The sequence below is a fragment of the Mesoplodon bidens genome (assembly GCF_964165515.1).
Source record: "Mesoplodon bidens genome assembly, chromosome: 15".
NCBI lineage: Eukaryota > Metazoa > Chordata > Mammalia > Artiodactyla > Ziphiidae > Mesoplodon > Mesoplodon bidens.
In genome coordinates this window covers 10,272,325-10,516,117 of record NC_138171.1, presented here as the reverse complement: position 1 = coordinate 10,516,117, position 243,793 = coordinate 10,272,325, and the positions used below count along the sequence as shown (strand labels likewise).

The 243,793-nt window shown below is 45.3% G+C and overlaps 2 protein-coding genes and 1 pseudogene across 6 annotated transcripts; all 3 read right to left on the bottom strand.

The window, feature by feature from the left end:
- Nucleotides 1–3,754: 3,754 nt before the first annotated feature.
- ATP9A (ATPase phospholipid transporting 9A (putative)) lies at nucleotides 3,755–138,734 on the bottom strand. 2 transcript variants are annotated; one of them, XM_081255888.1, is made up of 28 exons: nucleotides 138,593–138,734; nucleotides 111,291–111,435; nucleotides 107,964–108,077; nucleotides 100,283–100,391; nucleotides 88,579–88,637; nucleotides 86,792–86,843; nucleotides 84,638–84,732; nucleotides 81,771–81,851; nucleotides 80,917–80,992; nucleotides 73,420–73,496; nucleotides 71,738–71,898; nucleotides 69,245–69,387; nucleotides 68,142–68,254; nucleotides 57,090–57,302; nucleotides 43,969–44,130; nucleotides 35,684–35,776; nucleotides 34,398–34,481; nucleotides 32,861–33,031; nucleotides 31,234–31,332; nucleotides 21,831–21,920; nucleotides 21,592–21,736; nucleotides 20,692–20,756; nucleotides 17,528–17,683; nucleotides 14,292–14,356; nucleotides 12,506–12,614; nucleotides 11,785–11,842; nucleotides 9,476–9,679; nucleotides 3,755–8,181 (listed from the first exon to the last, which is right to left on the bottom strand). In XM_081255888.1, exons 1-28 carry the CDS (start codon nucleotides 138,658–138,660, stop codon nucleotides 8,045–8,047), a joined length of 3,144 nt encoding a protein of 1,047 aa, XP_081112014.1. In that variant the 5' UTR covers nucleotides 138,661–138,734; the 3' UTR covers nucleotides 3,755–8,044. The 2 variants fall into 2 exon arrangements, with proteins under 2 accessions (XP_081112014.1, XP_081112015.1); XM_081255889.1 differs by lacking the exons at nucleotides 3,755–8,181; nucleotides 9,476–9,679; nucleotides 11,785–11,842; nucleotides 12,506–12,614 and adding an exon at nucleotides 12,633–14,048 and having other exon boundaries at nucleotides 14,273–14,356; nucleotides 138,593–138,722.
- A 10,199-nt stretch (nucleotides 138,735–148,933) lies between these two features.
- On the bottom strand, nucleotides 148,934–165,493 carry SALL4 (spalt like transcription factor 4; the record flags this gene model as incomplete). Of its 3 annotated transcripts, none has more annotated exons than XM_081255997.1 (4): nucleotides 148,934–149,353; nucleotides 151,657–151,937; nucleotides 152,779–155,115; nucleotides 165,364–165,493. In XM_081255997.1, 4 exons carry the CDS (start codon nucleotides 165,491–165,493, stop codon nucleotides 148,934–148,936), a joined length of 3,168 nt encoding a protein of 1,055 aa, XP_081112123.1. The 3 variants fall into 3 exon arrangements, with proteins under 3 accessions (XP_081112123.1, XP_081112124.1, XP_081112125.1); XM_081255998.1 differs by having other exon boundaries at nucleotides 154,096–155,115; XM_081255999.1 differs by lacking the exon at nucleotides 152,779–155,115.
- Nucleotides 165,494–237,646: 72,153 nt separating this feature from the next.
- Nucleotides 237,647–237,799, bottom strand: LOC308628756 (large ribosomal subunit protein eL39-like; annotated as a pseudogene). The gene has a single exon. The product of its transcript is annotated as a large ribosomal subunit protein eL39-like (transcript).
- Between the last annotated feature and the right edge of the window lie 5,994 nt (nucleotides 237,800–243,793).

Genomic DNA, 243,793 nt, shown 5'->3' with positions numbered 1-243,793 from the left:
ATTTTTTCTGGCCTGATTTTCTCTAATTCTGGTGGTGATGAGCTGCCTAATAAAATTATGCTAAGTTTTGTGCATAGCGAGTAGCATCTTACACGCTAATTACTGGCCACATCTTTGAAGAATTCCTGTACAATTTCCAGGGTAATCAACTCACCTCTTTCCTTGGGTCTGATTAGTAGTTTGGGCAAACTGGAGCCCCCGGCCCTGGCCCCACTCGAATCAGCAGGGCTCTGGATGTCGTTAGCTACTCCAATTGCCTTCTAAAAAATCTGTTTCACATAAAAGGACAAATGAGAATGAGTATTTGCCCATCTTTAAGACACTAACTACATTCTTTTCCACAGCCTGTTCTCGTTATTATTTCTCTCTTCAGGAGGAATTTGAACACAGCCTGGGTTCCCGCACGCAGTTCATGACTGCAAAGCGCTTCCTCTTCGAAATCCGACCCAAGGGGGCATATTCTGGAAATGTGGCAGCTTCGAAGAATGTGACCCAGTTCATTCTTCTCTACTGGTTCTCCCTCCAGACTCACCTTCTAAGTCGGAGGTGGCCGGCTCTCCAGGGCTCGCCCAAGAACAATCACCTCTGCCCACTGCACCCCAGGCAGGGCTGAACAGAGACCCTTTGTAGTATTTGCTGGAAAAGCAAGAAGAAACTTCATCCAAGGACCGCCTTCTTCTCCTCTTTATATAATAGTTAGTGTCGTTTATGCCAATAAAGTCACGCAGAAATACTGGGCATGGCAGTGAGTTGATTCCAATGGGAGGGGTCTCGCCTCAACCCCCTTGGAACACAGAGGTGGAAACAAAGACAGGAAGGGATGGGTGAGTGAGTAGCAGGGAGAGAGTAAACTGGGGCCCCTTGGACAGAGTTCAGGTTCTGACACAGTTCGCGGGCCAACTTTAATAATGCTCGCTTGGTTCTCATACAGCACTCAGTCTGAATGCCATGGACCCTGGGCCCTACCTGCCTCCCCGCCCCGCCCTCATCTCCTCCAACCTCCCTCTTGGTCTCAGCACTCCGGTGATGTGCCCGCCTTTCTGCTCCTCCGACATGCCCCAGCCTTTCCAACCCCAGGGCCTTTGCATACCCTGCTGCCCAAACACCATTTCCCCCAGAGCTTCCCACAGTTCCCTTCCTCTCATCCTTCAGGCTTCTGCTCCAGTGGTCCATCCCAAAGGGCCCTTCTGACCTCCATCACTTCCTCTGTCCATACTTTAACCATATAATCACTCTCTTCTCCCTCTCCCTGCTTTCGTCAGAGGACATTGGCGTCTGTATCTGTATGCCCACTGTCTCTCCCACACACAAGAAGATAATCACTATGAGGGCAGGAACTGTCCCTCTTGCTCTCCATTGTTGCTTCTTACCCAAAGAACAGTACCCAACACATAGTAGGTGCTCAGTAAATATTTAGTGAATGAATGAATGAATACATCAGCATATTCCACACAACTCCCATCCCTCTTTCTGGATTCTGTAATCTTCCATGAAGAAAAAAAAAATATTCCTGGGCTTATCTGGACCCAATAAAAGAAAAAATGTTCTTCTCTTAAATCTCTTGAAAATGAACAGCAGAGGCTTAGGAACACGAAGTTCTCAGTGTAAGCAAACAGAACCTGCAGGCTGAGTTCTAAGAAATGAGACCTGGCTGGTCACCGAGCATAGGGTGTGGGGCTGGTGACTTCACATATGATTCAGTTACCCCCAAATTTTAAGGGGAATCCATTTCAAAATCAAAACCTCAATATGGAAAGTGGAGGGTGGCTTTGCTTTGGCATTCTTACGAGAAGGCAGGCCTTCTGAAAAGATGCTACGTTGTAGATAACTCATCCACAAAAGGGGGAGCAGGGGGGAAGGGGAGAAACCCCAGGATCGGGCATACTTCTCTGCTAAGGCTTCAGATGAAAACCGATCCGGGAGTGCGTGATCCTCCAAAAATCTGCCAGCCCCCAAAGTACTTAAGTTATCCCTCCAACCACAGCCACATGGAGAACGAAATTAAATCCCACGGAAAGATTTGACTTTTTTTTTTTTTTTAACATTATGCAATGTTTGGATGAAAAAGGGGGGGGGATATCAGAAGAAGAAGAAAAAAAAAAACTCATCATTTTCCCAGAGTTTAGCACAGCTATTTCTAGCTTTTAACGATACATTTCACCATCACTTCATGGGTAGTTTTGAGAGGCGCAAAGGAGGGACTGCTCTGTTATGTAACCCATTTAAAGTAGGAAATTAGCAAGTCCTGAATGAATTCTGTTACTGTGCTCCAACTTGTGGAAAGTTTGGAGCGACTACAGTTCTATTTTGAGGTGAGCAAATCCATCATTTACAGATCAGCTCACAAATACTGCAGGGTTTCATGTCACCCTAAAAAGTTTCGTAACAAAAACAGTTAAAGTACTTGAGGTGTTGGGACATTTCATCTCTAAACCTTATGAGCCTGAAGAGTGAGGAGGGCAAGGATTCCCAGTTGCCAATTATTCAAAAATGCAAATATCTGAGATCAAATAAATATTCATCTCACCCCCGCCCCCATCTTTTTTTTTTCCCAATCTAAGTCCAGCAAAATAGTCTGGTCAACAACATAAAAAGAAATGTCTGTTTTTAACGGAGCCGTTGGCCATGAAATAAATTCTGAAGCTATGAAAGCAGCATCTTGAAACATAACAGTTAGGTATGCTGGGCCCGCCGGGCTGGAGAAAACAGGAAACAGAAATGTCTTTTGATCCTCAAGTTCCCCCTAGTGGCTCGGATGGAGGAGTGTCCGCACATTCATGGAATTTCACAGCAGGTAAAAGCGGTCTGAAGACTTTACATCGATGGCACGCGGCTAAGGAAAAGTACTGCCCTCTGCTCTTAAGCGCATGCGTCCTCCACGTGCCCGGGGAGCCGCTCTTGACTGAGGCACAGCTAATGTACAATCTCCTCTCGACTCCATAAACTGAGAACGGCCCTTTCAGCGGAGAGCCAGGGAGAGGAAGCCAGTAGCCCGCGCTGCAAAGAGCTGCAAATTAAAACATTTGGCCAGTTGGATGTATCATCAGCTTCTTGAGACAGGAGTTTACAGCTGCTGGGCTCCTTTGGAAATGAAGACAGACTCTTACAAATGGCAAAACTGACGGTTGCAGATTGTACGTGGGTTTCTCAACCTCAACACTTTTGACGTCGGTTTGAATGGTCCCCTGCTGCGGGGCTGCCCTGTGCAGTCTTCACTCGGTGCCAGCAGAGCACCACCCCTCCAAGTTGTGAGAACCAGAAGTGACTTCAGACATTGCCCCAGGTCCCCTGCAGGCCACAGTCACCTCTGGCTGAGAATCACCGGATTAGATGAATAAAATACCATGTCCTCTGTATCCTATACAATAGATTAAAAACCTCTTTTCCCTAAAACTTAAGTGACGGGGTTCCTAAATCTTCTATCACTTGATTATATAAAAAAAAATCTATACAAAGCAATCAAAGACTGGGGGTATAAATACAATATGAATCATAAAATATGTTCGTTTTTATATAGAGCACTTTTTGAAATTCTAACATACCTGGAATAGACAACAGTACAGAATAATAAATTATGCATGGGTTTGGGTTTTTTTTTTTTTTTGCTGAAAGTAAAATATTCTTTACCTGGAGAAAAAGCTATTTACCTTTTATGTACCATGAGATACATACAACATAGCATTATAATAACAAGCTCTCATTTTGACACCAGAGTTTCATGTCCCTGCACAAATTAAAATGATCCCCAAAGGCATAAAGTACACAAGCTTTATTGGGCAACAGCAATGGGCCACGCTGGCAGACAGTGAAAATAGAACCGCTCAGTCTCGCAGGATCACGCGTGTGTCATCACAGGATCAAGAATTTAAATCGTCTGGGAGCTCCTGCTAAAGTAAAGCTCTGTACTGTCACTCCCCTCTAATCAAAAAACGCTGTCCTGGTGAGTATTTGCCATGAGGATTACAGATAATCTACTATCGAGGAAGTCAAGGAGTCCCAGAGGAATTCCCAGTCAGCCCCACTGCAACAAAATAATGAGCCACAGTTTTTGTTTTTTGCAAATACACGCCCCCCTCCCCACCTGCCCCCCAGCAAACACACTATTCACTGACATCGCCCAGCGACACCAACAGACCGTGTCTCCAACCATACTGTGATGGAGAAGACAGATTCCCGGGAACGCCGCGCTGGTGTGAGAAGATGCTGAGCATCTCCAAGTACTGCAGTGCTGCTCACATGCTTATCGGTTCCATCCAAGAGCATAATATATATATTTTTCCAAGACACAATGGACTTAATTAATGGAAATATTTCCTAAGACATATGTATAAATGACCAAATAAAAAGCTTTACGTTAAAAGAAGGGGGGAGAAATAAAGTCTGTTGTCTTTGCAAAGCTCCTGGTATATTTCTAAATGAAAAACAAAACCGTGACGTGATAGGATTTTAACGCAGTGAAAACCAAGTATGTCTTCAAAACACTTGAGGTGACATCATATACTCACACATACACACATTGCAAACACACCAAAAGGATCCAAATAAAAATGGCTGATAGGTGTTGGCCTTAAGTACGATGGAGCAGGAGAAGATGCAGGTCCCATCTGCAATTTTGGCGCAGGTTTAAAATGCTGCCCCACGAAGGCGCAAGGGCATTCCCACCCCCACCCCGGGAAAAACAAAACAAAGAGTAAAAGCAAAAGTCTAGAGAAAGAAAAATAGGCATGATCGTGTCCATTTCCAATGAGCACAAAAGCCCAAAATACATTCAAAAGTACTGTCAGCATAACCTAAATTTTCAGTGGAAAACATACGGAGGAAAGGGTAAGCAGATGTTGGTATTTAAGATCACTGCTACGAAAAAGGGTTTCACTTAAGGGAAGCGAGTCTGGGATCTGGCTATAATAAAGCTAAAAGTGGGAGGAATCCCAGCTCTGGGCCTCCCAGCTCCAGGTGGCTGTAAACAGATGGTTTGCTCCGATCTCAAGATGCTCCTTGGGATGACCTTCAGCGCTTTAGGGTGAAGTCCTCCGCCCCAAGCAACCCAAATAAGTGCAGCCAGTCTCATGGAGCACCATAAGCAACACACACATGCACGTGCACACTCTCAAATTAGCATTGAAACGGGCAGATACAAGAAATCACTCAAGATGGAGACACTTGTCTCGTCATTTTCCTAGAGAAAGGGAGGGAAAAAGAGACACCAAACACATTCCTCGCTTTCCCACACACACACCATCACCAACAAATATAATAAAAAGAATCATCAAATAATAAAATTAAGTTACTCTGACAGAAACACCTAATGTTGTCAAAGGGCAGGGGGAGGTGTAATTTTTACTTTGAGGAAAGTATCTAAACAGTGCTGATTGTGGGCCAGGGGCCTCTGGCTGTCGGAGTCTTGGGGCCACTGAATTCCAAGGCGAGGGGACCTCCAAAGTGTCAATGGTGTTTCCTAAGTTCCTTCCAGACTGGTGAACGGAATCCTTATGCTTTTTGTGAATTCAGCAGTTTCCTTAAAATGGCTTGGATTTCTTGTCTGTGTCTTTGTCTTCTCCCCACAGCTAAGCTAACACGGGAAGTGCCTGTGTACGCAGATCCTCTGTCGGGATTATGGGCTGATGTGTGCACGTCAGGATCGTGTACACTCAGCTGACTTGTGGCTCCCGCCACGTGGGTCTCTAGAGTTTGAGAAGCACACGTGTGTTTTCCTAGACACTCCGGACCCCGGAAGGCGGTGGGAGCAGGCTGCCCCCTGGCAGGGTGGCTCTACAACACGGTCACGGTCCCCATTTGCATTTTAGTCCCTCTCACCCTTGGCCGCCTCCACCAGGGTACGGTCGAAAGGCAGAACGAGGGGGTCTGTTGATGGCACAAACGCACCTGCAACCTCCAGGCGCAGCTTCTTCTGCTCCTCTGGGACGCTTTCTCCCTCCCAGATGCCAAGCAAGAGTTTAGGTGTTGACTTTCAAAGTCAACCCAAGCACCTCAATCAAAACTGGGAATTAAGGAAAAGACCAAAGAGCCTATCTTCATTCCCTGTCACTGCTGGAAACACCTAAAAATTGCCATGAGACCTACCTGGAGGAGCCATCACCTGTCTGTGAACAAGGTCAAGTTCAGGGTTTGAGAACTGGGAGTAGAAATACCTTTAGACTTCCGGTTATACAGGCTGACTTCCAAGAAGACAGACAGGTACCAAAACGCTGAGCACAACGTCCTCTCACTCCGCCTCTGAAATCACATAAAATCACCCAGCAAAGATGTCAGACCTGCTCGCCCCTTCTCAAAGTTTTGGACAAGGATCCTCTTCCTGAATAACCATCCATTCAATACAACATTTACGTCCTGTAAATGTTTTCTGTGGGGCAGAAATGGCCGGGACAGAATGGGGAAAATCCTGCGAAACTGCAGAATCTTAAAACTAAAATAGAAGTGATGTCATAGCCAATTTCGCAGTGCCTGCAACTTAACTGTCCTTCTATAAAGTTTTAAAAGGGCAACAGAAATACGCGAGCGTATCAAGTGCTCCAAAGTCAAGGGCCTCGTGTCCCCAGCTGTCCAAGAGCAGGCCGACCCTGGGGTGGCAGCCGTAACTTACATCTCTGAAGCACATGAAGAAGAACCAGGCTGAAGGACTGGAGGGTCTGGACTCAGAAAGAATTCATCACAGATCTAAGATCTCGAGCACGATCAGCTCTTGCAGACCCACCAACCTAATCCTCTGGCACACACATGTGGCTTCTGCCAGGAGAGACTTGAAAACCCAAGAAAGCTTTGCCGGGCCACATCCAGCACTTGAAAATTCTCTTCTTCCCCTGAAACAAGAAGCCACAGCTTTATAGGAAACACACATGCGTGGGCCCCACCCTGGTGGGGAGAGGAATCTCTACTCCTGGCTGCCTTCCAGCGAGCTCCCCTTGAAATCTGTAGGCAGCGCAACGGAGCCCAGACCCCAGAGCTGCAACCCGGGCCTCCTTCCACTGGGGCTCCTCGCTCAAGGCTGCCACCCATGGATGGCAGCGGGCTAAGACGCCTCTGCCTTTGTCACTGTGTCCTCAGTAATTCCTCCTAACAGGAAACAGATTTCTGTGGATGTAAAGAGCCCCAGTCCCTGACCTTTCCACTTTAGACTCAGAGGGTCTGAGTCACATGTGCTACGGTGCCTAAAGAATTAGCTGAGTCTCCTGTCACACTGTCGACACATTTAGGGGCCGTTCGGTGGCACGTTTCCTGCTAAAACAACTCTGCTGAAAATGTCTCAGGGTGTCCTCAGATAGCCAGCCACAGGCTTTGTAATTGTTACCAGATCCGAACAAAGCAAGATAACACCTTTGAAATTCTTTTACGAGGTGACAGGTGATGTTAACTCCAGGCCACAGATGCTGAATTGCAGAAAGGATAACGGACCGGATTTACGGTTCTCTCTCTCTCCTGCTCGCTTCTCATGTGGTTTTCTGTAATCCTAGGAATCCAGTGCCGTTTCGATAAGCAGGGCTGCCTTAGAGAGGATATTTAGCATTTCCAAATTGAGATTATTGTCTGGTTAACTTTTTACCAAATGTCACCGTCTTTTCCCCAAAACCTATACTGAGAGCTTTATCTTTCTCTGAAACCAGTTTAAGAGCAGAACGACGTAAAAGTGCACACACACTAGGATTGTTTAAAACAACAACCAAAAAACCCTCTACAGCCTTCGACCAGACAGAAACTTTTATCACATGACAACAAAATTCAAGTCATAAGGAAGCCTGCACAGTGACCCACGAATAAATCTCTCGGCTGAGTCACCGGTTTTCACACAGTCACATTCACTCGACTGTGAATCACCAGGGGCTCAGACAGGCCCGCGTGGGGCCCTCTTAGGCGCCTCCCTCCTGTTTATTCGGTGTCGGGCTCCGTGGAAGCGCAGAGCCTCTTCATATCAGAACCGCACGTGGGAGCCACCACTGCACAATCCACGGGTGGTGCTTAATAGAAATGCAACTTGATCTCTGTCCACCAGGAGAGTGCGGAGACCGGGGTCCTCTCCCGAGCGCACGGCCTAGGACGTGAGCTTCGAGTAGCTGGGAGGGGAGAACCGCCTTCGCAGGTACTTGAGGACATAGAGGGGCAGACAGCTCACCAGAGTGATGACAGACACTTTCCACAAGAAGGACAATGTGGCAATGAAGTACACGTCTGCAAGCAAACAGAAGACAGCGGTGAGCGGGCGGGAACGTGCCGCCCAGAGCCGGCGGGGCGGCAGGGCCATCGGAGGGGACGCGGGCTTCTCTCCCGCAGGGGATGTGCGGATGGCACCCAGGCTGCCAGCCTGACTTCCCTTCCCTGTCTCTCTCCTCCTCTCCTGACCTGCTTCTGGAGCTCCCGGACCTTCCGTGAAATGCTGTTTTCAACAACTCAGAAAAGAAAACTATGGGCAAAAAAATCCCCCTTCCAAGTGTTTTTGATTTGGAATCTGACAGCTGGAGCTTTTCTTTCTAAACCCGGCAGAAAGTGACGCTCAAACACACAGTTCTTCCCAGCAACGTTTCCCCCCTTCGCCTCAGCAATGGTCACAGAAGCCAGAGCCGGGTCTGAGGGTGGTGCAAAGGGGGTCGGAGACCCCTCGTCAGGAAGAGTGTGACCTGGAGGGGCGGGGAGCTCCCTTTCCTGCGGCCACACAGTCAGGCCTGCAGTTCCGAGGGTTTTGCAACAGAGGAGCGACAGCTAGTGACTTTCAACAATACCGGGAGTGGATGCCGGGCAGCCGCCTTCCCTGCTTCTTGAGCACAGGCTGGGGGAAATGCAGTGGGCACTGAGTAAGCACCTACTAAGTGCCAAGCCCAGGGCCCCAACCGTGGGCCCAGTCCTGACTGGTCCACATCTAAGATGACGACCAAAGCTTCTTGAGGGCAGAGCTTGCATCTTCTAAGCCTCTGTGACTCCCTGGCCTCAAGCCACTGAGCGCACAGGAGGTGCTCACAAAACCTATTCAGAGAGACTTTTCAAACAAGTGTGAAACTGTTCTAAGACTTCACTTTTCACGGGAATGCTCCTTTTTCCTTTATCAAAACCTTCTTAAAGAGCGTTTACTGATACAGAAGAGGCGTGATAGAAGATGCTTTCACGAGAAGGCAGAGTTTCTCAAGCTAATGACAATGCTAAGTCCTGCTGGACTGTCATTTACTCTCTGGATTCTCACCATCTCCATAGCTCCACGGAGCCCAGCACAGTGACCAGCTCCCTGGAGATGCCCACTAGGTCCTTGCAGGACTGAACGAATCCGCTTCTAAGCCAGCAGGCACGGCGTGGTTTTAAAGAAAACACTCTACATTAAGATCATGCCCGCCAGCCTCAGTTCCAAGAGGCTGCTTCTCAACTGCCACTTGTCCCAAGGGACGCCAGTGAGAAAAGGGCGGGCAGCTGAGTACAAAGGCCTGCTGGTGAGACCCCTGGACCTGATGAGCAGACCCTAAGTGCAGGGGGGTCTTACCGATAAATTCGTGGAGGAACACCAGGGAGGCGATGTAGCAGGCCAGGCTGAGCAGCTCGGCCACCGTCATAAGCCAGTGCCAGGTCTGGATGGTCAGGGCCACCATTAGCAGCTCCGTGAGGATCAGCGACGTGAAGGAAATCGCCACAATGTGCACGAATTCTGACTCAAACAGCAGCAGCGCCCCGTACATGATGGTGCTCCCTGCAAAGGCAGAGGGAAGTCTGGGTGGGGAGGGGCTTCTGCTGGCCACGCAGCCCTCCCTGCTGGGAGCCGATGCTTCCCCCTCCTTCCCCACCGAAGGCTCACCCTGCTCACTCTCATCTGACTCCTTTTGTTTTCCCCATTCAGACATGAAAGGTACCATTTGTTAAAGGAGGTTAATGAGTGGTACTTTATGGAGGTTTGAAAGAGGCATCACATCCTAGTTTTCCTATGTTCCCTTTTGGCTGTATATAAGAGAGAGTTTATTTTTATTTTTATTTTTTTTAACATCTTTATTGGAATATAATTGCTTTACAATGGTGTGTTAGTTTCTGCTGTATAACAAAGTGAATCAGCTATACATATACATATGTCCCCTTATCCCCTCCCTCTTGTGTCTCCCTCCCACCCTCCCTATCCCACCCCTCTAGGTGGTCACAAAGCACCGAGCTGATCTCCCTGTGCTATGCGGCTGCTTCCCACTAGCTATCTATTTTACACTTGGTAATGTATATATGTCCATGTCACTCTCTCACTTTGTCCCAGCTTACCCTTCCCCCTCCCCGTGTCCTCAAGTCCATTCTCTATGTCTGTGTCTTTATTAATAGAGAGTTTATAACTGGATAGAGAGGAAGAGGGAAGAGATAGAGAGGAAAACAAGGAAAAGAGGCAGAGAGAGCAACTATCTGGATTGGGTGGAACAAGAAATAGACGTTTTTGTGTATTATTTTAAATGACAGATGCAGTCAGCCACAGAAGAACAAATACTGTACAATCCCACGTATACGAGGGATCTAAGTAGTCACATTCATAGAGACAAAGTAGAATGGTGATTACCAGGAAATGTAGGGAGGAAGGAAAGAGGCGTTTGTTGTTGAATGGATACAGAGTTTCAGTTTTGCAAGATGAAAAAGTTCTGGGGATCTGTTTCACAACAACGTGAACATACGGGACACTACTGAACTGTGCACTTAAGAAGAGTTAGATGGTAAATGTTATGCTTTGTCTCCTTTACCCCCCTCCCTGCCCCTGAACACAAAAAATGACAGGGGCAACCAAGAGAGACCCTCAAGGAATTACGCACCTGCAACTGAGGAGAGAAAGGGAAGTGGGGGCGGGTCCAGGTAAGTGCATTTTCATCCAGAATCGCAGGAACTCAATGGGGAATGGCTCACGTTGATCAAAAACACTAGCTACATGAGATTCCTGCTCAAGAGCAGGGCCAGGAGACCCTAAACCCCCAAACTCCTCAAATGACTGCCTGTTACAACAGTACTGGGGATGCAGGGGGTGCAGTGAAGCACCACTGCTTGTTATTATGAACTTCCATGCAGAATTTGCTTTCTTCGACCAGCTGCATACATGTCACTTCGCTATACTTCTCAAAAAAAAAAAAAACCCTCAAATTGTTTCAATGATAATTTAGCCTCCTAACAAATTCAACGGTCTACACTTTTTGACCACACATCCCATCAGAAAAAAACACTAAGAAGGAATCCCTAATGGACGATGTGGATTTGTAAATTATCCACGTGTGCCTCTGCAGACAGACACAGAGAAGTAGCAGGGCCACTGTGCCAATGTATCAGGTACATTATAAAACATACATGACAAGAGAAGTTCTAAAAAGAGGAAAAAACGAATACGAAGAGAGGTTCTGACATTTCCTTTTCATATTCCAGTAAATCATCTTACAAGGCCTGTACAGTCTGAGGGACCCTCTCTGGAGGCCACAGAAGTAAATATGTTGTTCAAGAACTACAACTTGACTTCAGAAAAGTATCAGAACATTCCAGAAAGCGACCACTTTTTGTTACAATGTCTTGAACACCCCAGCAGGGTTTGATTAGTATTAGTTGTACTTTTCTCTGACTTTGTCTCAGTTAAGCGGACGGCACCACCTCACATGTGTGACTCTGTGCCTGAAGAGCAAGGCCTGAGAACCCGAGGAGGGGGGGGGGCCCTCGGACACAGCGCCACACTCCTTACTGCAATCTCAGGATTCCAGCTGCTTCTCTTTGTGTTCTACAGACAATAGAATGGTGAAGTTGACCCTGGGGCCAAGGCCAGAGCATAAGACAACAGGTGGTTTCACCCGTCCTTACCTTGATAGATGCTGATCAAAACCCATATCAAGAATGTCTTGTAGGACAACGGCCGTCCCTGAATGAGAGAGAGGAAGACAGAGAGGGCTAGCGTGCGGGGCTCATCCAGGGCACGAGCCACCGTCAGGCTACCCTCCACCAACCAGACAAGGCTGCCTGTTTTCATCAAAACAGTGGCTCACACACATCAAAATACATTAAAGAAATGACGTTTTGAAAAGAGAATTGATATTAGATGGAAATATTGGGTTGTCCCAAAAGTTCGTTCGGGTTTTTCCGTAAGATGTTACAGAATAACCTGAACGAACTTCTGGCCCAACCCAATAAATCTGCTCTTTATCAAAAATCCCCTGAGGACCAACAAATGCAATTACACACACACATTTTTCAGGAGTGTACACAAAAGCATTTCCAGGAACAGACACAAGTTGCAGCTACAAAATGGAACTGTCAGGGGCTTTTTAAAAAGGCATTAGAAGGTTTGTTTTAAAAGTTGACAGATCACTGTACAGTTTAATATTCTTTACAGGTGCACATCGTACTTCGAGAAAAGACATATACTCCCACGCCTTCCTCTCAAAAGAAAGCCACCAGTTCAAGTGCGTTCACGTCAGACATGGAGGGTCTGTGTGACATATGTTAAAAGAGGGAGGGAGGGAAGAAGGAAGAAACGATGCATAAGGAGGAAGGAAGGAAGGAAGGAGAAAGGGGCTCAGTGAACCTTGAGGAGATCCTTGTAGAGCTCAGGGTACAGCATGGCAACTTCTGACTTGACATCTTTGTCCAGGACCAGAGAAAACACAGGAAACATGGTATAGATGGTGGAGTACCTGGGAGAAAAAAAATCACCACAGGTAATATCCAGCCAGTGGAGTACGAGTCATGTGCTGCCCCAGCCTCTGGAGCCCAATTTCCATTCCTTCATTCAACTACTGCGTACTGAGCACCTGGTATGTGCCAGAGCCAGTTCGAAGCACTGGAGATTCAAGATGAAAAGCAGACCACAACGCCTGCCTTCAGAGAGTTTCCGTGCTGGTCGGTGAGTCAAAAAACAAATTCAGTAAACTATACCGTGTGCTGTGTGCTGGAGGTAAAGTGCTGAGGAGGGAAATACAACGGGGAAGAGGGAATGAGACATGGGGTGGGGTGGTGCAATTTTAGAGAGGGTGGACAGCAGATGGGGCATTTGAGAAAACACCCGCAAGAGGTGAGAGGGAGGCCATGCCAATATCCGAGGGAAGAGCATTCCAGGCAGAGAGAACAGCAAGTGCAAAGGCCCTGAGGTGGAGGCATGTCTGTCCTGTTTGAAGAACAGCGAGGCTGCCAGTCTGGGTGGAGCTGAGTGGGTGAGGGGGAAAGCGAAGAGATGAGAACCAAGAGGGAAAAGGGGACCAGATCATGGGGGGGCACATGGAGCATGGTTCAGGGAACCCCTGGTTCTATTCGGGCATGTTCTACCTCTCTTCCAGGATCTGACAAAGGACAGGCCATTTTTCCAATTAGAAGCAGGCAGAATTCCAGTGCCTACTTTCAGGCTGAACGTAAGAAGATGGAAGGCATACTTTTTAAGACTCCACTGGGACCAGCCGGCCTCTCTGTGCTTCCCACCTTGGTAACCAGGGGAGCGCCCTGCCAGCACCTCTATCTAGGGCACATGGTAACCAAACTCCACCTACCTGGGGAATTCAGAGACTGAGCACATCCTCTCAAAAGGTCAAAAGGAACGTCCTAAATTCCAGGTCAGGAACGGGGGGTGGGTTTGATAGCAAATGTACCAAACATCCAAGGGACAGCATGCCTCACAGGTCAGTGGCACGCAGTGGCCAAGCTCTATCAGGGGTAACCTGGAGAGAGCAAGGCTCTGGCCGCCTTAGAGACCCACCAGCAGGATGGTCCACTATGGGCAGCCATGGCAGAGAGGGTACTTTCCAGATGCCCCTTCCACTCTTTCTAAGACCCCTCAGTGATTTCCTAAGAAATCACCGTCTGTGAAGCTTCACTCTTGCCTGGTGTATCAATCAGCTGACAACCTCAGGCTCTCGTGGGTGAGCATTCTTCAACCATCAGGTATGAGTGGACCACAAACAGATCGGATTCTGCATCCGCAATTTGGCTAAGGGCTTACCAGTTCAAAAATGTATTCATTCAAGAAGGTTCTACACCAGACTGCCAGACCTGCCTTGACCTGGGGACTGAAGGGTCTTCACATGATGCTTCCTCCTTCTTCTGTGGCATGTTAGGGAGGTTTCATTAAAAATTAATACCTTGGGCTTCCCTGGTGGTGCAGTGGTTGAGAGTCCGCCTGCCGATGCAGGGGACACGGGTTCGTGCCCCATTCCGGGAAGATCCCACATGCCGCAGAGCGGCTGGACCCGTGAGCCATGGCCGCTGAGCCTGCGCGTCCGGAGACTGTGCTCAGCAACGGGAGAGGCCATAGCAGTGAGAGGCCCGCGTACCGCAAAAAAAATAAATAAATAAAAATTAATACCTTGCCTGGACTTCCTTACCCAATGATGAGGAATCCTTGATAGAGAGGAACGGAGGCAAAGTAAAACACGGAGGAAAAGACAGCCTGTGCGGAGGAAAAAGGAGGATGTTACCAAAAACCATGACCAAAGCCCTTGTGTTTGTATCAGAAAAATAACAGCCAACACTTACAGAGCACTTATTTTACACCCACACGGTTACGGTGCGTTAAGTATATTAGCTCATTTAACTACTATAGCAACCCTGTGAAGGAGGTACTGTTATCATCATCCCCATTTTACAGATGAGGGAAGTAAGGCACAGAGAGGTCAAGTGACTTGCCCAAGATAGCACAGCTCATAAGGGACAGAGCCAGGAGTCACACCGGAGAGTTTAGCTCCAGGGTCCACTCTCAGCTCTGCTGTGAACATTTATTAAGTTACACAAGCTGGACCCGGAAATACTTTGTATCTGATCTCAGTGAATCTCCAGAAGAACGCATGAGATCAAGTCCTAATATCGCCTACATTTTACAGAAGCGGAAACTGAGCACCTAAATGGCCCTGCGGGACTCAAGCCCAGTTCTGTCTCCAGAGCCCACACTCCTGACGGCTCAGAATTACCACCTCTCTGGGTGTACAATCGATAAACGAGTTGGTGTACGTATTGGAAACAGGTAGGGAAAAATAGCCTCCACTGTGAGGATATGCACCAGTTAGTTACCCTGGAGGGTAGGACCGCAGAGAAGGCTTCACTTCTCAGATTACATGTTTCACTCTTCTTGGAAATTTTTACAAAGAGCCCACAACCTGCTACTTTTGCAATTAGACAAAAGCAGTAAAGATATTTACCAACCCCTACTGAAATGTCTGCTTCCGGATTTGGAAAATATTAGCTACTGGCAGTGAGAAGTAGGCTAGGGAGATAAAATCAGGCTTGATGCTCTGTGACTTCCTTCTCTGAACATCTACGGGCCAACAGAAGCAAAGTGACCTCAAAGCTAATTTCTATCAGTATAAAACGTACGGGAGGCCAGGGCTAACTGTTGCCTAAAGGCTTTTTAAAAACCGAACGTGGAAGAAAAGGCTGGGCCAGGCTAGTGGTTAAAAAGAGCGTGGGACACAGACCCCTTCCCCTCATCACCCGCTGTGGGTGTTCGCTTGGCACAGAGCTCAGAACACAGGTGGCACCTAGAGCCATGGTCACGGGCAGCCCCGGCCACACCCGGTCGTGATTTCAGAACTGAAAGGTGAAATCTGTTTTTCAAATGACTTCTCACCCAGGCTGGGCCACTGCACAGGAAGGATGGTTATAAAGACGTCAAGAATCTGGTGTTCAGTTTTACAGAGCAACACCAGGAGCCTCCTTCTCTAAAAGGGCCAGGCTGACCATAAAGCCTTCACCCTGGAAAGAGCACTGTGCTACGTCTTCATCTACCTAAGAGCCCACTACTCTCAAGGTGCAATTCGAACGGGACTTGCTCTCAGCCAGTCACTTTCAGCACAGTGGACAGGGTTAAGGGCGTTTTTTTGGCTTTTTTTTTTTTTTTTTTTTTTTTTCCCCTACAGCACAAAGAACAATTCCTCATGCTAGAATTTTTTTTCTGAATCGATGTTCATGGTAACATACAGGCATTACAGAAGTCAGCTCACCCAGGCCAGCTTTTGTGTGTTTGCCCAGGGACAAGCTGATTAATCTCCCAGTGATTAAAACCATGACATTATCCAGGTCAGTTGATGAGCTAACATAAAATAAAAGTACAGATGTGGTCCGATGAACCGTAGCAGCTGTTAGCGTTTAGACTGTGTTGATGAAAATCACTGTAAGGCTCCTTCACTCATAAATGCAATAGATCCTGAAAACATAAACCGCCCACCCCACCAAAGGCACGGATGAGCCAGTGGAGGGTGAATTCTCATGTACACCAGGAAGCACCACTCGACCCTTTAAGGCAGGGTGTCTTTCATGTATGGTTAAACACCTTTCCCACAAATTAAAACATCACCTTAGGTTTATACATTAGCCTGTTTTGTTTTGATTAATAATGGTAAGGACGCCTTCAGCACTTGATGCCTTATAAAACTCTCTGCTTTTCAAAGTAGCCCTGTCTGAGGGGCAAGGGCCAAGATGCTTGGATGGAGTGATGGAGAAGTCTGATGCCCACTTTAAAGGTGGAAAGACTAAAGCCCAGAGTGGTAACGTGACTTGCTCAAGGTCTCAGAGATACCTGATGATATGGGTTCCAAGATGTCCCATTCCTATGGTTCTCACCACTTAACTGGGGGTATTTTTCACCTAAATGCCCAAGGAGGAAAGTCAGCCAATAGTTTTTCAACACCCAAAATGCTTCCTTTCCCTCCCTTTGGCCTCCTTCCTAATACAACTTCATTGCCACAGCCTGATGACAGACTTTGAAGGAGCTGGGGAGAGAGAAGATGGGAAAATACCTTACACATTCTAGAATCCTTTTGTGAAAAAGCAAGATGTAACTCCCTGAGAGGACTGACGATTGGGATAACTACACTGGACTCCCAGCCAGGCTGCACTGGAGGCAGAAGCGCGATGCCCTGGGCTGCGCTGCCCTTGCTAAGCACCCCCCCTGCATGTGGAAGCAGCAGCTGGCCCTGTGGATGGAGGGCTGAGGGGCACACCTGCATTAAGAGCACAGGTACCAGAATCCCCTGCCTGGGTAGACTAAATCCCTGAGAGACACTGCACCGATTTCTCGCCCACACTGACCCTCAGCCTCCCCATCTGCAGAATGGGCACAGGCTACAGTGAGGACTGCAGGTGAGCCCGCATTGTGAACACTTAGCCTGACGCCCAGGGTACAGGAGGCACTCAAGAAAAGCAAGTCATTCTTCTTTTGTGGCTGCTCTCTGTAGGTCCTTGCTTCTGCAGGTGGAAAACTCAAGGCCAGAGTATTCACTTGGCATTTAACTCTGCATCTTTGCCTCTGGCCAACTAAGGATAACAACTCATCGCAATATGAGCACCCCGGTCATTTACACTACCGCCCACTTCGTGCCAAGCCCTGGCAAGGCACCACTGCTAATGCTCACATCGGCTCCACACAGCAAGCACAGCCTTCGCCCCCAACACAGGAAGGCTTCGGGGCGGCCACTCCAAGCTCTATCGCCCAGAATGTGGCGGGGGCGGGGTTGGGGGGGGTTGGGGGAGGGGCATTAAACCGGCCAGGCCGGGGGAACAGCTCCAAGGTGGAGACTAATTCTCAGGTCCATGGCAACCACACAGCCGTGCGCACCTGCCCACCCACCTGCATGGTGCTGATGCAGAGGCTCCTGTGGATCACAAACTGGCTGAGGGCGGCCGAGCGCTTGTAGCTATTCCGGCCATGCACCATGAGTAACCGGCCAAGGTGCTTGAACTGGGTGATGGAGAAGTCTGCAGCCAGTGAAGCCTGTTTTCCTTCCTAAAATCCGACAAAATTGGGCACAGTCAGGAGCACAAAAGGTCAAGGCACTTTTTTTTTTTAATTGAAAAAGCAAGAAACTGTAAGGAGATTTTTGAAGAACTTCAATATAGAGGTTCTTTGGTTTCCAGCTATACACGGTTGGTGGTCTGAGCCTAAATTTGATTTTAAAAGAGGAATTTATTTAAATAAAAAACATTCATAAGCACAGATACTCATAATTGGGAGGTCAAACGGATCTAGTATTAAGCCTCGGGGGTTAGGCCCAACCCATAATGTGTATCAGAAGCAAAGAATCATTCTAAGATAGGCATTTAGCACTCAGCTCCGTTCAGAGTTAAACATATGGGGGAGGGGGCACAGCTCATGCTACCAACAATACTAAACTGAACATACAGCTCTGCATGTTCATAGAACTGGAAATAATTTATAGTGCAGCCATATTATGGGATTCTCCATTTTTTTTTTTTTTTTTTTTTTTTGCAGTACGCGGGCCTCTCACTGTTGTGGCCTCTCCTGCTGTGGAGCACAGGCTCCGGACACGCAGGCTCAGTGGCCATGGCTCACGGGCCCAGCTGCTCCGCGGCATGTGGGATCTTCCCGGACCGGGGCATGAACCCGCGTCCCCTGCATCGGCAGGCAGACTCTCAACCACTGCGCCACCAGGGAAGCCCTGGGATTCTCTAATTTTAAAAGGTACATGACAGATGCCTCTGATGGGACACATGGACATCACAGCCTCCTAGTGTGATGAGACAGGAAGACAAAAACTCCCCTTATGTGCTCCGCACACCAAAAACACAGAACCTGAATCAGATCCATCCGACCCGCAGACGTCGTGGGATGTTCCACAGTTGCCCCAAACGCTTCCAAAACATCAAAGTCGTGAGACACACCGCCTCCCCCGACAAAAGAGGTGGAGAGAAGTGTTCTCCATTAAAGAAGAGGGAAGAGACATGAAGACACGGGAATAAATGCAGTGCGCGATCCTTCACTGCTTCACGGAGATTTCTTTTTAAACACCTTGAGGACAACTAGGGAAATGAGACCATGAATAGTACATAATATTATCATATCAATGTTACGCTTGGGGTGATGCTGTTATTTTGCTTATGCGGAAGAATACACCTGTTCTTAAAAGAGATCCAAGCTGAAGTATTTAGGGGTAACATATCCGCAACTTACTTTCAGCTGATTCTGAGGAAGCAGGGAGAGTGAGGGGGAGGAAGAGCAGAGGGAGAATCCTGCAACTGTTTACAACTGGTAAATTACAGTAAGAGTAGACAGGTGCTCACTGTTCTATTTCAACTTTTCTGAAGGAGTTACATTTTTCAAAATACAAAAGGTCGAGGCAACGTACAAAATGGTGGATCTACATGTTCTGATGTATAAAGAAAGCTAAGATAGAACAGGTTTAGGCAAGCTGCATTTTAAAAAAAAGCATAGTATAACGTTTTAAATTTTACATTCTATGTGGAAATCATGTATACACATGTGTAAGATGTGTGTATGCATATATATGTATTCATGTGTGTATATATATAATATTATATATATATACCCATAACTACTAGTATAGAAATAGACAAAAATTCTGGAAGAATAACCAATGTTACTAGTTTTATACCGCCATCTAAAAGAAAGGATGCACTTTATCCATTTCTAAATTGTTTCAGGTTTTTTTTTTTACAGTGAGCACTTTTTACTTTTAGACTCCAAAAACCAAAGGAATCAGAATATAATTCTGAACAGAAGGGAAAATGTTTTAGTACGATCAGCATCGTGTGAAGAATTCCATCTATTAAACTCAAGTGTGCTTCTTAAAACCTGCATTAAAGGAATCCATACAGATTTCAGACATAACAACTCCTTCAAGGATCACTTAACTCTACAATTTCAAGTAACTGTCAACTGGATGAGAACCAGAAAACCAGGGGAAAAAAAAAGGGGGGTGGAAAGGAAAAAACATTTTTGGAAATTCCAAATGCAGCAATGTATGGAATGAAACACATAAGGGAGCATCTCCAGCCCTCACTCACGGCATCTGTACTCTTACTTTACACACTGTGCGAACAAACGTGGTGACCAGCCTCCTTGACTACAGTCACCGCAAGATCACAAACGAGAGAGGGCAGGGTAAACTATACATGGCTGGCACACAGTTGTCAGGGAAGGAAAGAGGAAAACTACTATACTGTAACACATAAATTTAGCCTTTTAATGAGGGGCAGGACTTCCCTGGTGGCACAGTGGTTGGGAGTCCGCCTGCCAATGCAGGGGACGCGGGTTCAATCCCTGGTCTGGGAGGATCCCACATGCCACGGAGCAACAAAGCCCGTGTGCCACAGCTACTGAGCCTGCGCGCTAGAGTCCGCAAGCCACAACTGCTGAGCCCGCGTGCTACAGCTACTGAGGCCTGCGTGCCTAGAGCCCGTGCTCCGCAACAGGCAAGGCCGCCGTGGTGGGAAGCCCGTGCACCGCAACGAAGAGTAGCCCCTGCTCACCGCAGCTGGAGAGGGCCCGTGCGCAGCAAGGAAGAGCCAACACAGCCAAAAATAAATTTTAAAAAATAATAAATTTAATGAGGGGCAAACCACGCCACATTCTTCCATAATCCCCAAGAGATCACCCCACAGTGTGATAACTAATGCTTTTACTGACAACACTCCCAGGAAAGCGTTTGAAGTACATTCGCTGCACCCTAAGAATGTAGCAAAACACTTCAAAAATTCGGTTTTGGCAAGCAAAGACTCAGCATTTGTCTGTAAGATAACAGTGATAGGGATCTGTGACTTGCAGATAGTAATACTAGGTAATTATGATACATGATTCCTTATGCTCTGTAATTGTAATCTAGAATTTCCAGAAGCATTAAAAGCTGTGTCTTGGAGGGAAAATGAAACTCCAGCTGGTGGAGCAACTCCCAGCTAAGGACAGAACCACTTCACATCCTCACGACAACCACTGGGCAGAAATCAGCACACACGCCCCCCACCCCACGGGCTCACCTTTCCCTCGACACCCACACCGCAGTCCGATTCTTGGATCATACTGACGTCGTTGCCTCCATCACCTGCGGGTCACCCAGACCAGAGAGAAGAGCCAGGAAATTAGGGAGAGGCAAGAAACATAAGCTTGCTTTCCACTGTTACTTTAAATAATCACACACGTGCTGCCTTTCACTGCACGCTAAGTGGCTTTTCTGCACTGCTCCGCTTAATCGCTCCAGCAACCTGCAGCAACAGGTTCTTATTTTAAAGGCAGAGGAGCTGAGAGTCCGAGGAACCAGGTGACTGGCTGAGGGTCCTAGCCATTGAGCCACTGAGCAAGGGAACCGTGTCCATGCCACGTGGGCACTTACAACATCGCACGCCCTGCCTCCAAGGCGTGGGTGTCTCGTCATTGTCAGCAATGACAGACGTTGCACGTAGGGCACACTTACTGTGAGGGCAGCAAGCACTTCTTAAAAGCTACTGCCCCTCGGAATCCTCATAAGCACCATCTGAGAGAACCACTGTTACTCTCCCCTTCTACCAATGAGCAGACAGGCTCAGCTGGGGGAAGGAAGCCCTCCGGGACCCTCAGCTAGGAAAAACCAGCAGTTTGGACCCAGATTCCTCTCCGCAGTGTGGTCTTAGCCCCCAGGCATTGCTGTGTCCCATGTCACTGGCAAAGGAAGCGCAGGCTAAGGAGGAACGCCCTCTGCATGCTTCTCGACTCTTTCTCAAAGCAAAATACTTTAAAAAAACAATAATAGTAACAAAAATAGGGTCAAAGGGGGAGGGGGTGTCAATGTCACGGCCTGAATAAAGTGGCCTGGGAACCTGACCACCAGGGCAGCAGGACCCAATCACCCCTTGGGAAGGTCGCTCTGCGCAGGCGCGGTGCGCAGGCGCGGCAGCCCCTACCTACTGCACACGTGAGCTTGCCCGTGCGCTCCTGGAGCAGGCGAACGATCTGGGCCTTCTGGGTGGGCGCGCAGCGGCAGCAGACCACGGCCGGGCACTGGCAGGCCAGCTCCATGAACTCGTACTCGTAGTACTTGAGGCAAACCTGGCGGGGTCAGGGAGAGGTGGTGCGTCGGCCAAGGCCCCTCCCACACGGCAGCTCCCGGGAGGAGCCTGCTGGCGGGGTTGCCCGTGCCCACCTCCAGGGAGTCTCCGGAGATGACCAGGGCACAGTCGTGCTTCCTGCGGAAGGCGTTCAGCTCGAGGTGGGCCTCGCCGCGGTTGGTCACCTGGAAGAAAAGACAGGAGGAAGGAGGCCTTGCTCTCCGGAGCTGGTGGAACAACAAACAGCGGCTTCCTGCAGGCTCGTGACCGCCTGCCCGGGACCCCACCCCTCCCCTGCCCCCAGAGCCAGAGCCAAATTAGATCCTGTTTGCTGTGACTCTGTGGGAATCCGGAGGGCCTGTACGCCAACCATCCCCTCGCACTTCCCCCAGGATGGCTGTGACCCACATAATAAAAATAAGAGCACAAAGCCACTGTGCTTTCATTCTGTGCCAGGCACTGTGCAAATAAGCACTTTTCAAGCATTTTCACCCCATTTGTTTCTCACAAGGACTCTTCGAGGTGCATGATGATTAATAGTTCTACTTTACATCGAAGGAAACTGACACAGGGCAATATTTGTTAGCCTGGCTACCATGTCACAGCCCATCCACTGCAGAGCTGGCCTTGGAAGCCAGGCATCAGGCAGGGGCTTTTCTAAGAAGGACCAGGTGTTAAATATGACACACTTTGTGGACCATACAGTCTGTCACAACTACCCAACTCTGCCGCTACAGTGCCAAAGCAGCCACAGACAATACGTAAACAGATGGGTAGATCTTGTGTTTAAATAAAACTTTATTTACAAAAACAGGTGGCCGGCACACGGGCTATAGTTTGCAACCCCTGAATTCTAGAGCATACAGTGTGTTCTCACTATGTGCAATAGTTATGTACGGGAAAGTTGCTGTGAATACTGAAGTAGTGATTTTTAAACCACTGCTCCTGGGGGAGGTACAGGGCTGGCTAGGCTCCTAGGAGCCTCTGGTCCCAATATTTTTGTCCATCAGTCAATACATAACCTCATTTTCTATGTGCCTCTGTTTAAAGACATCTTTGAAAATATGTATTGTTGAAATAAGTCAGAGAAAGACAAGTACTGCATGATATCACTTATATGTGGAATCTAAAAAATAAAACAAACTAGTGAATGTGACAAAAAAGAAACAGACCCACAGATACAGAGAACAAACTAGTGGTTACCAAGTGGGAGAGGGAAGCAGGGAGGGGCAAGATAGGGGTAGGGGATTAAGAGGTACAAACTACTATGTATAAAATAAGGGGCTGGCAGAGTCAAGATGGCAGTGTGGGAAGACACAGAGTTTGCGTCTCCCCACAACTAGGGAACCTGCTGGACGCTGGTGGGAGACCTCAACACCCCAAGAGACAGGAGGAATGCTCAAGTGAACCGGTAAGATGTGGGGGGACTGAGTGGGGAGGAGAAGTGGAGGCCAGACAGGACCAGCACCCCTGAGGGGTGGCTGAGAGGGGGGAGGGGTTCCCACGCCTGGAGGGACCCTCAGGAGCTCGGATGTGGGTGGAGTGCACCAAGCGTTTCCCCTGCCCAATCGGCCAGGGAAGTCTGCCTTGCTCTCAGGCCGGGTCCTACGCCCTCAGAGGCCCCCTCTAGGCCCCGTTGGTCCTGGGGGTGTAGGAAGGAGGCTGGGGGAGAACAGGAGAGGCAGGTGGGAGAGGCCCTTGGGGACTGGAGGAGAGCAGCAGAGGGTGTTTGCCCCACCCACTCGAGCCCTGCTGGGCTCCCAAGTGGGGTCCCCCACCCTCTGAGACCACAGGCAGGAGGCACACCTGGGCCCCTTCTGTTCTGTTGAGCCTAAGCCCCACCCCCTACACCCCCAGGGCCTTTTCCAGCCCTGGGGCTCCTAAGCATAGGCCCTGCCCACCACCCAAACCCCACCCCTGCTTAGGCCCCGCCCTCCACAACCAAGGCCTTTTCCACCTTTTTCTTTTTCCTTCTCCTCCTCTTTTTTACTATTGTGGTTCTGTTTTACCTTTCGGTTGTTGTTTCATCTATATTTTTATTTTTATATTCTTTCTAACATATCTGTTAGTTTCCTAGTCTAATTTTATTTTTTACTTTGTTATTATTTTCCTTTTTTTTTTTTTTTTTGGCCGCCCCACACGGCTTACAGGATCTTGGTTCATGAGCCAGGGGTTGGGCCGAAGCTCCTGTGGTGGGAGCTCCAAGTCTGAACCACTGGACTAACAGAGAACCCCAGACCCCAGGGAATATTCATCGGAATGAGGTCTCCCAAAGGTCCTCATGTTGGCACCAAGACCCAGATCTACCCAACAGCCTACAAACTCCAGTGCTGGAAGCCTCAGGCCAAACAACAAGTAAAACAGGAACACAATCCCACTCATCAAAAAAAAAAAAAAAAAATGAGACGGCAAAAAAAATATGTCAGAGATGAAGGAGCAAGGTAAAAACCTATAAGACCAAATAAATGAAGAGGAAACAGGCCATCTACCTGAAAAAGAATTCAGACAGTAAAGATGATCCTGAATCTCGGAAACAGGATGGAGGCACAGACTGAGAAAACAAAAGAAATGTTTAACAAAGATCTAGAAGAACTAAAGAACAGAGTTGAACGACACAGTAACTGAAATGAAAAATACACTAGAAGGAATCAATAACAGAATAACTGAGGCAGAAGAATGAATAAGTGAGCTGGAAGACAAAACGGTGGAAATAACTGCTGAGGAGCAGAATAAAGAATGAAAAGAACTGAAGACCATCTCAGAGACCTCTGGGATAACAATAAATGCGCCAACATTCAAATTATAGGGTCCCAGAAGAAGAAGAGAAAAAGAAAGGGTCTGGGAAAATATCTGAAGAGATTATAGTAGAAAACTTCCCTAACATGGGAAAGGAATTAGTCACCCAAGTCCAGGAAGCACAGAGAGTCCCATACAGGATAAACCCTAGGAGAAACACACCAAGACACATATTAATCAGACTAACAAAAATTAAATTCAAAGAAAAAATATTAAAAGCAGCAAGGGTAAAGCAAAAAATAACATACAAAGGAATCCCCATAAGGTTATCAGCTGATTTTTCAGCAGAAACTCTGCATGCCAGAAGGGAGTGGCAGGATATACTTAAAGTGATGAAAGAGAAAAACCTATAACCAAGATTACTCTACCCAGCAAGGATCTCATTCAGATTCAACAGAGAAATCAAAAGCTTTCAGATGAGCAAAAGCTAAGAGAATTCAGCACCACCAAGCGAGCTTTACAACAAATGCTAAGGAAACTTCTCTAGGCAGGATACACAAGAGAAGAAGCAGACCCACAAAAACAAACCCAAAACAATTAAGAAAACGGTAATAGCAACATACATATCGATAATAACCTTGAGTGTAAATGGATTAAATGCCCCAACCAAAAGACACAGACTAGCTGAATGGATACAAAAACAGGACCCATATATATGCTGTCTACAAGAGACCCACTTCAGACCTAGGGACACATACACACTGAAAGTGAAGGGATGGGAAAAGATATTCCATACAAATGGAAATCAAAAGAAAGCTGGAGTAGCAATACTTGTATCAGATAAAATAGACTTTAAAATAAAGACTGTTAGAAGAGATAAGGAAGGACACTACATAATGATCAAGGGATCAATCCAAGAAAAAGCTAAAACAATTATAAATGTTTATGCACCCAAAATAGGAACACCTCAATACATAAGGCAAATGCTAACAACCATGGAAGTGGAAATTGACAGTAACACTAAAATAGTAGGGGACTTTAACGCCCCACTTACACCAATAGACAGATCATCCAAACAGAAAATAAATAAGGAAACACAAGCTTTAAATGACACAATAGGTCAGATACATTTAATTGACATTTATAGAACATTCCACATGAAAGTGGCAAAATACACTTTCTTCTCAAGTGCACACAGAACATTCTCCAGGATAGATCACATCTTGGGTCACAAATCAAGCCTTGGAAAATTTAAGAAAACTGAAATCGTATCAAGCATCTTTTCTGACCACAACATGATGAAATTGGAAATCAATTACAGGGGAAAAAAACTGTAAAAAAACATAAATACATGGAGGCTAAACAGTGCACTACTAAATAACCAAGAGATCACTGAAGAAATCAAAGAAGAAATTTTAAAAAAACATAGAAACAAATGACAACAAAAACACAACGACCCAAAACCTATGGCATGTAGCAAAAGCAGTTCTAAGAGGGAAGTTTATAGCAATTCAATCTCACCTCAAGAAACAAGAAAAATCTCAAATAAACCATCTAACCCTACACCTAAAGCAACTAGAGAAAGAAGAACAAAGAAAACCCAAAGTCAGTAGAAGGAAAGAAATCATAAAGATCAGAGCAGAAATAGATGAAATAGAAATGAAGAAAACAATAGCAAAGATCAATAAAATGAAAAGCTGGTTCTTTGAGAAGATAAACAAAATTGATAAACCCTTAGCCAGACTCATCAGGAAAAAAAGGGAGAGGATGCAAATCAATAAAATTAGAAATGAAAAAGGAGAAATCACAACTGACACTGCAGAAATACAAAGGATTATGAGAGACTACTACAAACAACTATATACCAATAAAATGGACAACCACGAAGAAATGGACAAATTCTTGGAAAGGTACAATTTTCCAAGACTCAATCAGGAAGAATTAGAAAATATAAACAGACCTATCAAAGTAATGAAATTGAAACTAATTAAAAATCTTCCAATAAACAAAAGTCCAGGACCAGATGGCTTCAAAGGCGAATTCTATCAAACATTTAGAGAAGAGCTAACACAGATCCTTCTCAAACTCTTCCAAAAAACTCCAGAGGGAGGAACACTCGCAAATTCATTCTACAAAGCCATCACCCTGATACCAAAACCAGAAAAAGATATCACAAAAAAAGAAAATTATAGACCACTATCACTGATGAACATCGATGCAAAAATCCTGAACAAAATACTAGCAAACAGAGTCCAACAACACATTAAAAGGATCATACACCACGATCAAGTAGGATTTATCCCAGGGATGCGAGGATTCTTCAATATACACAAATCAATCAATGTGATACGCTATATTAACAAATTGAAGAATAAAAACCACATGATCATCTCAACAGATGCAGTAAAAGCTTTTGACAAAATTCAACACCCATTTATAATTAAAACTCTCCAGAAAATGGGCATAGAGGGAACCTACCTCAACATAATAAAGGCCATATATGACAAACCCACAGAAAGCATCATAATCAATGGTGAAAAACTGAAAGCATTTCCTCTAAGATCAGGAACAAGATAAGGATGTCCACTCTCGCCACTCTTATTCAACACAGTTTTGGAAGTCCTAGCCACAGAAATCAGAGAAGAAAAAGAAATAAAAGGCATACAAATTGGAAAAGAAGAAGTAAAACTGTCACTGTTTGCAGATGACATGATACTATACATAGAAAATCCTTGATGCCACCAGAAAACTACTAGAACTAATCAATGAATTTGGTAAGGTTGCAGGATACAAAATTAATGCACAGAAATCTCTAGCAATCCTATACACTAACAACGAAAAATCAGAAAGAGAAATTAAGGAAACAATCCCATTTACCATCACAACAAAAAGAATAAAATACCTAGGATAAACCGACCTAAGGAGGCAAAAGACTTGTCAGAAAACTATAAGACACTGATGAAAGAAATCAAAGATGACACAAACAGATGGAGAAATATACCATGTTCTTGGATTGGAAGAATCAATATTGTGAAAATGACTGTACTACCCAAAGCAATCTACAGATGCAATGCAATCCCTATCAAACTACCAATGGCATTCTTCACAGAATTAGAACAAAAAAATTTTACAATTCGTATGGAAACACAAAAGACCCTGAATAGCCAAAGCAATCTTGAGAAAGAAAAACAGAGCTGGAGGAATCAGCCTCTCTGACTTCAAACTATACTACAAAGCTAAAGTAATCAAGACAGTATGGTACTGGCACAAAAACAGAAACATAGATCAATGGTACAGGATAGAAAGCCCAGAGATAAACCCATGCACATATGGTCACCTAATTTATGACAAAGGAGGCAAGAACATACAATGGTGGTTCTTCAATAAGTGGTGCTGGGAAAACTGGACAGTTACATGTAAAAGAATGAAATTAGAACACTCCCCAAGACCATACACAAAAATAAACTCCAAATGGATTAAAGACCTAAATGTAAGACCAGACACTATAAAACTCTCAGAGGAAAACACAGGAAGAACACTCTTTGACATAAATCACAGCAAGATCTCTTTTGACCCAACTCCTAGAGTAATGAAAATAAAAACAAAACTAAATAAATTGGACCAAATTAAACTTCAAAGCTTTTGCACAGCGAAAGAAACCATAAACAAGATGAAAAGACAACCCTCAGAATGGGAGAAAATATTTGCAAATGAAACAATGGACAAAGGATTAATCTCCTGGGCTTCCCTGGTGGCGCAGTGGTTGAGAGTCCGCCTGCCGATGCAGGGGACGCGGGTTCGTGCCCCGGTCCGGGAGAATCCCACATGCCGCGGAGCAGCTGGGCCCATGAGCCATGGCCGCTGAGCCTGTGCCTCCAGAGCCTGTGCTCCACAGCGGGAGAGGCCACAACAGTGAGAGGCCCGTGTACCGCAGAAAAAAAAAAAAAAAAAGATTAATCTCCAAAATATACAAACAGCTCATGGAGCTCAATATCAAAAAAAACAAACAATCCAATTAAAAAATGGGCAGAACACCTAAATAGACATTTCACCAAATACGACATACAGATGGTCAAGAGGCACATAAAAAGATGCTCAACATCACTAATTATTAGAGAAATGCAAATCAAAATTACGAGGTATCACTTCACACTGGTCAGAATGGCCATTATCAAAAAATCTAGAATCAATAAATGCTGGAAACGGTGTGGTGAAAAGGGAACCCTCCTGCACTGTTGGTGGGAATATAAATTCATACAACCACTATGGAGAACAGTATGGAAGTTCCTTAAGAAACTAAAAACAGAACTACCATATGACCCAGCAATCCCACTACTGGGCATATACCCTGAGAAAACCATAATTCAAAAAAAGACATGTACCACAATGTTCACTGCAGCATTATTTACAATAGCCAGGACATGGAACCAACCTAAATGTCCATCGACAGATGAATGGGTAAAGAAGATGTGGCACATATATACAATGGAATATTATTCAGCCATAAAAAAACCCGAAATTCTTTTTAGTGAGGTGGACGGACCTAGATTCTATCATACAGAGTGAAGTCAGAAAGAGAAAAACAAATACTGTATGCTAACACATATATATGGAATCTAAAAAAAAAAAATGGTACTGATAAACCTAATGGCAGGGCAGAAATAAAGACGTAGACATAGAGAATGGACTTGAGGCCACGGGGGTGGAGGGGGAAGCTGGGGCAAAGTGAGAGAGTGGCATGGACATATATACACTACCAAATGTAAAACAGACAGGAGCCACATAGCACAGGGAGATCAGCTCAGTGCTTTGTGACCACCTAGAGGGGTGGGATAGGGAGGGTGGGAGGGAGGCTCAAGAGGGAGGGGATATGGGGATATATGTATGCATACATCTGATGCACTTTGTTGTACAACAGAAACTAACACAGTATTGTGAAGCAATTATACTCCAATAAAGATCTATTAAAAAATTAAAAAATTAAATAAAATAAATAAGCCACAAGATATATTGTACAGCACAGGGAATATAGACAGTATTTTATAACTATAAATGGAATATAAGTTTTAAAAACTGTGAATCAGTGTGTTGCACACCTGAAACATATAATATTGTACATCAACTACACTTCAATAAAAAAATTTTTAATTAAAAAATATATTTATTATTGATTCATTAACACTAGACTCATGGCCAACAGGACCATAACTCATGCCTGGAGGAAGCTTATCTCCAGGAGGCTCGTCACAGCCTTCCTGCACTCAGGGATATGGTCAGTACCCAGCTCTGTGCTGGGGGCCATGCTAAACAGTGAAATTGCTAACAAAAAACCCCACAAAAATGCAAAAAACGTGGCACTGAGTAGACTGAAAAGGACCCTTGCGTCCGCCTGAGAGCTGAGACAAGAAGGCAGAGGAGGCTTCCCTGGTGGCGCAGTGGTTAAGAATCCGCCTGCCAATGCAGGGGACATGGGTTCGAGCCCTGGTCCGGGAAGATCCCACATGCCGTGGAGCAACTAAGCCCGTGCGCCACAACTACTGAGCCTGCGCTCTAGAGCCCACGAGCCACAACTACTGAGCCCACGTGCCACAACTACTGAGTCTGTGCTCTAGAGCCCACGAGCCACAACTACTGAGCCCACGTGCCACAACTACTGAAGCCCACGCGCCTAGAGCCCGTGCTCTGCAACAAGAAAAGCCACCGCAATGAGAAGCCCGTGCACCGCAACGAAGAGTAGCCCCCGCTCGCCGCAACTAGAGAAAGACTGTGCGCAGCAACGCAGCCAAAAATAAATCAATAACTTTTTTTTAAAAAGGCAGAGCACCGCCCCTCTCCACCTCAGCTGGGAACTCACTCGTCAGATGACTCAGACTTTCCACTGCTGTGCGTGCAGCCATATAGGGCTCTGAAAGCACCTCGAGTATTGATTTTCGGGTTACAAACAAGTTTTAGTGAGTGGGTGAATTTGCAAATACAGCATCCATGAACAATGAGGATCCACTGTATCTGTCTCCACACGATGCTGGTTGTGCTAGTCCCGAAACTGCTGGATTTCATAAAGCTTCAACGGGCTATAGACCAAAGGCAGGGGTATGGGGGGGAGACCCCCAAAACATCTAGATCCAGTTGTTTGGCTTGGTAGCTCTGATGACAGATAAGCAGGACCACCACATCTGGCCCCAGAGGGGACCTAGTGCCCCTCCCAACTCCCAACTCAGTAAGGCCAATCACAGTCCTTGGCTTCGAGCCCTGCAGCAGCTCCTTGTGCCTGCACCGTTTGGGCCAAGCGCTGGCCACCAGGGCAGGGAATTCATTTGCCACCCAAAACGCCTCCTTCTAAAGGTTCCTCAAGGGCTTCCTTCAGGAGGGCAGACAGGCCAGTACCTGCGATCTGGAACTGATTTCCTACCCAAGGACTTGGCGTTGAAGGGTTCAGGGAAACCCCAGACTTGTACGAACAATTTCACATCCATGAGCTCATCTGCATCCTTCACGCTGATCATGCCTAACTCCCGTCAGCTCCTCAAAGGGACCACAGCCAGCACCAGGTTAGGAACACAGGTTAACACGGGGCGGTAACCAGGTGCTCCTGCACCACCACCAGCAGGAATCGTTGAGCCTCGCCTGGGTCATTCAGTGATCCACCCAAACCAACGACGTGAGCTCCCGCCACCCCCCACCCAGGGGTCCACGCGAGGCTATGAGGTTACAGGGCACACGGCAGCATCAGCCCACAGGGCCCCAGAGCAGAGAACGCTTTACCAGCCGAAAAACGTGGATGTCTTGGTTTCTGGTCACCAGATGTGCATTCTTTGCTGTGCATGTAGCTGTCTCCAGCTTGTCGCCCGTCAGCATCCAAACCTGAAATTACCGCATGGAAGGGGTCCCCTTGGTTAGTGTTTGAGGCTAGCCTGTCGCCTGTGTCAGCCGAGTTTCCAAACACATCGAGCTGAACTTGATACGTTCCATTTACCTCCTTGAGGCCTACAATGTCCCCAACGAACCACAGGAAAGGGCCCAGTTCAAGGGTTTCAAGACCTTGGGCGTCTGCCGCTGGTGGCAGCAAAAGCTGGTGTGGCACTTCTGAAAAACCGGCCGCATGCTGCAGTAGACATCGTAAAACTCAACCTCTGCCCTCCTAATCCCCGTTCTGGAAATTTTTCTTAAAGCAATAAATAATCTCAAAGAAGGGGAAGGCTGTATGCACGAGGGGTCACTTCCATGTCCCACAGGAAACACTGGTTTGTCACGTCCCATAGGGTCTTTCTACGCGGCCGGATGCCCCCGAGCAATCTCAGGGGGCTGAACCCTAACTAAAACGCCGATAGTAAACGTGCCAGGTTCGTCCTCGCCTCATAACTGAGCACTGTGTGTCTCACTATTGCAGGCTCAGAGAGGGTAGGTGACTTGCCCAAAGCCACAGAGCTAGTTCCTGTCCCAACCAGGCCCAGAACCCAGGTCTTCAGAGTCTAAACGGATGTGCTTCCTACCCTGCTGATTCACCCATTAACCCTCTGTTCTCTCTGCTCCCAGTGGGGAAGTGGGGTGGGGGCCTTAGAGTCATCGGACAAAGGAAATCTTGGCAGCAGGGCAAGCGCAGGAAAGAAAATAACCACAAAGGTTCCCCGAGTGTTTACCGTGCGGGGCACCTGTTAAGTGCTGTGCATCGTTCCTTCACAGTAACTTTATGAGGTGGGAAACGGAGGCCCAGGCCTCATCCGTCCTGCTGACATCGCCCCACTCACAGGCACTCCTGCCAGATGCGGGCCCAAGGACGCAGCCTAGAGCTGCTCTGGGCAGAGGCAGGCAGCTTAACCTACATATTTTCAGGAGCTTCTAGCTGATGAGTTTGCTAATCCCTTGCTTGGGTCCGCTGAGATGCAGCCCGCTCCCCAGACGCCCTCTACTGGCGTCTCCGGATTAAACTACTAGATATGTATTTTTTGGCCCCAAACAAAAATGTAAATATGGCAGTTTGTTGGGGCAGATGGTCACTCTGTTGGGTGGTCATTCAGTTACCCAGACCAAAAGACAGACGGTTGGCTGGCCGGACACTCAACAAGAATATAACAAACACTGCAAATGCGCGGGACACAGCTGGTCCTGAGAGCTAAGGAGATGCTCTCAGTCCTGTCTTCATGGAGCCCGGCATGCAGAGGGGAAGCCGGCAGCAAAAGCAGACACACAAGACGTCTTCCACAGCTGTCAAGGATGGGAGGGCTACAGGTCACTGTCCGAGCCCGGTTCCCTGTCACTACTTCCATCCTCGGCCCCGCCTCCCCCCATCTCTAATTTTCACCCTCCGCTGACGGGATCACTGGTCTAAGTCTGGAATTCACTGCCATGCGGCAACCTATTTCAGCAGTGGGTCCAGGCAGGCTCACCCTACCTTGATGCCGGCGTTCCTCAGGGTCTCCAGGGTGGGCCTTACGTCCGCCTGGAGCTGGTCCTCCACCCCTGTCAGGCACAGCAGCTCCATCTCCATCTCCAGGCTCTCGATCACTGTGGCCACTTTGAGGGAACGGTCGTGCACACTCAGCTTGGCCTGGACATAACGGGCCTGGGACACACCAGGGGACACTGTCACCGCTTAGGATGGGGAGGTGCAAGGCGGACCAACTGGCAGTGGGAGCGTCTCATCCCCGCCACACAGGGCAGGGACCCCAGCACCTGGGTGAACCTCAAAGGGGTGAAACTGAGACCTCCAGCCTCCTTCCCAGTTCATCAGTCCAGACGCTGGAGCTGGACAGACCGGAGCTCCACCCTTTGCTCTACACTCCCCTGCTGTGCAACTTCTAGCAGGTCACTTAACTTCTCTGAGCCTCAGTTGTTTTCCTCCCCGAAGAGGAAATAACAGCCCCAACCTCACTGGGTTTTTACAAGGATTAGTACAACTCAAGATCTCAAAAGACAGTAGGTTCTCCCCACACAGCATATGCTCTGTAACCAAGAACTCTTGACCACCAGGTTGTCTAAAGACAAAGTCTTACTTCCAAAGACCATCGACCCAACCCTTCTGTTTATCCCCTCTTTACGGTGTTAACAAAGATACAGCTGTCACAAAGCATATGCCTTTAAAATGGAAAGAAAGGTAGAATTTTATCAGGGCTAGAACTCTCGTTAAATAAAACTTTACAAAGAACTCAAGCACATAAAAGAGACAGACCCAAGCACGGTTTCTCTGGATGGAGCAGGACAAGGGCCGCAGAAGCCTTTCCCCGAACCTGGTCTCTTTCCCCTTCAGTCATGTGTAAATACATTCATTCAGCTTTGTGCCAGGACTGGGGGTACAACAAGGACCCTCCCCTCAAGGAACACACAACCCATGGGACGAGATGACAATTAACAAGACATATTTATACTGGAAGCCTTGGTAGTGAAAGTCAATGATTGAGTTCAAATCCAACATTTTTTACAGCTTAAAAAAATTAGGGCTCCAAGAAGGTTTACAATTTCAAATTTGAAGGTTTCACTTCAAATTTTTCAGAAGGTTTACAATGACTATCCTAAGTGTTGGGGTACAAGGGCAAACCAAACTGATAAAGTCTCTGCTCCCAAAAAGATTTTATTCCAGAAAGAAGCTATCAAAAAGAATGTGAAAATACATACATAAACAAAGTCATTACAGCTGGTGATAAATGCAATGAAGAAAGTTCAACAGGGTGACGATGGGGCGTGATGAGGTGGGGCTGCTTTAGATGGGGGAATGCAGGAAGACTTCTCAGAGGAGGCGGCATTTGAGCTGAGACCCAAAGGAAGTGAGGGAGGGGGGCCTTGGAGCTCTGTGAGGGAGGAGAGGACCAGGCAGAGAGAAGAACCTGGTGTGCTCAGAAATGATGTCAGTCTGGCCAGAGCAGAATGAGGGAGGGGAAGATGGAGAGGTGAGTGGGGCTAAAAAGTAAAAGAAAAGTCACAGAACCACTGACCTCAAAGTCTTGATACTGCTCCTCTGCCAGAGATTTCTTCGCCACCACAAGCACCCGCAGCCCTTCCCGGGCCATGTTTCCACACTGAAAAGCAAACCCCGGTCAGCGGAGAGCCGCACTAAGGGCTCTGTATCCTGGACTCTCTCTGGGGAGGGCTGGAGGCTGAAGTGGATGCCCCTCCCAGGGGGCCAGTGCAACGGCAAATCAGATCGCTGCTTTCCCCTAAAGCAGTCTCTCTCAGCAAACCTTCCAAAGGGGTCTCAAAATTTCAGTCAATGCAGTAAGATCTCAGAGACTAATCTGGGTTTCTGGCTCGTTGGAAAAACCGAACCTTTGACGAGAGCACTTTCCCAAATGACCACAGCCAGTGATACTGAAAGGCGGCTGTTTCCACACGGTCCCACGAAACATAGCTGTCAAGTGAAGAATATTCCAACACGTTCAACGCACAAAGTGTGATGCTGTCAGGAAACACGTTCCGGCCCGTTTCATTCACCTGAGTTACCTGCCTGGCCCCTGTCGGCATTTGGGTTTGTTACTCACTAACTGGAAATATGATATTACTGAACATAAAATGTGAATTCTGCACCTGGAGATGGGAGATGAAACAGAAATGGCCTGACAGACTGGAGAGTTCCTTCCCTCCCTGCTGCAGCCAATTCCCACGTCACAAACTGGGACAAGGCAGCCTGTGACGGGGCCCCACGATGCCCGCCTCCTGGTACCCACACCCTTGTATGTTCACCTGCCCTGAGTGTGCACTGGACCCAGTGCCTTGTTCCTAACAGACAGAATGTGGCAAAGTAAAGGGAGGTCGTTTCCAAGAAGGTCACTTCTCTCTGTTTCATCTCTGTTCCCACGCTTGCTGTCTCAGATGAAGCCAGGACCACCTGTACGCTGCCTTATGGAGAGACCCACATGGCAAGGGATGTGGCTGCCTCCAGCCTAGAGGCACTGAGGAGCTGAATCCTGCCCATGACCACTAAGTGGGCTGGGAAGTGGGTCCTGCCCCAGCTGAGCCTTCAGATGAGACCCCAGCCTCGGGTGACCCCTTGACCAAAGCCTAAGAGACCCTGAGCTGAGGACCCAGCTAAGCTGTGCCTGGATTGCTGATTCGCAGAAACTGTAAGAAATAACACGCGTCCTCCTAAGCTGCTAAATTTGGGGGTGATTTGTTACATAGCCCCAGAAAACGCATGCAGGGACCCATCTCACTATTCCATGCAAGGGACCGACTCCAGGACACGCATCCGAGGCCCCGTTTCCACACCCCACGTCATGCTTACCTCTTCCTCCAGCCAGTCGTTGTACTGCACGATGCCAGCCATGACGACATCCGCTCCCTTCATGTAAAACGTAATCTCCCCAGTCGATTCATCCTAGAGGGGGGGCCGGGAGGAATGAACACCCAAGAGGAACACTTGTGTTCCGCTCCAGTGGCCGCTTCCCACGAGAGATGCTGCACAAAGTGTACTCAGTGGACGCCCGTGTTTTCTCACTTGGCCGAAGATGAAAAGTGAGAGGGGAGCCTCACTTTGGGGCAAAGGCCACAGACAACAAGAAAACTCAAAGCATTTGGAAAATCATTAAATGATGAAAGCAAGATCAAAAGGATTGAAGAACTCTGTTTTTACAGTTATTGCTGTTCTAAGGGGAATATCTTACAGTGTGAGGACTGACCCTCACACTGTAAGATAATTTTAAATTTATACGCGGGGCTGCCAGTGTTGCCAAAACGTGGTCTACAGGAAAGAGTTGGGAAGTAAGATAATTCTCGAGATCAGGGTTGCTCAGCCTTGGCACTGTTAATATTTGGGGCTGGAGAATTCTTTCCCATGACGGGGCTGGACTCTGCATTGCACCATCTCCTGCGGCATCCCTAGCTCACTAGATGCCAGCAGCAATCCCCATGGTGACAACCAAAATGTCTCCAGACGTTAACAAATGTCCCCTGGGGGACACATTGCCTCAGTTGACAGCTACTGCTCTAGACAACGTGGGACCCTTACGTCTACCTGAGGACTTAGCTAGAGAGCAAAGTACCCAGATTTTCTGTTCACACTGACCAGATTTTCTGGGGAGAGGGTGACATCACAGCACAGACATCAGATGCTTAGACCCGGCACCAGCTGCCAGCTGTGTGCACCGGGACAAGCTACTTCTTTTCTCTAGACCTCAGTCTCCTCCTCTGTAAAATCGGGATCCTAACAACTCTTACCATATAGCTTGCTGGGGCTTAAACGAGATCATCTACATAGAGCAGGTAGCAAAGGGCCTACATCCACAGAAAATGCTCACCCAGTGTTATTATTCCTGTTGGGGTGACAGTCACTCCTCAAGACCCTCAGTCGCACTGTTTGTAGAAAACAAGGTTTAAGCCGGGGGTCTGAATGGGGGTGGTTTTGCCCCCAGGGGACTTCCGACAATGTCTGGACACATATTTGATTGTCTCAACTGGGAGGTGCTACTGGCATCTAGTGGGTGGAGACCAAGGATGCTGCTAACCGTCCTACAATGCACAGGGCAGTCCCCGCAACAGGGAATCATCCCGCCCCAAATGTCAATGGTGCTGAGGCTGAGAAACCCTGGCTTTAAGGAATGATGGTAAAATCGTCAATTCTTATCCCATGACTCTTTCCTCACAGACCTGCATCACAGGGAGGCTGGAGGCAATGGAGATGGGCAAGGCTAACTGAGCATGGCCATCACCACCTTGGGCCTAAATTCTGCTACCCCAGGAGGCCCAGAATGCATGCCTGTAAGCTCTTCATCCAATAGGAAATAAATACCCAAGGCCAAATCAGTGGTATAGCTTCATCTACTAAAGTAACTTCTGAACGCCTCTGATCACGGACAATCTTTTAGAACAACATGCTTACTCATAAAAGCACCCACAGGCCACGAGCAGGCACCTGCACTTTAAAAGCATTAGAACTGCAGGCTGCTTCTTTGATGGATTACATCTATGCCTGCTTGTGACTCGGGCCAAAGATAGCCGTGGGGTCTGAACATGAAAGCATCCGAGGTTTCTTTTTCCTTTCGCCTTCACCCAAATGCTGCTCTGGGAAATAACGTCCCCCTCCCCAGCTTCCTCTACTCCAGAAGGGGCTCAAGAGAACTCGGACATCTTGTCCAATATAAATACTGTACCGACTGTCTCCTCCCGTTAGTCATTTCCTCCCACCAAGTTCATCACAAGGTTACTTCGTTCCCATATTATGGCAAGATTACGCTATAAATTTACAGAGGTCTGCCGGTTGTGCTGCACTGTTTTGGGGCCTCATCGTTTTCCACTGTGGTCTGACTCTGGCACCTGTTCAAAGGCCTCTTTTATTCAGACAGTGACAAGGGTATGATCTATACCAATGACCCAACTGCAGCACGCCAAGGGGGAAGGGGGAGGGGAGGGGAGGGGAGGGGAACATCCGGTAACACAACAAACACAAAACTGGCGACACAGAGACAAACACGCAAGCCCCAACGAAACCAGCTTCTCTAACCTCACTGACCTTCTCAGAGGAGAGATTCACACAAAGACCAGACCTTGCTTGGTGAGGGGTAAGAAGATGCTGCACAGAACCGGCAACGAGCTCACACATGTTTAAGAGGGTTGATGAGCCAGGTGAGAGAACAAAACTATAACTGTCAACTGTCATAAAACCAGGTTGAGAACCATTTTATAATTGAGGGAAAACTTCCTCACATCAGGTAACTGGGCAGTTACTTTCAAACAACAGACAGAAAAGATGGCCATATCAGAACAGAGTCTCTCAGCCCTGGCACGATGAACATTTGGGGCTGGAACATTCTTTGGTATGAGGCTGTCCTGACCTCTATCCACTAGATGCCAGGGGCACCACCCTCTGAGCTGTAACAACCAAAAATGTCCCCAGATGTGTCCCCATGTCCCCTGGGGGCAAGATGGCCCCAGGATGAGGATCACTTCGTGAAAGGAGAATAGTGAGATTCGTGCTAAGTGGAGAGCTAGCTCCACAGCCCTGGGCATGGATTTGCACCCTGCAACACCAAAGACAGAGAGGGAGACAGGTCAGAAAACAAAACTATTAGCAAAATAATATGCATCACATTAAAGACAGCCTAACAAAGATGGATGTGCACAGATTCATTGTTAGTAGTGAGAGATGGAAAACAACCTAAGTATCCAAGAAAGGAATATTTGATTAAATAATGCTACATTTTTTCAGCAAAACACCATGCCCACATTAAAATCATAAAAATCGTGTTTTGATGATATGAGAACATTTTCACTATACCTATTGTTCAGTGGAGGGGGTGGGAGTTTTAGAAAGCTTTAGGTGGAGTTGGAAGCCAGTTTTATAAAATTGTGTGTGGCTATTTACACTCATTTATGCTTAGAGGAAAAACTGAAGGGAAATTCCCTGAAAAGGCAAGAGGGGCTGTCTCTGGGTGATGGAAATACAGACGAACGGTTCTGACCCCCTTCTATACATACTTATCTGTTCCGAATGCTGATTTCTTAAAAATATAACCTGGGAAGGGTGGAGTGCTATTGTAAAGCAATGATAGATTTGCACACCCAACAGGATCCCATACTCCCAGACACAGATCCCGTTCTTGCTGTGGGAAGATACAGGGGTCACATCTCAAAATATGATGCATGTCTGGGAATGATAGCCCTTTGCAACTAAAGGAAGGCTGACGCACTCAGCCCACTTATTCTAGAACGGCTGATATCGGGACTATTTGATGATGATTCAACCCTCAAATGACTCCAGCATAGTCCATGGCCCTAGAACTTGGAAAAATAAAGTCTGGAACAAAATGAAAGTAATTCCATCGTAGATAATGACTCTAATTCCCCAGGAAACACCCACCCACAGGATTCATGTGGCTGCTTCCAGGCCATGGATGTTCTTGACATCAGACATGCACTCAAGATACAGTTTAAAAGCCATGGGGCAGGCTAGGCACAGATCAGTGGGAAAAGCAGCAGCTGCATGGGAGGAAAAGCCCCCATCCCACTTAAAAACTGCCAAGGGTATATGCCTGATAGAGTCTGAAGACTACTGGCATCAGGGACATAAAAATCCCTTAAAATGTGTAATTTTCAAGGGACATTCGTACTGTGTGTCACTGGACCATCAGTACTGCAGCTCATGGAGCTGCTTCTAACTTTTACCTGGAGAAACAGCCTCTTCAGTGACTCCCACTTTCCCCACCTCCTGGTGTGTTCACACTCCTGGGTGATCCAGGCCCACCAAGTGGTGGGCTGGACCCAGGGACCTGCTTCTAATAACAGAATAAGGCGAAAGTGAAGGGAGGTCGGTTCTGAGATGACGTGCCTTCTGTCTTGTTCACACTCTCACAGACTCACTTGGATGAAGCCAGCTGATGTGGGAGCTGGTGTATGGAGAGGCCTGTGGGGCAGTGGATGAGGGTGGCCTCTGGCCATCAGCTGGTATAGAACTAAGGTCCTCAGCCCAACAACTGCAAGGAACTGACTCTTGCTGAGAGCACTGATTTTACCTGGCAGTGAATCCTGCCCCAGCTGAACCTTGGATGACTGCAGCCTATGAGAGATCCCGAGGCACAGGGCCCGGCGAGGCTGCACCCGGACTCCTTGGGGCCCAGAAATGGTCAGATAGCACTTCCTGTTGTTTTAAGCCACCACATGCGGGATAATCTGTCACAACGCCATATGTAATTAACACATTACCTCAACATTACCGCGGGTGCTCTGAGCTTTTCCACATCCCTCTCATCACACCCAAACTCCCAGGGCCTGGCGAGAAACAGCATGACCTGGGAGCCAGACAGCCTGGGGTAGAGGCCCAGCTCCACCTTTTCTAACTATATGAACTTGGGGAGGTTTCTTCTTCTCTCTATACCTCAGTTTTCTCCTCCATTAAATGCCAACTGCAATGGCATCATGAGAATTACATGAGTTGTTTTATCAAATCATTTACAACAGTGACTAGCACCCAGTAAGCACCATTTAAATGTTACCTCTGTTATTATTATTGTTCCTAACTCTATTCCTATTACTAGTGCTGCTAGTACTATTACTAATTACTCCTATTACTAATTCTATTATTACTAATTTACTACAATAGAATCTACAACTCTGACCCCTAAGGCATGAAACACTTGTGTAGATAGGGCGGAGGGGATCCTCATTTGTTTAAAAAATGAGAGAGTCTTATTCCAGAGATTCTCATGATATGGGGCAGCATTTTCTCCAGCCAAGCCAAACAATGTGAAGAACCTTTAAGAACACCAGGGAACCATCTCAATACCAAAATAGGACTGGGACTAAAGTAGTCTGCAACTTTTAAAGCTCCTATGGTTAACTCTGATGATCAGCCAGGTTTTGTTTGTTTGTTTATTTGTTTGTTTAGATCTCATTCATTTGACTTATTTTTGGCTGTGCTGGGTCTTCGTTGCTGCGCTCAGGCTTTCTCTAGTTGCGGCGAGCGGGCGCTGCTCTTCGCTGCCGTGCATGCGCAGGCTTCTCATTGTGTTGGCTTCTCTTGTTGCGGAGCACGGGCTCTAGGCATGCTGGCTTCAGTAGTTGTGGCACACGGGCTCAGTAGTTGTGGCACACGGGCTTAGTTGCTCTGCGGCATGTGGGATCTTCCCGGACCAGGGCTCGAACCCATGTCTCCTGCATTGGCAGGCGGATTCTTATCCACTGTGCCACCAGGGAAGTCCCTATCGGCCAGGTTTAAGAACTACTGAGCCGAGTGGCTTATGAACACAGGGCTTCCAGGCTTCCCAGAATGGAAAGTGTGAGTAAAAGAGCAAATAGGAAAACAAGGTATTAATTCAGATTGGCAAGACTTTAGAAGTCCGACACTATCAAGCGTTGGTGAGGATGCAGAAAACAGTGGGACTGAGATTAGTATAAGCACTTTGGAGAAAAAGTTGAAAATACCTGGTAAAGTTAAAGATGTATATATTCTACCACCCAGCAAGTCCACCTCTGGGTGTAGTCCACAGAAAAACACGGACATATGTACAGTGGAGACTGCAGCAGACAAGGCTACACATGGCAGCGGTCTTTCTATCGGCAAAAAAAGTGGCAATGACCTAAATGTGTATCAGGAGGGAACGGCAATAGATGGAAGGAACTGAGGTATATTTGCACAATGCAACACAAGTCAGCTAAGAGAAATAAAGTGGGATTACGTGCATCAACATAAATAAAGCTTTTTGTAAAATGTTAAACAAAAATTAGGATGTGGAATAATAATATATATACTACAATGACACTTTATAGAGAGAATAAAAACGTGAAAACCATAATACATATTATTTATACCCAATGTGTCTGATAATAGTATTTTAAAATTCATAGGAGTGATAAACCTGGGGTAGGACTGGAGAGGAAGCACATCTAGAAAGGGCAGATGGGATTTCAAATGAATGCACAATGTTTTCTTTGTTTAAAAAAATTTTTTAACTATAATACATGCAGAAGTGTGGATCAATACATAAATATAAATTTGAGCAAACGAACTCAAACACAAAAGGGTATCTACTGTACAGTTTCCTTTATATAAAGTTCAAAAATCAGTCAGTGGTAGAAATGGGACAGTGGTTATATCCTTGTGGGAAGGAAGGATGCAGTAACCAGAAAGGGGTACGAGGGAGCTGCTGGGGTGATGGTGGGAGGGATTCTGTTCCTTGCCCGGGATGTGAGTTACACTGTGTTAACTTTGTAAACACTTGAGCTGTACACTCATGAAGTTTGCACTTTTCTCTTTGTATGCTGTACTTCAATAAAAGCTTCAAAAAATATAAAAAGAAAATCTGAAATATTAATGCCAAAATGACAATGTTGAGTGATCACGACACTTTTTTCCAATAACTTTTGTGACTGTATGAATGAAAAACCGTCGAAAATATCTAATTACAAGGGTATCAAGACTATTCAATGGGAAAACAATAGTCTCCGCAGCAAACGGTGCTGGGACAACTCTATATCCACACACAAAAGAGTGAAGTTAAAACCCCTAACTCACACCATATATGAAAATAACTCAAAATGGATCAATGATCTAAAGAGATAAAACTACAAAAACATTTAAAAGAAAATATAGGGGTAAATTTTCATGACCTCAGGTTTAGCAATGGACTCTCAGATATGACACCAAAGTCAAGAGCAACAGAGGAAAAAAATAAATTGGACTTCATCAAAATTAGTAACTTTTGTGCATCAAAAGAATTTTATCAAGAAAGCAAAAAGACAAGCTACAGAATGAAAGAAAGTATTTGTATATCATATCTCTGATAAGGGTCTAGTATCCAGACTACATAAAGAACTCTTACAACACAACAATAAAAGACTACCCATTTCAAAAGTGGGCAAATGACTTGAACAGACATGTCTCCAAGGAAGAATACAAGTGGTCAATAAGTATAAGAAAAGATGCTCAACATCATTAGCTATTAGGAAAACACAAATCAAAACCATAATGAAATACCACTTCACAGCAACTAGGATGGCTACAATGAAAAAAAAAAAAGGGAAATAACAAGCACTGATGAGGATATGGAGAAACCAGAAACTTCATACACTGCTGGTAGAATGTATTGGGCTGGCCAAGAAGTTTGTTCAGGTCTTTCTGTAACATCTTACAGAAAGACCTGAACGAACTTTTTAGCCAACCCTATAAATGGTGCAGCATTTTATAGAAAAGTCTGGCGACTCCTCATAAAGTTAAAAGATAGAATTATCCAGCAATTGGGAAACGGACCCAGCAATTCCACTCCTAGGTATCTACTCAAAAGAACTGAAAACAGATACTCAAATCCTTATACACGAACCTTCATAGCAACACTATTCACAACAGCCAAAAGGTGGAAACAACCCAAATGTCCACTGATGGATGAATGGATCATCAACACGAAATATTACTCAGTCATAAAAAGGAATGAAGTATGTATATATGCTACAACATGGATGAATCTCTAAAACATTATGCTAAGTGAAAGGAGCCAGGTACAGAAGGTCACATATTGTGTGGTTCCATTTATATGAAATATCCAGAATAGACAAATCCTAGAAGAGAGACTGGAGGTTTCCAGGGACTACGGGGAAGAAGGTATGGAGAGTGACCGCTTAATGGATACAAGGTTCCCTTTTGCAGTGATGCCAGTGTTTCAAAACTTGAGGAAAGTGGTGGATGCAAGACACTGTGAATGTACTAAATGCCAATGAATTACACATTTAAATGATTGATTTATGTCACGTGAATGCCACCTCAATAGAAAATAACATTTAATTAAACGAAAGAGTATACAATGAGAAATGTACTATTACCAAGAAATGCTCAATCTACACTCATTAGACCTTTCACTCTGGAAGTGAGTTAACCAAAAGCTGAGCAGCTATCTGAGATCTGTCCAACTGATGACCTAATTCTTCTGAGGGAATTATATCCTCTTGTTAGTCTGAATGACAGGCAATAATACAATAAAGAAAGGGGTAAGAAAGAATGTCCAGCCACAGGGACATACACAGCAGACTTAGGCAGGTTTTTTTTTTTTTTTAACCATTTTAAATCATAAATAAAAGACAACTCACCCTCACGATGATGCCCATGCGTTTGCTTTCGTAGGTGAAAGGGAAGATCTGCAAGATGGTGAAGTTCAGGATCTGGTCACCAGGGGTCCTCAGCTGCATGGAAGACTGGTCACGGCCCACCAGTGTTAAGCCCACACTTTCGGTCCACTGCACCAGGGCCACCTAAATGTGACAAGGGTCGAAGGTCAGATACACAGCCGAGGATCCTGGTTCACAGGTCAAGCAAATGAACGTAAAGGTGGACGGGGGAGCAGAGACAGGTGAGGCTGAGCAGGGCCTGCATCCCTGGGGGAGGTCTTGCTGGCCGCACCCGCCCCTCTAGGCCTGCGGGGGCTCGGTGCTCACAGCTGCCATCTCTTCTGGGCCCTAAAGCAGGCCACGCGCCAGAGCTGTGGCAGAGAGAACCGCACAGGCTTCAGGATCAGCACAACCAGAGATGACGTCTGGAAGGAGCTGCACCAGGCGAACCACAAACACGGGGAAGCCAGGAGCACGGCGCCGGGGTGGCGCGACTCACCTCCAGGCTCCCTGTGAAACTCACACATGCTCAACCGGGAGGGGATCTACGGCAGTTCTCGACTGGGCAGCTCTGCCCCCCAAGGGGCACATGGCAACGTCTGGGGACAGTTTTGGTTGTCACAACTGAGGAGGGGGTGGATATTTTCTACTGGCATCTCGTGGGTGGAGGCCAGGGATTCTGCTAAACATCCCACAACACACAGGACAGCCCCCATGACAGAGAATCACCCCACCCCACATGGCAGGCGGTACTGACAGGGGGAGGACGCTGGTCTGCACAGATGAGGAAACTGAGGCTTGCGGAAGCTCATTAAGTTGCCTGAGGTGATGCTCCGGGGCAACGGCCGGCTAGGCAGGAACCTGGATCTACCTGGTGCACAGCCAAGCCCTCCACCACCCGCTACACTTCCTAGGGCCACCAGCTGGAATCGTCTCACAGCCGGAGCAAGGCTTGCTTCACTTCCAGTCAAAGGCATGGAGGGTGCAAATTCCAAGACAGGGGCCAGACCAGTGGGAACTGCGGCGGGCAGGAGCCAGTGCCCCCTCTGAAGGAGGCTGCCCCGCGGGAATGTGGACCCAGGGTGGCCAGAGCTTCCAGTTTCTCAAGAAAAACCAGAAATCTGACCTTGTCCCTGAGATCTCTCACTTTTCAATGTAAGCCACTAAGCTGCATGTTCTAAACGCCCATGAAGAAAATAAAACACGTCTACAGATGAATCTGGTTTGGGGTCTTCAGGGAAGGAAGGAAATAGGAGTGGAAAAGGCGGGGACAGAGGGGGGAGCTGGGGAGGGGAGACCACCAAGACCTCACCGCCACTGCCACAGGAAGGGGGCCGCGCCATGGGTGGGGGGGGGGGACAGGGGTAAGTACGAAGAGCCTACGGCGTACGGACCACAAGGTCATCGTGTTTACCTGTCAGCACAGCCCATGGAGGCAGGAAGTGCCAAGCAGCTCTACCCGAGGGACGAAGAAACAGAGTCAGAGAGGCCAGGTGAGCTGCTCTCGGCAGGCAGCTGCCATGGGCTGAGAGGAGATCGAATCCTGTGTCTAGCTGACCCAAGTAGCCCAAGGGAAAGTGCCAATCCCGGGCCATCCAAATGCCTGTTCTCTAAACACGGGTGCACACACATCAGTGCATCCTTAGTGGGTGTTCCCAGTCACCCCTGACTCACTGTCACCGTTAGAGAGTTGATGGGGGGCGTGGTAGGCATAGTAACAGCCCCCAAAGGTGCCCACCTCCTAATTCCCACTGACCTCCACCTCCAAAAGAAAGAGCTAATCAAGTTTGGTTTTGTTTGTTTGTTTGTTTTGCTATCAACCTGCATAAGTCTTTGGAAACTCATTCATAGAGTTGTTTCACCTAATCACTCTGAATTTCAATATGGCCTGTCCTATCTGCTAACCATCTTCTTCCCAAGTTTAAAATGAACAAATCAGTAAACACTGATATAAATTTAAAAATCCCATCCATATAAATATTAAAAACCTTGGGGGCTTCCCTGGTGGCACAGTGGTTGAGAGTCCACCTGCCGATGCAGGGGACACGGGTTCGTGCCCCGGTCCGCGAAGATCCCACATGCCGCGGAGCGGCTGGGCCCGTGAGCCATGGCCGCTGAGCCTGCACGTCTGGAGCCTGTGCTCCGCAACGGGAGAGGCCACAGCAGTGAGAGGCCCATGTACCGCAAAAACAAACAAACAAACAAAAAAAACAAACCTTGGGTACATGCACTAAAATGCTTATAGGATGATACACATGAAGAGAAATCACTTCACTCTTCTCTCTCTATACTACTGAAATAGTTTAGTGTGTACACGTACTTCTTTAATTTTTAATATTTTTAATTTTAATTAAGTAAATAAATATCCCAACACAATACGAGATTATTACAAATATGTGCTTGACTACATTTACATCCTCCTTTACATAACAGTTTAGTAACAAAGAAAAAGGAAATTCTTCTTCGGATGCTTTCCAACACGACTGCTAGGGAAAAGCTTTTTTCATCCTTGCTTTTAAACAGCCGTTGCTTCACCCCTTAAAAACATATTTAATTGCTCTGAAAAGATGTGAAGAGTCTGTGATACTGGGCTTCAAGGAGATACACGAATTCCCCCAAAGCCTGTTCTTAACTTCAATCAAGAAAAGGATCTGGAACTCCAGAAGGGGAAGTGGCTTTCAGGGCCGTAGAGGCAGTTCTGGCCTTGGCCAGCCTGGGTCCCCCTGCCGCGGACCCCACAGGACTGTGCTGGAGGGAAAGTTGAACCATGAATCTGAAATGATCAACAGTGACAAGTGTTCCCGGGGAAGCATGAATTACAGCTGAATGGTCCTAATCAAAACCTCACAAGTCCCCTTGGGGGCTGATTCCAACAGGATATGAGCCCTGCAGGGGGGCCTTTCTTTCTCACCTTACACTCCCACTCCCTTATTCTGACTTGAACATTAAGTCAGCTTTAATTTAAAGCTGCTTTCTACCAGAACATATAAAATCCCCCGGGTCCTACTGAGAAGAGAGCAGTTTAGAACTGGGGAGCTCACTAACCCTTCTCAACAGCAGCGGGGACAAACATTTCAGCGGTCAGGTGGGACAACTCCATCCCTTCCTAAAACAAGATGATGTAAATGAGGCTACTTCTGCTAGAGGGTCTGAGCTTCAATTCAAAAGAATCATCCTGGGCCTCCCTGGTGGCGCAGTGGTTGAGAGTCCGCCTGCCGATGCAGGGGATACGGGTTCGTGCCCCGGTCTGGGAGGATCCCATATGCCGCGGAGCGGCTGGGCCCGTGAGCCATGGCCGCTGGGCCTGCGCATCCGGAGCCTGTGCTCCGCAACGGGAGAGGCCACAACAGTGAGAGGCCCGCATACCGCAAAAAAAGAAAAAAAAAAGAAAAAAAAAAAAACAAAAGAATCATCCTGTATTGCCAAATCAGAAAGGATTTCGGGGTCTCTTTTTTTTTCTTTTCTACGCCGCACGTGGGATCTTAGTTCCCTGACCAGGGATCAAACCCGCACCCCCCTGCAGTGGAAGCATGGAGTCTTAACCACTGGACTGCCAGGGAAGTCCCAGTCTCAGGGTCTTGAGTCTCGCTGTCCTTAACAGCCGGAGCTGGGGTCTCAGGGGGCCTCGGCTCAGACTATCCGGAGGTCAGAGAGCAGCAGAAAAAGAAACCTCGTAAGGTAAATGAATGAACAAGTAAATGAGAGGCAAAAGCAAATGCTGGAAACCAAGAAAGGGCCAGAGCGGGGGATCTGGGCTCCACGAGTCAGCTGTGAGTCTGGTTTGGGTCAGGAAATTAAAAAAACAGAGCCTCCTACTCCACCCTTCCGCCTCCAAAAAAAAAAAAAAAAGCCTATCTGAAGAATTCTTGTCAGAGCTGTCCATGAAAGGGCTTTTTCATCATTTGTTGGTCAGCAATGAACCACCTGTGACAAGCTTTAATAATCTTCCCTTTGTACCTGGGAATGTGTGCTTGGGAATTACGCCAGACAGGCTAAAGAGCCTTGAATTCCTGTCAAAAGCAGGATGCATATGAAATACAAGAACATGCATGAATCTGCTATCTGATTAAAACGGTTCTTTGGGGGCATTCAATCAGATAAACACCCAGGCTTACAAAGAATGGCCAGTCTGCCCGAAGCCAGCCTTTCAAGCTTATAAATATCCACAGACCTAGGTATTCTTTACTTTATTAAGAAATAGGTTCCAAAATGTGCCACATGGTGGTTGCAGGTTTGAATGCCAACAGGAGCAGGGCAGGCAGCGGACAGGGGCAGGGCCGGCCACCTAGGGACAGGGTTTGGGGGAGGGGGTAACTGCTGCCAGGTCGAAACTGGGCCCAGTCTTTCCAGATCTGATCTTTCTCAGGAGAAGCTGATTTTTGTAGAACACTGAGTGATTTTTAAATATTGCTGTTATTCTTTTAAACACAGCATGGGGCAAACAAAACACAGCCTGCTACTTTTAAGAATCAGTGGACAAGGTGGTAGAATAAAAGGCCACTCCCTGATCCAAATTTCCTGATCCTATACCTGAAATTCAGCCTCTTAACTCTGATAAAAACAAGTATTTGAAAAGGAAGAATGGCATCATCTCTATAAAAATTTAGCCACTTAGAAACGACTATTTACTTAAGTCTATTCTGGACCAATACTAATGTGATATGGGACAGGACTTTTGCATGTATGGCCGCGGATGAGCTAATACCAAGGAAGGCTCATTTGACAGTTTTCTACAGTGCCCCCAAAATCCCATAGTCCTGCCTGACACAGGACCCCTATCTTCTGAGCAACCAAAATCGTATTTCAAAATTCTACCCCAGTGGTTAATACATAACATGGATGGTGGATTTCTTCCTTAAGTTCCCGACCGCTGTTCTTTGACCTCACCCTCAGGTCCAAGGGCCTGGCAACGTGATGGTGGAGCCCCACCAGCCTCCTAAGTCTCTCTGGGTCAACACTCCACACTCCATCTTGCACACATCTGAATGCTGGCATTGTCCGAGGCCTGGAGCTGAGGCTCAGACACGAGGAGGCATTCAGGGGACTGACAGGGATGTGGTTATGGAGGAAAAAGAAACCCCAAGGCTGCAAAGGGACGGGAGATTGCCGGCCCCCACTCAAGGCCACGGGCTTACCTTTCCCCAATGGTTTTTATCCTCACTCTTTGCAACAGGGTTAAGAAAATGCAAAATGAGACAACTGGGACCTTCCATGCATGCTGAGAGATGTACAGAGACTGAATGAGCGAGGCTCTCCATCATGACATTATTTATGACAGCCACAAGTGGGGGACCACCTAAACGTTACACTTGGGAGACAGAGGAAATAATCTGTGGTGTATCTAAGCAGCAGAATAGAGCAGCCACTAAGAATATTCTTACTATAGATAGTTACCGGAAAGGGATAATGCAAGGGAACAAATCAAGTTCATAGAACATATATTGTATATATACAGAAGAGAAAGACGTAGGAAAAACACCAAAACATTTTTGGCTTTTTTTTCCTGGAATTTTTTTTCTTTTTCTATAACAAGCTAATGTCACTCTTATAATTAGTGCGGGGGGGGGGACTAAAAATAAAATCTGCTTCTAGATTAGCTGTACCTTCACTGGTAATACCCCTTTTTCTTATATCACCCCTGTCTGCATTACTCCCAGCTTCTGACACTCTAATGGATGCAGGAATGCTCTCCATCTACAGACTCTGATGTCTGGAGGAGAGACCCACTCCCTCTTCGCCCATCTCTCACAGCCCCTTGCGAGCGGGCCATTTCAAGGGTACTGTGGACTAGAGGAGAAACACATCCTTTTTGGTTTTCCCTTCTAAGGGCCGGATCTGAAGAGATGGTCGGTGAAGGCAAGACACTCAGAAGGTAGGCTTCCGGGGGCTGTGCCAGAAGGTGGTTATTATCACCAAGCTTGGAAGCTTATAAGATGAGAAAAGAGGGAAGGGACACACACGGAAGGTGCCACTGAGTTTTGGAGCTCCCAGACACAACACTGGCTCAGTGCAGGTGTCCCAAGGGGACCGGAGTAGGTAAAAATAATTGGACACTCTGGAACTTCACCCAGTATCCGCCCTGAGCTCCCCAAACGCAAGGGCTTTCACTCTCTGCAATACTTGTGAGTTGACAAAAGCACTTTCAAGCCATCATGCCATGGGTAGGGACGTGGTCCTGTGGGGTTACGAGCCCCACCCCTGGACATGGGCTGCCGGTTTTAATCTCGCCAGCCGTGTGACCTTGGGAATATTCCTTAGCCCATCTATACCTCATTTGCAAACGGCACGATGACAGTAATTCTGGGTGGTAAGGGACGCCCCTGACGCGGTGGCTGGCACAGAGCAGGTGACCCCTCCTAACCACTGGCAGCATCACCGCTACCCTCACTGCTCCCTCTCTTCTCTAAGGGCCATGAGCTCCGTGTGATGTATCAGCCCCTCTTTACCTACGAGGAGGCTGAGTGCAGCTTAAAATCACACTGCTATTCAAGTCCGCCCTGGCAGTGACCCACGACCCGCAGCGGCACCGCGGGGTAAGGAGGGGTAGTGCGACGTCCCCATCTTTCAGAAAAATTAGTGGAAACGAAGGTCTTGAAATGCCATTGCGAGAAGACAGAACACACAGCAGCCCAACATTTTAGCAAAACTCAGCTGACGTCCCACACAGCGACACCACACACACGGACATGCTTTAGAAGGACGAGTAATGCAAAGCAAGGTGCAAAACTTTATCTATAATTTACAGTTGTGCTCTTAAATTTTTAAAATAGGTTAATAATTAAAGGGTGAGGAAAATTCTAACGTATGCAAAGAATTATCTCTGCAAAGGTACTCAGAAATTGAGAACAGTGGGCGGCTCCGAGGCAGAGGTCAGGGGAGGGGCCCTGTGTAGAGACGGTGAGAAAGGAGGGGGCGGGGTGCCTCAGGGGAAGATGGAGATAGACTTCTCGCTCTGCTCCCTGAGCAGGGGTGGCCACACAGAACATTCTACACATTACCCACAGCTTGTAACTAAGGGCTCTGAAATCACTGAGGTACTCAAGGCACAGCTACATACAGCAGGCCACTTTCATTCACACTCACACACACGCACACACACCCATGCACGTCCACACGCCACATATGCTCAAACAGCAGCCGTGCACACATCACGTGCACATGTGTTCACACCCACACTCGTGCACATATGTACATGTGCCCACATGCGCACGCACACATAAACCCTACAGATGGTGAAAACCATCTGGCTTTCTCAAGGATGTGACGTAACCCACTTCACCCTCCTTCCTTCCTTGTACTATCGTGTGATTCTGTACCAGAGAAACATACAACTGTAATTCTACATATATGCCCACATTTAGGAAAAATCTGGGTAACTCTACACCCGAACATAAACAGTGGTTATCACTACCTAGTGAGAATTACAGGTAATGTTTATCAACTTCTTTAGACAAATGAACGAGTCCCAGGGTGGATTCTATCTGCTCGGAGGAGAGCACGTCCTTGACCACTCACGCCAAGAAGGACGCGTTAAAAGTTGTGTCACAGTGACCCCTCCTCCACTGCACCCCCCCTCCAACACTGTCAAATCTCCTGCAAACGATGGGATGCTGTCAGGGCTGAAGCCTGCTCGCCCGAGCATCTTAGGACCACTTCTCTCTGGCCAGATTACATCTGTCTCATTTCCCCTGGGAGTTTACTGTACAGGCGGGGGGTCGGGGGGTGGGGGCAGTGCCCCCCAGGCTGTAATCAATAGCTGAATAAAGACACTTCAAGGCTTCCCAGGCGGAATGTGCACAGGAAACAAATTTAGGAAATCCTGCTTTCTGTTACAGGAAATGAATCCTAGGCCAACTGGTAGAAATTACTCCAGGAGCTCCAAAGTAAAGAGGATACTGGCTTCTGTATGTATTCCATCAACTGACCTTGCCCACACCAGCCAGGTTTTATTGATATAGAATTTCAAAGGTGGGATTCTAGACCCAGCCACTCCTACGTGGAATCCCACAGGGATCTGGAAACAGTACAGCTTTCTGAAAGATTTCACTGGAACTAGATTTAACCTATTTTCTGTCAGACGGTATATTTCCATAAACAGATTTATATTTTGAGGTACGTATCTTTTGAAGTAGTTTAAAAGGCTGGTGAGTAAAATATTAACAGTGGTTACACCTTCGGTTAGTAGGATTATGGTTTACTTCTTTTTCTTCTCTACATTTTCATATATTCTATCATAAACACAAAATGACTGTGTAATAAAAAAAATAAAGCTGTGGAGAAAAGGAAACCAAGAAAGTAACACCGACCTCTGTGAAGACACCAAAGACCAAAAGAAAATACCTTTTTTTTAAAAAAAAGCAAACTGCTATTCAGAATCTTAGAAAAACAAAACAAATCTGAATCCAAAGGCAATTAATGGACAGGAGAGATAAAGGGCTCTTCTCTTTAACAGAGGAGCTGAAAAGCACAAAGCATTCCATGGAAGATTTACCTTCATGGAAAAATCTTTGCACAGCCCTAAAACAAATATATCAAAGTTCAGTGGGAACCAGGGGTGTGGGACAGGCATTAAAGACCGTCACATATGCATGTCAACAGCCAATCGGAGCCCAGAGGCACAAGTGCTGATCGGCTCACCAACATTTAATTTAAATTCTATGAAATACCCACAAGCTACTGGTCCCCAGTCCCTAACTACCAAGAATCTGGTCCTTTCTCACATGGACCATTCAATGGTATCATCCTCCCATTCTGAAACGGAAAGGCAAGATCAAGCAGACTAACCCTGGTTAAGACACGGTGACAAATATGACAAGCTTCTGGTTCCAGGGCACAAGTCTCAGTAGGCTCCTCCATACCTATCCCCCACCTCCGCCTTCTCTCTGCACGCAATTCCCATCTCAGAATTTGGCCAAGGGTTACCATGTTTTTACCCCTAAAAAGGCTGGTTCAAATATCAATGGTCAACAGATGAACTGGGCTTCACAGCTTAAGCTCTTCCACAAACACCAAGCAGGTGAGAAGGAGTCGTCTCCCAGGGGACACATTCCATTGCCCCAGAAAAGGACAGAAAAGGAGGAAGAAGAGACTGGGCAGGGAAAGACACACCCAAGTGTCCTGCCATTTCTGATCTTTGGAAAAGATTCTTATTGTGCCACCCTCCCCCCGCCCGCACGATCACATCGACCACTGGTTCACGGATATTCTCAGATGAGTCCAGACCTCCAAAACACTTCACGTACCAAAGAAGCCCCTCCCTCCTTCTTAAAGTGAACAAAAATCATCATCATCATCATCATCATCCTAACTGGGAGTCCTTGCAACATTGGTGGAAGAGTAAAATGGTTAAAAAAAAAAAAAAAATCCCAGGAAGCACTCTGGTAATTTACGTCATGAGCCTTAAACATACTCATTCAGTTTGACCCACGGGATTTACTGACCACATACGAAGGGCCTCACAACACCCTCCTGTGGGTCCCCTGTCACAGACACACAGTGAGGATAAGGAACCCGCTCAGGTAACTGTCTCACTCCTGCCGCCCCAAGGGGTGTGAGCTGCTGCCTTGTTTAACGTAGACTCCACAGTGCCTGGCCCATGGGAGGCACTCACAAGTACCTGGTGAATTAATGAACCCCGTCACACCATTTCTAGAAACAGCAAGTGTAAGGATACTCACTGCAAATGTTTATAAATACTGTTGCTCAAAAATAGAAATAAGCTAAATTCCAATAATATGAGAACGGTTGAAGATATTAGGGTCCATACCGTAGGCAGTGAGTCTGAAAAACTGTGTTTTAATAACGTTCAAGAAAATTGAGCAACAGGTATGATAAAATATTAGTGAAAAAAGAACAAATATAGGCAAAACCCATAACTATATTAAAATGCTCATTTTTTTACCAAAAAAATACATGAAAACCTAGTGGAGGGGCTATATATCAAATTAATAAAAATTAATATTTAGTTGTTTCTGAAAAATGGTTTAGTAAAAGGATTAAGAGTTTGGGCTCTGAAAACAAACTCCCTGGGTTAAAGCCCTGACCCTGTCACTTAGGGGACTGGTGCTGTAACGTTAAGTCAGCCACAGAAAATGGCAACTTTACCAGGAGGAAACCTGGGAGACACCACCTTAGCCAAGAAACCTAAGTTAGCATCTCCGAGACCTACACACGCCAACATCATGCGTCTCCAGATACCCTGCACCGAGGACAGTGCCAGAAATGCATAACCTGAGTCAACATCATAAGAAAATGTCAGACAAATACAAACTGAGGGACATTCTACAAAACAGATAACCCGTATTCTTCAACAGAGTCAAGGCTGTGACGGTCAAGGAAAGCTGAGGAACTGTTCAAGGTTAATAGAAACGCCAGGTGGTCCAGTGGTTATGACTCCGAGCTTCCACTGCAGGGGGACGTAGGCTCGACCCCTGGTTGGGGAACTAAGATCCCACATGCTGCACAGCTTGGCCAAAAAGAAAAAATAAATTTAAAAAATAAATATAAAAGAGACACCAGAGGCGGTACAACTGAATGTGGTGTGTACTCCTGGATTGGTTACTGATCTGGGGAAAATATTTTTTTCTTTTTTTGTAAAAAAAAGTGAGTGGGACAGTTGATGCACTTTTAATAAGATCTGCAAGTTAGATAACAGTACTGTATCAACGTTAATTTCCTGATTCTGATAAATGATCTTGTTTTGTAGGGAGATATTTAGGAAAGTATTTTTAGGAAATATTTAGGAATAATAAAAGGGGATCATGCCTGAAGCTTACTCTTCAAAGGTAAAGATAAAGCAAAAGCAGAAAAGTGTTCACATCTGAAGAATCTAAGTTTTGGTAAAGGGGACTTCTTTGTGTTAATTTTACAACTTTTCCAAAAATCTGAAAGTATTTCAAAATTAAAAAGTCTAAAAAAAACATCCAGGGAAGATATAAAAATGTAATGTACAGCACAGGGAATATAGCCAATATTTTATCATAACTTTATATGGAGTATAATCTCGAAAAATATCAAATCACTCTGTTGTACTCCTGAAACTAATATAATATTGTAAATCAACTATACTTCAATTTAAAAATAATAAGAGAAAAGAAAAGCCACTATACTTTGAACTCTTAAAAAAAAAACAAAAAACTAGGAACTTCAGGCTAAATATTTAATCTCTCTGTCCTTGACTTTTCTCTTCTGAAAATGGGGATAATCATAGTACCTCTTAGTTGCTGGGAAGATTTAATGAATAATACACAGTACGTCAAATGGGACCTGATGTGTACCAAGTACTCAAGGGAAGTTACCTATTGTTATCTTTTATGAGTGAAGTTGCAAATAACCCATTTCCCTCTTTATATTCTTCTGAAATTTCCAAATTTTCCACACTACAAAAAATTGCTTCCATAATCAGAATAAAAGTTTTTTTTAAGGAAAGAAAAAAGAAAGGAAGGAAGACTGGAAAGGAAAAAAAACCAAAATGTTAACAGACTAGTAAAACACAGACTGTGTCTTAACTACACTCAAGTCAGGGGGCAAAGGATATGATACCATTTTCATGCTGGGCGAGGGAGTTCTCTGCCTACACCTACACAAAAGGCGTTCCTATCATACGGCACCCTAAGAGAAAAAGCAGTTAGGGGCTTCTTACAGAAAACACTACACAGGCAACTGTATTACCAGGTCCTATGCTCTTGAACACAGAATTAAAGGAATCCTTTCAGCTTTAGCAAGAGTTGATGCTTAGATACAAAAATATGTGGCTTACTAGACTTCATCAAAATTTAAAACTTCCACGTTTCAAAGGACACCATCAAGAACATAAAAGATAGAATAGGAGAAAATATTTGGAAATCATATATCTGATAGGAGGCTTTTATCTCAAATACATAAAGAACTCTTACAACTCAATAACAAAAAGACACATAACACAATTAAAAGTGGGCAGAGGACCTGGATAGACATTTCTCCAAGGAAGATACATAAAGGGGCCAATAAGCACATAAAAAGAAGCTCAATGTTATTAACCTTTGGTATCAGAAACACAAATCAAAACCACAACGAGATTTCACTTCACACTCACTAGATCGGCAAGAATCAAAAGGAGGGACGATGACAAGTGTCGGCTAAGATGCAGAGAAACTGGAGCCCTCATACCTTGCAGGTGGGAATTTAAAATGGTGCAGCCACTTTAGAAAACAGTGTGGCAGTTTCTCAAAAGGCTAAACGTAAATTTAACATGACCCAGCAATCTCTCTCCTATACGTACACCAAGAGAAATGAACACATATGTCTGCGCAAAAACCTGCACACGTGTTCATAGCACAATAGCCCCCACCAAAGAAAATACACACATATATATATATTATATACATAGAAAATATATAAACAGTCCAAACGTTCATCAACCAAAGACTGGATAAACAAAACACAGTATTATCCATTCAATGGAATATTGTTCATCCGGAAAAAGGCATGAAGTATTGATACATGCTACTACATGGATGAATCTTGAAAATACATGCTAAGTGAAAGAAGTGAGACACAAAATGTGTGTGTATGTTTCCATTTGTATGAAATGCCCAGAATAAGCAAATCTACAGAGATAGAAAGTAGGTCAGTGGTTGCCAGGGGCTGGAGGGAGGGAGGCTGGGAGTCTGTGGGAATACAGGCACGGAGTGCTTCCTTTTGGGTCGACAAAAGTGTCACAAAAATCGATTCTAAAATCGACTGTGGTAATGGTTGCATAACTCCGTGAATATACTATTTAAAAAAACCACTGACCTGTATGTATCTGTCACACAGGCGATTGTATGGTATGTGGATTATATCCTAATTAAGCTGTTTTTTAAAAAAGGAATGTGGTTTTATGGGACCTGTGCCCCTTATGTGCTGGCCGTCTGAACCACAAACAAGATCTCTTGCTGCTTCCTAACTCAGGATGTATCTCAAGTCCAAGGCTACTCCTTCTAGAGGAAGATCAAGGGCTGCAGGCATTTGCCAGGCTGTTTCCCTAGCGGCCCAGCGTCATCCTGGATCCTGCTGCCCTGACAGGTGGCCCCACCTGGAGCGGGTGGGGAATGGGCAGGGCATCCCGCATGCCCGGGGCTTACCTCGTCCGGGCTGGACGCCTGGTACGCGCGGCAGGAGTCCTCGTACTGCTTCTCCGCCTCGGCCTGGTCGGTGACACCGTTGGACTCGTATACGGGGGTGACGTTGTGGCACAGCGCGATGGCCTTGACGGCTTCGTGCACGCGGCTGCTCATGGTCCGCCGCACTTTGGTGGTGAGCGCGGGGCCCTTCTGAGCGGGCGGGTCCTGGGATTGCTATGAGAAGAGGAAACCAACTAGGAAGATGACCAGAGACACGGAAGGACCTCGAGAGGGAAGAAGAACGACCTGCGGAGTCGCTGCTTCTCTTTCAGCTGCTCTAACACACGTCACTCTGGGGGCGCCTCCAGTAACACTGCCACGAGGGCGTGCAGGTCAGGGATCCGGTCACGGGCGCTCAGGCAAAAACAAAAATGCAAAATAAACAGAGGAAAAAAATGACAGTTTAGTGAATGTGGGTGATGCTACCTGGGAACCTGGGAACGTGCCTTCCTTTGGGTGGTGCTGGGGGCCTCTGACCGAGTGGGGGCCCCATTACACTTCAAGTGACGCTGCTGCTTCAGACCAGGGCTTCCGGACCTCGGCACTGCTGACATTTGAGGGAGATAATTCTCCGTTGGGGCTGGAGGCAGGGGGAGAGTCCTGTGCATAGTGGGATGGCTAGCAGCTTCTCTGGCCTCCATCTACCAGATGCCAGACGCAACCCCCAGGTGCAACAGGAGAACAAAACTGTCTTCAGATGTTGCCAATTGCCCATGGAGACCAAAATCATGCCCGGTTTAGAACTGCTGTTTTAAATGTACATTCCTCTCAGTTTAAAATTGAAGACAGGGGACTTCCCTGGTGGCGCAGTGGTTAAGAATCCGCCTGCCAATGCAGGGGACACGGGTTCGATCTCAGGTCCAGGAAGATCCCACATGCCGCAGAGCAACCAAGCCCATGCACCACAGCTACTAAAGCCCACGCGCCTAGAGCCCGTAATCCGCAACAAGAGAAGCCACCGCAAGGAGAAGCTCACGCACCGCAACGAAGAGTAGCCCCCGCCCGCTGCAACTAGAGAGAAAAGCCCACATGCAGCAATGAAGACCCAACACAGCCAAAAATAAACTTTTTTTTTTAAATGAAGACAACAGTATGGATGGGGGCTCTAGCGGGTTAACAAGCAACCAAGGGCAGGTCCGGGGAGAATATTAGTAACAGCCAGAAAGAAGCCTGGCTGGCTGAACACACTGCAAAATGGTACCTAGAAGTCCACTTAGGGTAGATTTTCAAGAGTAAACTTAAATGTGCTCAAGCTTTGCCTTCCACACTGGCCACGGACCCTAACTCTTGTCTAAGAAGCGGTTCTGTTACTTACACAGCCCTCATCCGTTCCTTCATTCATACCTTTCAACACACAGCTTGGCCTCCTAATGGGTTAAGTTGGGGAAAAGGTTTTGAGCAACATGGTAAAAAGAGTACTGAAGGCTGAGAAATCTGAGCCTGATTCTTGGGTGGGTGTGAACAGCTGCGTGACTTTGAGCAAATGCCATCTGCCCTCTGGGTCTCGGTTTCCTGCAAATGAGAGGAGTGGGCTAGGGGGTGGTTTTCACCCCACGAGCCGAGTAGAGAAATCCTGAGAAACCCACTCAGCACCATCAAATGTGGAGGACAAGCAACCCCATACCCATCTGTGTTACACACTGGGTACCATGAAGGCCTAGCTTTGAATAAAGGGGTTCTACTGCCTTAAAATACAATAAAAAATTAAGACTACTACAAAGAGACCACTTGTCAACAGTCTATGAGTTAGTGTTCAATAAAAAACACTCAGGTGCCCTGCCATGACCCACCTGATTAGCCTCTCTCTCCAACCTCCTTCCTGCCTCAGGGCCTTTGCACGTACGGGACCCACTTCCTAGAACACTGTTTCCCACATCTCTGCAGAGCTAGCTCACTCCACCTCATCATTCAGGTCTCCATTCAATGTTTCCTCCTCAAAGACACCTCCCTTGAGCCCCCTAATCCACGCTGCCCCCTGTGCCCACCCCACTGGGAGCCACGCTTCTACGTTACCATGTGTGTTATTGTCTCCAATGGCTAAAACTGGATTCTTTACCTGATAATTCTCCCGTTAGACCATGAGAACAGAGAGCTTGTCTACTGAATTCTAGTACCAAGAGCAGTAGTTACTAGCAACAGATATTTGTTGAGCAAATGAACAACTTAATATTCCTAAGATACTGGTTAGAAGTCCTCATTTGTCATGAACTTTTTTTCCATCTCTAAAAAGAAATAAATATCAAATTGACGAACATCAGTTCCAGATTTTAAGTCACAGTTTAGGACAAAAGACCTACAATAGTCTTCCTGCCTCTACAACTGAGTCTCGGAAGCTGGAGATGTTTGTGAAGTTACTGAATGCTGTGTTCCATTAAAAACATATTTTATCCAACAGAGCAGAAGCCTTCCGATCTTTTAGAATGAATCACGTTTCATACCCATGAACACATGGTTGCCCAAAATAGAGAACAGATGGGTTATGAGCAACAAGAAAATGACTTTCATTTAATTTTTTAATACTATTTTTAGCAGTGGCATTATACTCCTCAGGTAATTAGACAATTACTAAATTATTCTGGTCATGCAGGCATACACACTGCTCTGGCTTCCTGCTCTGTTAACCTTTGGTGTCAAGAGGACACGAGTTTCACTTCCAGGCCAAAGGGCACGGCATGGTAACAATAATTAGAGTAATATATCAGAACTACAGTTTAAATGAATCATTATTTGCCAAGTGCTTTTAATCATAAAGAATTTAACTTTAAAATTATAACGAGGACTGAAGATTTACAGAAAGGTTCCCTGTCCGGGAGAGACTAAATCAAGAACATTTTTTCTAAACTCTATAATTTATGTTCTAGCCATGGACGCATGTCTTCATTTTTTTGCCCACATTCCCCAGCACCTGGACCAAATTATTACTTAACATTAGGAGCAATAACAAGACCTTTGACAAAGTAATTGCTCTGGCTGGCAAGTTTTAGTAACAGTGGATTTGAATGAAAGGCTGAGTTCAGGGCATCTTCCACAAACCTTCGGATTTTATAAGCAATCTGATTCTGTCTACAGAAGTCAAATATTTCCAGTCGTATTTCAAATGTGGGATAACACAGAGCTTTGGGGTTTTGCATTCCAGGTGAAACCACACTAGGGCAAGGCAAAAAAGAGAAACACAGCCCAGATTTTTGCAAGGACCTCACTCTCAGATCAGGGAACCATTTGACAACAAACTAGAAAATGACGGTGATTGAACTGGACCAACATCACAGGCAGACACTGGTTTACTATCTCCACGTTCATTTTTCTCTCTCTTAAACTGATACTTATCACACTTTCCTACTGTTTCAGGGAAGAGGGGTCATAACCACTGATTCTGAAATTCTCTATTAATTTGCAAATAAAAGGCTCATCCACACACCAAATGGCAATCCACATATATCATGAAGGCACCGGTAATTACCAGGAGCTCAGCTAGTATTCGTATTGAGGCCCAGTCCTCAAACATCCTCACATTCCCCATATGGAAGAGTTTCACATTGTACAGTGTTTATCTCTAGCCTCCTCCCCATAGGCCCTTTAACCTACACACATTTCTTCTTACTTAAAAAATACCAGGGGAAAATAAAAACAGATGTGGTAACCACAGAGACAGGTTACAACTCTTTTTGCCGTGGGGGGGAGCCACTGGCCCTCTTAAGGAAGGAGGGCAAAATAGCCTCACGTGAGGTCAGAAGTTGGGTGAGGAATCAAGATCTCCGTACACAAAGGCCTCTGACTTGGGCCCTTCGGTGGATATCTCACACCTTGTGATGTTTTGGTCATTCCAGGGCAGCCCAGCCAACAAATGAGACACGGAGATTCAGTGAAAAAAACAGGCCTCCATTTCTCATTAATAATCCATGGCAGGGACATTTGCCAGTGAGAACTCCAGCCTGTATTTCAGGAAACAGTAATACAGAAATTAAATGCCGAGCCACCAAGAATATCAATTTTCTTTCCAAATGCAATGAAAACATCACCACTTATGAACATTCATAATATTACCAGATACGATGGATGGGTTGCAACTGGTAAAAATACACTATTGAAGAGAAGGAATTCCTGTTTCAATAGGCCCCCTTCACTCTCCAAATTGAGCTCAGAGCTGGTAACTCATTAACCTCAAAGGTCCACCTCCACAGAAACAGGCTTAGAGCTACCACTTCCAAGTGAATCAACTGCCTTACACGCTAAGTGACTGCATAAACACAACGTTTACTGCTTAACAGTACACATCTTTCCGTATGACAGAGGCAACAAATTTCAATTCGTTGAAACTGAACCACATATTACACAGGGGTTCTCAACTTGGGAGAGTTTGCCCCCCACTGGGCAGTGTCTGGAGATACTTGAGGGTGTGACAAAGCAGGTGCCGGAGGAGTGTGCTACAGGCATCGAGATGGTAGAGGGCAAGGATGCTGCTAAACACCCTACAGTGCACAGGGTGGTCCCCACAGCAAAAAATTATCCAGCCCAGATGTCAATATGCCAAGGCTGAGAACCAGACATGAAGCCACTGCCACCGTAAAACCGGGGTTAGGATGGTGAGGCCAAATTATGTGAATGCTGAATTGGATACTGTCAACTTAAGATTTGGATTTTTTGCATTAATTTTGAGTTTTTTAAGTACTGCATTACAGTGTGATTTGTCTTGATGACGGCGTTTTCTTGCCATGTCAATAAATTTTGCTCCCTGGGTGCATGCCTCACTCTCCTTAACCCTACCTAGTCCTGGCCCTATTATAAAACCATTAAAAAGGATCATAATCATGACATATGTGAAAAGAAAGAAGCTGGACAGTGTTATTCCAATAGTGGTTCTTAACTAGAAATGACTCTCTGAATAACCAGTAAAGATTTTAAGAAGTATATATACATGCTTGGGCCCCTGACACTTAAAGAATAGAGTAGGGCCCAGGCATATATACATATTTTTAAACTTCATAGTTTTTTTTTTTTTTTTTTTGGCGGTACATGGGGCTCTCACTGTTGTGGCCTCTCCCGTTGCGGAGCACAGGCTCCGGACGCACAGGCCCAGCGGCCATGGCTCACGGGCCCAGCCTCACGGGCCCAGCCGCTCCGCGGCATGTGGGATCCTCCCGGACCAGGGCACGAACCCGTGTCCCCTGCATCGGCAGGCGGACTCCCAACCACTGCGCCACCAGGGAAGCCCTAAACTTCACAGTTTTGATGCTCAACTCTAGTTTAAAAGAATTACAAAAATATGATGCCTTCTTGTTGAAAAGAAAAAAAGGAACAGAGAGAGAGAGAAAGTACACATCTCCACAGACACACAAAGGCAGAGAAAAAGCCTGGCATTTTATACACCCAGGTGTTAACACTGGCTATCACTGAGTGATGTGAATACAGGTGATTTCAATGTTTTTTATTTGTACTTATCCATGTTGTTTATTTTTTCTGCAGAAAAAAAAAATGTATCCTAAGAAAGTATTAGGAATTTTTTAAATCAGTAAAAAACAAAGTAAGCTCTGTGTCCCAGAGAAAAACACACAGACGAAAAATTCTTCCTCGAGAAAACATGACCTTCTCTGTTTCCTATGGATGCAGAAAGCAAGAGGTACACTATCTGGGACACAGCAAGCACTGACAACCGAATGCATCCTGTGTGTATATATCTTGTGCAGGAAAGTAAACCACAAACTCACACATTCACCAACATACTCATTAAAAAGAAAAGGAAAAAAATGCTCAGTAAATTCCAACTCTAACAAATCCTAAAACAATATCAGAGACAAAACGTTAAGTGAAAAATCACAGTTCACAGATCAAAATACGTGAAATAACGTGAACTATGTTTTTTTGAAAAATAAGAATTCACATGTACAAAACAGCCTAGAAGAGCGCTCTTGGTCTTGGTCTTCCCTGACACAGGACACCACGAGCCCCCCACTTCCCACAGTCATCCATTTTTTTTCAGATACATATATTAATAAAAGTTAAAGATATTTCCACTTGCTGAGGGGAGTAAAATAAAATAGATGACTACATATTCCAGGTAATGAAGAACAGTCATCTCAAAATACTTTGAACGTGTTGAGAAGAAATTTAAGTACCTTCCATACATGTATATTTAAATTGTATAAATATTGTATTGTGCATTATGAAACAACAAAAAAAAATCTAAAATGATATGATAAAAATGAAAGGAGCATATTTCACAGAATTAGTTAATACCTCAAAATAACATATACTCAGGGTAAGGGGCACTGAGAATTATAAATTTTAAATTATAATTATGTAAATTATTTAAAATTATAGATTCAAGCTGTCATATCTGTCATAAGGGGCATGAAGCGCTGGCATGTGCTGCAACCTTGGGGATGCCATGCCAAGTGAAATAAGCCAGGTGCAAAAGGTACTGATTGATTCCCTTCATCTGAAATGTCCAGAACAGGCAAACCACAGAGACAAAAAGTAGATGGGTGGTTGCCAGGGGCTGGGGGAGGGGTGGGCGTCTAAGAGATAGGGGGTCCCTCTTGGGGTTGGTGAAAACCTTCTGAAATGAGATAGCAGTGACGACCGCACAATGTTGAGAATATACTAAAAAACGCTGACCTGTACACTTAATGGGTAAATGTTATGGTTTGTGAATTTTCTCTCAGTTTTGTAAAGGTGCCAGTAAGTGAATGAATAAGCCAGAGGAAAAATCATCACACCTCCTTAGCCTGTCATGGGTTTATCTCATAATGTGTTGGCCATTTCCTTGTGGTTTACTTGGGCTTGTATTGATCATCTGGAGTTTCCCTGCAGGAATCTTGTAAAGCCACCTGCCCTCTTTCCTCTTTACGAGATTACTTTAGTTAAATAACGTCCCTAAAACCAGTCACCTGGACACTCATGAAACACAATCTGAATTTCAATGTTCTGAAAATAAACAATCGTAGAATTCCAACTCCTTTCACAGGACACCTCAAGGACTGTGCCTGATAAAAGTTCATCTGATATGTGGAGTGGGGGTCCCAGGGTCAATCTTAAAGCTATTAGTAAAGTTTAAATTTTGCTTTAATTTTGAAGATGAAAATGAAATGTGAATAGACATTCTAATCTTTTCCTCTTGCACCTCAATGGGTCTCCTTGCAAACTCTGTTTTGGAGTCCACAGATTTAGACGCTGACATTCTGAAAAATAAGGACGCACCTCAGATGTGCGGTAGCTGTTCTCAAACTCTGTTTTACTTTGGAATCACCTGGTTCACCTGTTAAAACTGTAGGTCCACGCACCACTCCTAGAGATTCTGACTCTGTCCCTAGAGATCTGAGCCAGGAGTTCCAAATACTCTACCTTAGGAGACACTGTTATAACATCCTGTTATTAAACTCTAAAAGTCAGATGAATGGCTGTAATGGGCAGGGGAGAATCATCTGGGGTGGTGGTCTAATACTGGATTGTGGGGATGGTTCCACAACTTTGTAAATTTACCTAAAAAAATCATTGAATACTACAGTTAACATGGCTGAATTTTATGTATGTTGTACCTCAATAAAACCAAAGGAAAGGGCTTCCCTGGTGGCGCAGTGGTTGAGAGTCCGCCTGCCGATGCAGGGGACGCGGGTTCGTGCCCCGGTCCGGGAGGATCCCGCATGCCGCGGAGCGGCTGGGCCCGTGAGCCATGGCCGCTGAGCCTGCGCGTCCGGAGCCTGTGCTCCGCAACGGGAGAGGCCACAGCAGTGAGAGGCCCGCGTACCGCAAAAAAAAAAAAATTAAAAAAAAAAAAAAACAAAAAAACAAAGGAAGGCCTTTGTACTTGTCATCACAAAAGTAGTCATGTGTTTACTGCAGGGCTTTTCGATGTCCCGAGAGAAGGATGCACGTGGCCCCAGGGGGTGGAGTGTGCACACCAGCCTCGGTCTTTCCCCATCACACTCAGCTACTTAAAACCCAAGGCCAGGACGGGCAAATCAATTTATGAGCTTCCGCTGAGGAAGGGTGATGAGTTAAGAGTCCACGGTAAGGATTTCCTTAGTGGCGCAGTGGTTAAGAATCTGCCTGCCGATGCAGGGGACACAGGTTTGATCCCTGGTCAGGGAAGATCCCACATGCCGCGGAGCAACTAAGCCCGTGCGCCACAACTAGTGAGCCTGCACTCTACAGCCCAAGAGCCACAACTACTGAGCCCACGTGCCACAACTACTCAACCCCGCAAGCCTAGAGCCCGTGCTCTGCAGCAAGAGAAGCCACCGCAATGAGAAGCCTGCGCACCACAATGAAGAGCAGCCCCGGCTCGCCACAACTAGAGAAAGCCCGTGTGCAGCAACAAAGACCCAATGCAGCCAAAAATTAATAAATAAAAATTTTTTAAAAAAAGGAGTTCACGGTAAGAACTTTTAAGACTTTACACAGTGTTATCTGTGCTAAACCAAAAATGGGCTACAAAAGCTGAACTACACAAATATCCTGAGGAAGGGTGGCTTCTGTCAATACCACAAGCTCTTAAAAATACCACCAGCAGTGGGCTTCCCTGGCGGCGCAGTGGTTGAGAGTCCGCCTGCCAATGCAGGGGACACAGGTTCGTGCCCTGGTCCGGGAAGATCCCACATGCCGCGGAGCTGCTAGGCCCGTGAGCCATGGCCGCTGAGCCTGCGCATCCGGAGCCTGTGCTCCGCAACGCGAGAGGCCACAACAGTGAGAGGCCCGTGTACCACAAAAAAAAAAAAAAAAAAAACATCAGCATGGGCAGGGGTGTGCTTCCTGCCAGGGTGCACCCCAAGGTCTACGAAGCTGTCTAACAGGACCGTCGGCAGCCGGCACCGCTGAGACAGGGCTGAGAGGCAGGCGGGACTCGGCCAGGTGCTGAGAAGCACAACTATCCACACAGTGGCCCCTCAAGAGGGGCCCGGGAGGCATTGGGACCGATGGTTCAGAGGGAAGAATATTCCAAGACACAGAAACGAGGCTGCTCACCTTGCCCTGAATGCTGCAGGCAGTGGCGTAACGGGGTGAGCGGGAGGAGAGAGTGAACAGCGGGAGAGGTGGAAGCAGGGGATGCAGGCCTTGCTGGACCACATGGAAGCCTCAGACCCTGCGAGGGACCTGCCAGTACGAGGGCGATCCTGTGCTCCCGGGAGGGAAACAGGGAAAGCCTGCAGGGGGGTCACTGCAGACAGCCAGGCAAGGGAGAATGTAGTTCCTGCCTAGTGAGCGAGAGGGGATGAAGACAAAAGGCCAAACAGGTGATGTGGGGGGAGCAGGGCCACGACTGAAGGCAGGTGGTCACGGGGCAGGAAGCGGGGGCACTTCCCAAATCCCTGGACGGAGCTAACAGGGTAAATGGGAGTGGCTCTTACTAAAACAAGAACAGCTTAGAGAAGCAAGTGTACGGGATACAGGAAAAATGTCGGGATGGTGGGTGCACCGTCCTCATGACCCACAAGCAGTGATGCCAAGTATGCAGGTGTATTCCAGGCTAAAGCTCCTGGTCGGGCCGACACAGACATGGGAGCCATCAGCTTCAATAGGGTGACAGAAGCTGGATAAGAGCGGAACCCCCTAGAGTGTGACACAGAGAGCCCAGCACAGACACCACATCACCTCCCAGAGGAAGACGGGTCAGAGAGACAGAAAGGAACCAGGGGCTGACTGTGGCTTTTCCTCTCGGTCCAACCAAGTCCTTGTGATTTTTTAATAGTCTTCAAGTCCACCTTTGAAGAAGGACAATGGACCATTTGGGGACAAGCCACGATGCCCACACAGGGAGCCTAGACGAATGACAAGGGCTTCGTGGCTGGTAGTAGGTGATGACGTGACATGGATCAAACAAACTGTTCTCCACTTAAAATCCACCCCCACTTCCACACTATCCCCTGCCCTGCCATTTTCAAGAGATACCCCAGAAATCCAGGTGTGCAGGCTAGCAAACATTCCGGAAAATTAAATGTCGACTATAATTGTATCACAAAGCACTTAGAGAGTCCACCTCTCTTACACAAAAATACATTTTTAATTGGCCTTCTGACTATGGAATCATTATCTATTTGGACAAATTTAAGCAAAACATGGCCTTTTTATTCTATTGCCCCCAAACAAGTGTCATAACACGTAGCTGGTCTAATGCAGTCCATCTTAGCCCTGGGTGTCTCAGAATTAACCAAGGGATTTGTTTGTTTTGTCATCTTTCTTTTAAAACACAGGAGCCCAGACTCTCCTGTCATCTTAATGAGTCAGAATCTCTAGGGTACCAGACCCAAGTAAATGTCTTTTGTTTTTATTCTGTTTTTAAAACATCACCAGTAATTCTGATGAGCAGCCAAGGTGGGGGACCCGCTGGTCTAAATTTTTAGGACACTTACAAGTAATACCTTTCTCTAAAAAAAAAAAATGACCGGTTTTGAAAAACCTTTAAGTGGGGGGAAAATCAGGAGCAGATAAGTTGACCATCATCTCTGATAATTTCTTCCATGAGACTGCTGAGTTGAAAAGAGATGAGGAACTAAAGCTGACTGGTTATACCGTGATTATGTCACAAGCAGCCCACTAATTATGCTGCTTTGGCTCATAACGGGGGAAAGGAAAAAGCATGTTTGTAAACTTGAAGGAAAACCAACCATTAGGTTCTCAAAGTTCTTTCTGGCACCAGTTACTAGCAAATAATTTTTTCTTATGTTTTCCCCAGTATCCATTAGTATTTCAGTATTAACCCTGGGGATGAGGAAGATGGGGGAAAAAACCTCAAATGCAGCTCTATTCAAAATGTGAAGGATTAGTGGTTGCCAGGGGTTTGGAAGGAAAGGTGGGGTTGGGGGAAGTGAGGTGTAACTGTCCATGGGTACAGGGCTTCCTTTTGGGGTGATGAACATGAAACTGACTGTGGTGATGGTTACACAACTCTGAGTATACAAAAAAAACACCGAACTGTACACTTCTAATGAGTGAATCATATGGTATTATGAATTCTTCTCAATATAGGTGTTAATAAATGTAAACCAATTGTTTGGGTATCAAAACAGAAGGCTTTACCTGGGTGTAAATACTAAAAATGTGGCTTTGTACTTCATCCATTGAGTCGAGGCCATAGGCCACGGTGCCTAGATGGAGCCGTTTGAAAACCATCTCATTCTGGGTAAGAGTTCCTGAAACACAAGACAAATCAGTAACTGCCTACATCCCGGAGCTCTTATTATTATTAACAGTAATGATAGCTATTTGGCTTTTTTTTTTTTTTGAGAGTTTACTGTATGTCACAGACTGGTTTCAGCACTGCTCCTGCTGGATGAGACACCTGTGATATTCTGTCAGCCCGGAATCCCAGAATTTCTTCTGAAAATAGAACCCCAGGTTTCCAGGGGGAATTATCACCCCCATTCCCTGGGATGGTCCAGAGGGAGCATCAATCAGGGTGCCTGACTCATTCCATTGGCCAAGAGGGCAGCACGTGACATACATGAGGCCAATCAGATTCTATCTTGAAGGAATCTAAACCTTGAGCAGACGGGCATATCGACAGAGGATGAGTCGAGTCAAGTCAGGAGACCATCCCAGGGGTCCTGATGCTGACACAGCCAGAACTTTCCTGGTTCTTCTCCTTCCTGAAACCTAGTTTTGCTCTGATTTTCCGAATCTTTGCAACAGATTCCCTTTTATCCCATTATCACTGAATGGCAGAGAGGAAGCTAAAACCCAGGTCTCCCCACTCCGCACTTGCTCTCAACTACTACGACAACCTCGTAACTTGACAGATGTTAAACTGTGGAGCGGTATTTTGAGGTGTGGTTTCAAGGTCAGGACTTGAAGCCAGACTGCCTGAGTTCAAAGCCTGCTTCTGCCACTATGTGCTCCTGACAAGTCACTTAACCACCAAGTCACTTAATACCCCCGAACTCACAACACCGGGGAAGGATTAAGTAAGTGACTATAAATACCCAGAACGGTGCTTCTGTACATAATTAGCATGAAGTAAGGCTTTGCTGCTATCATCATCATCATCATTACCATCAAATAGCCTGTCATCATCAAAAGATGAAGAAATAAAAGAGCAGCAGCATGCATCTCTAACACCTCCAGAAAGAGATTCCAAGCACCTTCTTCGACCTTGAATCCTGCGAGGGCCACAGGAAACTCACCGGTCTTATCTGTGAGTAGGTAGGAAATCCTCCCCAGCTGCTCGGGAATCGTGCTGGAGCGAACCACGGTCCCGGGGATTTTCGAATCCCTGCGAATCACCCAGCTGTACACGATCTTGCCCATGTCCAGGTTCACACGCAGACTGTCAGAAAACCAGAGCACACAGGTTAACGGGATAAACATGAGACTGCCTGTATCTCAACAAGGACTCTAAATGCACATCGTTTGTGCCATAACATCTGGAATCACCCCCTGTAGAAGCACACTGCTGGGGCTGAATCCACACATTCAACACCACTATCAAATTTCCATGAAGCGATTCTGTTACGGACCAAAATAAAATATAAAAATTTAAGATACTTTTAAAATATTGAAAAGGTAGTTGTTTTAGCCTTACTTAAAAAAAGAAAAAATAGTAGTCCTCTGAGCTGATGTATTTTTGATACCTTATTCATTTTTTACATTGTGGCAAAATATACATAACATAAAATTTACCATTTAAAGCATCTTAAGTGTACAGTTCAATGATATCAAGTACATTCACATTGTTATGGGACCATAGTCACCATCCATCTCCAGGACTTTTTCATCTTCCTACACTGAAATTTTATACCCATTAAACAGTAGTTCCCCATTTCCCCTTCTCCAGCCCCCAGCAAGCACCATTCTACTGTCTCTATGAATTTGACTGCTCTAGGGGTCTCGTACTATGGAATCACACATGATCTGTTCTTTTGTGTCTGGCTTATTTCACTTAGCATAATGTTTTCAGGGTTCATCCATGTTGCAGCATGTGTCAGAATTCCCTTTTTTTTCCCTTCCTTTTTAAGGCTGAATAATATTCCTTTTTATGTCTTATACTCATTTTTTTAAATTAATTAATTTATTTATTTTTGGCTGTGTTGGGTCTTCGTTGCTGCGTACGGGCTTTCTCTAGTCGTGGTAAGCAGGGGCTATTCTTAGTTGTGGCGTGCTCGCTTCTCATTGCGGTGGCTTCTCTTGTTGCAGAGCACGGGCTCTAGGCACGCGGGCTTCAGTAGTTGTGGCACACGGGCTCTAGAGCGCAGGCTCAGTAGTTGCGGCGCATGGGCTTAGTTGCTCCATGGCATGTGGAATCTTCCCGGACTAGGGCTCGAACTTGTGTCCCCTGCATTGGCAGGCGGATTCTTAACCACTGCACCACCAGGGAAGTCCCTGTGTTATACTCATTTTTAAATATTTCATTGCAAACAATAAAAAGAAATCTTCAAATTCATTCATAATCCTATAAACTGATTAAATTGCTAACTATTTCACTGGCTAGCCCTGGCCCATATGCAGATTCAATGCACCGATTTTCAGTCATGTTGTAGACAGAACTTTAAAGACTACAATTATACACAACATTACAGCACAAACACTCTTTTGTTAGCAGTAAATTAGACTTATTTATTCTTTGAAACCATCATCCAGAGCACACTAGCTTGGGGTTCAATCTCCTTCTTCTAGTCATGTTGTTGTACCAAAACCACAATCTCTGTCTTCGGAAAAAGACAAAGTCTAGCTGGGATGATGTAAATACACAAAAGAGCAAGACAAAATACAGGGCAATATATCAAGTGTAAGAGAGAGATTATAAGCACTAGAAGTCTGAGGGGAAAAGATATGGCTTATTTTATAATTATTTACTGATCATTTATTATGGGGAGAAAGTAGAAACAAGCATCCAACAATATGGGTCTAAATAAATCATCAGGCATAGAATACATACTACAGCAGTTCTAATAAATGACGGTGCGTAAGTATATTTGATGTGAAAAGTTATTTCCAACACATCCTTTGTTAGAAAAAAAAAGTGGAGGGTGGGAGTGGATTTTTATGGAGAGCAAATTCTCCTTTTTCTAAAATAGAAAGCTGTCTAGAAAACATATATCCCAAAATATTAACAGCAATTATCACTTAGTTGTAAGATTAGAGATGATTTTAATTTTATTCTTTGGCTACTGTGAATTTTTTTTTCTACTATGACCATCTATTACTTTATTTTATATATATACATATATATATATTTTTTTTAACCATTTATTCAGCCTTCAAATGAGGTAGTCGAACAATTGTCTGGCATGTGCCACCAAGCTTCCACTGCTAATCAAGCACCATGAGTCCAGACTCAGGCTCAGAATCCTTCCCAACACAGCACTCCCACCAGTCACCACCAACCTCTTGGGGCTGGTAAATAAGATGAAATCTAAATGGCATGTCCAGTGTACACTGAGACTGGGCAAGGCCAGACCTCTTGAGCAGAGAGTAATTCCAGAAAGGATGGTTCAGGGAGGAATGTGCCCGTCCAGTGCTCCAGCCAGAGCGCCGCCTACACTGCTGACCCTGCCTGTCCTTGGTCATCACTCTACAAAGGGCCCAGCTCCTTCTCAAAACCACAAAACCATGACCTTTGAATGAAAAGAGAGAAGCAAATGTCGCAGCACTTAAACACAAGCTTGTTCTCTGCTTACCTGATGGGAATGATGTTGGAAAACAAAAGGAGGAAGCGGATGATTTGTAGGTACCAACGTCCGGCGAAGTGCTGGAGGGCGACCATGACCAGAGACACCACCACCAAAGCTCCAAAGAGGATCTTTGTTAGGCAGTTCACTTCCAGGTCAAACAGGCCAATCTGTGGGACAACGCACAGAGCGAAGCTTGTGATTAGCTGGTGCAACCCACAGCCCGCCCGGAGAACTGGTCCTTCCCCCACGAACACCTCCACCTCGGGCAAGACAGTGGGCTCCATGGATCCCCACATCTTTGGGTGAGAACACTGGGCTCCACAGGCTAACAGACATCCAAGGGACTTCAATGAATCCGATTTCGATTTTTGCTTAATGAATTTAGACTTAGCCTTGGAATCACATAAGTGGGTTACTGCTGCCTTCAGCGATGCCGCGCACTGCGTGGCCTCTACCATCCTCCACAGCGGCCTGAAAAATGACTCAGTCCTACAACTCTGCGCAGCGCACCACGCACTAATTCCCTATTGCCTGGAAATTCAGGGCACTCACCACTGGTGGCCCCTGATTTTTAGATGCTGCATTCATGAACGTTAGTATTTTAATGACTACATATTTATTTTAATGTATATTCTTTAACAATGGAACCAGCACATGAAACCCATCACTTTGCAGAAACACGGCCCCGGATACAGCTAAAACATCAAACAGGTGACATTTACAGTTGTAATAACGATGGTCGTCATGGGGGTTGTAACGGCAGGGTGAAAGGACTGGCATCTGTTCACAGTATTGACAAAGAAAACCACTCTGCAATACTCTGACTCTAAGAAACTGGGGGAGGGGTGGAGCTGGGAGGGAGGGTGCTGGTGAGAAGGGAGCAGTAACAGGCCCAATCAGGCAGACCGCAGAGCTGACCCCGCTTGCCCTGCCACAGCAGCTCAGCGTGGCTTTGAAGCCAGGTCTACACAGCTTGGTCAGAGCGTGGTCCTTCTCCAGGCCATTTCTCCTCTATAAGATGAGGCTGCAGAAGCACCTGTGCTCACAGGCTGGCGTAAGGATTAAATGAGGTGCACGTGAAGGATGCCGCACAAGACGTGGCATCAGTTCATCAGTTCATTTTAAAAGCTTTTAAAACGTTATGTATTCATTTACAAGCAGTCCTTGTTTAACTGCCGTGAGCTTCGCAGATACTGAGGTTTTTTACAAATTGAAAGTGTGTGGCAACCCTGTGTTGCCAGACGATAAGTTAGTATTTTTTAGCAATAAAGCATTTTTAAATTAAGGTACGTACATTGGTTTTTTTGACATAATGCTTTTACTGCTCACTTAACAGACTACAGGATAGTGTAAACATAACTTTTAAATGTACTGGGAAACCGAAAAATTCGAGTCACTTGCTTTGTTGTGATACGCACTTTCCATGGTGGTCTGGAATAGAACCATCACCTCTCCAAAGGCTGCCTGTACATACGAATACATATTTATGTACTGTGCGTGTGTATCTATATATACACACATACCTATGCACATACACGTACGTGAAAAGATAGTTTGTATAAATGAAGTCACACTGTCAGGGGTTCCTGTTTTTAAATCTAGCTTCTCACCCCACCAACACCAATCATCAAACTACATCAGGTCAGAAAGTTCTGGCAAGGAAGCACATCCTGTGACTCTGTACACACCTTACTTCGAGGATTTGAGGTATTCATGACGCTCCGGAGTTCTCTCCCCGTGTAAAGAACAACACCCACAATAGTACCTAAGGTGAGAAAAACAACCCAAAGAAATGTGAGTACAGACAGGCACGCTTACAGACAGAAGAGTCCTACCCGCTTGAGGAGGATGTTTTCTCAAACCAGTATCCACACCGTGAGATGCTGCAAAGTTTACATCGGGGCCAACCAAGACCTACGTCCGCACTGAGGGTAGGAAAGCCCCTAGACGCATGTGGCCATTCACATTTAAATACAATTAAAATTAAATAAAATACAGTCCCCCATTTTCACTAGCCACATTTCAGGTTCAACAGCCATATAAGGCCAGTGGCGGCCATACAGGGCAGTGAAGATACAGGACATTCCCACTACTGCTAAAAGTTCCACTGGACAGCACTGGCTTGTGGGGTCCGGCAGCCTCCGATAGCGGGAAAGGTGCTATAGACTTCCAGAGTTGCCTAGAACTTCATAAACAATTACAGAAACTTATGAACACACCCCTCTTATTAGAGCACGTTCTTCCCAGGGAGTCTGATTCCTTTCAGATTCGGTGTGTAACTGGAACATCTGGGGGATGTCTGTCCAGATGACAATTCTTTCCTGAGAACTTCCCCACCCCCTCTGTTCCATCCCCCCAGCATAATTTAAACTAAAAGGTATCAATTCTTGTAAACAATTTATAGAAGAAACACAAATGACCAATTAACATCAGAAAAGATGCTTCATCTAGTGAAAAACCAAAGAAATGCCAAATAAATCATTTTTACTCCCATCCTATTAATAAAAATTCAAAAGATTGAGAACATTCAGTGTTAGCCAAGAGGTGGGGGAATGGACTCTGTCATGTACCCTGTTGGCTGAGGTGTCAACTGGAATAGCCTATTTGGGAAGGAAAATTGGCAATATCTATCAAAAATTTACATTTGTCTCCCCTTTCCAGTGTGTGCCAGGAAAACACTCCACACAGTGGGGAAGACGGACAGTCAAGAAGGAAAGCAGGACACCGGTAACCACGGAGAGAGGTGGGTGCCACGATGAAATGAGGAGAGGAACAGACAGGAGGGGACCAGGGAGGCTGCTGGCGTGTGCTGCGCGGCCAGGGACGCTGTCTCTGAGCTGAGGACATCTGAGCGGAGACTTGAAACATGAGAAGGGGCGGCCCTGCCAAGCGCTCAGGAAAGACCCCAGGAATACAGACAATCTGGTCTCTGCTGGCCCCTCACTCTTGGAACACCAAAGAGGTTTAAACAGAGTTGGTAAAAGAGCCCAACGAAGCACTGGGGCTGTGTCTCCTGGGGGGAGACACTGAGGTCCCCGCCCCCGACTTGACGCACACAGCGTTCTGCACAGTGCAATTCCCTTCCAGAGACGCACTCAGCAGATGGCGGGCCGGGGAGGGCGCCTGCCCACTCCTGGACGGCTGGCAGCTCCCGCGAGCGCAGGCCCATCCCCCCAGCAGATGGTCGGACGGTGCGAGCCGAGCCTGGGCCGAGTAGGGACAGCCACACGGCCCTGGCACTCATCCCGGGGCAGACGTGGGTTGGTCTCAATTCCCAACATCCAGGGTTTGAGAGGGTCCTAATAGCAAGGGCCCCCAAGGGCAGTGTCCCCCACTTGGCACCGGGCAATCTCCACACCTTCAAAGGCTACTGGAAATGCCCTCCCCTGCAACACCCTCTGTGCCCAAAAGCAAAACTGTCTCCAGGAGATGCGAACCCTGGCCTCAAGCCACCCCGAGGGAGCACACCAGCAGCACAGAGCTGCGCTGCTTTGGTCTGCTCAGTGCTCTTAAGGTTTTGAATTAGGTGCCAACTTTTAAATGCAGAAACTTTCATATAAAGCATAGGGATTTCCGGCTTCTTCTAGAAAATCGGAAGTCCTGCTGCCACTGACTGCTCGATCCTCACTGGGTCACCAGCAGATGTTGAGCTTGGCCACTCCCTTTAGCCGGGCTCCTGCTCTCTGCTCATCACGGTCCCCACGTAGCCCTTGAAGACCCCCCGAGACCTCTGACCCCTCTTTCTAGGCTGTGCCCCCTGCAGTCCCCCCTCACCCTCACCACTCTCATCCTCACTCTCACCCGCTGCCGCCTGCCCACCATGGCGATCCTCTCCATCCTGCTGGCTGGGATCTCCCACCGGCCAGGCTGCTGTGGTCAGGTATTTCACCAAGTCCTTTGGAACCCTCCAGAAGAGGGTGGTGCTGGGGTCAGACCTACACTGTGACTCCTCTGACCCCATCCACAACAAGATAAACCATGAACCCCAGAGAAAGAGTGTTCGACACATTTACAGCAACTACACGCTGTTCTGACGTTCGAGCCTGCAATCCCGGGACAAGCCCCAAGGAACAGGGTACAGATCAGCTGGGCATTATCAGACCCACGTGGCGTGACCTGCATGCTGATCACACACAGCAGGGTCACAGATCCATCTGCTACAGATTACGGGTGGGGCCAGGGGGACAAGAAACTGGTCCCCCTCCACAGAGAGTCTGAGAAGAACTGGGATCCATAATATCCAGGCTCCTTCTCTGCCAACACCCCGCCCCGGCCTCCCCCATCCCCTTCCCTATCTTCGCCCCAGTGACTCCTCAGCTTAGCAGCACAGTGTGGGGTTACCATGGCAACTGCATCCTCTACAGACTGATGCCAGCCAATGCAGCTGGACCCTTAGCATTGCCTGGCAAGCTTTTTTATTCTTTAAACTTCCAACTGGTAACAGCTGAGTGACCAAGACACAGGAGTTAGATTCTAAAGGGAACAGAGAAGTGAAATCTCATATAATTAAGATTACTCTTGATGGCTGCTCCTGGAGTTGAGCCCCAGGAGGAAATGGCTTGCATATAATGCCGAGTTTACATTAGAAGCAGAGTGCAGTCAGATATCTACTTGGTGAGAAGCAGGGGAAACTGAGGCCAGCTAAGGAAATGGTAACTGCCCAACTCCTCAGACTCACTCTAAAACATATATTCACTGAAGGGCGTGGCAAGCAGTGCCACTGGATCAGGAATCACCACTCTCTCTCTCTTCCCACATCACCAAACACAAAGAGAAGAATTCAGACAAGTGGAAAAATGCACATTTTAACTTCACAGTACATTTCTGATGAACTGTTTGAAATCTTTTTTCCATCTTCAAGATCCCAATTTGCCTTCCATTCTCCTCCTCCCAGGAGATGATCTCTCCAAGGCTGTGTGACCTTAGGCAAGTCGCTTGACCTCTCTGAGACTCAATTCTTCATTCCATTAAATGTCCTCATTTAATGTTGTGAGATTAAATGTCCTCATTTAATGTTGTGAGACCAAAACAAGAGAACAGAAGCGAAACACTTGGAAAATAAAAAGTGTCTGATAAATAAGACTTATTACTGTTAATCTCTGGAATTGAGGCTGAGAAGCCTCTTCACTCATTCCCTCCACACTCCGAATTCCCCACGTTTTCACTGAATCACTTTCCTTCTCACTGGTTTCAGAGGAAATCCAGAGAACTCACTCCCACTTCCTCCCATCTCCTCTGCAATTTATATTAAGTTTAGAGTAAGCTATAAATCCATGGAGGTGGAGACAAGGGTCTTCTGGTATAGCACAGCACTAGGACCTAGCAATGGAGCTTGGCATTATTATAAATAAGTGCTCAATAAAGGTTTGCTGCATGGAAAGAAGGAAAGCAGGAAGGAAGGAAAGAAGAAAATTCCCAGAATGAACACCAGACATGTAAACATGTATTTCTTATCGAAAATTATCAAAACCAGTGCCTAACCAAACAAACTGTCAGTCACCCCTACCCCACCCACCCAGAAGTAACCACTACCCTGACTGCAAGAAATGAAGTGTGCACTGTTCACATTACTGCCTGGGAAGGAGACGGGTATGTCACAGGCATCCTTGAATTTCAGTCCTGCCTCTGCCAGGTGCAACATGACACACAGTTTAAACCCACTCTGGGGCTTCGCTGGTGGTGCAGTGGTTAAGAATCCACCTGCCAATGCAGGGGACACGGGTTCGAGCCCTGGTCTGGGAAGATCCCACATGCCACACAGCAACTAAGCCCGTGCACCACAACTACTGAGCCTGCGCTCTAGAGCCCACGAGCCACAACTACTGAGCCCGAGTGCCACAACTATTGAAGCCCGCGAACCTAGAGCCCGTGCTCCGCAACAAGAGAAGCCACCGCAATGAGCCCACGCACTGCAACAAAAGAGTAGCCCCCGCTCGCCGCAACTAGAGAAAGCCTGCGTGCAGCAACGAAGACCCAATGCAGCCGAAACTTAATTAATTTTTTAAAAAAACAAACCCAGTCTGTTCTGATTTCCCTTAACACCTCTCTCTGCTCCACCTGAAGAGATGGGCGTTTGACACAGGATGTCCCCCTCCCAACATGCATGCTTTATCATGTGACGTCTCTGTTTCCCATCACACTGTCTCTTTACACAGGGCCACAAACACAACCTGGCACAAGTGTCCGGAGCTGGGGTTTGAGCTGAGGTAAGATCCCTTTGCTGGCTAGTTGTCCTAACATTACTCCTTAAACCAAGATGAATCCCAGATGGAGCAAACATTTTAATATAAAACCATATAAACACTCCAAGCAAACATTGGTGTACTATTAAATTGTTAGAGCAGGGAAGATTTTTCTCAGCATGTCACAAAAACCAGAAACCATAAGGAAAAAACATCAATAGGCCTGCCTATATAAAAATTTTAAACTTTTGTGCCAAAATACGAATGAGATTAACTGGGAAATAGTAATTGCAATTAAGGTAACAAACAGAAGGACAATATCCTTATTGTCCTTATAAAGAGTTCTTAGAAATCATTTTTTCAAATGAACCCCTCAACAGAAAAATGGGCACAGGGCATAAAATGGCAGTTCGTACATATATTTTGAGAAATGCAAACAAACCATAAGCATGAAGAAAATTGTTAAACTTTACAAATTATTTTTAAAAGGGAAATCAGTATGTTAGATATTTATTCAATGTCTATAGGTGGGCAAAAATTTTAAAGTCAAACAGAACATGGTGCTGGTTAAGGTACATTTATAAGATTATCAGAAGAGGGAAGTTTGCCCTGTGAATCAAAATGTACAATGTATACACCCTTTCACTTAGTAATCCCATTTCTATGAAAATGGTGACGACAGCAACATTGAGAAATTCTATCTGGAAAAACCAACCAAACAAAGCATATCACAGACAAAAACAAAAGACAAACAATAAACTGTGAGAAAATGTGACTGATGAGAGATGACAATTCGATACCCTTTCTTCTATAAAGTATTCTTACAAGTCAATAAAAAAAAGAACCTAGAAGGAAAGTAGATAGACCAAAATACTAAGAAAGGTCTTACATGTGAAAAGATGTTCAACCATACTCACAAAGAAATAAAAATTAAAACAACAACAAAATATCATTTATCACCTAACAGACTAGAGACAAATGAAAATAGTAACTTTTAACTCCTGCATATTAAATACACCACAAAATTTTTTTAAAGCCACATGACATATTTATGGAATCTAAAAAATAAAACTACCTAGTGAATATAACAAAAAAGAAACAGACTCACAGGTATAGAGAACCAGTGGTTACCAGTGGGGAGAAGGGAGAGGGAGGGGGAGGGGCAAGACGGGTAGAGGATTAAGAGGTACAAACTACCATGTATAAAATAAATAAGCAACAAGGATATATTGTTCAACAAGGAATAGAGCCAATATTTTATAATTACTGTAAATGAAATATAACCTGTGACTCACTACATTGTACACCTGAAACTTATATAATACTGTACATCAACTTACCTCAACTGAAAAAAGAAGAAATTTTGAAAAAAAAAAAAAAAACAAATAATAAATTGGATGGGGGAAAAAGGATAGGAGGTTTAAGCATCAGAAATGAGAAACTCTTACAAATGATTAAGAAAAAGATAAGAACCATAACAAAAAAATGACTAAAGGACACACAAAGTAACTGGCAAAGGAAGAAACAAAACAGATATACGCAAAGATGGCCAACCTTCCCGATAACCTAGAAAATGTAAATTGAAACAAATTCTTTTTCAGTCAAATTATTAAAGATAAAAAAGAATAACTAATTACTTGTTAGCAAATGACTTCAAAGTGGAGAAAAGCTGGTGAGGAGGAGTAACAAGTTCAGAGAGACTCGGGTGGACAAGTGGCCAGGAAGAGGCACAGGTGAAAGGGCTGCTGCCTGCCTGCCCTGGGTGGCCATGGCCATGGCCTTGGTGTGGCCGGGCAGTGGGCAGTGCAGAGTACTAAGGACCAATTTCTTACATCTTTAGTCACCAGAGGAATTGAGAGACAATCTAGATTGTGCTGCAAATACAGGCTGAAAGTGGAAAAACAACACAGCAAAAAACGAAAAGGGAGAGTTCATCTCTGTCCACTGGCTTCAAGTGAGTCTGTGGATGGCAGCCTGTGTAGAGTCTGTGCTGCTCATTCCCCCTCGTCATAGAGCATCCTGACTGAGCATGTTGTACTAAAGAACCACAAAACAGCATCAAGCAGAGGAAAATGGGTTGGTAGGAGAGAGAGGGGGAAAAACATGGATTCATCCCATGGTAAAGTCAGAAAGCTGCCAGTAGTGGAATTACGTTATTAATAGCATATATTATTATATAACATATATAATATAATAATAACAGCTGCACACTGAGTTCTGCTTCTGGGACAAAGTGCCTGGGTTCAAGCCTCAACTTTGCCTTTCATGTGCTGTGTGACCTTGGGCAAGTTACTTAACCTCACTGAGCCTCGGTTTCCTCATCTGCAGAATGGGGACAATACTAGCACCTGCCCGCATGGTACTGTTGGGAGGATTAAGTGAACCACGTAAACACACAGGAAGGGCCCAGCCCAGTGCCTGACAGATTGGCGGCCCCACTGCTATCACCCCAGCTGTTGCAGGCCGTGCTCAGCCCCTGGAGCCCCTTCTGCTCAGCTTCATACCAGTGTTCAAATCTTTTCCTCCTGCACCTCAACAGGTCATCTTGCAAACTCTGTTTTGGAGTCCAGAGGTCCAGAGAATTTCTGTGTCGTCTTGGAGTTTTCAACACTGAGGCTCCATCGGGCCCGTGGCCCTGGCGTGCGCACCAGGGCAGGACCGGCTGGGCAGCCCTCACGGACACAACGCCCAGCCCGAACACCCAGGCCGACCCAATTTCTGGTACAGATTAGGACGTCAATCTCAAGTGGCAATTAAGGGCTATTCCCAGAGCGGACGCTGTGGCCGAGTCCACAGGCCAGGGCAGCTTCTCCTCCAGACGTCTCCGATCGTCTGAGGGGCAATTAGATGGCCGTTTAATTCCCCGGCGGTGCAGGAGCAAGTGGAAAACACCATTTGACTGACAGCTCATTTTCCCAACTGACAGATGATTATTCTCATTACACAACAGGATTTTCTTTCCTTTTCAAATTGTTAACACATTCCTCCGCAATCGCACCGTACCTGACGCGGTGACCGTGCCCGCCCAGAGCGCGTTCTCTATGCTCAGGCTCTCGCTGATCGGGGCGTCGCTGTCCTCCTGCAAAAGAACAAGTGGACACACGCTGACCCACCAAGGCCTGGGCAGGACCCGCTGGCTGTCTCCAGCCTGCTCTTCACAAGAAGGGAGGAGAGGATGACCCCCGTTTGGAAGCCAGCAGCCCAGGTGGGAGAGGCGGGCCAAACTCATAAACTCTTATCCTTGGCGTTTCCGCCCCGGTGAAAAACAATGGTTCACGATTTAAGAAATGCAGGCTTCTAGCACCAAAGAAACGTTTTACAAGGTAAGAACTGAAATGTAGAGGCAAATCGAACAGAAACAGCCCTTTGCTGGTCAGTCTTCGGGCTTCCAGAACAAGAGCAGGAACAATTCAATTTGGGTTCTATAAACCTATTACCCCACAGGCCTAAAATAATTCAAATCCAAATTTAATTTCTATTCTGAAAGGCTGGGACGTGGCTTAAAAATTATAACCCTGGCAGACAGGACTTGGAGGAATCAAAGAGGACAGGGGCTCACGTGAAAGAGACACAAAGAGGAACTGCTTTCAGACCAGAGTTCACGTTCGTTACAGTCACACTGGCTCCAAGCTGTCAGGTGACTCAAGCTGTTCAGAGGCTGGAAGAAAATCCCAGCGGTGTTGATTTTACTGAGAAGCAATATGTCAGCTTTCAAGGTGGGGCCTTCTGAAGGGATCGTCACCCCACCTGGCACAGAGCAACTCCCTGACAAACACCTGTCAGCACTGCGCAGCAGGTCCTCACCCCAGACGTGCGCCCCGCCAGGCCGGATTCCGCATCCCACGAGGCTTACTTACTCTGGTGAAAGTCCCCACGAAGTTGTGAATGTCGATGTTCGGCTCCTCTGCATACACGTACGATCGAATCTGAAGAAGGTCCTGTTCAATGGGGGTGACATTTTGGAGATAAAATGAAGTCACTGTATGATTAAAGGGATTTCAGGAAGCATCCACTGTTTTTCCAAAGCAAGTGTATTTTCCAAACAGCTCTCAAAACCACGGGGCAGGTGGAAAAAAAGAGGGAAACCTTCCAGCAAGTAAGTTTAGGAGTCGCTACCTGCAATCTCCCAAGACACACTGAGACCCTAAAGGGAAGATTCTGTGTTTCTCTGTGTTTACCCAGCATTTCCAAAACTAAGTGATAGTGCAGATCCCCCTCTGCGACACTCTGGTTTACAAGAGTTGTTCATACCAATCAAAACACTCATTAGGGAGGGTAGGAGGGAGACGCAAGAGGGAGGGGATATGGGGATATATGTATAGCTAATTCACTTCGTTATAAAGCAGAAACTAACACACTGTTGTAAAGCAATTATACTCCAATAAAGATGTTAAAAAAATTTTTTTAATAAAAAAATAAAAGGAAAGAAATTCTGACACTTGCTCCAGCATGGATGAATTGTGAAGATACCATGCTAAGTGAAATAAGCCAGTCACAAAAAGACAAATACCATAGGATTCCACTTATCTGAGGCACCTACAGTAGTCATACTCATAGAGAAAGAAATAGAAGGGTGGTTGCCAGGGGCTGGGGGAAGAGGGGAAACCGGAAGCAGTATTTAGTGGGTCCAGAGCTGCAGGTTTCCATGATGGAAGTCTGGAGATGGATGGTGGTGATGGCTGCACAGCACTGTGAATGTCCTTAACACCACTGAAGTGTCCACTTAAAAATGATAAGATGGTCAATTTTATGTACATTCTGCCACAATAAAAAAGACGGGGGCGGGGGGAACCAAATCAAGTGGTCAGGCAAATACAGGACACAATGCCCCTTAGCCACAAGGGCCTGGAGTGGAGCAGAGGCTACTGGCCACGCCCTCAGCAGGCCCTGAGCTCCCTGTAAACCATCCAGGAGGCCCGTATGCAGACGTGTGGGCAATGCGGCATCTATGTGCTGATAAATAAAAAAGGCCCACAGACAGTAAGTGAAGGGAGAAACGTTTCAGAATCGTAATTACAGCACAATCCCATTTATGAGAAACCACACTCCACCAGCAAGTGTGCAGTTGTATATTTGTGAGAAACTGCACTAAAAAGGACCTGGAAAAATCACTACTGACTTCACAAGAGCCCCTGGGAGAGGGAGGTAAGATCTGGGGAGGAGGCTGTGAGCAACACTTTGCACTTGTTCCTCCAATTTGAGTTTCTTTCTAAATAGAATATACTCGCATATTACTCAGGTGAATCTTTCCATACGATTCTTTTCATCTATGACTTTGTCAAAACGCTGTTACCCAACCAGGCCCCTTCAGCCCACTAAGGCTAAAGGTACAGACAGTGGTACCTTATCTCTCTCTGGATGCCAACCCAGGCCTGGAGAAGACGAATGTTTATGAAACTGGGTGAAGTTTCCAAAGTGCACGTCGAGAAAGGAACTCAGAGTCGTGGAACCGGCGGGCACCTTCACGATTCTAGACTCTCCTGGACTGTCTCCTGAACAGAGTCCCTCAAAATCATGGGAGTGACGCTCGCTGGTTAGCCCCATCTCAAGGATTCCCCAGGGCTCCTGGCCACAGCTGAAAACTCACTAGAATTCCTGGTCTAAACAAATAATAATAAGGATGGTGCTATTTCCTGTCTTACTGGCCATGAAAAATCATCAGTTCCGCGGGCACGTTTACTGTTACGTTCGCTCCACGGAGACACAGAACTGTCTCCTGCCGTCTCCCTTCCTCACGAGACGCAGTAAGGACTGGCATTAATCAACGTGGCCACAAGCCCAGGAAAAGCTTCTGCGATCTGCTTAATCCTTTCAGACCACCCACAGGGCATGTCAGTCTCTGGGCATTTAAATTACATTTTGTGATTTGGTAACCTACTCCCCAGGCCTCATCCAGCCCAGGTGGCCTGCGTTTGAACTTCTTTGGCTCCCTCCCTACCTCACTCTACAGTTTAAGGCATGAGCAACAGGGAGCTGGTGGGGAAGTGTGAGGCCCCGGGGAGCTCGGAGGGCCTGTTGGCTCCAACTACTGTGGCCGCCCCCTCAGACAGGGCTTGCATGCTGCTCCAGGAACCGTTCGACACACTGTTCCATGCACTGGGTGCACGGCAGTGAACACACCGACAGAAACCTGCTCTCGAAGACTCTGCCTTGAAGTGAGTGGGGTGGGAATGCAAGGAGAGGGTGGTCAGGAAACACCTCTCCAATAAGGGGACTCGTACACAAAAACCAAGATGGAGTCTGACTATTCTTGGTGGAGAAACTGCAAGGGCAAATGTCGGGGGGCAGAAGCATGCCTGATGGAGAGGCCTGTATGGCTGGAGCTGGTGGGCAGAGGGGAGAGAGCCAGAAGCTGAGGTCAGACCCTTAGCAGAAAGACGAGGACCGCAGGATCGAGTCTCAGGAAGCTGAGATGCCTGTGGAGATTCTGAGCAGAGGAATAACGTGCTCTGCGTTGGGTTTTACTTTTATGCCGGGTATCTGGTCAAGGTTTCTTAGAGCTGGAGCTTCCCTCAAAAGAGCACCCATCCCAACAGGCCAGGTCTGCGTTCACAAGGCCACACGGCCTGGAGCTAGCAAGCACTCGAGGCTCTCGAGAACCCCACACCCCCCAGGAGCCCCACCTCACACCTGACGGCCCGTGTCTGGCCCCTGAGGGGCCCGAGTTTGAGAGCCCTGAGGTGACACAGTCGCCAGTGGGGCTTCTGCAGGGACGGTTACTCACAGCAGCGGTGGGCAGCCTCTGAGTGCAGGCCACGGGGAGCCGAAGTTTCCAGTCCGTCTCCCCGTCCAGCTGATCCGTCCGCAGGAAGCAAGACCCTGTGGAGGGAAGTGAGGCACCGTCCATTCACCTGCAATTCAAGAATCCTTCCCGTGGCAGCTCCAAGCAGCTCTGGCTCTAGTACTTGTAAAAACAGCCAATCAATGGCCAACGACCAAGAGGGAAAAATAAATACCCAATTTCCCATTTCCTCCATAAGCTCTGGGGTCAGAAAGATCTGGGTTCAAATCCTTGCTCCACCACTCACAGTGGGAGCCTGGGCTAGTTTCTGGACCTTGCTAAGCCTCAGCGTGTCCTGTCTGCAAAATGAGGAGAAACACAGATCTCACAAGCCTGCCATAAAGGATTCAGTGGGGTGATCATACCCCCAGCACGGCGGCTGGCACGGGGTAACCAGCATTCGAGCCCATTTGGGGCAGGGGTTACGAGCACCTTCTCAGGAACCAGACCTCCTGGGTTCAGGTTCAGCCTCCATGACTCCCTAGCTGTGCCCCGAGGGAGTTACTTCTCCCCTCTGAGCCTCAGTTTCCTCCAGGGCACAAATGAGGATATCACAGTGCCGACCTCATGCTGCGAAGCCTAAAGAGCTGATCCATGAAAACTGCTCAGAACAGGGAAAGGACCACAAGGACCACGTTAACTGTCTGCTGTGACTATCAACCTGCAAATCTGGTGGATACAAATTTGGTGGATTCAATCTGACCTGTACAAGTCTGAGCAATCAGCCAGCTCTGTATCTCACCAGACGGAGAATGTACTGAACTCCCTGACACCGCACTTAAGACTTCTGAGGACTTTCAGGAGATCCCTTCTCATTTTTTTTTTTTTTTTTGGCGGGGGGTACAAAGGGAGAACACATCTGGCACCCCCAATCCATAACACTCCATTTTCACTGACGAGGACACAAGAACCAATTTGAGGACACAGCTGCAGTGTTTAAAAGAAAACTGTTTTAGGGCCTTCCCTGGCAGTCCAGTGGTTAAGGCTCCATGCTTTCACTGCCGAGGGCCCGGGTTCAATCCCTGGTTGGAGAACTAAGATCCCACAAGCCGCGCAGCACGGCCAAAAATAAATAAATAAATTAATTAATTAATTAATTAATTAAAAGAAGACTGTTTTAATGGAGTGCCTTCCACCCCCTCTCTGGATGATCTAACATATTATTAGTGTATCACGTCATCCGCACTTTTATCCAGTTCATCATAAAAGAGGGGATACAAATACGGAGTTTTCCAGCGTTTGAAGATCTCTGATTATGCCTGATGGGCGAGAGAAACACAGCCTTGTTTCCTCCAAACAGCTTAAATAACAACAAATAAAAAGAGAGGAGATTTGAGTCAACCGACGGGGAGGGCAGGAGGCGGCGGGGGCGGCCACAGTGGGAAACGCAGCCGGGCCCCCCGAGCCTGCCCTGCGGATGCAGGACCTGCGGGTGCAGACGGCCGAGTGTCCTACGTCATTTTATATAAGGGACTTGAGCACCCGTGGATCTGGGTACCCACGCATGTCCTGGAACCAATCCCCCTCGGACACCAAGAAACAACTGTAATCGCGAGGGATGGGATCTTGCAAGAGACTTGAGAGGTTCACTCAGGCAAATAGGCTGTAACGACAAATGAATCGATGGGCAGGGGTGACTACGGCCCCACCACTCGTGAGCCAAGGCGGGGAAAGGCCACCTACCCCACCTCTCCCCCCAGCTTCTCTACCGCCCCGTCTCATGACGCTCTCCCAGTATTTTCTCAGAGGAGTTTCTGTTTGCTTCTGTTTGTTCGACACGCTTCCCAGTCCTGCCAACTCCTGCGGTTGAGCTTAATGCAGCCCAGCGGGGAAAAGCACAGCCACTGTGTGTGACTTTCCCAGCTGGGATTCAGCACGGGTCCGACTATCTTTGCTATGATCAAAATCTGTTGACCTGCACGCACCAAAAACCTTTTTTTTTTTTTTTAAGGACTGCTCTATGAAAAGAAACGTTCTTGATTTGCCTCCATGGCTCCAAAATGATCATCTACTTCTGTTACATTTTCAAATGATTATTTTGCCAAATTACCACTGAAAGGTTAATGGTTATTTTCAAAATTGATCCCAGATGTTTACCGTTTTTTTCTGATGTCCTCAGGAAGATCATGTCAGCAGGGACCCGCTGGTTCTGCGTTATGAACAGAAAGACTGTTACCGTGAATGCCCCTGTGTGAGGTTTCCATCCCCAGGCCCCCGCCCCCTCGGTGGGGCTGGGAGCAACCCAAACCCACAGCCTCTTTTAAGTGTCTGCCTTTGTCAAAGACAGATCTGGGGATTTATTCCGTTTTGAATCTGAGAACTCCTGCACACTGCCGTTATGTTACTAATCTCCTATTGAAATCTTATCTCGGAAAGAGAGCTTCTAGTTTTCTGGCGAATCCAACCATTATCTCCTGAAATTGCAGCCAGAGGACCCGGGAGCCCAAAGCCTGCTCCCCTAGCTGGCGTTCTTCCAGGCTGTCTGCTGAAACTACAGACATACATACACTTGGCTCACGCTTTCTGCTTCTACCAATTTTCCGGCTTGATGTTTGGCTTCGAGTAGAATTTTAATAAGGAAGTCAAGTAGCAAGAAGCAACAAAAGCCGTTCTCAAAAAAAGAGGGAAGCCAACAGCGGGCCTCATGTAATTGTGAACAGGCAGGTATATCATAACATAAAGCAGTTTGTGTGGGTCCTTCTGAGCTGCCACCCAGGAGAGCTTCACTTTACCCCAAATCAACTGTGAGCTCTTGGATTTAATCCTTTTAAAAGAGCATAGTTCACTTCCTGAAGAAACAAGTTAAGATGCAATCCTTTTCTAATCAAATGATTCCAAGACTCTCTAGGGCCACCCCCAAAATCCAACACCTCCCAAACATACACAGTAAGAAAAGGTATGAGTGCTGGAGTAACAAACATATCGACAGCGCTATCTTTAAAAATGCATTTGGGGCCTTTCTACTGTTCTCATGGTCCACTTAACCCCTACTCCCCATAAAATGACAGAGAAGCACAATGTTATTTAAGTCAAAAAATGTGAGCCAAAATTGTTCAAGAGGTAAATGACAAATTTTTTTTTTTTTTTTTTTTTTGTAGTACGCGGGCCTCTCACTGTTGTGGCCTCTCCCGTTGCGGAGCACAGGCTCCGGACGCGCAGGCTCAGCGGCCATGGCTCACGGGCCCAGCCGCTCTGCGGCATGTGGGATCTTCCCCAACTGAGGCACGAACCCGTGTCCCCTGCATCGGCAGGCGGACTCTCAACCACTGCGCCACCAGGGAAGCCCGACAAATATTTTTATGTGCTTATGCAGCCAGCAGACTTCTAGGAAAAACTTTATTATGATGGGTTTAAAAGAAGACTCCAGGGCTTCCCTGGTGGCACAGTGGTTGAGAGTCTGCCTGCCGGTGCGGGGGATGCGGGTTCGTGCCCCGGTCCGGGGAGGATCCCACATGTCGCGGAGCAGCTGGGCCCGTGGGCCATGGCCGCTGAGCCTGCGCGTCCGGAGTCTGTGCTCCGCAACAGGAGAGGCCACAACAGTGCGAGGCCCGCGTACCGCAAAAAAAAAAAAAAAAAAGAAGACTCCAAAACAACAAGCACATCAAATAGGAAATCAAACCTTGGAATTGTGTTTGTAACTTGGATTTCTGGCTAAGAAGCACACAGAAACCATGAAAAAGATATTCTGTGTGTGTGTGTCTCATGGGAAACAGATGTTTCTCCCCCAGGCAAAGCTTCTGGGTAGAATCCCAGAAAGCAAAGGTCCAGTTCGGCCACCAGATACACGAATCACACGTCGCATCGGGATTCGTGAAGTGGGGGCAATGACGTCCCTCTCCCACGCGCCCACGCGGCAGCCGTCAGGAGCCGCGAGACCCCCTCACCTTCTCCACGATGATAAGATCTCCAACTTGGATGCTGGAGCTCTTCACTTTCACCGTCCCTGCAAAGAAACAGGCCCAGATACATCACATCTGAAGTCCTTCCAAGTCTGCGTACCTCTGCAGGGCGTCCGCGAGCCTGCGGACCCAGACGCACGTGCCCCTGAGCCCGGCAGCGGCATCTCCTGTCTCTCCGAGACAAGGTTCGCCTACCACAGAGGCCGCTCCAAAAATGAATCCCTGTTTTGCGGAGCACTGGAATGACTCACTCAAGTAAGATCTGTCTTAACGGCACCTTAGAAGCTATTCTAAATCAGCACCATAAAAGATTCAACCTCACACACACCCACACACACACCCACACACACACAGAAATGGGGAAGAAAATTCAGAGTCAGATCCATGGACAGAAGGTCAACACTTAATTCCCAACACCATCAAAGAGAAAGCGGATAACCCAAAAGGACTGACGCTTCTTAAATCTGCGATTGTTCTATAGTGCAGTTTATATGATTATGATCAGATCACATAACTTTGGCTGGATGTTTATCTGGATAAACAATAACAGCTAACACTAACACCGTGCTAAGCGCTGTATAGATATTGACATCCTGATGGCTTCACCTGCTCCTCTCAAAGGCCACCAGAAAAATATATTAGCTCCAGTTTTCAGACAAAGAAAGTAGGCTCAGAGAGGCCCCACCTTCCCCTAGTCTCACAGTTAAACCAGGTCAGCACCAAGATTCAAACCCTCATCTGACTCCAGAGGATGGAATAAAAAAGAGGGACTTCGGTTCAACTCAAAAAACATTTACTCAAGTGCCATGTTCTAGGAATTCGAAGATCAAAGACAGTCCCCTTGTCCTAAAAGAAAGCTCATAGTCTCATGCGGGCGTCAACAAACGTGTCCTATACAGAGCAGGAGGGTAGACAGTTCAGGTTTTGCAGCCAATGGACAATCTCAACTCTCCCAACAACTCTTCTCCCCAAAGGCAAAGAGTCTTTGTATATTTATATTTTAAAATGTAAAAATGTTCTTGGCTCCTGAGCCAAGATGGTGGGCTGAATTTGGCCCACTGACTGTAGCCTGCAAACCCATGAGCTGGTGAGAAAGACAGCAAGACAAATGCTGTTAGTGCAAAATAGTGTGTGAAAGGATGGGAGTAAGTCCAGTATGCAAAGGGAGCAGAAAAGGAGACCTCCCCCACTGAAGGAGGACCAAGAACAGTGCCCGGCACCCAGAAGGCTCGTGACTACTCACTCCACATTCAAGCCCCCTTAACTGAATGTCTGCTGGAGGCCAGGTGTTCTAAGGGTGGGATGCATGGGACTCCCACTCCAGTGGCAGGAAGGAGGCAAGAGACAAATAATGAACGAACGGGCTGGGGTACGGGGAGGTATCAACAAATGCTTTACAGGAGAGCTGAGGTCAGAATTAACCAGGTGAAGGATACTGGTTACCAGCATCAGGAAAAAGGAAGGCATGAGATGGGAGACAGTGATGTACATGCGTAGCACATGTATCTGTGTGGCCACAGGATGAAATTCCTTTAACAAGGCAGAAAGCATCACACGGAACAGAAAATGAAGGGCTTGGGGGGCCAGGTGGTCCAGCGCCCCATAAATAAGCCTGTGGAGGACACGGGTCTTTATTCTGGTGACGGATCAAATTCCCACACAAGGGAGCAACCCCATAAAAATCTCCATGTTTTTGGCGTCTCGTAATAAGCCCGTTTAACTTACAAATGTTCAGCCAAGAGAGAAAATAATGATGATTCTCAGTCCTCCTTGACAAAGTATATGCCCCAGAGCAAAGGTGACCTGGGAGTTCTGAATCTGCTGTCCCCCACCGTGGACTCACTCCTCCAACAAACACCCACCACTCACCCACTAGGAACTGGTGCCCAACGCAAGTTATCTTATCATACACTTTTCACATCATTTAATGCCATGGGTCTTTTTAGTAGTTCACCACTAAATGAGATGTTTCAAAGCATTCCAATGACTTCAACTGAAACAACTCTTTCTAAGGGGTTCCACAGGGTTTGACTTTTAACTAATGTTTGTACTTATTTAAATTTTGTCATGGTAACAGTGAGAAGACCTGGTGCTAAAAGGGAAGCTCTTGAACACGGACGACTTCTAGAAGACACGTGGCAGGTGGCTCTGAGGACGGCTAGACTCTCTCCGCCTAGGAAGGGAGCATCTGATGGGGCCTTGCTTTCATAAAGCACGAATTCAACCCAATGGCCTGAGCCTGGGCATCCTCGGGACCCACTAGCCTCAAGCGTTCGTTGTGTCGATATATTGGCAGAGGGAATGGAGAACATCGGCGAGTCCTAAGAGTCAGCTCATTAGAAATGGCTGAATGAAGAGCGGGCTCCACGCGAATTCCCTTCCAACCTGAACAATTCTTCTTGCCCAATGAGGGGGCACCAGGAAAAATGCACACAGATACACTGCCCTCTCTGGACAGCTTATCAAAGCCTTCCTCGATGGAAGATCGTGAATTCATCGTGCCCCCCACCCCGAGCCTGTGAGCTTTTCCTTCGCCCGAGCTCACCCCAACTTTCCCGTACATAAATTTACACGTTGTCTTTGGTTTTGTTACTGAAATTTATGCTGGTGGCCTGACCCAAACCGTCCCTGAGCCTGTGCTCTGATCTTCAAGACCTACTCACAAGTGTGCTCTTAATATCTAACCCTAGGAAGAGCACTGTTATACCTCTTATTAAATAACAGCTGCATATGGATATATGTGTGTGTTAGCGAGACAAAGGACACAATCAGGAGGATTACACTAAAAGGGTTAAGGGTGATTCCTTCTAGGGACAGAGGAGATTTATCCCTTTCTTTGGCAACAATGCTTTCTAAATTCTTCACGACAATTTTCTTATAATAAACATGAGGTGCTCTTCCAATAAGAAAAAGATATAATAAATTAAATTAGCTCAAACTTTTAAGTGACCAGGCCCAGATTTTTCCCTCCCACGGTGGGGTCCTGATTCACGATCAGTTAAGTTGAACTCTACCTCTCTGTCCATCTGCTCTAGCTCAACAAAAACCCTTTAATCCGCTGTTTGCAGAGCAGTTTCTGACTAAACCCAGTAGGCCGATCCCTCCGACAAGCCCTCCTACTGTAACCGGCTCCATCTCAGGAGGAGGGCAGCGGGGGCCACACCACCCTGAGGTCACTGGGGTTTCTCAGCCCCGGCCCCCTCATTAGCATTTTAGTGTTTGGCAGGGATGAGCCTCAGCTTTGCAGGTTCCACACAGGGAGACCCTCAGATTCACTCGCTCTATCGAGCCAACGCACGGTCCGGACCATATATTTGGACTTTTCGGGCCGCACGACCGTTTTTGGGTGATCAAAAATGTGTAGCTCAGGCCTGCACACAGAACACACATGTAGCATGTGTCTGTGCACCTGTGCGTTCTGAACAAGAAAAGACAAATTAAAACCATAAGAATGAAAGGAGGAAAAGCGGCAGGAAAGAAAGAGAAGGGGAAGCAGAGACCAGTATTTCGATTCCAACATTTACTGGGGTTTTGGCTGCCGACGTCCAAATGAAACGCCCCTCTCTAAGAAGCCCACGAGGAGGCAGGGAAGGCACCGCTGGGGCAGGAGAGAAAGAGGACCAGAGTCAGAAGAGCTGAGCACGCAGTGGCTGGGATTAACTTCCAGAACGACAAGACTCTGAAGATTGTGGAAAGGGCCCAAAACACATAATTTCTAACCTTACGTGAACCACTGTTCTGAGTTTTCTACCAAGATTCTCGCAAAAAAGAGAACAAGAAACATTTTCACGGTGGCAGAGCTCCCGTCTTCCTAGCAGAAGAGTACGAGACGTGAAAAATAACACACGAACAGTGAGTATTACCTACCTCAAGCGAGAGGAGGTCTCCCTGCAGTCCATTATCTGGTTAGAAGAAAATTCTCTCCCAACACCCCACTGAGAAGTTAGCAGACATACTTCCCAAGCACTCCTACTTTGTGTGTGTGTGTGTGTGTGTGTGTGAGATCTACCCTAGAGATTCCTAAAACTTCTAGAAGCAGAGTCCAACCCATGGGCATGTGACCTGTGTATTCACATAGATCCCCTCACCCTTGGGTGAATGACCTACTGTTTTCATCTTCAAATTCTTAATAACTTTTAAACAAGCGATCCCGTATTTTCATTTTACACTGAGTCCCACAAATTACATAGCTGGTCCTGAACAGGAGTAATAATGCCCATTCACGTTATCTTCTTTATAAAGTGCACAGGAAGATCCGGCCGTGGTCTAAGATCTGAAGCCACAGAACTCCTCACTTTGCCCCCCAGACCTCTTTTTTCTTTTGGACCCTGTCACACCCAATCTCCCACCTCTAGGCTCTGGGATTCTTACATATCTTTGCAGAAACTCTACAGAAGCTGGGTAAGAGATTTTTCACAGGTTTAAGTGGCAGATTCTCTGCCGGACACATCCTAAATCATAAAACGCCTTCTATAAAATAAATGCATCCCGTTCAGCTCCACCACTTCACCCAGGTCACCTCTGCGCTAGAGTTTATAACGGGGAACAAACTTCCAATTACTAGAGCTGTTTATTTCTGCAGAGATGGACCCCCGAGCCTTTCATAAGCAAACCCACTGAGCCCAAACCATGCTTTTCATGGATGAGAGCTTCAGAATAAGGGCAGTTTGTCTATACTGCAGAGAGAAACCAGATGTTTCCCTTGAGTCGAAACAAGCAAATGACAATTCAGTCACACTGAAGAACAGCCCCCCCCCAAAAAAAAAAGAAGTAAATTCCAGAGCACTAGTACGTGTGGGCCAATTTTTTGACCTCCAAACACCTCCAGCTATACTTCTATTTTTCATTGTGCCTGCAGGACATTGATTGCCTTTGCAGGTCTTTAGCAGCAAGCTCCATGCACTAACCCTGGTTAATGTATAACTCTTTAACTCGAACTCTAATCTGACTGTGACAGTGATGAGTTGTAAATTCTACAGCATGTGTACATTTCCTGGGCTTGACACGAAAACGCCTTTGCAGACCCGGCAGAGTTCATAGGTTTAAAGTTGAAATTTTCATATTCCGTTCAGGTTGTCTGCATTCCCCAAAGCCTAAGAAAAGACTGTTATTTGAAAACAGGCAAAGGGTGGAAGAGTATTATTATAAATTCCACGGGCCACTTCCTGGGGCTTTTGTTTAAATTAGCGGGAACTTTAAAAAGAAAGGCTGAAATTTAAATGTAACAAGTGTATACCCAACAGAGGCTTTTAAAATAAATACATAAATGGCCCTTCCCTGCTTCTGGTGCCCAATAATGATGAAATAGGCCAACACCCCCGGCAGGGGGGAAATACCTTTTGGGAAAGATAACAGTGCAATTTGCATGTGAGATTTTTTTTTCAGGGTTTTTTTTTTTTTTTTAATTAGACAATAGATCAGTTCACCAGCAATTTGTAATAAAGTCAAATTGAGTAGTTTGAAAGAATAAAAGGAACCTTATGGGTCTGAAATAACAAACTTCACATCTGTCAGAGAATTATGGGGAAGTGTTTGGCAAGACCTATTTTAAGACTTGTAAAAGCTAATGCTCTGAATCTTAATGAGGAAAGCCTGGGAAGGGGAATGCTTTGCTTACTGAGCTGTATTTGAGATCCTCGGTAAAGACCTTTGCAGTACTTCTGCGGCAGTGATATCAAAAAGACCATCATTGAGCAGATGCAAACTATTATACATAGAATGGATAAGCAACAAGGTCCTGTTGTATAGCACAGGGAACTAGATTCAATACCCTGTAAGAAACCACAGTGGAAAAGAACATGAAAAAGAGTATATATATACATGCAACTGAATCACTTTGCTGTACACCAGAAACTAACACAACATTGTAAATCAACTATACTTCACTAAAATAAAAATTTTTTTAAAGACCATCACTGTAACCCTCATCTTTTAAAAAAGTATAAAGCAGTTTTAGTGTTATCCTAAGTCTGAAGAGAGTTCATACCTTGAAAACAAACGGTACTTGTGTTTAAGAATACAGCGTTTTCCTTTAGCTAATTATTAGCTAAACAACTCCCCATTAATGAACACATGTTCCCTGCACTATCCTACCTCCTCCTGATGAACTCCAACGGAATACAACGCCCTAAAAGAAACACATGTGTGTCCTTAGACCTCAAATTTTAGTCATATTAATTGCAATCCTAAATAATGGTGCAAAGTGGATTCTGAACTAAATTGAAAAAAAGATATCACTCTCAAATGGAAGTGAGATCCTTGAGGTTATTCTGTAACTGGGAAAGGGTGAACAGAGCAGCGCGGAGAACAATCTGAAAAGAACTGGAGAAGAGGAAAGATATCCATTCCGTTTTTTACACCACATATGTACTAAAAAGCTGAAAATAAGAGGGAGTCTCTCCACTTTGCACAGACCTTTGGCTTACAACTTACGGTTCACCATGTGCCCAGATGTCCCCAGCAGGAAAGAAGCATCAGCAATTGTGTTAATTATGCTTCTGTTTGCACTTTCCTTCAAGGCTAATTATCCACTTGCTTCATTTAGCCCTTGATCACAAGTTAGTCTGAGAAAACATTCCTGGTATGAAGACCCCTGGAATTCATCTGGTAAAAATGCAAATCCAACTGCCCTTACTACCTGTGATAAGCAAGGCAGATTCCCCCTCCAGAAGTAAAGTTTTGGTTTGGTAAGGACAAGGATAAAGAAAAATAATTCCTTGACTAATGACTCTTTCCTGACCCAATCCAAATCTTTCAAGTAACAAAACAAAGTTTTGCTGGGTCTGTTACTACTTCAAGACCCTCTCTTCTTCGGCTTTGGTGTTTGCAGTGCCACTGAATGCTATTAATTTGGAAAGACAGCTCTACAATTAAAGTCATAGAACCCATAAAAGTCCAATAAGAACCTCTCAAGTCTCTGATCAGGTTTAAATGTGGATTCCAAGTAGGAGGAGAGGGGATGCTTATTTATCTAAAAGCATCATTCCTACTTGGCTTTCAACAGTTTGTTCATCTCAGAATGAGGGGGCTGGATTGATTTCTTTGGACTCAGAAATGTGTTTTGTCCTACTGTACAGCAAAAGGAACTATGTTCAATATCCTGTAATAAACCAGAATGGAAAAGAATATGAAAAAAAATGCATATATATGTATAACTGAATCATTTTGCTATACACCAGAAACTAACACAACATTGTAAATCAACTACACTTCAATTAAAAAAGAAGTGTTTTAAAATGGACTTAAATCTAGAAGCCCTCCTGTAGCATATGTATTAAGCCTGAACGCCATGGCAATCGTTGAGATATTCTATGGGAAAGTGTGAGCCTCAGCTCCAGGCACAGAGTGGAGCCTAGACTTATAGGCTAAGGTTTTACATTCAGACAAGCCGGGGTTCACATCAAGCTCTACCCCTTAACTAGCTACATCATCTCAGACACAATACTTAACCTCTACGAGCCTCAGTTCCCCATAGGTAAAAGCTACCTCCATAAGGCTGTTTAAAATAATTACAGACCAGACCTTGTCCAGCACCTGGCTGGCTTATAGTAGGTAAATCTTTCTTTTTTTCTCTCCTGCTTCCCATTCTGGACAGCGTTTTTCAAACAGTTCCAATGCCACCTTCTCCCTGTAGCATGCCTTGATTACAGATTCCTGGATCACAGAATAAACTTTCCCAGAGTCTCAGGTCTTCACTGGCCAATATGTTTTTTTCTTCTATTTTCCCAGGAAGGAGAGGCTCTGGAAACAAGGCGGAATTGGGAAGAACAAGATGGAGCCAGAACCTGGGGTTCTGTACCCCACACTTCTAGCCATCCCAGCCTGTGACCTTTGGAGAACTCTTTACCAGGAACACTTCATGGGCATGTGATTCCTGTAAAGGCACAGGGCCCTGCACTCAGAAGGGGCCATTACTTGGTTTCATGCTCTGCTGCCGCCATCTTGAATAATTTTTGAACAGGGGCCCCAAGTGTTCATTTTGCATTCAGCACCACCAATCATAAAGCCAGTGCTGCTTTCTTCCAACCTGGAAGACTCAGGATGCAGGTCACCTCTTCTGGGAAGACATCATCAGCTCCTCTCTGATGGGCTCTCGTAACCTCCCATAACCTCTGGCTCATACCTCCATTAACTCACCCACCAATATTTAATGAACCCCTGCTACAATACCACCAGCACTGCCTTTCTTGGGCACAGACCAAATCCCAGCACAGTGCTAAATTTTTCTCATGCAAGAGTTATATTTACGGCAACTCTCTAAGGTAGGCACTATTATCCCCAATTTACTGACAGATTAAGGGATCTGTCCCCACAGCAGGGGGGCAGGCAGAAGCAGGACTCTTGAATCCAGGCAGAGCACAGACGCAGAACCACTACTCTCCTCAACCACCAGGCACTGTGCTCAGAACCAGGAACGTGGTGGTCACGAAAGGGGATATTCTTTATAAGGACCACAACACTCATGCCACTAAAGTATAACTACTAGTTACATTTTGTAATCATCCACTTTACGTGCCTGGATACCTTGCTGGACTATTAATTTCCCGAAGTCCCAGCCCCTCAAGTTTATCTCTGTAATACAGAAACCTATCACAGACTTTGGAAAGTGATGGAGTTTCAAACATCCTTGAAGAATGAATAAAAGGTCATTTCTACATGTAGGCTAATTTTATTATCAATATTCAAATACTTCAAATACTTCTTATTAAACTATGACAATTACATTTAAAACTAATCCACTGATGTGTTGTTTTAGGCACACCTTGAATGATATAAGATGATCTAAACCACTGGAAGCAGCAATTAAAAAAAAAAAGATCATCCATTTTTTTCTCCCAATGGTGAATTTCTTATTTCCAGAGTTTTTAATTCACTTGTTTAAAATCAATTTTTTTCCTCCAAGTTCGAAACTTGTTCAATTCGATTAACATAATGCCTCTACAACTTGGGTAACATCCCAGGATCTGTGCCGCTGGCATTCTTAAAACGACATAAATTCCTGCATTGCTGTGAATCTCATTGAGACCTCGAGCAAACACGCATTGACGGACAAGCTACAAAGTAACTGGCCTAAAACTGGCCTGTCCTTTTCAAAAATGTCAAGGTCATAACAAAGAAATCCGGAGAACTCCGCCAAGTTAGAGGAGATTAGGGAGAAAGGACAACTAAATGCAAAAGGCAAACCTGTCCTGGCTCCTGGACAAGAAAAAGAAAAAAGCTATAAAAAAAATTTTAGGAACAAACGGCGAATTCTGGGTAAGAAGTATAGATGAGATTAATAGTAATGTAATGATAAATCTCCTGATTTTGTAATTATACTGTGTTATGTAAGGAGAACATCCTACTAGGAATTCAACGCTGATGTATTTACAGGTTAAAAGGGCATCGTGTAGGCAACTTAATTCTCCAAGGGCTTAGAGAGAGTGAGGGGAAAGGATGAAAAAGGCAAAAGCTTAACAACTGATGAATCCGGGTGAAGGCGAATAGGAGTTTTCCACATGATTTCTGCAACTATTTTGCTAGTTAGAAGTTATCACCCACTCCCCCAAATATTTAACTATATTAGTACAAGTACTGCTATTATTAAACAGGAAATGATGCAGAATGCAGATAAGTATAATGGCTTATAATCTCTTGATCAAGGACTCGATATTTTGGTTTCCAAACTTTTTTGAACTCCAAAAACAGTGTTGAAAAGTACATTTTAAGATGCCATAGGGTAAAAAGAGAAAACAGTCCTGCGTGGATATACATACACATATCTGTTTCCCTTTGCTTTTGAACTTACTAAATGAAGATCTTGGTGAAAAGCCTCACTCAAGAAAATATTATTAAATCATCGAATGGTAAGGTAAAAAAAAAAAGGCTTCTTTCTCTTCCCCTCTCTGAAATCCTCCAGTTTGGGCTTCTTACTTGTGCCCTTCCCCCCACAGTGTATCAGATAACTAACCTCCCCTCCTTCACTTTCCAGGCTGACCATTTTCTTCGGTGCCTTTTTGGGGCTTTCAAAACAAATGGCCGAGCCAGGGTCTGGGTTAATATTCAGAACTCGGCTAGGTCTTCCCCTACTGTTGGATTGGCATGACAATGGAAACCACGGGCCACAGAAGGAGACCCACAAAGGAAGACAAGTTTTTAATGCTACAGCCATCTGCCAGTTCTCCTCAGGATCTTTTCAAGAACGGAGGGAAGCTAAAGCAGGGGCTGAGAAGGGGGTCGGGTCTGCAGGGGAGGCCAGAAAAATCACTCACAGGAAAAGCAATTGCAATATGAAAAGAACCAAAGAAGGCCTGGAGCCTGGATGGCTGAATGAATGGGATCCCAGGGCCCCTCCTCCTGAGCTCTAAATAGACCCACCGCACCCTCTCGATGGGGCTTTTGTCGGTTGCCAAGCATTTTACATGTTATCGTCAGAATATGTTATTAAGGGAGTATTTAATATACACAAACCACAAAAAAACAGACTCCGGAGGGGGCTTCTGATTACCCACATGGAAGGCCCAAGCCACCTGCCTCTGCAAAGACTACGCTGGGTTTTCTTTCTTTAGGTAGCAAAACGTCCTAAATACAGTAGTTTAGCAATAAGAAAGCATTTCTATACCAACTCTAAATCCCCTCTCCTCCCAGAGACTTGCAACTTTTTAAGACCACCAACCATGAAAATCTATTTCAATGCATTAAAACAAGATACGTTCATGCCCTCACAGGATTATACTTTTTTAAAAAAATTGGGAGCCTTAAATAAATTTCTCCAACATTTTTCCGAGAAGGAAAATTCTACTCAAACCCCTGAAACCACGGACGGACTGCTTCCTCAGAAGACTAACGCACTTAACGTAAAGCAGTTCACAACCTGGCTGGCTGCAAGGTCCCTTGGGCATCTATCTTATCTCCTTCTGAATTCTCAATTTCCTGAAGGCAAACCACAGTTTTTATTCCCCTCGGCCACTCCTAAAACATTATTAATCCCTGAATTGGATCAGGAATCTTCGGGAACTTTAGGTAACATTCTCTCAAGTCTGAATACAACCTTACAGGAAATCTAGGTAGAATTTGTAGTTGGAAACAGAAGTCGACATTGGCTGGGTTGTTTTGTGGGTTCTCAACCGTGTGTTTGAGCAGGTTTTAAAAATTCCACCATTTCAAAAATTCAAATTAAAGGTTACCTAGTAATTTCTCTTTGGGTCAGAATTAGTCACTCTTCCGTTTTGAGGATTTATAAGATGCCTTCAAAGAAACCTTCACAGATGCAGCTTTTATTATATTAAGTCTGGTGCCTTCTTAAAAACTCACATTGCAAAGCTGTAACATTAGTTTTGTAATGTTGAAAGAGTATCTTTTAAAGCTGCACTGCCTTGGAAACCTGTGTGGGAGGATGTCAAGCCCACAGAATTAAACTCCAGGTTGATGAGGCACAAGTCAGATGACAGGACTGGCTCTAAGAGGGCAGTGGCAGCCCAGGGATGGGGCTGGAGTAACCCCAGGCCCTGGGGCAGACGCTGGCCTCCCTTGTGCCGGCAACGAGTGACTGCCCTGCCACGGCGCACCCCCACACCCGCCGGCCCCGGGCCTTGAACTCTGCTCCCTGACTGTCAGCGGCCCATGATTGAGTTGCAACCCTGTGGGCCACCCCCCGACACACCGGGGGCCCTGCTGCAGGAAGTGGACCCATTGGGGCCAGGAGGCTGACCTCTCGCTGTGAGCCGGCTGTAGACCTGCGAGTTGACTTCCTTGTCGCGGACGTAGCATCGGATCTCCTCCACTGCCTCCCGGATGATGGTGACGGCCAGCACAAAGCCCTGCACAGAGACAGAGAGAGGGTGAGCCCTGGTGGAAGCCACCTTCCTCTCCTGGGGCCGGGGACAGAAAAGGCCAGAGGCCACTTGAGGGCAGCAGGGCAGGGCCTGCTAATTATTCCAAGTGCAGAAGCCCCAGCAAGCCCACTTCTCTGAATCTCATGCGACGGAAAAACTCTCACTGACACACACGTGTACAGGGACGTCCCCAGTCACCACCACCACAGGGTTCCTAAGAGTGAAAAACACAGAAACCCCAGAACCGTCCGTCCACAGGTGAGGGCTGAGTGATGGTGACCTCTGACGTCTGCAGCTCACTCGCCACGTGCCAGGCGCCGTTCAAAGTGCTTTCCACCCCTTAGTGCAGTTCGTGGCTGAGATCACCACACCACCCGTGAAGAAACTGAGACACACAGGTTGAATAAGCTTGCTCCTAAGTGATAATGCAGGGGATCTAGTTCCAGCGTCTTAACTGCCACAATGTTCTGCCCCTGGAGAAACCTGGGTAGGTGGAACCAGTAAGATGGGCCACCAGGACCCAAAGTGAAATGCATCCCTGTTTGTATTGACCTGTCAGTAGGGAAATTAACTTTCCGGAACATAACAATGTAACACTGTTCAAATAAACACCAACAAAGATTCTCCTATACTGCTAAAGATTTTCCACCATCCTCAACTATTGGTTAGATTCCTCTGCAAGGTAAGGGGCTAAGATGGGATGGGGACTTCAGTCTTTCCTGTAATGTTTTAAACTTCTATAAAGAAAACATCTTAAAGTATTAATTGCGTATGTACACACTCATAAAAAGAAAATTTTAAACTGCCTTACCTTCCCAAGTCAGATACCCCAACTCATAAAACCTGGTACAGAGGTTATACTCACAGGTATGTGAGTCACCCATATCTAGAATCTATTTTCATCTGGATTTTTCCTCTTGTATCAATAAAGGCAAGAACCGTTATTCATTTTTTCTTACAAAATACACTTGTCACCCCTCCTTTTAAAGTCTTTTTTTTTTTTTTTAATGCAGAGAGCACAATCGCCCCAAGGTTAGCAGTAGTGAATTCTTTGAGGCTTTCATCTTCATACTGTTTATCCCATGCAATATATTAAGTTAGATTCAAAGGACTTCAAATCTCTTATGTAAATTTAGCCAGAGATGTGCTGCTCTGTGACACTCCTCCAAAGGCCCACACATCTTTACAATCAAAGGATTACTCCTGTTTCCACTCAGATGTAAAGTACACACTGAAGCCAAAGCAAAACTGGTACATTTCAGAAAAAAAATGCATAACCAGACCACATACAGAGGTGAGAGAAAACCCATTCTGGAAAAGCACGGCCTGTTTGCAGAATCCCCACCCCCTCCCCCAGGCTGCTGTTTTGTTCTGGGCCATAACCCACGTTTTTTGTTGTTTGTTTTTTCAAATGTTCCAGTTTCTATTTCTCTCTGCGTGGGCCTGGCTAAATCCCATTGATGTTAATGGAAAGTGTGTGCTCATCACAAAGACAGGAGGCGCTAACCTCCCAGCTACAAATAAATACCTGCTCCTAAGTCACCGTATCTATGACCCCCAAACACACACACACACACACACACACACACACACACACACACACACACACACACACACACACACACACACACACACACACACACACACGGTCCTCATCAATCCCAGGGGACGTGCCACGTCTTAAACTAGAAACTGCTTTACAAAGAGCTGCAAATGTAGTCCAGAAATAAATTCCACCCGTCCAACTTCGGAGGTCCTTAAGAGCCACAGGTACTGAGAAAGAGGCTTGAATGGGAGAGGGGGTGCGGTTTCTGAGCTTGTAAGGAAATCAGAGGTGGTGAGGGTGAACGGACTTGAAATTCTGAAGGGGCTAAGACTCTTCTATAAAGTTGTATGTCAAAAATAGATTTACTAAAGCAAAATTATGAGAAAAATCAGAAAAGCCGTTCCCTCTGGTTGGGGAGGGGGCTGACTGGAGAGGGGCAAGAGGGAACTTTCCGGGGTGGTGGGATGGTCTTGACCAAGGTGGTGTTGACATGGGTGCTGACCAATGTCAACACACAGTGAACTGAAAACTTAGTATCTGTGCATTTTATGGCATGTAGATCGCCATCTTGATAACAACAACAAAAACTAGGTTATTTGGTCTTCATACAATTTTATGGATTATTTCAGCAGTCACCTGAGGAATTTCTCCCTCTAACATATTACTATCAAGAAAAAAGTTACCAAAAGCTAAAACGTAATCCACACAACAATGGCACTAGTACCAGAATTTTTTTTTTTTTTTTTGGTACGCGGGCCTCTCACTGTTGTGGCCTCTCCCGTTGCGGAGCACAGGCTCTGGACGCACAGGCTCAGCGGCCATGGCTCACGGGCCCAGCCACTCCGTGGCATGTGGGGTCTTCCCAGACCAGGGCACAAACCCGTGTCCCCTGCATTGGCAGGCAGACTCTCAACCACTGCGCCACCAGGGAAGCCCCAGAATTTTTTAATTAAAATGAGAACACTTCCCGAGAATGTTCTATGCATCAGGAGCTGTTTGAAGCATTTTACTTGCTGTACTTCACTGAACCTCCCAACAAGCCGAGGGAGTAGACGTGATCGCCCCTATTTTATAGGTGAGGAAACTGAGGCTCAGACAAGCTTGTTCCAATTACACAGCTTCTCAGAGAAGTTGCAGCAATAGCTCAACCATCTGGCCACACCGTCCTCATTTTGAACCACTGAGTTCACGGCTGGGTTTGAAATGAGAGGACTCTGAGGGTGGCTGGAGACATTTCAAAATGTACTTTAGCCAAGAACAGGAAATTGATTCTCTACATAAAAATCTAGGGGATTTAGGGGAAATCAGCTACAGTCTCCTAGAAACAGATGCTACCTAATTTGTCTGACCCCAAACTCCCTTCTCGGCAGTCCCTGGAAAGAGAGGAAGAACTTGTACAAGACAAGTATCCCCTCCTGTCTCTGAACCATCACAGGAAACTTCGGCTATAAAAGGGGTCACAAGCTAGTGAGAAACCTCAGGACTGGGATGTCCCTGGTGGCGCAGTGGTTAAGACTCGGTGCTCCCAATGCAGGGGGCCCAGGTTCAATCCCCGGTCAGGGAACTAGATCCCACACGCGTGCCACACTAAGAGTTCACATGCCACAACTAAGGATCCCATGTGCTGCAACTTAGAGGCCAGCAAGCTGCAACTAAGGAGACTGCCTGCCACAACTAACACCCAGCACAACTAACTAAATAAATAAATAAATAACCTCAAGACTGCCAGAGGCTGCTGGTAACCCACCTGTCTTCTCTCTACAGCCAGAGTCCCAGGGAAACCAGGTGATTCAGCTGCTTACATTGGAAGTCAGGCCTTCTGGCTTCTCCTGGAAATTCTGAGCGTCATTTCAGAGAGGAGACGTGGGCTAGGACTGGGGTCGGGCCCTCTTTTAGAAGGGTGGCAGCCCTCCAGGTCATCCCGGCCCCCATGGTTCACCCCATTGCATTTCCTGAGACCCTGGAGTCAGCATCACCGGTGCTAATGTACAGAATACATACTAGGAACAGAAAAGGGAATAGTACCTACCATCAAGTTGCGTTCAACATTTTGATCCTCGGTCACCAGCCCCAAGAACCAATGTGGCCTCCCCCTGTGGAGGGAGCAACTCTGTTCTGAATGGTTTCAAACACCCTGAATGCACGTCTGATCTATGTAGCTTCCTATACCTTTCCAACTTCCGTAGAGGCACACTGAGGTGACTTAAGACAGAGGTCTCTGCACATAAAGATAAAAAACACTTAAAAGAATAAAAGGCAACCCCCAGCTCCAAAGATAAACACTAGCTTCGGTGAAGAACCTTCCAGACCTCCATGTATTTACCTGCACAAGTGTGCAAAAATACTTCTTGTTGGGGAGAGGGTGATAAAAATGGGAGTATGCTGTCCATGTTATCCTGAAACTTACTTTTTTCACGCAAAGAAAAAGATGAGTCACACCGTGTCGTGTCAACATCACTGGAGTGACTGCATCCTTCCTGACTCCGGGGCAGCATTCCACAGTTTTGCTGGACCAGCGTTCAGGTAACCACCAATGGACATTTGCTTGCTTCCAGCGTCTGAGTAACATACACCATGCTGCAAAGAATATCCTCGTACACACACCCCACACACATCCCAAAGCCTTTTCGGATATTCCAAAGCCCAGTCCTTAGAAAAAGAAAACGGGTGTCCGTCTCTGGGGGGCTTCACATCCTCTCCACAACCTAGCATGATCTCAAGCAGGCTCCTTATGCTCCTTTGCCCCATGTTCTTCTTTCTCGAGTGAAGAATCTTTTTTCTCTACCCGTCTGTTTTGCCTCCAGTCCATGGGAATCTCCAGTAACCACTGTGGAAAATTTCGATAGAGCTGATCTCATTTCCAACCCCACTATTTCTCCTGCATAATTCCGTCTTCTCTGAGTCATGCACATGACTCTTGGTTAACAGAATGAAAAATTTATGCCCAAGATGGCCAAAGTTCCCTCCCCAACACACGTGCCAACGCCAACGCGAACAAGGTTGTAGGGGTGCTAGTAGGTCTGCACCCCAAAAATCGTTCGGACGATGGGTTTATATGACAGGCTGGGCAGATAAATACCTTGAGGGGAGAGAGCACAGACCAGCTATCATGCTTGAGATGGTAAAGGCAGGGAGAGCGGGAGACACACAGCTGCCTTCTCGAACACCTTAGGATCCAATTGCACTTACATAATACATACTTTACTATAATGTTAAGTTAGAGTGTATGTAAAACAGGCACGTGTAAGAAGAGACTGAAAGGAAACAGGCCAGAAACACAGATGGGCCATCTCAGGAGGTGGCTGCACAGGTAGGGATTTTTGTTGTGCTGCTTCTCCTTCAAACTTTTCTCCAAAAATAATGAGTCCCGGGTGACTTCCCTGGTTGTCCAGTGGTTAAGAATCCACCCTTCCAATGCAGGGGACATGGATTCGATCCCTGGTTGGGGAACTAAGATCCCGCATGCCGCGGGGCAACTAAGCCCTCGTGCTGCAACTACTGAGCCCGTGCACTCTGCAGCCTGCGCCACAACTAGAGGGAAGCCCACGTGCCGCAACTAGAGAAGCCCGCATGCCACAATGAAGATCCTGCATGCTGCAACTAAGACCCGATGCAGCCAAATAAATAAATATTTTTTTTAAAAAAGAATAAGTCCCTTTGTAGAGTCCCTTCGTAGTTGATAAAGGAAAAGAAAAATGAACAGAGGGCGTTTTGCAGGCAGTAAAGCAGCACGATCTGGGGTTTGGGGAGAACCCAACAGACAAGATTTGAGAGGTGGGATCTGGTCATCCCACACTCCCAGTCGAGGGTTCCTGAGCCCAGAAGGCACCAATATGAGGTACCAAGGAAACCCGTACAGCCTCAAGCAGAGCAGAGACTGCAAACCGGCAGCCTGCAGACAGACCACCAAGAGAAGGGGTGTGCTCACTCCACACAGTACTTTAACATTTTGTAAATGAGTTAGCAACATTTGAAAATCAAGGGAAAGAGATGCTGGAAATTAGAAAAAAAAGATTCAGCACTGTGTATATCTTGTAACCTTTTTTCTAAAAAGGAGCGTTGGGGAGCAGGGAAAAGACAAGATTTTTAAATTTAATGTTGTATGTCAATTATACTTCAATTTTCAAAAATTATGGTAAATGGCAGAAGCCAGTCCAGAAAAAATTTATTCATTGTTTGTAAACTTTGGAAGAAGGAAAAAGAAATGAATGACAGTGTTCTGGGGGTGGAACTGGATAAAAGGGAGATTTTTCATGAGGTACCCTTTTACACGTTTCCTGAATCATGTGACTGTATTACCTTTCAAATAACTATACTTTAAAAACGTAATCAGTAAAAGGCAGGGTGATAGATGATATTTTATACACATTGCAGACTAACTTTTCTTAAATAACTGACTTACAGTTTGACTTTATATAGGTATGTAGCAAACCCCTGTGGAACTAAAAAACTAAATAAAATTAGGGTATTTCCAGTAAAACTCTGAAGTTTCTACCTCTTGGGCCTGGCAACTCTGTTTGCAGCTGATGGAACAAAGCAGCATCTTCCGCTTTGAGATGGGACAAGAGCCCCCCGCTTCTATCAGCCTGGCCTCTGAGTTAGCGACACTCACTGTGTAAAAGCACACACCCTGATGCAGACAGGAATGTCTGTTATCCCAACATCCTACCTCACCCACAAATGACTCAGAGCAGAAAAGAACAATTCCCGCATCCCAAAAGCACCTCTGCCGCCTGTGTGGAAGAAATGAACCACCCTCCTTCCCAGGGCTGGAACTGCTGACACGACCTGTCTGATTAACCCTGTCTGATTAACGTAGCACCGATGGCGTGTGGACCCCCGCTCCCGGGGCCCTTGGCATCCACTTCCTCTGCTCCCTAAGTGCCTGTGCACCAAATCCTTACCATCCAAAAGAATGTGTGTTTTTGTTTCCTTAAGGAGGAAACATCTTTTCTACTTTAACAATCTTCTCCCAATGAAAAATTTAACGAGATTTGTGAACAGAGAATCCGAGTGTTCCTTCCGAGCCCTGCGTAATGAAAAATAATTATATTTTATAATGTCTCTGGAGGAAAGGAAATGTCAGTTTCACCCTCTCTGTGCCCCAGATGTGCTGGGCTTCTTTCTGTTCTTCAAATACTCTAAGCATGTGATGAACGCAGGGCCTTTGCACTGCTGCTCCCTGAACCTGGGATCCTCCCACCCTCCTCCTTTTCTTGCCATCACCTCCTCAAGAGGCCTTTCCCGGCCACCCTGGCTAAGACTGCCCCTCCACATCTTCCACCTGCATCCACTCAACAAATACTAACTGTGCCTGGGATGCCCCATTTGCCCTACGACCTTCTACTACCTTCACAGCAGTTTCACAACTTGAAACAATTACGCTCAACTGTTTACTGTCTGTCCCCACTGAAAGTCAACTCGGCGAGGGCAGGAATTTTTCTACGTTTCAGTCACTGCTGCATCCCCAGTGCCCAGCACCGTGGCTGGCACACAGCAGGAGCTCAATAACCATTTCCAAAAAGGCAGGAAGAAAGAAAAGGCGGCACAAGAAGGATGGAGGGGCGTCGGGCCTGTCACCCTCCATACACACTGAAGCATAGAATCTGTTCCTCTGTCAACCCTGCACGCTGAAATAGTCTACATAATAAACAGAAAACAATTCAAAGAGCACAATGCACAGAGTCGGAGGCTTTGCCTTTCTCATGACCGCTGTGTGCCAGAGCCTGGAACCAAGTGATTCATGATAAGCATGCAGAAACTATTTGCTGAAACAAGAAAAGACTGAACAGCTGACAGACAGAGGAATGAGTAGCACAGGCATCACTACGGTTGACCCTGGAAGTGGGAGAAACGGAGCTTCACCATGAAGACCTCAGGGGTTCCCAGCGTGTTGGCCTGAGGGTGTCCTCTCCCTTGAGAGGCCGAGTCCCATTCCAGGTGCTTGGAGGACAAAGAACCTCTGCCGCCCAACCTCTGCTGTTACTGAACAGACGACCCGACTGACTCACCAGGGGAACCCAGTAGGTGTACAGTGCTCCCAGTCGCATTTCGGGGACGAACTGGGAGCAGGCGAGAAGTAGGAAGTAGAGGTTGAAGAAGTATTTGAACTGGTTAAACAGCACCTGGAATGGAGAGAGAGGAGAGAGAAGACACTTGAGGCTGGTCTGATGCAGATGGGCGGGCTTAGAGGGAGATGAGTGACATTTCAAAACACTCCCCCGGAAGAACAAAACTCCCATGGTACCGGTACATACGGTTTACACACCTCTACATGTTGTATAGGAAAATACACCTGGGCGATGAAAACATGATTTGTCAAAGTAAAGAAGCAAATAATACACGTGGGAATTATAAACACCAGATTCAAGACAGTGGGGACCTCCTGGCAGGGAGGGTATGCTGGAGGCTTCGGCTATAGTTGTGAGATTTTATTTCTTAAACTTTTTTTTTTTTTTTTTTTAATTTATGGCTGCGTTGGGTCTTCGTTGCTGTGCACGGGCTTTCTCTAGTTGCGGTGCACGGGCTTCTTGTTGCCGTGGGTTCTCTTGTTGCGGAGCACGGGCTCTAGAGCGCAGGCTCAGTAGTTGTGGCACACGGGCTTAGTTGCTCCGCGGCATGTGGGATCTTCCTGGACCAGGGACCGAACCCGTGCCCCCTTCACTGGCAGGCGGATTCTTAACCACTGCGCCACCAGGAAAGTCGGAAACTTTTTTTTCCCTAGTTTTTGGCCACGCAGAGCAGCACGTGGGATCTCAGCTCCCCAACCAGGGATCAAACCCACGCCCCCGGAAGTGGAAGTGCAACGTCTTAACCGGTGGACCGCCAGGGAAGTCCCTTCTTAAACTATTTTGTAAGTACAGGAAAGGGCACTCAAAATGTTGTTGAAGAGGTTTTAGTGGGAAATGCTTATGCTTAAGACTGAATCAAACGAGTGAGATAAATGGATACCTCCATTGTATGATCTCAACGCCATACAATAACTACAGCAGATGTTCATCCCATGTGGCAGGAGGGTTCTGGCAGAGTTTCAACTGCCCCCACGTGCCCTGGAAGTGACACTGATCCCCCTGGCTCGTTTGGCCATTGGGCAACGAACAGAAATGACGTGTCCCTTCGGAGCACTGTCCGGCCCCTCGCTCTTGCCCTACCATGGAGACGTGGGTGCCCACGTATTCCAGATGGTGTAGCTGTGAGATGGAGGAGAATGGCCTGATCTGCCTCAGAATTTCCATGAACGAGAAATAAACTTTCACTTGACTTAAGATACTGAGCTTGTGACTTCCCTGGTGGCGCAGTGGTTAAGAATCCGCCTACCAATGCAGCAGACACGGGTTCGACCCCTGGTCTGGAAAGATCCCACATGCCTCGGAGCAACTAAGCCCGTGTGCCACAACTACTGAGCCCACGTACCACAACTACTGAAGCCCACACACCTAGAGCCCGTGCTCCGCAAAGAGAGAAGCCACCGCAATGAGAAGCCCACGCACCACAACGAAGAGCAGCCCCTACTCGCCACAACTAGAGAAAGCCCACGCGCAGCAACAAAGATCCAACGCAGCCAAAAATTAATTAATTAATTAATTAATTTTTAAAAAAAAGATACTGAGCTTTAAGGGGCTGGGGGAGGGGGGTAAGCCAGGCAGCAATAAATGTACTCAAAATCACCCTTAAAGAAACATTCAGGGTGGGCTTCCCTGGTGGCGCAGTGGTTGAGAGTCCGCCTGCCGATGCAGGGGACACGGGTTCGTGCCCCGGTCCGGGAGGATCCCACATGCCGCAGAGCGGCTGGGCCCGTGAGCCATGGCCGCTGAGCCTGCGTGTCCGGAGCCTGTGCTCCGCAACGGGAGAGGCCACAGGAGTGAGAGGCCTGCGTACCGCCCAAAATAAAAAAAAGAAACATTCAGGTTGACCTTAAGCTACAGTGTAAGCTATTTGCATTTCCATGTTCTCCCTCAATAAATCAAACAGTGATTTTTTTTTTCTTCCAGCTTTGGAACCGATTGCTGCTGCTGCTTCTGAAGTCAGTCAGCGTATTTTGGAGGCCACAGTAGATAAAAATAGATGTTTAACTTAAGGGTGTTTTAGGGGCGAGGTTTTCAGAGTACTTGTCCATGGATTTGTGTTAGTTAACGAACAAAAGGGATGACTGCAGAGTAAAATACTACACAAAACATTAGCAAACGGGCTTCCCTGGTGGCGCAGTGGTTGAGAGTCCGCCTGCCATTGCAGGGGACACGGGTTCGAGCCCTGGTCCGGGAAGATCCCACATGCCGCGGAGCAACTAAGCCCGTGTACCCCAACTACTGAGCCTGCGCTCTAGAGCCTGCAAGCCACAACTACTGAAGCGCACGTGCCACAACTACTGAAGCCCGCACGCCTAGAGCCCGTGCTCTGCAACAAAAGAAGTCACTACAGTGAGAAGCCCGTGCACCACAAGGAAGAGTAGCCTCCGCTCGCCGCAACTAGAGAAAGCCCGCGTGCAGCAATAAAGACCCAATGCAGGAAAAATAAATTAAAAAAAAAAAAGTGACTTCAATTGAAAAAAAAATTAGCAAACATGTTAATAGAAAGTCTCTCTGGATGATAGTGTTAAAATTTACCTTTAAAAAAAAAATCTCTACACTTTTATCTCCCAACTTTCCTGTTCCAAATATGTGTTTCATGATAATGAGGGGTGGGGGCGAATGTAAGCACTGATTTTTCTTTTAATAAATTTATTTATTTTTGGCTGCATTGGGTCTTTGTTGCTGTGCGCAGGCTTTCTCTACTTGTGGCGAGCAGGGGCTACTCTTCGTTGCCGTGTGCGGGCTTCTCATTGTGGTGGCTTCTCTTGTGGAGCACGGGCTCCAGGCGCGTGGGCTTCAGTAGTTGTGGCTCACGGGCTCTAGAGCGCAGGCTCAGTAGTTGTGGCGCATGGGCTTAGCTGCTCCACGGCATGCGGGATCTTCCTGGACCAGGGCCCGAACCCGTGTCCCCTGCATTGGCAGGCAGATTCTTAACCACTGCGCCACCAGGGAAGTCCTCTCCTGACTTTCGTTTTTTTTGGAACAAAGCTACGTCCTCAAAATATCTTTTTCACTCTTAGGTCCAACACACCAAATAAATGTGAAGTTATTCTAACCAATCAAGTGGAGTCTCACAGCCTTGCAGACAGAAGGCAGCCCCCTTCCAGGTGCTCAGGACCAGGGAAGATGAATGGCCAGTGGCTGAGGTGACATGGAAAAGACGGAGTGTTCACAAAATCTGCCACAGGGACTTCAGTCTTCTAAGACTGGTACCACTGCATACATTTGGTGTAGGAAGAAGAAAACAATGTTGCCCCTGCCCATACATACCCCAGGCAAAAAGGTGAAGAAGTTGTACTTCTGATTGTTGATGACATTTCGAGGGTATCTCTGGTCCCTCTTCTCGGGGTGCCCCAACCAGACCGTGCGGGGCCTGGGCTCCCCTGCACCACAGCATCTCAGCCACTCGCAGCACCTGTGGGAAAGACACACCCACACCGTCAAGGCCACGCCCACACCCATCCACTCTTCCCAGAATGTCTTTCTCTAAAGCATCTTCACTGGGTCAGAACCACAGCCCCATCTGGGGCTTCATCCTTCAATGAGAGGGGAAAACACAGCTGAGGCGTCTAAGACGCTGTGGTCCAAATCAAAGATGCTTTGTCCCCAAGCCCAAATTATTTCAAAAAGTAGGATTCGTTTTTAAAATAAGATTTAAGTTAAAAAAGTAAATACAGAGCAACAAGTACTGTTATCACTTTGCCATTCTGCAGGTGAGAGAGGAAAGCTCAGGACAGCTGAATAAAGCACCCGAGTTTGCCAAGATGTGAGAAACCGCTGAGTCTGGCCTTGAACCAGGTCCATCTTATTCTGAAACCCAGTGTCTTCCCACCCCACATGCTATCAAGCGTGCTGGTCACACCAAGATTACTATACAAAAAGAGAAGGGAAAGAATCTCCTTCCACACTCGGCTCCCCGTTTTAGCAACATGCTGGAGGAACACGCCAGGAAGATGGTGACTCGGTGCCCCGCATAACCTGGAGACAGGCCAGCGTGCCAGCTGTAGGCAAACTGACTCCCAGGGCCGCCCCCGGAGGGCAGCTCACCAGGCACGCCTGCCCTCAGGTCGCCTGTGTGAAGCCAGGGACACCTGCCCGGCTCTGGCAAAACTCAGCTGCTCTGAGACACACACGCCCATCCTCACTCGTGACAAAAAAAGGCAGCCCATCCTTCAGGAGCAGCTCTAAACAGGCATTTTGAGAATTACGAGCATTCGTTAAGGGTCTTTCGTGGAAAGACCCCAGGCTGAACTGTTCACCTCCCCGCCCCCCCCCCCCACAGGCTGGGAGGAAGGAACCCCCGCCCTACCAGCCCCTTGAGATGCTGCCAGCTGAAGGCAACCCATCCAGACATGGCCATGACGACTTACATAATCACTTGTCACCTGCGGACCCACCATCTCCCCCTCCTCCTACGGGCCAGGCAGGCCCTGCCCAGGTACTGGGGTGCAGAGCTGAGCACACACAGGCCCTGGGCATCGGGACTCTAAAGATTAGCAAGCCAGCAAGTTGCCTGCTCAGATGCTCAAAATTTCCAGGATGAAACACGATGCTCTTTCTTTTTTTTTTTTTTTTTTTTTTTTTGCGGTACACAGGCCTCTCACTGCTGCGGCCTCTCCCGCCGTGGAGCACAGGCTCCAGACGCACAGGCTCAGCGGCCATGGCTCACGGGCCCAGCCGCTCCGCGGCATGTGGGATCCTCCCGGAATGGGGCACGAACCCGCGTCCCCTGCATCGGCAGGCGGACTCTCAACCACTGTGCCACCAGGGAAGCCCGATGCTCTTTCTTAAAAATGGCATCCTGGTTCCGGTAAACCAGTGCTAGGGCTGGGGTGGGGAGGATGGCGGTAGCTCTCCCGAGAATGGGTTTCACTTCTAATAACTCATTCCTGTTGGCGAGAGACACACACAGAAACCTTGAGGTGTCCAGCCCCATCCCTGCTCCTGGGTGTGCGTCACCCAAGCTGGCCATCCGTGGACGCAAAGCACTGAATGAGGGAGGTAGGATGCATTTGACGGAAGCACACCCTTCAATCTGCAGATACCTACCCATGGTCACTGACTTTTCTGTGAACCAGCCAGTCTCTCCCCATCCTATGATAATCCTGTAATGACAACTCCCAGAGCTGAGTGTTTCTAATGAAAGCTGACGAATGAATTTAAGAGAGTGACATACCGTCAGGCTGTTTATGAGTTTTGTCTGTTTTGTCCTGGCAGAAGGTTCCACACAGCCAGCTACCAAGTTAAACTCTCCGTGACTGAACCGGCAGGCGTGCACGTGCACAGGGGCAGGTCATTCAGGGCAGCCCGCACGTGGTAGCAAAGACTGGAACCCCACCTAACCGGTCATCAGAGGGCAGCTGGTCAAATAAGCAGGGAACATCCATACAATGGAATGCTCAACAGTCTTTGAAGAAGGAGATAGAGCTGTATGCGCTAAATAGCCCCATTTGCAAGATATGCTAAATCAGAAAGGAGCTGAAAGGTGTGTCCAGGATGCCATTCTTTGCATGAAATCAAGAGGATAACTGTGCAGACTATGCTCGCCAATGCAGAAAACCTCCGTGACAGCTGACACCACCGGTTTCCTTTGAGGAGGCAGAAGGAGCGCCCTTTCCTCCTTATTCTTCCGTCACACTGTACGTATATTACCTACGGGACTAAATGTGTATTTTTTTTTTTTTTTTTTAGCTAAATCCATAATAGTAAGCATTTATTAAGTGCTCGTCTGGTCCAACTACGACTCCAGCTCCTGTGGGGACCTAACTTTGGAACAGGATCCTTCTCTTCTACTTCCTCACAATCTCATTGCAACAAAGGGTAATAAGCATTTGGCACAGGGTAAAATAAGGACTTTGTGTCACCTGAGCCCAGTGTCACTAGCCCCAAGCCCATCTCATTTAATCACCTTGATTGTCACCTTGTTCATTCACTTTCTACCTGCACTGGATATAAGCTGCACACTTTCAATGACTTTTAGGTCAATAGCATTTACTGAGTATCTAATAATAACAGTAATAAGACAAGTGATCATTGCTCCCTTTTTGTCACACATTCATTCACCTAGAATGTCCGGTGCACTCACAGGATGCAGGTCCTCACCTAGGGCATTCAACAGTGAGCAAGACAGACAAGGTCCTCCTCCCATGGGGAGGAAGAGAGACAGTGAACAGCTATCCAAAATAAAATAAGGCATGGGATAAGAGAAGCAGTGGGGGAAGGGGTGTGGCTCAGGGAGACTGGGTGGTCAGGAAGGCTGGGGTGACAGCTGAGCTGAGTGACAAGAAGAAACATCCATGCAACCAGGCAAGGAAGTGCCATCTAGGCAGATCAGAACCGCAAGGGCAAAGATCCAGAGGTAGGAAGCAGCCTGACACACATCTGCAGGGAAAGAAGACCAGTGTGGCTGGAATGCACCGAACACGGGGGAGAAGGTAAAAGATGAGGTCGGGGCTTCCCTGGTGGCGCAGTGGTTGAGAGTCCGCCTGCCGATGCGGGGGACACGGGTTCGTGCCCCGGTCCGGGAAGATCCCACATGCCACGGAGCGGCTGGGCCCGTGAGCCATGGCCGCTGAGCCTGCGCGTCCGGAGCCTGTGCTCTGCAACGGGAGAGGCCACAACAGTGAGAGGCCCGCGTACCGTGAAAAAAAAAAAAAAAAAAATGAGGTCGGAGGAGAAGCAGAGGGCAGATGACACAGGGCCTTGTCACCAGGGCAAGGAGTCTGGATTTTACTCCATCCACAGTGGGGATCACTGAAGGGTTACAAGCACAGGGTGGCATGATCTGATTTAATATTTTTTGGCCATGTCTCACGGTTTGCAGGATCTTAGTTCCCCAACCAGGGATCAAACCCATGCCCCTGCAGTGGAAGCACAGAGTCCTAACCACTGGACGGCCAGGGAATTCCCGAGTTACATTTTTTTAAAGGTCCTTCTGGCTTCTGGGCAGAGAAGGCACTGCCGTGGGCAAAAGGAGAAACAGGTAACAGGTGTGAGGCTTCTTTGGGGGATGGTGAAGTGTTCTAACATTGTGGTGATGGCTACACAACTCAATGAATATACTAAAAATTGCTGAAATTATATACTTTAAAGAGGTGAACTGCAGGGTATGTGAACTATATCTTAATCAAGCTGTACATTAACCAAAAAAATTGGAAACAGAAGGATCATTTAGAAAGCTGTTGCCGTCATCCAGGCAAGCAAAGACTAGGGTGGTGGCCGTGAGGGGTGATGAGAAAGATACAGATTCTCAAAATGTTATGGATGTAGAAGTGTATTCTCTTTAAAAAATAATGTCTTACTTCACTTAATGTTCACAACAATCCTACATGGTATGTACTAGCATCATCCCCATTTTCATGATGGATAAACTGAGGCCCAGAGAGGACTCCGTTACCTGCTCAAGATCTACTGCTACATCAGCTCCATCGACCACCGAGTGGTGGAAGCCGACTTTAAGCCCAGGTCTGTCTGATCCAGATCCTGAGCTAAGAGCCTGAGAGTACCCTGCACAGCCATTAACAGCCCCATCAGCACAATTATTTCACGGCTCTATTTTTTTTTTTCTAGTCTCTCTTCATGACATAAAATTGGAAAGATCCTTAGGGGCCATAGAGAGTGAGGGCTCTCAGGTTGCTCAAACCGGAGCTCTTCTGTGTGCACATCAGCTGCCCTGCCCCCACACTCATGCATTAATCTTCACATCAATGCGTTGGCTCCCAGCTCCCCAGTCACCCTTCCATGCCCGCTCTGGGAGGTGGACAGACTCCTTTCTGCCTCTCCTTTACAGTCAGTGAAATGCTAAGCCTTCTCAGTAGAGGGCGCTGGAGGGACACCACCGGAGGAAAAAGCTCACCTGTGGTTTCCAGGCTGTGGCACAGTGGGCGGGTCAGCAGTGCGCTGAGTGAGGCCATCGAATGGTGTTCTGGCCAGCCAGGCGCCCAGCACATGCTGTACCTCGAGGCTTTCAAGCCCCACTGTGGCCCAGAGGTCACCTTCCCAGGGCCCTCTTGATATGGACATCCCATGCCCCAGGCCTCCTCCACACCACTGCCTTGATTCCCTCACCCCCAGGTTTGTCTCCCAAGGTCCTCCTGTCACTGTGGCCCTTAGTGTCCCACCAGGGACACTGTGAGCTCCGGTGCCCTCACTCCCATTGTACACCCAATGTGTGAACCATCAGCTGTGCTTGCCACCCCATCGGTACCCCTGGGATTGCTTTCTGGCTTGTCCCACCTGCAGACCAGCTCTGGTCCTGCCATCCAGTGGCCTGAACTATACTGGCTCCAACCAGGTCTGCACCCCAGCCTTAGGGAGGGGCCCCCGTCCAAGTGTGTCCCACCTCAGATTCAGTCCCTTAGCCTAGGCTACCATACAGTTTTCTTCTATAGCCTACAGTTACTCTTGTATCATAATTTAATAAGTCCATTTCCCTCCATCTTTCCACCTGAGGCCAACCCCACCTCTGAGCTCCAGGCATGACAAGCCCAGGATCCAGGCTTGGCCAAGCAGAGCCCTCGGCATGGTGATGGGCTCAGAGAAAGGGCCAATGAGAGGCCTGGCTGGGATTTTTGCTAGAAATTCCATAAAAGACATGCTCTTCACCCTGGGGTTGTTAAGGTAGCAGAAAACAAGCCTGGAGTTGCAGGAAGCCACCTTGCTCCTGTTTAGGGAGAGTCTGCCTGAAAATGGAGTCACAAGGAGGATGCAGAGACCACAGGAGGCTCCTGCCCACCTCGGGGGCGAGTGTAGGTCTGTTGGTTCCCTGGGCTTCTCAAGTCTTAGGCACCAGTACACTGGTTTTTATTTTACTTTGCTAAAGCCAATGTTAAGTGGGTGCAGTTAACCACCGCCCCAAATCTCCTGTCTGATAGTCCTGTCTGCCACGTGGCTGGACCGTCCTTAGTAAGATGCATTCCGGTTGGTTTGTGTGTCTTCACTTCTAAGCTTTTAAAGCCTGCAGTCTATCATCCTGACGTCTGCACACTGATTTCTTTAGAGCTGTGATGCCCAACATGGTGGCTTTACATTTAAGTTACTTAAATAAAAGAGTTAAATTCCTCATTCTCAGCAGCCACATTCTGAGTGCTCCATGGCCACAGGTGGTCAGTGGCTATGGACTGGATGGTGCGGATGCAGAACATTCCAGCATGGCAGAGGTTCTACTAGACGGTGCTGCTTTAGAGCAGCTCTTTCAAGGCATCTCCTTGAAAGGCATCTCGCTCTTGAACAAACCTCAATGCCACAGGAACATCAGCAAGTGGACCCCACAACTGAAGGCAATTTGCCCAAAGAGTTTCCCAAACTTCAGCCCTTTTCACACACACGGGATTTCTACCATATCCAACTAATTCTACTTTCTAACTTCATAAGGTTGCCTCAATTTGCATACCTTAAATCAGCGATTCTCAACAGGGAGAAGGGGGTTAGTTACTGGTATCTAGTAGGTAGAGGAGGCCAAGATTCTGCTAAACATCCTACAAAGCCCAGGACAGCACCCACCACAAAGAACGATGCACCCTCAAGTGCCATTGTGCCCTGGTTGAGGACTCCTGACTTGGATTTTATTTATCAGTACGTAAATGTGTCTTAAAAGGTAACCACTATCATAAATGGAAAATATCATTTATGGCCAGTATCACTTGCCATAAATAGAAGGTAAACATCAAAATCAACACAATGAGAAGCAAATGTTACTAAATTCCAGATACAGTGGCTCCCAGCCCCCAGCCTGCTGCCTGCTTGCCAGTTTCTTCTGCTATTCAAAAGTGGGCCCTGACAGGGTTAAAAGGAAAACTGAAAAAGCAAGTGTCTCGCTATACATCTCAATGTGATTTAGTTCCTGTCCATGAATTACTTAGGATCACTGTAGCACCTGGAGCCGTCATCTGCTATTTGGGGAACTACTGTCCTGCAGTAGAAGCCTTGGGCTTGGTGGCAAATTTACAAATGACGAAGTCCTGCCCCGGCCCCCAGGTCAGTTAAAGCAGAAGAGACGGCAGCCAGGCTCCCCCGTGACATCTGGATTTATACCCACGACTCTTTTTTCTTCTATCAGCTGCCGCCACACCCCGTCTGTCCAGGGGTGGACGTCGGCACCCCGGAGGTCCAAGGGGGGGAGCTGCCTGGAGCTGTGGGGTGGCAGCTGTCACCCTGCTGTTGCTTCTCAACACCAAACTGAGCTGTCACTTTCCCAGACAAATTAACTCCTATCCCACATTCTAGACAGGCTGGGGAGATGGGCTACCAGATAGAGCCCCCGAGTGCGAGAAATTAATGTAGAGGCTGAAAAAGAAGTAACAAGCAAGAGTCACAGTTTCAGAACAGCAGGACCACGTGGGCTAGAGGAATAAACACCAGCTTTTAAACCAGATGGGCCTGTGCGCAAATCCCAGCCCCGCTCCACACCAGCTGTGTGCCCCGGACAATTCATCTTCTGTGATTCCCACTCTCCCTATCTGTAAAATGACAGCAAGACCCGCCTTGCTGAATTACTACCAAGACTAAGGATTTTATATATAAAGGGTGTAAGACAATGCCTAGCACATAACAGGTATTCAATTAAAAGTAGATATTATTTCTCTTCAGTTATTTTTCCAGATTGAAAAAAGAAAACATGAAAATTTTCTCACCTGAATAGCAACAGCTATTCAACTAGGTTAAGATGTAAGGCTAGAAATAATCTAGTCTACACTGCTTCCAGCTTAGACAATTTAAACAAAAGGAAACCAAAATGGACTTCCTTATGACTTGACTCTAAAACAAACAAAGGTTTTGATAGCCAATAGCCTGCCAACCAGATGTGCAGTGTTTTCACACAATCTGGCCAAATGAAAGGAAAAGCAAATATTAGAGAGGGACACGCCAAGGGAACAATGTTTCTGGAGAACGTAACTACTGCGACAAGGAGCTGGCATCCAAAGAAATGATCGTCTCCACCCTGGTGCCACTCAGCAGGCACTCAGTAAATATTTGCTAAATTGCCTGCATGACGCAGCCACCTTCCCTGAAGCCGGAGTCCAGGAAGCTAGAGTCTCAGTGTTGACGGCGGGAAGATCCAGGAAGAAAGTAAAGGAAAATTAAAAGCAACATAGAGAACTCACAGATACAGAGAACAAACTAGAGGGTGCCAGTGAGGAGGGGAGAGACGGGGAAGGGGATTAAGAGGCGCCAACTACTATGTATAAAATAAGTAAGCTACAAGGATGTATTATTGTACAGCACAGGGAATATAGCCAGTATTATATAATAACTACAGATGGAGCACAACCTTTAAAAGTTGTGAATCACTAGGTTGTACATTTGAAACTTATATCATAGTGTACATCAAGTATACCCCAATTTTTAAAAAAGCAATATAGAGAAAATAGTCTGCAGCAGTAGCTCTCAACGGGGGTAGGGGGTGAATTTGCCCCTGGGGACACTTGGCAACGTCTAGAGAGATGTTTGGCTGTCATGACTGCAGTTCCAGGGAAGGGAAGGGCTACTGGCATTTAGTGGGTAGAAGCCAAGGATGCTGCTAAACATCCTACAGCGCACAAGACAGCCCCACACAGAGGATTATCTGGCCCCAAATGCCAACCGTCCCGAGTCTGAGAACGCTGCTCCAGAGCGGGACTGTCCCCGACATTTCTGTGCAGAGGGAGATGTTCTCTAGCTGCACCATCGAACACACCAGCCATTAGCCACACGTGGTTGTTGAGCACTGGAAACACACATTTTAAATTTTAGTTCATTAATTTAATGAATGAAAACAGCCACATGTGGCTAGTGGCTACCACATTGGACAGCAGGTCTAGAAGGACGTGACCCAAACTGTTAAGTACAGATGCCTGGGGGCAGGTGGGGGCGACTGGAAGGAATGGAAGGGAAGGTATGAAGGGAAACTTCTGCTCTTTGTTCTAGAAACAGGGAAGTGGCTAGATTTTTTTTTTTTTTTTAAACCGGGAGAATATAAAATCTAGGATCTGAAAGAATGCAAAGAAGGAAGTAGTTCACTGAAGTCTGAAGTATCTCTGGCCACAGGAATGCTACTGCCTGGAGAAGAAACAAGACTATAGTTGTCCCCCTTATCCAGGGGATACGGTCCAAGACCCACCCCCCAGGGGATGCCTGAAACTGAGGATAGCACCGAACTCCATCGGTACGGTGTTTTTCCTATACACAAACACCTGTGATAAAGTTTCATTTATGAATCAGGCACAGTAAGAGATTAACAACAATAACCAATAATAAAACATAACAATTATAACAATATACTGTAATAAAAGTTATATGGACGTGGTCTCTCTCAAATACCTTACTGTACAAATTTAATGCCTTTTTCATCTTAACTGAAGTACTTATCACACACTGTGGCCATAAGTTTTGCAGTTTGAGGTGCACGAAAACTAGCACGGATTTCTTTTTCCCTCTTTGTAATTTCACTGATAGAAGATCCATTCTTACCGTGGATCTTAGCAACCTCAGCATACGATTTTTTTTCTTTCCTTTAAGTCGAGAACTTTCACCTTTTCACTTAAAAGAAGCACTTCACAGCTTCCCTTTGACATGTCCGAACTGCCAACATCACTATTCGGGGCCATTATTAAGGAAAATACAGGTTGTTTGAACACAAGCCCTGTGATACTGGGACAGCTGATCTGATAATGGTGACCCATCCAAGTGACGACCGGCAGGAGTGACGACCGGCAGGATATGCGGGACAGAGGCATGATGATTCATGTCCAGGGCAGGACTAAGGAAGACACAAGATTTCATCATGCTACTCGGAACAGCGGACAATGTAAAACTGATGAATTGTTTATTTCTGGAATTTTCCATTTAATATTTTCGGGTTCATTACGGGTAACTGAAACCATAGAAAGCGAAAGCGAAAGCTCAGATAAGGTGGGACTACTGTTTACCAATGAAAAAAGCCAAGTCAATGTAGCAACTTCTTCAACCGTAAAGCTCAGATCCTCTGGCCTAGCAAGGCTACCTAGAAGGACACAAATAGTGGTACTGGTGACCAACGGGAAATGCACTAGGAGGCCGGCAGCAGCAATACAGAGAGAGAGCAAAACCCTGGAAATGACCAAATGCCCATTACGGCAAGACCCCTGTACAGCGGACTGTAGTCTGCAAAGAATAAGGTAGAGACGCACACACTGGCAGGACAAGATCCAAGTGATAAAACGGAAGGAAAAAAGCAAGCAAAAGATAAGCAATTTATTGTGCTATATTTTAATAAAAATAATATATGCTGATATACGCATGGGAAAAAATACTAGGAAACACACACACACACACACTGTTAACTCTGGTTCTCTGGGGTAGGGGGCAGTCACGGATGATGGAAACTGTCGCCTCTCCCTATTTCTCGTGCCTTAAGTCTTCCCCTATCGGTCTCTTTCTGCTCAGAGCACATGAGACCTCTCACATTGCATCCAACCCCACGATTCAATAATTATGAACTCAAATTCACCCCGTTACCTTTTCATCCCAGGTCCTCACAGTCAAGCCACCGATTGCAGCCAAGGCAAGTGAGCTCCAGAACTCTGCACTTTTAGTTCTTCCCTGGCTGTTTCACTTTTCTCCAACTCGCAACCGCTGTGCAAGACTCATCCACACCAGACTTGCTCAGGCAAGCCCATCACCCAACTTCTACTTATCCGTCAAAACCCAACTCTGTTATTCCCGAAGAGAAGAGGAAGCAGCTCTGTTCTCCCTTAGACTTACTCACCTGTTTCTCTCTAGACCAGGACTGGCAAACTCAAATCTACAGAAGCCCAGCAAGTAACAGAAAACAATAAATGAACAAAAATAAACACAGGATCCAGTGGGGTGGGGCACACTGAGGAGACCAGATCCCATGGGAAGGAAGTAGCTGCCCCCAGATCCTACCAGGATACAATTCTACATAAGCCCAGGAGACCATCCAATTCTTCAAGACAAAGACAAAACATAGATTGTGAGATGCAAACACTCAGTTTTTAAATGTTGGCAACTGATTCAATTTTAAAGTACTAGGCAAAACTAAAACCACACTGAGATAATTTTTTTACTTAGCACGATGACGAAGATCAAAGAGCCTAACAACACCTGTGCTTGGTCAGGATGGCCAAACAGGCACCTTCACTGCTGGGAGGGGCCTAAATCAGTGTTACCCTGAGGGAGGGAAACCTGGCGACAGCTATCAAAATTACAAATGGACATTCATTTTGACCCAACCATTCCCCTTCGAGATATTCCACATGTTCCAAAATGGGGATAAAGACCATTCACCATAACATTGCTAGTAACAGCAAACTAGAAATAACCTAAACCTCATCTGTAGTAAACTGCTTAAAGTACATCTATTCGATGGAATCCTATTAAGCCACTTTAAAGAAAAAATTTAAAGGAATAAAGAAGCTTTTTATGTCCTGATATGGAACAAGCCCAGGGTGTATTGTTAAGTGAAAAAAATAGGTTGTAGTGTGTAAGGTGTACTAACAATTGAATAAAAAAGGGAAACATCCATGCATGTTTGTCTAGATAGATAGATATAAAATACTTGTACTTTTTTTGGTAGATGGTTAGTTTCTCCAGAACGACACTGAAGAAACTGATGAGTGGTTGCCTGGGGAGGGGCACAGGGTAGGTGAACCGAGCGGGTGGGAGGGAGGCTGAGTGTGTAATGTACACACTTCTGTACCTTTTAACACTGAACTGGGACTTCCCTGGTGGCACAGTGGTTAAGAATCTGCCTGTCAATGCAGGGGACACGGGTTCGAGCCCTCGTCCAGGAAGATCCCACATGCTGCGGAGCAACCAAGCCCGCGCGCCTAGGGCCCGTGCTCCGCAACAAGAGAAGCCACCGCAATGAGAAGCCCACGCACGGCAATGAAGGGTAGCCCCCGCTCGCCGCAACTAGAGAAAGCCCACGCGCAGCAACAAAGACCCGATGCAGCCAAAAACAAACAAATAAATAAATTTATTTAAAAAAAAAACACTGAACTATGTGACTCTGTGATTAAACTTCTTAAATTTAAAACCAAAACCAAACCCCACACTGCTGCCCAAACAGCACACAGCTCTCAGTCTGCAGCCTTAAATCTCAACCACAAGCTTGTGGGTCAGAGACCAGATACTGCTCGCCTCTCACCCCAGGCCTGGTATACAGCAGGTGCTCAGTCGCTCTGCGTGGATCCCTTCACATGCCCCAGGCATCCAGCATGCAGGGACCCTACTCACACGTGGACACTTTCGCTAGGCCATCTGCTCACGGGTTCTAGAAGAGGGCTGGTGTGGCAGCGCGCAGCAGCAGCCCACAGAATGCCAGAGAACTGAACAGAGCTCAATGATTACATGGAAGGCAATTCCCCAGCTACCAGAACAATAAGCAAGACCATGTATAAAGCGCTCAGGGTGTGGCGGCTGTCAACGTGAACTACTTCCCTTGACCCACACCCCCACTCCGTGGGCGCGCTCATCCTCCGCCTCCCACACTGAGAGTCCTGCAGCCGGTGGGGGGCAGGGTCAGCTGTGCGTCCAGCAGGTGGGCCCGAGAGCGATCGCTCTTAACCGGCGCCTGAAGACCTCACACTACAGCAGACTCCAAGAGCCACCTCTGAATTGTTCAGACGACCACCTAGGGAGGAACCCGATGACAGAGACACAGCAGGACACACGGAGGGTCCCCAGTGCCACCGCCCAGGCCCGCATGGCTCCTCCCTCCATCCCACTGTCGTCCTTGACAACGGCTATCACTGCTACTGTAATTCCCGGGGGCCACACGCTTGGGATCTAAGCACCTGACACGCATCAGCTCCTGCAGTCCTCACACCCCCCACCGAGCACTGTCATCGCACCCGTTTTTTGTTTGTTTGTTTTGGTTTTTTTTGGTACGCGGGCCTCTCACTGTCGTGGCCTCTCCCGCTGCGGAGCACAGGCTCCGGACGCGCAGGCTCAGCGGCATGTGGGATCTTCCCGGACCAGGGCACGAACCTGCATGCCCCGCATCGGCAGGCGGACTCTCAACCACTGTGCCACCAGGGAAGCCCAACACCCGTTTTCAGAGAGCTGGACTCTCTCGCCCAAGGTCATACAGCCAGTGAGAGGAGGAGGCCAATGTGGACAGAGGCAGCCGTGCTTGAATCCAGGCTCTCAGCCCCTCAAGGTCCTCGGCAGCCAAGCCAGGCCGCGGGGAGCCAGCCCTCCACCAGGAACCCGCCTCCTAACCGGACTCAGCTCCATCCGTGCTCCCCTGGAGACCTGGGCTGCAGCCCAGCCAAGGCGCTGCCCCACCGGGCGTGGCTCTGGCACCGAGACAGCCCTGGGAAGGCCATGGGGGATGTTTCCAAGGGCACCTGTAAGACGCCAGAAGTTACAACACCTGTCGCTTAGGAGGAGTTTACCTCTGGAAACAGGTGGTAGAGGGGCTGAGGGGCCGGCCCGAGGGCAGCTCAGGCGTGGCAGGGCCCTCACAGGGAGCACTTCACACCTCTCCTAATGGTGCTGCTGCAGGGGAACGTGACCCTGGGCTCCAACGACCCCACTCCAACCCTCACCCTCCTCTGCAGGGAAGCAGACGTGCCCTTGGCCCCGCTGTCTACACACAGCTTTGTCACGAGAAACTGGATCTAGAAAGCCTTTTATTCGTTCAACAAACATTTACTGTATGCTTGCAGACTCCATTCTCTCGCATAGCCACCAAACACACACCACTGCGAGGTGTTCGGCTCCCCCAGTCCATCCACAGAGCGTGACCACGGAGCAAGCCTGTCCTCAATCGACCACAGGCCCCTTCTGCCCTCCAGCTCCACCTGGCTCACACATTAATAAACAGGAAGCCTGATTTGTGGTCGACAAAGAAAGGAAAAAAAAGCATGTGTTTTTACTTCTTTCTCTTTTTTTTAAACTTTCCCAATCTCGGGGGTATGCGCTAGGCAAAAGGCAAAATTATCCTGACCCTGGAACAAGGGCCATACTGGCTTTCATGGGGTGTAAAATGGCAGAGCCCTTCCAGAAATTAATTGTCCAAGATATAGTAAAAATTTATGCATCAAGATAGCCTCTAGGGACTTCCCTGGTGGTCCAGTGGTTAAGACTTCGCACCTCCACTGCAGGGGGTGCGTGTTCCATCCTGGTCAGGGAGCTAAGATCCCACATGCCGCATGGCATGGCTAAAAAAAAAAGAAAGAAGAAAGATAGCCTCTGTAGACTAAGTTCTAATTTCTTTTTATTTTTTTTGCGGTACGCGGGCCTCTCACTGTTGTGTCCTCTCCCATTGCGGAGCACAGGCTCCGGACGCGCAGGCTCAGCGGCCATGGCTCACGGGCCCAGCCGCTCCGCGGCATGTGGGATCTTCCCGGACCGGGGCACAAACCCATGTCCCCGGCATCGGCAGGCTGACTCTCAACCACTGCGCCACCAGGGAAGCCCTAAGTTCTAATTTCTAACAGCAAAAACCAACGAAAATAATGTCACCCAACAGCCATCTGATAAAATTATAGATCAGAAGGAAACATACCTAAATGTTAATAGGAAGTCGGGCTTTAAATTCTGGCTACTGCATCTTTAACCTTTCGCTAAGAGAAATCACTAGTTTTCTTAACAGAAATTATTACTTTTATACTAGAAAAAATAAAATGCTAGTGTTTAAAAGTCCCGTGTGGGGTGCTTCCCTGGTGGCGCAGTGGTTAAGAATCCACCTGCCGATGCAGGGGACACGGGTTCGAGCTCTGGTCTGGGAAAATCCCACACGCCGTGGAGCACCTAAGCCCGTGCGCCACAACTACTGAGCCTGTGCTCTAGAGCCCGCGAGCGCCACAACTACTGAAGGCCACGCGCCTAGAGCCTGTGCTCCGCAATGAGAAGCCCGTGCACCACAGTGAAGCGCTGCAACTAGAGAAAGCCCCCGTGCAGCAATGAAGACCCAATGCAGCCAAAAAAAAAAGTCCTGTGTGGGGCCCCAGAGCTGGGGAGGGCTCTGAGTGGGTCAGGTACCTCCAGGGCCGCAGCAGCTGTCTCCGGCTTGACTGTACAGGGGCTGTTCTCTAACAAGTCCTGGTCCCCCAGGCCCCTAGTTCCATCACTGGGCACAAAACAGCCCAGTGCTGCTCAGGGGATATTAGTGACCGACAAAGGCTCAGCCCCAGTTAATGCAACAGCCTGGAAACACAAGAAACCTCAGTGATGCAGCAGGAAGCAGCTGGGAGGCAGAGAGGACTGAAATGAGAGCATCTCCAGCCAAGGAGCAAATATGAGGTCACCATGACCCAGGCCTGGGCCTCCCTCAACTTTCCCTTTGTGTGTCTTTGGTGTGCCTCTGCTTTGCAGGGCTAGCGTTCAGAATGAATACATTATTTATCAAGTGACAATAAGAATCAACTTGTAAAAATACAGGGCCCTGGTTATGTAAATTAAAGGTGTCTTCTCAAAGAAATAATATGTTGCCACTTAAAGTGTCATTTACAGAGCACATCATGATACAAAAAAAAAAGCCTTACATTAAAATGCTGAATGAAAAAAAAAGCAGGAAATAAAAACACATGTGCTACATGGTTATAATTCATCAAACAATGTACACACGGAAACAAGACAGGAAGAAAACAGCATATGCTAAAAGGTTTGTGTTAACTGTGGTTGCCTTTGAAGGGAAAGTTACATCAGTAACTCATTCAACAGTTTTCTCTGTTCTCCAATTTTTAATACACATGCACTCACTTTACAACTAAAAGAAAGTAAATTTTATACTTTTTTACTGTCTCCCTTATGATGAGAACTACTCAAGAAGAGGGTGTTTGGTTATAATGTATGCAGAAATAGAAATATAATGTCATTCAGATGAAACTTACATAATGCTACAACCCAACGTTACCTCAATTAAAAAATATCAAAAATAAGAAATGCAAAAAAAAAAAAAAAGGAAAGGAAAGAAAGATCAAGCTGCAGAATATACTGGGAGGAATCAAGGTAGAAACAAGGATTTGTGTTAGGACAGAGACTGCAATCTTTGAGCTAGTGTGAGCTATGGTGCAAAGTTATCATGAGGCAAAATAAAATCAAAGTAAAAATAAAAAGAGAGTACTTGGTCAGAAAGGCAAGGCCGCTGTGATGCAATCATTTTGCCACGTTTAGGTTCAGGGTTCCCATGATGCGGCTATCCTATACGTCTAAAACTTGACTTCAGAGCAAGAAAATGAAGCCTCTCTCAAGTAAATTTTTTTTCAAATAAATATTTTTAAAAAATAATTTCTTGTGATACTACTATGCTCCCATGAGGATGGCTAAAATGAAAAATGACTAATACCAAGTGTGGACAAGGATGTGGAGCATCTGGCACTTTCTCGGCTGGAGAAGCATAAATTCGTACAATTTGGAAAACTATCAATTTCTACTAAAGCTAAACACAAATATCCCCAAGGGCCCAACAAAGCCACATAATACATGTCCTCAAGATAAGCTCAGGGAGGTCCACAGCAGCACCATTCATAAGACCTCAAGCTGGAAACGTCCCACTTGTCCATCAGGGAGAGATGGGATAGAGGGGTCACAGAATACAGCTGGCCCTGGAACAACATGGGTCTGAACTGCACCAGTCCACTTACTTATATGTGGATTTTTCTCAATAAATAAAGTACCTGTATTTTCATTTTACAGATCTTTAAATTAACTAAGTTTGGGGAAAAGTTTGTGTTTGATCAGAGATCACAATATGTAAAATCAAAAGAACTAGGGTTTGAGTCCTTATTCTATTCAAACTGTTTGAGCTTCTGCTCTTGGGTGAGTCATTTATTAATTCCTTTGTTTTTGAGGCAAAGATAGCAAGCAGTACCAGTACTTGGATTTTTGACTGGTTGGGGGTCAACACCCCTAACCCCCTCCCTCATTGTTCAAGGATCAATGACTTACTCATACTCTGACTTCATATGGCGGACAGAAGTGAACAAACTACAATAAACATGCAACAGGGTCAACCCTTATGAACAAAACATGGAGCAAGAATTAACAGGCATGAGTGAGTACCTGCTACGTGACTGCATTTACTTAAAGGTCAAAAACAGGCCCAGCCAATCTCTGTTAGAAGTCAGGATATAGATCAAGACGGGGGAGGAAGGAGGCAAGAGGAGGCTTCTGAGGTCAGAGCCTGTTTATCTGCTGCCAGTTACAGGAGGATGTTCACTTCATGAAAATTCATCAAGCTGTGCGTTTATGATTTGTGCACTTTCCTGCGTGTGTATATATATGTATGGATGTGTACATATGCATAGCTTTTTTTTTTTTTTTTTTTTTCTTTTTGCGGTACGCGGGCCTCTCACTGTTGTGGCCTCTCCCGCTGCGGTGCATCGGCAGGCGGACTCTCAACCACTGCGCCACCAGGGAGGCCCTATGCATAGTTTTTTAAGCAGCTTATTTAGGGAAAAAAACCCTGCGAGGTGGGACAAGTGGTGTTATCTGTTTACTGCCTAGTCCTTTGATTTACCAGGACACAATTGCGTCATTCCTTGTATGAGAGCCTCTAATTGCCTTTAGTCTGGAGAACAGAAAGAAGAGGGGAGAGGATGGGGGCGGGGGAGGTTCTCCAGTTTTACATTTTCTTTGCACTTTCATGGGGACTGACTGTGTAACAGCTAAAAAGTATTCAGATTCAAATCACTTCCTTTTACAGGGTGAGTACACACATTTTAGAAATAGATGTTCTGCACTCCCCCCCTCATTAGCATGAATGTCTCTCCTACAGAAAGAGTGAATTTAAAAAAAAAAAAAAAAGGATCCATATGGAAACTAACTCTGAACAGAGATATTACGCTTCTGCTGGATTTGCAGTGATTGTGGATAATTTGAAGTTTCCAGAATTTCCCTCTGTTACATCTTCTCTGTCCTCTGCTTCTACCAGGAACAACGGAGCACACACATACTTACCTCCAAATCACTGAAGGCTCACAAACCCCCAATTCCTCTTCCCTCAACAAAAATCACTTCCTCTAGATGGCCATTACAAAAAACCTCAAATAGGAAAGAAAGGGCATAGAGACAGGTTGCAAAATACAATTTGCTGCAGAAATTCAAAGTAAAATGAGCCTTTTAAAAAAAACTGAAATGAGCTTTTAAGTTTTCTAAACCAAAACCGTTTTCAGTTTGCCACCTGTAAAGTAGGGCTGTCAGGAGGATGAAATGGGATGATCCACGTAAACCTCTTAGAAGAGCACTGGACACCTCATCAGCACACGATAGGGGGTAGCAACTATTATAATTCTCATCAAATTAATCTAGCACAATCCAAGTGACAAGAACTAACCAACCAACCATCCAAAGCACAACCTGAAATGTGACCCCTGTAAACTCTTTAAGCAAAAGGAAACATCTGGGGACAGCGCGTCCACCTTATGGAGCATGTGGCATGTGTTTTAGGTTGCAGGGGGGTGGGGGGTGGCATTCAGCTCTAGTGGACATGACTTTGCAACATGGAGAACGCTTTGCTTATGGAGAACTCTTGAGACCGGACTGTCTAAAGAAAAGCACTAAAGAACTCATCATCAGTTTAAAATAAAGGTTTACCAAAAACACCGAGAGATTCCTCACCTACCAAAATAACCACACGATGCTTCCTATGTTAGCCTGCTCAGGCTGCCATAAGAAAACACCACAGGCCGGGGGGCTTAAACAATGGAAATTTATTTTCTTATAGCTCTGGAGTCTGGAAACTCCAAGATCAAGGTGTCAGCCGATCTGTTACCTTCTGAGGCCTCCTCTCTTGGCGTGCAGACGGCCACCTTCTCCCTGTGTCCTCATGGGCTTTCCTCTCATGCCTGGTATCTCTCTTCGTGTCCTAATCTCCTCTTCTTAGAACACCACTCAGATTAGTTAAGGGCTCACCGTAACGGCCTCGTTTTAATTTAATCATCTCTTTAAAGGCCCTGTCTCCAAATACTGTCACTTTCTAAGGTGCTGGGTTAGGACCTCGACATGTACATTTGGAGAGGGACACACGTCAGCCCGTGACACTTCCCAAACGCTTTCTTCCAACAGCTCAAGACTTCCTTAGCGGCTAAATGAGAAGCTGAACTCAGAGTTAAGAACATAATCCAAACATGAATTTCTTGCCCAGCAGGTTTTTCTTTTTTCATTCTTTCTTTTTTTTTTTTTTAAAGACAGGATGAGTCACCTTAAGGACAGTAAGGGGTATGGCTTTTCATAGCGTGTGCGCATTCCACTCATCCAGGGGGTCCTAACAGCTGCCCACTCCTACTCCTCCCACCCCCCCGGGGGACATGGCAATGTCTGGAGACAGTTTTGGTTGTCACAACTGGGGGGAGGGTGCCACTGGCATCTAGGGGGCAGAGGCCAGGGATACTGCCCAACATCCTACAGTGCACAGGACAGGCTCCCAAGGCAGAGAACTGTCAAACCGAAAATATCAATAGCGCTGAGGCTGAGGATCCCTGAGGTCTAAACTGGCCAAACCCTACCTCATCTTGTGTCACAGCAGATGGCACAGCAAAGAGAGGGAGAGCCTACCAGGCCCCGTTCCCTCCATAGGCCTCTTCTTCCTCAGGGAGGGCAGCCAGCAGGCTCTTCCCTGGCACTGGGCAAATGCCACAGAGATCTAATTGGAAGAAGGCAATAGTCTCCAGCCCACCCAGCTTTCCAACTCACACAAGAAGCCTTTCTTTCCACGGGGCCCCTTCAAACTGTCCTCTCCCACAAACCTCTCAAACTTTAGACAATGATTAAAGCAACGTTAAGGTCCCAGATGAACTAGGTAAACTAACCATCGTTTAAAAAGCATGTTTTTCATGGACAACTTGGTAAAATAAAAAGAATTTTTAAGTCTACAAATAACAAATGCCGAGAAGGTGTGAAGAAAAAAGGAACCCTCCTACACTGTTGGTGGGAAAGTAAGTTGGTGCACCCACTATGGAAAACGGTATGGAGGTTCCTCAAAACACTAAAAATAGAACTACCATATGATCCAGCAATCCCACTCCCGGGCCATATATCCGGACAAAACCATAATTCGAAAAGATGCATGCACCCCAATGTTCATAGCAGCACTATTTACAATAGCCAAGACACGGAAGCAATCTAAATGCCCATCAACAGATGACTGGATAAAGAAGATGTGGTACATGTACACAATGTTATTATTCAGCCATAAAAAAGAATGAAATAATGCCATTTGCAATAACATGAATGGACCTAGAGATTATCATACTAAGTGAATAAGTTAGACAGAGAAAGACAAATATCATATGACATTGCTTATATGTGGAATCTAAAACATGACCTAAATGAACTTATCCATGAAACAGAAACAGACTCACAGACATAGAAGACAGACTTGTGGTTGGTCAGGGGTTGGTGGGATGGGCAAGGGATGGAGTGGGAGTTTGGGGTTAGCAGCTGCAAACTATTATATACAGAATGGATAAACAACAAGGTCCTACTGTAGAGCACAGGGAACTGTATTGATATTCTGTAATAAATCATAATGGAAAAGAATATATATATGCATAACTGACTCACTTTGCTATATAGCAGAAACTAACAACATTGCAAATCAACTATACTTCAATAAAATATTTTTTTTAAAAAAATAATTTTTAATCTATTAGCACAACCAGCTTATCCCTTTTCTTTCCCCTTTGTAACAATAACATTATATTTTTAGACCAACAGCACCATGTTATTAGCACAGGCCACCACCTCCTAAATGTCAGGCATGACGTGGGCACGTCTACAAACCTACCGAACTATTACTGACTTCATACTTTTAAATGAACTCTGTGTTTTTTACTGAAATGTATTCTAAAAGAAAACTTCCTGTCACTACTACAAAGAGAAAACAAGTATCAATCACTTGGCACAAACAGAAGGAACTATAAACATATTTGCTAACCTTTCAATGTTTGGCCACAAGCCACCTAAAGTGATCTCTGGCTAAGCTTCCCGCAGGCCAAGCTCTGAATACCCAAATCAATCTTTCAAAGTCACATGAATAAAAGATGCTAGCTTTAAAAACAATCAGCACCATTCTATCTCTTTAGGTAAAAGTCATCGAAAAATATGTTACAATGAATCTTTTTCTTTCTAAATTAAACCATAGCTTTAAAAACAATCAGCACCATTCTATGTCTTTAGGTAAAAGTCATCAAAAAATATGTTACAATGAGCCTTTTTCTAAATTAAACCAAAGTCCACTCACGTTTAGGAGGGAAGCTCCAGGCACTTCATGTCTATTCCCAAAGGTGGCCATCAAGTCTGGCCAGCCCTAGTTAATGACTTTCATCACATGCATCTGGGTAGAGATATTAAAAGAAACTTCTGTTCTGAGAAATAACAGCCCAAAGTCCAAAGACGGATCACTCGACACCCCGCCTCCTCCTTTCTACTTGTTGCATGGGTGGCCAAGGTCAAGGTCAAATGGCCACCCTGCTTCCTTAGGGACTGGCACCCAGGTGGCTCACTGGCCTTCCTCAGGGAAGCCCCGGCAAGAGTGGCGCCTGTATCCAGGCTCTACCCTTCAGCATCTCCACCTGGGTTTGTAATTTCACATCTGGTGTCACTGCCTGTGCCTGGCATGGGCAGGGAGCACCTGGTCCGGGTTTGGTCAGTACAGGCGAGGGCCCACGGCAGGGATTCTGTAACAGGAAGTGGATGGCACAAGTGCAGCTGGGCTGGCAGAGGACGCATAGAACACTTCCTGATGGGCCGCTACCAGCGCCTGCTCTGACTGTACTCATCCAAGGGAGCAGAGAGCTGTTAATGCAACTCTCCACTCGTCACAGAGAGGGGACGGGCTGGGGGCTGTGCATTTCAGTCACCAGCACAATCCCCCGATATGCTCCCCCCAACACACCCCACCCCCCAATATTAATACCTAATGTTAGGTATTAGGACTGCATACCTAATACCACGTCCACCGTGCCGACATTAAGACACTGAAAACACACGCACCCCTACATACAGCCCATCCTTCTGATTTGTGATATTTGTTTTTGCCAATTCACCTACTGCCTAAAATCCGTAACCTCAAAAATCAATGCTCACGGCATTCTCGTGGTCATTCAGACATGCTCAGAGTGGAAAAAACAATCCGAGTCACCCACACACATTCCCAGCTGAGGCTGAACGGGGCGAGGATGTGCCTTCTCGTCTCCGCTCTCATACTGTACAAAAGGGTCCTCTTCATGGCCTGTTTAGTGCCATGTGTCCTGCATTTCTGTGCTTTTTGTTATCTATTTCACTGTTTAACATGGTCCCAGCACTGTCAGCATTCCTAAGAGCAAGAAGCCTGTGTTGTGCCTCATGGAGAAAAATACATGTGTTACATATAAGCTTCCTTCAAGGCATGAGTTGCAGTGCTGTTGGTCATGAGCTCAATGTTAATGAATCAACAACATATTTAAACACCGTTTCTTTCAACAGAAATATACCTAACACAATGTTCTCTACTGATGAGTCAACTGAAATGTTGTAACCCGAGGCTCGCAGGAACCTAACCCTATATTTCCCCCTAGGAGCTGTGGTTCACTGTTCGCTAATTCAGTGCTGGCAGGGACTTCACAGAACAGAACTACTGCAAGTAATGAGAATCAACTGTATTGCGTACCTAATACTACCCTCCATGATGTCAAGAGAGACAGGCATTTTAACATCACAAATCAGAAGTGACAGCTTCAATAAAAAGTTCAGAACTTCCCACTGAATAAACACATCTGTATAAAGAACTCCCTACGCGGGCACTGTTCTTCGTCCACATCAACAGTGAATTCACATCACTGATGCACCCTCGTCCTGGCATGGCATGAGCACCTCTGCAAAGGAGCACGTGGCCTGCAGCGGCCCTGCCACTACAGATTTAGTCATTTGAGGTCTGAGAGAGCTTCTGGCAGAGTCAAGTCCTCCGTGGCCATTTTCTGGCCAGAGTTCTTACTCAACCAGACTCTCTACAAAGTTCTAGAAAGAAGAGGAGATCGTGTTACCCAGTGCAAGAGTCCGCATAAGGCTTGGTCCCTCTTCCAGGCTGTGCAAAGAACAATTTCTGACGTTCTCTGAGGGCTCATATCTACTCTGCATATATTATGCCCAACCACATGGGCTCTTACTATGTCGCCACTTTACGGAAGAGGAAACTGAGGCACAGGAGGGAAAAGACAGTGGTCTGGGACTTCCCAAGTGGCACGGTAGTTAAGAATCCACCTGCCGGACTTCCCTGGTGGTGCAGTGGTTAAGAATCCGCCTGCCAATGCAGGGGACACAGGTTCCAGCCCTGGTCCAGGAAGATCCCACATGCCACGGAGCAACTAAGCCCGTGCGCCACAACTACTGAGCCTGCGCTCTAGAGCCCGCGAGCCAGAACTACTAAGTCCACGTGCCACAACTACTGAAGCCTGTGCTCTACAGCCTGTGCTCCACGACAAGAGAAGCCACGGCAATGAGAAACCCGCGCACCACAACGAAGAGTAGCCCCCGCTCGTCGCAACTAGAGAAAGCCCATGCTCAGCAACAAAGACCCAACGCAGCCAAAAAAAAAAAAAAAAAAAAAAAAAACCTCACAGTAGACAAGAGAAATAAAAGCATATGTCTATACAAAGACTTGAATGTTCTTAGCAGTGTTATTTACAATAGTCAAATACTGGAAATAATCCAAATGTCCATCTTGGTAAACAGATAAACAAAATATGGTATATCTACACAATGGAATTCTATTAAGCAATAAAAAGGAACTTTAAAGCTATTGTGCTAACAAAAAAGGAGACACATACATGGAGAACAAAACTAGTTGTTACCAGTGGGGGGTGGGGGGTGCTAAATAGGGGCTGGGGAGCAAAAGGTACAAACTACCGGGTGTGAGATGAGCTCAAGGATGTACTGTACAACACAGGGAATATAATCAATATTTTTTAATAACTGTAAATGGAAAGTAACCTTTAAAAATTGTATAAAAATATTAAAAATTAAAATTAAAAAAAATATGCTGTGAAAAAAGGCAGATACAAAGACAACATATTTTATGATTCCATTTATATGAAATTTCCAGAAAGGGCAAACCTATGAAAACAGAAAGCAGATCGGTGACAGCCTGGGATGAACTGCGAACAGGCACGAGGGAACTTTTCGGACTGATGGAAATGTTCAAAAACTGGATTGTGGGGATGGCTGCACAAACTCTATAAATCTACTTTAAAAAAATCAGTTGAGTTGTACATTAACAGTGGATGTATTTTTATGTGATGTAAATTATACTTGAATAAAGTTATTTATATTAAAAAAAAGCTGAAATAGACTCTGTACCTAAATAGCCAGCTCTTTCTTAACCCAATTCATCCAAAACTTCCTAACGCCCCAAGTCCAAATACATCAAAAATCAAAGCATCCTTGGCCAATTTGGCCACAAAACTCCGAATTATTACTAAGAGAAGGCAAAGTCTCAGTTCTGCCAGAGCTGCTTTCGACAATATCTATCACACCAGGGCGTCTACATACCTGGATGGAATAGTTTATGTAGTTAATCATTTCCTGGATTTGATCAGGAAGGAGCAATGAAGTCAATAATATTTCTTTACTTGCTACCATCAAAGGTCCTTCCTCTCAAAGGAGCGTTCTGGAGATCCCCCAAAGCAAACCTTACACAAAGACCTAACTATCACTAACTGTCCTAGTAAAGACCCAGGATGTACTAAGCACTTCGTGTTCCAAACTTAACATGGATTAAGTCTCAAATCAATCCTAGGAGGTATACATAATTACTGTTACTCCCACTTTACAGATAAAAAAATGAGACCCAGAAAGGTAAAGTAATTTCCCCAAGTCACACAGCTAGTGAGTGGCAAAACCCAGGCTCTCCAATCCTACGCCCACGCTCCTAACCAATCTCTTGTGTTTCACCAAGAAGAGAACTTCATTTAGCCAGAAGGAAAGCGCATGATGTCAGAAAAATGGCTTCCAGCAACGTGAGGTAAATGCCTTGTGTCCTAACAAAACCACTGTAATAGTTTTCTCAACATCAGGATGTGGTAACTTTCTCAAGAGAGAAAAGAGCTCTGGGTCTACGGGATTCCTCCGGCAAATAAATTGCATGTCTTGGCGACATATGCTGAGTGACCCCAGCATTAATTATACTCTGTCTCCTGGGACCTGTGGCACCTATGTTTTTGGTTTTTTAACCACAAAATCCCCCAACCATCCTACAGCTCTGAGCCATTAGGTAAAAAGAGTTGATCCACCTCCTCACACTGAGTATCTCTATGACCTCCAACAAATTATTTAGCATCACTGAATCTTAGTTTCCCTGTCTATAAAATGAGGAAACTAACTCTAAAAATTCACACAGTTGTTATGAGGATTTAAACACAGCCATTTATCTCAAGTGCCCAGCAAAGAGTCTGATCCATCACAAATATATTTCTTATTCCTTTATCTCCCCCCGCCCCGCCCCCCACCCCACCCCCGCCTTAAACTACAGGAAGCCTGTCCATCTCTCTGTGCTTCCAAAAGCGTTTTCCCAACACCAAGATCCGCAACTTGACAAGCCTACTCCTAAAAATGCAGATTAAATACTAGAACATATAGGCAAATACCTGGAATTCCAGATACATGATTTGAATTTGAATCCATGTCACTGCTTAGGAAATCAATTAGTTCCAAAGTGGCAAATTCTAAAGGAGGAGTGATCTTCCATGCCAATAACAAACAGAAATCTTTTTTTTCCAACTGTCAGCACCGCTCCCTCTGGGCCCCTGTAACAACGGTGCATATTTCTATCACGGTAATCATCACTTTTAAATAATTATTTGCATTTTTCTCTCATGCACTGAGTCAGAGGTTCTCAACTATGCCAGCGCATTAAAATCATCAGGGGAGCTTATAGCCAGGTCCCACTCCCAGACTCTTATTTCAAAGGTCTAAAATGGGGCAGGGATGGTAATTGTTTAAGCTGCCCCAGGTGATTCCAATGCAGGGTCAGGAGGCGCGCACCTGTGGTCAGGGCTTGTTTAATTCGTATATGCACCCCCAGACACCTGACACAGCCCCCCCCCCACACACACACACAGTAGGCATTTTATAATTGTTTTTGGCACAAATTAATAACTAGAGGAGCTTCGAGTCCACTGATCATATTAATTCATTAAAACCCTGAGAAAAAAAACATTGACTGAGGGTGTATGCCTGGCATAGGGCTCAAGTTAATTGTTACCGTTCTTTAGCCTTGAGTGGTCAGGGTTACAACGCGCGCGAACAGTGAAGGAAGGGGTGGAGAGCTGTCGGTCTCTGGGGTCAGAGAGCCTGAGCGCAATCTGCATTTTGCAGCATCTTCCCAGCAGTCCTCGACCTCGCTGGGCTCGCTTCCTCCACTGTATTCTATCAATGGGGACTCCTCACCGGAAGATTTAAGGAAGACTTTAAGACAGGGACAAAGACCTCACAAAATGGCAGCTGGCAGCATTCTTCATTTTTCTTAATTCGACGGACACCTGGGGAAGCCAGCCTACTTGTTCACCCTCCTCACCCCCTCCATCAAATATCTGACGCCGCAAAGAGCGGCCGCCACAGGGAAAAGGCCCAGAGAGAACAGGACGCCAAAGGGAAGGGCGGGTCCGAGAGGCCCGGCCCCGCCCAGCTGCGGTTCTCAGCCTTCACCCGTCAACAGCCTCACCTGGGCAGCCTCGGAAAATGCACATTTCCAGGTCCCACCCCCAAGAACTGACCGGCGGGTCTGGGCGGGGCCGGGGAATCTGCATTTTAACCAGCTCGCCTCAACCTTCCCCCCGCAGCTAACTGTCGCAGGCGATGCCACAGACCCTTAAAACCTCAACAGGTCATTGCCATCCTCCGAATAGGAAGACGGCAGGGCGCAAAACATCCGCCCGTCCTCTCTCCCCAAGTGAGGGAAACCCTCACCAGGCTGCCCAGGGGCCTGCCAATGCGGGAAGGCACAGCAGGTGGCAACCCCTACGTCTGCCAGGGGGCTCCTTCTCTCAAACTGTGGGGAACCGTGGAGGGTGGGGGTCTCCTGTCGACCAGCAGGAGCCCTTCTCGCCCTCCTGCGGCTACTAGTTCGGGTCCAGCCGGGGCCGGGAGGGGAAGGCGGCCATCTGGGGGTTGAGTCCCGGAGGCACTGATGGGGAACCCCCCAGGCGGGTCTGCGGAGGAAGCCATGCCTCCCCCGACAAATAAACTGAGCATATCCGGGCTTCCGAGGACTCCACGCGCAGAGCAAGGTTTGATACTGACCGAATCGGAATTACAACGACAAAGAGTAATCAGGAAACAAAATGGTTAAGAGGCAAGGCTGCTCCCAATTCCACGCGCGTGTAAACAGCGCTGGGCAGGCCCGGCTTCTCGGGGTTTCGGAAGGAAGGTGGGCATCGGTGCGAGGCAGCCGGGCACTTGGGCCCAAAAGGGACGCGATCGCGCCGGGGGCCCGGGCGGGGGCTTGAGCTGAGCCGAATTCCCTCCTCCCCGCCCGCCCGCCCGCCTCCCAGGCCCGGCCACCGGCTCATGGCGCCGGCCAACCTGTCAGGCCCGGCCCGCCCTGCCCGAGCGCCAGGCTCCGGCCGCGCGCGGACAAAGGAAGGCGGCCAGCCCCGGGTCCCGCTCACCCGCCGCGGGGCCTGCTGTCCATCCGCTTCTTCTGGCGCACCGGCTGCAGAGGGATGTTGTCCGTCATGTCGCTCGCGCCGCCCGCCTTGGCCGCCGTGCCCCCCGCGCCGCCTGGGCCGCCGCCCGGTCCGGCCTCCGCGCCACCGCCCGCCGGCGCCGCGCCGCCCCGGGGGAGGAGGCGGCGGCAGCGGGCGGGCCGGGCCCGCAGCGAGGGGGCGAGCTCGCGAGCGCCAGGCCACGCGCGGAGCCGCCCGCGCGGCCCGACCGACGGACACGGGCGCACCATGGGCCCGAGCTACGCGCCGCGCCCGCTCGCCCCGCACCGCGCCTGCCACGGGGGGCGGCCGGCTGTGTCCGCGCCGCCGCCGCCGCAGTGTCCCCGCCCCCGGCCCGCGCCGCGCGCCCCCCACGCGCGCCCACCCGGCCACGCGCCCCCCGCCCACGCCCCGCCGTGCGCGCGCGCGCCCGATCCCCGCCCCCAGCCGACACCACTTTCACGCGCACACACTGCCACGCTCCCTCGGCCTCCATCCTCTCACGTGCTCACCCTTGCACGTTCACACGCGACCCGCACACACACACACACACACATACACACGCACACTCACTCTCAACTGCTTACTCCGCACCAGCATCCGACCTTCACAATCACACACGTACACCTGCACGCACACACCCTGCTACACTCACGCCCAGGAGTCACCTTCGTCCGCCCTGGATCTCAGGCCTCACACACGTGTGCCCCCAGGAATCACACCGGGACCCACACTCTGCCTCACTCCGCTTTCCGGACTCCCTCACCCACCATCCTTCACCATCCCCTACCCTCACTCTCCCACCTGGACCCCTGAGATTCACAATCACAGCATGCACTTACGCACCTGCACACCCTCGTTCTCACACACACTCCTTCACCTACCTCTGGGGCTGACACACGTACCCTCTCAGTCACCCAGACCAACATCTGCACCTACAGCCTCTCCTACAGTGTCCGGGATCCACTAACTTTCCAAGGACTCGATAAAATTTTAAGAACAGAAAGAAGATGAATAGTGGTGAAGGAAGGAGGGAGAGAAGTTAAAAGTCCATATGTAATGAAAGAGCCTCAAAATGTAACACCGTGTAAACTAACCTACTGCAACTAAAGGAAATCTTGAAGTAGCTACATCTAGTACATTTCATGCGGGATGCGGGTGCTTTTTGTTTGCGATGAACAAGGGCAAAGCCACCAAGGTCTGTGTCTGGGGCCTTGGGCGAGGTGGATCCCAAACCAAGAAGTGTGACTTATCTCATGTTCCGATGAAGTTCCTCAAGAAAAGCATGTCATTAGACGTTGCTGCATGGCACCTTTGAAGGGAAAACAGCATTCTTTGGCTAACTGACTCCGTCTGCTTTGCATCCTGTACCTAGGGCAGTGCTAGGTACACAGCATGATACACACACAGTCAACTCGCAGTAAAGGCTCATTGAGTGGAGGAAATGTAAACATCCTGACCCACCAATTATGACATCAGAGGAGGCCCCACCCCCTCCCACCTGCTCCCTTAAGGTCCCCTCTCAAACCCCACCCACCTCAGACCCCTTTCTCCACTCCACTACCACACAAGGTCACAGACAAGACCGAAGAGATTCTAGCCCTTTAATCCAAGTTCCCCCACACAGCTGGTGTTCAGTAAATGTGAGCTCTTGTTTTAATCAAGCACCTAAAACACACGTGGAGTCCCACATTTAATCCTCCCAGACCTGCCAGCTGAGTCTAAATGGTCACACCCATTTCACAGGTGAGGAAACAGAAACTCAAGAGTGGCCTGCACAAAGCAACGTGATTAGGAAGGAACTCAGCTGGGCTCCCAGGCCACTGGTCTTTCCTGATGCAGAAGGCAGGAAAAATGCCCTCCAGTGACCAATGGATTCAGTTATCATGACATTTCCAGGTACCTATTAATCCTGATTCCAAACATCTTCCAGCTCCCTCTGATCCTTGTGGAGCCCACCTGTGGCCACCCTTGTCAGGCTGTGCCCTCATTGTCTAGAATATGCAGTAATAATAGTGGCTCCCTCATCTGAGATCCTGTATCCCTTCCACCATCTCCCAGCTGTAGAACCAGAGGCAACTTACAAACTGCTGAGGCTCAGTTTCCTCATCTGTAAAATGGGGATAGTACCAGCCTCAGAGGATTGTTGGAAGGGTTAAATGAGCCAATCATGTACATAAAGCAATTCGAAGAGTGCATACACAGAGGGAGAACGTGGGCAGTTCAGGATTGTTGGAAGAATTCAGGGCAATAATAGGAACATGTAAAGCACTTAGTGCAGCGCATGCCAAAAGGTCAATTCTCATCAAGGTTAGCTATTACAATTTCTTGTCCTCCTCCTACAATGTATATTATTTTTTTCCTAATTAAAGAAAGAACACCACAGTGTTATCAAATGGTGGTCTCTGGACAAAAAGATTCTAGGTAGATTCTTGAAATATAATTCAGTCACTAGATTATTTTTTGTAGTAGTTAGTAGAGAGCTCCATATCCCATCCCATACCCACCTTACCTCATATCCACCCCCACCCCAAACCCAGCAGTCTCCCTTATTAACATTTTGCATTACTGTGGTACATCCAAGTGGATCTTAAAATTTTCCTTCTTTATGTTTTGTCTATACTTTCTGCTTTTTCTCTAGTGAACAGGTATCACTTTTACAATGTCTTTAAGTAAATACATTTTTAAAAGACCAAAGAGCCCCCTCAATCTCCAAAGATAATAACATTTTCATATGAAAAGAGAGGCGATTTTTATTGCCTTTGCATTTTCCAAATTTTTTTCAGCGCATTTTTATAATCAATACAGAAGACACTTTAAAAGACTCCCTTCCAGCAAGGCAATCCCTCAGGAAAGGAGCCACTTAAAGGCTTTTATCTGCTCTTGAGAGAGATCCAGATGCTTGCGTGAGATAGCAGAGAGCCTGTGGGGAGAGCCACAGAACTGGGGCAGTGATGGGATGAGGATGGTAGGAGGGGCACAGCATCCCTCTTCCGGGCCCAGCCCTGCCTTCTTCTCCCTGTGGTCCTAGGAAGGTCACCTCAGGGTCCTGCTTTCTGAGGAGCAGCCCCTTTTGTGGCCTTTGACAGCCATCTCCATCCAAGAGACCCCGGGTACAAGAAGCCACTGACCCCTAGAAAGCTGGAGCAGAAAGATCTTTGACAGATGAACCAACCTAGCCTAGCCTCTTCTTTCCAGAAACCAGAGAGACTGAGGGCCACAGAGGTCACCCAACCTCACCAACAGATGTTGGGCCCAGACCATAATCTATCTTGAGACTCAGTCCAGCCCACGCTGAACCCTCATTTTCACAGATCCCCAAGCTGGCTGCAGCTGTTTACAGAGTGTTGGTGGTAAGAGGACAAGAAGTCAAGGGCACTAATGGGTGAAACGGACTCAGGGTACACAGGAACAATGACTTAATAAAAATGTTTTGGGTAAACTCAGGCTGGGGGGAGAAAAGTTCTTTTGGTGCCTAGAATCTTCTCTCTGAATGAATTCTCTCTGAATGAATGCATTCATTAGGTAGTCCCTAAAACAGTTTCTCAGCCTCAGCACTACTGACATCTGGGCTGAATACTTCTTTACTGTGAGAGGCTGTCCTGTGCATTGCAAGATGTTTAGCAGCACCCCTCATCTCTATCCACTACATGCCATTAGCAGCTCACCCCCTTCTCCCTGGTTGTGACCTCCACTGATGTCTTCAGACACCGCAAAATGTCCCTGGAGGGCAAAACTGTCCCCAGTTGAGACCCACTGGGCTAGAATGTGATGTTAAATCATTTCTAAATCTCTAGTAAAACTGTGTCTCTAACACTAATCTTATCTTCCCACTCCCCCTTTTTGGGGAAAGAACTTTGTAAGTGCTTTCCACAAGCACCTGTATCTAGCTAGGATTTAATAACATTACTTTGTTTGTATGGTACTGTTTTTACCTCCAAAAAGACACAGGAAGTTTAGAGAAAACACCACTGAACAATTCATTCAAGTCATCTTCACCAAGGACCTACAATATTCCAGGCCCTGGGGATACAGTTAACGAGACACACAATCCCTGCTGCCTAGGGCTGGGGGCTCTGCTGGCTCCTAGAGGTAAGACTGGTCATCTTCAGCGAGATGACCAGATGACCTGTCTGGCACACTCTTCCGGGTTACCTGTGCCTTTCCTTGTCTTTGGGCTCTTTTACAACTCTCTAACTTGCAGAAAACCCAATAGTAACACAAATGATTCTTCTCCATAGAAATGCAAATGAATTTTGTCCAGTGGAATGCAGTTGATTCTAGCCCTGTGGATACGGACCATTTTTTGCATCTTTATGTAAATTCACTTCAACTTTCCTGACTGCCTGAAATTGGGGAGTTCTTTCAATTCTCCTTTCAATCAGTTGTAAAACTGTTGATACAATCTTAGACACGTTCATTTTACATTTGTAGGAGTCCTGATTTTCCCCTTCGAAAATGTTATACTTCAACAGGATAGACAGAAAATAAACAAGCAAACATTTCAGAGAGTGCAAAATGCCACGTGGATAACAGAACAGGGCAATGTGAAAGAGATATTGTGCTTTTGTTTATCATTCTTACTTGATAAAAAGTTGGCAACCCTAAGCAATTCCCTTCTATTCCAGGTATATCTACAGCACTTACCACCAGAGAAGGTCATTTGTTTCACTGTTTTTAATTTAAGGACCCACAATTATCCCTTCAGGAGAAAATAAACCTTCATATCCTTTGTTCCACACCTTGTCTTTAGAACACTGGTATTTCTTTCAACTTCTTTCCTTAAAACAATAGATTGTTTACAAAGGGTTGGAGGTTGGAAAATGACAGGAGGGGAAGAAATACAAGTCATTTGGGATGTTCATTCTTCTCCCAGAAAGGTCACTTTCAAATATTTAGACTTTGAAGTGCAGAGCTTGATGCTTCTTTTAAACACATTTGCGAGGTCTTACCTTAATACCGCGATTGCAACGTCCACTTTTGAGAGGTAAATGTACTTATCCTCATTTTGGCCTAGCTTAGCTAATTCTCCATTTTCCTTTTATTTAGAAATAGTTGGATTAAAAAAAAAAAGAAATAGTTGGAGTTAGTCACAGAAAAGTGATAAGGAAGGACCTGGGGTTTTTTGGTGTTTTGTTTTTTTAGGCAAAAGTCTTGAACTTCCATGGATGCCAAGAGCAATAAACCCCTCGACCAAAAGCAGTTGCTTCTTTGAGCACATTACGAGACTTTAATAACTTTGAAAGGTAACTCATTTTCTTTGAAGAGAAATGAGCATTCCTTATTTAAGCAGTTAATGATTTTGTTTGGAAACAAGAAAACAAAACTGGGGGAATAGCTAGGCCTGAGAATAATTACTCCACAAGAAGTATATGCTTTCTCTGGAAAAAGTGCCCCTTTAAATGATTTACATGGTTACAGAATCCATAAAATCAGTGGTGCCAAGGAGAGAAGAAAGTAAAGGTGTGAATTAGCTGCTGTGGTGTTTAGGTCTCTGTCAAGACAAGGTCGGAGTCACAAGGTTAGCCAAATATAGCTCTTTGATGGATTCAACATAGGCTCCTAATACCAAGAAAGGGCCTAGAACCAGCAAGGTTCTGCCATTTTGTAACTTCCAACCACAAGCATCCAAATGTCCTGGGGTAATTTGTCGAAGGCGGTGGTGGAGAGGGGGTAAAATGTACAGGTAGGAACCAATGAAATTGTAACTACTGCTGAAATACCATTGCTCATGTATCTATATTTGAAGAAGACATGCAGAAAACCCACCTTAGAAATTACCCCATCAGCCTACTTAATTTTCACATTTCATTAATCAGAGAATGATGACGTATGTCATTTCATGCATGTCCCATGTGTTATAAGCTGCAAAGAACCACATCACCTTGAAGGTAAAGGAGCTGCCCACCGCCTGGGGGCTTCTGACCCAGGTGACTTCCTTCCTCAGTCCCAACAGATCGAACCAGGAGACTCTGACTGATCCAGAGTTGGGACAAATCATACCCAACTAAGTAGGACAGTGATGATTTTCTGAACTAAATGAGAAACAGTGATGGCTAACTAGTTTACACTTATTATGTCTCAGATTAGATGAGCATAAAAATGCATCACCTCATCATTGTCTTATGAATCAAATATCATCCCCATTTTGCAGACAAGATATCCAAGGTTCCATGTTATCTTGTCTTAGTGCAGGCACCCTGCCAGAGTGTTGAGCTGGGACTTCTTGCCCAAGTGAAGAGCCAGTGTTCTCATGATGAACCCTCCTTTTCCCCAGCTTTGAAATGTACCTGTTTCATCTAACTCCTGGCTAATTTTGCTTCTGGACTTTCTATGTATCCTGACATGTAAGTTTCCTGTTTGGGCTCAGGGATCTGCTGAGTTGTAAACAACGGGAGTTACTTTTGAAACTCTATTGAAGGGCTTCCTGTAAATGTGCAGATTTTCAACACCTTCCCAGATGTTAGGGTTTAGCTAAACTGTCACCTGACTCAGTGGCTCTTGGCAAGTTCTGCCGCCATAAAGGTGCAAGTTTTCCACCTGGAGGTGGGCCTCTCCCAAGCTTTCTCCAGGCCCTCTGCAAATGCAGGTTCCTCATGCAAAGCGACAAATCCTTTCCCAGAACACTTGTCTTTAAGCAGGTTCTGGGTGTGCCAACTGAAAACAGAGGGCCAGCAGGAAAGGTGGAAGTTCTTTTTTTTCAGCTCTACTGAGATATAACTGACAAATAACGGGAAGTTTATTCTTAAAGTCAAAAGGCTTTTGGAACTCCCTCAAATCATCCATCAAGTATCAAAAACTGTTGTGAATACACAGAACCCATAGAAGAAGACACAACGCAGCCAGGTCTCAAGTTAAAAGAATACGTTCTATGGCAGCTGTACTGCTCACAACCTATTCTTCTGGCTTCAAAGATTAAGGCTGAGAAAACAGCCACACACACACACACACACACACACACACACACGCTTATGAAAACAACTGCAAACACACGTGGAAACATTCATCATCTTTGTCCTAGCAATCCTTCAAGGAGGAATTCACCCTGGAGTCAAGTGCAAGAAAAATTAGACCACAAAGATGATCAAAATCAAAGTCTGAAGGAAACATGAATACTGTCTAGCAATAGCTGATTAAACATTTTTGTATTATTGCAGATATTTAAAAAGGATTAGCCAGAAATGTGCTTTACCTTGGAAAGACGTCTCTAATATGTGAGAAGAGGAAACATATTTTTCACTTAAGTAAAATAATTCTCATACATTCGAATCTAGAAAGACATACAACTTAGCTGTAGGGTAGTATCAAGTGTGAGAAAGGATGAAAATTCTAAATACTTGGGACTAGGGCATATTAGTTTAGATCAGCGGTCCCCAACGTTTTTGGCACCAGGGACTGGTTTGGGGGAAGACAGTTTTTCCACAGACAGGGCTGGGGGAAGGGTCAGGCGGCAATGCAAGCTACGGGCAACGGCCGATGAAGCTTCGCTTGCTCGCCTGTCACTCACCTCCTGCCGTGTGGCCCGGTTCCTAACAGGCCGTGGATTGGTACCAGTCCACTGCCCAGGGATGGGGACCCCTGGTTTAGATCCTTCCATGTCAATTATCTAAATGATTGGGTTTACCTTGCTCTCAAGAGTGGCTGCTTTACCCTAAATTTAGATGAGTTGAGGTCAAAGAACATCAAACCTCGGGGAGGAGGGCATCCACCTGCAAAGGAAGTTGACACGCAGAGCTCACATCAGGTCAAAGGCGATACGGACACAACTCCTAGACTTTTCCTGGATGTCAAAAGACTCCTTTTTCCAGGATGCTGCGGTACCCACATCCATTACATCATGAGCCTGATGCTGCTGTCTTGCAAAGACACAACACAGCACAAGAGAGTACTGTGCCAGGAGGACATTACCATGGTCCTGCCCTTGCGTCTCTCTCAAGGAGCACTTTTCCCACCACCCTCTCTAAGATTCTTCCCTTGGAATTAAATCCCACCTCCTATGTGATTCTCAGCCCATCCCCTCCTAAGCAGCCAGCCTGTAAGTATGAGATGATTAAAATACTGTCTCTCTGGGAATTCCATGGCGGTCCAGTGGTTAGGGCTCTGCACTCCACTGCAGGGGGCACAGGTTCGATCTCTGGTCAGGGAACTAAGATCCCGCATGCAGTGTGGCATGGCCAAAAAAACAAAAACAAAAAACCAGAACCTGTCTCTCTGCCCAGTGACGTGTAACCAGGTATGGATGGGTTGAGATGTGGGATCGTCTAGGGCCTGATAAATTTTCCACAGTTACAAGCGAACACAAGCAAAGTTCTCTAGAAGGAGAGGACTCTAATCAAATGCCTTAAAAAAGAAAGATACCAACCAGCAAGTAGTTAGTTGTGTGTGCTTGAGTAGTGGGTCAGGCACAGATGTAACCAGATGTGCAGCTTCAATTTCAGGACCTAGAGGGTCCCAAGGGAGCTGGAAATGATTGGCAATTAAGGATTCTCCGGGGTTTTTTTAAACAATTTTTTGGCTGCGCTGCGCAGCATGTGGGATCTTAGTTCCCCCACCAGGGATCGAACCCTCATCCCCTGCATTTAAGGCGTGGAGTCTTAACCACTGGACCACCAGGGAAGTCCAGGATTCTCAAGTTTAGAGCAGAAACTACCAGAAAAACTTACATACACGCCTGGTGGTGAAAAAAAGAACCATCCAAAATTTATTCTCCAACAGACAGACAGCATCAGCAGGTAAAAACTACAGGGGTTTCTCCGTAGATCATACATTCACAAGGCATTATTAGCTTAACAAGTGAGAAAGCCTCTGGTGTATTTTCTGTAACAATATCCACTTCACAGTGTAAACAGGTACTATTATGTGTTCACTTACAATTCCAGAAGGAAAGGCACAACTTGGCAAAACAAAAAAAATTTTTTTTGGATCCTAAAGTCAGGTGCAATTACCGAGAGACAGACTTGAGAACAGTCGCAATCCACTTTTCCACATAGAGGGGCAAAGACTTCACCCAGAAATGTGGGTCTTTCTTTCTCCTTCCTTGTTAAATCCTCGAGAGTAACGAACGCTTCATCGTCTGCTTAATATCACATACACAAAAGGGGGATTAAGAAAAAAAGAATCACAACAGGTTGAACATCCAGCTGCTCCCACCAATACATCAACTCTTAGGTTTACGACAGGGCCTAGGAACACTTCAGCGGTCATCAAATAAGAAAATAGAGACTATAGCTACAAAAATAACACATGAATGAGGTAGATAAATTAAAGCTTTCACATCCAGGACTTGCCTGTTCCAACTTGGTAGCCTTCATGCAATACTCAGAAAAAAAAAAAAGTCTTCATAATTACTTGGCAGAAGTCACAATCAAGGAACTTCTGGTACAAATTAGTATAAGAAGTTATTAGTATATAATAAGACACGCCCTTCCGGTGAGTTTGTTTCTTCAAGAACGGACACCCAGCTCTTCAGAGTAGGCACCGGTGGACTAAATTAAGTCACCTGAGACTCCCTGCTCAGGTGCTCACCTCTCCTGGTTTTAGGAAGAAGGGCATCTGGAAAGCATAGGGAGGACACCTTGGCACTCTTGGGGCTCCAACTGAACTGTATTTAAATAAGCAGCAACACACACACCGACTTTCTAAGGACTAAAATCTGTCCACTTGAGGGCATTCTACTTAAGGTTCCAAGGTTGAAAAAAAATTTGGAATTCTACAACCTTGGTTTAAAAAAAAAAAAGTACATTCAAAAAAGAAAAGAAAAATGGGTGTAGGGTTGGGAGAATACCAAACAGGTCCCTAAACAGACGACAGACCTTGTCCATTTACCCGCATACAGTCACCGCAGAAGTAAGTATACAGTACCCACCCACCCCTCCCCCCAACCCCCAACCAGGCAAAACAGTTGTCTTCTCCATGGTGGTTCAACACCTTCCAACTTGAAATAGGTGACAATCTTTGGAAACAGTTACTCTAGGTTGTACAAAGGTTTTATGTATATAGTTTGTTGCAAGTAACAAAACTACTTTGCAAGACCCGCTTCTTTCCAAAATTAAAAAAAAATACTAGTCTATATTTGTTTTAGTATGAATTTTTTTTTTGATTTTTCTTTTTTGTTTGTTTTTGCAAAGCAGCATAGCAACATTGTGATTGTAGGATGTGCCTGAGGTTGTGCTCACAACTGTAAACATTATTTGCACATCAGGAAGAAAACTGGAGGAGATGGGGGTCTTTAAGAAAAACAAACAAAAAAGGGACAGTTCTAGAGAGATCACTGCACTGCTCCTTCGACGTGCGTTCTCCTGTAGCTTAGCTGACAGCAATCTTGTTTTCCTCCAGGAAGTGAGGGAACTGGTGTTTGGGGACACTGTCAGCAGCTCCTGGCTTCTCCACCTCGGCACTGATGGCCAACTGGGAGCCATCCATCTTGGAGGTTGCGGTGTTATTCACCACAGAGCTGGCCCCCAGGGACACTGGGAGGGTGGGAATGCCACCACTCTGGATCACAGAGATTTCGTTGGTCTTCATGGCCAGACCACCATTGAGCATGGTGGTGTACTGATTCCACACAACAGGGTCCACGTTCACCGAAGGGGCCAGGATTTCCTTGGGAAATATCTCGGGGACCCTCTTTCCGTCCGTTCCTAATAGAGCCATGGTGTTCTCGATGGCCAGCTTCCTGCCACGGCGTGCTGAGCTATTGTTGGCCCCATGCGTCATATAATGGACCTGTGGGAAGAGGGACAGAAAGGTTTCCACCAAAACAGATGGCATTGCATGTGGGCAAACCAAAGTCAAGTCTGCCTAGGGGTTTGGTCTATCTAAACGTATATTTTAAAATTAGATTTTATGTTTAAAAAATCCAGATATTGGGCTTCCCTGGTGACGCAGTGGTTAAGAATCCGCCTGCCACTGCAGGAGACACGGGTTCCAGTCCTGGTCCGGGAAGATCCCACATGCCGTGGAGCAACTAAGCCTGTGCGCCACAACTACTGAGCCTGCGCTCTGGAACCCACGTGCCACAACTACTGAAGCCCATGTGCCTAGAGCCTGTGCTCCGCAACAAGAGAAGCCACCGCAATGAGAAGCCTGCGCACCGCAACAAAGAGTAGCCCCCGCTCGCCGCAACTAAAGAAAAGCCCTGGTGCAGCAACGAAGACCCAATGCACCCAAAAATAAATAAATAAATTTATTTTAAAAAAAGAAATACAGATACCTATTCTCTTAGGGGAAAAAAGAATCAGATCATCTGGCAACCATGGATCTACATTCCTGCCTAGAGGCAAGTAAGGGCAACCGAGGTGGGGAATACACACTCCAATTTTCCCCATACCACTGTTCACATGTACAGTTTTTGTCAACACCTACTACATAGCAGTGTTGTTTCCAGTGCTAGGGTTACAACTTGTGAACACACAAACTTACACAGTTACCAAATGGTACGGAACTTAACACATACAGACACGGAGTACAAGTAAAATGGGAAAATCTATAAGACCAGTAGGTTACATCAGTGTCAATATCCTGGTTATTATTTATTCTATAGTTGTGCGAAATTCTATCACTGGGAGAAACTAGCAAAGTGGGTAAGCATCTCTGTATGACTTCTCCCTCTGCGTGAATCGACAATTACTTGAATAAAAATTTGAGTTAAAAAAATAATCTTTGAACAAAACAGACCCTGGCCTGATGGAGCTGACATCTTAATACATAGTGTCTCAAGATGAGTAATCACTGCTGTAGAGAAAAATAAGCCTAGTTGGGAAGGTTACACGAGGCCACGGGGAATGAATGTTATTCCATCTATGGTAGCAGACAAGGCAAGGACTCTTGTGAAGAGGAAAGAGACCCTACCACTTACTGCTTCTTCAACCTGGCCGGCCTCCTATCTGCGATTATTTTCCTGGTCTGGCTTTTGAGTTTTCAATCCCTTTCTTTATAAAGAGTTGAAGAACATGGTGGGTACTGGGTTTCAAGCGTTCTCACATCACGTCACTGACATGCTTAGAAGTTAGTAGTCATCCCAGCGGGCTCAGAAGTGACTTGATCTTCATCACTCCAAGAAATTATTAAGATGTTCCTGGCATCATGTGAAACACTAATACTACTCAATTAATCTCCAAGCAACCCTGAGGTCATTACCATGATCCCCAAGCCTGAGAAACCGAGGCACAGGAGCCACCTGCCCAAAGCCACTTACGCAACAATAGCAGCTCCAAACCTTCCCCAGACTGATTCCAAGGCCCCTGAACAAATTTAAGCTTTATATTTCTGGAAGTTGGGATTACAGATTAAATTACTTCTATGTTCCTCCCCTGACATTTCTGCCACCTAGACTAAAAAATTCAAAGAATATAGTTTTTTTAATAAGTACTTTTAATTTCTAAAATGATATGAGGTCTTCTAGGTCAACTTTAAGATGAAGTTTCAACCTTTATTCTCACTACAAAGAATTCAACTAGTCTACTCACTGGAGAGCTAGCTAGAGAAAAGAGGTCCAGAGAAACACGCCTGGAACAAAGTAGAGGCAGGACCATGAGGGAAACCCAGGTTTCCCATCCTGTGTCCTTACACAGGCCACTTTCGATCCTTACATGGGACAGTCTCCCAGGTAATATCTTAGGTGGAACCAACTTTTCCTAACAATAGACACAGGATATTCCTTGGAAAAACCCAGCTGTTCAGTTTCAAAGAAAGGCCAATAAACCTGGAGGCTTTCTTCCTTTAACTCCAGTGGCACTATATACATGTTTAACTCGTGGTATTTATTTCAACCTAGCAGGCCAGGAAAACAAAAACCAACGTACAGGATGGTCATCAAGGCTGAAAGCACAGGCAAATCCATAAAGGATTTACCGACACTACATTACAATACATGACAAACATCATCTGTGTTTCTAGACTTGAACGATTTCATGCAGGCACTGACTACAATGAGCATCCCAACTTCAGAGATGTTGTAATGTGAGAAAGTCTCTTTCTTCTTTTTTCGTTTTTTTCTTTTTTGACTGCACTGCGAGGCTTGAACTCACCTTCAAGTTGCCCTTGGTGGTAAAAGCTCGCCCACAAATGTTGCACACGAAAGGCTTCTCCCCGGTGTGAGTCCGCTCGTGAATCTGAAGCGCGCTGGCAGATGAGAAGTTCTTCCCGCATCTTGTGCAGCCGTGATGCTTGGCCTGTCGTCGGGGCTGGAGGGCTAGCAAAGGTGTCATGCCTGGGGACATGGTCACGGGACCAACAAACGCACCAGGAACTTCAACTTTGACATAGGCTGGATGGGCTCGCATAAAGGTCGGTGCGCCACTGCTCCGACCTGGTGTGCACAGAAAAAAAAAAAATCCCAAATTATCACTCTACAGTCATTCGTTCTTCAATCCAAAAAAAAAAGGAGCTTTGACCACAACTGCCCCACTGTTTGACAGCCTGGAAATAGCGTTCAGGAAATTGACACCTTGGAAGCAGCTTTCCTTTTACTTGTTTATCTGCACGGAGAATGACTCCAACACTTCAGAGAAGGTTACTGTTTTGGCTTTAAAGGTATCGGCAACAGTCACAGGCAATGCAATTCCAAGTTCAAATTCCTGCATACAGTTACCTTTATAAAGTAGGCCCTGGCACTATCTTTCTGATTCTACGATGTTGCTATTCCCCCATTTTTGCCATTAATGCCGTCAATAGGCACCCCTTTTATATGGGGTGGTTTTAAAATAGGTTAGATTCTTTTCTCTCCCTCAAGAGTTATTAGTTTGTGAACTTTACATAAGGGAGTGGGATTTCAGAATCAAGGAACTATGGCTTATCTCACTGGCCAAAAAGCAGTGCCCCACTTTCTCAAATACTCTTTACTGGAGCATTTACTTAGGATTACCCATGTTGCCCTCACAGGGCTCAAACACGAAAATATAAACGCACCAAAAGTAAGTACGCTGTCCACACCCAGCTTGCAAGAACCGTCGTAAATAAAAGCATGTCTCTACTACGACAGAGGTAGTTATTATTGCCCTCTATCCAGAAGTACCCACAGAAAGGCTAATCGCCCTACAGAGGAGCTACTTCACATATACCACACTCTCCATTTGTCAAGTTCAACCCAGGTTCCTTTTGGATGACTCTGTGCCCAGAATGGACCTAAGTTAAATCCAAAGCTCTATCACCTTCCGTCTCAGTGCGGCTGTTCTCGGAGCTGTCCACTTTGCCACCAGCATCAGGAGACTTGGACTTGACACTCTCCGCTTGGCTATTGGCTGGGGAGACTGCCTGGAAGGATGTGGTCTCCAGGACATCTGGACTTCGGCTCGGATACTCCTGGTCCCCCATCACTGAGGAGGAAGAGTCGTTGGTCAAGCCATCACTCTCCACTGAACCATTTTCTCGGCTGCTCTGTCGGTGCAGGACAAGACCAGCGAGACCTGCCTTCCCTGGGGCATCTAGGGAAGCCACCGAGGCCAGCCCTAGAGTAGGTGATGCCGAGTGGATGCTGGGAAGGGGCATGGGGACCTTCGAGGAGCTGCCAGGGGCCTCCTGGGAGCAGACTTCATCTACATCGATGCTTTCGACATCATCATGACAGACAACGCTTGTACTGCCATTTTCACCGACCATCATTGGCTCGGGACCCGTAAAGTCACAGGGATTCTCCGGCAGAGGCGTGTTGGGAATCTGACCACCCATGTGCATCCGAATATGCTGCTGCAGCATGACCGCGTTGGTAAACTTCTTCTGGCAGATGGGGCACGAATGCTGCGTCTTTATGGACGTGTTTGTCCGGTGCACCCCGAGGTGCGTCTTCAGGTTGCCTTTGGTGGAGAAGGCTCGACCACAGATCTTACACTGGAACGGCCTCTCCCCGGTGTGGGTGCGGTAATGCATCTTGAGGGAACTTTGGCAGCTTAAGACACGGTGGCATATGAGACATTCGTTGGGGTCGGTGGTGGCCTTGTCGATGTTCTCCACCAGCTGTTGCAGTTTCAGGGTCTCTGACCCCGGCTCGGGTGTCCCACTCCCTTGGAAGCCACCAACCCTCGGGGAATTATGGTTGGGCCCCACCCCAGGTAGGATGGATCCATCCACACTTTCCGGAGAAGGCCCAGGCTGCAGGTCGTTGGGCAATGGGCCACCCATGAGGTCCTTGGGGTTAGTCCCCGAAGAGAGATTCTGAGATAGCCCTACATTGGGGGTCCCCGTCGCAAGGACGGGTTTGTTGTCTAAGGAGAGCACGGATTCATCTACGGGGACAGGGCCAGAGAGCGCGTAGGGAAGGCCACTGCCTGCCGCCATCTTGTCGTGGAACTCGGCAAACAGCTGGGGGTTTGCCTTCACCTGGGGATGCCGATGAAAGTGCACCTTGAGGTTGCCCTTGGTGGTGAAGCGGTGGCCGCAGACAGAGCACACGAAGGGTCTCTCTCCGGTGTGGGAGCGGAGGTGGATCTGCAAGGAGCTATCAGTCCCAAAAACCTTGCTACAGTACTTACACTTGTGCTTGTAGAGGACCTCGTCCTTGGGTTTGACATCTACCGGGGAGACACTCGGTGGCTTCCCTTTCCCTTTCTTGGACGGGTCTAACGCCACTGCGGAGAAGGGGCTCTGGAAGAGCACAGAGCCTGGGGCCTGAGGTAGCAACGCCCCCGGGAGACGCGACAGGACGCTGGGGAGCACCCGGGTCCCATCTGGCTTCAGGGCGAACGGCGTCAGCCCCGGGGACACGGAGCTGGCAGCGGAAGGGATGCTGGTGTGAGGTAGCTTGGCTGGCTTCAAGGTATCCAGGGGCAAAGCCGGGCTCCCCGCCTTCTGGCTGAGCAGAGCCACAGCCGCCGAAACCTGCTGGGACACGTGGCCGCCCAGCGTCTTCAGGGAGTCGGCTCCGGCCACGCCGCTGGAGTGGAGGGCGTGGGAGGCCCACAGGTTCACCTGCACGCGGATCTGCTCCGTGAGCTGGATTTGCTGGAGCTGCTGCTGCTGCAGACACAGGATCTGCTCGAGGACCCAGGGGATGCTGCTGGCGCCGGGCAGTGGGGCTGGGGGCGCGTCTGCGCCCCGCTGGTTCACGGCCACCTTGGTGCCCCGTAGTGCTTGAAGCGTGACGTTGGTGTTGGCCACTTTGCCTTTGGGTAAATAGCTTATGTCCTGGGGTGTGGGTGGCAGGGCGGCCTCCGTCTTTAAGTACACGACGGACTCTGCCCCCGGCTTCTCCCTCGTGTCCCCTGAGCTGCCACCGTCCTCTCTGTGACCGTCCTTCCTGCTTGGGCTGCGTGGCTGGTGGCTCAGCACAGCCCCAGAGAAGTCTTCTGAAGGCACTGGCCCCTCACTGTCGTTCATGATGAGGACAGGTGGATTTTTAGTGCAATTTTTCTTATGGTCTAAGAACTCCGAGAAACTGAAGAACTCGGCACAGCATTTCTCACAGATGTGAGTCTCCTCCCGCCGAGGCCTCTTTATCCCTGCTCCGTCCACGTTCACATCATCGCCACTCCCTGGGGGGTTCATTGGAGTACCTGCGACAAGAGAGAAAAAGCTAAGAACTCTACCCAAGAAAGGATGTGGGGTGATTTCTTGGGAAAAACCACAGCTCACAATCCAGAGGTCTTCGTGATCTGTGTCCCAACACGTACAAAACTGTGTAAGGGAACAAGGCATCCAAAGAGTCTCAAGTGAACCAATCACTTAGGTAGTGGGGGTCAAATCATAACCCCCCAAAATGTCCAATCCTAACCCCTGCACCTGTGCAAGTGACCTTCTTTGGGGTAGGGGGGGAAATCTTTGCAATTGTAATTAGGGTGGGTCCCAAGTCCAGTATCTGGTGTCCTTAAGGAGAAAAGAAAGGGACCCGAGACAGAATAAGGCCATGTGAAGCCAAGGCAGGAGTTAACGTGGCTTTTATAAGCCAAGGACGGCTGGAAGCCAACAAAAGGTAGGGAGGAGGCCTGGTACAGACTCACCCTCAGAGGCTCCAAAAGGAACCCTGCAACTCCTAAATTTCAGCTGTCCACCCTCCAGAACTGTGAGAATAAATCTGTCTTAAACCATCTAGTCTGTGCCAACTTATTAAGGCAGCCCTGGGAAACGCATACAATTCATTAAAATAATCCCCTTGGAGCTCTGGCCCTCACCCTCAGCTGAGAGCTGGCTTGAAAGGCAAATGGATCTCATGCCACCATAAAATGATGTTGGAAACCTCTTCAATTCATGGCCGCTTATCTCCATCCTGGGCCCATCGAAAGTGAAATTGCAGTAAGTCACTCATTCAGACAATGTGGTAAGTGTACCTTCCCACCAGGGACAATGAAAGTTTAAAGGTGCTAAAAATTATGAGAGCAGTAATAAATTCACCTAAAATATGGAGAACCGTACACGGGAAGATCAAGCAGATAGTCCGAGGAGTATTTTCATATAAGAAAAAACACACTGAGAAAAAAGGAAAGATTGTATGTCCAAGAAAAAAAACTTCACTGACCTTCCTGATTATGAAAAACCTATAGAAATGCCTTAACAGGACATTAAAGGATTAATAAGCCATTAAACAAAGAAGGAAGCCCAAGAAAGGAAGGAAGGGATGGGAATGATGGACTTTATTCCTCACCTTCCATTTGCAACTTCTACTCTGTTACACAAAAATCAAACAACCATCCTATTCTGGGTAGTTCTATTCCTGAAAATGAGTGGTCCCTGGACTTCTTTTGCAGTTGGGTCCTATGTCCTTCACAGTGACTGCTAGTCTGCACGTTACAATGCCTGTCAGGGGACTGTGCTTTAGCCAGATGCCTGAGTCTTGGCGGGTGGCGAATCTCTAAGCTACTTTATTTTTCTCATTTCCTGCCTAACCTATTATATGTACACCTTACCACTGAGAAGTCATATAGGCACACCTCAGACCCAGCAACTCCAGGTGCACAGATCCAAACCACAGACGTTTGCACACGTATACAAAGATCCGTGGAGAGGACTTCCCTGGTGGCGCAGTGGTTAAGAATCCACCTGCCAGCGCAGGGGACACGGGCCAGGAAGATCCCACATGCCGCAGAGCAACGAAGCCCGTGCGCCACAACTGCTGAGCCTGCGCTCTAGAGCCCGTGAGCCACAACTACTGAAGGCTGCACTCCACAACAAGAGAAGCCACCACAATGAGTAGCCCCCACTCGCCGCAACTAGAGAAAGCCTGCACGCAGCAACAAAGACCCAACACAGCCAAATATAAATAAATAAATAAACTTATTAAAAAAAAAAATCCATGGAGGAAGAAGGATATTTTTCACAGAAATGTTTAGAGCCACAAAAGAAGAAAAAAAAAAAGGTAAATTTTGGTTTACCCACAGTACAAAAATGATGCAGAATTTCCGTATGTCCTGACATGGAGACAGAAGTTAGGTGGAAGTAGGTTACAGAATAGTTTGTAAGGTGTGTCCATTTTTGTTTAAAACAAAACCGATTTGAAATGTACAAATGCATGGGGGTAAGACCAGGCAGTATCCACTTATCTTTGAAATAAAATGATCACTTTGTAAAGCCAACTAACCCATTTTGCCTCAATTCCTTGGGTGATTACATTTCCCAACAGCATGGGTTTTTGCCTGAGGAGTCAGTCAACAATTTGGGGAGGGGCTGATCTTGCAACAAAGTGTATTTCTCTTGAGAAAGATCTATGCTTTCCATCAGATTTTCAGACACTGGTTCTTTTACATTTCTGTAGCAAGGCCTTAATAAATTGACTTAACTTTTTCTAATTTCAGACTAAATCATCAGAAGTTCTGCAAGGTGTATGTGGGTTGGGGGTGAGCCAAGAGAAAGCAAACAGGTCAGGATCAATCCATGGAAAACAGGTTTGATTCGGTGGGCTTACCCCTCAGGATTTCTATTAAAGGTGTAAAATCATGACAACCAAGTTAGATGCCTGTGTTAAGTGATGTGATTAATTTAACAAATGTTTGTTGAGTGCTGACTGTGAGCCTGGCACCATCCTATGACCTGAAAGTGCAGATACTGTACGTATTCAGGGAACATCAGTTTCTCCACCTTTTCTATTTCGGTGGCTTATCTGGTTACCTGGGCAACTAGGGCTGCTGAACACAATAAGGCTTGTACCAGTCATTTAAATCCTCACTCATTTCATTTAACAATACTTCTCGCCTCCTACTGAGTACAAGGCAGGGGCTAAGGGGGCTGATGAAAAGATGAGCAGCCCAATAGCCTCCGGTAGTCCAGACTAGAACCTCCAGGTGCCCCGTGCTCCATACTATACTCTTCCAACCCTATTAAACATCAGCCCCATTTACAGATAAGAAAAACAGACTTGGAGGTAATGTGACATACCCAAGGCAACACAATGAAAAATCTAGTCATAGATAAACTTTTGAGCGCTTACTATGTACCAGGTGTAATTTACATGTTATTAACAACTCGAGGTAGAGACTATTATATTTAACAGAGGGAGAAACTGAGGCACAGACGACATTAACTTCCCCAAGGTAGGGCATGTGGTAAACTGCGGAGCCAACACTAAAACCCAGGCACGCAGGACCCAGACCCTCCCTTTGAACTCTTCCTTGATACACTTCCTCCCAAGCATATGTTTCTTCTGTTGAGACTGGCAACTATCTTTCCTCTCACAGAAACCCCAGGAGGGACAGGAAAGCTTGAGGGGTCAGGTTTGGGGGTGTGGGGAGGTTAACTTAGGACACAATACACGCCTGCTACTTCCATGTGGAGTGTAGCAGGTAGATACCTCCTTCCTTCTGGCTCCACAACTGCTCCAAAGCAATCATATTTCCAAGAATCAAGTTAAAGATATTCGTCGGGGCTTCCTTGGTGGCGTGGTGGTTGGGAGTCTGCCTGCCAATGCAGGGGACACGGGTTCGAGCCCTGGTCCGGGAAGATCCCACATGTTGCAGAGCAACTAAGCCCGTGCGCCACAGCTACTGAGCCCACACACCACAACTACTGAGACAGTGCTCTAGAGCCCGCGAGCTACAACTACTGAGCTCAAGTGCCACAACTACTGAAGCCCGCGTGCCTAGAGCCCGTGCTCCACAACAAGAGAAGCCACGAGCCCGCGCACCGCAACGAAGAGTAGCCCCCGCTCACTGCAACTACAGAAAGCCCACGCGAAGCAACAAAGACCCAACACAGCCAAAAATAAATAAATAAATAAACTAATTAATTAATTAATTAAAGATATTGATCAATTCCCAGAATCCTTAAGATAGTATCTATTGGTACACTTTCCCAAGACTTCTAATGGGTGTTTTCTGGGGTGTGTTGTTAAACTGGCACAATCTTTCTGGAAGTGCAATTTTGGCAATTATGTGTCAAGAACTTTAGAAGTGGAACTTAAAGAGTTTCTCTTGGGAGGGAAATACACCAGTAGGCTGGTGCCTATAAATACATACAACTTCTTCAGAGCACAATCCACCAACGTCATCATTTTAGTGCAATTCTCCTTCTACCCAGCAATTCCCTTGTTAGGAGTTTACTTTCTGTGATACCAGGATACAGGTTTCATAGAAACAAACAGCCTAAACAAAAAAGGATGCACTCTGGTCCGTCAGTACGGTTCTGATTCAATAAATCAGGGTACACGAAAAAGATGACTACTTTGTAGCCTTCAAAAATAAAGTTGGTCTTTATTATATATGCTTGCTCTGTAAGACAACCGCCCAAGACTGATTTCAAGAGGAAAAAAAGTGTAGAGAACAGGATGTACAGATAATGTGCTCCCCCCTCTTTGTATTTGGGGATAAAGATATAAGTATGTACGTGGGAAACTTTTGAAATAATAGATGCTGTGGCTGGTCCCTGCCTCTTGAAGCACAGGCCTGGGGTGGAAGAGAAACTTTAAAATGTATACACTTTTGGGACTTCCCTGGCGATGCAGTGGTTAAGACTCCACACTTCCAATGCAGGGGACACAGGTTCGATCCCTGGTCAGGGAGCCACATGGCGTGCAGCCTGACCACAAAAAATAAATAAATAAATGTATACACTTTTGTACTTTGGCTTCTTTTTAATTAGCATGTTACACCCCTTTTCTCAGCCATTCTATTTCTGGAAATCTCTAACAAACCTCATGTACAAATGCTTGTTAAGGGCCAAAGCAAAACTACTACCATCCTCCACAAACTGCAACAAAGCACTCACTTCAGACTCCTTCCTATATACCTTAACTCACTTATCTTCGTAGCCACGTAAAACAAGCATCTTTGTTCCCAATTTGCAAACATGGAAACTAAGGCTCAGAAATAACTGCCTCAAGGTGCCATATGGGTAAAACACAAGAGCAGGGATTATAGTCTTAAATACTATTGAAGAAGGGAACTAAAGTTAGTGGCCTAATTTATAATTGTTTCTTCTAGAGCAGTTTCTTCAACTTTTTTTCATTTTACCCCTCTAGGAAGGCTTTTAAAGCTTTTTTTCCCTAATCACCCCCTCCTCAAATTTTAATACCACCAATATACTATATTATCTGTTTATGCACTATGGTCCTTTGGAAGGCCACAAACCATTGTAACATCAATAAACATTTTTGCCCCCCCAAAAGAAACAATTTTCACCCCCTTGGGGACAATATTCCCTTACTGACAGTGCAGGTTTTAAAGGAGATAACTCTTTAAACTGGGGCCGATGAAATTAGACAGGAAAAAAAAATGGCAACCTTATTTTCACTCAGCTGAATTAAAACTTAACATGTCTTTCAATTATGAGCGTGGGGAACATACCTCAGCGGTATTTGCAGAACCCATGCCTGTGTCATCAACAGAAAGCAGGTATTTTCCTATGATGTCAGCGTGGTCGCATTACTGGAAATTCTGGTTACCTGACTGACTGCTAGATCTCCTTTATTGTGTTCATAAAGAAGCACATGTTACTATATCACAAATGTTTTCATTTTTACTAAGTGTTATCTCAATGCAATTTATTTCCTTGGTATTTCTATATATCTTATTGTATGCATTTAAATACATTCTGTTGAGAAGGGGTGAATGTGGCACAAAAAAGGTTAAGCTCCCTGCCCGAGAAGGATCCAACAGTTCCCAAGAGTGATTTACAACCTGAATACCAGCTTGCCTGCACTGTATACACAGGCTTGCCTCTTCCGTAGCCTCCAAGCAATACCGGCAACATCCCACTTGAGTCTTCAAACAGCAGGAGCTCTGTTTGCTGGTGCAGTAAAAAGTACTTCGACATCCAGACCACCACTGGCAAATACTGAAAGCGTATTTGCCAAAGAGTAAGAGGACTCTGTTATGAACAATTGCTGGGTATGCTTAAGTTAACCCTTCCCAAAAGGAAAAAGCAAAGTTCAGAGGAATTACACAGCAACTAGATCTTCCTTCCTTCCACCCCACCCCCACTCCGAATTTTAGGAATGTTATCTCTCAGCATCTAGTTATCCAATAAGTTGGAAGAATGCAGTAAACCCAGCAGGGGGCTTAGATTCAATCACTGCTAAATGGATAGAAAATACTCTTACTATTGTATAGGAAGAAAGCTCATCTGCCAGAGGCCAATCAAATTCTGGAGCCAGTGAAAATGCTTAAGAAACAAACCTGTGTATCTTGAGAAAAGCATTATGCCTCAAGCTTATCCCCCCCCCCCATTCCTATATTAAAAGAACTACAATGAGCAGATTATCTAGAGTACATAAACATCTTCTACCCCACCCCCACCGGCAGGATAACTGCTTACCAAAAAACAAAAGGAAATTGAGATGTCCTTAAACACTGAACCAGTTCAAAGAAACTGGTTTACCAGTTTAATTTTACATCTGAATTCAGCAATCCGGGAAACACTTAAGGAACAGCCCTTAACTCAATTTGTAGGTGGCAAATTAGAGCAGTAATTAACTTTCTATTTAATTAAGGTACAAAAAAAAATTGTTCCATATGGTCTTGGATCAAAATTCAAGTCTGCTGAAAAGGAAAAAGTAAAAGAATCAAAGTTTCTTTGTGCTAAGGTGTGCGAGCTCTGCTATTTACACTATAGAGATACGTCCCATATTGCCTCAACTGGAGCTCATCTTTTAAGCAATTTGTAAACTCCATGAAGGCAGGAGCTTTTGCTGACTCCTTCCCCAGATCCCCCTGGAACAAAGCCTGACATAGACTTGAAATCTAGAAAAAAAAATAGATGGCATCGATCAGAGATGCAGTTCTTACATGGAATTAGAGCTTTTAAAATTTTTAGATGCTTTTTTAAACAATCAAAAATACAGTAGGTTAAGGATGATGAAAAAGGGAGTATCTTGAACTCTTCCCATCATTTTTTCCAGGGCAGTAAAGCCCAGAGCACCAAATGCAAACTCTGCTTTATTTTCGACTTGCAGGACCTCTTATTCTAAAGCCTGCAAAGGCACATCTCAAAAATTAAAAGGGAGGAGGAGAGATAACACTCAACCAGCCGAACACTCACCATAGCTCCCTCATCTGATAGAAAATCCCATCCCATAACCAACTCTTCTAAAACCACGATAAACACAGCTTCTTGGATTTAGAGCAAGGCTCAAATCAAACAGGACAAGGCAACCCTGGGCAAGCCATTGCAACCAGGAGTTAAAGTTTACTCTAAAATGAGTAAAAATGAGGATTACAGATAATGTCGTTGAGGTCCCCAGCCTGGTGTCTGGCACACAGTAGGCTACAGATAAAACTGCAGAATTATCTCAACTTGGCAGTTCAGTGCCATCTTGGCACAATAAAAAATAAAACATTGTTATTTTGAACAAAATTAATTACTGATCACATTTCCAGCACACAGTGGGTCTTGTATAGTTGAAACTATCTAAATAAACAGCATGCTTCATCTCCATGGTACACAGGAAGAACCCAAAAGCTCAGAAATCAAGGTTAGACAGCTGAAAGTCATACAACCAGATTGGAATGTACACATCACTCTAAAATTTTACCAAAACCTAACTTCATTTTAAAAGAGGAAGCATTAACTCTATCCCTCCCTCCCAAGATGGCTCCCCAACTCCCCACCGTGAGGAAGGCAGCAGAGGCTTGAAGGACCAACTAGCATTGACTTGTGCAATTTCTTTTTAACGGAACAAAAGCGGTGTGGGCAAGTTGCAGCCCCTTTCAGAAACTCAGATGAAAACACAGAAAGTCGGCCTGCAACATGAACTAACACTTCGATCAACAAGATTTCCCTCTCCCTCTATTAAAATATAAGCTCCCAAGTGCCCTATTCTCAGAATCCTTACCGCCAATGTAGGTCATTTCAGTTTAGAAACTGGGGCTAGGCAGTTATTTGAAATTTGGGAATCTTAATCGTTGATGGCTGTAATCCAGTTTAGCACAAAGGGCATTTGAAACTCTTTTGAGAAAATGCTAATTTTCCTGTATGTAGCCTGAGTCCCCTGACCACCTGCAGATTTTCTGATCTGCTAATTTTTTGCCGGACTTCATTTTCCTCCCTCAAAAAGTACATTCTTTATAAGTGGGTCTCAAATTGGCTTTGCAAAATAAGACCAGTCTAAACTGGATTTTTTAAATGATACATACAGGCTGCTCAAATACAAAATGCATCAGTTAAAATGTACTGCTTGGGAAAACTACCTTCGGTCCTATGGTGGCAACTGGGGGACTGTGCAAACACATTCGAGGATCGAAGAATTCTTTCCAAGAATTCCAAAGACTTGGCAAAGAAAACCCGGCACAGCCAGGGATAGCTCAAGCAACCGACTGGAGTCCCTAGCCTAGCCCAGCCCAGCGCTCTCCATCCCCCTGCCCCAGCCTGTCCCACCCATCAGGTGTGAGCCGGTACCTGCGAAGGGACCCGCCTCTCAGCAAAGGGCGCGGTTCCAGGTTGGGCCTCCAGGGGGCGCCCGCGCGCAGCTCGACCGTCCACTCCAACCCAAGCGATCAATAGCAACTCCCCCTCCCAAATCGTGGAGGGAGCGCACAGCCAGGCCCGCGATCCTAACCAGCTCGGGTTAACTGATTGCAAACTCCAGCTAGCGTTAATTTAAGAAGCTCCCCGTAAGGTGCCAAACGCCACCAAAAGCCCCACTTGAGCGCGCCCACCCAAAATGAAGCGGGTAGGGGGAAGGGGAGGTCAGCGCAGGACCAGGGGAGGGGTCAGAGCCAGGAGCTCGCCCCTCCTCTCGGGAGGAAGCGGGCGGGCAGAGGGTTAACCCTTTTGTTCCAGGTGGGCCAGGCAACGAAGCCTCTCCATTCTCCCCCGCACTCCCCCTCCCAAGGCACAAAGAGAGTCCACCCCCCTCCGACCTTGGGTGCACGCTGCCCTGACCATCGGACGCCCGAAAACGCACAGCCGCCCCCTCGGTCAAGCCGATCTCTTTCATTTGCCCTGGAAAAATGCTATTTGGGGGGAAATAGGGATTTACATTATATTATAAATTTAGGAAATTTACCACATTCCCTCCCCGAAATAAAAGGTACGGTAACCAAAACGTAGCAACCGTTTTCCCATCGGAGTTGTGGCTCGAAGAGTCTGGGGTTGCCGCGCACACCCCCATTACGGGCTGGGAAATTAGAAAGCAGGCGGCGAGGAGAGAAGCCACCAACAAGGCCCAAGAGGACGTTAAAAACGCCCCCTCCCCCCACGCGTACGCGAAAAACTTATCAGGCGACAATTTGGCGGGCCAGGACGGAGGGGAGATAGTGGGAAATCGACTGGCTCCTAAAGCCCCCTGGGTTACATGATTAGGAAGAGAGGAGTTTGCTTGGCCGCTCCCGACCGGGCTGGGGGGTCCAGAACTCCTCCAGACCCTAAAGACGCGAGGCGCGGAAGCGTGGGCCGGGTCAGCCCCCCGAGCTCGCCCTGGCCACGACCGCCCGGCCCTGGCCCGACCTCTCCCCTCTGGCCTCCGGGGCGCGCGTTTGGAAAGCCGGGCGCACTAGAAAAGCCACGCAAAACGCCAGGCTGGTGCACCCCAGCGGGGCTGCTGTGCGCCCGCGACCCCCGCCCCTGGGGGCCCGCACCCCTCCCGCCGGCCGCGGTTTATTTTTAGGAAGTCGGAAATCAAAGATGGCTGGAGGTCAGGCCCCGAAAGGTTAGGGCGAAGATCGACAGGCGGCGTAGCCCCGGGAGAAAAGAGGAAAACCAAAAAAGAAATTTTTTTTTAAAAAGGAAAATACTGTGCTCTTCTCCTCCACCTCTTCGGGCCCTCCAATCCCCTCCGCAGCGCTGGTGGCCCGCACCCCAGCTCCTGGGGGTGGGGAGAGGTCGCGCCCCCTCCCCCCTCTTGGCCCGGGAGGGGCGCGTGCAACAAACAGATCGTGCTCCCCCGGGAGGTCTTCCTAGGGTGCGCCCCTTCCCCAGCTTCCTACAAAGACCCTAACGGGTGAGGGAAAGAGTGGGGACCCACGGGGTCTTTCTTTTAAAAAGCAGCGCCAGGGAGGGAGGAGGGGAGCCTAAGTTACAAGTCGGGGGGAGGCTACTAGTGAGGGGAGTGGAACCAATTACGAGGAGCAGAGGACAAGGAGAAGGGAACCTTTCAGGAATGAGGGACACAGGAGAGGCTGGGGGTCAATTTTACAATAAGAGCGAGACCTGGGGGTGAAACTTACACAAGAGGGGAGAAGCGATAAAAGGGGAGAAGTGTAAAATTAACGAGGGTGGGGGTGGGGAATGAGGCTGCCGCTCTCCTCTGGAACTGAGCCCCCAGATCTCGGTTCCACAGTCTGCGGTGGAAGCCGTTGGCTCCCCAAAGTCCGCGCCTTCGAGGGTCCCGCGAACGTCCCGGAAACTGCCCGCCCGGGGCGTGCGCCCCCAGCCCCACTCACCCGGCTCCCCCGCCGCCGGCGCCGCTGCGGCCGCATCTGCAAACTCCGGGGCTGGCTGCTGCGGCTGCTGCTCGCCCTGGTCCTCCTCCGAGTTGATGTGTTGGGGTTTCGCCTGCTTGCGCCTCGACATGGTGCGAGCATCGGGGCGCCTGGAGAGCCGCGGTTATTTGCCCACTCCGCCACAAATTCCTGGAGTTGGGAAATTTACCCCCCTTCGGCCGGAACGCGCATGTCCCAGTAATTATTATTATCAATAATGCATTGCGATTTATCATGAGCCCTGACAGCTGATTGGCCTGGGTCCAAGACCTCAGAGATCATTTAAATAAGACCTCATTGATCAGGGAGGGGCGAGGCATTCTGGGCTTTGTAGTCCGGCCCTACAAGCGACAAAGGCGTGTTCATCGGGGGAGAGCAACTAATTAGCATCCGGGCTCAGATTGGCTGGACCGTGGACGAAATCCGAGGGGGACCCATCCTCGCTTCAGCTATCTGAATCCTCGGAGAGAACAAGAAAAATGATTGTATATTTACTAAAAACTTGGAGCTTCCGTAACAGTTTTGGAACGAGCGTATTTGGTAGTGTGCTCCAAAAATTACTTTTGTAAGGTTGATATCCTCGCAAGCCGGGGAGGAAGGTCTTTTCAGTGAAATATTTTGGCTCAGTGTTTACCTCTACCAAAAAACAAAAAAACAAAAACAAAACAAAACAAAAAACTGAGATTTGACCCGTGTCTCCTCCCATCTCCTTTTTCACTGAAATGTTTAAATTGAGTCTGGAGGTATCTGAAGAATGGTAAATGTTGGTATATTCAACCTTCCCACCCCATTTCAACTCTTAAGGTGGCCTTCAAATTTCCCAAATTTCAGATTATCCCCTCACCATGATTTATTTCCTTTAAATGCTAAATAATAACTTCCAGGATTCATACTCAAAAGGTTTGGTTTACTGTCACAGTGCAGACCTTGATTTTTGGTTTGGGTTTGGGTTTTTTTTTTTTTTTATTTAAAATGACTGGATACTAAGTATAGAAAAGGTAGATTAAAAGCAAGTATAGTCAGAGATAATATCAAAACAAGGAGCGACTGCACTTTTTCCCCACAAGCCATAAATGTCTGATAACATCATTTTATTACAGAGACAATCCTCTTACATCTCCCATGGATCAGCAATGGGCATTGTCATAGTAACTGGGTGTTGCCAAACTAATCATTATCGGAATTTTTTGCAATATGGACTTTACTATGGAAAAGATGTGTAGTTCAAAGTGATTGCAACATCCTGACATGGAGATGCCTGGAATTTTCTAAAATTGTGTATGTGTGTATAATATTACATGTATACACACCCGTACAGTAAATCTCTATGTATTTTATTCCATTAACTGCCTTGCATGATGTAAATGCTCAATAAATGTTGAATAAATGATGAAATCTTTAGCCTTCTAAGTCTTTGATTAGTGTTTCCCTGGTGCCTCTGGGCATGCGTCTGTATTTAGCATTTACTTCCTTGTAAGGAACTGTGCAATTATAGACCCTTCCTCCACATTTGTGCATTGCATTTTCTTGATTAGTTATTCATCAGCTTCCCAGCTTGTTACAGTTTCTTGTAAGCTCATCGGGAATGCAAGCAAAATAGAATGCTAAGCTGATAAATACGTTCACCTGGGTGTTTGGACAACCCAAGGCAGAAAATAAATCAGCTTGATCATCTTTTTGATATTCATGGCCATCAATAAAACTTACTGAAGGAAAGAAGGTTAACCTCCAATTTTTGAGTCTTTGTTTGAAAATGCTTGGCATTGTTTTAAGTCCCCTAAACCAAAAAAGATAGAATTACAGTCAACAGCCCAAGTTGGAAAAGTAAGAATTTGGTTTAATAATACATGGAAGCTGTTTAGAATTCTCATACTGAGTAAAAAAGTCAATTAACACCTGCCTCACTGACTAATCTGTTTATATTCCCAACACCTTTTCTGTGTAAGGCAGTGTGGTAGATGTAATTTACCAATCTAAATGCATGTGCACTAGGTTTACAGCTCAAGAAATGTTAGTGGTTTAAGAAAAACTTAATTTAAGATATAGTTGTTTATACTTATTTTAGTTGGTGATAGTGAAAACACGATGCCGTTTCTGCTTAGAACAAGGTATTAAAATTATGCCACTTGAGTCTCCAAGTGATAATAATAATGATTGAGCTCCTGGTATGTGCCACAGGCTGCACTAAATGCACACTTTCTCCTTTTATCTTCCAAGAGAGATTGGCATTGTTTTGTCCATTTTGAAAATGAGGAAACTGAGGTTTAAGGACATGAAATAACTTAATTAGGAAGTGGATGAGCTCAATCCCTAAGCCCGATTTCAAAATTCTTTTATCACATCCCAATGCTTGTCGTTCAGCGGTAGCTGAATATGGACAAGATAGCTAAACAGGTAAAAATTGTGGTAAAAGAAAACATATGTTAAGTTAAGCCTGTCCTGAAAAATCCACAGTCTGTGGAAATAACTTTTACAGAGAAAGTCAAAAAGAAGTTTTCCCCAAAGGAAAACCTTCCATGAATATTATATTAAGAAAAGAAAGGCACAGTACACTTTTTGAATCTACTTCCAGCTGATGAGCCAGGAGCTAGTAAAGCCGGAGGTGAAGTAAGACCCTAGAACAATGTGGGCGGGGGGGGGGGGGGGGGGGGAGTAAATGGAGCATGGCAGGGCAGAAGGCCAGTCCCTAATCCACGGTAATTTTTTTGGATGATTTAATATTCCCTAAAATCAAAAGACCTGGGTGTGATCACAGTCAGGGGGAAAAAAAAGATCATTGTAAAGGATGGTATTAAACTTTGTAATGCCTTTTGTTAGGTGACTGGGTTTATGTATAATCCAGTCCTTCTCACTGTTTGCCCCAGGCAGAAATTGTCGGGAAATTGACTTCTTGTTATATCTTTCCTCAAGCAGTTTATGAACATTGAGGCTTTACTGTGTCCAAGGGTATCTGGGATACATAATCCCATCTCAGCCTTATTAAAATCCTTTTTTATTCCCATTTCATCCATGGCAAAACAAATTCAAAGCTCCCATCAGCGCCTCGTGGGTACTAACAGTTGTATGCTGAATGTATGAATTCAGGAACTTTCCAGTTAAGGGTATAGGTCTCTGTGGAACTCAGACCTTCCAACTGTCCACAAAATCCCACCTCTGCTCTGTTCTGCAAGGAACTTTCTTCCCTTCTACTCTTTACCCCTCTTCACCTGCCCACTTCCACTAAGCCTCCAGTCTCAGTTCAAATTTTTCTTCCTAAAACCAGCTTTTTCTCATCCAAATTAGAACGGTCTCACCTATTAGTGTCGATCTTCTAGAAGCTGGTTCTTTCCTTTTATAGCACAGTTCAAAGTTTATAATTATAGATTGAATGGTCTATGTATTTATTACTTGTTTTCCACACTGCAGGCTCCATGAGGGCAGACACCTTCACCACTATGTCCTTAGTACTTAGCCACAGTAACAGAACACAGAAGTCACAATAAATGAATTTGGAGAATGACTTTGGAGACCTGAATATAAAATAGATTATTAAGGGACTTCCCTGGTGGCTCAGTGGATAAGACTCCACACTCCCAATGCAGGGGGCCTGGGTTCGATCCCTGGTCAGGGAACTAGATCCCACATGCATGCCACAACTAAGAGTTCACATGTCTGCATGCCGCAACTAAGGAGCCCACGAGCCGCAACTAAGATCCAGTGCAACCAAATAAATATTTAAAATAAAATAAAATAGAGTATTAAAAGGCAACTACTGTTGGTGGTAATGTAAAATGGTGCAACTGTTGTGGAAAAGAGTATGGCAGTTTCTTAAAAAAATTAAACGTAGAATTACGGTAGGATCCATCATTTCCACTTCTGGATATACATCTGAAAGAACTGAAAGCAGGGACATGAGGAGATACTTGTTCACCCAAATTCATAGCAGCATTACTCACAAGAGCTAAAAGGTGGACATAACCCAAGAGTCCATCAACTAATGAGTGGATAAACAAAATGTGGTGTATACATACAATGGAATATTATTCAGCCTTAAAAAAGAAAGAAATTCTGGGACTTCCCTGGTGATGCAGTGGTTAAGACTCCATGCCCCCAATGCAGGGGGCCCGGGTTCAATCCCTGGTCAGGGAACTAGATCCCACATACATGCTGTAACTAAGAATTCACATGCCTCAGGTAAGGAGTTAGCGAGCCACAGCTAAGACCTGGTGCAACGAAATAAATAAATAAATATTTTTTTAAAAAAACGAAAGAAACTCTGATTTGCTACAGCCTGGATGAACCTTGAAGACATCATGCTAAGGGAAATAAGCCAGTCACAAAAAAGACAAATACTGTGTGATTCCACTTCATGAGGTACCTAGAGAAGTCAAATTCATGGAGATAGAAATTAGAGGGGTGATTGCCAGGGGCTGGGTGGAGGGGGAAATGGGGACTTACTGTTTAATGGGTATGGAGTTTCAGTTTTGCAAAATGGAAGGAGTTCTGGAGATTGCACAATAATGCGAATGTTCTTCATACCACTGAAGAGTTCACTTAAAGATGGTTAAATGGTAAAATTTTATGTTATGTGTATTTTACCACAATTGGGGAAAAAGGGCAATTACAAACTGATGGTTGTCTAATTATATACGTTTATTAAAAAATCACTGAAATGTACACTTATAATGGGTGAATTTTATGATATGTACAGCATATCTAATGAAGTTGTTTTTGGTCAGAAGAGCTTTCATCAAAAAGTCTACAAATAATAAATTCTGGAGAGGGTGTGGAGAAAAGGGAATCCTCATACACTGTTGGTGAGAATGTAAATTGATACAGCCACTATGGAGAACAGTATGGAGGTTCCTTAAAAAACTAAAAATAGAACTACCATACGACCCAGCAATCCCACTACTGGGCATATACCCTGAGAAAACCATAATTCAAAGAGTCATGTACCACAATGTTCATTGCAGCTCTATTTACAATAGCCAGGACATGGAAGCAACCTAAGTGTCCATCGACAGATGAATGGATAAAGAAGATGTGGCACATATATACAATGGAATATTACTCAGCCATAAAAAGAAATGAAATTGAGTTATTTGTAGTGAGGTGGATGGACCTAGGGTCTGTCATACAGAGTGAAGTAAGTCAAAAAGAGAAAGACAAATACCGTATGCTAACACATATATATGGAATTTAAGGGGAAAAAATGTCATGAAGAACCTAGGTGTAAAACAGGAATAAAGACACAGACCTACTAGATAATGGACTTGAGGATATGGGGAGGGAGAAGGGTAAGCTGTGACAAAGCGAGAGTGGCATGGACATATATATACTACCACACGTAAAATAGATAGCTAGTGGGAAGCAGCCGCATAGCACAGGAAGATCAGCTCGGTGCTTTGTGACCGCCTAGAGGGGTGGGATAGAGAGGGTGAGAGGGAGGGAGACGCAAGAGGGAAGAGATATGGGGATATATGTATATGTATAACTGATTCACTTTGTTATAAAGCAGAAACTAACACACCATTGTAAAGCAATTATACTCCAATAAAAATGTTAAAAAAAAAAAAAAAAAACAGAAGGCAATTGGGGGAGTTCCCTGGTGTCCAGTGGTTAGGACTCGGCAGCTTTCACTACCAGGGCCCAGGTTCAATCCCTGGTCGGGGGCCTAAGATCCCGCAAACCATGCGGGGGGAAAAAAAAAAAAAAGGCTATTAGATATTTGGTTGTCCCTATAATTGAAAGGGCCATAATTACATGTGTGGTTTTTTTTTCCTATGTGGGATTCCCAGCATCTTAAGCTTGAAAAAACTGAAATGGCAAGGCTGGTGTCCATAAATCATGTTCTGCCACTGCAAAAGTATTGCCCCTTTGGGTCTCTAATTACTCATGCCAGGAAATGGTCAAGTGGACCGATGTGGTAACCGCTGCTGCTTTAATTTGGGAAATACACAGTTTGGATTCGGGAAGTATAAAGAGTGGCTTTTTTCTCAACGTGGACCAACCTCTTGGAGGCTATGGACTCATCGATTTGATATCTTTCTGCCTCAAAGAGAAGGCTTTGTATGTCTGGAAACAGCTGCTCAAATCTAGAGATTCAGAAGTTGAGCTAATATTGCTTCAGAAATCATGCTTGTAATTCACTGGGAGTGCTTTCTTATGGGGCCAAACGTCCACTTTTCTGAGTGGCCTGGCCCAGAGCCCTTCTACTGGGATGATTTATAATTGCAGTCTGGCTAATTGCAATCATCCCCACTTAACTGATGATACCGCCTCCTCGTTTTGATATCTCTCTGCTTGTTGCCATTTTATCACTCCCAAAATTTGTACTGAACAATTTCTAGCTCCAATTAGTCTTCCCAGGTAATATAACCCCTGATATGTTGAAGCCCACAACTGTGTACTCAAAAAGAGAAAAAAAGTAAAACTATTCCAGCAAGTTCATTAAAACAGGAATGAATTTCCAGACATGAGAATTTCTCCTGCAGTTTCTTCAGTTGAAGAGGAGATGGACTAGGAATAAAAGAGTTGAGGCTACTGGGTTTTTTTGTCCCTCAGTCCCTTGCTGGGCTCACTGTGGTCCATGCATGCGGGTCTTTAGGTCAGTCTGGAGCACTCACATGCTGCAGAGAAGGTTGACTCTCTAAGTCCATGGCAGTGGTTCTCAGTGGGAAGCAATTTTACCTCCTCCCCCAACTGGGGACATTTGGCAACACAAGAGTGCTAGTTATATACGAGGTAGAGGCCAGGATCATGCTAATGCCCTACAATAGCCCAGGACAGCCCCGGACAACAAAGAACTATCTGACCCAAAATGTCAGTAGTGCCGAAGTTGAGAAACCAGGTCTATAGGTAACACGATTTCAAGGCCATATTAGCAAATACCTAATCCTTTTTTTTTCCCCAATAGTAAAATACTTTCTAATAAAACTAGGTACTAAATCACAATCAAATCCTCTTATCTGGACTTCCCTGGTGGCACAGTTGTTAAGAATCCGCCTGCCAGGGCTGCCCTGGTGGCGCAGGGGTTAAGAATCTGCCTGCCAATACAGGGGACATGGGTTTGAACCCTGGTCCGGGAAGATCCCACATGTCCGGAGCAACTAAGCCCGTGTGCCACAACTACTGAGCCTGAGCTCTAGAGCCTGTGAGCCACAAGTAATGAGCCTGTGTGCCACAACTGCTGAAGCCCGCGTGCCTAGAGCCCGTGCTCCACAACAAGAGAAGCCACCGCAATGAGAAGCCCGCTCACCACAATGAAGACCCAATGCAGCCAAAAATAAATAAATAAAACAAATAAATTTAAAAAAAGAATCCGCCTCCCAGTGCAGGGGATACGGGTTCGATCCCTGGTCCGGGAAGATCCCACATGTCCGGAGCAACTAAGCCCGTGCACCACTACTGAACCTGCGCTCTAGAGCCTGTGAGCCACAACTACTGAGCCCACGTGCCACAACTACTGAAGCTTATGCGCCTAGAGCCCATGCTCCACAACAAGAGAAGCCACTGCAATGAGAAGCCCACGCACCGCAAGGAAGAATAGCCCCCGCTCGCGGCAACTAGAGAAAGCATGTTCGCAGCAACAAAGACCCAACGCAGCCATAAATAAATAAATAAATAAATGAATAAATTTTAAAAGTCCTCTTATCTTCTATGGAGAACCAACTAGCGGTTACCAGTGGGGAGAGGGAAGGGGGGACGGGCAATAAAGGGGTAGGCATTAAGAGGTACAAACTATTATGTATAAAATAGCTACAAGGATTGTAAATCAGCTATATTCCAATAAAAAATTTTTTACAAAGCTACAAGGACATACTGTACAACACAGGGAATATAGTCAATATTTTATAATAACTATAAATGGAGTATAACATTTAAAAATTGTGAATCACTACATTGTACACCTGTAACTTGTATAATATTGTACATCAGCTATATTTCAATTAAAAAAAAATCCTTTTGGCTTCTCCAGGGGAACCTTCCTAACCTCCCCCGACTAAATCAAAGCCCTGTGTTCTGGCCTTTTCTCTCAAAGATTATACAATCTTATATTCACTCGTTGGGATGATTTGAGTAATTTTTCTGCTTCTGCAGATGAGAGAAAGATAACATTTGAGTGAATTTTCTTCTGATCTTTCTTCCATGAATATCATAACTTTTACAGAGTTGAGATGCATTTGAAAATACATCTTTGGCATTCTGTTTCTTTCACTTGAACAGGATATCATCAGCCTTTTCTACCTCACTAAAAACAAATCTTTGTTAATGTGTTTTACCATGTAATTTTTTTCACTTGTGGATGAACCTTTACTCTAGTTAACCAATCCCTGTTATATATCTGAGTTGTCTTTATTGTAGAGAATAAAGTCCATGAACTTTCTGTTCACACAGCTCTGTCCAAATTTTGGATTTCTTTTCTTAAGACCTCGTGTCATGAGTCTTTCTGCAGTGAATGTTGGTGTTTTACAAATTCACAACCCTTCAAGAGCTTTTGAAAATACTCTCTTATTCCTTTGTGGGCTCTTGTGCAAGACATGAGCCTGGGTAACGTGAGTGATCAAGCTAAAAGGGTAAAACCATAAACATGCTTATCAGGACATTCACATATTTCGTAACTGGACCGGAGAAATGTATAGATTTTCAAAAACAAGTTGAAGGTTCAATTGATTGAACAATTTTTCTGCTAAAAGCACTTTCCACTGCATTCCCTTTTGTAGCAGTTGTGATTCATTCTTTAAACATTTCTGTACTGGCCCCTGCAACCTTTCCTAAAAGTTTTCTCTTGCTTTTTCTTCTTTCTTTTTTTGATTACCTAGCAGACACACATCCTGCCTCCCCCTTCCAAAAAATACCTATTCTGAACTTGTCTTTAAAAAAATATCACCGAGGAGGCACTTCGGTCCATTTGCCACGAGCGTTCTTTATTATAACAAACCTTTAAGAGCTAAAAGCCCAGCACACAGGAAAGTTTACTGTCATAAATATCTATCTGTCATTGCAATATAAATTATAACTGAAAATAAACTTTTCGGAGAACTCTGCCCAACACGCAAAAAGTGAGCCAGTGAGAGCGAGGCAATTAAGAATGTTAATTGTCACAGAGAGAAAAGCAAAGGACAGTCATTGTTAAGATAACTGGTCTATAAACACCTAAATGGATTTTGTGAAGGGGAAAAAAGAAAGGACCATCTTTTGACCATGAAAGGGAATATAAAATGTCCCTTTCTTGGTTTTAATGTGCGGAGAGATTTTTGACTTCTTTTCTCAGCTCCGACTCCCAAATAAACAAATGACTTGGCTCTGGTCTGGTTACAGAGACTGAGATGAGGTACCTAAATGGAGAGAAAGAGGGAAAAGCAAAGAGAGCAGAAAGAAGCAAAGGTTGAAGAAGAAAAATAGGAGGGAGAGGGAGAGGAAGGGGTGAAAAGTGTAGGGGAAGAAATACAGACACCAGAAGAGAAGGAATAAAACTCCTGAGCAGCAGAACGAGAGTTAAGCCCAGGGAAGAACAAGAACGGTTTTCATCTATTTTCCACCTTTCAGGTGATCTGAAAGTTGTTGTTTTGTTTGTTTTTGTTTTGTTTTGGGGGCTTTTGGGGGGGTTTTTTGTTTGTGTGTTTTTGTTTTTTTCCGGCTCTGCCATGCAGTTTGCAGGATCTTAGTTCCCCGACCAGGGATCGAACCCAGGCCCCCAGCAGTGAAAGAGTCCTAACCACTGGACCACCAGGGAATTCCCTGAAAGTTCATTTCTTAAACTGGGCAGTGTGGACAAGCCAGGGTGTGGGTCCTGCCTTTGTAATTTCCCTCCAGCCTGTCTCAGTCTCTCCAGACCTTGTTTCCTTCCCCAGTAAATGGGGAGACTAATCTCTATTTGTGGCATTGCCCCGAAAATTAGAAATGATTGTCGTAAAGCCTCTGGCTTAAACTGGTTTTCAGGAAACATGTATCATCATCATACACATTTTTTCAGGCTACAGCAGGAATATTTATCTAAGGTTTTTATCTCATAATATTAAGTAGATCTGCAACATACATGATAGTTTTGGGGCCAGAGTTATTTTATTTACTTGGCCATTCATTCATTCAACAAAGGATTATTTTGTCCACTAGGTACCAGGCCTTGGGCTGGGTGCTGAGGATTTTAGCATGAAAAAACTCAAGTGGTCACAATCTAAAATGGGCAAAAGGGAATTCTCTGGCTGTCTAGTGGTTACGACTCTGTGCTTCCACTGCCGAGGGCCCGGGTTCAGTCACTGGTGGGGGAACTAACATCCCATAAGCCAAGAGGTGTGGCCAAAAAAAAAAAGGCAAAAAAAAGCTAATGTCAACACTATTGGGTCATGCAAAAATGGTGGTCTAGGGTACATGCACTCTGTCTAGAGTGGGGCTGGGATGGGATGAAGTCGTGAAAGGCATAAGTCGCCTTGCAAACTAGTCACTCCATGACAGAAGGGGCCCTGGTCACCTCACTCGCCATTTCGTAAACAAATACCTTTAATATGTGTCAGCTAGAAGTGAATGCTATGAAGACAGTGAAAGCAACAGAGAACGTCAGAGGATGCTTTTTTTGTGGAGTAATGAGGAAAGATAAGAAGACATGTGAGCGGAGACATGAAGGAAATGAGAGCCACGTTGATATCTGTGGGAAGGGCATTCCAGGCAGAGGTAACAGACAGTACAAAGGCCTTGAGGCAGGAATGTGTTTGACATGTTTGGAGAACTTTAAAAAGGCCACTGGGGTTGGAGTGGAGTGAGTGAGAGGTAATGGGGGGCAAGCACATGTATGGCCTTAGAGATAGTGATACTAATTTTTTTTTTCAATTAAAAAAAATTGTGGTGGGCTTCCCTGGTGGCGCAGTGGTTGGGAGTCCGCCTGCCGATGCAGGAGACACGGGTTCGAGCTCTGGTCTGGGAGGATCCCACATGCCGCGGAGCAACTAAGCCCGTGCGCCACAACTACTGAGCCTGCGCGTCTGGAGCCTGTGCTCCTCAACGAGAGAGGCTGCGATAGTGAGAGGCCCACGTACCACGATGAAGAGTGGCCCCTGCTCGCCGCAACTAGAGAAAGCCCTCGCACAGAAACGAAGACCCAACACAGCCAAAAATAAACTAATTCATTAAAAAAAAAAATTGTGGTAAAATACATATAACATAAAATTTAGCATCTTAATAATTTAAAATTATATAGGTCAGCAGTATTAAATGCATTCACATTATTGTGCAAACACCACTACCATCCATCTCCATCCCTCTTTTCATCTTGCAAAACTGAAACTCCGTACCCATTAAACAGCAACTCCCCACTTCTCTCTCACCCCAGGCCCTGGCAACCACCACTCTACTTTCTGTCTGTGAATCTGACTACTCTGAGTACTTCATACAAGAGGAAGCATACAGGGACTTCCCTGGTGGCACAGTGGTTGAGAGTCCGCCTGCCAATGCAGGGGACACGGGTTCGTGCCCCGGTCCGGGAAGATCCCACATGCTGCACAGTGGCTGGGCCCGTGAGCCATGGCCGCTGAGCGTGCGCGTCTGGAGCCTGTGCTCCGCAACGGGAGAGACCCCAACGGTGAGAGGCCCGTGTACCGCAAAAAAAAAAGAATCCGCTTGCCAATGAAGGGAACACAGGCTCGATCCCTGGTCTGGGAAGATCCCACATGCTGTGGAACAACTAAGCCCGTGTGCCACAACTACTGAGCCTGCGTGCCACAACTACTGAAGCCCAAGTGCCTAGAGCCCGTGCTCCACAAGAGAAGCCACCGCAATGAGAAGCCTGCGCACCACAAGGAAGAGTAGCCCCTGATCGCTGCAAGTAGAGAAAGCCTGCGTGCAGCAACAAAGACCCAACGCAGCCAAAAATAAATAAGTAAATAAATAAAAAGAGGAATCATACAGTATGTCTTTTTGTGACTGCCTTATTTCAATTAGCAGAATATCCTCAGGTTCATCCATGGTGTGGCAAGTATCAGAATTTCTTTCATTTTTAAGGGAATAATATTCCTTTGTATGTATATACCACATTTGGCTTATAGCTTCATCCATCAGTAAACACTTGGGTTGCTTCCACCTTTTAGCTATTGTGAATAATGTTGCTATGAATAGAGTATAGAAATATCTCTTCAAGATCTGGCTTTTAATTCTTTGGGGTATACATATACCCAGAAGTGGAACTGCTGGATCATATGATAATTCCATTTTTATTTTTATTTTTTAATTTTTTTTTAATTTTTATTTTATATTGAAGTATTGTTGTTTTTGTTTCAGGTGTACAGCAAAGTGATTTAGTTATACATATCTATTCTTTTTCAGATCCTTTTCCCATACAGGTTATTACTGAGTATCGAGTAGAATTCCCTGTGCTATACAGTAAGTCCTTGTTGATTATCTATTTTATATATAGTAGTGTGTATAATTCTATTTTTAATTGTTTAAGAAACTGCCGTACTATTTTCCTTTTTTAAAAAAATTAATTTGTGTATTTTGGGCTGTGTTGGGTCTTGTTTGCTGCGTGCGGGCTTTCTCTAGTTGCCGCGAGCAGGGGCTACTCCTTGATGCAGTGCACAGGCTTCTCGTTGCGGTGGCTTCTCTAGTTGCAGAGCGCAGGCTCTAGGTGCACGGGCTTCAGTAGTTGTGGCTCCCGGGCTCTAGAGCGCAGGCTCAGTAGTTGTGGCGCATGGGCTTAGTTGCTCTATGGCATGTGGGATCTTCCTGGACCAGGGCTCGAACCCATGTCCCCTGCATTGGCAGGCGGATTCTTAACCACTGCACCACCAGGGAAGTCCTGCCATACTATTTTCAACAACAGATGTACCACTTTATATTCCCACTGACAGTGTACAATGGTTCCAATTTCTCTGCATCCTCACCAACACTTGTTATTTTCTGGTTTCTGATACCCACCATTTAATGGGGGTGAGGTAGTTTCTCATTGTGGTTTTGATTTGCATTTCCCTAATGATTAGCGTGTTGAGTATATTTTTCTAGGTTTGTGTATATTATATATCTATCCCAAATAAAAGCTGCTATTACCTCTTTTTTTCTTCCCACCATTTATTTTTTTATTTTCTTTTTCCCCCCTTCCATTTATTTTAAATGTCATATCACAGTGGCACCTTACCAAATAGATACCCAAATAACTGCCAGGACATTTCAAAGTTGTAAAGAATAACTCAAAAAGGGTAACTAGCAGAATGCTTAAGAAACTCTTAATTGTCCTGCAACAAAAACACGTAAGAGTCGAAATTTTGAGGTAGGCTTCATCTTTTTTTTTTTTTTTTTTTTTTGCGGCACGCGGGCCTCTCACTGGTGTGGCCTCTCCCGCCACGGAGCACAGGCTCTGGATGCGCAGGCTCAGCGGCCATGGCTCACGGACCCAGCCGCTCCGTGGCATGTGGGATCCTCCCGGACCGGGGCACGAACCCGTGTCCCCTGCATTGGCAGGCGGACTCTCAAACCACTGCGCCACCAGGGAAGCCCCTGGGCTTCATCTTCATATGACTGCTAAGACAATCCCAGTAAAATAGCCCTCCCTTTTTAAAAAGAACATTGCTTTTTGTCTAGTGAGATGAAGAGTCGTTGGAAGGTTTCGAGCAGAGGAATGATGTGACTTTCCTTAGGTTTTAGAAGGAGAACTCTGAATGCTGGGATGGACTGCAGCTCGAGGGAAAAGGGCAGTGGAGACTCTACAGCAATAGTCCAGGAGGGCAAAGATGAAGGGTTGGCTCAAGGTGGGAGAAATGTTTGGACGGGAATATATTGTGATTGTGTGGCTGATAGGACTTGCTGACAGACTGGATGTGGGTGGGAGAAAGAGAGGTCAAGGCTGATTCTTAGGTTTTTAACCTGAGCACCTGGAAGAAAACAAGTGCCGTGTCCAGAAATAGGCAAGGCTGGGGGAAGTCAATATGGCTGTGGAGGCTTCATTACTCACTTGGGACTTGTTATGCTGGAGATGCCAATTGTAGATTCAAGTGGAAACGTTAAAGCAGGAGTTGGATAGACCAGTATGGACTTCAGGGGTGAGGCCCAGGAGCCTGGAGACATCTGCATGGGTAAGGTGGGATTTGAAGCCTTGGGACTGGTTGGGATCAACTAGGGAGGGAGGGGAGATAAGGAAGAAACAAGGGCAAAGATGAGGCCTGGGGAACCTTGGGGTTTAAAGGGGGGGGAGGTGAGGAGGAACCTACAAGGGGGACTGAGAAGGGCAGTCATCTCCTGAATCAGAACCAAGACTGAGCCATCCAGGAGGCCGAGAGGGGAAAGTCTTCACAGTGGAGGGCGTGATCCACGGTCTGAACACAGTGCTGCTCTGTCGAGGCAGGTGGACCTGACTGGTGGTTAGGTTGGGCAACGTAGAGATGGCTAGTCATCCGGAGAGACTCCAGTGGGGCCGTAGGGGCAAAAGCTGATGGGAAAGGGTTGAAAAGGGATGGGAGGAGGTAGTGAGTAGGACCAACCCTTGTTTTTTTTTTTTTTTTTTTGCGGTACGCGGGCCTCTCACTGCTGTGGCCTCTCCTGTTGCGGAGCACAGGCTCCGGAAGCGCAGGCTCAGCAGCCATGGCTCACGGGCCCAGCCGCTCCGTGGCATGTGGGATCTTCCCAGACTGGGGCACAAACCCATGTCCCCTGCATCGACAGGCGGACCCTCAACCACTGCGCCACCAGGGAAGCCCGGACCAACCCTTTTGAAGATGTTTCATGGTAAGTAGGCAGAGGGAAGGGTGGAGTGGGGCAGGAAGGGGGGCTTCAGGGGGAAATATGAGTTTAAGGGAGGTATTATAGCAGGTGTTGGATGACGGGGGCAAGGATTCAAGTGGAGAGGAGTTCTTGATGATGCAGGAGAGAAAAGAAACAATTACCGAGCAGTGATCTAAAGGAGGTGGGGTGGGATGTGGTGTTGGCCTATGATATGGTCCCATACAGTCCATCCATCACAGCAGAGAGGGAGAACACTTGGGCCCACACCAAGATAAGTGGGCTGATTTCGCTTCGGGGGTGTGTGTGGAAGTACTCCACCAACAAGAGTATACAGAAGGGGAGAGAGCGCTGAGTGTCAGAGGAGAGAAAGGAGGGGTAGAACAGCCCTCCGGGAGAGATGGAGAATGAATGGGAGAGGGAAGTGTGGGGGGCAGCTCGGCCCCCACTGTGGGTCATGCAGGTAAGAGAAGCCAGTTCTCACGGTTGTGAGTTTTCCCCCAACCTTCTTCGGCTGTTTCCATGCCGGTGCAGAATGGGCTAAGAGTTGCATTTCACCCAGAATGGGGTTTTAGCCCAGAAAGTCCACAAAGCAGGAAAAGAGCAGTGGCATCCCAGGTGAACATGAGGGGGGTATCATAATGGACCGTAGAGCCCAAGCCTGATAGGATGGGACAGGGCTGTAGAAGAGTGAAACAATGACAGTCAGTAAATGGGGAGGTTACAGGAAGGTCAAGGAATTGGCGGACTTGGGGTCCCCAAGGGACTGAGCTAGAAAGGTACTGGGTCAGAGAGAGAGGTGTTTGACATTGAGCTGGTGGGGGTGATGCCGCTATTGGAATCGAGGAGAGTCTGAGCCCGGGAGTGCGCACTGCGACGGGGTGTGGACAAGATCCCTCATGCAGGGGGCGTCGAGGAAAGGAGCAGCTGGGAATCAAAGGGGTTATCTTCACAGAGATGGAAAACGTCAAGAATTATTACAGGTCAGCGAGATACTGAGCCTGGTAACAAAACCTTCAAAAGCTGAGGAGCAGGATCTCCAGGTCTGCAGAGGACGCAGTGAGAACAGGGCTGAGGACAGGAAAACCTGAATTCTGGGTCTCCAAGGGCTGAATGGTTTGAGGAGAAGAGAAGCAAAGAGCTCAGGTAGCCCAAGTCCAGGCTGGTAGACTTGGGTGTCATAGGGAAGAAGCCACCCCTTGAGAGAGCCGGAGGGGAAGCTGTGTCCCCGGGGGAAAACCCAGGGTCAGTTGGAGCAAAATGATGTGGGCACATTCAGAGAAAGGGGTGAGGATAAAGGAGACTTTGCCACGAGGGACCAGAAGGCCCTGGAGGAGTGTTGGGGGTATTGAGGATGGGGCTGGAGATCGGGTCGAATAAGTACCTGGGTTTATGCAATTGGTGATTCAGGACCAGGCACTGTTTTAACCACTTTGCATGTATTTAATCATGTACCCTATGGGGTAATTACTATTACTATCAGACTAATTTTCCAGGGGAGCAGATTGAGGTACAGAAAGGTCAATGACTCAACCAAGGTCTCACAGGGTTAGGGCCAACTTTCAGAACTAAGCAACTTCCTCAGGACCATGTCAGCAAACCACAGCCCAAAGGCCAAATCCAGCCTGACAATGGTTTTGTATGACCTGCAAGCTAACAATGGGCTTTACAGAGGGAACCTTCACCATCTCGTTGAGGATAAGAAACACTTACTTTGAACTCCAATCAAGCAATGTTATTCTCCAAAAGAATTCCATTCTTCTCACTCACAAACCTATATTGAAAAAAAAAATTATAATCAAGTATGGTTATATTTGGAAGTTCATCAATTAAAATTTTGTTTTCTCTCTTGTGTAAGTATCTACATAATATCCTTAGTTTTGCCTCTTGGTCCACAAAACCTAAAATGTTTCTATCTGGTCCTTTACAGAAAATGTTCGCCAAACTCTGTATTCTATTCCAATCTCTCTCAGGAGAGGAAATGCTCAATAAATGTCAAGTCGTTATTGCTGATGTTGTTATTTTCATCATCTTTGGCACCTAATTCATAGGACTGGAAACAACCTGGTTGTAAGTTATCTTGTGGGTGGTGTCACCCAAAAGGTATTAAAAAATAAATGTTAGCTATTGAATGAATGGGAGAATGAATGAATGAGTGGGTGGGAGGAGGGAATGAGGCAAGAAGTGGGGGTGGGCATTGATAGCATCTTTCACCAAGACAGAGAGCATATCAAGATGGGGAGGGTCAGAAGTGGTGAGTTCAGTTTCAGAAACTTTATTGGAGATGAGAGTCGATTAGGTCAGCATAAACCCAGGGAGTGCTAATTGAATCTAAGCAAATCCACCATTGTCCTCGGTATCTGACCCCTGAGAGAAAATTCCATAGCTATGCAGAAAGCCCTGTATACCTCTGGGATATTTTTATAGGGAGTATAAAAGAACTGGGTGTGGTTGGGCAGATGGGGGGAAGATTCTGGAAGGCTGGACCTTTGAGAAGAGTTTATCAGGAAAGACCAGTATTTATCGGGTTCCAACTAAATTAAACACAATGTGCTGGGGCCCTTATGTAATTATCCTCACAATTCTGAGAAAGAGGTATTGTTATTCCCATTTTGCAGATGCAGAAACCGAGGATGGGAATAACTGTAACCTGTCTCAGGGCACACAACTCGGAGGCAGCCAATCCAGGCTTTCTATCAGCTCCTCTGACTGCCGGTCACCCATTTGCTCCTTCATGCAACCCACGGGGCAGGCAAGGTTCTAGGCCCCAAGATTCAACAATGAAGGGCCAGCTTCTTGGAGCTCAGAGACAGACAATAGGCACGTAACCAACACACAAACACATGCTGTGAAGGGTAAGATAATTAGAGAGTGACCAGAGATGGAGACCACAAGAGTTGGGAAGTTCTGATGTGGAAAACCATTTTTAAATTCTTAATTGAATTTGTTACAATATTGCTTCTGTTTCATGTTTTGGTTTTTTGGCCGTGAGGCATGTGGGATCTTAGCTCCCCGACCAGGGATCGAACCCGTACCCCCTCCATTGGAAGGCGAAGTCTTAACCACTGGACCACCAGGGAGTCCCAAGAGTTGGGAAGTTCATGGGTGACCACTCTGAGTCCAGAGCTGATGAGTTGAAGGAAGAATGTTCTAAAAACAGCAAGGGCCCTGAGGCGGGAATGAGCTTGGACAAGTTGAAGATCAGAAATGAGGCCGCCTTCCTTGGACAACACCCAACAGGAGAAAAGGTACTCCCGTCTCGTCAAAGGAAGTGCCCCCAGGTGGAGTGAGCTTCGTGTCAAGGTTTCAAGAAAGGTTGAAAGCTGGCTGGGACTGGTCTCCTTTGGGATGGATCTTTCTTTTATTATTCGTAATCATTTCTTCTATGCCATTTTTTTCCCTCCTCTTCTTTTTCTTTTGTGTTTTTTGGCCCTGAGGTCTCACTGGTTATAGAAGAATAATCCATGTGGAAATGAATTGCTCTGGGAATTCCCTGGTGGTTCAGTGGTTAGGACTCCGCTCTGTCACTGCCGAGGGCCCGGGTTTGATCCCTGGTCGGGGAACTAAGATCCCACAAGCCGTGCGGCACGGCAAAAAAAAAAATAATAATAATAAATAAACGTCTTGAAATGAATTGCTCAGTTGTCAGGAAAACATAATATCTGCTTTTTTAAAAAAAATTGCCACATAGTTGCCGAGACTTTGAACACCATTATTTATGGAAATGAGGACCTTGGTGAAATTAAGGGCTCATAACCTCAGCCTTGTATTCAGGAGATGGGTCCCTGGATGACTGAGCCTCCTGACCACGTATAGCAAATCTGGTGCATTTTCCTGGCGAGAAGCTCTCCTAAGATTCTCAAAGGGCCTTTGTGCCCCTCCCACTGTCCTACATCTAAACTCTCCATCAGGGTTTCTTAAGCTTCGCACTATTGACAACTTGGGGGTGGATAATGCTTTGTCCGGGGGCTGTCCTTTGCATTCTGGGATGTTTAGCAGCATCCCTGGACTCTACTCACTAGACGCCAGTAGCACCCCGTCCCTTCAGCATGACAACCAAAAATGTCTACAGACATTGCCGCATGTCTGCTGGAGAGGGGGAGCAAAAATGGCCCCCAGTTGAGACCCCCTGCTCTAGATGGCTCGTGGGGATACTGAGGCATGAAATATGACAACAGCTGCCAGCCCTGATGCATGTCGGCCCTGTTGCCCTATAGCACTGTTCCCCTCCCCGCTTTCAACCAGTCCTTCCTAAGCCACGGTCCTTCCCAGAGGGCCCCTGACTCAGACTAACGATGCTTACTTTGACCCAACCGAAAGAACTCTTTAAAGGATCCAAGGAGATCCTGTACATGCCACCAAACGTGTACTATGAGCACTAAGGGCACTAGAGGAATCATGATAAATGTCATCGTCACCACAAAGAGAAACTATTTTAATAAACATTTGTAAAATATCGATCCCATCAATCAATATTTTAGACTGAACTCTTCTTAAGTGCGGGGCAGATGACACACTCTGTATCTCATCAGTCTCCTTGTACCACTACAACTTTATACCTGCTCAGCAGCTATTTCCTGAATACCTGCTATGTGCCGAGCCCCGAGATCCACAGGGCAACCCCGCAGTGAATGGCACCCCCATCCTTTGCTGTCTTTATTTACCCTGCTCTGTTGTTTTCATAGCAGAAAATTTTCATACCAGACACTGTATTCTTTGCATATTTATTTGTCTCGTCCACTAGCAAGAAGCTGGGATTTTGGACTGTTTCTTTCACTTCTAAATCCCAGCCTTTAGAACAGGGCTTGGCTCACAGCAGGGATTTTTTTGGAGAAGTCTGTTGGACCTTAAACGGGAAATCTGGGGTGGAGAGAGAACTTGGGGAGACACCGGTGAACAGGTGGTTTAGAACCTGCAGGAGCAGATGGGCCCCGGGGAGAGAGTGTTCAGTGAGAGGTGACAAGGTCCTTGGGGCTTTCGATGTGGTCCCAGCAAGGAGGCGGAGCCCAGAGGGGTGAGTGATGGTTAACGGAGGGCCTTCTCCAGAAGCGAAGCAGGACTTGTCTACACTCCTGAGTATCTCGATGCTGCTGAGAGATGACGATAAGGGCTGGAGAAAATGCCTATTGTATTTAGAGATAAAGGCCAGGAGGCCAGGGAGCGCCCTTGGTGACATGTGTAAGGACAGTTTCCACGGATAATGGAGACCAAAGCGAGGGGAAGTGAGGCTATGGTAGCAAAGCCTTTTGATAAGGAGGATATTACGGAGAGGAAAGAGATGGAACAGTAGCTGGAGGGGAATGGGGGGCAAGGGAGTATTTTTTTTTAATTTTTTTTTTATTATTATTTTTGGCTGTATGCGGGCCTCTCACTGCTGTGGCCTCTCCCGTTGCGGAGCACAGGCTCCGGACGCGCAGGCTCAGCGGCCATGGCTCACGGGCCCAGCCGCTCCGCGGCATGTGGGATCTTCCCGGACCGGGGCACGGACCCATGTCCCCTGCATCAGCAGGCGGACTCTCAACCACTGCGCCACCAGGGAAGCCCTATTATTTTTTTTAAAGATGGGAGAGATTTAAATGTTGGAGGGAAGGATACAATTCAAAAGGAAAGCTCGAAGGACTTCCCCGGCGGTCCAGTGGTTAGGGGTATGTGCTTCCACTTCAGGGGGCACGGGTTTGATCCCTGGTCAAGGAACTAAGAAAAAAAAAGGAAAAGAAAGGCTTGAGTCTTCAAGAGGGAGAAGGAGTAAGGAAGGTTCTGAGATGTTAGGAGGGGCTGGGAGACGGGGTTGGTCTCAGTTGGAAGGTCCTTTAACAGGAGGAGGGAAGCTGAAGGCCTTCCAAGGGTGTGAAGTCCCTCCACGGTGGGTCCCTGCCTCTTCTCCAGCTCATCTCCCGTCTCCCTCCTCGGCCTCTCATCCACTCTGCCACCTGCTCCCTTGCCTTTTTCCAAGTCCTCCAACCAGGCTCCTCTGCCTCGCTTCTTCCTCTACCTGGGACATGTGCAGAGATCCATGGGGCTCAGTCCTTCACTTCTTCGGTCTCTGCAGTTCCGTCCCTTTTTCAGAGATTTTTCCTGACACCCCCCTGCCCCCCTTGGGTATTGGCATCCTCCTGCTATCAAGGTCCTTGTTATCTTAAGCATCATGCCCTTGTCCTGCTCGGGTTTCTCAGCACAATCCAGCAGTGTAGCATGCATTTTGCTCGTATTTATTCCTTACCTGTCCCCTCTTAATGCCTTTGTCCTGTTTACTAAGGCGGGGTGTAGCCCCACCGCCTGGTACAGTGCCAGGCAGATATGCCTGAGAATGGATCTAGGGATAAGTGGTTTACGTACTGGGCTGGGGCAAGTTGGGGGTGTCCCCTTCTGATGGAGTCCCCTTCCCGCACGATGAAGGGCATGAGATCGTGACTTGTGGTGATGGGGTGTGGACTGGGGAGCAGCTAGTCAGAGATTTGAGGACTTGTGAGACTAGGTAGGGAGAAAGTGGAGAGTTGGTTTAATTTGGGGCTGTGCATCAAGCGTTTGGGGCAGGAAATTCATAAGGGTCTTGACGAGAGTGTTGTTGGAATGAAAGTCTCTGCAAGCTAGGTGAGGAAGTGTTAGGGGAAACACTGACTGAAACCTCCCACCCTCACCAGGCAAAGACAGTAACCACTTGCATGAGTTATTTTACAGAGGAGATCCTGGTAAGGAACAGGGAACTAACAAGCCACCACCAACTGGAAGAATTCCGGATAGGTCAAAAGAAGAGAGGAGACACCAGTCCACGTGTCCTACCGACTTCCCAGAATCCTTCTCCCTGGAATCCATCTTGGCTGAGTGATGCGTGCACCACCAGAAAGGACCCTGAGTCAGAAGACTGGCCAGAGACAACCCGGAAACTAATCACATCACCGTAAAACCTGAGACTGCGAGCCACATGGCAGAGCAGTCCTCCTGGGGTCCCTTACCCTTCCGCTCTCCACCCAGCTGCCCCTTCCCAATAAAGGCTCTTGCTTTGTCAGCACGTGTGTCTCCACGGACAATTCATTTCTGAGGGTTAGACAAGAGCCCACTCTTGGCCCCTGGAAGGGGTTCCCCTTCCTGCAACAGAAGGATGAAAACTAGTTTGGCAGAAATACCGGAAAATCCCAGAGTAAGCAAGAAAGGAAGGAGGAGAGGGTGGGTGCTATGTACTATTCTCCCCGTTTTACAGATGAGAAAACAAAGGCACTGAAATGTAAAGTGACCTTCCGAGGTTCCCACAGCTGGGACCCAGTCTGCATTGGAACCCAGATCTGCCACATTCCATAGCCAGACTCCTCAGCCTTGGCTTTAAGGCATGATTTCAGGCCAGTTACCTAAAATGATTCTGGTTTCTGAGCTGGAAAATCAAAGGGAAGCATCCCCAGGTGGGGTTTTAGGTGTGTTCTAAGGTGGGACAAAAAAATCTCTTTTTGGGATTTCAGGTCTCTGAGATCTCTTTTGTTATGCTTACATTTCAATATCCTCTGGATTATTTCTGTCTCCTCCCCACTCTCTATTTTTAAATTCCTTTAGCATTTTGCTTGAGGTCTGTTGGGTGTGGCTGAAAAAAAATCTAAACTGGAGGGTGGAAGCTTCTTGCTCAAGTTATCAGGTGACTTAATATCACCAGTTATTATGATAATAGTTTCTCCGTCAAAGCCCTTTACGTGTGTAAATGAAGCTCTTCTTTAAGGCAGCAATTTTTAAGCTGAAGTCCAAGGTCTGTGGATGGGACCATGAAGCCTTTGCCATGGTATAACAAATTTTGTGCATACCAGCATATCCTTCTCTCAGGGAAAGAAGTCATAACTCTCATCAAATTTTCATGACCTCCCTACTTTCAGCCTCCAAGTCTCCACCAGCTTCTTTTCAGATCTTCTCCCTACCACAGGGCCTTTGCGCCTCCCTGCCTGGAACCCTCTGCCTTCCCTGATCTTGTTAATGACTCAAACTTGAGCCCTAGCTCAGGCATCTTGTCTTCAGTCCTGTCTCCCCTTCCTCCCTGACTAATTCAGGCTCCCTCACACATGACCCTTGGAGAACCGGATACCTCTCTACTAGTGTTTATCACGGCTACAATTTTGCTTCTTTGTGAGTTTATATGACCAAGATCTATCTCCTCTAGACTAAAGGTGCCACCTGAGTAGGTGCCACAACTATTTTACCCAATCTTGTATCTCCAGTGCCTGGTATAGTGTGCCAGACACCTTGCAGGTACGCTAAGCTGTAGTCATTGGGCATACTCATGTGTCAGAAACATGGCTCAGACTGAGTTCCATATCTGAAGACTGAGGTTCAAAATATATCATCCGTACCCATTTATCGTGTACCCAAACCCATGCCATACACATCCGTTACCGCCCTATTTTTCCAAGAATATCTTTCATTTATCGAGATGATATTACATAGAGGTTAAGAGTGTCCTCTGGAATCAGACTGCCTGGATTTGACTCCTGGCTCTGTCTGCCATCTATGTGGCCCCAGTCAAGTTGGTTCAGCTCCCTCTGGGCCTCACTTACTCATCTGTAAAATGGGGATAATAATACATACATTATACACCCATTACGAGGATGACTGCAATCGCGTACACATGGTGTGTACTCAAGTTAGCTACTCTTTCCATGTACCAGGTTTCACGTTAAGCTCTTACTGAGTTTTACTCTGAGCCCCTAGAGATTATCAGCCCAAGTCTCAGGAGCATGCGTCTCTATTAATGTCTCAGAAAGCTTGAATTGGAGGTTGTAGGCACAACGCCTGAACAAAGTGCAGGAACCTCTCTTTACCGATGCATCTCCAACTGGCTGAATTCCGCTTTTCAAAGAGCACTAATTATTTGCAAGAGATGGACGGCAGGAAGTGAATGAAGGAATAGATACAGTCTCGAGATCCAACCACAGCTTGGACATCTTGGGGGCTGAGTGGGTCAGGGGATGAATTTATTGGCTTCCATGTCAGATGCTCTGTGGGTCGTGAGATGTGCCTTTGGTCCTGACGTCAGCTAAGAGTGAATCTTCTGCAGGATTTGTCTGTCAAGAACATTTGTTGAAACATCTTGGCTTAATTACATTTATGAGTTTTAAAAGCATGTAAAATATTTTATGTGGTTCTTGCAAAAGGGTAGCAACATAAATAACCAGCAGGAATAGGACGATTTTCAAGAGATGGGGTCTGTTGGCTCCCCGTGTCAGCTCTGCAGACATCCCAAGTGTACAGAAGATTCCATTTTCTCTTTCCTGCTCTGTGCCAAGGAGGCTGACCTTCGGGGACTGTAGTCCCTGGCTCCTGTGACATCTGGGTTTTTGTTGGCTTCAGACAATAGTGAGCAGGGGCTGGAGATGGGAGGTCAGGAGGTAGTGAGTTTGGGGTGTTGACCCTTTGGCCGGCCATGGTTCAGCAGTGGCTGTGTCCCTCTACTGAAGGCACAGCTCCTGTGGGGTGGCCCTCTCCTGCAGCTTTTGCCAGGTGCTTCTAACCTGGCAACCTTCCTGTTGCCTTTTCCAGCCTAGAGGAGGCAAGAGCACCCTGCTATTGATAGCCCCAGGGTGCTTCCCTACCCCTACTGGTTTCTCTACACCTGCCTGCACCTTTGTAAATATGCCCTTCATTAAACTCTCCTGTTAGCCTGCTGGAGTGAGCCGTCTAATTCTTGTTGGGACCCTGAAATGGGCTTACTTATTAAAATCGGATTAAGGTTAGAAATCAAACTCTTAGAGGAGCTTGAACTTTTTTGTTGTTGTGGCTTCCTGTCCCAAGGGGAAGAAAACGCTTCCTGTAGAGAGGTCAAGCTCAGTATTGTAGCCAAAACCCCCAAATCTTTCATATCTATCAGGTGCCTTGTACATAGGAGGCACTAGAGGTGCAAGCTCTACATGATTTCAACTGTCCAGGAAACATCTACTTTAGCAGAGAAAACAGACAACTCAATAAGAAATCATAAAATAGGAGGAGCATGGCTTCGTAGTTAAAGAGTACTGGCATTAGAGTTTGCTAGGGCTGCTGTAACAAACCAGGTGCTTTAAACAGCAGAAATGTATCGTCTCACAGTTATGGAAGCTGGAAGTTCAAGATCAAGGGTCGGCAGGGCTGGTTCCTTCTGAGGGCTGCAAGGTAAGTGTCTGTCCTGGGCATCTCTCCTTGGCTTGTAGATGGGCGTCTTTTCCCTGTGTCTCTTCACATCACCTTCCCTCTATCATTTCTGTCTCTGTGTCTAAATTTCCCCCAAATGACATGAGTCATTCTGGATCAGGGCCACTCTAATGCTCTCATTTTAACTTGATTACCTCTATAAAGACCCTATGTCCAAATAGGGCCACATTCTGGGGTGGGGGGAGGATGACAACATATCTTTTTTGAGGGGACACAATTCAACCCATAACAAAGTCCAACATAGATGAGTTCAAATCCAGGCTGGGGCACCTGGGACAAGTTATTTAAACTATTCAGTGTTTCCATCTCATCATCTGAAAAATGGGGATAATGCTGTAATCACTTTGCAGGATGACAGCAAGCATGTTATGAAATAATGGGTGGGAGAATGCTTCAGAAGTGCCTGGCACATGAACAGTGTTGACTAAGGGTGGGCTTTTATTACTCTGCATATTCTGAATTTATTCCCTTCCTTCCCTCTCTCCCAGTTAGATCACAAAACAAGTCATCAACATCCTCTCTCAGACAGTAAATTCAACAAAACAGTGGCTTTGCCTTCTATAACTCATCCTCTATATAGGAGCCAAAGGGGTCTTTTAAAAACATGGATCACATCATATGATATTGCTTATATGTGGAATCTAAAAAAAATGGTACAAATGAACTTATTTACAAAACAGAAATACAGCCACAGATGTAGAAAACAAACTACGGTTACCAAGGGGGGAAGCGGGGGGAGGGATAAATCGGGAGACTGGGATTGACACATACCCACTACTGTATATAAAATAGATAACTAATAAGAACCTATTGTACAGCACAGGGAACACTACTCAATACTCTGTAATGGCCTATATGGGAAAAGAATCTAAAAAAGAGTGGACAGGACTTCCCTGGTGGCGCAGTGGCTAAGAATCTACCTGCCAATGCAGGGGACATGGGTTCGGGCCCTGGTCTGGGAAGATCCCACATGCCACGGAGCAACTAAGCCCGTGCACCACAACTACTGAAGCCCGTGCACTTAGAGCCCGTGCTCCGCAGCAAGAGAAGCCACGACAATGAGAAGCCCGTGCACCGCATCAAAGAGTAGCCCCTGCTCGCCGCAACTAGAGAAAGCCCGCGTGCAGCAACGAAGACCCAACGCAGCCAAAAATAAATAAATTAAAATTAAAAAGAGTGGATATATGTACATATATAACTGATTCACTCTGCTGTACAGCAGAAACTAACACAGCACTGTAAATCAACTATACTCCAATCAAATTAACTAAAAAAAAAAAAAAAAAAAAACACGGATCCATCATGTCTTTTCCTTCTCAAAACTCTTGATGATTTCCCACTAAAATTAGGACAAACTCTACCATTCCTTGCTCTGGCTTCCCAGGCCCTAACGAGCTGGCCTCTGCCTGCCTCTCCCTCACGAGTCCCTACAGCTCTCCCCCTTGATCACTACATTCCAGCCACATGGGCCTTCTTGCTCTTCCTCTAATACAACAAGGAGATCCAGCTTCAGGGCCTTTGCACATGCTATTCCTGTCACCTAGAATGCCCTTCCTAGAATTCTGGCTTTCTCCCCACTCCATTCTGGCTTCTGCTCAAATATGACCTCTTCACAGAGGTCTTCCTTGGCCACCCTTTCCTGATGATGTTGGCTCTTCTGCTTGCTCCACTTAATTGTATCATTTTATAGTATTTTCCTCATAGCACTTACCCTCAGGAGTTACCACGTCTATACTTGTTTATTTATGGTTTGCCTCTGTCATCAGAACGCAATTTCTCTATCTAATAGCTGAGAACTCCCTTGCTCATGGCTGAATCGCCAGAGCCTAGAACAGCGCCTGGCGCCTGATAGGCACTGAGTAAACCTGTGTGGGGAGGGGGAGGGGAAACCAGTACAAAATGATAGGCCTTTCTCTGCTCCCTCTTCCTTCCCCCCTCCTCAGCGCCCCCACAGAACAAAACCAGCAGCGGAGGAAAGAACCAGCTGTCTGAAAGAGCTGTCAAGATTCTTGCTTTGGAAAGATGGCTAGGGGCTGGGAAGCCGGGACCGGCCTAGAACGGGCACGCATTGGCTCCTGAGAACTGCGGTATCGCACGAGGTAAAGCGTGGGTGGGCTGGGGTGACAGATCCACTCGGGGTGGAGGCCGGGAGCACTGCGAGGTGTTTAAGCCCGTCAATAAAAAAAAGTGACCGCTGCTTTGTATCTGCAGCTACTCAAGGGAAATAAAGCCGTTTGCTTATAAAGAATTTCCATAAACATTTCTGAGGATGTGTATTAGGGGTAATCTTGGGATGTGCATTAAACTAAACAGGGTAGTGTAAACACAGGAACAGGCTGAAAGAGGGAGAATAAATGGCCCAGATTTGCCCTGGCCCGATGGCCTCAGGCAGAAACCCAGAGACTTCGGTTCTTTATTTAAAGCAGGCGGAGACGAGGAGGGGGAGCCCAGGGCACCCCCCACCACCAGCAGATTCTTGAACAATCTCTGGAATTAGACATATTTTTTTCTTTCTCCTAATGCTCAGTGCTTTGGATTCCTGAAGTCATCTGTGTTGAAACACGAAGAGGTGGCGCCGTTAGGAGGGTGCTCTGTGCCAGGCCAGTTCTAAAAGGTGCGTGTGCACAATCTCATTTCAGCGTCCCGATACCACTACCTGGAAGGTCACGCTATTGTCTCCATTTCACAGATGAGGAAACTGGGGCACAGAAGTGTGATGATTTGCTGAAGGTCACAAAGCTAACGGAGCAGGAGTCGGGGCTCCAGAGCCTGAGCTCTTCCAAGGATGCTCTAGTGAAGGAAAGAAAATGCACACTGATATCATCGTCTGCATTTTATCACTGAGCCTTTGGATTTATTCTGAGGAATCCAGGGCACACAGTGGAATGCATCACATGCCTCCGTTCGGCATTGTTGGTCTGCGCATGAAAATGCTTCTAAAATTATTTATTTAAAATAATAATAAATGTACTTATTTATCTATGGCTGCGTTGAGTCTTTGTTGCTGCACGTGGGCTTCCTTTAGTTGCAGTGAGCAGGGGCTACCGTTTGTTGAGGCACGCGGGCTTCTCACTGCAGTGGCTTCTCTTGTTGCAGAGCATGGGCTCTAGGTGTGTGGGCTTCAGTAGTTGTGGCGCATGGGCTTAGTTGCTCCGCGGCATGTGGGATCTTCCCGGACCAGGGATCGAACCCGTGTCCTCTGCATTGGCAGGTGGATTCTTAACCACTGCACCCGAGGAAGTCCCTAAAATTATTTATTTATGTAATCAATGCATGAATGCGTTAGCAAATTTAAAAGGTTCAAAAGGCGGTAATGGGGATAGAAGGTCTCCCTCTCCCTTACCCTCTCTCTCAGCCACTCCATTCTCCCTGCCCCAGGTCCCTCTGGAATCAGTTTCTCTGTGTCTTTTTTGAGAGTGAGAATTCATGCACAGGTAACAAACATGCATATGTTCACACACATGCCTTTCTGTTTACACACTGTCTTACTTGTTTTTTCTGTTTGTTTAACAGTGCATTTTGGAGTTTATTCTGTAGCCCCACCTATAGATTTACAACCTTCTTTTTAATGGCTGCATAGTATTTCACCATATGGATGGACCATGATGAAGGTGGTCAGAGCCCTAACTGCTACCTAAGTATTTAGGCTGTTTCTAGTACTTTGTGATTATAAGCAATGCTCTGGGTTGGTGAGTGTGGGGCAGTGTGTGTATAACTTTGTATATATGGATGTGTGTATGTAATTTCATACATGTGCAAGGATAGCCATAGGACCAATATACAGAAGTAGAATATTGGTGCCCTTTACAAATTATTTTACAATTTTCCCCTTCATCTCCATCTCCAATCCCATTTCCTTTTCTGTCATGTACAGCCACCCTTGTGTATTTAAAATGAGTCCTTCAAATCCATTTTCTGTATCTTCTATTTATGTTGTATATCTTTAAATATACACATATGTATGTATAGGCATATACAGTACTGTTTTGCGTATGTTTAATTTATATAAATAATGTTTTGCGAAATATTACAAAGATTTCTCTATACCTTTCACCACTTTTCCCTTTTGTTAATGTTAATATCTTATATAACCACTCTGCAACGATCAAAACTAGGAAATTAACATTGGTATATTACTATTAACATTGGTACAACACTATTAACGAAACTACAGACTTTTTTCAAATTTCAATAGTTTTCCCAATGATGGTTTTTTTTTTTTTTTTTTTTTTTTTTTTTTTTTTTTTACGGTACGTGGGCCTCTCACTGTTGTGGTCCCTCCCGTTGCGGAGCACAGGCTCCGGACGCGGAGGCTCAGCGGCCATGGCTCACGGGCCCAGCCGCTCCACGGCATGTGGGATCTTCCCGGACCGGGGCACGAACCCGTGTCCCCTGCATCGGCAGGCGGACTCTCAACCACTGCGCCACCAGGGAAGACCCCAATGATGGTTTTTTCTCTCTGTTTCAGGATCCTGTATGGCAGCTGTGACAGTTCCTTGATCTTTCCTTGTCTTTCATAACTTTTAAAGAATTCTCGTCAGTTATTTTGTAAAATGCTCCTTAGTTGGAGATTACCTTATGTTTTCTCATAGTTAGATGCTACGCAATTTTGGCAAGGATACTACAGAAGTGATGTGTCTTTCTCAGTGCTGCTGCTGCTTTTTCTTTTATTGGAGTATAGTTGCTTTACAATGTTGTGTTAGTTTCTGCTGTACAGCAAAGTGAATCAGCTGTATGTATACATATATCCCCTCCTTTTTGGATTTCCATCCCATTTAGGTCACCACAGAGCACTGAGTAGAGAGTTCCCTGTGCTATACAGTAGGTTCTCGTTAGTTATCTATTTTACACATAGTAGTGTATTCTTAGTGCTTCTTATTGAGGCCTTTGTGTTGTCAATGTGTCATAGGATTTGTGATGTTAACCTTCATCCCTTGGCTAAGGTATTATCCTTATCATTTTCAGTTCTATTGATGATACTAAGTGTGATTCCTTCCTCATGACTGCTGCAGAGAATTCCTCCTTTTTCATATTGTACTTATCCTTCATAATATGTTGAAAATTTTATTCCTGGTGAAATAAGTTATTTAAAATCTTTGGCCAGATCGATTGAAGAAGGGTTAAAGAAAGTGTGTTTCAGTCACACTGTGGAATACTATGCACTATCAAAAAATAAAACCAAGTTAAAGAGTTAAAACTATAGATAAAGATGGGGGGAAATGCCCAAGATGTATTATTATGTTTAAGAAGTTGCAGAAAAATTAATATTTCCAATACAATGTTTACAAAAATATTCTCAAATTATTGGAATATATTTGGAATGCAAAAAGGTCTAGAGGAACTGCCACAGATTTACAATAGCCAAGATATGGAAGCAACTAAGTGTCCATCAACAGATAAATGGATGAAGAAGATGTGGTATATATATACAATGGAATATTACTCAGCCATACAAAGAGTGAAAATTTGCCATTTGCAATAACATGGATGGACTGAGAGGGTATTATGCTTAGTGAAATAAGTCAGAGAAAGACAAATATTGTATATTTTCACTTATATGTGGAATCTAAAAAATAAAAAAATGAATGGATATAACAGAATAGAAACTGACTCACAGATACCGAGAACAAATTAGTGGTTACCAGTGTGTAAAGGGGTGGGGGAGGGCAAGATAGGGCAAGGGCATTAAGAGGTACAGACTACAAGGTATAAAATAAATGAGATATAAGGATGTCACATACAGCACAGGGAATATAGCTTATATTTTATAATAGCTTGAAATGGAGTATAATCTATAAAACTATCAAATCACTATGTTGTACACAATTTAATATAATATTGTAAATCAACTATACTTCAAAAAAAAAAAAAACAGAAGAACTACAAACTATTAATAGTGGTGAGTTAAAAACTCCAGACAGTAAGAACTGGGACTGGGAACAGATGCAGAGTTTTTACCTTATTCCTTATATACAGTATACATTTATGTACATTATAATGTGGTCCTTTCAAAGAATGAGGAAGCTCCTAGGAAGAGGTATGAAATGATCTTTAAGATAACGTGATTAAGAGGAAAAAAGCAAGCTGCGGCGGGGGGGGGGGTGGAAATGTGTACAGTATGCTATCATATGTAAAAGAAACAGAGGGAAACAAGAATCCATATTTGTATTTGTGTAGAGATATTTTGTAAAAATCTAGGGCTTCCCTGGTGGCGCGATGGTTGAGAGTCCGCCTGCTGATGCAGGGGTCACGGGTTCGTGCCCCGGTCCGGGAGGATCCCACATGCCGCGGAGCGGCTGGGCCCGTGAGCCATGGCCGCTGAGCCCGCTCGTCCAGAGCCTGTGCTCCGCAACGGGAGAGGTCACAACAGTGAGAGGCCCACGTACCACAAAAAAAAAAAAAAAGAGTCTATAAGAAATGATGGAAGGGGACCTGGGTGGAGGAGGAACAAGAGCTGCGCGGGGGTGGGGAGCTCTTTCCATTTTGCCCATTCTTTTCAGGTTTTGGATCATGTGACTATATTACCTACTCAACAATTTGAATTATTTAAAAAAAATCTTCCGTGGAGGTAATAAATTTTAAAGTTTTTAAAAAATGTGATGCAGGGACTTCCCTGGTTGCGCAGTGGTTAAGACTCGCGCTCCTAATGCAGGGGGCCCAGGGTTCGATCCCTGGTCAGGGAACTAGGTCCTACATGCATGCTGCCACTAAGAGTTTGCATGCCACAACGAAGAAGCCCACGAGCTGCAACTAAGGAGTCCGCCTGCTGCAACTAAGAGCCGGCACAACCAAATAAATAAATAAATAAACAAATAAATAAAATTTTTAAAAATGCGATGCAAAAAAAAATTTTTAAATAAACAACAGGAAATGAAGGAAAGCATTCAGGAATGCAAAGGCAATATGTCCCAACATTTTATAACAGCATAACCTTGCTTCTGATGCAAAGGTTAATTGTAGAACTAAATTAGATGGCAAGCAGGTTGGAGCAGGATGAACACATTGATGAAGTCGCCCCTCCTACTGCCTTATCTACACGGAAATTATCTTCATCAGGGAGGTCAAGCAGTTTTCTCTGTCTCTTCTCCCACTTGCCTACATGACCTACTTCACAGTCCTGGTGCCTTAAAGGCAAATATAACTCCTTCAAGTGTTCTGGGAAGAACTGCAGAGGACAGAGATGGGGGGGGGGCTCCAGAAAGGCTGAATATCTATATTATCGCTGATGTTTTGATGATCATCATGTCTGTTTCCTGGGAGGCAAGGATCAGAGAAACTCATCCAGTTAGCCTGAGGCTGCTCAAACTTGAGGTCAAAACACCTGGGAGAAGAGGTCAACTCAAAGATCTGGTGGTTTCCACATACCTGGATTCATTCATCTGACAACTATTTACTGAGCACCCACCATATGCCAGGCCAGGGTGGGGACTAGGGTGAGGCAAAGAGGGTGCCTGGGGCATCCAAGGTAAGGGGGCTCCCTTGCTCCATCCCCATCCCTACACATGCCAGGCACTGTTCTAGGCACTGTGGATATAGTAGAGAACAAAACAAATACATAGGGAGGAAAAAAAAGCTGAACAAATGATCAAGTCTTTATATTTTAGGGCTCTATGTTATGGTGGTCAGTTGGTTCTGTTAGAAACAGAAGTTCTGCCCACCCTTCCCTTTGGAGGTACTAAAGGACCTCATGCGCAGTTTTGCCTTGGTTGGTTTTTCACTCTGCTTCCCCAGGTTGTTCTTTGTGGCTCACGACTGGCTCAGACAATGGGACATCCCACTTCCTGAGTGCTTACCAATGCCTGGTGCTATAGATGCGTGGACCACTCTAATCTATGTGGCACCCCGTAAAGTGAGACCCTTGACTGTCACCATCTTTCCAGGCTGAGGTCACGCATGGTTGGTGTGTAACCTGGGAGAGGTTGCAAAGTGAAAGAAGACTGGCCAAGACAAGATTTGACCTTGGTGTGGATCCAAATAGCCCCTGGGTGGGTGCTCTTCCCTGCTACACATTGTTACTTAAGATTGGTTGAGACTGGTTGACTCTTACTTCCTGGTGTGTGGACAGGAGGTCAGGATATTGCCTTGAAATGCAGGCAGGGGCTGTTCTTTCTCCCTGTCAAGTGCTAATCCAGGTGAGCCTGAGATGCCACCATTCCCCACCATCCTTCCTTTTGGTCCAGCCGCAAAGAAACGTTTTAGCTGAGCTTTCTGGTCCCTTCCACCAACTCAACTCAATCTGCCCCAAACCGTTACCTCCTTTCTCAGAATCTTCACCAAGTCACTTTAGCTACAGCGTCCACAGCAATAATAACAGCCGACGTGCCATGAGTCCTCCCTCCTCCCTTCCTTCGAACAACGGAATTATTACGTGACCATCTACTATATGCCAAGCCCTGTGGTTAGCACTGAGACACACCAATAAACAAAAGTGGACATGGTTCCCATCCTCATGGAACCCATAGTCTATTGGAGGGAGACCGATCTCAATCAAGTAATGGCTCTCAAATATTTAGAGAGATACCATTGCACACTGGCATAACTGGTATGAAGAAGAGGTGCAGGGTGTTACTGGGGGAGTGGGTTAGTCCAAGGGGGCTTCTTTGAGGAAGGGAACTTTGAGTTGACACCTATAGGATGAGGTAATTGGGTGAAGAGGGCAGGAAAAGCATTCCAGGCAGAGGGAACGGCGTGGTCTGTAGGTAGCTGGGTGAGTAAAAGGAACTGAAGCCCTTGGTGCTGGACGATGCTGAGCAAGGAGGAGGGTCCAGTGATGAGGCTGGAGAGGAAGAGGGAGTTCTACGTGGGAAAGGCCTTGAGGTCAGTCTACAAGCCCTGATGGGGCACGTCTTCGGGGTCTTACATAGGGAATTCATTCATTTTGCATTCAGTCAAGTCCACCCCGGCTGCAGTTGGAGAACCCACTGGAGGAAGTAAGAGTGGATGGGAAGGAACTTCCCAGGCGCTCCAGTGGTTAAGACTCCAAGTTTCCAGTGCAGGGGGCACGGGTTCCATCCCTGGTTGGGGAACGAAGATCCCTCATGCTGTGCGGTGTGGCCAAAAAAAAAAAAAAAAAAAAAAAGGAAGACCATTGAGGAAGTTCCTGCCAATCTACAGCTGAGACAGTGGTGGGATCAATGGAGGTGCAGACGGATGGGTTCCTGACGTAGCATGGAGGTTTGGCGATAGAGCGCAGCAGGGGTGAGCAGGGGAGTGAGGGATCCCTGGCCTCCGGCTAAAGCAACTAGAACAACTGTAGATCCTGCAGCGACCTTCCAGTGACCTTCCCAAATGCAAACCATCCGCCGCCCCTCCCTTGCATGGATGAGAAATGACATAGGAGACTATTCGTTGAAGAAGGACTCTGTGGTCCTCTTTGGTTTTCTCTATGTTAATTAAAATGCCCAGTGCAAACTGGTTTTGGCCAGTGACATGAATGATGCTGAGAAACTAGCAATTCCTTCTCTTTCTGGCTGTTGCATTCTCAAAAGACACACTATCAGGGCCAAGATACAAGACTGAACCGATCAGAAACAATTCTCAAGTCATTTGAGGCTTACTTTCATCAGCAAATAAAAACTGCCTCTATCACCACCCCTGATGTTTGGAATTCAATGGAATCAATTTAGGAAGGTCTCAGAGGCTTCCCAGGTTGAAAAATCAATTAAAGTGGGTTTTCTTTCATAAAAGTTGATAGTATCAATATGCATACACTGTTCATTAGGTTCTCAAGGCCTTATCCGTGTTACCTTCCCAAATGGCCTGGCCAGGAAAAAATGTGACTTCCAAAACAATAAGTAGATGTGCTTTCCCTTATAGAAAAACAAAACAAAACAAAACAAATAAAACCCAAAAAGATACCCAAATTCAGCAGTATCAGCATCCTCTAGGAGACTGTTAGGAACGGGGAAGCTCAGATCTCACCTCAGACACACTGAATTAGATCCTGCCTTTTTTTCCCCCTCTTTTTTGGCTGCACCATGCAGCTTGCAGGATCTTAGTTCCCTGACCAGGGACTGAACCCGGCCCAGCAGTGAAAGCGCCGAGTCCTAACCACTGCACCACCAGGGAATTCCCTCAGATTCTGCATTTTAACAAAATCCACAGGTGAGTTTTCAGCACGTAGAAGTTTCACAAGCACTACGGTAAGCTTTTATATTTATATACACATATATGAACACCTATTTGTGTATTCTATCTATCTATCTGGACCTATATAGAAATATGTATGTGAATAGAAATGTAAATGCATAGACAGGTCTGGAATTACATGCACTAACTCACAGTGGTTAACTTTGAGAAGGAGAATTGCTTTTTTTTTTTTTTTTTTTGCGGTACACGGGCCTCTCACTGCTGTGGCCTCTCCCGTTGCGGAGCACAGGCTCCGGACGCGCAGGCTCAGCGGGCATGGCTCACGGGCCCAGCCGCTCCGCGGCATGTGGGATCTTCCCGGACCGGGGCACGAGCCCGTGTCCCCTGCATCGGCAGGCGGACTCTCAACCACTGCGCCACCAGGGAAGCCCGGAGAATTGCTTTTGAGAAGGAGAATGTGGAGGTGAAGGGTAGGGCGTTGAGAATTCAAAGGGGACTTTCACATTTTACCATGTATCCTTCTGGATTGTTTATTTATTGGTTTAAGCTACAGGGGGAACAGTGTTAATGTATTATTTGGGTAACCTAAATGTAAATATTAAGGTAGTGAAAAAAAGAAGGCAGGAAAACCTAGCCCTATAAATAACAACGAACATCTCAAGTCTTCCCTCTCCGCCCACGGGCTAATAACACACTCCTTGACCCACCATTTCCACTTGGAGGGCCGCCCCTGCAGAATTACTCACACATGTGTGAAATGATGTCCCATCAAGATCAACCAAGGGAGCACTGTTTGTAATAGCAAAAGATCAAAGGCGACCTAAACGCCCATCAATTGGGGACAGTTCAATACGTTAAGGTACATTTACAGTGGAACAGTATGCAGCCATAGAAAAGATTGATGAGCTCTCTGCGTACTGAGATGAAACAATGGCCCAGATCAATGTGTCGTCCGTGGGAGAAAGTGCCAAAGAATCCATAAGATACGTTAACACTGCGTAAGAAAAGTTGGAAAAGGAATATATATTTATATTTGCTGATGCACGTACATCTCCGAATATTATAATGCACAAAATAAACTAGAAGGGGTCGACTCTGAGAAGGCAAACAGGTGACTGTAGAACAGTAGTCAAGAGAGACTTTTCACTGTTTGTTATACTCTGTGATTTTTGAACCACTTGGAAGCATTGCCTCCCCAAAACTTGACTAAAACAAGAACAAAACAAAACAAACAGAAGCCTCTAGGGTTCTCTTTATTCCTCTGAGAATCCTTACTCCTGGGAACTACATCTGGGGAACTCATTGTGAATCTAATAACCCAGGGGCTTGGTTTCTCACGAAAAGAAGGCTGCTCTGCATGGAAGAAGAGGGACGGTCCCCATCCTAACGGGACACGCACATCCCCCAATGCCCCCTTTATTACCATTTTGTCCTTTGCTTCTCTCATTTTATGTGACTCAACCTTTTTTCTTAAAGGTCCCACTAGTTTTCTTTAAAGAGAGCACCCCAAATAAAAATCTTTGTAATTTTCCTCTTAAACCATCCCCCCATCTCATTTAAAAAACAATAAAGGTCTTATTCTAGGATTAAAATGATGAATAGGAAATAGCTGTTTTCATCCTTCTTTTCCCCACCCCTCAACTATGGGGATAACACTAAATAAAACTAAAAGTGAACAGAAACAGCAGACAAGGAAAATATGTCAAAATCAGGACGTTTCATGTCCTAGTACCCAGGGAAAAAAATTCTATCGAAAAATACAATTTTTAAAAAAGTGGCACATGCTTGTTACGAAAACACCTCAATCCTTTTCAGGGTAGAGGAGCCAGAAGTACCTCGTTGTTTTGCCAGCAATTGCCTTGTCTTTCTCATGCTTTCCTGAGATCTGAATTATGCTTGAGAAAAAGAAGAGAACAAGACAGAAAATAATGCTTGCTTAGGTAAATATAATCAGCCAAGAAAGCTTCCTAGAAGGAGCATAATTCACTGAGTCCCAGTTTATAGAGGGAATCCCCAAACAAAGGACTTTTGTGAGGGGATCAGTCTGGAGCCCACCATAACTTAGCATACAATGGGACAGCTTCATAAAAGAGCTTTCCAAGTTCCATCCTGGTTATCAAGGAGGACGCAAGGGGGGGAGGGGAGAGAGAGAGAAAGGAATAAACATCTGGAATGTTCCCAACTATCTTCCTAGTTAGCATTCATGAATGCATGAAAGGTTTCTTATCAGCCTGAGTTCCACGCATTTTTCAAAATAAGAAGCTTCTGCTATTTTCTTCTGGATCAAGAGAGGTCCAGGGCATTTGTAAATTCATATAAATACCTTTTCAATGAATGTTAGCATTTCAGTGTATGTCTCATTGTTTGTGTTAAATGACCAGGTGTAATAAACAGCCCTGTAAATTTATATATATATATATATATATATATATATATACACACATATATATATAATACACATATATATATATATTTAATTTTTGAAATGTTCAAAAATTAAATGTGCAATTATCGATTTTGTTAAGAACAGAATCTTTTGCTCTTGGGATTGAAAGACTCCTAAAAACTAAGTCCAGGTCAGTGGCAGGTGCCGGTTACCGTAATGATACATTTTGTACCCATTTTTTTTATGAATTCTGTATTTTCTTTAGCTGGTACAAAGCTCTGTGGGTTCTTCAACCTAGTGCCCCAGAAGCCTATAAAAATATCCCTGAAAATTCAGGCAAAGCAACCCTTGGCTTTCTAGTGAATCTGACCCCACCTGCTGTCCGGTTCCATTTGCTATTCATCTTAAGGCGCATTTCTGATTTCTCCTTGTCATTCTGTCCTTGGAGCCTCAGGAGGTGAGGGGGAGGCTTAGAGGGGGGTAGGAGTTTGGCTCCAGGTGTGACAATTAATCTTCAAGTATTTCTTAATCTTCCACTGTATGCAAATACTCTATGCGATAAAAAGAAACATAAAACAAAATCCCTTCAGGAGATGGCAAATGAATTCTGTGGATTAGGTTAGTAGGCTGTATAAGAGAAGATTCTTGACCTAGGCATATAAGAAAACTGCAAATATAAATTATTATGAGATATCTTTTTTGTCACTTATCAGATTAGCAGATATGAAAGTTTGATAACACTGTCTTTGCAAAGCATGGGGCCATGGGCTCTCATACATGGCCTTGGTGGGTGGGAGGCTGGGAGTAAACATTGGTTCAACCTCCTTGGGGGTGTATTTGGAAACATTTACTAAAAGAAAAGATGTGCATATCCTTTGACCTAGTAATTATTCTGCTGGAAATTTATCCTACAGACCCTCTATTCAACACATGACAAATGATATATGTTCAAGGAAATACATGACAACATTGTATGTAAAAGCTAAATAATGGAAACAACCAAAATGTCCATTAGAGGAAACTGTCAAAATAAGTTATGGTCACCTATAACATGGCATTGTATTTCTGCAGCTGGAGGCATCTGTGTTTGGACTGATATGGAATATTCTATCCAGGGCGGAGTGAAATGAAAAAGTGAGCTGCCAAACCGTGTTTTGGATGTTACCAATTCAGTTGAGTGGAAAAAAAACATGAGGCTGAACCATATGAAAGTGCCAACATTAGATCATTTTTGACATATAAACACAATTCAATAAGATTCAATACTATATGTATTTTTAAATATATTTATATATTATATATTTATATAAATATATATAAATTTATATATTTTATATGTTTTTTAAACAAACTTTCAGTTTTGAGATATGTGTAGATTCATATAAAGTTGCAAGAATTAATACAAAGAGAACCCAAGTGCTTCCCATAATGGTAACATCTTACAAAATTTTAGTATAATTATCACAGCCAGGATGTCGACATTGATACAGTCAAGACACAGAACATTTCCATCTGTTCTGACAAGGATCCTGTATGTTGTCATTTTATAGCCACACCCACTTTCCTCCCGCCTGACCCCCTCCTTTTTTTTTTTTCTTTAATTTTTATTTATTTATTTGGTTGCATTGGGTCTTAGCTGCAGCATGTGGGATCTTCGTTGTGGCATGTGGGATCTTTGTTTTTCGTTGTGGCACACGGGCTCTTCGTTGTGGTACTCAGGCTTCTCTAGTTGTGGCTCGTGGGCTCCAGAGCGTGCAGGTTCAGTAGTTGAGGCTCATGGGCTTAGTTGCCCTGTGGCATGGGGGACCTTTGTTCTCCAATCAGTGATTGAACCCGCATCCCCTTCATTGGAAGATGGATTCTTAACCACTGGACCACCAGGGAACTCCCCCAACCCCCTCCTTAACCCCAGGCAACCTCTGATCTGTTCTACATTGCTACAGTTTTGTCATTTCAAGGACATTAAGTAAATGGAATCATATAGGATGTAACTTTTGAGATTGGCTTTTTTCATGCATATAATCCTCTGGAGGTTCATCCAGGTTGTTGATTGTATCAAGAGCTTGCTCCTTTCAGTGTTGGGTCCTGTTCCACGGAATGGCTGTACCAGTTTAACCATTTACTTGTTGAGGAACATCTGGGCCTATAGTGAATAAAGCGGCGATGAACATTCAGGTACAGGTTTTTGTATGAACATAAATTTTTATTTCTCTGGGATAAATGCCAGGAGTGCCTTGCTGGGACATATTGTGGTTGCATGTTTAGTTTTTTAAGAAACTGCCGAACTAATTTTCTGAAGCGGCTGTAACTTCTGACATTCCTACCAACACCTTATGGGTGAACTAGTTTCTCCATATACTCACTGGCATTCGGTATGTGGTTTGGGTTTTTTTTTTTTTTTCCTCGCTGTTGTTGTTTTTTTGGCCATTCCCATAGGTGAGCAGTGATATTTACTTGTGATCTTATTTTGCATTTTCCTGATACCTAATAATGTTGAATATCTTTCATGTGCATGTTTGTCCTCTGTATATCCTCTTTGGTGAAATCTCTGTCTTCTGCCCATTTTCTAACTGGTATGTTTATGTTAGTGTTGAGTTTTAAGAGTTTCTTATATATTCTACCACCACAGAGAGCCTTCACATTGGATACTACTGTCAGGTATGTGATTTGCAAATATTTTCTACAGGCTGTAACTTGTCTTTTCATCCTCTTAATAAGGTCTTTTACAAAGCAAAAGCCTTTACTTTTAATGATGTCCAATTTATCACTTTTTCCTTTTATGGGCTGTGCTTTTGGTGTCAAGTCTAAGAACTCTTTGCCTACACATAGATCCTGAAGATTTTCTCCCATGTTTGTTTCTGAAAGTTTGACAGTTTATATTATTTCCCAAACATGCTCTCCAGAACATCTAAAGATGATGGCAGAGCTGGCAGCAGGGGATCTTGAGGGGACCAGGTTTGGCCAAGTCTCCATTTGTATCATGGAGGGCAAGGAAGCATATGTGAAGCTAAGAAGAAGTGATTCCTCACCTCTTCTTTCTTTTTGACCTTGTACTTTGTAATTACAATAGATTGTTCCAGAAAAACCAGCAAGTTCCCTTCAGGAAGATAATTCAGACTTCTTCTCCATATTACTAGCAGGCAACAGCGTTTGGAATTTCAAAGGACAAAGGTCCTTTCAACACATCACCTTGATAACAGTGGTAGGAATTAAATAATAATTATAATATAATTATTGATAATGTAATTATTAATACTAAGAATGAATAATAATTATCTTTGTCCAACATGTCTCAGTTATCACACCAAGCACTTTGCACCTACTCTTATTGGGGGCTCCAGGAAATCCCAGGAGGAATATGCTATTAGTATAATTCCCTTTCATAGCTAAGGCAACGAAGGCTCTGAGAAGTGAAGTGGCCTGCAAAGGTCACAACCTGTAGTGGGGGAGAATGGGATTTTGAATCGTAGAGTACAGGAGGAGGTGTTCTTCAACCTTTTCAAGCTTCAGAGGTGCCTTTGAAAATCACACCTGAAGAGTATCCACAAAATTTAGTATTTGTCCTGGGACATCTGGCAATCTATATCCAAACAAATGGACCTTTCCCTCACACCATATACAAAAATTAACTCAAAATGACGCAGTGACCTAAACACAGAAGCTAAAACCCTAACAATTGTGGGAGAAAACATGACCTTGGATTTGGCAATGGATTCTTACATGTGACACAAAAAGCATGAACAACAAAAGACAGAATAAATTTGGACATCATCAAAATAAAAAACTTTGTGCATCAAAGGACATCATCTAGAAAAAGACAACTCCAAGTCCTGACGGCCTCATCTGTGACTACTTTAGGCCTGGGCATGTCATGAAATCCTGCCTAAGGAGGGATGAGGTGACTTCTGCTGGGAATGGGTGCTTCTGTAACAGAGATTCTTGCTTAGAGACTCACAGAAGAAATGTATTTCTTCTAGACATCATCATGTTTGCATGTGATTTCTAGAACAAGGGTGGCTCTAGAACACTGGGCAATCGTGAGGTGAGCCACCAAGAGCAGAGTAGACACATATTACGTCAGAATGGAAAGAGAAGAGAAACCTGAACAATCCATTGTTCAGATACTAAATTAGTCTTTTTTTTTTTTTTTTTGCAGTACGCGGGCCTCTCACCGTTGTGGCCTCTCCCGTTGTGGAGCACAGGCTCCGGACACGCAGGCTCAGCAGCCATGGCTCACGGGCCCAGCCGCTCTGTGGCATGTGGGATCATCCCAGACTGGGGCACAAACCCATGTCCCCTGCATCGGCAGGTGGACCCTCAACCACTGTGCCACCAGGGAAGCCCTAAATTAGTCATTTTTGAGCCATCTTAACTTGGCACGTTCTGTTAATGTGATACAATAAATTTTCCTATTGTTAAATGGTAAAAAAAAAAAGAAAAGAAAAGAAAAGAAAACTCACTGAATGGGAAAAAATAATTGCAAATCCTATTTCTGGTAAGGGTCTAGTATCTAAAATATATTTTTAAAAAAACGCTTACAATTCAACAACAAAAAGACAAATATGGGCAAAGGACTTTTCCAAAGAAGATATACAAAATGGCCATAAAGCACATGAAAAAATGCCCAACAGCATTAGTCAGTAGGGAAATGGAAATCAAAACCACAACGGGATACCACTTCATATCCAGTAGGACAGCTGTCTTCACAAAAACAAAACACAAAAATAAAAATGGAAAATAATAAGTGTTGACAAGGATGTGGAAAAATTAAAAACTCATATGCACCCCTGGTGGGGATGTAGAGTGGTTCAGTCACTCTGAAAAATAGTTTGGTGGTTCCCCAAAAAGCTAAGCATAGAATTACTATGTGATCCAGCAGTTCTGTTTCTAAGTACAATACTCAAAAGAATTGAAAACAGGCACTCAAATACATGTACACGCATGTGCATAGCAGCACAGTGCACGACAGACAAAAGCTGTAAATAACCTAAATTCTCATCACATAATGAATGGATAAACAAAATGAGGGGGACTTCCCTGGTGGCACAGTGGTTAAGAATCTGCCTGTCAATGCAGGGGCACAGGTTCGATCCCTGGTCCAGGAAGATTCCACATGCCGCAGAGCAACCAAGCCCCTGCACCACAAATACTAAGCCCGCATGCCTAGAGCCCATGCTCCGCAACAAGAGAAGCCACTGCAATGAGAAGACTGCGCACTGCAACGAAGAGTAGCCCCCGCTCCCCGCAACTAGAGAAAGCCCACACGCAGCCAAAAATTAAAAAACAAACAAACAAACAAAACAAAACGAGGGCTATAAATACAATGGAATATTAGTCAGCCATAAAAAGGAATGAAGTACTGATACATGCTACAATGTGGATGAAGCTCAAAAACATGACAGTAAGTGAAAGAAGCCAGACATAAAAAGCCACGTGTTATAGGATTCCCTTATATGAGATATCCAGAATAGGTAAGTCCATAGAGGCAGAATGCAGATTGGTGGTTGACAGGGGTTGGGTGGGAGGGGGAAACACAGAGCAATTGCTTAATGGATATGGGATTTTCTTCTCAAGTGATGAAAATGTTTTGTATTCGATAGAGGTCGTGGTTGCACAATACTGCGAAGGTACTAAATGCCCCTGGATTGTTCACTTTAAAATAGTTAATTTTTTTTTTTTTTTTGGCGGTACGCGGGCCTCTCACTGTTGTGGCCTCTCCCGTTGCCATTGCAGAGCACAGGCTCCGGATGCGCAGGCTCAGCGGCCATGGCTCACGGGCCCAGCTGCTCCACAGCATGTGGGCGCATCGGCAGGCGGACTCTCAACCACTGCATCACCAGGGAAGCCCTAAAATAGTTAATTTTATGTCCTATGAATTTCACATCAATTTTTGAAATTATCATTTGATTCCAGGGGTTTGGAGATTAGCTGCCCCTCACTGTGGATTTGTACTGTCTTCAGGGCAGGGATAAAAAAGGGAAGAGCAAAACGGACATATCTCCTATAGGAAAGATACTACAATGTATTTGATACTAATCTCTCAAGTCACTTGGCTTCCTATGTCACAGAGCTCTGGGCTTAGAACCTGAAGAAGAAATGCTTCCCAATATTTGACCTTGAGTGAGACACTTAGACTTTCTGAGCCACTGTTTCAGGGAGGCAGCCCCGCTCCACTGGCAGCTGTGGGGTTTGGGAGGAAATAACGGATGCAGGTTGGATTGTTCCTTCTTTCTGTCATATTCCACAGGCTATCAGGGTGCAGACATGGCTGCAAGCAGAGGGAGCATTGGCCCAGGGTTGCAGAGGCACCAAAGAACTGGTCGGTTCTGTCCATTTCATCCAGGAACTAGTCAATGGGGTGAAACCATCAGATTGGCCTTTGCCAACAAACAAGAGGTTGTCAGGTTCAGGGACTGCCAGATGTCTTGGCGTGGGCAGATGCAGCTATGACAACCGCGCCATTCAGGCTGCCTGTTCTCACAAAGGCTTGACCAGGACGGATGGGCCCCTGGCCCTTGATGACAACAAGACATCGGATAAGAAGCTCTTTACATGTGACAGAGAACACATTTCAACAGCCCAGAGAGGTGGAATTATCACAGAGTGGTGTAAAAGAAGCAAAATAATTTTGGATAAACCATGAAGGAATTTTATTACCCAGTGATGTTATAAATCAACTTCTCTGTAAGTGCAATAAAACAATTGTTTAGTCTGCATGATTCATACCACAAACGTTAGGATTCTGGGTTTTGATCTTATTGCTGCAATAAACTGTCTAGACAGCAATTAACAAACTGTTTTTCCTTCAGATGTTTGGAGTGCCAGTACAGCGGGAATCGGCACTTAGAAATACAGGGGCTTCTTCCTGGCTCCTATTAATTATCGGGTTGGGGTGAGTGGGAAAAGCCCAAAATCGTCAGAATTAGCTTCCTAGAAGTGTCCTTCTCTCTTGAGGGTCATGCATCACCACATAACGCTGATTTATAATTGGCAGGAAATCTAAATATTCAGATTTTTTTTTGGCTCGTTATTTTAGTGTCAATTTAGAAAGAGGTTGCCACAGGGAGATCAACTCAATGCTTTGTGACAACTTAGAGGGATGGGATAGGGAGGGTGGGAGGGAGGCTCCAGAGGGAGGGGATTTGGGGATATATGTATCCATATAGCTGATTCAATTTGTTGTAGAGCAGAAACTAACATAACATTGTAAAGCAATTATACTCCAATAAAGATGTGAAAAAAAAAAAAAAGCAGCATGAAAAGTCTAAGCTAGGCGCCTCAGATCCTTTGGGAGATAGAAAGAGATGGGCTGTATTTTAATAGTGACATTCCGTGTCTATTGAGGGTCCCCCAAGGGGCAGGTGACCCGCACAGTATTTAAGTCAGCCTTCACAATAGTCCTATGAGGGGTGCAGCTGAGGGTATGAAAACTCTGAAGGAGAAGTAACTTTGCTGGAGGTGGTAAGACTAGGATGAAATAAACTCTATTTGGTCCTGCAGCCCACCAGGTCACATTGTCTAAATTGATGGAAAACAAATACACCAGATTCTAAAAGCAACGAAGTTTAAAGTCCCATGAGCACAGGGCTTTCATTGGTTGGTTACTCTGTACCACATATGCTGCTTTCAAATTACCGATGAATGAATGTCCCTGGTACTGGTGGATCGGGATGTGGGCTGAGAGAGAAAAACTAGAAACCACCTAAATGTCAATCAATAGGGAACCAAACTATTAAGCCATGGGATATATCCAAACTCTAGCTAGAATAAAGAAATATTCTGCAGGAGTTAAAGAGAAAGAGACAGGTTTATATAGACTTGGGAAACTCTACATATATTACTGAGTGACTTAGAACAAGTTGCAAGACAAAACACAGAAAACACAAAACAATGCATAATTACGGACATGCATTGGAAAAGTCCTGGAAACCTACATTCCGAATGGATGGCTGGGGTTTCTAATGGGGGAGGGGAGGAAGAGAAGATGGGCAAGCAGGCCATCAAAGGGGACTTCAGTCTTATTTGGAATATTTTAGCTTTTTTGCAGGGAATATATTCATGTATTATTAATTAACCTAAAAATTAAAGAAAAGGAGAAAGTCCATCTATAGAAGAATAGCTAGATAAACTGTAACACAAACCACCCATGAAATACAATGCAGCATTAAAAATAGTGAGGCAGATCCATGAAGACTCTGCAGAAATCCCTCCTTTACACAGAATGACTGTATTCATGGAAAAAGAAATTCTAGAAGGATATATACAAAGTGGTTACTTCTGGGGAGAGTAATGGCCTGTGGGGCACTAAAGGTAAGCTTTGATTTATGTATTTATTGTTTTTTTTTTTTTTTTTTTTTTTGCGGTACGTGGGCCTCTCACTGTTGTGGCCTCTCCCGTTGCGGAGCACAGGCTCCGGACGCACAGGCTCAGCAGCCATGGCTCACGGGCCCAGCCGCTCCGCGGCACGCGGGATCCTCCCGGACTGGGGCACGAACCCGCGTCCCCTGCATCGGCAGGCGGACTCTCAACCACTGCGCCACCAGGGAAGCCCGTATTTATTGTTTTTGAATTTTATTTTATTTATTTTTTTTATATAGCAGGTTCTTATGTTATCCATTTTATACATATTAGTGTATATACGTCAATCCCAATCTCCTCATCACACTACCAGCACTCCCCCGCCACTTCCCCCACTTTGATTTATTTTTAACTCTATATTTGAATAACTTTAGTCTAAAATAAAGATGAATTACCTATGTAGCTTCAATTTTGTCATGAATAATAGAAACAAAAAAAAATTTTTTTTAACATTTATTTATTTATTTTTGGCTGTGCTGGGTCTTCGTTGCTGCACACGGGCTTTCTCTACTTGTGGTGAGTGGGGGCTACTCTTCATTGTGGTGCGTGGGCTTCTCATTGCGGTGACTTCTCTTGTTAGAGAGCACAGGCTCTAGGCGCACGGGCTTCAGTAGTTGTGGCACGCGGGCTCAGTAGTTGCGGCTCGCGGGCTCTAGAGCACAGGTTCACTAGTTGTGGCACACGGGCTTAGTTGCTCCGTGGCATGTGGGATCTTCCCAGACCAGGGCTTGAACCCGTGCCCCCTGCATTGGCAGGCGGATTCTTAACCACTGCGCCACCAGGGATGTCCCAAAGGAATAAAAATTTTAAGAAAACAACCAGAGCTAACGTTAAATTGAGGTTACCGGTGGCCAGACACTGTGAGAATGTTTCCCAACCACCCTGTAAGATATAAATGTCTACTCTAATTTTACAGAGGAGGAAACTGAGGCACAGAGGTGAAATCAGTAGTCTAAGGCCACGCAGAGTCAGAATCAGGCGCCCAGGCGGACTGATTCGGAGGCTGCAGGCTGTCACTTCCCCATCACTGCCTCTTGGCACAGTGGGGACTCTGTCCTGTCCTGGCCAAGGGTGAGTGTAAACCTTAAACTGAACAGTCTGGGAAAAGGACTTCACAATCATCCAGTCCATGCAACTCACTGGACCCATAGGATTCTGAGGTCTGGAGAGCCCAAGTGAGTTCTATGGTCACATGGGGACAACGAGGGGAAGAATCCACTTTCTACCCAGGCTCTCTGACCACGGCGCCATCCATAGTTTTTCTAGCCCTTTTATGGTCAAGGGCCCCAAAACAACTTATAAGTTGGAATCTCCTTAAACACCCACACTATATATATATATATATATATATTTTTTTTTTTTTTTCCTTCTTAATGCTCCAATCTCCATTGTCTGGTTTGCAAAGCAATGGGAAGAAAACTTTCTGTTTGTTGCTTTAAAAGGTAACACTGGACACATCCGTTTTGTTCTAGCTTAGCTTTTGTATATCCTTTAAGAAAAGTCTGCCTGAAGACAAATCATTCATTCATCTATCCATCCATATATTCAGCATCAGGATATAACGGTTCAGCATGCTCACTCAGGGGTCACGCAGAATTTTATGTCATTTTGGGTTTGTGACTTAGCTCTCTTGAAGCTTATTTTCCATATATTGAAAATGGTGGGGGAAGATGAAATTAAATAATCTGTGTAAAGTTCCTGGCACATAATAAGGGCTTAAAAATGTTCACTATTATTGGCCTTCCCTGGTGGCGCAGTGGCTAAGAATTGCCTGCCAATGCAGGGGACACGGGTTTGAGCCCTGGCCCGGAAAGATCCCACATGCCACGGAGCAACTAAGCCCGTGCGCCACAACTACTGAGACTGCGCTCTAGAGTCCACGTGCCACGACTACTGAAGCCCGCGCGTCCTAGAGCCTGTGCTCCGCCACAAGAGAAGCCACCGCAATGAGAAGCCTGCACACCGCAATGAAGAGTAGCCTCTGCTCGCTGCAACTAGAGAAAGCCTGTGTGCAGCAACGAACACCCAGTGCAGCCAAAAATAAATAAATAAAAATTTAAAAATAATTTCACTCTTATTATCTGTCATCCACCCATCCATCCATGTATTCACTCACTCACCATCCCTCTATCCATCCATGTATCCATCCTCCCTCCCTCTGTGTCTCCCTCTCTCCTTCCTTCCCTTTTTCCTTTCCCTGCATCTACCCATCATTCCAAACTTCCTTCTTTCTCTTTCCTCCTACCTTCCTTCCATACATGTATCTCTCCATGCAACCATCCATCCATCATCCACTCATTCATGCCTCCCTTGCCTGGTGCTCTATGCCAGATCGTTGAGATTACAAAAACAAATAAAACATAACCCCTGACTCCCAGGAGATCCCAGTTTAGATGAAAAGACAGAATTAGGCCTCTGGCTGTAGGGAGTATTTCATCCTGAAGGGAACAGAGAGAGAAAATCTGGGAAACTGTTTAACTTCCATCCCTGCCCTGGCAGTTGTTTAGGAAGATATGTGATACCCACTCATCTCCCAGGGCTCTGGATGGCTAAGAGCTCAGTGGATGAACATGGCTTAATCAACACAGTCGGTAACAGTGCGATGCTGCACCTTTTGTCAAAGAGCCCCCACCAAACAAACAAACAGCATAATTTGGGTTCAAGGGTGACAGTCTATCACGCTCTTCAAAAGTAAAAGGCTCCTCTGGCTTTCTTCCACATCTTCCCTGCTTCTCTCCACAAACTCCCTCACCTCCATTTTGTACCAAATACCATATGCATTGAGAGGATACTGCCCAGGCCACCCTGGGGATTGTTGCCTTATTTATAGAGAAAACAGGACTCCTTAGATTAACAGGATTTGTAAAGGAAAGCTCTCCTAGAAAGGAATTCCAGGTTTCTCTCTTGAGGGCCGAGCAGCAGGGCTGGGGGCTGCAGTAGCTCTCCAGAGAAACTGACTCTTAAGTTTCCCTCCTGGCGACCATTCAATGGCAGGGAAGCATTTCACAGACCGTCTTTTGCCTCCGCCTCTAGGAGCTGCCATTTTTCATCCTGGCCCTTAACAGGGCCTGGACACTGGTCACTGGCCCTGTCCTTATGAGACTCAGTGTCAATAGGAGAGACTGAAGAAAGAAGCTTGGAATTACCATGAGCTGTTATTAAGTATCTGAATGTGAGGTATTGGGCCTGTTTTATTTTGGGGTTGTAAGTGACAGAAACAGATTAAGCCAGACAGGGATTTTTAACATTATAAAACTGGTTGAGCATGAACTAACCCATCTGACCTTCACAACACCCTGTAGGACTGCCTCCCTCCTCTACCCACCTCCCGCTTCTACCCTCGTAGCCCACAGTCTGTTCATGCAGCCAGAGGGATCCTGTTAAAACCCAAATGAGCCTGCATCCCTCTTCTGCTCCAAACCCTCCCCTGGCTCTCACCCCACTCAGAATAAAACCCAAAATCTCGACTATGATACGCAAGATCCATCCCCTCTCTGATGTAATTTCCTGCTAGTCTCACTCTTACTCTCTCCAATTCCATCACACTGGCCTCACTGCGGTTCCTTGAAGCCTCCATGCATGCTCCAGCCTCAGGACCTTTGTACTTGCTGTTACCTTTGTGGTTCCTTTCTACCAGATATCTGTATGGCTTGCTCCTTACTTCCTGCAGGTTTTTACTCAAAACTCAGCATCTAGGGACTTCCCTGGTGGCGCAGTGGTTAAGCATCTGCCTGCCAATGCAGGGGACACGGGTTCGATCCCTGGTCTGGGAAGATCCCACATGCCGCAGAGCAACTAAGCCCGTGCGCCACAACTACTGAGCCCACGTGCTGCAACTACTGAAGCCCGCCCACTCTAGGGCCTGCGTGCTGCAACTACTGAGACTGCGGGCTGCAACTACTGAAGCTGGAGAGCCTAGAGCTCATGCTCTGCAACAAGAGAACCCACCGCAATGAGAAGCCCGCGCACTGCAACGAAGAGTAGCTCCCTCTCACCGCAACTAGAGAAATCCTGCGTGCAGCAACAAAGACCCAATGCAGCAAAAAAAAAAAAAAAGATGTGGGTTTAGCTGCTCTGACAGAGACTCACAATAACAAAGGTTTAAACTACAATGTTAGTAATTTCTTTCAAACGTAGCAAAGTCCAGATATAAGCAATTCAGGACTGGACTAGCAGCTCCATTGCCTGGGACACTCCTTCCCTCTTGCTGTCATGCCTGAGGTGTTGCCTTCATCCCCATGGTCCAAGCTGGCTCTCCTCCACATCCTCCAGAAGGGGAGAGGGCGGAGGGAGGGCGTGATCCTGAAGGAAGGGCCTGGGAGGATGGGGCGTGTGCGCATCACTTAGGGTGGCTGGAGCTTCTCTCTATTTCTGCTAAAAAGTGGACGCAGCACTAGCCGACTGTGTCACACCCTCTGTGGACTTGATGGCAGCTCATGCACCCTTGTGTGGATGTCTCAGTTTCTTGTTTTTCTGCTCCTTTTTCTGTTGCGAACACAACTCCAGGGCTGCAAAAGGGGTGGTGCATTGAGAATCTTCATGTTGTGCCCCAATGGCAGACCCTCTGGTTTTTCAGCGGGGAGGAGGTGGGTCCCTGGGGAGAACTGTGGGAAGACCCAGGGCTGTCTCTGAACTTTACTAATTCTGGGTCTGGGACCTTGGACTCAGCAATGAAAAACCTCTGAGCCTCAGTGAAGGGGGTAAAAAAATAAATGATTTCCACAGAGTTGTTGAGAAGGCCAAATTGCATCACCAAGTAAAATTTGAAAGGGAAAAAGTCCTATAAATTATTGTCCGCTTTGTCATTATTGTTACCATCCACCTATCTATCTATCTATCTATCATCTATGTTATCTATCTATCGACCGGTCTTTTGATCTATCGATCTATCTATCTAGTTTTTTGTCGAGCTAATATAGCTGGATTTGCATAAGTATAATGGGTCCTTACAAGAATCATAACATTTTATGTGGAGAGAAAGGTATAATAGTCTTTCTCTAAGCTTTACTAACATACTATTCTTTTTTTTTTTTTTTTTTTTTGTCCACACTGCACGGCTTGCAGGATCTTAGCTTCTCTACCAAGGATTGAACCCGGCCCCGCACAATGAGAGCGCCGAGTCCCAACAACTGGACTGCCAGGGATTTCCCTAACATAAGATTCTTTTCAAAAATATTTTAAATACTGTATTCTTTTATTTATTTATTCATTCATTTATTTATTATTTATTTTTGGCTGTGCTGGGTCTTTGTAGCTGTGCGCGGGCTTTCCCTAGTTGCAGTGAGCAGGGGCTACTCTTGGTTGCTGCACGAGGGCTTCTCATTGTGGTGGCTTCTCTTGTTGCAGAGCACGGGCTCTAGGCATGCGGGCTTCAGTAGCTGCAGCACGTGGGCTCAGTAGTTGTGGCGCACGGGCTTATGGGATCTTCCCGGACCAGGGGTCAAACCCGTGTCCTCTGCATTGGCAGGCAGATTCTTAACCACTGGACCACCAGGTAAGTCCCATACCATTCGTTTAAATTAATGTGAGCTCCCTCTGAATGTACTGGCCTGGACCTGAGGCTCAGGTCAGGGTGGGGAAAGATTCTCTGAACAGGTCGTGGGTTGGTTGGTGAGATACTTACAAGCCAGGACCACATCTGATCACAGAAAAGAAATCAAAGGACAGTAGAAGTTCCTTTTCCTGGAAAGGCCATTATGTCTCCAGGAATGGCATAAATATTCCCTGGAGAAGTCCTCATTCCAGGGAACAGCACTCCTCAGGACAAGACAAGGAGTGTTGCCTTGTCCCCAGACAGATGCCCTTGGTGCTAAGTGGTCTCTCTTGCCTCCAGCTTGCCACCCAATCTCTACCTGGGATGCTCTTCTCTGACTTTTTCTCTCCTTCCCACTTTCATCTCAGCAGTACTGAGTCCCCCACTGACAGGAGTAACCAGAGGCTGAAAACTTCCTGGTGGGGATGTGACAGAGGTGACATGACCTTTAGCGTCACCTCAAACTCTGAGATTCAATGGCCCAGTGATTCTACTGTCCTCAGAGTCAGTAAATTCATCCATCCATGGATACTGATGAGCTCCATGCGAGAAGCTCAGGAAGAGGAGATACAGGGGCAGATGAGATCTGACAAATGGAGAGCAGGCTACAAAGCAGACCTTGTGGGCAATGTGTAGCGTGCCCAGGACGCTCTTCAAAATTCTTCTCCTCTTTACCTTTATTTGTTCCCATCAGAGGTTCTCAACCTCTGCACTTTATTTATTTTTATTTATTTATTTACTTATTTTTTTTGGCCACCCCGTGCAGCTTGTGGGATTTTAGTTCCCGGACCAAGGGATTGAATTCAGACCCTCGGCAGTGAGAGCTCGGAGTCCTAACCACTGGACTGCCAGGGAATTCCCTCAACCTCTGCACTTTAGAATCACTCAGGAAACTTCAAAAAATCCTTACGCCTGAGCCTCACCCCCAACAAATTAAACTGGAATTCCTTTGGTGGGACCCAGGCATGAGTATTTTTATTTTTTATAAATTTATTTATTTATTTATTTTTGGCTGTGTTGATCTTTGTTGCTGCGTGCGGTCTTTCTCTAGTGGTGGCGAGCAGGGGCTACTCTTCATGGCGGTGCACGGGCTTCTCATTTTGGTGGGTTCTCTTGTTGATGAGCATGGGCTCTAGGGAGCATGGGCTTCAGTAGTTGTGGCTCAAGGGCTCTAAAGCTCAAGCTCAGTAGTTGTGGTACACAGGCTTAGTTGCTCCGCAGCATGTGGGATCTTCCCGGACCAGGGATCAAACCCATGTCCCTGAGTTGGCAGGTGGATTCTTAACTACTGTGCCACCAGGGATGTCCCTGTCCTATGTCTTCACCAACATTTGATGCTCTCAAATTTATTAGTTTTTGCCAACCTGGTTATTTTAATTTACATTCTCTTCATTATTAATGAGGTTGGTCATCCTTTACCCATTTATTGGGCATTTATGTTTCTTCTGAGAAGTGCCCATTCAAGTATTTTGTCCATTTTTCAGTTAAATCTTTGTCTTTTCTTATTGATTTGTAGAAGTTCTTTACATATTCTGGATAATCTTCTAATAACTATAAATGTAATCTTCTCCTAGCTCATCTTTTCAATTTCTTTGTCATGTCCCCTGATGTAGTTTTATTTATCAATTCATTGGATTCTAATGTAGTTGTATTTACCAATTTTTTCTTTATGAATTGTCTTTTGTTCTTACATAAGAAATCATTTCATAACCCAAGCTTATAAAAATATTTCCTTATATTATCTCCTAAATATTGGCTTTTCACATTTTAGTCTTTAATCACCTGGAATATATTTTGGTTTTGAGATTATAATTCACATACTATAAAATTCACCTTTTGGAATAGATTTTTATGTCTGGTATGAGGACAAGATCTAATTTTATTTTTTTTTCCTGTGGATAACTAATTATCTTGCACCATTCATTGACTCTCTTTCATTCCCCACAGAGGTACACTATCATCTTAATAATAGATTAAATCTTATTATAATTAAAATTTTTCCATGGCTATATTCCTGGGCTCTTTGCTCTATTCCACTGGTTTTGTTTTCTCTCCCTACACCAATACTATATTGTCTTATTAACTATAGATTTAGAAAATGATCTTTAATATTTGGCAGGGTGCATTTCTCCCAAGTTGTTTTCCATGAGAGTTTCCTTGGCTGTTTTTGGCCACTTGCTCTGTCATAAAACCATTAGAATCAGCCTGTTAAATTCTTTTAAAAATCTGATTCTACAGGTTGAGCTCATTTTCACAAGTTATATTTTCCTAGGATTTAAACCATTTCATCCAAGTTTTCAAATTTATTGGCATAAAGTTGTTCCTCATGTCCTTGTGCTTTAAAACTTTGCTGTATGTATAGTTACCATCTTGTGATATTGTTTATTTGTTCTGTTCTGTTCTTTTCCTTGATATTTTAGCTGGATATCTGTCAATCTTAGACTTTCAAAGAACAAATTCTTGACTGCGTTGATCCTTTCTTTTGTATCTCTGTTTTCTATTTTGTTAATTTCTGCCTTTATTTTTATTATTTCCTTCCTCTGTTTTTTTGAGATTATTCTGCTATTTTTCTGACTTATGTTCTTAAGCATTTAATTCCCTCACAGTCTTCTAGGCACTGCTTTAGTCGCAACCCCTAAGATTTGTGTAGCATTTTGATTATTGTTGAGTTATAATAATTCCCAAATTCCATAAGGATTTTTCCTTTAGCCATGACTTTTTCAGAATGTGTTTTAAATGTTCCAGATGTGTGGGGTTTCCATAGTCATCCTTTTGCTATTGATTTCTGACATTTTAATCAAAGGACATAGTATGAATGATAAGACTGAAACTTCATGAAGTGTGCCTTATTTTTGTAGTGAAGAATACAAAATGGTATCTTTTCTTTTCATAAGTATATGTAAGTAAAAATCATTAAAACATCCATGAAAGAGAAACTCTAACTTCAGGCTGGGGGTTTTCCCTGGGGGAGGGATAGAGGGAAATGAGCTCATGAAAGATGGGTGGAATGTTAGCTCTATCTGTTATAATATTTTTCCTTTTTTTTTTTTTTTTTTTGCGGTATGCGGGCCTCTCACTGTTGTGGCCTCTTCTGTTGCAGAGCACAGGCTCCGGACGCGCAGGCTCAGCAGCCATGGCTCACGGGCCTAGCCGCTCCACGGCATGTGGGATCTTCCTGGACCGGGGCACAAACCCGTGTCCCCTGCATCGGCAGGCGGACTCTCAACCACTGCACCACCAGGGAAGCCCTATTTTTCCTTTCAAAATTGTATAAAAAGATTTTTGAAACTAATCTGATAGAGATCCACAATATTCCCCGTGGAACCTGGGGCATCCCCTGTAATCAAACACATTGCTATATTTGCAACAAAATCTCTGTATTTCAAATTAGGTGAAATATTAGGATTATACATAGCCTTCCATCAGCTACAGGTACTGGTTTTCAGGGCTTTTTATATTCTGTGAGTGTAAAGAATCATGGACTTGTAGGTATTAACGTTTATTAAATCTGGATGGTGTAAAAACAGGTTTATCTGTTCCATTATTTGTTTGCATTTCTCTGAATATTTGAAATAGTTCCAAATGTACGATTATTAAAACTTTTGTTAAAAGATAAGAAGGACTCTTCTCAAATTGCTTTCCTCCACGTAGTAAATGAAAATCTATATTAAAAAAAAATAGAGTCTATATGCAATGTGGTTTGCTGGGTTGGCTCTTGGAACAGAAAAACTGGTGACATCCAAATGAAGTCTGTAGTTTAGCTAGCGTTATTTTACCAGTGCTAATTTCTGAGTTTTGACAGATGCACAATAACACAGTAATATGTTAACTTTGGGGGAAGCTGGATGAAGGACATAAGGGAACTCTGTACTATATTTGCAATTTTTCTGTAAATTTAAATTATTTCAAAATAAAACATTTACTTAAAAGAAAAGAGGGGTAACACTCAGTGTTTTTGTAAAAAAAAATATATATGTGATATATATAAAAATATATTTTATATATATATAAAATATATATATAAGTGATTTATATATAAAATATATATATATATAAGTGATTTTCCATAAACACACATACTTTTTAAAATGTATGGAGAAAAAAGCCTGAAATAATTTACAGGTGGTATATATTGCTGTTCACTTTTCACTTTATACACCTTTTTAATTGTTTGAATATTTTCTTCAATCTTTAATACAAGATGCATTCATTCTGTAATTTAACATTTTAATAATGTTTTAGCAAAAACTTTTCTGAGGTTTAATTCATTCTAAGTGTTCAAATTTTCTGTTGACCATTACAGGTATGAAAAGCAAAGTAAAGCTCCAGTGACCTGGTTCATACCTAACCTTGAGTTGATGTGTAACTCTGACATGACCAGCACACATAACATTACAAAAGCATAGGACCACTGTTCTGATATAGTTGTTAAATTCTCTCCATACTTTTGGGATCTGAAAAGGAAATTATAAGCACAGCCTTCACAGTGATATTTTTTATTGCAAATCTCTGTTTATTATTTTAAAACTTTACTGCCCAATATGGTAGCCACCAGCTACATGTGGCTCTTTAAAATTAAATTAATTAAAATGAAATAACATTAAAAATTTAGATCCTCAGTCACACTAGCACCATTTCAAGGGCCCAAGAGTCACTTTGGTTAGTGGCTACCATCTTGGATGATGTAGATTATAGAACATTTCCGTCAATGTGGAAAGTTCTATTGGACAGTACTGGTTTAAAGCACAACGATATACAAACATTCTTGTTGTTGACCTCACTTGCTAGGATTTTTACTGTGGGAAGGCATTCTTTGTTTTAAGCACCCAGAGACATCCAGGGGAAGGTAGTTCAGTGGATAACTTCTCCCTAAGTCCCCGCTTTTGAGAGCAGGTCGTGTGCCACCCTAAGCCCTCTGCATCTCTCCATGCATTTAAAATATCCCAGTAGATCCTATGAAGTATTCCCATGTTCTGGTCACATTGGTTTATGAAACCACGATTGGAGAAGTCCAGTCTTGCAGGCGGCAGGGCCCTGCCTTTGTGTGGCCGTAATAAGGTTATTTATGGAGCATGGAGACGACTCTCAGAGAAGATGAAAGGTTCGATGGTAAAGGGAAGCAGAAGCTCGGAGAAGCAGGTTTCTCCTTATAGCAATGGCTCCCCAGATAAGATAAATCACCTGGGACCATTAAACTGTCAAGAAGAGTGCTTGTAAACCTCCCCTCGAAACTAACAAAGCATCTTCTCTCCTGGAGCCGCCCATGTGGTGAGGGGCTCACAGCTTTTCCCAAACCACCAGCTAGTCACAGTGGTACCCTACTGGGCTCTCTACCCAGGACACTGAACCAGAAAATCACTTTCGAAGTCATTCCTTAGGGTGGCCAACTGTCCCTAGTTTGCCAGGTACTGAAGAATTTCCTGGCATTAAACCTGGGAGTCACAGGCAAAACCTGGGTGGCTTGGTCAACCTACTTCCTCTGTGCCTTGAGGACAAAGCAATGCCTGGGACTCAGCAGGGCAACAGATTTTTTTTTTTTTTCATATTTAGCTACCATTTATTGGGTTCTACTGTGGGTTAGGCCAAGATAGCTCTTTACTTGCTTTTTCTCCTTTAATCCTCACAACCAAATGGGGGTGGTGTTATTATTATGATTCCCATCTGACAGATGAAGAAACTGAGGCTCAGAAAGTGGAAATGACTTGCCCAAGGTCACACTGAAAACAATATCCATGTCTCCACAGCCCATGCTCTGAATTGCTCTATTTCTCTTTCCTCTTGTTTCTTAATTGGCCTCCTGCACAAATGGGGATCTCTGGGGTTTCCAGAAGCTTCCCACCAAAAAGGACTTGGAAGCAAGCATGCTTTCCTCGTTAACCAGGAGGGCAGGAGCAGGCCCCAGAGGGTCAGACTTGCACCTGAACTGTGTTTGCATGTTCAAAAGTCAAGTCTAATTTTCTATAACTGTCTGGACCTTTTCACTAGCAAAGGCCAAGTTGGAAAGGTGGTCAATAAATCACTCACAGATGCACCCTGGCCATGGCTGCACAGACCCCTTCCTGCTCACCTCACCGCCTGGGTGCTCTCGAGACAGGACAAGGTGAAATTTCCCCACCAAATTCAGCATATCTTGGAGTTCAGAGCACCTGTGACCAACGGGAAAGTCTGGCTACACCAAAGTCCCCTCCAGAGGTGAGAGATGAAAACATCCTTTTATTGAGGCTTACATGCGCCAGGCAGGGCTTTATTTCATTCCCTTCCCACATCTCACTATCTGTGAAATAGATAAGATTGTTATTCCAGCTCAGAGATGAGGAAACTGAATCGATTTTGTCCCGAGGGGACACGTGGCAATGTCTGGAGACAACTGTGGTTGTCGAAACTTGGGGGGGAGGTGCTACTGGCATCTAGTGGGTAGAAGCCAGGGATGCTGCTAAATGTCCTACAACGCACAGGACGGTCCCCTTCCTCCCCAACTAAGAATTCTCTGCTGTGCATGGCAATAGTGCTGAGGTTGGGAAACTCTGGTCAAAACCAAGAAAAGGCCCACGGTTTCTGATGGATCCTGTCACCCCAGAGCTTGAGGGATTCACCTAGAATCTCACGCCTTGCAAGGGGCACAGTAGCTATTAGATCCCTCCTGCCCTCAGCTTCCCGTACCTCGAAGAACAATTACTCAAAGGTCAGTTTAGGGGCTTCCCTGGTGGTGCAGTGGTTGAGAGTCCGCCTGCCGATGCAGGGGACACGGGTTTGTGCCCCAGTCGGGAAGATACCACATGCCGTGGAGCGGCTGGGCCCGTGAGCCATGGCCACTGGGCCTGCAGGTCCGGAGCCTGTGCTCCGCAACGGGAGAGGCCACAGCAGTGAGAGGTCCGAGTACCACGAAAGAAAGAAAGGAAAGAAAGAAAGGAAAGAAAGAAAGAAAGAAAGAAAAGAAAGAAAGAAAGAAAGAAAGAAAGAAAGAAAGAAAGAAAGAAAGAAAGAAAGAAAGAAAGAAAGAAAGAAAGAAAAGAAAGAAAGAAAGAAAGAAAGAAAGAAAGAAAGAAGGAAGGAAGGAAGGAAGGAAGGAAGGAAGGAAGGAAGGAAAGAAAGAAAGAAAGAAAGAAAGAAAGAAAGAAAGAAAGAAAGAAGAGAAGAAAAAAAAAAAAGGTCAGTTTAGGAGGGTACAGATTTTGTGTTCATCTGATGCTGGAACAGTGCTAGGCACGAAATAGGTGCCCAGGAAATACATGTTGCATGCATGAATGAATGAATACCAAGTACCATTCATCAAGGGCTTTCTGTCTGCCAGGCTTCATACCAAGCGTATTACCAGCATCATCTTGTTCAATCCTCAGAACCTATCTCAGAGGTAGGCATTACGACTCCCAGTCTTAGATTACAGAGCAGGAGACAGGGCACAGGGAGAAGAGGTCCCGTGCCAGGGTCACACAGCTGGACAGTGACGTAGTGGGTCTCCAATTCTACTGCCTTGTGTCACGCCACAGTCTCCAGAAATAAGAACAAATTCTGGGGCTCAGATGCAGTAACTTTTCTCATTGTCCTGGGATTTATGAATATACCCCTCTTTGTAGCACTGACCTTTTTTTTTTTTTTTAATTTGTTTTGGCCCTAATAGGTGCCATAGAATATACAATAAATAAAAGAACTTTGGAGACAGCTGAAGAAAAGGCCCCATTGGCAAAGCTGTCCTGTGATCAGAAAGAAAAAGTTTGAAATGATATTTCTCAGTTGGAGATGAAGCCATATTGGGATTACAGGCCTCTCTGGCCTTTCATTTCTCCAGAGACTGGAGGCCCCTTGACCAGGAGGGCAAGACAGTTTTCCCACCCAGGGGCCCAGCCTTGACTTCCTCAGATTTCTGTCAACACCAACATTTTAATGAGTCTACCCAAGATGTGGGCTCTCCATTGTATTTCCATTTTATGACATCTTTTTATATTCCAGAGGAGAGGATTCTGAATAAAAATGAGCCAGGCTTTTAGGGCTCTTTTTTATTATTAGCATTTGGTAAAAAACAACCTTAATGAGGTGTTAAGAGTCATCCTGCAGCCTATTGTGCAAGAGGCCTGGGAGCTCATAAAATCCTGAAAAGCCACAGGGCAATTTATGATCCTTGATACCACCCCTTCCTGACAAAGCTTCCGAGGGCGCATCCTTAGTTCTGGGGTGCTTCCGGCAATTTACACGCCCAAGCTGCTTCAGCTACAAGCTGAATTAAACCTTATTAAATGCCTGCGAGGATTCTCCTCGGCAAGCTCCTCACTGCAGAGAAACTCAGCTGGGTCCACCCGGCACGAATTCAGTGTTACATTGAGTTTGGACCAAAGGACCCTAGGGATTGACTGTTCATGTTTCTTTCCTCACTGGTGAGGGACCGAACAGTGATGCTGCTAGAAAGAAAATAAAAGCAATGCCTTTTACTTCTCAACAAGGAGAAGAATTCCTTGGCAAATAAATACCGTGATACCTTCCTAATCAGTCAACATTCTTCCTGAAATAAGCTTCAATCATTTAAGGCTGAGGGTTTGGGTGTTTTTTCTCCCGCCGCAGAAAGATATGTTACCTATTAGTGATGAAAAACAAATCAGGGGACTTCTCTGGTGGCAGTGGTTAAGAATCCGCCTGTCAATGCAGGGGACACGGGTTCGAGCCCTGGTCCGGGAAGATCCTACATGCCGCGGAGCAACTAAGCCAGTGCGCCACAACTACTGAGCCTGCGCTCTAGAGCCCGTGAGCCACAACTACTGAGCCCGCGTGCCACAACTACTGAAGCCCGCATGCCTAGAGCCCGTGCCCCGCAACAAGAGAAGCCACGGCAATGAGAAGCCCACGCATCGCAACCAAGAGTATCCCTGCTCACCGCAGCTAGAGAAAGCCCACGTGCAGCAACGAAGACCCAAAACAGCCCAAAATAAATAAATTAGTTTAAAAAAAAGCCCCAAAAAACAAAAAAAACAAATCAGCCTCTGGAATGGGAAGAGATACCTCAGGTTTAATCTTGGAGTTTATAATTTGAGGAAAAAGGAAATAATTTAATCCTTCATATCCTTCTCATTTGGAATTTTTTTTTCTTTAAAGAAAATCCTATATATCACAATATATATTGACCCTTCCTAACTTTACTCAGTTAAACCTTATAATTGGTCAATAACACTGCTTTATATACTTCAAAAGTGCTAAGAGACTAGATCTTAAATGTTCTCATCACACGCAAAAAAGATAAGTATGTGATGTAACAGAGGTATTAGCCAAGGCTTTGATGGTAACCATATTGCAGTCTAGAAATGTATCAAATCAGCATGTCGTTGTTGTACACCTTAAATTTACACAATGTTATATGTCCATATCTCAATTTAAAAATCTCATAATTGAATCTTAGATTGATATCTTTTCATTGCTATTAAATTGTACTATCAGTATTTCACACAATCCCGATTTGATTTTCATAGTTCCTTTCAATGGAAAACCATTTATATTTAACTTGAAAACATATGTTTACAGTTCCCTTGAGTGAAATATAAAGAAAAAGTGTGTGACTTATTTTGCCATGCAAGATTTTATGGTGTTTCCAGAGTCTGACTGAATAAATAATTCATAGGTGAACTCTATGTTTGTTTCCTAGGTCCTCTGGGGAGATTTATGGGGGAAAAACCCCACAAGATTTGATGTTGGAAGACTAGAGTGAAAGTCTTGAAGTGACACTTAGCAACAGTGTGGCCTTGGGACTGTCCCGTTACTCACTGTCACTGACCCCAAATGTTTTTATTAGTAAAATGAAACCAATTACAACTATGTCGTTGGTTGTTAAATTACTATTATTTATTTTCATTTACAATTATGTAATTGGGTGTAAACCATGAGCAAGGTGCTGTGAATGCATTACGTCACTTAATTTCCTAAATAACCTAAAAAGGGGGACAGTTGTTAGTACACTCATGTAACAGGTAAGGACCCTGGGCCTCAGAAGGGTTAACTGACTTGCCCACGGTCACACAGCCTCCAAGTGGCAGAGCTGGGATTTGAACCCGAGAACATGTGACTGCAGAAACTGCCCCAAATCACTCAACTGCCTCTATGGGATGATGTAAATGAGATTGATTGAGAGCTGTAAAGCCATCTCTAAACGCCTGGTTCAGAGAGATGTGGCCAAGGCATCACAGACTTTCGAGAAGAAAAAGGCACTGGGAATTACCTAATTAAATAACCCAATTTTAGAATGATGAGGCTGAGAGCCTACCTTAGGTTGCAAACTAGGAATGAGATTTCAGATGAGAAGAAAGATCCCCAGCTGCCCCCGAGTCTCACTGCAGTGTTGTGATTAAATACTCAGACTTGGGATCCAGAAACCTGGCTTCTAATCTGAGCTCCATCATTCACTAGCTGTGTGATCCTGGACAAGGTTCATAAATTCTCTATACCTTAATTTCTGCATCTATAAAATGGAATGGAATAGAGTAATTACAGAAGGACTAAATGAGTTTAAAACATGTAAAATGCTTAAGACAGTGTCTAATACATGGTGACTTATATACATATAAATGTATCATTATTCTAGCCACAACTAATATTTGTAAAAATCATACCATTCCTAGTTGATGAGTTGAACATAAAGAGAAATCCATGGGGTACCATTATCAACTCTATCCCTTGGTAAACAGCTAAGGATGAATGAACTTGTACAAGTCATCTTTTTTCTTTTTTTCAAATTTTATTTATTTTTGGCTGCGTTGGCTTCAATAGTTGTAGCACACAGACTCAGTAGTTGTGGCTCACGGGCTCTAGAGAGCAGGCTCAGTAGTCGTGGCGCATGGGCTTAGTTGCTCTGCGGCATGTGGGATCTTCCCAGACCAGGGCTTGAACCCGTGTCCCCTGCATTGGCAGGCGTATTCTTAACCACTGCGCCACCAGGGAAGCCCTACAAGTCATCTTTGTAAAACACTAATCTGATCATTTAACTGCCTGATTAACTCTTTGCCATAAAACATTTGCAAATCATATATCTGATAAGGGATGAGTATCTGGAATATATAAAGAACTCTTGCAACTTAAAAATTTTTATTATTTTTAAGACAAATAACTCAATAAAAAATGGGCAAAAAGTTTGAATAGACATTTCCCCAAAGAAGATACATAAATGGCCAGGCACATAAAAAGATACTCAACATCATTAGTCATCAGGGAAGTACAAACCAAAATTATAATGAAATACCATTTCTCACCCTCTAGGGTAGCTATAATTTAAGAAATGGACAGTAACAAGTGTTGACAAGGATATAGAGAAAGTGGAATGCTCATACATTGCTGATGGAAATATAAATGGTACAGTCACTTTGGAAAACTCTTTGGCAATTCCTCAAAATGGTAAACATAGAATTTCCATTGACCAAGAAATTTTACTTTTAGGTATATTGTCAAGAGAATTGAAAACATATGCCTATGCAAAAACTTGTACATGAATATTTATAGCAGCATTATTCCTAATAGCCAAAAAGTGGAAACAATCCAATCATCTACTTACTGATAAATAGATAAATAAAATGTGGTACATTCATACAAGGGAGTCATAAAAAGGAATGAAAAATGGAACAGAATAGGGCTTCCCTGGTGGCGCAGTGGTTGAGAGTCTGCCTGACGACACAGGGGACGCGGGTTTGTGCCCCGGAGCGGCTGGGCCCGTGAGCCATGGCTGCTGAGCCTGTGCGTCCGGAGCCTGTGCTCCGCAACGGGAGAGGCCACAACAGTGAGAGGCCCGAGTACCGCAAAAAAAAAAAAAAAGGAACAGAATAGAGTCCAGAAATAAACCCGTTATATGGTCACATGATCTTCAAAAAGGGTGCCAAGATAACACAATGGGGAAAGGATAGTCTTTTCAACAAATGATGCTGGGAAAACTAGATATTCACATGCAAAAGAATGAAGATAAACCCTTATCTTACACCATATACAAAAGTTAACTCGAAACAGAATAAAAATCTGAACATGAGACCTGAAACTATAAAACTCCCAGAAGAAAATATAGGGGAAAAGTTTCATGACATTGGAATGGGCAATGATTTATTGCATATGACACCAAAGGTACAGATAACAAAAGCAAAACATAGACAAATGGGACTACATCAAACTTAAAAACTTCTGCACAGGAAAGGAAACCATCAACAGAGTGAAAAGGCAAACAATGAAATATTTTCAAACCATATATTGGATAAAGGGTTAATATCCAGAATATATAAAGAACTCCTACAACTCAATAACAACGACAACAACCTGATTAGAAAATGGGCAAAGGACTTGCATAGACATTTCTCCAAAGAAGATATATAAATGGTCAATAAGCATATGAAAAGATGCTCAACATCACTAATCATCAGGAAAATGCAAATCAAAACCACAAGGAGATATACTTCACACTCGTTAGGATGGCTACTATCAAAAAAACACCAGAAAATAACAAGTGTTGGCAAGAATGTAGAGAAATTGAAACTCTCATACACTGTTGGTGTGATTATAAAATGGTGTAGCTACTATGGAAAAAGTATGGAGGTTCCTCAAAAAATTAAAAATAGAACTACCATATGATCCAGCTATCTCACTTCTGGGTATATATCCTAAAGAATTGAAAACAGGATCTTGAAGAGACACTTGTACACTCATAGTCATTGCTACGTTATTCACAATAGCCAAGATGGTAACACTCTAAATATCCACCAATGGATGAATGGATAAATAAAATGTGGTATATACATACAGAGGAATATTATTCAGCCTTAAAAAAAGAGGGAAATCTTGTCATATGCTACAACATGGAGGAACCTAGAGGACATTATGCTAAGTGAAATAAACCAATGACAAAAGACAATTACTACATAATCCCATTTATATAAAGTATCTAAAGTAATCAAACCCATAGAAATAAAAAGCAGAAGGGTGGTTGCCAGGTTTAGGGTCGTCAGGCACCAGGAGGAAGGGAAAACAGGGAGTTGCTATTTAATAGGTGTAGAGTTTCAGCCGAACAAAATGAAAAAGTTTTCGGACTTCCCTGGTTGTCCAGTGGATAAGACTCTGCACTCCCAATGCGGGAGGCCCGGGTACGATCCCTCGTCAGGGAACAAGATCCCGCATGCACGCTGTGCAACTAAGAGTTAGCTTGCCGCAACTAAAGATCACACGTGCTGCAACTAAGAGCCGGTGCAGCCAAAATAAATAAAAAATAAATATAAAATGAAAAAGTTTTCAACATCTGCTGTACAAGGATGTGCCTATAGTTAACAATACTATAACGTCCACTTGAAAATTGTTAAGAGGGTAAATTTTAAAAACGCCAAAACAAAAACAAAGAAGGAGAAACTGATGAAACAAAAAAGGAATGAAGTACTGATTCGTGTTACAACATGGATGGACCTTGAAAATGTTACGCTAAGTGAAAGGAGCCAGACACAAAGGACTATGTTCTGTATGATTCCATTTACATGAAATGTGTCCAGAATAGGCAACTCCACAGAGACACAATTAGATCAGCAGTTGCCAGGGGCTGGAGGGAGGGGACGACGGGGAGTGACTGCTGACGAGTACTGGTTTTGGGGGGAAGCTTATCTAACACGTGTGTTTTCCCCCTAAGGCACATCACAGCCTCCTGAGCTTAGGAATGGTAGGTAGCCAGCACTTCAGCCCTGCGCTTAGGGACCATTTTGAACAATGAAATCAACAAAAAAAGCACAAGGATGTGAGAAATATGGCACTAAATGGATGGAGAAAAGGACACCGTTTACAGTATGAGAGCTGAACCGAGAAGGCAGAGCATGTGTCTGGACAGCTCTGCACATGTCTGCAAAAGACCGAGAAAGAACTGGGAGTGTTGATTTGGGGGTTACAAATACATTTTAGTTGGCAGGCTAAAATATGCACTTCTGGAATGATGAGAATTGACTCTCTTTCAAGGAGTACCTTGGTGTGAATGCAGTCAGAAGAGGCAGCCTCCTCATTCTGATGGTCAAGGTTTCAGGGCTATTACTGGAGGGTTGAAATTTCTCACTTATGTTCAGCTGAGAGTCTCCTAGCTGACTCAGTGCCTCATATTTCACCAGAAATTATGCAGCAAAGTCAGTGTTTTTCCTAGCACCCAGAAACAAGAGATTTCACACACTCAAGACGAGTTACAATTTATTACATAGAGTTCTCAGTGGCTGGGAGATTCTAATCAAGAGATGAGGAATGCAGAAGTCCTTCCCCAGGACAGAAAAGCACATCTTATTATTATTTCCCTACCTCTAGTTTGTAAGGCCTGGCTCTTTAAAAACTGACACCAGTATATTTTGGTCCCAGGGTGCTCTGGAAAATTCACATGAGTTGCTAAAGTTCATCTAATAGCAGACACAGATACCCTTTTTGGCTGCTTGAGTTCTAACCCTAACTTTATCACATCTTAGATGTGCACTGTTGAACAAGTTAACATGCCTCAGTTTTCCTCATCTGTAAAATGGGGATAATAGATGTAACACTGTTGTGAGGATTAGAAACGTTCCAGGCAAGGAAGAAATGTCATAAAAGGTCATAAAAGGAATGCTGGCTTTTAAGAAGAGCAGCTAACATCCATTAGGCCTTTGTTCTATTCCATTGTGTACTGTGTCAAACAATTCACATTGCAATTTTAATTTACATATCGCTTGGAGAGCCATCTCTAGAACATCTGATCTAAAAGAGAACCTCCCCCAACCTGCTTTTTCTATTGCAGAGAGCCCCTATCATGACTTGCAATTACTTTACTTAAATTTATATTTTTCTCTCTTCTCATCACTAGACTGAAAGCCCCATAGGGACAGGGACTGTATTCCTCTTGCTCATCTTGTATCCTTAGCACAGTGCCAGACATTTTAGGTGCTCAATAAATCGTGTTGATGGAATAAATGAACGAACATCAGAATCAGTGTCTGACTCTAGTCCCTGCTCCTAACTCAAAGCCGTGCATTCTCTCCTGTCCTACCTTGGGGTTGGGCAGGTGGGCGGTGGTCACGAGTTAGAGCAGCACATCCAATACAGTAGCTGCTGGCCACACGTAGCTACTTAAACTTAACTTTAAAGTAATTAAAGTTAAATAAATTAAAACACGCAGCTCCTCTGGTGCACTAGCAAACTTCACGTCTCAGTACCCACAAGTGTCTCATAGTTAGTAGGCAGTCCAGATATAGAACGATTCCATCATCACAGAAAGTCCTACTGACAGAGCTGATTTAGATCAGTGATTCTCCACTAGGGAGGATTTTGTCCCCCTGGGGGTTATTTGGCAACAGCTGGAGACATTTTTGGTTGTCACAACTTGGGAGATGCAACTAGCATCTAGCGTGGGTAGAGGCCAGGGATGCTGCCAACATCCTACAGTGTACAGAATGGCCCCCACAGCAGGGCATTATCTGGCCCCAAATATCAATAGTGCTGAGGTTGAGAAACATGGTTTACAGGAAGGCACTTGGGTGACAGTTCTCTGTTTGACCAGAATGCTAAGTTTCCTAGGATTTGGATGGGTTAATTTGTAATTAAAAGCCTGGTGAGGGGCTTCCCTGGTGGCGCAGTGGTTAAGAATCTGCCTGCCAATGCTGGGGACACGGGTTCGAGTCCTGGTCCAGGAAGATCCCACATGCTGCAAAGCAACTAAGCCCACGCACCACAACTACTGAGCCTGCGCTCTACAGCCCGTGAGGCACAACTACTGAAGCTCGCGCGCCGTGCTCCGCAACAAGAGAAGCCACCGTGATGAGAAGCCCACGTACCACAACGAAGAGTAGCCCCCGCTTGCTGCAACTAGAGAAAGCCTGCACGCAGCAACCAAGACCCAATGCAGCCAAAAATAAATTAAAAAATAAAAATAAAAAAAGCCCGGTGAGGACTTTTCAGTGTATGTGGCATGAAGTCCAGTTTCCTGGCTTAAATTCCTGGAATTCCTCACTACGTTTTTGAATAGGATATTAAAATCCAGAAATCATTGTCCAGCTGTGTTGTGCCTGTGACAAGAGCAAGACCCATCAAACATGAACGACATCATTCAGACCAAAAGGGGTTTCCAAGGCCAGATTCTTCTAGATCAAGGGTCTGTAAACTACAGTCCCTGGACCAAATCCACCCATGAGCTAAAAATGGTTTTTACATTTTTAGATGGTCGAGAAACAATCAAAAGAATACTACTTTTATGACACATAAGAATTACAGAAATTCCAATTTCGGTGTCCATAAAGTTTTATTGGAACCCAGCTGCCACCGTCATTTACTTAAGTGATGTCTGTGACTGTTTTTATTCCACATACATTGGTGGGCAGTCTCACCACAGAAACTGTATGAGTCGCAAAGCTAAAAATATTCACTCTCTGCCCCTTTACAGAAAAAGTTTGCTCACTCCCGCTCTGGATACTATAGATCTTGGTGGATTTTTCTTTATTTTTTTTCTTTGTTCTTGCTTTATTTTCTTTCTTTTCTTTTCAGGTCATAATTATCCTGATAAATTGCAGGTGGAGACTCAGACCAAATGACCAAATGGACTTTCTTTGGGAAGCAGAGTGCAGGAGGGGATTAGCAGGAATGCAGGGGCGTTCATGTGAAAGATTCCTCTTAGATGAATTTAGGGAACAAAGACCCCGTAGTCAATGATTTCTGTGGGTATAAAAGTAGAAGAGTGGCTGGCTCCTTTTGTCAGTTTTGCAGCACAAATCATACAGTTACTGAATACCCCCATCCGCAGTAGTATTCTTTTAATGCTTAACTCCGTGACCTCACAAAAATAATTGCTGGGAAGCAAATTTACTTAGCTCTCTGCCTTTATTTGCTGACCAAGAGGCTTGGCCCGATAGCCATATTGTTTATGGAAATGCTGGAGGGGGTAGGGTGTGGGGAGGAGAAAGAACACAATTTGGCCAGAGAAGTTGGATGTATTGAAAGGATTGAGGGGATTTTGTCTTTGCTTTATAATTGGAGTCAGGATTTCCCTTCAAGACTGCAGACTCAAAATCTCCCTGGGCTTCTCAGCCCAAAAGTCCTGTTAAGCTCTTTCTCACTGGGTTGGCATCTGGCTTTTAAAATCCTTGTCATTTTTATGATTATAATGAATATTACAACTTGTCCAGTGAATGGGCTTTTCCAAATGCTGAGAATGTCTGTAGTCAGAAAGAAAAGAAAAAGTTGATTAAAAATGATTAGTATGTTTTGGGGGCAGTTGAGAATTTTTTTTTTAAGTCCCCAAGAATTTTCACTTTAGGAGGCATTGCCAGTGGCTCTCAATTCAGCTTAGAATTTTCCTTTTAGAAATGGAAGATTTCATCTTGAAAGAAAGCCCTAAAAGAAACTTATTTTGTCCCATACTCTCATTTTAGAAAACAGATGACCCGTTATTACAGTGGCGAGCACATTCAGTGATTTGGAGATTGCCTTGGTGGGCAAAATAATTGGGAAAATTTCCAGCCCTTCTAATTTGTAAAATCAAAACCCGTGTTGGCTGCAACTGATCAGAAAAAAAAAATTAGTACACCAAAAGCAAAAGTTAGAAACCATAGCTTTAGGAGGCAAGAACCAGTTTGTTAAGCCCCTCTGAAGGCAATACTGAAAGTGGCTTCCTCAGGAAAATACTTAACCACCCAATCGGTCAAACCATCTGATAACTGCTTATCTTCCCTAATGCGATTGGGAGTTTGATGCCCCTTTGCATTCCAATCACAAAGCTCATCTTAGGTAAGCACCTTGAGGAGGAAAAAAAAGAAAATTCATGAGTCTCTGTTTCTGCATTCATGGAATTTTCTTTTCACAATAGAAGGAAGCATGTTAAGCTGGGTGGGGGCAGGGTGGTGGTGCTGAGGTGAAAATCTTGGAAAGGGAGGGGTATGGTGTTCAACTGAGGTGAAGCACTTTATTCTGGCCAAATGGTTGAGAAACAATCAAAAGAAGATTATTTCATGATGCATGAAAACTACATGAATTTCACATTTCAATGTCCATTAAGAAAACTGTATTGGAAGGCAGTTTCCAGCCTCTAGAGCTAAAATGCAAAGCAACGCAAAGCAAAGCAATCCTCTGAGAGAGTCGTGGAAGATGAACTGGCTACTCTATTCTCCATTTTTAGCTATCCAGTCACACAGGAAAAATTAAAGATGTGTATAAGCGAAGATTTCCAGAATTTGTGATAAGCGTAACCTGCAGTATCTGCCCTCCCTGCATTCACACTCCCTTTTATAATCCGCTAGCCCAGAAGTCTTCTATAAAATGGGAGAGAGGCAGAGTGCCTCCCTCATGAGAGTAAAAAGTTAATAAATGAGAATAGTATGGCACATGGTAGGTACTCAAAAAAATCTTAGCTATTATTCTTTTTTAAAAAATTAATTTATTTTTGGCTGTGTTGGGTCTTTGTTGCTGCGCGGGCTTTCTCTAGTTGCGGCGAGCGGGGGCTACTCTTCGTTGCGGTGCACGGGCTTCTCATTGCGGTGGCTTTTCTTGTTGTGGAGCATGGGCTCTAGGTGCACGGGCTTCAGGAGTTGTGGCGCATGGGCTTAGTTGCTCCACAGCATGTGGGATCTTCCCGGAGCAGGGCTCGAACCCTCATTCCCTGCATTGACAGGTGGATTCTTAACCATTGCGCCACCAGGGAAGTCCCTTAGCTATTATTCTTATTCTTATTAGATTATTGCTAACAGCAATTGTTCCTTTACCCCACCATCTCCCCTTGACAGCAGTTAGGCAGGATCCATCAAATTTTTAATCAATATGTATTGTCTGACCCAGCACTTCAATTTATAGAAATTTATCTCACAGATAAACTCCCAATGTGACAAACAATTCATATTTTTGTTTGTTTTGAGTTCCATACTATGTACCTGTATTATTCTTTCAGTTCTGTGTTATTAAGGATATACAGATTTAGGATTATGTCATTTGGTGAACTGACCCCATTTTCATTTTGAAATGTCCCATTTAATCCCTGGTAATACTTCTTGTACTGAAGTCTGCTTTGTATGAAATTAGTATAGCCACTCTGCTTTATTTTGCTTAGTGTTTGCATTGTGTATCCCTTTCAATTCTTTACTTCTAATCTCTATATTTTTATATTTAAAATGGGTTTCTTGGAGATGGCATATAGTTGAGTCTTGCCTTTTTTTTAACATGATGTATTTTTTAAAAAATTTATTTATTTTTGGCTGAGTTGGGTCTTCGTTGCTGCGCGCAGGCTTTCTCTAGTTGCAGTGAGCGGGGGCTACTCTTTGTTGCGGTTCATGGGCTTCTCATTGCGGTGGCTTCTCTTGCTGCGGAGCACGTGCTCTAGGTGCGTGGGCTTCAGTAGTTGCAGCACATGGGCTCAGTAGTTGTGGCTCATGGGCTTTAGAGCACAGGCTCATTAGTTGTGGTGCACGGGCTTAGTTGCTCTGTGGCATGTGGGATCTTCCCGGACCAGGGCTCGAACCTGTGTCCCCTGCAATGGCAGGCGGATTCTTAACCACTGCACAACGAGGGAAGCCCGAGTCTTGCCTTTTTATGTAGGCTGACAATCTCTGACTTTTTAATTGGAATACTTAGGTCATTTACATTTATAGTAATTTTTGATATGATTGGAGTTAAGTCTACAATCTTGCTCTTTGTTTTCTATTGTCTCATCTTCTCTGTATTTCTTTTTCCCTGCCTTCTTTTGGGTTAATTGAGTTTTTTTTAGGATTCCATTTTAGCTTCACTGTTGGATTATTAGCTATATCTTTTTATTTTTTAGTGGTTGCTCTAGGGTTTATCATATGTATTTTAATTCATTGCAGTCCACCATCAAATACAATAGTTGTAGTAAGATATTTCCATTTCCCCCACATGTCTTTTGTGCTTTATTTGTCATAAATTTTATTACTACTTTGGTTATAAATGTTAAAATACTTTGACATTTTTGCTTTAAACAGTCAATTTTACTTTAAACAGTAAAAAACAGTATCCCCCATTATTAACATCTTACATTAGCATGGTACATTTATTACAATTAATGAATCAATATTGATACTTAATTATGAACTAAAGTTCATGCTTTATTGAGATTCCTTTAGTTTTTATCTGATGTCTTTCTTCTGTGAGAGGACCCCTATTCAGGATATCATATGATATTTAGTGTCATGTCTTCTTAGGCTCCTCTTGGCTGTCACAGTTTTTCAGACTGTTCATGTTTTTTCATTCTGACAGTTTTGAGGAGTACTGAGCAGGTATCTTGTAGCATGTCCTCAACTGGGATTTGTCTGATGTCATATGTTTGTGGGAGGAAGACCATGGCAGTAAAGCCATTCTCATCACATCAAGGGTATGAACTATCAACACTGTTTATGTTAACTTTGAGTGCCTATCTGAGGTAGTATTTGTTAGGTTTCTCCCTTGTAAAATTTCTTCTTTTCCCCTTTATCCATGCTGTACTTCAATGATCTTTTTTTTTTAATGATCTTTTAAAGACATTAAAAATAGAGGGGGAAAAAGTATTTTATATTTATCCACATATTTATCACTTTTTTGGCATTTTTTTATTCCTTTGTGTAATCCAATTTTCTATCAGGTATCATTTTCCTTCCATTTGAGAAATTTTCTTTATCATTTCTTGCAGTGCATTCTGCTGATGACAAATTCTCTCATTTTTGTTTGTTTGAAATGATCTTTATCTTGCATTCATTTTCGAAAGATATCTTCACTGGGTATTGAATTCTAGGTTGACAGTTTCAGCACTTCCATTGTGTCTGACTTGCATAATGTCTGACAAGAAATGTAACTCTTTCTTCCTGTATATTCAATGACTTCTTTTTTCTGCTTTCTCTTAAGATTTTCTCTTAGTCATTGGTTTTCAGGAAGTTGTTTTTTGTTTTTGTTTCCAACAAAAGATTCTCACATATTTATTTCTGAGCCAAACTACTAGTGCAGATAAACTAAAATAGAGAAAAATCATTTTCCCAATAAAATACATCCAGTTGTCCAGATAGTAGTGGTTTTCAGGGTGAGATGGTAAGATGCAAATGACCTTGATTCAGCATAAATATGTGTACTATCTCATGTGCGATTCCTTATAGACCCAGCTTGGCTCTTCTCCAATGTCTCCTTTTGGAATTGTACCTGATTTTATTACCAGTTTTCAACCAAATCCACTGAGGAATGGGATAATTCTGCTTTTTCTTGACCAGGAATTACTTGATCCTGAAAGTCTTGTGAGAAGACATGGTGAGAACAGAGTCGACCGCACACACCAGAATGGTGGAGGAAAACTTCAGGAATTTGATTATGATATATCTTCTTGCGGTTTTATTTTTATCCTGCTTTGGGTTCATTTAGTTTCTTGGTTCTGTGAATTGATAGTTCTCACCACATTTTGAAAAAATTTGGCTTTTATTTCATCAAATATTTTTTCTGCATGCCTCCTTCCCTCCTCTTATTCTGAGACCTCAATTACACATATGTTAGACTACTTGATATTGGCCCATGGGTCACTGTGACTCTGTCCATGTTTTTCAATCTTTTGTCTTTTCTGTCTCTCAGTTTGGATGGTTTTTATTGCTATGTCTTCATTCATTGAGCTTTTCTTCTGCAGTATCTAAAAAACTGTTAATATCGTACAGTAATTTTTCCACTAGCAGTTCCTTTTATTTCTTTTTAAAAAATAAATTTATTTATTTATTTATTTGTTTGTTTATTTATGGCTGAGTTGGGTCTTTGTTGCTGCACGTGGGCTTTCTCTAGTTGCCGCGAGCGGGGGCTACTCTTCACTGCGGTGCATGGGCTTCTCATTGCGGTGGCTTCTCTGTTGCAGAGTACAGGCTCTAGGCGTGTGGGCTTCAGTAGTTGTGGCTTGAGGGCTCCAGAGCACAGGCTCAGTAGTTGTGGTGCACAGGCTTAATTGTTCCGCAGCATGTGGGATCTTCCCAGATCAGGGCTCGAACCCGTGTCCCCAGCATTGGCAGGTGGATTCTTAACCACTGCACCACCAGGGAAGCCCTCCTTTTAGTTCTTTATCTTTCATTTCTCTCCCCACTTTTCATGTTTTCCTTTAAATATTTGAACAGAGTTATAATAGCTATTTCAATGCCCTTGTCTGCAAATTCCCTCATCTCTTCTATTCTGGGTCTGTTTCTATTGACTGATATTCTTCCTGGTTATGGGTCATATTTTCCTCCTTATTGCTTGTCTAGTAATTTTTTTTTTTTTTTTTTTTTAAATATTTCATTTATTTATTTATGTTTGGCTGTGCTGGGTCTTCTTTTCTGTGCGTGGGCTTTCTCTAGTTGCGGTGAGCGGGGTCCACTCTTTATCATGGTGCGCAGGCCTCTCACCGTCACGGCCTCTCTTGTTGCGGAGCACAGGCTCCAGACGCGCAGGCTCAGTAGTTGTGGCTCACAGGCCTAGTTGCTCCGTGGCACATGGGATCTTCCCAGACCAGGGCTCGAACCCGTGTCCCCTGCATTAGCAGGCAGACTCTCAACCACTGCGCCACCAGGGAAGCCCTAGTAATTTTTTTATTAGATGCTGGACATTGTGATTTTAAATTGTTGAATATCTGTATTTCATTGCCTTCCTCTGAAGAATGTTAGACTTTGCTCTAGCAGGCAGTTAAGTTACTTGTAGTTCAGTGTGATACTTTTGAGGCTTGTTTATAACCTTTGTCAGGAAAGAACTAGAATAGTCCAGGGATATCTAGGGGTAGTTTAGCCTCACTATTAAGATGTGGCCCTTTTGTGGTCTTTACTAAATATCCTGAGTGATCAATGAGAGCTCTCCAGTCGGGATGGCAGGAATTTGAAAATATCCAGCTCTGTCTGAGATCTGAGAATTGTTCAGCTTAAAGTTTCCCAGTCACTCTTTGCTCAATATTGTGGACACATGTCATAATATTCAGCAAAGACTGAAAAGGATTCCTTATGTAAGTCACTAGAGCTCTTTTTCTGTGCTGTTCCTTTCTTTCTGGAATTCTGTCCAACAACTTCCAGTCACCTCAGACTTTCTGAACTCCAATATCTGTCTCCTTAACTTAGTGAGACAGCCATGCTGTTCAGGATATTTTCCTCTGTGCTCTGCATTCTTTTTTTTCATTACTGTTACATTTCCTTTATTTGTAAAAAAGGTTACATGTTGCTGAATATATTTTCATGATTGGCACTCCTTAATTTGAATCATCTACTTATGACATGCATCCAGTTTTATTTGGGGTATTAGTAGTTTTTATAACAGCTTATTACCATTTTATAAAATAAAAACTTTGTCCAACATGTTTGAAAAATTCAAGTGAAATTAAGATTTTTTTTAAATTAAAGGGATGGGGGATCTCTTCCCTTATTTTCTTTCTTTTTTTACAAATTTATATATTTTATTTATTGATTTTTGGTTGTGTTGGGTCTTTCTTTGTTGCTGTGCATGGGCTTTCTCTAGTTGTGGTGAATGGGTACTACTCTTTGTTGTAGTGCGTGGGCTTCTCATTGCGGCAGCTTCTCTTGCTGCAGAGCAAAGGCTCTAGGCACGCAGGCTTCACTAGTTGTGGCACGTGGACTCAGTAGTTGTGGCTTACGGGCTCTAGAGCGCAGGCTCAGGAGTTGTTGCACACAGGCTTATTTGCTCCACGGCATGTGGGATCTTCCCAGACCAGGGCTCAAACCCGTGTACCCTGCACTGGCAGGCGGATTCTTAACCACCGCGCCACCAGGGAAGCCCAAAATATTTTAAGGTGGATAGAAGTTGCGATGGGTTATGAATGGCAGGTCTACTGGTGATGAAAGGAAAGGGGAATCTTTCTCCTCTGAAGGCACCAATACTGGAGGTGAACAGATTTACAAAATGATAATGAGCACCATAAATGGCAACATGTGGACACAAGTGTAGGTTCTACTTTAATTCTAAAAAATTTTTTTAAATTTAATTTTTCTTGTTTTATATTTAAGTGTATTTAATATTTACAATATTAAATTTTTTCTTTTTTTAAATTGAAGTATAGTTGATTTACCATGCTGTGTTAATTTCAGGTGTACAGCAAAATGATTCAGTACTATATATATATTCTTTTTCAGATTCTTTTCCATTATAGGTTATTACAAGATATTGAATAGAGTTTCCTGTGTTATACAGTAAGTCCTTGTTGTTTATCTATTTTATATATAGTAGTGTGTATCTGTTAATCCCAAACTCCTAATTTATCTCTCCCCACTCCTTACCCCTTTGATAATTGTAAGTTTATTTTCTATGTCTGTGAGTCTGTTTCTGTTTTGTAAATAAGTTCATTTGTATCATTTTTTTAAGATTCCACATATAAGTGATATCATGTGATACTTTTCTTCTCTTACTTCACTTAGTATGATAATCTCTAAGTCCATCCACGTTGCTGCAAATGGCATTATTTCATTCTTTTTTATGGCTGAGTAATACTCCATTGTGTATGTATGTATATATATATATACCACATCATCTTTATCCATTTATGTGCACTTAGGTTGCTTCCATGTCTTGGCTATTGTAAACAGTGCTGCCATGAACATTGGGGTGCATGTATATTTTCAAACTAGAGTTTTTGTCTTTTCTGCATAGATACCCAGGAGTAGGATTGCTGGATCATATGGTAACTCTATTTTTAGTTTTTGAAGGAACTTCCATACTGGAACTCCATAGTGGCTGCACCAATTTACATTCCCACCAACAGCATAGGAGGGTTCCCTTTTCTCCACACCTTCTCCAGCATTTGTTATTTGTAGAATTTTTGATGAAGGCTATTCTGACCATTGTGAGGTGATACCTAATTAGTTTTGATTTGCGTTTCTGTAATCATTAGTGATGTTGAGCATCTTTTCATGTGCCTGTTGGCCACCTGTATGCCTTCTTTGGAGAAATGTTCTGCACTCTTGACTGTGCCTCCAGGCAGAAATCCAGCAATCAAAGTTTCACTAAATTGTTTCCTTTTTCTCAGACAACCTGTCATGATCTTCTTATTGCCCAATGTCTGAAAAGGTAGGCTTCACATATTTAGTGTGGTTCTGTTTTTTAATTATTTAAGCACTGAGGATAAATCTAGTCTCTGTTATTCCATCATGGCCAGAAGTGGAAATCTGTGTATGTACAATCTATTTGAATATTCTAAAATAGTGAGTGGCTTGAGAAGCACTGTGTTATAATACTGGATTCATTAACAACATTTTATGATCGAATGACTATTGACTTTCTTTATACATCTGGCTTTTCTGGTGCTATGTTTATTTCTTTCAGGCAGTCACTAAAGGGATATTGTCTAGCCAGTACATTTTTGGGAGTCATGGACCATTTTGTCTGGAAATGTGTTTGGGAGTTTCAACCTACTTATTTCATGGATGGGAAAATCGATAGCCAAAGTGGGGCCTTTTCTTCATCTGGCTTCTGGCCCATTAAACATTCAGTGCTTCCTGCCACAGAGGAATGACAGGCTATGTCGGACTTATTAAGAGAAGGTACGAAGTTTATTTACAAGTTAAGGGATTTTTTGAGGGCAATTTTATGACTCTGTGTGTTTTTTACCTTCCACACGGCTTTAAAACTAAATTTCCATTTAAGATGCAACTTCACAAATTGTACCGCTATAATTTGTGGATAGTAAAATTACCCAAAGCCACAGACCATTTTCCTTTCTTCTACCCTATATTGATATATAATCAGACAGATTAACCAATAGAGACATCTATTCTCAGTCTCAGCTCCTGGAGAACAAAGGTTTTATTTTAAAAACTGAAAATTTAAATTGAGTTTTATAACTTTTGACTGAGCATTTTCACTGCTGGGATTTCATTCTGCAGAGTCAGGGCACAAGTGAGGCACAGTTTATGTATGAGGATGTATTTTGCAGCATTGTTTGCAACTGTGAAAAACTGGAAACAAACTCAATGTCTATCAGTAGAAATGATTAAGTATATTGATGTATATTCATACAAAGAAAAATGATGAGGTAAAAAAAAGAAATAGAAAGTCTATAGATGGACATGGAAAGTTATGTAGAGCAGTGCTATCTAACAGAACTTTCTGTAATGATAGAAATGTTCTATGTCTGCCCAATATGGTAGCCACTTGCCACCTGTAGCACTTGAAATGTGGCAACTGTAACTGAAGAACTAAAGGTTTAATTTTATTTAATTTTTTATGTATTTAAATTTGAATTCCCACATGAGGCTTATAGTACTGTACTGAACAGCACACATCTAGAATGTATTGTTTAGGGAAAAAAGCTAGTCGAAAGATAGTATGAAGAGTATAATTCCCTTAAAAGATAATAATATATGTTAATTTATACATTTAAAAAAATGAATGGAAAATACACCAAACTAGTAATAGTGGCTTTCTCTGGGACATGGTGTAGACTTTCACTTTTATACCATATATTTCACACAATATTTGAATTTTCAAATAATGAACAGAATTTTTTGAATTTAAAAAATAAATACATCCCACAAAATAAAATCAAATTCTGAAATTTCAAGTCACATCAAGCTGGATGAACAGGTAACATGGTTGGAGGACAAATCTGAGAGAATCTTCTGGAGGAATTATCAGAATCTCAAGCACCCTGAGGAAGAGGATGGGGCTGCCAGGTTTGAAGCCACTCAGGTGGGGCTAACAGGCTAGCATGGGGGCTCTTGGTAGATGCGTTTAGAAAATAATTTTTTCAGCTAATGACAAGGGAGAGCTGAACTCTAATTCTCTGCTGTTCTGGTGGGTTGAAAGGCCTAGGTCAGTGTGTCTTCTTACTGTTGTACCTCTAGTGCTTATCACAATGACTAGCACAGAATCACTGTGCAATAGACACGAATGAAAGCATGAGAGAATGATTCAAACCCTTCAATTACCAGGAATTCAGCATCCAAATTTAAACATGGTCTTTGTTGATACCAATGTGCAACCAGGTTGTTTGTTTGTTTTGTTTTTGTTTTTTAAAAAGAACACTCTAAATATAAAGGAAGGAGGCCAATACTTACTTTTCCCTTATAATTGCCAGCCCCCTCCCTCCCAAAGTCTAATATCTGATATATGTGAATCAGCATAGTAAGGATGGGCATTAAGGGGAGGGACAGAGATCTGTTTTTGCCTTCAGGACGATGCAGTTAAGTAGATTGACTCTATCTGGGACAGAGGTGGAGGTGAGGATAACATGATTCTAAAGGCACCTGATTTGGGAAATTTTCCTTAACTTTAAAAGTAAATTGTGGGGCTTCCCTGGT

What these genes read in the sequence shown, in the direction of transcription:
- ATP9A (XM_081255888.1), bottom strand. Translation starts at nt 138,660, where the DNA reads ATGACGGACAACATCCCTCTGCAGCCGGTGCGCCAGAAGAAGCGGATG. An exon ending in GAGGACATCAGAAAAAAACG is followed by an intron (nt 84,733 to 86,791) that starts GTAAACATCTGG and finishes TTCCCTCCACAG; the next exon opens with GGTCTTGCTTCCTGCGGACG. An exon ending in AGCAGTATCAAGACTTTGAG is followed by an intron (nt 33,032 to 34,397) that starts GTCAGTGGTTCT and finishes GGTGTGTCCCAG; the next exon opens with GCCCGTTATGTCCAGGCCAA.